Below are 288,358 nucleotides of genomic sequence, written 5' to 3'. Positions count from 1 at the left end.
GAGATAGAGTGGTTTCTTTGTGAGAAGCTGGAGTTTCTTCCTCCTAAAGTCTGTGGGCTTCTTGTACCTACAATTTATAAAAAAAAAAAAAGACTTTTAAGTCATTAAAAATTAGTAAGAGTTTCACACCAACATCTAAAAGCGCATGCAGAGGTAGATAACGCTGATGGATTCTGACCTAAGGGGGGGTTGTCTACAGCCACAGCTCTTAATGCAAATGTTGAGACCCCAGTAATTATGATAACTGAACTGCATTGCGGTGTTTATTAGAGCATTTGCGGTACAACGGGAGTATTTTAGGATAACTCACAGCTCGATCACGATGGGTCCGGGTTTGATCTCGTCCATTTCCAAGAAAGCGAAACATTTTGTGCTGGTAAACCTCTTTTTGGGTTTGTAGTGCTTGAATTCAAAGAAAATGGCTGCTCCTGGGGATGAGAAATTGATATGCTTAAACATCTGCATTAGCATTATATTGTTCTATTCATGTCACTGAACCAGGAAGTATTTAGCATTTTTTTTTTTTTTCAAAGATGGGGAAAAAATGGTACAGTCCTGTCATCATACACCATCCTGTGTGAAAATGTCTAATCATTTGTCTGCTGGCTTTCTTTTAAAGCAGGGGTCTCAAACTCAATTTAAAAAAATAAATAAACAAATTAAGAATAAAGACAATTAATCAATCAGTAATAAATAAGTAAAATAATAATAAAACAGCAAATAAGAAAAACGTAAGAAATCACATACAGTTGGTAGAGAAATTATTTTCCGATTCAAATGTACAGTATTAACAGTTATTTAACCTTTAACATGAACATTAATGAAACTTAATAATTTGACCCAATTAGCAAGTTAGCATCGTACTCTGTTCCTTCTGGGAGCAGCGTCGTAACTTTAACAACATGTTTGATGAGATGCTTTATCTTGACGTGTATTTTCCCTTTTATTCCAAATCATTTCCTGCATTTATTTGTACCCAGTGTCATAAGCCTTTAGCTTCATTGCTAATCCAAAGCAAAACAGGGCGGGGTAACAGGGTAGGGTAACAGTATGGGCGGGGCAAAATCATGTTAATTGTGTCCGGTGTGCACACAGCTTTAAGCTGTCATTTCAACATTAAACTTTGGTATCAAGGTGGGGGGGCCTCAAACTAGCATCTCGCGGGCCGCATTTGGCCCGTGGGCCGCGAGTTTGAGACCCCTGTTGTAGCCTGTGGTCTATTATTAGTCAAAACATAAGTAGTACTCTGGTCACCAGGCGGCTGTCATGTCATATTACATGATAGTACCTGGCACCCGATGTAGCCAGACATGAATGCAGACTAAAAAAAAAAAAGGTTCTCCTCCCAATCCATGTGGAAGTGGTACATTTTTTTTCTTACTTTACTGCGTTTCAAACCCTTTCTGAGGTTTAGAAGGAATACGGCTAACTGTTTAGCTCACTAGCTCGCAGCCATCTCGAGTCCCTACACCATAGGAGCTGTGCACTGCGGTGTAAACGATGAATAATAGGAGCATAAAGGTGACTATAGGGGTGTTATTTCATGTCTGGAGGGCTCTAATAAGTTTGAGTTTGAGACCCCTGGTCTATATAATAGTGTTGGACCAGCCAGGACACCGTTCATGTTGTCTTTAACACGTGGGTTCATTGGTTTGACATCGAACTATACTTTGTTGGCCACATATATATTAAATGGGTACACAGAAAGCTTTCTAGATTTTCCAGAATCTGTACCTATTTCCTTGGATTTACCAAAATGGTCTGTTTTAATTTATCCCACCCATGGCAACGCCCATTCCGCTGAGATTGTTCACAATCCCGAGCAGGCCTATAGCTTGTACTAAGTTACGCCCATATAAGGAAGTCATCGACTGGGTGGAGCCGTTAACTTCTCACTGTGACATCACAGTTAGCGGGGGTTAGGAAAAATCTCTGAAACCGAGCGTTCAGCGCTCATTTCCAAATGCGACAAAGTCATTATGTGAAACTTTGGCATGGTTTAACATAACACATTTATAGGTCCCGCGGGCCGCAGGTTTGAGACCCCTGTTTTAAAGTATCACATTACCTTTAGGTAATTTCTCCAGATGCCTTTGGATCTCTACATCCATGCTGAAATGAATATAGATGTCTTCCTTCTTGGTGGCCACTGGGGTGTCCTGCATCGGGTTCACGTCCACCCCGGTCAAATCTGCATGCACATGACTTTCACAAAGTGGCACCTAAAATTGTCGCACTGTGATAAAGTGGGGTTCACTACCTTTAACACTAATACTCATGTAAGGGTCGATGCACTGCCCGGCGTCTTTCAGACCAATTTTGTCTATTCTTATCGTCAGGAGCGTCATCCCGGGCTCGGAGGGTAACCGTGGCAACAAGGTACCTGCAGAGGACACTGATGTCACGATTCATTCATTCTTGATTCTGCTTGGTCCTCATTATGGGATGAGCTGGAGTCTATCCCAGCTGGTCACACATACAGTATGGATACTTTAGTCTATTCATGCGTTGGTCCTACCTTGTATGACTGAATGAGGCAGGCAAGAAAAAGCGATGAAGCCATGCACAGCGCCAACAGAAAGGACAGAAAAACAAACGGAATTGGACATAGGGACACAACCATGCAGGCAAAAAGGCTTGTACATTTATTATTATTATTATTATTATAATATTATAATATATATAATATTATAATAACACTGCAATTGGTCGACGTAAACGTACCGGGAGCTCTTGGAGGAAAAGCTTCCGTGGAACCCGCGACAGCTGCAGCATCTTCCTCCTCCAGCTCCAGGTTCTCCTCTTCACCGGGAGCGAGGATTCTTCTGATAAGAGATGATTAGGAGAAAGCCGCCATAGTTTAAAGGTCGGATCATATCGGTTTTCGTCATGAGATCAGGCCGATCCGGTTGCCGTGTTATGTGTTCGTAACTTCAACATAACTCCCGGTACTCGGAACAAGTTAGTTGGGTGTTGGGTGTTCTGTTCCATAGCTACAGCAGTAGTTTCCCCTCACTGTGCCCGGACTGCTGTGTCATTGTGTGGGTAGATCACACGGGAAATGCTGCTCTAACCGCTGGTTGTTTATTCATTCATTCATTTTCTACCGCTTATCCTCACGAGGGTCGCGGGGGGTGCTGGAGCCTATCCCAGCTGTCTTTGGGCGTGACTGGTGGCCAGCCAATCACAGGGCACATATAGACAAACAACCATTCACACTCACATTCATACCTATGGACAATTTGGAGTCGCCAATTAACCTAGCATGTTTTTGGAATGTGGGAGGAAACCGGAGTACCCGGAGAAAACCCACACATGCACAGGGAGAACATGCAAACTCCACACAGGGATGGCCGAGGGTGGGATTGAACTCGGGTCTCCTAGCTGTGAGGACTGCGCGCTAACCGCTCGTCCGCCATGCAGCCCAATGAAGAACAATAAAAAAAAATATGACAATAATAAAATAATTTAACTATATTAAAATCTTCTGCACTCTGTGTATGCTAGTGGCACCGCCTCCACCCACTGCGACAAAGAGGCTCTATAACTGAAAAAAGGGCTCATTCCCAGCTGACTTCGGGCCAGCCAATCACAGGGCACATTTAGACAAACAACCATTCACACTCACATTCACAATTCCAAATTCACAATTTGGAGTTGCTAATTAACCTAGCATGTTTTTGGAATGTGGGAGGAAACCAGAGTACCCGCAGAAAACCCACGCATGCACGGGGAGAACATGCAAACTCCACACAGAGATGGCCGAGGGTGGGCGTTGTTTATTCAAGGGACCATCAATAAATTACTGACGAGTATTTGACTTAATAAGTCAAATACAGTAAAGTCTCGTTATATCGATATCGGTTATAACAAATTACTGCTCATTACGATACTATTTTCATTTTCTGGCAAATTTCTAGTCTTTTATGATATAATTAGTTCCGTTAGTACGATACCCGGTTATTATGATAATCCGGTTACTACGATGCCCTTTTCATCTCCCGCCAGCCAATTTGGTCTGCTTATATCGATACAAAAGCAGCTTAAATCAATCTTTGCTTAAGGATTTCAATACCAAAAAAGAACACGGCGAACGGCTGCTTCCAGTCAACTTTATTTTTCACACTTCCACCACCAGAGCGCAGCACACACACCGATTCCCGCACTTCCTGGTTCACAGGTCATGCTCAACCCGCCCCACATAGCTGGCCAAACACATGCCTGCAACAGAAGAACCAACTGACATAGCATACACACCTATTCCAACGAAGACACAAGCGTACAAATACATGCATTTAATTGTGTTGTATTCAGATATCTTTTTATCGCTTGCAATAATCACTGTTTTTCATATGTACATGCTGGCGTTCGTGGTTTCTCTCGTGTGTATAGATTCTATACACACGAGAGAAACCACGAACGCAGTTGGTTCTTCTGTTGCAGGCATGTGTTTGGCCAGCTATGTGGGGCGGGTTGAGCATGACCTGTGAACCAGGAAGTGCGGGAATCGGTGTGTGTGCTGCACTCTGGTGGTGGAAGTGTGAAAAATAAAGTTGACTGGAAGCAGCCGTTCGCCGTGTTCTTTTTTGGTATTGAAATCCTTAAGCAAAGATTGATTTAAGCTGCTCGACATTGTTCTATACTATAGAACAATGTTCTATACTATAGAACAATGTCAAGTGCATTACTGCCCACTTTTAATGCAGTTCGGCGCAGGATCGGCTATATCGACAGTCCGGTTATATCGATATTTTTTCCGACTCCCGACAATATCGATATAACGAGACTTTACTGTATTCTAAAATCACACCAAGTCAAATGATTAGTCCTACCTTAAAAGTATATCGCCCGCCCATTTTATTGAGTTAATATACTTTACATATTTTCCTGTCCAAACTATTTAGACTTGGAAGTCAACAGTTCAACTTTGGAGCCGTATTAAATGAAATATGAAATATGGACTCACAATGAAGGGTGTTGTTACCTTAAGGGCACTGGTTGGACCTCGAAGGGAAATTCTTTGTTGAACGTCAGCAAGTTTTTGATAACTAAATAGAAGAAGGAGGAAGACGTGCATGAGTGACATTAGCGTGAGGAGAATCGGTCAACTGTACGTCACTTACTGCTTTCCAGTTTCTTCAGGTCTTCCAACTTGAACTCTTCTGTTGCTTGCGTGCACTGAAACATACGCCATTTATATATATATAACTACACTTATTATGAGTGAATGTTAATAAAGTCATAATTACAAGAAGAAAATGTACGAGGAAACTATAATGTAATATTATGAGGAAGAACAATGTCCTTTTAGTGGCATAGAGTTCAAATATTAAAGAAACAATATATTTTTTGTTGTAATATGAAACAAACAAAACAAAAGTTGTCATTTTGGGAAAATTAGGGTAGGGAAAAGTTATAAAATTATGGAAATTAAGTCATAATATTATATGAAGAATTTTTTTACATTATTTACAAGGAATATTTTATTTAAAAAAGGAGGAAAAAAAAACAAAGCACAAATTTCATACACACCTAAGCTGAGATGTTTTTTTTTTTTATAATAAAAGTGACCCCTATTAGGTTAAAAAAAAAGAAAATTACATGAATAAAGTCATAATTACAAGAAGAAAATGTACGAGGAAACTATAATGTAATATTATGAGGAAGAACAATGTCCTTTTAGTGGCATAGAGTTGAAATATTAAAGAAACAATATATTTTTTGTTGTAATATGAAACACAAACAAAACAAAAGTTGTCATTTTGGGAAAATTAGGGTAGGGAAAAGTTATAAAATTATGGAAATTAAGTCATAATATTATATGAAGAATTTTTTTACATTATTTACAAGGAATATTTTATTTAAAAAAGGAGAAAAAAAACAGCACAAATTTCATACACACCTAAGCTGAGATGTCATTTTTTTTTTTATAATAAAGTGACCCCTATTAGGTAAAAAAATAATAAAATTACATGAATAAAGTCATAATTACAAGAAGAAAATGTACGAGAAAACTAATGTAATATTATGAGGAAGAACAATGTCCTTTTAGTGGCGTAGAGTTGAAATATTAAAGAAAAAATATATTTTTTGTTGTAATATGATACACAAAACAAAAGTTGTAATTTTGGGAAAATTAGGGTAGGGAAAAGTTATAAAAATTATGGAAATGAAGTCATAATATTAAGGGTTCAAAGTCATATTCATACAGACCTGCAAACTGGCACTTCTCATCTCCAGGCATGTTGCAATCTTCCCTAAGGTTTTCTAAAAATAGCGACAAAAAGAAAATGTTAAGTGATTGAAAACCAGGCTTAAACTTAAAATTGTCTACCTTTTGGTCTTCGGTGAAGTCTGAGGAGTTTGTTGACTGAACTTCTTTTTGCAGTTGCCGGGCAAGACTAAATTCAACAACAAAAAAAACGCAAAGTTAAAAAGCTTGTACTTGTATTATTAACGTGTGTGTTTCTGCGCACATCAACGCCCCCTGGTGGTCTGAGAAAAAAGCGTCACAGTGTCAATCTTTGGTTATTTATGCCGTTTTAAAGTTAAGATGCTTTCTTGATGAAATGAGGATGACGTGTTATTTTTGCTTTTCCTGAGGGATGGGTCTTTTTTTTTTCTTATTAGAAAGCATTTCCTGTCAAACCACAGGAAACCCACCCATAACAATGAAGAGGGTGTGGCTGATATTTCTCAATACTCTTGAGGAATATTGTTGGTTGAATGTCTGCACTGCACAGCATGCCGTGAATGTAACACAATGCAGCATTAACAGCATTACAAACACGCACGCACGCGGGGATCTAACTGTTACAAATGCCACATCACGTCCACTGTGGGAAAGGCTTTAACTGAAAATGAGTGACAGCTGCGGGGACCAACTTGTGAGATCTCCCCGCTGACTCCGAGCACATCTGAGGAGCGATGCGGTGCATGCATGCATGCATGCGTGTGTGCATGTAAAAGGCAAGCACATACATGTTTTAATTCCAACTTACATTTGGTACTCGTCTATAGCCTCCACTAATTGTCCCCAAGAGTCAAAGTCTGTGCCTTTTCTGAAACTGGCGTGCCATTTCTGTAGAGTCTTGTTGACATCAGACATGATGGCAGGGCGGGTACCGGGGCGGCGCTCTCAGGACAGCATAGCCGAAGACGACGTTCATCTACGTGGCTTTCGGGCTACACAGCGTCTCTCTCGCTGGGTTTGTTTGCTGTCCAGGGGGGCCGCACTGACTCACACACCGGTGACAACACCGACCAGACCCGGACCAAGCCCTTTCTGACTGCTCGCTGTAAAGTCCCATCCGCAAGGAAGTCAACGGAAGTCCCGCCCATTCTCAGTTCTCGGGATGCGCGCGATTTGATAGACTGCGCAGCCCGTTCGGGCGGCAAAGGAAGTTTTCCATAATTGTGGTTGAAATCGTGCAGTTCCACAATTACACGTACTATGCCTTTATTGTTATTGACTATTTACGTTCAATAAGAAAAAAAAGGTAGCGAAGAAGAGGAAGCGGATAAATATTACGATCGTCATTTCCTGTAATTACGACTGTAATCAATTTGGAATGGCGCAACACTGTAAAAATTCCCACTCTCACGATCTATACATGCATTAGTATATATGACGCATTTGAGACATAGAACGTGAAATGTTTTTTTAAATAATTTTTTTAATAATATTTTTTGTAATAAACTATCAAGGCACATCCGATTGAAATGTCTTTATTTTGAAAATACTCCTACATTTTCCGGTGCAGTAAATGTCCATCTACACAGCTGTGTCAAGTCAACCCATCCTTACTATGGCAGCAGTAGTTAGAACGTGCTAACAGTAAGTTGCAACAACGGTAGTCTCCACCACAATGGCATAAAATGGATAAAGTTACATCTGGCTGTTCTGCGGCTGATGAAGATGAAAGCTTGGACACAGAGGTTATATGTTTGAGGAGAGTCGGGAGGAATTCTGACTGGCTTCGCTTGTTCGAAAACACAGAGGTACACTTTGCTAGCTTGCTTTAGCTAGCTAGCTAGCTAGCTGATCAAAACAACCTGCTGTTAATGTGTCTATGTTTATATTAGGTTGCCCTACACACACTGAAAATTGTATTTTTGCTCTATAAATATATACAATTAATTACAATAAGAATACATAAAAAATACTATTAAATACAACACAGAATGGAAAATATTTTTTCACACAAAAATGCTTCAAATTCAGCACTCGAAAACATCCTCCACTCAACAACACACTGTTATGTTTATAAATGTAAAACATTTAACAACCAAATAAGTACTACTGTTACTCAAATACAACAAGCTGAGATATTAGACAATATTAAGGATGGAAAGATAGCAGAAGATAGTGCCCCTTAAATTGCATTTGAAATACGATATATCATAAATTATTATTATAAATTAAAACACAAACGCAACAGCAGCTAGCCTATCACATGCATCCCATAAAAAACTCAAAAACTCACCTCTTTAAATCTGTTTTTAATGTCTAACTTTTTACACCTGACTGCTGTGCCCCGCTTTTAATCCTGTTTTAGCTGTGTATTAACGAATGAATGTTGTATTTTAATGTATCTTTTACTCTGTTTACTTGCTTTTATTCAACTCCATTCTTCTGTAAAGTGTCTTTGAGTATTTTGAAAAGCGCTATACAAATAAAATGTATTATTATTATTATAAGTGATGACATTGCTCCGTACCGTTATCATCTCTTCTTTCTAAATTGTGCATCCGATGCCTTGTGCCATGTCTTATGCCATTTTCAAGTAGGATTAGTCCTTCCCCTCACACCCTTTTTGGAATTACCCATGTGCATTATGTCTAGAATTGCCACTGGTTGCATTAATATTAATTAAGTGTTTTGTTTTAAAAGTAACTGGTGTCATTTTTGTCTTCAGGTCACCGTTGGCCGTGGCTTTGATGTGACCTATCAGCTCTTGTCTCCTAGTTACCCTTTAATGATATCCAGGCTGCACTGCACTTTCACTCAAAGGGAAGATGGACACTGGACAGTCACGGACAAGAAGGTATTTTAGTAGTAGGAATGTGTTTTAATAGAGACCCAGAATTGGATTTGTATCTTATGTTCCATTTGGGTTACTGAACTTCCTGGTACGCAGGCAGACCCATTGTGTGATGAGTCAAATCTCATGCTGAGTACCGGACCGTCGCAGTTTTGCTTATTCTGCACTTTTGGCTTTTACATGTCAAGCGAGTCGATTGCATGAATGGGTTTAGTTTGGTTTTTATGCCGGATGCCGTTTATGACACAACCCTGGCCGGGAAACAAATGCGAGGCAGAAGAGTGCACCGTTACACCACCAGGGATGGCAACTGGAAATAGTACAGTGGCGCACAAGTGCAAGACTTATTGGTAGAAAGGAAGACCAAAGAGCAAAAGGATGAAAGCTGATGTGAAAGAAGAAAACAGGGTGATGGAAGAGCATGACTCTCTGTGGTGACCCCACCTGAGGCATAGTAGGCAAACAAAGCCATGTTTTTTTATCCTACATGAAGTATATCTCTTCTCTTTGTGATCATGCAGTCTCTGAATGGCGTTTGGGTGAATGGCTGCCGTATCCCCACCGAAGAGGCCCACCCTCTGAAGCTCGGAGACTCCATACAACTCGGCGTGCCTGTCGGGTCCTATATGGAGTACGACTTCACGCTTGTGCAGCGGCCTCTCAGAGAAGTGAGGCAAAACTTGGCAAAGAGACCCAACGGGGGCACAAAAGTAGCCCACATAGCCAAGAAACCCAAGAGGAAATTGGCCCCGGAAGAAGTGGAGCCGTCCACGTCAAAGTCCAAACTGTACCGCTGCTTGTCCGCAGACACGTCATTGGCTCAGTCGTGCCCTCTGCCTCCAGTCGTGCACGACCAACACCGTGATCACCCCCAGCTAAAGCAGACCACTCCCCGTCGACACATGGAAGAAACCATACTGAACTGTGGTGCTTCAGGTGCCCCCTGTGACTTAGACAACTTGCAGACGTACGTTTTCATTACAACCTTGTCCTATTTTTGCTGTGTGTAAAAACACAGACAAAATAAACGCTCTTTGACAAGCCAGTATCGCTAAATCTCAGTATGAGATTAAGGGGCTACTGTTAAGAATAACTAAGCATGTACTTTTTAGTACATGGTCACAGTACTACAACAACAAAAGAATCTGCTCCCCCTTCTCGCAGGTTCAGCCAAAACATCTTGATGCTGAGCGAGCAGGTGGATACCACCGAACGACAAGTCGCCATGCTGGAGGGTGGACCGCAATCGAGTGACCCGCTCATAGAGGAGCAGGTCAAAGAAATGCTACGGCCTTTGAAGGCCCTCTGTGTCAAGATGCAACAAATGAAGACATTGGAGCGATCATTCCGTGCAACTGTGCAGCAGCCAGAGGTGAGAGAACATGCATCCATTTTCAACTGTCTACGGGCGACAGGCGGGGTACACCCTGGAATGGTCGCCAGCCAATCACAGGGCACATATAGACAAACAACCATTCACACTCACATTCATACCTATGGACAATTTGGAGTCGCTGATTAACCTAGCATGTTTTTGGAATGTGGGAGGAAACCGGAGTACCCGGAGAAAACCCACGCATGCACGGGGAGAACATGCAAACTCCACACAGAGATGGCCGAGGGTGGGATTGAACAATAAAAAAAATGTGACAGTAATAATATAATTTTTACTATATTAAACTCTTCTGCACTCTGTGTGTATGCTAGCGGCCCCGCCTCCACCCACTGCGACAAAGAGGCTCTATAACTGAGAAAAGGGCTCATTCCCAGCTGAGAACATGCATTGCTGAAATGTACTTTCATTGTAGTTTATTCACAAAAATGTAAAAATACAGACACATTTCACATTTCTCAATAACTTTGTGAGTTTACAAAATACTCAACAATAAAAACAAAAACATGAATGCAATATTTGTACAAAAGAATACAGTAATGAGAAATGAGTAATGAGATGAGCCCACAGCAATAGCAATATGATATACAGTATCATGGCCTCAGTGCTACAGTCATTTTTAGTTAGTTTTTTTTTATATTACAATCTGAAAAAGTACATCTTCTTGTGTATTATCAGTATTTATTGTGCTTCTATTGTGTATTTAAAGGCTCTGAAAACACAGCAGCAAGAGGAGCTGATGAAAAAACAATTGGAAGAAGCCTTGCAGGAGGTAAACACCAAACAATAACATGACGCAAGCTGAGCACACATAAACACGTACCTAATACCTAGTACACCTACGCCTAAGTGTATTGTTGAATTTATGTTTGCCAACTCTACACCCATCAGCAGAAGAAAGTCATAGATGAACTCGCTCACTCTCGGAAAAGCTTTGAGGAAATTATTCTGGCCAAAAACAAAGAACTCGAAGTAACAAAGGTGAGTCGTCACTGCAGCTTTCAATATGACCTTCCATCCGTGCCGCCTCATTCCATGTTTCTTGTTAGGAGGAGAAGGAAAAGGCCAGGGCCCAGAAGGAGGAAGTGGTCACACAAGTGACGGAGGTCCTGGAAAACGAGCTTCAGTGCATCATCTGCTCTGAGCTCTTTGTGGAGGTGCGAGTCGCCGGCACCTCGACGCGTCTTTTGAGTGTGCGAGTCAAAGAGAGTCCTAAACACTGAGATGTTTCTCCATTGGCGTTTGTAGGCCGTCATCCTGAACTGTGCTCACAGCTTCTGCTGTTACTGCATCAAGCAGTGGTGTAAGAAGAAAAAAGAGTGTCCCATCTGCCGAAGGGCCATCAAGTCTCAAACCCGATGTCTGGCGCTGGACAACTGCATCAACAGCATGGTGGAGAACCTGAGCTTGGACATGAAGGCCAGGCGCAAGATGCTGGTCGCCGAGAGGAAAGGTGCTTTAAGATTTCAGCCCAACAACTCTTTTTGGTGTCTGGGGGCAATTATCTTGAAACCGACCAAATATTTTAGGGGAAAATATTTAACATTTATAATCACATTTTTTCAATGACTATATGAAGTAGACGTTGAAAAACTGTATTTAAAATAGCTAGGTAATTGTGTCTTGCCATGAAGCGTGGTGGTAACGTGAAAAAGTTCTCCCACCAGCGGGGGGAGCTGCAGTTCATTCATTCATTCATTCATTTTCTACCGCTTTTCCTCACGAGGGTCGCTGGGGTGCTGGAGCCTATCCCAGCTGTCTTCGGGCGAAAGGCGGGGTACACCCTGGACTGATCGCCAGCCAATCACAGGGCACATATAGACAAACAACCATTCACACTCACATTCATACCTATGGACAATTTGGAGTCAATTAACCCAGCATGTTTTTGGAATGTGGGAGGAAACCGGAGTACCCGGAGAAAACCCACGCATTCATGGTGACAACTGACGGTGGAATTGAACCCTGGTCTCCTAGCTGTGAGGTCTGCGCGTTAACCACTAAAACCCCTGTGCTGAGCTGCAGTTCAGTAAAAAAAAAAAAATAATAATAATAATTTCAACATTGGCTGCACGGCGGTCAAGTGGTTAGCGTGCAGACCTCACAGCTACGAGACCCGAGTTCAATCCCGGCCATCTCTGTGTGGAGTTTGCATGTTCTCCCCGTGCATGCGTGGGTTTTCTCCCACATTCCAAAAAAAAACATGCTAGGTTAATTGGCGACTCCATAGGTATGAATGTGAGTGTGAATGGTTGTTTGTCTATATGTGCCCTGTGATTGGCTGGCCACCAGTCCAGGGTGTACCCCGCCTCACGCCCGAAGACAGCTGTGGTATATAAGATAAGTGGTAGAAAATGAATTTCAACATGTACTGTGGCAGAGCAGGATCACCTCCCATAGAAAACTGTTTAAAAGTTTATAGACACTAATATGTTATATTAAAGTTTCACTTATAGTATTCAGGGTTCTCTAATGCAAGAAGTATGGAATTTGATATGATAAATAGTATGAACAATGGAAACTTATAACTTATAATTAAAAAAATAACTATATCAAATAAATTCTTCTGTTGACTTGCCAGCTGCCGAGTCTGGACATGCGATTACGATCCAAGATGAGGACAACAGCAGCAGAAACCGAAGCAGCAGCAGCAGCAGAGACGATTGACACCCCCAGCAGTCCTCCTGACACAACGTCTCCCTTAAGTCATTTCTCAGGTTTTTTTTTCTGTAGGAGGCAGGAAGAAGAACTTATCCTTGTCATGTTCCCCCCGGTGTATCTCTGGGACCCTGAGAAACGAGTCTGTTTTTGTTTTTTTTTTGTTTGTTTTCCAACATTTAAGAATAAAAGTTGTTTCTGTGCATATGCTGGACATGCTTCTGGTGGAGCTGTTGGACTCAATAGTTAATGTTGTTTTTGTATGATATCACAAAGACTATTGTTTTTTGCAGCCGATTTACTGCGTAAGTGGTTTAGGGCTTCCGGTTGGTGCATTTCCTTCACAGTCCTGCAGGTGGCAGCATTTTTAGTTCACTTTGTGGCTTTTCGTTGACTGGCGTTCGGTTGCTATGGAAATAAGAGTATCAACGGGACGATTCGTTGCAGGTATGACCTCCTGATTATTTTTCAAATATAAATTATTTACCAAGAGTCGAACCACAGCTTACCTTTGCAACAGCCACTGTAATTGATCACATTATATTAAGTTACCCTGCATCAATTATTGTAATAGAATGCATGAAATATTAAAAACAAATGAAGGCAACAAGAAAAAATATGTGTTAAAAATGTGGGTTTTTTTTCATTTACAGAAAGGATTTACAAAGAAACGAGACAAACTACTCCAAAAAAAGGTGTGCCAAGACTGGACTGTGAGTAAAGTGTGATTGTCACATTTAAGTCATGTAGTTTTAATGCACTTCAACCAATTTCAATAAGCACCTTTTCACTTTGTCATGAATTTAATCCATTTTGGAGTACAATTGTACCATAGAATTGTGGAAATTAGCAAGAATTCCTGTCATAATTGAATTGAATTCCAATTTGATTAACATTAGCTTCATGAGATTTCTGTTTTTTGTTAATGTTACAGAAAAAGTCCTCAATGTCAATATGTCCAGACACACTGGATGCCAAAGCACCCTGGTTGCAGACAGCAGGAGACTGAGGAGGATCATCGCTGAGAATCCAAACTGGTCCTTGGGCCTTATTCCCTACTTATCAAACCTATGCTTGGATTGCATTGTGAAAAACTTTGAGGGTATGCTGTTCTTTTTTTTCCACCTAATTTGATTGGGCCCTCTAAATGCCCTCATTTGAAGCCCTCTGTGTCTGGCAGGAACCCCCATCTATGAGGAGCTCGGACCCAGCCAGAAAGACTTTGTGCAGGAGAGACTGTCACCATCACTGCCCCTCCCTGTGACCGCCAACTTGATCGGCGACGGCGTCTACTGGAGACGATGCTGTGAGCAGCGGTGGGACATTTGTGACGTGTCTCATTACGGCCACAGCTGGAAGCGGATGTTCTTCGAGAGGCACCTGGAAAATATTATCGAGCGTTTCATTCCAGAGACGACCCACACCAGGACGGTTACAGAGTTCATCCCTCTGTGCGAGAGGTACGTGAAGAGGCTGGACATCTCCCAGATGCTACCACCTGTCAAAGAATCCAAGCCGGGAAAACACGGAGAGGAAGTGGACTTGCTGAGCGAACCCGACTCGGATGCTGCTCTCATGGAACACTTTGACTTCCGTCATCTTCTGGACAAGCTGGGAAGCCTGGAGGAGTTCCACTTGACCTACTGGGTCAAACAGTGTGGAATGAACTTCGAATGGAGGATGTTCGAGATGGCGGAACGGGACTGTGAGACTCTTTCCATGGCGCTTGAATCCTGCAAGACCTTGAAGGTGAGAGACTTTTCTTACATGAGGCGTTCAAAGACCTCACATTGATAGTTTGATGTTTTTCTAGGTCTTACGACTCTATGAAAGCCACATTGACGATCATAAGTGCAAGATGCTGGTCTGCTACCTTGTGAACCACCCCTCCCTGACGGAGCTCAACCTTTCACATAACATCATCGGCGACAGGGGGGCCAAGGCGGTCGGCAAGCTGCTTCAATCCAGCAAACTGGAAATCCTCAACCTGAGCGACAACCTCATTCAAGACTCGGGAGCCGGCTCCATCGCTGCCGCCCTGTCCAAAAACTGTCCTCTTTTGTCCCTCAACCTGCGCATCAACCGCGTGGGCGATGACGGCGGTCAGGCCATCGGCGCGGCCTTGCTGAACAACACGACCTTGCGCCACCTGCACCTGGGGGCCAACATGATGACCGCGCCCACTGCCGTCACGCTATCGGAGGCACTGGCGAAAAATCGAACCCTGAAGAGCATCAACCTCTCCTGCAACAAACTGGGTGTGGTGAGTCAATCTCGAAATTGTAGCCCTCCTGTAACCCCCCCCCCCACAAATAGATTGCAACCCCTAATTTAAACCCTTCAGTAGAACAATTTAGAAATACATTTTACTCACCATGAAATGTTGCTTCAGCCCTTCTTCAGCCCAGTCTTTTCTTGTAGGAGATGGAACTTAAAATGGAAAGATTAATGTTGAGAAAAATGATGTTACCAAGCTAATTTTTATTAAGTCATGGCAACTTGAATTTTGTTTGAAGCTTACCAACAATAAAATTTGAGTGTATATGACATTCAAAATTAAATTCATGTAATAGCCAACATTATTATTTGAAAAATAAAGTTAGCAACTTAGAAAGTTGATCTAAATCAATTAATTTTTAACATTTTTTACATTGCATTTATGAATTAAATCAAGTGGTGATACTCCAAATTACTTTTTAGAGTGTAGTATATTTTCTGTTGCTGCACAAAAAAGGTCTGCAATGTTACTTCTAATTGAGGCACATCTTTAAAATAACAAATACGGCATTTAACCACTTTTTCCCCCAGAATATCCCAACATTTTCCTGCTGATTTTTCCCCTTTTTGGGTTAAAGTGATCACCTGAAGACCGCACATATTTGATGTCATCATGAAGTCTTATTTCAGAGCGAAACTCGTCAAACAGGGCGGCCATTTTTGTCTTAATGATGCAACAACATGCAGTAGACACACATATACAAATACTTTGTTCCCCCTTCTCTGTATGCGTGTACAGGATGGAGGAAAAGCTCTAGAGGAGGCCATATCCCAAAACAGTTCCTTAACAGAATGCGATATCCGACTGACTGAGATCGACGAGCAGAGCGCCGCCATCATCAACAAGGCAGTTTGGACCAATGAGAGATCAGAAGGAAAGAAAGAAACACAAGATATTGAGGTACAGTGGATATACTCCCGTTTATTCTCCGCTACCTGCTTTGCCTTACAGTTTGTACACCTTTTTTTGTAGTTTTTGTCCATGTTGTAGATTTTAATTCATCAGTTTGGTCATAAGCAATGAAAATTGTATACAAATACTTTATACTAAGCCACTAAGTCATTTTGCTATTTCTGACTCTGCATAGTGTAATTAACTGTAAACTGTAGACATGAGAGCAACAGGATGACAAGTTATATCATTGAAAATTTGGACATTTACCAAAGAATTCAATACAGTAAATATATACACAAACATAATAATGGTGCAGTTCCCCTTTAAGTCATCACTTCATTTAAGCCTAGTAGCCACAATTTACTATCCTCCTTTTGTTTTTGTTTTTCTGCTGTAGGAACCAAATCACTTTCCTGACAGTCCTCATCAGGGTACACAACATCAAGACACAGACGAAGAAGAAGAAGAAGAAGAAGAAGTAGTCCAAGAAGACGCAGTAGTTCAAGAAGAAGAAGAAGTAGTAGTTCAAGAAGCAGAAGTTCAAGAAGGAGAAAAAGAAGAGGAGGAGGAAGAAGAAGAAACTGCAGTTAATGCTTAAAAAATAATGGATGGCTCCATAAAGGGTTAGTGCTTTATGAATCTATGAGTTTCTTTTATATCAAAAATGTTTTGGTCTAGCTGATTGCAGATGGAGGCTCGACTGTCAAGTATCGTCAAATCCAAAATCATTTTACTTCATGTTCTCGAGGTACAAAACTTGGGCTACATAGTATAACTCAAGAGTGGTCAGCATACAGCTTGCACAGTCGTGTATACTTAACATCCTTAAATAAATAAGTAAAAAATAATTTTTAAAAATAAATGACTAAAAATAAATAATAAATAAGTAAAAAATAAATTAAAAAAATAAATAAGTAAAAATAAATAATAAATAAGTACAAAATAATTTCTAAAAATAAATAACTAAAAATAAGTAATAAGTTAAAAAAATAATTGTAAAAAATAAATAACTAAAAATAAATAATAAATAAGTAAAAAATATATTTTTTAAATACATAACTAAAAATAAAAAATAAATAAAATATTTTTAAAAATACATAACTAAAAATAAAAAATAAATAAGTAAAAAATAATTTTAAAAAATAAATAACTAAAAATAAATAATAAATAAGTTAAAAAAAAAATTTAATAAATAACTAAAAATATATAATAAGTAAAAAATATTTTTTAAAATAAATAACTAAAAATAAATAATAAATAAGTAAAAAATATTTTTTAAAAATAAGTAATAAATAAGTAAAAAATAATTTCTAAAAATAAATAACAAAAAATAAGTAATAAATAAGTAAAAAAATAATTTTGAAAAATAAATAACTACAAATAAATAATAAATAAGTAAAAATGTTTTTTAAAAATACATAACTAAAAATAAAAAATAAATGAGTAAAAAATATTTTTTAAAAATAAATAACTAAAAATAAATAATAAATAAGTAAAAATATTTTTTTAATAAATAACTAAAAATAAATAATAAATAAGTAAAACATATATTTTTAAAATAAATAACTAAAAATAAATAATAAATAAGTAAAAAAATATTTTTTACAAATAAATAATAAATAAGTAAAAATAATTAAAAAAAATAAATAACTAAAAAATAAATAAAATAACTCATTAATCAACTCATTAACTCATCATAACACATTGCTATTATTCTCTAAATAGCTGTAATAAAGTGTGCACACCTTACAGTGTACATGCACAAATGTACAATGCATTTTCCCAAAGGGAGGGGCTCCATGCTGTGCTTCAGAATGTCACCGTACATTTTGAAATTCATGAATCGCAACTCCCCGGCACCGGCAGCACTCATGCAGCCCCAGAACATGATGCTACAGGCACAATTATCTCGGTACTCACACGTGTTTCCAGCTATTTAGACTATAATGGAGTGGTGTGTTGAATAACAAGCTGTACACTGACTTCTCCAAAGATTTTGGATATATCCACGTTATTGTACCTTGGTTGCTGAAATGTGCTAAATTGTAACATCATGTACGTTTTCCAGCCAAATTTATTCCTGTTTTATCATAGGTTAATAAGGATACTCCACACTGAATGAGCTTCTACTTTAGAACTAACTTCATTTTAAAGGCGCTGTCCTACTGCATATCTGTCTCGAAAGTTGCAGTACTCCTGATTTTCCTGAACATACACGGACATCCACTCCACAGTAGAGACGAGTGTTCTTTCAGCTCTTTAAAAAGCCATCTTCTGGTATTATTACATGTGACACTATCAGCAGTCAACGCAGGCCTCTGCCTATTTTCAGCGTCTTTGAGAGCCAGCTCTCCGCTTGTCTGTCTGATATGCATCAGCAGCTGGAGCAGCAGAAGCAGCATCCAGCTATACCGCGGCTAAATTACACCAAATCCATGATTGTATTCAAAACCACTTAAAGGAGACATGACGTACTACATTTGAAATCGAGGACGAGATGTTTGTTCGTCGGTAACAGCAACAGTTTTTAAGCACTTCCTTAGAGAGGTAGTTGCAAAAGAAATAGTATTAAAAAGTAATGCTTGAAAATAAACTAGTTTATTATTTCTTGGTTAGTATTTGTACAAAATGACAGTTTACAGTCAGTGTGAAAGCCTTGAGGAAATGCTGGTAGTGCATGTGTCCTTTAGCACTCCTCCGCTGAATTATTAATAATCCGTGTTGCTATATTTACCTAGCCAGGAAGTATAATGTCATCGCAAACCGATAGTTCAGCATCTTTATCAGGCAGCTCTTTAAAAATGTCTACTACACAAGACATATCAATGCCTGAAATGTAGGCCATATTTTTTCAACTTTTTTCATTCATGTCATTATTTCATAATGCAAACTGAAAGGTTTTCTTCGTATTTGTACAGCTAAACCTCTAAGCAGGACTGAATATCCACAATCAATTTTTAAAATATATATTAGTTTCCTTACATTGGGGGCTCGCCACAAATGAATTTGGACTGCCACAGATAAATTTGGCACCTCCCGCTGACTCTCATTCACATTATAATGGGACTGTTTGTTGTTACAACTCTGTACAATGGCATCCTAGCCTCTTCAATAATATAATGTTACAGAAAGCCTGTGTAATGTCTAGTTTGAGCTAGCGCTAGCTAGCTGTGCAATATGTTTTTATGCTCTGCTTAATGAATTAATTAATTTGACTGGAAAAAGATGGAGGATTATATACCCAAATTCACCAGGAGGCGATCAGAACGTTTCCTAGAGAAAGCATAAGCATGCACTTATTATACAAATTAAAGGTAAGCACACAAATATTTTTCAGTTTATGAAAAGTGGTATCAAAATATGTGAAGTAGTCCCCTTTTTTTGGTTATCCTCTTAAAGGTGTCATTAAAATGTTTTAAAATTACTTTTCCACCACTGGTTGAATTTCAGTCTAAAAACAATATGCGTTCAAAAGAGTAATACATTACAAAAATGCCTCCTGGAAACAAAATACTTATAATACATATGACTCTGTGCTGTCGCCTGTCCATTGCCGTGTACTATACGTGTTCCACATGTGTGGATGAAGACCACTGTGGAACACATACGCAACAATGTACAGGTGAATTTGACAATATGCTTGGACATTTTGGGTTATTCTTTGGCTTTTTTGTGACATTTTTATTCCCCCAAAAAGAAGACTGTACGAGTACTAGACTCACATTTAAATACATTTTAATACGAAGAGTGGTTAACTTGCCGGTAAAAATGTAACGTTAAAAAATTCCCTGTACATTTATTAAAGGTTGAACTATGGCAGCAGAGGGAAAGAACAGATTATATATCGATGTTCCACAGTATTCCCTGTGAAAAATCGAAACGGTAGGACTGGTAGTTTTTTCTTTACAACACAGTGTTACACCCGCAAACGTAATAACTGCCCACAAACGTAATAAACCACAAACGTCATACAAATCTGCAGCTTTGAATGCAAATGTAATAAATTTCCCACAAACGTAATAAAATTTGCCCACTGCAAACGTAATACTGAATTTCCCTACAAATGTAATAACTATTACATTTGCAGGAAATTATTACATTTTGTTTTTGGCCGTACATGTGCGTTTTAGTTACAGTATATTATTGTATGTGTGATTTTGTGTGTATATGGGGAAGAAATAAATAAAAATGGAAATAAATAAATCAAAAGAAATAATAAAATATAATCATAACAATAATAATTTAATTATGTTACCTTTTAAATTAAAAAATACATTATAATTTCATAATTAAAGATTCCTTCAATGCAGGGGTCTCAAACTAGTGTCCTGCGGGCCACATTTGGCCCGCGGGCCGCGTGTTTTGCCTTGATATGAAAGTTTAATGTTAGTGCGGCCCGCGCAAGTTTGATATGGATGCTGTATGGTATCATGTACCCAGAAAAAATTATTACGTTTGATTTATGTTCATGTTAAAGGTTAAATAACTGTTAATAGTTATCCTCCCTATCCGTGTGGAAGTGGTAAGTTTTTGGCTATTTAAGTTTAAAGGAAATAATTTGAAGGCTACCGTTTAGGTCGCTAGCGCTCTAGTTTGCGAGTTAGCATTTATTGATTTATTACTGATTATTCTTGATTTGTCTATTTATTTTTCATCTTATTTTGTGTAGAAAAATAAAAAGTAAGATATTTGAGAACAGTGGAATGTTTTATCAGAGCTTTTCTTGTAGAAAATTGGAACCAAAGCAAAGTTTTTTTTATTTTTTTTGTTTTTAATAAATGCGTTTTTTTTTTGTTGTAAAACCTGATGCGGCCCAGTCTCACCCAGACCTGATCTCCAGTGGACCCCCAAGTAAATTGAGTTTGAGACCCCTGCTTTAATGTATTCAAATGATACTCTTTGAATAATATTTTTTCCACAAAAATAAAGAAAAAAAAAATTATCTTGTTAAAATCTTCTCCCTCATTAAAAGAAGAAAGAACAAAGATGATTATTTTGTCTCATATTACATTTGTGGGAAGTTATTACATTTACAGATTTTCACTTTCCCACATATGTAAAATTCAGTATTATGTTTGCAAATAGTAGTAGGCAAATTTTATTACGTTTGTGGGATTATTACATTCAAAGCTGCAGATTTGTATTACGTTTGCGGGTGTAACACACAGTGTTGATAAAAGAACTTTAAAGGTATTGAAAGCCACAATGTATTCTGTGCAACAATCACATCATATTTGCGTCCCCTCACTCTCTCGTTTTGAGGTCTGTCTCATCCAACATGTCCACGATCAAAAATCACAGAGATGTTTCCACACAGGATCCGTTCCTGTGCAGAGAGCGATGATCGTGGTTGAGGCAGCCTTCATTGTTATGTACAATGAGTACGGGAAAGTAGAGCGCGTCTTGGTAAGCCGGAGGGCTCTCCGCCGTGTCCGGCTGGCCTGACAGGCAGCGCGTGCTCTCCGTGGGCCGGCTGGGCTCGTCCAGGCTCCCGCTGCTCCTCCACGGGCAGCTCCGCCTGGAGCCGTAGAGCCGCCCCAACGAGAAGCGGCTGGCGCTGAATGGGAGGCGAGGGCTCGCCGTGTTGCAGATGCTCAGTGCGCTGCGTGAGAAAATGGAGGAGCTGCTGATGGCGCGCTGGCACCGCTGGCAGTTCTGTCTGTAGCTGCCGTAGCGCCGGCAAACCGAGTAGTTATTGCAGCTGCCCGAGATCTGAGCCAAGTCCATGAGAACCGCTTCGGAGTAGCTGGGGACCAGTTGTTGGTTGGAGCGGATGTGCCACTCCAGCTCCGTGCTGTCGATGGTGTTGACGCGTGGGATGTGTCTGCAGTAAGGACGCTCCTCCGAAGGCGTCACCGGCACATAGTCGAAGCCGAAGAGCTTCTCCACGTGGTAGTGGACGCATGCGGTTCGGTACTCGCTCAGCACCCGTAAAGGCCAGGACAGAGTCAAAGCGGCTGCTGCCCAGAAGGTGGAATGTCCTGCATACCATGGAAGGTGATCCGGATCTGAGAAGGCAATCATGTATTCCTTAAAGTCTACATTCTTCAGGTGCATCCCTTCACGGGCCTCCATGTAGTCATCCAAACCTTCATTCTCTGTGAAGAACCTGGCCCTCTGGGTCAGGTAAGAGTTCTCCGATTCCACGTTAGCAAAGCTGAAGCACTTTGTGAACCTTAGCTTAGTCATCGGGAAGCATTCCATGCCCTGCAGGTGCTTGGAGATGTCCTTGACGCCGCAGTTCCCATAGTCGAACTCGGCCTCAGCTACATGCGTGTTGACTCTCTCGTGGTAGACTTGCGTGGTGGTGTACGCGTCGCCGTTACGGTAGCGTGTCACCTGCCGCGTCCTCCTCACGTAGTGGTAGCTGATAGCCTTCCACCAGATGCACGGCGTGGCCTGCTTCATTCTCTGGATGCGCTCGGCTACGTTGTCCACGTCCACTTTGTACTGAAGTTGGCTCCTGGTGTAGCAATGCCAGCACTCCACCAGGTAGACCACGTAGAGCATGACCAGGAACGCCATGGGGATGTAGATGTAGCCATTGGAGCAGGGACTGTCGTGGTACATCATGGACTTGCCCTTGTAGGCGCTGTCGAAGGAGAGGCGTGTCACGGTGGTCATCTGGCACCAAGCCATGGCGCCCACACAGCCGTACATGAGCAGGGACAGCAGCAGACATTTCCAGTGGGTCTCCTGACACAAAGACTTCAGCAGGGACTGTTTCTGAGGCTGCTGCTGCACGCGGAAGAAGAAACAACCACAATCAGGTATTTGATCACACAGCGCTACCGCTAAACTGCCCCAAATCTTAATGTGCTTTGCTTTTTCTTTGGCTTGTTTCTGTCTTTAAATGAAGAGACTTGCATCCGAGTATATGCTGCAATCATCAAAGGGTTAAAAGTTGTGCAACATTTAACAACAATGCAACAAGGGTGAGTAGTTTTGTTTTATTTTGGTTGTATTTACCCTTTAGTATTTTTACTATACCGTGATCAACTTCAATGACAGTTAAGAGAGTTATATTGCGATTTATTATTTCGGGTTATTATCTTATCTGTGGGCGGTACGGTGGTCTAGTGGTTAGACCTCACAGCTAGGAGACCAGGGTTCAATTCCACCCTCAGCCATCTCTGTGTGGAGTTTGCATGTTCTCCCCGTGGTTTTCTCCGGCTAGGTTAATTAGCGACTCCAAATTGTCCATAGGTATGAATGTGAGTGTGAATGGTCGTTTGTCTATATGTGCCCTGTGATTGGCTGGCCACCAGTCCAGGGTGTACCCCGCCTCTCGCCCAAACACAGCTGGGATAGGCTCCAGCACCCCCGCGACCCTCGTGAGGAAAAGCGGTAGAAAATGAATGAATAAATGAAATGCCAAATTCATTATCATACTACCTTCAACAGTCATCAATCTAAATCAGAGGTCTCAAACACGCGGCCCGTGGGCCAAATGTGGCCCACAGGACACTAGTTTGAGGCCCCCGCCTTGATATGAAAGTTTAATGTTAAGTTTGATATAGATGCTGTATGGTATCATGTACCCAGAAAAAATGATTGTTTGATTAATGTTCATGTTAAAGGTTAAATAACTGTTAATAGTTATCCTCCCTATCCGTGTGGAAGTGGTAAGTTTTTGGCTATTTAAGTTTAAAGGAAATAACTTGAAGGCTACCGTTTAGGTCGCTAGCTCTCTAGTTTGCGAGTTAGCATGTGTCTCAAGACCCTGCAGTTGCGCAATATGTTGTAAATAAAAAGAGTATAAATGTGACTATAGTCGTGTTTTGTCATGTCTACAGGGCTCTAATAATGCTTTGTTCATTTTAATCTGAAAAAAATAATTTGTCTACCCACCAACTATATGTGGTTTCTTAAGTTTTTATTATTATTATTATATTTATTTATTTATTACTAATTGATTGATTTTCTTTATTCTTAATTTGTTTATTTATTTTTTATCTTATTTTGTGTAGAAAAATAAAAAGTAAGATATTTGAGAACAGTGGAATGTTTTATCAGAGCTTTTCTTGTAGAAAATTGGAACCAAAGCGAAGTTTTTTAATTTTTTTTGTTTTTAATAAATGTGTTTTATTTATTTATTTTTTGGGGGAAAACCTGATGCGGCCCAGTCTCACCCAGACCCAAGCTCCAGTGGCCCCCCCAAGTAAATAGAGTTTGAGACCCCTGATCTAAATGACAAAAACAAAACAAAACAAAACCACTTCCCCTGTAAACAATAGACAATCTGACCAACATAGCTGAAGCAAAAATATCCGTACGCATCTAAAAATGACTCCAAATCAGCCTGCTCGTGCTTATGAAATATTGAGTAAAATATTCTGTGTTGTAAGTGCTTTGGCATAGTTTATGCATGAGCCGTTCCACATGTCACAGTCTGTACACATCCACCATCATCAAGGCAAAGAATCCCATCGGAGATAAAAGTACAATGCGTGTCTGTCTGCTTTGCACTTTGCATGTGCTGCTATGAAGTCGATGCTCATGTAGTGTGTGCATGCTAATTAAAGGCCATATTCAATGCCAAGCCAGTGAGGAGGGGGGCGGGGGCGGGGGGGGGGGGGGGTGCAAGGCAGCAATGGGACTATAACATAAAGCTGGTGGTGTCTGTCCTTCATCACCTCAGGGAAGAGCGAACCCCCATGCCTGGATCATGACTTAGTCACGCTTTTTTGGGGGAAGCTGCCATGCAAACCTGGCAAGGACTCAAAAGTCCCACGAATAACGTATTTTTTTTTCCTTTCACATTCATGATGCTATGGGTGCAGCTGACACGTTATTGTCAGCCATCGTCTTCTACAGGACAGTGCATAGGTCAAACCCCTTACGTGTGGACACAACAACATGTATTCAATACATCGTGTCAGCAACACTTCCAAGTGACAGGCGAGCATCAATAATACATGTTAGTTCTTCATAGTCCTCACTTCCACCCCACAGAGGTGAAGGAGATTAACACTGAAACTCCCATTGAGATGATTAGCCCACTGCAGAAGAAGTATTTACCGGTATCTATGCATGCGTACAAATATAATCAATACAACATGACACACTTTATGGCTCACGTTACTCTTTTACGGCCTCTGGTGAAGCAGCAGTGGCGGCACTAATAAGCTGTTATTTGCTTTAAGTTGGGCAATATAAATAACCTTAGTTTTGGACCTACACATAGTCGGAAAGTGGCATTTTAATGCAAAAATAATGGTAATAGTTTTATTTCATTTGAACATGCATCAGATTACAATTGAATGCATCCCATAATTAGTTCACAGTTCCACATGTCCAAAAGGAGTAGGAAGAAGCAAAGCTTATTGAATCCTACCCCTCCATCTGGTACTTTTACAATCAGTAACTGTTACATTTGTTCACTTCCTGCTTTCCTAATATAGTTTAAGTTTTTATTTTTCCATTGAATGCATCCCATCAGTTCACAGTTCCACATGTCCAAAAGGAGTAGGAAGAAGCTAAATTTATTAAATCCTACCCCTCCATCTGGTACTTTTACAATCAGTCACTGTTACATTTGTTCACTTCCTGCTTTCCATAATACAGTTTAAGGTTTTTTTTTTGTTTTTTTTTTTAATAATGTACCTCGTACCGAAGTATGAGGTGATATGAGCATCCAATGCCATAATGGGTACCATAGTAAGTGTCAATATAGTGATATATATAGCACATCATGACTGGTTCAAGACTCTTCATCCTTGTATTTAGCAAACATCAACTGCTTGTATTGTTTCTTGAATTGGCTCATCGTTGTGCATTGTTTGATTTCCTTACTCAATCCATTCCATAGTTTGATTCCACATACTGAAATGCTTTTTAACGTAGTCCTAGCATAGAAGTGTTTCAAATGTAGTTCTTCCCTGAGATCATATTTCAAGTATTGGATGACATTTTTAGGTAATTGGTTTTTAGCCTTATGCATTATTTTAGCTGTTTGAAGATGAACTATATCAGCAAGTTGAAGTATTTGTGATTTTAGAAATAAGGAGTTAGTATGTTCTCTGTAGGCGCCATTATGAATTATCCTTACTGGCCTTTTTTTGCAGTACATTTAGCGAGTGATGATTGCTTTTGTAGTTATTAGCCCATATTTCCACACAATAAGTAAGATATGGTAGAACCAGAGAGCAAAATAAGCTGTTAACAGATGGGAAAAGATTTTTAGTGCAAGTCTAAGGACACAAAGAGAGAGAGAAGTGATATTATTTACTATGTGTCGGGTTGAAATTATGTGCTCCCATTTCAAAAGTTATACACTGCTAACAAAAAAAATTAAAGAAGAAATTAAATATCTCAGTATCATGATAATGTATGTAGTACTTCTTTTAGTTTTAATGGAATATTCACAAAATGAGAACAAAATCATGCAATTTTTATCACTTTTTACCACACTTTATGCATCGAATCTCATAAAATAGATACTAAAAATGTTTAGAATCATTTCTAACAGAAATGTCATGTGTGCACCAAATATTGAAATAAAACTTGCACAGAATGAGTAAGAAATACTGCATTTTTATCGACATTTTATCACAAACGCTGTGTGTGTACGGAACACAAATATTTAGAACAAGCTATGAAAATGTGTAAAATTTGAATTTTTTTTACCAGAAATCAGATGTTTGCATCAAAGATCTAAAACATACAGTAAAACAGGCTACTAATATGATTATATATATAATATATAAAACAATATCCCAACATGTGAGGCCAGTGAATGTGACACGCGTGGCCAGTTTGTCTTGACATAATAAGACCAGCTCTGTTACATAAAGAGCGTCTTGTGTAATGGACATGTCACGGTTAGAAGTAGTGGATCAACTTTTATTGACACCCTGTTCAATTCCGCAGTGTTACTAGCAGGGTGGAAGATTACCCAAACACACTTTTGCTCCTGATTAGTATGATTAGATGTGGATTTGATATCAATTTTTTTAATTATCATCTGTGTTTCTTCTATAAATCCTGCTACAGGATCTTATTAGGAAACCACTTTAAATCCACTTGTGATGGAACCACTTAGATCCCTGTAATCTGATCACATTATGATCCATCCTCCATTAGAATACAAACATTAAACACCTCACCTCAGCTCTGGGACTGTTGTCCAAGTCCTCTTCAGGGGCGATACTGGTGGTGGTGCTTTCACTGGCCGCTGCAGCCGATGCTGGGGACATGTTGACAAAAGAAGCCGGACATGGAGCTCCACTCAAGATGGGATGATGATGATGATGAGGAGGAGGAGGAGTAGGGGGGTGCTCCACAACCTAAACACATGGAGAAACCATCTGCGCATCATCTCCAGGAAAACAGCCCAGCCAGAGCAGCCAGAAGGCTTGAAGGAAATCCTCCAGGTTCCAGGTGGGCAGGGCGGACATGCCAGCGGGAAGCGGAGCACCGTGGCACGGGTAAACACGCCGAGAGAGTCGCGATGTCTGGATGCTGAATGAGGAAAAAGAGCGCTTCAGGGGATGCTCGGAAATAACAAAATCCTCCGGGTAGTGGCCATGGCAGCCAGTGATGCCGGGTGGAGAAGACAAAGAAGAAGACAGTGGGGGGGTTGGCACATGTGAGCAGACGTGTCCACGCCACCGTAGCGATAACAAATGCGCGCGTGCACGCGGTTGCGCGTCCACGCTGGAAAGGGGGGGGCGGAGCTGCCACAGCCGAACGAGAACCAAGCCCCTTTATCGCACCTTCCACCTGCAAGTCACCGTCACTCTACAAGACAAATACTAAGTCCATAGTAACATTTGTGGCCAAATACTTCCCCTTTAAATCTTTCCTTCATCCACAATCCCTGTCCTTTCTGTGAGTTCCTGCGGTATAAAAACCGCAGTTCTCCGAACTGGAAAAAAACTCCAAAAACCGCCAACAGCGCACCTACAAAGCTACAGCGACATTGCTAATATTATTATAATTAACATTGTTACAGGCGGCACGGCGGTCGAGTGGTTAGCGCACAGACCTCACAGCTAGGAGACCAGGGTTCAATTCCACCCTCGGCCATCTCTGTGTGGAGTTTGCATGTTCTACCCGTGCATGTGTGGGTTTTCTCCGGGTACTTCGGTTTCCTCCCACATTCCAAAAACATGCTAGGTTAATTGGCCACTCCAAATTGTCCATAGGTATAAATGTGAGTGTGAATGGTTGTTTGTCTATATGTGCCCTGTGATTGGCTGGCCACCAGTCCAGGGTGTACCCCGCCTCTCGCCCCAAGACAGCTGGGATAGGCTCCAGCACCCCCGCGACCCTTGTGAGGAAAAAGCGGTAGAAAATGAATGAATTAACATTGTTACGGACGGCACGGTGGACGAGTGGTTAGCGCACAGACCTCACAGCTAGGAGACCAGGGTTCAATTCCACCCTCGGCCATCTCTGTGTGGAGTTTGCATGTTCTCCCCGTGCATGCGTGGGTTTGAATGAAAAAAAAGCGGTAGAAAATGAATGAATGAATGAACATTGTTACGCAGAAGAACTACGTTCCTGCCGTAGTGACACCTTGCCACGCCACACCGACTAGCTCCTAGCCGACTAGCAACTAGATTCAACACACGCCAGTACTGCTGCTGTGTTTTTGTTTTTTTTTTAGTTTGGAAAAATGAATACTCTGTGTCGCGCTCTTTTCTATGTTATGTGAAATCAATGTGTCTCAGAAGGAAGTTCTGGTAATGTTTAAAATGACCAAAATATGACAAAAGTTACAATGCCATGTACTGTACAGTACCAATGCATGTTTAAAATCTATTTCATTCACCATAACAACACATTCATTGGTGCCTTCCGGGCGCTGCAATGATGTCAGCCTCCCTCTCGGCTCCTCTGACCCGCTCTGGTGGACAGAAGCAACAATGCAGCATCCATCCATCTATTTTTTTTTTAATGCCATTTGTCGTGCAATGGGGAATGCATGGGGAAACTTGAAAATTTTGTATTTTTTCCCTATTAAACTCGTATTAGTACATCTTTATGTATTTATTCGGTATACAATTTGGAGTGGCCAATTAACCTAGCATGTTTTTGGAATTTGGGAGGAAACTGGAGTACCCGGAGAAAACCCGGAGTCCCCAGAGAGAACATGCAAACTCCACATTGAACTGCGCGCTAACCACTCAACCGCCATGCGGCCCGATCACAAAACAACAGGTTTTTATTGCAGGTTTGAATAATCTCATGTTTTCTATGTTTTAGCATACATTCCATTTATAAATAAGGAATCCTACTTTGTGGAAATTCACACATCGCTGTCGTGTTCGGAGCCAATAAAGCGTGATAAATACGGGATTACTGTACACTGTAGGCGAGGACGGGATTCTGACATCTAGGGAAATAAGCTGCAGCAGGATGGCCAACAGATTGTATGACAGGTGGTATGACTCCTCATAATGACTGATGATATACTGTATATATAATATATAAATACATAGACAGTAGAATATGATAATATACGGTATATTCTTCATGTGTGCAGAATATGACCAATGGATGGACTCTTGGCATAAAAAGAAATAAGTAAGCAGAAGTGGATAAAAACAGATGGTGGCTCTTGGCAGCAATATTGTTGCCTCTCTTGACAGTCGAATGTGTTTAGTTTCTTTTTTAGCGTGGCTGTGTAAGTGAGCCCTCTAAAGGCCAAACCACAATAAGCATTTTTCAAGCTGGAACCGGAAACAAGTGGAAGAAGTTATTCCTGAGCCTTTTGGGAGGTGTTAGCGTTCAGTAATATAACTATGGACTGGACTGCAATTTATGTTGTTATTGCAATGTTTGATCATTATAAGACAATGACTATATTATATTTGAACACAATACTAGTCATCTTAACAACTACTTATACCGTGTACACTAGTAAGTATTTATTGTTAAGTACAAAATGTATTGGTACTCCCCTGCAGGCAATGATAATCAGATTCACTGTGTGGAAATTATACATACCGGAGTTTCACTTTTGTGTCTCCGAGTAACTATGGTGTGTTCAAGGACCACCGAACAAAATGTGAAATCTTACTGCTTCATGAAAAAACATTATCAGTAAAGCATACAAAAATGGGAGCTGTAACTGTTACATTTGTTCACTTCCTGCTTTCCTTATATAGTTTAAGTTTTTATTTTTCAATTGAATGCATCCCATAATCAGTTCACAGTTCCACATGTCCAAAAGGAGTAGGAAGAAGCAAAACTTATTAAGTCCTACCCCTACATCTGGTACTTTTACAATCAGTAACATTTGTTCACTTCCTTAATTTAATTTAATTTAATTTAATTTAATTTAATTTAATTTAATTTAATTTAATTTAATTTAATTTAATTTAATTTAATTTAATTTAATTTAATTTAATTTTTATTTAATTTTATTTTATCTTATTTTATTTTATCTTATCTTATTTTATTTTATTTAAGATGGAAATTATTTGACATTGAAATCAATGTAAGCTGTCCCATTTTAAGAGATCTTAGCAATAACTACATTTAATATAATTCTATTAAATGTGATTTTTGAATATCGACATCATAGCCTTGGTATCAATTCAATACGGTTTTTAATCCTTATCGACAATACTATCAATATTTGTATCGATCTGCTCGACCTTATTTTACAGTCCAAGCTGTATGGGTGTCAATATCAGTGTTGCTGATGCTTTTTACTTGAACCATTGAAAGCTCATTGAATGATATCGTGATTTTGCAGATAATTTGTTGATCATGTTGATAATCACCAACAAAATTCGCGGAAGAAGATTCAGGCAAAGAAAATAAAACATTTATGAGCAAATTAACAATGTATAATTATATCAATGTAAAAAAACATATCGACCCAATCCTTGGTATCGACACTATCGACATATGTCTCGATCCGCCCATCTCATCCAAGCGGACCGGGGATTCCCCGCCTGACGAAAACAGCTCAGCTCTTCACATGTCGTCTCTTCCTCTTCTCGCCTTTCATTGCTCGTCCGCTCCCCGCCCGGAGGAACTGGGGCCGTTACCGGATATCTTGACGACAGGCAAACGGCTTCTTGTTCGTAATGAGCGCAGCGTGTGTAGAAACTTTGAAAGGGGTCGCTAGCACGTCACGTTAAGTCGTCCATTGGCATGAAAGGCACCAGCTCGTCCTTCGTGCCCGCGGCTCTTCTCCCCACAAGCGACGGTCTCCAGGCTGTCCTCGGAGTCCTGGTCTCCGGCGGTGACCCCCACCTCCAGCCCCGTTAACAACACCCGGAAGTTAGCGAGGGGATACCCACCAACCATGGCGAGCGGCGACTGTCGCAAAGATGACTTTACGGAGGAAAACCGCGTGGACTCGGGTATCGACTCCTTCCGTCCTATGTTCAAGTCGGAGGAGCGTAGCACCGAACTCAGCGGTCCTCGGGACAAGTTTCCCCTCGCGGAGGAGCGCTTGGACTCGGCCTACGGCTCGGCGTCGCTCACGGTGGAGAGCCTGTCAGACATAGTGGAGGGGTGCACTCTTGAGACTGAAGCACCGAGCTCCGTACTCCCGGAACCGGAGGAGAACCTCATCACGTCAATAACAGAAGATGGAGACACGTAGGTTTCTGTTTTATTTTTATTTTTGTGTGTTTCTCCATTTTGGAAGACCAAACGTGCATCATGGGTGTCCAAACTGCGGTTTACGTGCAGTTAAGATAGAAAAAAACAATAGCTCAAATAGGGAAAACGTGAAATGTTGATACAACACTACAGTACTGCATAGAATACTCGCTTTTTGCTTGTATTAATTATCTTTTCTTATCTTTATTATCTTGGTTTGACCATTTAAGATAGTTTAGGGGTCCAGTGCTCCCACTTTTAAACCAACAAATGATGCAAACAGAAAATCCCACTTTGCACTTTTCTACGAGGGTTGGCATAAAACAGCAGATTGAATTGTTTTATAGCCTTTTTTTAGGAATTTTAATATGGTGCAGCTTGAGAAAACTTAGCGGAATATATAAAATATTATCCAGGAAAGATGGGTTTTGGGCCCCCATTGTGTTGTACGAGATTTGCATAAAAATCACACTACACTCTTTCTTTCTGGTCTTTTAGTGTAGTCCCGTGAACGCCTCATACATAACTTTCAAAACACAGGATAAACAGTATATACACATTTCTACATATATTTTTATATACTTTTGCATCAGAAAAGTGTTTTTATTTAACACGCCAGTTAATGCTGACTCACGCATACCGATAAAGTTGCGTGGAAATGATGCTCCTCCTACGACTTGACTTGTTTAGTGAGTTGCTCTTATTTGTGCTTGATAAAAAAGATAAAAGATGACATCATAGGAATAAGTTATAACGTCACAGATCATAACGTTTACGCACGAATGTCAATACTTTACTTCCCGGTGGGTATTGGATTCGTGTGGTAGTCACCATTATTGGTACTGTGTCTGTATGGTACATCCACACTGTAAAAAAAAAAAAAAGATCAACAATCAAGATTTCAGATCAACATTTGCAATAAATTTGTCATTATTAGATTATGTTCAGCTGCAGCTAACTCGTGACAGGTTTAAGCCCTTCGTGTGCCTAATGAATATGTCAATATGACTGACGGATTGACTGTCAAAACCAACTTTTGCGTCTCATAGCACAAAACTTCAAGGACGCCGACAAGGCTTTACTGCAGTGATTCCCAAAGTCTGGGCCACGGCCCCCCGGTGGGCAGTGGTGGTACTGCAAGTAGGCCATGAGAGGTTATTAAAAATATGATTCATGATTTTATTGTAAAATATGTATTGCACAATTAAAAATAAATATTTATAAGTAATATAAGTAATAATATAAGTAATAACCTATTGAATGTTATTGACCTGTCACAATATTTTAGGAACCTTATACAGTTAACCTTATACATGATTGGAACGTGGCTTTCTGGTCATCATGCCAGTCTTGAATGCAGTTATAAAAAGTAGGAGAATTAATTGTGTCTTGTGTGGACACCACAGATGAAAAGTTTGGTCTTCCTTTATCCCCCTGCTTTCATTTCAATCCTGAATCTTAATACTACTACTACTACTACTACTAGTACTATTGTTATTATAATTTTTTGTTATTATTGTTATTTTTATATTTTTATAATTAGTAGTAGTAGTAATAATAATAATGTTATTATTATTATTACTATTATTAATGATAATTATTTTTTAAATAATTTTTTAAATATAGTATAAGTATATATTATTAATATACTTAAATATATTTAAGTATATTTTTATTTAATAATAATAATATTATTCATGGTTGTTTGTCTATATGTGCCCTGTGATTGGCTGGCCACCAGTCCAGGGTGCACCCCGCCTCTCGCCCGAAGACAGCTGGGATAGGCTCCAGCACCCCCGCGACCCTTGTGAGGAAAAAGTGGTAGAAAATGAAAGAATGAATGAATATTGTTATTATTATTATTAATAATAATATATATATATATAATAATAATAATAATAGTTCCCCCTGCTTTCATTTCAAACCTGAATCTTAATACTACTACTACTCCTACTATTATTATTTTATTATTATTTTTTTTATATAATTAGTAGTAGTAATAATAATAATATTATTTTAATAATAATAATAATATTATTATTATTACTACTATTATTAATGATTATTATTATTTTTATAATTTTTATTTGTATATTTTTATTTAATAATATTATTATTATCATTATTATTAGTGCTCTGAGAACGCAGCATTTTGTCTCTGTACTGTTTATAGGACCAAGGTGGGCTGCAGACATTTTTTAGCTTTTCAAATGGGCCCTGAGTTGGTAAAGTCTGGGAAGCCCTGCTTTACTGCTGTTTTCACGTATGCTTTTTCTATGTGGGCCTATTTTCATAGAAAGAAAAAATACATTTTTGATGAAAAATCCGTCAATATGTATGCATGGTACATGCTAACTTTTAGCCAAACGATGCATTCAGCAGCTCCACTCATCCCGTAAAAAAAAAGAACATTAAATTAAAGGCGGCTGAAGTTTGTCCATGATGCTGGTTTTAAAGGGGGATTTCATGCATTTCGTGAACTTTGGCGTTGTCATGTATGCAGACAGATTGCTGTGAGGCTTTTCACTGAGAAAACAGAAGTGAAAGAGACAGGCCTGGACTTCCCCACGCGGTGCACACAAAGTAGACGCTTGTAAGGGCGGCACGGCTTGTTTTTCATCCAAGAAACTTGTTCATCAGGATAGCACGCAGTACTGCTTCCGTGTTATCTCCCCTGCACCAGCGGACAAGTCTTTTTATCTGTTATTGTTGTTTGATTCCATGCGAGACACGCATTGGCGTGCGGTGCATCATTGCTGACCCCAACGATCAATACAGTTGCAGAATTGCACAATTGTTGTCGTGCGTCTGACGTCGTTTGGTTTCCGCTCGGTGTTGTTTGTGATGCCACATGGTTTCACTCTTGCATGTAAACTATCGCTACCTGAGGGGAAGGAGGGGCTGTTATTAATCCGACGCTGACTCAAACCAAGGGAGTCTTCATGCAGATGAAGACCCACTCGTCTCCAGTCTGCAATATATTATTCGAGACCTCCCTTTAGTTGACTATTTCTATGATTAAACATCACTATTGAAAAGAAAAGAATATAGCAAACATAAATAGCAATTTAACTTGGAGATAAAAATAAAAATAAAAATAAAAATAAAAATAAAAATAAAAATAAAAATAAAAATAAAAATAAAAATAAAAATAAAAATAAAAATAAAAATAAAAATAAAAATAAAAATTTTAAATATTTTAAATATTTTAAAAATAATATTCATTTTCTAATGCTTTTTCCTCACAAGGGTTGTAGGGGGTGCTGGAGCCTATCCCAGCTGTCTTTGGGCGAGAGGCGGGGTACACCCTGGACTGGTGGCCAGCCAATCACAGGGCACATATAGACAAACAACCATTCACACTCACATTTATACCTATGGACAATTTTGAGTCGCTAATTAACCTAGCATGTTTTTGGAATGTGGGAGGAATCCCGAGGACCCGGAAAAAAAACATGCAAACTCCACACAGAGATGGCCGAGGATGGAATTGAACCCTGGTCTCCTACCGCTCTCCAAACCACTCGACCACCGTGCAGCCCGGCATTTGTTATTGTATTAGAAAAAATATTGTTGTCATTTTAGTTGCATTTAGTTATTTTAGAACTCCTTGTAGGGTTTTATCATAAACATGATATAAATGGGGCTGCACGGTGGTTGAGTGGTTATAAATATAAATATAAATATAAATATAAATATAAATATAAATATAAATATAAATATAAATATAAATATAAATATAAATATAAATATAAATATAAATATAAATATAAATATAAATATAAATATACGTAAATATAAATATAAATATAAATAATAATAAATAATTGTGTTGCCTCATTGTGTGTGTCAAACTGTTTTGTTCCAGAGTCTAAATTAAACTATAATTCTTGGTTCCATTTCCCGTCTTTTGCACACAACAATACAACATTTAATTTGCTACAACTTCCTCCTCGGGGCTTGAGGTTTCTCTCTTTTTTTAGTATTGAATTACAATTTTTTTTTTACATGTTTGAAAACCCGTGTCTTCTGAAGCATTTCAAACGCATCGTGAGCGCAGTAACTTGGTCAGCATGTCCGAAACAAACACACCCCGTCGGGTCCCAAAAAGTATCGTATGCCAACCGTCGTAGGGAATATGTGAATACAAATAGAAAACACTGCCACTGTGACTACATTGGGGTCTGAAAGCCTAACACTGAGAGTTACGCAGTGCGCTTGAACACCATGAAGTTGTTAGTTGCTCTGCCTGCGCTAAATAATTGCATTAACTCATTTTTTCAAACCGCATGCCCAATCCCAAAAACATTATACAACTGATTTGTGTATTAAGGTATACAAGTAATGAATCTCTAATGTATTAAAAATACTTTTTGTGTGTAGAATGCTGCACTTGGCCATCATCCACGAGGAAGAGTTGATTGCACAGCAGCTAATCCAAATATTCCCCACAGAAGTCCTGGACATCCAGAACAATTTGTATCAGGTAGGTTCCGTCCTAACAACCCTACAAGCTTCCACTGAGTCTCTGCTGTGTTGGCATGCGGATTGTGGAAGTGTGTTTTTGTGTGTGTGTGTGTGTGTTCTTCCAGAGAACTATTGTTCCTCTTTTTATATGCGGCCGCTTTGGAAAGGCGCTGTAGGTGGTTCCAGTGTTGGCTCAAGAGCAGCTTTCAGTGGAAACTCCCGTGCTCTTCCTCCTGTAGAAATAGAAGCGAGCAGGGAATGAATTGTAATAGTAATGGTTTAATTTCATTTGAACATGCATCAGATTACAATTGAATGCATCACATAATCAGTTCACAGTTCCACATGTCCAAAAGGAGTAGGAAGAAGCAAAGCTTATTAAATCCTACCCCTCCATTTGGTACTTTTACAATCAATAACTGTTACATTTGTTCACTTCCTTTATTTTATTATTTTATTATTTTATTATTTTATTATTTTATTATTTTATTATTTTATTATTTTATTATTTTATTATTTTATTATTTTATTATTTTATTATTTTATTATTTTATTATTTTATTATTTTATTATTTTATTATTTTATTAAGAATTTAGCAATAACTACATTGAATATAATTATATTGAATGTGATTTTTGAATATGGACGTCATAGCATTGGTATCAATTCAATACGGTTTTTAATCCTTATCGACAATAGTATCAATATTTGTATCGATCTGCTTAACCCTATTTTGCAGTCCAAGCTGTATGGGTGTCAATATCAGTGTTTTAGTTTTAGTTTAGTTTTAGTTTTAGTTTTAGTTTTAGTTTAGTTTAGTTTAGTTTAGTTTAGTTTAGTTTAGTTTAGTTTAGTTTAGTTTAGTTTTATAGGACTGGGAAGAAGCAAAGCTTATTAAATCCTACCCCTCCATCTGGTACTTTTACAATCAGTAACTGTTACATTTGTTCACTTCCTGCTTTCCATAATACAGTTTACTTTTATAATCAGTAACTGGTACATTTGTTCACTTCCTGCTTTCCATAATACAGTTTACTTTTACAATCAGTAACTGTTACATTTGTTCACTATCTGCCTTTATTTTATTTTATTTTATTTTATTTTAGTTTAGTTTAGTTTAGTTTTTGTAGAAATATAAGATGGACATTATTTGACATTAAAATCAATGTAAACTTTCCCATTTTAAGAGGTCCTGCTTCCTGCTTTCCTAATATAGTTTAAGTTTTTTTTAGTTTTTTTTTTTTATCATCACGTACCGAAGTAGTAGTATGAGCATCCAATGCCATAATGGGTACCATAGTAAGTGTCAATATAGTGATATATATAGCACATCATGACTGGTTCAAGACTCTTCATCCTTGTATTTAGCAAACATCAACTGCTTGTATTGTTTCTTGAATTGGCTCATCGTTGTGCATTGTTTGATTTCCTTACTCAATCCATTCCATAGTTTGATTCCACATGAATTGTTGCCGTCCTTTAAAAGATGTCAGACCAGGTTCTCGCCCGTTGTGGAAGGCAAAGTGAAAACGGAGCAAAGTGACACAACCTGTGAGTGGAAACCTCAGAAGCAGCTTAGACTCGGCAATGACTCACTTAGTCCTATGACATAGACTTAGTCCTCTTCTCTTACCCAGTCCGCTATTTCCTTTGGGTAGTCATTCTAAGACATCGCACTGGTTGACGTCCAATTTCTTCATTTCCAGGGTTGAACGCTCGATAACGGTGTCTGATTTTTTTTCCGGATCAATATTAAAAAATGCTGTATTCAAGACATACATTTCGAAATTATGCAACCCCCACTGCAGTAATGCGTTTTAGCAAGTTTGCCTTTCATTTTTTATATTGATTATAATCAGATTAAAGAAGGATTTGTAAATTAGACAAATGCAACTTAAATTACAACAATATTTTTGGTAATATACCAACAAAACTCCACACAGAGATGGCCGAGGGTGGAATTGAACAGTGGTCTCCTACCACTCTCCTAACCACTCCTCCACCGTGCAGCCCGGCATTTGTTATTGTATTGGAAAAAATATTGTTGTCATTTTAGTTGCATTTAGTTATTTTAGAACTCCTTGTAGGGTTTATTATAAACATGATTTATCGATGCGGTCGAGTGGTTAGCGCGCAGACGTCACAACTAGGAGACGAGGGTTCAATTCTACCCTCGGCTATCTCTGTGTGGAGTTTGCATGCGTGGGTTTTCTCCGGGTACTCCGGTTTCCTCCCACATTCCAAAAACATGCTAGGTTAATTAGCCACTCCAAATTGCCCATAGGTATGAATGTGAGTGTGAATGGTTGTTTGTCTATATGTGTCCTGTGATTGGCTGGCCACCAGTCCAAGGTGTTCTCCCCGTGCATGCGTGGGTTTTAACCTAGCATTAACCTAGCAAAAACATGCTAGGTTAATTAGCGACTCTAAATTGTCCATAGGTATGAATGTGAGTGTGAATGGTTGTTTGTCTATATGTGCCCTGTGATTGGCTGGCCACCAGTCCAGGGTGTACCCCGCCTCTCGCCCGAAGACAGCTGGGATAGGCTCCAGCACCCCCATGACCCTCGTGAGGATAAGCGGTAGAAAATGAATGAATGAATGAAAACCCTTCCCTGCAATGGGGGTTGAATAATTTTGAACGCAACTGTATGTGTTCATTTGTTATTTGTGGCTGTCGGACTTGAACGTAGGCCAAACGCCGCCATTCATTGTGTGGGTGATTCCACAGAGCCCTTTGCATCTGGCCACCTACCTGAACCTGACCGAAGTAGTGAAGAGTCTGGTTGCCAAGAAGGTGAGCCTTGAGCTGCAGGACCAGGACGGCAACACGGCGCTCCACGTGGCCTGCCGCCACGGCCTGACGTTGTGCGCCACGGAGATGACCAGTGAGATTTCCCCCAGCAAGCTAGCGTTGGTCCTGGAAACCCAAAATTGGAGAGGTGAGGTAAAAAAAAAAAAAGTGTGAATTTGCGTTGACCTGTCTCATGCGTGTTCGCCATCTCATACCACAAACACGCACTTGCAGGTCTCGCCTGTCTGCACCTCGCCGCCCTCAACAGGCAGCAGCAGATTATGAAGCTGTTGATGAAAAAGGGCGCAGATCTGAATATCCAGGTTAGTCTCTCTAACGTGGCCTGCCCCCCCCCCCTCCCTCCCCTGAAAACGTTAAACATTTGGCTCCATTGTCTCCATGGGCTGCACGGAGCCTCACAGCTAGGAGACCCGGGTTTGATTCCCTCCATGCATGGGTTTTCTCCGGGTACTCCGGTTTCCTCCCACATTCCAAAAACATGCTAGGTTAATTAGCGACTCCAAATTGTCCATAGGTATGAATGTGAGTGTGAATGGTTGTTTGTCTATATGTGCCCTGTGATTGGCTGGCCACCAGTCCAGGGTGTACCCCGCCTCTCGCCCATCCCGAAGACAGCTGGGATAGGCTCCAGCACGCCTGCGACCCTCGTGTGGATAAGCGGTAGAAAATGAATGAATGAATGAATGAGTAAGAAGGGGCTGCACGGTGACACGAGCAGTTAGCGCACAGGCCTCACAGCTAGGAGACCCGAGTTCAATTCCACCCTCGGCTATCTCTGTGTGGAGTTTGCATGTTCTCCCCGTGCATGCGTGGGTTTTCTCCGGGTACTCCGGTTTCCTCCCACATTCCAAAAACATGCTAGGTTAATTGGTGACTCCAAATTGTCCATAGGTATGAATGTGAGTGTGAATGGTTGTTTGTCTATATGTGCCCTGTGATTGGCTGTATTGCATACAACGAAATTTGAGTGCAACTCCACGGTGCATTTTGTAGAAAAGTAAAAATAAAAAATAAGGAAAAAGAATAAAAATAAAACAGGGAATAAGAATATAAATATAAAAGTGGCAGGTGCTGTGGTGGCCAGCCAATCACAGGGCACATATAGACAAACAACCATTCACACTCACATTCATACCTATGGACAATTTGGAGTCACCAATTAACCTAGCATGTTTTTGGAATGTGGGAGGAAACCGGAGTACCCGGAGAAAACCCACGCATGCACGGGGAGAACATGCAAACTCCACACAGAGATGGCCTTGGGTGGAATTGAACCCTGGTCTCCTAGCTGTGACGTCTGCACGCTAACCACTTGACCGCTGTGCCGCCCCTAAATGTAAATATATGTACATCAAAAACAATAACCTATACAGTAACCAAAATGTGGAATTGCAGTAAACTAAAGGTAGTATTGTATAGTAGTATTGTAGTATAGTGAGATTTTTATTGTACTTCTGCTACTTCTCTCTCTGGGGAGGATACTGGTGTCCATATTTAACGATATTGACCGACTCCCGTTACAGGAAGGAACCAGCGGCAAAACGCCTCTCCACCTCGCCGTGGAACAGCACGACATCCCGTCGGTGAAGCTGCTGCTGAGCAGGGGCGCCAACGTGGACGCCGCCATGTACAACGGTTGCACGCCGCTGCACCTGGCCGTGGGCAGGCAGGACGCCACCATCGCCAACCTCCTTTGCCAGTCGGGCGCCGACACCATGCTGCGGAACATGGAGGACGAGACGGCGTTGGACCTGGCTGATGGCAACAGCGACGTAAGTGACGGCGACATATACTCTCCCGAGTTAAACGTAGTACTCTTTTGAAGTAATATACTACATTGTGTCTTCCAGATTCTGGCTTTATTTCCGTTTGACGACATTCAGATCTCGGGGAGATCCGTGGTTGGTGTGAACTTTTGAGACTCCGAAAGACGACTCCCGAGGATCACGTTGACTTTCAACGATTTGAACGGAACTGAACTATTTGTAGTATTTCTGTATTTATATGTACCATAGGAACACAATTGCTTCACATAAACTTTACGTCCCAGGACACAGATACGTACATTTCCTGCTTTGCCGTCTACCATTTGAATACGGAAAAAAATCAAGCTTCCTGTCACTTTCTGCCAACACATCCATTCTACCTCCTTCTCTTCAACAGTTTGGCTCCAAATCATCTTTCGTTTCCCGCTTCTCAAAAATAATCAGTTCTATATTTTTTTTTTGGGTTGCTTTATTAAAAGTACAGTGTTTCATTGTAGCTATTATAAAGCTACGTACCCCATATTGAATTGTAATATATGACAGTTTCTGCTTTACTCTTTAGGGTTCGTTGCACTGGCCTGTTTAGACGGACGATGGAAGCAATTTTATGCTCAATTATTTTGTAATAAAATGGATTTTTAAATGATCACATCGTGTCCATGTGTTTGAAAATCAGGGGGCGTCACTAGGTTCTGAGGACAGGGGGCGGGGGGGGGGTCGGGGCTTATCACAGGATATGAATGAATGTAGTAGACATTCAAAAAAAACAAAAAAAAAACATAAGGAACAAGAACTCAATTGTTTTAGGCCACCATTCAATTTACACAAGTACACACAATCTAAAAAATGTATTATTATAATTATATTAATATTACATTTATATTATATATTATATCATAACAATAATTATTATATTATTAATTAGCCTATTATTATTATCATCATTCTTCTGATTATTACTGCTACTACTAGTACACGTATTAGCCAGCTTATTGGCTTGCTTATTAGACTGCTTTTGCCCTATTATATAAAAAATATTGGTAAAAAAATATTTAGAAAATATTAGGGGGGCTGAATCCCCCTAAAATACGCCTAATGACGCCACTGGTGAAAATTATTCTTTTTAATGTCATGTTTGATAACACTGCAAATGTCAAAGTAGACTAATGATCCAGGAAGACTGTAGAGCTTATTTATTATGTAGGTCACACCAAACAGTATATTTTGTTTCATTCTGAATTCAATATATAATATTTAAATATATACCCTCTAAGTTATTTAATAAAAATCTAATATGTTCTCTTCATACATATAAAATGAGATTAACAGCAAGCAAAAATTCTGTATTGTTATTTTGCACTCAACAGAAAACAGGATTCTTTTACCCTTTAAACTCCAAACTAGGTGACGTCAACTATGACGACACTGCAGTAGTTCTCCCGAACGACAGGGGGCGCTGAACGCTTCACGTTCATCTTATGGCACAATTGCGAAAGAACAAGAGCTGCTTTCGTGCTCAAGTCATCACGTCGGCTTTTGGGCACAAGTTGAAGCTAACAGGCTAGCTGTAGCTCGTTACACGGAAAAACAACCTATTTTCTTTATCTACGTCTTCCCGACGTACATATTATAGATTTGGTTTCAGCCCAGGCTTCGGAGTGTGTGAGTCGGCGTATGCGCTGCGCCAGGTGTCGGGCCACCGAAGGGAAAAATGTCATCTTTTTCATGGAGGTATTGTTGGAGCAATTCTGTCTTTAAATACAAAAAGTAAAGCAGTGCTAAGTCGGTTACAGTGTAATGACTCTATACACATTTTTATTCCGGTTTTATTCACTTAGCTCGTCTTATTAGCTTGCTAACTCTTACAACTGTCATGTTGAAATATTTCTTTCATTTGTTTTATATTTGAAGACGCAATGTGGGTGTGTCATGTTGTATAGTTCCCCACTTTACATACAAACTGGATTATCAGGTGTAATCAAGCCAACGCTCTTCTTAACTATGAGAATTGAAATGCTATTAATTTTGTTGTTGTTGTTAATCTTTTGCGGTACTTTTGAACAGGAGCCCTTCACAAGCTGTTCAAGACTCCCTGTCTTGTGTGTGTGTGTGTGTGTGTGTGTGTGTGTGTGTGTGTGCACAGCATTCCTGCATGCAATCAGCTGCTTGTTCAGGTTCAGGTTTTTTGCTGCAGTGGGTTCCTGGCAGTCCTGGTCTCTTGCACAAAGACGGTCTCTGTCTAAATCAGGCCTCTCTTCCCACTGGGGTTGCACCCTGAATGGGATCCCATCCCTGTGCCACGAAGGCAATGAAGCACACCTTCATTCGGCTTGGGTTTCATCACAGATGTGCTTGACTCATCTGTGCCACCGAATATGTTGTAAGGGACGGTAATTATAGGGCATGATACTGGGCCTGATACCAGACAAACCATGTGATGATCTTATTATCACATATTATTTAATCATGAGCTTATTATCACGTACTATTTAAATCAAAAGACCATTTTGTTTCCAGAAAATGTTCAGTTTATTACATGTATTATATCTAAACAGTGTAAACACAACAATTGCAAAAATATTTCAACAATAATATTTTATCAACAGTCTTATCTTATCAATGTGTGACAATTAAAGTTCCATTAATCAAGTTTGGGTTTTTTGGTGACTGGAGAAGCACTAGGCACTATGCACTCGTGTGCTGTTCTCTGATTGGTTGTTTCACGGGCATGATACCAGAGCAGCGCGCTCTGAGTGGACAGCTACGGGGGCTGATACTGGACATGGTTAAACTCTATATTTTATCAGTATCAACTGCCCTGGGCTTTGACACAGTATCATTTCGGCCTTTTCCCGTATCATTCATGGTCGGTTTCTAGGGTACAGGGCCAATTAATACTGTAGTATGTCATAATGCCGTTTATCACATACTACTGTACATACAAAGCCCAGGGCAGTTGATACTGATAAAATATAGAGTTTAACCATGTCCAGTATCAGCCCCTGTAGCTGTCCACTCAGAGCGCCCTGCTCTGGTATCGTGCCTGTGAAACAACCAATCAGAGAACAGCGCACGAGCGTGAACACACAGCGTTGTTTTTTTCTGCCGTCTGTGCTCTGTCAACATCTCAGCGGTTGACACTCCCGGCGAAAGACAAATAGGGAAAATAGCAAACAGAACATTAAAAATGGAACGTTTTATCACCATTAATGAGGAGGACACTCTTGGAAATGATCGAAAAAACTAAAAATGCAAATACAAGTCGGAAAACCAAGGGCGACCTCAAGCTTTTTTTTCTGAATGGCTCATCAACTGCAAGAACGAACGAAGACTGGTAGAAAGTATTCCCCTGCCTGAGTTAGACAAATACGTGTCTATGTTTATTTTATCAATCAGAAAAGAAAACTGGGATGAATACGAGCCTGATTCTCTCAAATCAAAATTCAACTCTCTGGCACGTTACATGATGGAAAAACAAAAGTACGTCATAATAAGCTCATGATTAAATACTGGGTTGATACTGACACTTGGGGGCATGATACCTGGCCTGATACCAGACAAAACATGTGATAACCTATAAGTCTCACCAATACAGTATGACCGCAGAGACTGTACACCTGCATATATAAAATGTCCTACAAATCCTTATAATTGACAGCAAGGCTGGTAATTTAAAGTTCTTTAGTACTGCGTTGCTTTGTACTGAGAGCTATATCTAATATTTTGATTACCTTATTTAGCAACAGTACATGACACTGTCCTGTCTGTTGATCTAGGTGTCAGAAAATACTAAGGAATGTCGTTTTCGATGTACAGTATTACATATTATGTATGTATTATTATACAAAAATGTGAATTTGTAAGCACATTTTATGTATTTAAGTCAAGTCAAGTTTATTTGTATAGCCCTTAATCACAAAATAGCCTCAAAGGGCTTAAGAAGCAGGCAACAGTAGATACAGTAGATGATAGACAATGGACGACATCCCTGATCTGAACCCCCATCAGGGCAAGGAAAAAACTCAAAACCCATTAGGGAAAAAGAAACCTTGAGAAGGGGCCGCATCCCCTTCTAGGATGACCAGGCTGCAATGTATTTATGGGCTAAATTAAGCTAAAATGCAAATATAAGTCATCAGAAGATGCTGGTATTATATACTATAATATGTGGTATTCCACACTGCTAACTCCATGAAGCAGCACACTTTGTCACCAGAACAACAGGATTTTATCGCAGGTTTTGAGCACAATAATCCCAGACACAGGCTACTCTTGCAGCGGGAACCCACACCAGATGAAAACTCACTTCCTGTCCAAAAAACTGTACTAGGAAAGCAGGAAGTGGACAAATGTAACAGTTACTGATTGTAAAAGTACCAGATGGAGGGGTAGGATTTAATAAGCTTTGCTTCTTTCTAGTCCAATAAAATAAAATAAACTAAAATCAAATAAAAGGTAAGTGATGATTAAAAAAAAAACTATACTAGGAAAGCAGGAAGTGAACAAATGTAACAGTTACTGATTGTAAAAGTACCAGATGGAGGGCTGGGATTTAATAAGCTTTGCTTCTTCCTACTCCTTTTGCACATGTGGAACTGTGAACTGATTATGGGATGCATTCAACTGAAAAATAATAACTTAAACTGTATTATGGAAAGCAGGAAGTGAACAAATGTAACAGTTACTGATTGTAAAAGTACCAGATGGAGGGGTGGGATTTAATAAGCTTTGCTTCTTCCTTCTCCTTTTGGACATGTGGAACTGTGAACTGATTATGGGATGCATTCAATTGAAAAATAAAAACTTAAACTGTATTATGGAAAGCAGGAAGTGAACAAATGTAACAGTTACTGATTGTAAAAGTACCAGATGGAGGGGTAGGATTTAATAAGCTTTGCTTCTTCCTACTCCTTTTGGGCATGTGGAACTGTGAACTGATTATGGGATGCATTCAATTGAAAAATAAAAACTTAAACTATATTAGGAAAGCAGGAAGTGAACAAATGTAACAGTTACTGATTGTAAAAGTACCAGATGGAAGGGTAGGATTTAATTTTGAACATGTGGAACTGTGAACTGATTATGTGATGCATTCAATTGTAATCTGATGCATGTTCAAATGAAATAAAACCATTACATTTGCATAATTCAACAAGAAGCAGAGCTTAGTAAGACGTGTTTTGTGTGTTAGTGGGGGTTTAGGATGATTTTAACTCCGTAGTAGTTTATACCACTTATCCTCCACTCCTGTCTCGTTCTGAAGCATATGTTCACATTCGGTGCTTCCTATGCCCGACTTTTAGCAACACCTTTGGTATCGACGCATCAAAGATCAGTTCTGACTGGGGGACTGAGAAATACCACAGTACCTCCACTTTTCTCTCAGTTTTGAGACGGAAACCAAATTTCATGATGTGTGATCGATTGCCTTCTAGGGTTTGGCCTGCCCTGGTGTCGCTTCTCTTCCCTTCCTCCATCGCCGCCGAAGAAGATTCGTTACTTCTGGATGGCTGGCGCGATGTGTGGGTTTTTCGCTTCCTGGTCAACATGCTGGGATACTCCACCATTATCATCCCCGGCTTCCTCCTCATTAGCTATTTGAAGCGCACTAATTACTTGGAAACAGGTTTGTACCGGTGTCTGTCTGGTCATGACGTCACTCTCGAGTTAACGCCTGACGCCGTTCGGTTTATGCTCCTTTTCAGGTAGTGGCTTCTTCTATCCCATAATCAAGACCTGCGTATTTGGCACCGAGGCGAGTCTGTCGGATGACTTGGCCGTCACCTCCAGGAACGAGGGTGATTCCGGCTCGTCGCTGAAACAGGCCGTTAGGTTGATCTTTTGTGCTGCCGGACTTCAGGTGAGGATCCTCCCATTTAAATACATAAAAATATATATAGAGAGACTTAAAGAAAGCTGAGATGTCGTCTAATCCTTTTATGATCACATCCTATTTGAACAGACCCGGGCGGGGTTGTTGAATGTTTGATTTAGCTAAAGTGCGATCTCACCGGCGGTTATTTTCAGCGATGTTCCTTCATTTAAGTAAACTTTACAGGGGTTCTGTGAAAATTGGAAAACAGTTGGCCAGTTGTTCTATTAATTAGGTACATACATATTAGAAACATATCTATATGTACACCACAATAATAAACATACTGTTAAGTTCATTCATTCATTTTCTACCGCTTTTTCCTCACAAGGGTCGCTATTCCAGTTGTCTTCGGGCGTTAGGCGGGGTACACCCTGGACTGGTTGCCAGCCAATCACAGGGCACATATAGACAAACAACCATTCACACTCACATTCATACCTATGGACAATTTGGAGTCACTAATTAACCTAGCATGTTTTTGGAATGTGGGAGGAAACCGGAGTACCCGGAGAAAACCCACGCATGCACGGGGAGATCATGCAAACTCCACACAGAGATGGCCGAGGATGGAATTGAACCCTGGTCTCCTAGCTGTGAGGTCTGCGTGCTAACCACTAGACCACCGTGCCACCTACTGTTAAGTTCGTTCATTCATTCATTTTCTACCGCTTTTTCCTCACGAGGGTTGCGGGGGTTGCTGGAGCCTATCCCAGCTGTTTTGGGGCGAGAGGCGGGGTACACCCTGGACTGGTGGCCAGCCAATCACAGGGCACATATAGACAAACAACCATTCACACTCACATTCATACCTATGGACAATTTGGAGTCGCCAATTAACCTAGCATGTTTTTGGAATGTGGGAGGAAAACTGAGTACCCGGAGAAAACCCACGCATGCACGGGGAGAACATGCAAACTCCACACAGAGATGGCCGAGGATGGAATTGAACCCTGGTCTCCTAGCTGTGAGGTCTGCGCGCTAACCACTCGTCCGCCGTGCCGCCCTACTGTTAAGTTAATAGTTCCAATTCAAATTAGCCTTATTTGTCATATATTTTTAATAAAGCTGTATGAACATACGTATATAGGCCGCACCGGAATGTAAGCTGCACATGACCACGCCGTAAAAAGACATATTGCTCTTTATGTAACAGGAGCCAATCGTTCTCTTTTAGAGCTATGAGAAATCTCACATGTTTGTCAACCTAATGGAAATCGCAGGAGGTCATGACTCAATACAACAGTCTGACTCACCGTGTCATTTTAGATAGAAGCCTAAAATCGTCACACGGCAACTTAACACTCAAAAGGCATCCGGGAAATATACTGGAGAAGTAGCAGAAGTAGCAGTTAGAGCTGCAATGATTAATTGATTTTTTGAGTCTTGTTCTTGACGGGCTCTAAGAGCATTTACAAATGGTGTCAAAAAATATTGCTTCTCCAGTCATCCTGTTGTATAAGATTAAAAAAACACAAACCTCCTGTATGTGTCATGGCCAGGTGTCCCGGTACTTTTGTTCATATTGCGAATTTTCTGTTAAACAGTAGTGTAAGTGACATTGAAAATGTGAAAACATAATTTCCAACATTTTCCTGCTCTCTGTGATGTCGGCCTGCCAGGCGTCCTACTTAACATGGGGGGTCCTGCAAGAACGGGTCATGACCCGTTCCTACGGCGCCTCATCTCCAGAGGAGGAGGAGGGTGAGAAATTCAAGGACTCTCAGTTTTTGGTCTTCATGAACCGCATCTTGGCCCTGACCGTGTCGGGCCTGTGGTGCGTCGTGTTCAAGCAGCCCCGCCACGGCGCCCCCATGTACAAGTACTCCTTCGCCTCGCTCTCTAACATCATGAGCAGCTGGTGTCAGTACGAGGCGCTCAAGTACATCAGCTTCCCCACCCAAGTCCTGGCCAAGGCCAGCAAGGTCATTCCCGTCATGCTGATGGGCAAGGTCATCTCCAGGAAGAGGTACGAGTACTGGGAGTACTTAACGGCCGCGTTGATCTCCGTGGGCGTCAGCATGTTCCTGCTGTCCAGCACAACCAGCAAGCACCCGTCCACCGTCACCACCTTCAGCGGCGTGATCATCCTTATGGGCTACATCGTCTTCGACAGCTTCACCTCCAACTGGCAGGACAACCTGTTCAAGTACAAGATGTCGTCGGTCCAGATGATGTTCGGGGTCAACCTGTTCTCCTGCCTCTTCACCGTGGGCTCGCTGCTCGAGCAGGGCGCCTTTTTTGACTCCTTGGCCTTCATGATGCGCCACTCCGAGTTCGCCTTCCACGCCGTCCTCCTCAGCGTGTGCTCGGCGTGCGGCCAGCTCTTCATCTTCTACACCATCAACCAGTTCGGCGCCGCCGTCTTCACCATCATCATGACCCTGCGCCAAGCCATCGCCATTCTCCTCTCCTGTTTCCTGTACGGCCACACCGTCACTGTTGTCGGCGGCTTTGGCGTCGCTATAGTTTTCCTAGCACTCTTTCTGCGAGTGTACGCCCGCAGCCGCATGAAGTCGAGCCGGCGGGTCGCTCAGCCGCCTGCACAGAATGTGTAAATGTGCTCGCGCCGAACTGGGGACTGACGCCACGTTGTCCGTGGTGCTTTTTTTTCTGGGTCAATTTGTACGTTTTTATTTTCAACTGTTCACATTCACTGTTTTATGTTTTTATTCGGTACTGAAAGGGATTTTGTTTGAACCCCGGGTGCCTCCGAGGGTTCTGTTTCACGACCTGCCTCTTAACAGTCACAAGATGTTCTTTCTTACCAAACTTCTAGTTACTGAGATTGTGGGAGTTTTATTCTTAAACACTTTATTCATGCGTTTAAAATTGACTTCACACTGAAGCTGTTCATAAAATATTTGTCTCTTTTTTTTGTTTTTCCACAGTAGCCACATGTGGACAGCGGGTGGGGTTTTCGTTTATAAAACAGCCCGAACACACGGTGCATACATTTAATGGCCACTTGGACAATCTGATGAGCTCCAAAACAAAAGCTGTATTCACATTTCGGACTTTAAAAAGGTCATAACGCTCACTTTGTAATGTTATAATCAATTAACGCAGGGTTTGATTGTTAATGTTTTCTCTGCATCTGAGGCACAATTGAGTACTGCTTGGCTATGACCAGCAGAGGCGCTGTTCAGTCAGTTTCGACCCCTTAAACACAATACTCAATACTGGCATGGAAACAGGGGGTCAGAACATTCAGAGAGATCCTCCCATGCTATTTAATATTTTTTAGGAATTTTATGAAGGAACTAGCCCATCTCTGCTATTATTTGAACAGTGTTTTTCAGCACTCTGTATTATTAAATAAATACATATCTATCTAAATCAGCATTAACATGTTTGTGGACATGTATTTTGTTTTTTTTTTATTTTAATCTCACTGGATTGTGTAGCTGTACCTGATATTGTGGCCTATAAGTGTGTGTCACAAAAATGAGTTACATGGTGCAATTCTGGCCTTGAAGTGACCAAAACACATGCTGCTGGGAGTTTGTTTTCCTTTTAATTTAAAAACAATCGTCACAACATACCTTTCTTTTTAGAATCCACATATATATATATATATATATATATATATATATATATATATATATATGGTTTATATTCACCATGTTTGTTGTACTGCGTCGTGTGTGTTGAACTGCTTCATATGAATGATTGTGATGAATAACAAACCCAAAACAAGGAAATGCGCAGTGCCGCCGTGTCATTCCCCTTTAAAATGGCGACAGAATTAATAATAAAAAAATACTTATTCACTTGGCATCAGTGTGTGTTCGACTACATTTGGGTGTTGTCAAACGTCAAATCACAGCAATTGCTTTTAACATTTTTATATTATGCAACTATCCGAAGATAGGTATGTCCAAAGTTTTTAGCATTGTCAGAAGCAGGCACTTGAAGCTAGCACTCACGAACACTATGCTAGCTGTTAGCAGGCTAATGCTAACATTTTTGGAGTCATTCAAACCCTTCCGCGGTATGTTTTAATGGTAAACGAATCTAAATATGTAGATAAATGTATGACTAATATTTATGGTGTACGTCACAATATGAGAGAAGGGCGCTTGTATTCTAGATGTTATCCAGCTAATGCTAGCAAAACACCGAAGGTAGGCGTGTCCACCGTGTCTTAACATAATTACAGGTCTTTTTGTCATTTCCGGAGGCAGGCTATTAGCGCTATTATGCTAGGTGTTTGCAAGCTAATGTTTAGTTCTTGATGTAATTCATACCATTCCGTGGTATGTTTTCATGGTCAACGAATCTAAATATGTAGATAAAAGAAATATAGGACGAATATGTATGGTATAAATCACATTACGAGGGGGGAGCGCTATTATGCTAGGTGTTTGCAGGCTACTGCTAGCATTCTTGAAGTCATTCAAACCCTTCCTGGGTACGTTTTCATGGTCAACGAATCTAAATATGTAGATAAAAGAAACATAGGACGAATATGTATGGTGTAAATTAATATGAGGGGTGACTATGGCGTTTGGCGGAGGTCTGCGCTCTCAAAGTTATTTTCTAGTTTATTGTTCCTGCAACGTGGGAAAGCGACAAGACTTCATCAGGCATGGTAAGTACAGTATATTTAATTATAATCGTGGCACCTACAGCACAAAAATCCTATTTAAAATGTATTAAATATTTGTAAGTCCATAGCAGAAGTCAATGGAAACCTCAATTGAATATGCATGACCACATGCCTTCATGCACTTCCGCATTCGTAAGAGGGATTTCCTCCCAGATTTGGATGGGGGGGGGGGGTCACAGTGGGCACTCTGAGGTGTGAGATGGTGAATTTCATATTTACTCTGAGTGACACTGTAATTTGTGTGTATACCCTTTATTTACAGCAGGGGTCTCAAACACGCGGCCCGCGGGCCAAATGTGGCCTGCAGGACACTACTTTGAGGCCCTCGCCTTGATATGAAAGTTTAAAGTTAGTGCGGCCCGCGAAAGTTAGAAAAAATTATTACGTTTGATTAATGTTCATGTTAAAGGTTAAATAACTGTTAATAGTTATCCTCCCTATCCGTGTGGAAGTGGTAAGTTTTTGCCTATTAAGTTTAAAGGAAATAACTTGAAGGCTACCGTTTAGGTCGCTAGCTCTCGAGTTTGCGAGTTAGCATGTGTCTCAAGACCCTGCAGTTGCGCAATATGTTGTATATAAAAAAGTATAAATGTGACTATTGTCGTGTTTTGTCATGTCTACAGGGCTCTAATAATGCTTTGTTCATTTTAATCTGAAAAAAATAATTTGTCTACCCACCAACTATATGTGGTTTCTTAAGTTTTTATTATTTGCCGTTTTATTATTATTATTATATTTATTTATTACTGATTGATTTATTTACTTTATTCTTGATTTGTTTATTTATTTTTCATCTTATTTTGTGCAGAAAAATAAAAATTAAGATATTTGAGAACAGTGGGATGTTTTATCAGAGCTTTTATTGTAGAAATTCGGAACCAAAGCACTGAAAAAGTTTGTATATTTTTCTGTTTTTAATAAATTTTTTTTTTTTTTGGAAAACCTGATGCGGCCCAGCCTTGCCCAGACCCTAGCTCCAGTGGCCCCCAGGTAAATTGAGTTTGAGACCTCTAATTTTCTTCGTAGTACTATAATCCTGCTAAGAGACTAACTGACAGCCCGGTGCTGAGTCACAAACCTCAACATGTATTCTTGATGATTCACTCAAACATTAATTTGACTGTCATGTGCGGAAACACGCACCCCACCCTGGCTGTCAGTCATACAACTGCCCGTGTGGGGAATTTCCTGGCACATCTCAACGATCAGCGTTACCCAAATACTGTACCATGCTCTGATACTCAGACTTTGATGATTCATTGGGCCAAAGATGCTGATGTTGCATTCATACTTATTCATACTTTTGTAGGATTTGCAGTAAGCAACCGTGACTAAACTATACTTTTACTGCACTTTGACACGTTTTAAACATGATATTTACCGCCTAACATTTTCCGGTAAATATATCTTTACAAAATTTCATGCTTGTACCTTAAGCACAGTTTTTAGTGACTGAGGAAACCTGCAACCCACAAAGTCAAGACATTTTACCAGTCAGACGTCGTGGGCCGCAAAGGTTACCAAAAGGTGCGACCCGAAACATAGAGGACCCCCCCACACACACACACACTCACCAAATGAGTGTATTTGTGGATGGGAGAGCATTGTAACACTCGATGGGGGTGTTTATTTATACACTTAATAGGAATATAATAGGAGTATAATAGGAGTAGGATTATAATATATAAATAACATTAATAGTGGTGATTTTGTGTGACTTTGTGTGACTCTGGGGAGTTATACTGTGACGCCGTGTGTCGTCATAACCGTAGACATAGACGCCACATGAGTGGGTTTGTACATGCTGCGATACGTCAACGCCATCCGCCATATTAGATGGGTCAAAATTTGCTGTAAATGAATACAAGTCAATGTACTTACTTTTATAAAGCCTTTATAAACCTTTATAAACCTTTCTACAAAGAAATATAAGTTACTATAATATAAAACATACTTGGGAGACAGTTAATAATACTTACAACCCCATTGTCCAAAAACAATCACACTGGTTTCGGTGCCTAGCAGTTTCCCAACAATATTTACTTTTATTCATTTACAGCAGCCTTGACCCATCCAATATGGCGGCAATGTTGACGTACAGCTCAGCGCTCGATGCGGCGTCTATCTACGTCCATGGTCATGACAGAGCATTCATAAAAAATGTTACGTATGTAATTATTGAAATAAATTAGTTACTGCCGTTAATGCGCTATTTTTGACACACTTTGTAGTGATTTTTTTTTGCAATTAATTCATTTCAACTAGGGCTGTCAAAGTTAATTTTTTTGCCACATGATTAACATGCGCTCTGTCGTTTGATTGAACACGGTTACTCTGTGTTGCACTTTTTTTTGCCACTAATAGTTCTGTTTTTTAACACTATAATTGTATATTTTTACATGGAATAGTGCTGGTACTATTATAACCGTAATTTAAAATAAATTACCCTTAATGAAAGGCGTGTCACGAGATGGGATCATACATGAGATCGTTTCTACGTGACGAGATTTTAGCATTTTAAGAAAAGTTCAATGAAAAGCAATGACAATATATTGTAATCTACTCATTTGATTTCTACTACCTCACCTTGCATTGTTCCTCACTAGGCTACGCTGCACTGTGTGCGCTAGCAGCCCCCGTCTCCACCCACTGAGACACAGAGACTGACAAAAGGGCTCACTCCGTGCATGCCGTTGTTGTATGGAACAAACCCACCATGGTGCTGAAACCAACGCAGTTCAGAGTTCTGCCTGTTTGGAGGCGAGAGGTGAGGAAAATGCACATGGCAATATTTCAATATATAGCATTTATTGTGTGATTAATTAATTTATTACCATCCCAGGCCAGTGTCCATGTGTTTTTTTTCGATTTCATTTCTCAAGATTTTGTGACTCTGTCTTGCGACACCATTGCGTAATAAGTGTTATTAACCAACATTAACAGTTAAAGTGATGTTACAATTATTTTTAGTGGTAATGTTTTTTTTTACATATATATATTATTACTTAATTGTGGTAACTGTTTGTAAACACTGTAAATTGTATATGTAGTTGGTTGACAAACAAAATATTAATTAGCGTGTTTAACACTTAAGTGATTTATATGCTTGTCAATTAGTATGGATGCAGCCTTGCTACATACTATCATTTTATGTAATTATATACTGTATAAACATTCAAAAAAATCTACTCAGTAGGTGATTGAGACTAAACAGAATTATGAGTCATTCATTTTAAATATTTGACGCATCGAACATTGTTTACCCATTGTGTGGCTGAAAACAAATGGCACTTGAACTTTAAATTGTGTTTAAATGAGTGTTCCGCTCAGTAAATTGTAGGAAAGAACTAGAGGGCGTTGGCTGTGTAATGCTTGATGACAACTTATGTACAGTCATCTTGACAAAAATGAGTGTTCAGTAGGGATATACTCCCACGCTCTGAGCCAAAAAAAAAAAATCCACCCACTCAAAAGCTGTCCAGCAAAATACGCAACTTTCAGGAACCAAGTGTACTTCCTTTACATATAAAACTAATTGATGTAATAGTCTGGTTTATTATGTTTTAGCTTCACAATTTCAAATTGACCTCCAAGTCATTCATAGTCAACCTGGTTTGGCCACCTAGTGGTCAATGTAGAAACTACAAGAGTCAATTACCAGTTAAACAGGAACACAAAGCCCCAAGTATTTACGGTATTGCATCTTTTATTTTTTGCAAAACAATACTTGGAATACAGACAAGCCTGGACTCGGGCAAAGGAATCTTAGTTGGTCTTCTCTCTCCATGCAGCGTGCAGTGTTGCTTATGAGCAGAACCCACCCAAACAGTCCCTAGACCAGATAATGGAATGTAGCAATCTCCGATGTTTACTCCCTACATTTAAAACTCAGTGCAAGAGGGTACTTTGATAAAACGAATGTGTCGTCACCATTAACTTTTACAGCAAAAAAACAAAACTGCTTCTCTTCAAAAAAGGTCTTGCGGATAAATGCTCGACGACAAGAGCAACAACTGGTCCACCAAACGACATGAATAACCATTTTAAAGTTACTGCAGTTTAAAAGGATGAACAATTGAAACGTGAGGCCAAGTGATAGAAATCTGGACGTTTGTTTAATCAACTTCTTCCATGCGTGAGGCATCGTCATCACCGTCACCTTCTAGTGGAGGGATCTCATCTGGGACTGATGTAGAGGTGGCCTCCTCAATGGGGGCATCGTCGTCATCAATACCTGAAAAGGCAAAAAAAAAAACATTCTTTATGGTCAGGTCGAATAACACGTTGGGAATCCACACAAAAGCCTGATGTTCCTACCAAGACCAAGCTTGATCATTCTGTAGATACGGTTGGAGTGAGTCTGGGGGTCATCCAGAGAGAAACCGGAGGACAGCAGGGCGGTCTCAAACAGCAAGATGACCAGATCCTTGACTGCCTTGTCGTTCTTGTCTGCCTCTGCCTTCTGACGGAGAGTTTCCACGATGGGGTGGTCCGGGTTGATCTCCAGGTGCTTCTTGGCCATCATGTAGCCCATGGTGGAGTTGTCCCTGAGGGCCTGGGCCTTCATGATCCTCTCCATGTTGGCAGTCCAGCCGTAAGTGCTGGTCACGATGCAGCAGGGCGACGACACCAGGCGGTTGGAAACGGTGACCTGTGCATAAAGGACCGTAGGACCTTAGAATGCAATGATGGCTCACAGCAGAACATGCACTCGTCAGGATAAGCATTTCAAAATCATGCAAACAAAATCCAACATCTTGCACTCAGCTACATTTGTTCCTGTCAAATCTTTAATGTAAAACTCAGGCAATGTTAACTGATATTTTTAAGTTAGGTTGCATTCTGGCACACTGTGACTCACCAATACAAGTTAAGTTCAACTAGGCACCTGTTTACAACAAGACAGTCCACTGTAGTTTAAGACCAGATTTGCATATTAAATCTGTATATTCAAATTAAGGCAAATTTGAGCGCGACAAACCTTCTCTACTTTCTTGTCCAGGATCTCCTTCATGAGCTTGCAGAGGTTCTCAAACTTGGCCTTGTCCTCCTCCATCTTTTTCTTCTCCTCCTCATCCTCAGGGAGCTCCAGGCCCTCTTTCGTGACGGAGACCAGGCTCTTGCCGTCAAACTCCTTCAGCTGCTGCACACAGTACTCGTCAATGGGCTCGGTCATGTAGAGGACCTCGAAGCCACGCTTGCGGACGCGCTCCACAAAGGCAGAGTTGGCCACCTGGTCCTTGCTTTCACCTGGCGGGTGAGTAACAAGTAGTAAACCATTAACATCTCCTCAAAATAAGCACTTTACATGGAAGAACGGGAAGATGAGACTGACCAGTGATGTAATAGATGGACTTCTGGTTGTCCTTCATGCGGGTAAGGTACTCTGTGAGGGACGTCGTCTCATCTCCAGACTGTGAGCTGTGGTAGCGGAGCAACTCTGACAGCTTCTTGCGGTTTTGGGAATCCTCATGGATGCCCAGCTGCATGAACATAGTTGTTTTTTTTATTTTTTAAATATCTTTACACACACCTTCCACATTCAGGCCAGGTGACATTGCCGTTTAACTGTACCTTGATGTTCTTTGAGAAGCCTTCATAGAATTTCTTGTAGTTCTCCTTGTCCTCAGCTAGCTCTGCAAAGAGCTCCAGACACTTCTTGACAATGTTCTTACGGATGACCTTCAGGATCTTGCTTTGTTGCAGCATCTCTCTGGAGATGTTCAGGGGCAGATCCTCAGAGTCCACCACGCCACGAACAAAGTCTACAGGCGAAATCCACAAAACATTTCATTGGCCTCGAGATGTGATGTGGGGTCCAGGTCAACTTTAGGACACGGTCAGCTACTCACTCAGGTACTCCGGGATGAGCTCTTCGCAGTTGTCCATGATGAAGACTCTCCTGACGTACAGCTTGATGTTATTCTTCTTTTTCTTGTTCTCAAAGAGGTCAAAAGGTGCACGACGAGGAATGAAGAGCAAGGCACGGAACTCAAGCTGGCCTTCCACAGAGAAGTGCTGCAGGAAAGGAGGACACGTTTAAGCAGCATATTCTCTCATGCTGGTAAATCTGTGACAGCTAGTCTTCAGTGTACCTTCACAGCCAGGTGGTCCTCCCAGTCATTGGTGAGACTCTTGTAGAACTCCCCATACTCCTCATTGGTGATGTCATCAGGGTTCCTGGTCCAGATGGGCTTGGTCTTGTTCAGCTCCTCCTGGTCGATGTACTTCTCCTTGATCTTCTTTTTCTTCTTCTTGTCCTTGTCTTTGGAGTCTTCCTCATCTTCAGAGCCAACATCTTCAATCTTGGGCTTGTCGTCCTCGGCTTCTTCCTTTTCATCCTTCTCTGGCTTCTCTTCCTCAGCCTCGTCGTCGCTGATCTCCTTGTCGCGCTCCTTCTCCACCTGAAGAGTGACATTGAGAAGTCATGAGTACCGCTTTTATGTGATGAGGAGCGACGGGGTCCGAAATTAATACTTACAAAGAGGGTGATGGGGTAGCCAATGAACTGAGAGTGCTTCTTCACTATTTCCTTCACCCGCTTCTCCTCGATGTACTCAGTTTGGTCCTCCTTCAAATGCAGGATGATCTTTGTTCCACGGCCAATGGGCTCTCCTGTAGGGGGAGTTGTGCAACTATTAGTACACGGTGTCCCAACAAGCTGCCAAGATAAAGCTCCAGGCATCGGCCAATTCAACAACTTTGGTCGGGTCGGGACACATACCATTGTCAACCTTGACTGTGAAGGAGCCACCAGCGGAGGACTCCCAGGCGTACTGCTCGTCATCATTGTGTTTGGTGATGACGACCACCTTCTCAGCGACAAGGTAAGCAGAGTAGAAACCCACGCCAAACTGACCAATCATGGAGATGTCAGCTCCAGCCTGTGAGAAAACAGAACGTGATTAAGTACAAAAGGACACTAATAGATATTGGCAATCTAGGCCATGCCTTTATTGCTGTATTACTGTTTAGTATTGACCAATTAACAGCAGTAATAGTTATTGTCATCCACAGCAACCAAGACCCCATTGGTCCAAAGCCCAAGTCCTTACTGATTGAACTGCTGCTCTTCCAAAAAAAGGAACACTTCATGAATTATAAGACAGCTTTATCTTGCACATCTAAAATATTAAAGCAGACAGGATGTCTCGAGGATGACATGTAAGTACTTTATTTTGATATTTTTACTTTTTGCGCCTGATTTAAATATATCTGTTATTACATCTACTCTACTGTAACGAGTCCAATGTTGTCCTTGGCTCCAGACTTTTAATTACTAAAGCACAGTGGCGTCCAACTTACAAGGTCTCAAATTTTAGTCGTAAAAAAATGCCACTAGTCTAGTGTGCTTAATTGCATGTAAAACAGACAATGTTGGTGAAACTGTATTAATGTTATTAATACACGTGTATAATATGCTGGGCAATCTAAGCTATCCACTCAATTTACCTGCAAAGCCTCCATGAAGGCTTTGGTACCAGACTTGGCAATGGTTCCCAGGTTGTTGATCAAGTCGGCTTTGGTCATGCCAATTCCAGTATCGATGAGGGTGAGGGTGCGGTCAGCTTTGTTGGGAATGATGTCAATTTTCAGATCCTTGCCGCTGTCCAGCTTTGTGGGCTCAGTCAGGCTTTCATAGCGAATTTTGTCCAATGCCTAAACACAACAAATCATTGAATGTTTTCATTCCAATAAAAAAAATACACAATTAAACATGTCAGTGCTTTGTAGACTTACATCAGAGGCATTGGAGATCAACTCCCTGAGGAAGATCTCTTTGTTAGAGTAGAATGTGTTGATGATCAGGGACATCAGCTGAGCAATCTCTGCCTGGAAGGCAAAGGTCTCGGCCTCCTCCTCTTGGTGCATTTCTTCAGGCATCTGCACATTATTAATAAAGGAGTGTTAAAAATAATATTTACATAGTCACTTATAATGCCGCTTTCTTAGTCATTGAACATAAACGAGCTTAAGGGAAAATTTCGCAAAATGTAGACAGCCGCCATCGCGCTGGGACGGTTGGCGGAAGTAACAGTCAACCAATATGGCGTCCTCGTGCAGACAATGGCCGCAGCAAACACGTGCTTTTATACCACAAGGGCATATATACCCAATGTAGTCGCTTTGATTTACATGTAATACGTCGATTTCTGGTGACAACACGGTAACGTTTTCGCCAACATCCTCAAGCTCGTCATTCATTCAGGTCCATTAAAGTCAACTCATTTTGACGATTGTTTGTCAAATGTATGTTTGGTAATGTATGTGTAATACCGCACGTGAAATGCCAAAATGGACGCCAGTCTCCAGTATGTCCTCGTCTAAATGCTAAACAGCGCAATCAATACGGTTAGCTACACAAGCTCGACCACCATCTTTCACCACACCTGCTTTTATGCAACCAATGCTCGACCCAACGGCCCTCTCTCGCACTGCAGTGCTGCACCCAAACACGACCCGACATTGTACCGAGGTTTAAAATACACATCATTATACAACATGGGACATATTGTGACCTAACAGACAAATGATGCTGAGGTTATCCATCATGACTCAGGGGACCCACATCATTACGATGGTGGTCGAAATGTTGATATACGATGATAAATATCAAGAGCGGAATCGTTTTTTTAACCAACCTTGATTGTTGTGTGGGGTTCTTCTTGAATAAAATGCAACCAAATTAGTGTCCCCTCTGCTCTCTGACGCAGGAAAAAGGAAAGGAACTTCCTTTTAATAGACCGGAATCTTTATACACACGCGTTTCGACGTGCAAGTCATATTCATCCGCGGTGCGGCGTGCAAGCTACTGCCTCTCGTTATAAGTAATAATGTATGAACTGTATGTTGATGACATTCTCACATTCTCCGATATGACGAATCACTAAATTTGATAAATACATAATATACATTAAAACTACACTGCAAAGCGACGAGTGCATTTTATACAAGTAAATTGAGCTATATTATGCTGTGTCGTGCTGCCATCTTGTGGCATCAGAACTGTTTGCCACTTCGAAGCCGTTTTAAGGGCGACGAGCTATTCCTAAATATAAATGTCCAAACAAAATTCCTTTAATTACAAAGTTAACTAAATTACCTCGCAAAGCCTAGCACGACATTTCTCATGTTGTGATAAGTTGACATACACACCGGGTTCCTTTTGAGCTGTCGGAGGGATACCAGAAACGAAAAGGGTGTGCTTCGTTTGTTCTAGCACTTTCTACGATGAAAAAAAGTAACCCGCCTAAAGTGACGTCACATGCTTGTCAACTGCAGCCCTCGCTGCACAGCTGCTACCTCCAAACACCAACACCATGGAAACCTTTTGTGATGCATTTTGAAACAACAAATTAAACGATTATTTAAAACAAATAAGATGTGTCAGGGTACGTTAATTTTAAAAGCGACATGTTTCTGTGTAAACATTTCCAATTTTTCATTTACTGGGATAGAAATAACACAAATGAATACTACTTATGGAAAATACATGGAACTGGGTCGGTAGTTTTAATTGGTAAATAAGACACAGTTCCAATAACTTTGAGCTGGACGATTACAAAAATGTCCAGGGTGTCAGTGTTAGCGCATTGAAATGTAAACATGCTGTATGTACCGACTGGCTAAAGACGCCTTCAGGTGTGACACGTAAATTTAGCGTTTTATCGTTTACTCACGGTGCGGTCCAACTTCTGAACCCAGGCGTGTTATTATCCTTATATGTTAATTAACGCAATTTGTCACCTATTATCGGTAAGGGCAGAACAATGACCAATGACCAAGGGACGTAATTCTTTCATGTTCATTTGAATAGACAAAAACATACAACATCATAAATATCAAACAAAGGCTTTGACTTGACTTTCTGACAGTTTGAAAACGCCTACAATTCGAGTGTGCCGACTTCCGAGGCAACTGGAACGCATCTACCTGCAATTCCCCTGTTATGCACCCCATTGATTAAAAAGGCACTAGGTGTCGATTTTATTTATTGGAAAACGTGCGTTTAAGGACAATAATACACACAGTTTCCACATCAGTGAATACAAATGAATACATTTAGCATATACTAGTGTGGTCGTTTGATTTAAACAGACCTTCCTGCCCTGCTCAGTGAAGCGCCGTCCGTCGGGAACAACTAGAAACATACACCAAGCGCTCTTCTCCTGCCGCTCCAAAGAGGCGCTTGTCTGTGTAAGAGGGCCCGTGACTAGCCATTGTTGCTAATCCAACTACCGGTGCGTTAGAAAGGATTCTGCACGTAAAATTATCCAGGTTGTTGCTGGATACGCTCATACGACAATTATTTTGGGGTACGTATTACTCACATTGCCTTAATCTCTGCCAGTATTAATTAACCGAAACTGCTGGCCGCTTCTTAGCCGCAGCATATAGTATCTTAGCGTATTTAGCCATGCCGGGTAATGTGGCGTGGTTAATGGTTGCTTTAGTGTTAGCTTGGCCCTCGGTCGTTTTAGTTGTCATGAATAAGTTGGTAAGGAGCAACCTATTGAAAATATACGTGCCAGCTCTTTTATTAAATATTGAAACTTTTAGACACCCAGCTACTTGTCTTATTTCCTTAGCACAGTTAACAACAAGTAGCATGTGTCGGCTGAATGATTCACCGACCTTAGCGAACGTTACACAAAAGTATAATGTCACTCATATTTTTGGCGTCATGTTTATCATCTGTGTTCAATTGTTACAACATATATTAAAAGTGGAACTTATTTCCATATCAGGTTGTTTCGACTCGAACCCAGGATGTCATTCCCTCCTCATTTAAACCGGCCACTGTTGCCCCCTCCTGGGTTACCCCCTCAGTATGGCTTCCCTACAGGTACAGGTTGCCTTTTATTTTATCTTTAAATCTATTTCAAAATAAAAAATGGCATATTCTATAGTTATTAAACAAGTTGTTGTTTCAGCAGCTCCAATGATTCCAGTTCACATGGGCATCATGACTCCCACCCCTGTAATGGTGTCGTCTCTGCCTGTGGTCAGTAAACCTCCCGTTCACAAGAAAGATGCCTTTCTCCGAGCCAAAGACGAAGACTGTGGCCCGACCACCACAGTGTTTGTGGGGAACATATCAGAAAAAGCGTCTGATATGTTGATTAGACAGCTGCTGGCGGTAAGGGGGCAGGGTTTTATTCTACTGTATGTCTTGTACTTTAACGGATTAGTCTGATCACCGTACTTGTTGGCCTTTCCTGCATCTGTTGCAGAAATGTGGAATAGTCTTGAGCTGGAAAAGAGTCCAGGGAGCCTCAGGCAAGCTTCAAGGTAAACAGAAATGGCAGTTTACTTCCATGATGCCCAATTAGTTTGGATTTACAAAGATGAGGACTTCATATGTTCCATCACCATTACAAAATTGTTTCGTATGAAAAAACATTTCCCATTAATTTGTGGCGGACAGCCATAGATTTGGCATTTTTTGAAAGGGTTTCACCCCATCTTGAAAGCATGACATAGTCATACATTTCTTATCGTTGTAACATTAACTGTTATAAAAGTGTAAATACCACTGTGTCACGATTTACTAGGGCTGCAGCTATCAAATATATTAGTAATCGAGTATTCTACTGAAATTCATTTTTTACCGCTTATCCTCACAAGGGTCGCGGGGGGTGCTGGAGCCTATCCCAGCTGTCTTCGGGCGAGAGGCGGGGTACACCCTGGACTGGTGGCCAGCCAATCACAGGGCACATATAGACAAACAACCATTCACACTCACATTCATACCTATGGACAATTTGGAGTCCCCCAATTAACCTAGCATGTTTTTGGAATGTGGGAGGAAACCGGAGTACCCGGAGAAAACCCACGCATGCACGGGGAGAACATGCAAACTCCACACAGAGATGCCTGAGGGTGGAATCAAACTCGGGTCTCCTAGCTGTGTGGCCTGTGTGCTAACCACTTTTTCCCACCATGCAGTCTAATCGAGTAACTAATTCCTGTAATTGAGGTATTGGAATTATCAGAGTAATCACTGCAGCCCTACTATTCACTCATCTTTTATGAAGTGTATGTTACTAACAAGTTGATTTACATTATTAGCATTCGCAACTATTATGCGTGTACATAAGTGTAAAAATAAGTTAACCACTTTTGCATCAGGATTTCTTCTGTGGGTTTAGTGGTATATGTGCTAATTTGGCTGTGTAAGACTTCAGGGACCTTTGCTGTTAGAGGTTCTACTATATATGCATACTGTCTCACGGCGAGAAGAATAAAAGTCTTTCACTCATGGCTCTGGACCGCATGTGAGCTGTCGTCCTCTAATCATTTATATTTGTCTATGGGCAGCTTTTGGGTTTTGTGAGTACAAAGAGCCAGAGTCCACGTTGCGAGCCCTGCGGCTGCTTCATGACCTACACATCGGTGACAAAAACCTTCTCGTGAAGGTGGACGCCAAGACGGAAGCACAGCTAGATGAGTGGAAGGCAAAGAAGAAGAGTGCTAATGGGGTAGGAATGTTTTTTTTCCCCTCCTCCTCTCCAGAAACAGTTTTTTTAGCAGTATCCTAAATCACCCGCTTCTTGTGTTTAAAGAAGGTAGATGCAGACAATGGGGACGACAAAGAGGAGGTTCTGGACGAGGAGACCAAGAAGAAGGATCTAAACGTGAAAGGTGCTATAGATGGACTAATGCGGGAGTATGCCGACGAGCTCAACGCGCCTTCACAGGATGAAGATTCCCAGCGGCGAAAGAGAAAAAAGGACAGAAAGGAAGAGGTAGATTCCCGCACCTTTCCAGTCTCGGCATAAAATAATGTGTCAGCTATTTCAAGAACGTCTCTTTCCTTTAATCCTTTAGGATGACTTGAACACAATTGATATGGAGGATGACAAGAGAGACCTGATTTCCAGAGAGATTAGTAAATTTCGAGACACTCACAAGGTAAAATAACTTTTTGGTCCTCTAGTTGATATTGCAGGTTTTGGACAGGAGCTGATCATGTAGTTCACTCCTGTAGCTTGCACATTCAGCAGTAGTTGACTTACATTTACAAACATGCAAACTGCACGAGCAATTGGCTGCCATTAAAAACACACTGCGACACATTTGAACCTGCTCTACTGTTCATGTAATGTTTCATGTGCAATGTTGACAAATCATAGTTGGACATATTTTGTCACTTGTGTAGTACATATACTGCATACACACACACGCATACAAAAAAAAATGCATGGAGACAATGTAAAGTTACTTAAAAAGCTAATCTATTCATTAAACCCCACCATTATGATAGTGATCATATGGTGACTAAAGCAAGATGAATCTCAGAGCTTTGGAAAAAGTTGCGAGGATAGGATGTAAGTATGAGCCTTCCTTTACTTTCTACATAAACTGGGCACCCCCCTCTTGAGGACTGGCAGAGGGGCAACTGCACTGCACTTTGGCCCGTTTGACGGCATCCTTTTCCAGCTCACACTATCCACTTTGTGCCCATTGATGGTGCTCCTTGGAAGCCAAAGAGTGCGTCAACCTCCTGCGAGTCCTCTGTAAACAAGTATTGTCATAATAACGATGGTTATGTTTTGAAGCAGAAACCTTTTTTTTTTTTGCAATAACCACTGCAGTAATCTGCTGTAGTCTTAACTATTACCGGGTTAAGGAGAGGGGGGTGTCCTCTCCACAGCGGTACACTGATCTGAAGACTTTTGAAGGTACGTGCATCTGCATGTGGTGGTGTTGTGAGGTGTTGCTGTCGTGGTCTGTCAGTGCCTGGCTCACTCTGCCTTTGTGTTAAATGTGTTTTTTGAGCATGCAGTCACAAACTCATGCCTTGTATTCTTATCTGTTAGCAATAAGGGAAAAACACTTGGAGCAGCATTTAGTTTTTACTATGATGCTGTTTATGTAGTGGCAGGTGGTGTTTTATTTGCTCAACTGCAGAAAGTACCGGGTGCTTAATAGAGGTAAGAAATGGTCTCTCTTTGCACAAATCTAGTATTATAGTAATATAAATTTTATACATTTGTGAAAAAAATCCACGCACAATAAAAATAACAATGACAAAAAATATTTTTTTTCCAATGAAATACGTATTTGTTATTAAAGTGGCATAGTGTTATTAGAAAAAATATTGTAGTTATAAAAGTTTTTTGCGTTTTTTGAGCGAAAAGTGCATTTTCAGCAAGTTGAAAAAAAAGAAAAAAACGACACCCTCAAAAACTGGCATTTTATGCCATTTCTAGGTGCTCCTGGGGCCCCTGTTTAGTGTGGGGGAGGTTTCCCCTGTTTTTTTGCCCAGAAAAGTGCATTTTCAGCAAGTTGAAAGAATGAAAAAAAAGACATACTAACCCCTTACGTTTTTTGTCAAAAATCAACGCCCTCAAACGCTGGCATTTTATGCCATTTTTGGGTGCTTCTGGGGCCCCTGGTGAGTGTATGTGAGGTTTCCGCTGTTTTTTTTTACCCAGAAAAGTGGATTTTCAGCAAGTTGAAAAAAAAAGAATTAATGAAGGCGATTTAAATCTACATAACCTTTAATTTATATTTATGACTACTTATTCATTAAAGTGGACAACACAAATGAATTGAGGCTGCACCGCTATTTGAAGACACCCAACAGTTGAAGTTTTACCGCTTCATCTTATAGCTTATTCAAAGACAACCGGCTGATGTAAAGAGGTAAGTGCAATAGTTGATGGGATGTTCTCTGAGTAACATCTATTTACTAAACAATATTCCCTTTGTTATATTGTCAGTATCCTGGTGTAGCATTGAATTAGACCCAAGGCTTGCCCATCATAGCTGCTCGTCAGCTGATTGCTTGTAGCTGCATGATGGTTTGTAAACAGCCTGTTCTTAATTGCAAAACTCCACTCAAAGCCTTGTGTGTAATACTCATAAAGGCGGAGTTGAGGTGTGTGTTTGTGTGCGTGTGTGTGTATGTGTGTCTTGAGTCGCCAAGAACCCCCCCCTGAGGACTTCTGTATGGGTAAGACCGCTTCTCCAATATTTAAATTTCTCTGTGCAGAAATGTTGTTGATGTTCCTTTCTTGCAATGTATCCAATGTATTGACTGGAATAAAAAGGTTGTTTTTGTTGATGACATTATTAATAATAATGATGCTTAAGCAAGACACAATCCCATCATGTCTTTCCCCTTGTATACCGTGTGACCTGCTTTCCTCCCAGGCCTAACTTAAAAGGCTTGTAGGGGCAGCGAAGGGCTGAGTCCATAGTTCGACACCTGTAAGTCCCAAACTAGTTCAAGCAAAGACTGACGGCTGTTCTTTGTTTCTGTATTTCCTTGTGCTGAGAGGAGCACTCTTAAGGAGAGAGTAAAAGCATTATCTCTTGCCGTGCCTTTTTTCTCGTTGCCATTGTTCCACAGATCTTTTTTGATCGTTTTATAAAGTGGTTTCCAGTTCCATTTTATGCTAAACTGTACTTAATACCGCAAGTAAAGGTGAGGATGTTGTAGCCGCTTGCATCGACGAGTAAAGAGCGTATGAAAGCTCCTCGTCTTGTCCTCACAGTCTGGAAACCACTTGATCTGTGCACTGCAGCAAGCTGAGTGCTTACACTCTCCTCACTCTTGCAGTCACATGACCCTCCCTGTGCTTTCCTCCGCAGAAACTGGAGGAGGAGAAGGACAAGCGCGAGAAGGAGCGTCTGGAGTTCGAGCGGGAACGGAAGGAACGAGAAAAGGAGCGGGAGCGGGAGAGAGAGCGACGGGACCGCGAGCGGGAGAAGGAGCGGGAGAGGGAGCGAGAGAGGGAGAGGGAAAGGGAACGGGAGCGAGAGAGGGACAGGGACCGGGACAAAGACCGCGAGCGCAGGACCAGAGAGCGAGAACGAGAGCGGGACTGGGAGAGGGACATCAGCCGAGACAGGAGCGCTGCTCGCAGCCGGTCCAGGTAAAGAACATCACCTTGACTGCTCAAAACTATTGGGCACCCATTGGAAATGACTTATCCGGACTTCGGGTGGGGGGTGTGGTACACACACAGACCATTCAATCACATTTATTTCATGTTTTTATCTCACGTAAACATTATACAGTAAACCTCGGATATATCGGATTCAATTGTTCCCACTGGTTTTGTCCAATATAAGCGAAATCCGTTATATGCATATACTGGAAAAAGTCCGTTTTACGCATATACCGGATATAAATCCGAAAACGGATTTCATCCGTTATAAAAAGGCACTTCCTTGACTATGTTTCCAATGTACCTGGACTGGGCAATGAAAAGAGACGTAAGGTAATGAGAATTTAACTTTATTGGACTCTGAGCATAACAAATTGTTAATTAAGCTAGGCCCTGTTACGCCCGTCAGGCCTACGTTATTTCCAATAGTGAGGTTAAGATCTCATTCACTGCTGTGCTAGTATTATTGACGTCACTCACTTTTATATTTGTCCTAAATCTGGAGCCAGGACAAAGACACGATGCGGCCATCCGATATATGTGAGGGAAATTAGAACGGGACTGTAGATTTTGTCCGAAATAGGCGAAATCCGTTATAAAAAATCCGATATATGCAATGAATTTTTATTGGAAATGCATTACAGAAAAATTGGTTCTTTTTTATCTGTCCGTTGTGAGCGAATTTCCGATATATCCGAGGTTTACTGTATGATGTTTACATTTTTTTGTTGGTTCATTGAAGTTTATAAACAAATACAGGGCTCGACTATAAAGATGTACCGATGGCCCGGGGCAAGTTAAAACAAAATTTGGGCAAGTACTGTAAATTCCGGACTATAAGCCGCTACTTTTCCCCAAACTTTCAACCCTGCGTCTTATTCAGTGATGCGGCCAATTTATGTAATTTTTTTATGTAACGGCCGCCAGGGGCTCTCGAGTAGAAAAGGTAAGATTAACACCGGTGGAATATATGCGTCGAGGAAGACTGCAACTTCTTGTCTTGTGCATAAATTAGCGTGAACATACCCTCATCATGGAAAATGCAAAAAGAAAGGCATATGACGCAGCTTTCAAGCTAAAAGCTGCTGCACGTAAACTTGGCATAAACTAATCGATGGTGAGACGCCGGAAACGGCAGCGGGAAGAACTGGAGCAATGTAAAAAGACGAAAAAAAACTTTCAGAGGTAATAAAAGCAGGTGTTTCGACTGTGCAGATCAGACTGAAAGCAAAAACAATCGCAACCGAAAAGAAAATTCCGGATTTCAAAGGAGCTATTGTGCTACCGTGTTGCTACCGTTTTACTGCCGCGTCACAGGCACCGTTTGTGAAGAAAGTTATATTATTATTATTGTTAAGTTATATTATTACAACTTTGAAAACTCTCTGTGTACCGTTTTTCTTTGTAAATATGTTTACATGTTTTAATGTGGGCATATGCGGCTTATATACAGGTGCGGCTTGTATGTACATAATCAGTTTTCCTCTAAAAAAGTAGTGGGTGAGGCTTATAATCATGTGCTCTATAGTCCGGAAATTACGGTAAATCCAATCAGTGATATTCCCGTCGGGCACTGGCATTTTATGCCATTTTTAGGTGCTCCTGGGCCCCCTGGTGAGTGTGTGTGAGGTTTCTGGTGTTTTTTTGACCAGAAAAGTGCATTTTCAGCAACTTGAAAAAAAGAAAAAAAAGGCATACTAACCCCTTACGTTTTTTTCTAAAATCAACGCCCTGAAATACTGGCGTTTTATGCGCTTTTTGGGTGCCTCTGGGCCCCCTGGTGAGTGTGTGTGACTTTTCCGCTCTTCTTTTGACCAGAAAAGTGCATTTTTAGCAAGTTGAAAAAATGGAAAAAAAACGACATACTAACCCCTTACGTTTTTTTTCAAAAATCAACACCCTCAAAAACTGGCATTTTATGCCATTTTTAGGTGCTCCTGGGCCCCCTGGTGAGTGTGTGTGAGGTTTCTGGTGTTTTTTTGACCAGAAAAGTGCATTTTCAGCAACTTGAAAAAATGAAAAAAAACGACATACTAACCCCTTACGTTTTTTTTCAAAAATCAACACCCTCAAAAACTGGCATTTTATGCCATTTTTAGGTGCTCCTGGGCCCCCTGGTGAGTGTGTGTGAGGTTTCTGGTGTTTTTTTGACCAGAAAAGTGCATTTTCAGCAACTTGAAAAATACTGGCGTTTTATGCGCTTTTTGGGTGTCTCTGAGATTCTCATGTGATGCCACAAAAATCATTATGGCAGTCTTTTCATTTTACATGGGGCAAGTTCGGGCAAGTAGTTCTCACCTTAGGGATTCCCGATGGGCAAGTCATTTTTTGTTTTTAATGAAGAGCACTGAAATAATACACCGTATTTTCCGCACTACAAGGTACACTTAAGTTTTTAATTTTCTGGAAAATGTAAAATTTTTGTGTCTTCCAATAGCTGTAAAAATATTGTTCAACTTGGGTAAGTGCCCGAGTACCTAACAACGACAGACTCTGACAATGATGAGAGGGAACCCGCCGTGTTTGATGACAAAGTTGATGCGAACACGGAGGAAGCGCTTGGGCGAGTTACACACCATAAGTTGAATGACTACCTAACGACAACATGAAGAGCCTGACGAGTAGAGCTTGGGCTAACGTACCTGCTTTAATTGTATTGTTTAACAGTAGAATAAAGTTCATCTTAATTTTTTTTGTAGACCGTGTAGTGCTAGGGGGTTGCTACATACAGTAATTCACCAATTAACTATTCAAGTTGTAATAGGTTATTTTAAATCATTGTCTACTGTGTATGTAAAAACACAAATCGCATTAACTTAACTTTAGCACTCCTCTTTGTAGGGAGAAGAGCCGAGATCGTGACAGAGAAAAGAAACGAGAGCAAGAGGATGAAGAGGACGTGCATGAACGCAGGCGATTGGAGAGGAAGCTCCGAGACAAAGAAGCAGCCTACCAGGAGGTGAGAGTAGGATGCTTTGTACAAGACTTTGAATAACATAAGTACCGAGTTTTAATTTCACTGCTTACAGCGCCTAAAAAACTGGGAGCTCAGGGAGAGAAAGAAAGCACGAGACTACGGCAAAGATGCTGAGAGGGAAGACGAGCGCAGACGAGAGATGGTAAGAGAGACTTCCTGATGCTTTCTTTTTTTTAAAAATATTTTTAAAATATATACTTTAGATCTAAAAGTCATTATATCTTTCAGAAAATATGCAATATGCAACAGTGATTGTTATCCAATTCAATTTGTGTGTCAGTTAAAGGAAGGCAAGCGACTAAAAGAGTTCCTGGAGGATTATGATGATGACCGAGATGACCCCAAATATTACAGGTTGGTGACGACAGATGCTGTCATGTTGATAAGTGGAGAGCAATGCACCTTTTTTTCCTGTTTTTTGGCCAGAAAAGTGCAATTTCAGCAAGTTGAAAAAATGAAAAAAAACGACATACTTACGTTTTTTTTTTTAATCAACGCCCTCAAAAACTGGCATTTTATGCCATGTTTTAGGTGCTCCTTGGACCCCTGGTGAGTGTGTGTGAGGTTTCTGGTGTTTTTTTGACCAGAAAAGTGCATTTTCAGCAAGTTGAAAAAAATGAAAAAAAAACGACATACTAACCCCTTAAGTTTTTTTTTCAAAAATCAACGCCCTGAAATACTGGCGTTTTATGTGCTTTTTGGGTGCCTCTGGGCCCCCTGGTGAGTGTGTGTGAGTTTTCCGCTCTTTTTTCGACCAGAAAAGTGCATTTTTAGCAAGTTGAAAAAATGAAAAAAAACGACATACTAACCCCTTATGTTTTTTTTTCAAAAATCAACACCCTCAAAAACTGGCATTTTATGCCATTTTTAGGTGCTCCTGGGCCCCCTGGTGAGTGTGTGTGTGAGGTTTCTGGGTTTTTTTTGACCAGAAAAGTGCATTTTCAGCAAGTTGAAAAAATAAAAAAAAAACGACATACTAACCCCTTACGTTTTTTTTTTTTTTCAAAAATCAACGCCCTAAAAACTGGCATTTTATGCCATTTTTAGGTGCTCCTGGGCCCCCTGGCGAGTGTGTGTGAGGTTTCTGGTGTTTTTTTGACCAGAAAAGTGCATTTTCAGCAACTTGAAAAAAAGAAAAAAAACGACATACTAACCCCTTACGTTTTTTTTCAAAAATCAACACCCTCAAAAACTGGCATTTTATGCCATTTTTGGGTGCTCCTGGGGCCCCTGTTTAGTGTGGGAGAGGTTTCCCTTATTTTTTTGCCCAGAAAAGTGCATTTTCAGCAAGTTGAAAAAATGAAAAAAAACGACATACTAACAACCCCTTACGTTTTTTTTCAAAAATCAACGCCCTGAAATACTGGCGTTTTATGTGCTTTTTGGGTGCCTCTGGGCCCCCTGGTGAGTGTGTGTGAGTTTTCCGCTCTTTTTTTGACCAGAAAAGTGCATTTTTAGCAAGTTGAAAACATGAAAAAAAATGACATACTAACCCCTTACGTTTTTTTTTTCAAAAATCAACGCCCTGAAATACTGGCGTTTTATGCGCTTTTTGGGTGCCTCTGGGCCCCCTGGTGAGTGTGTGTGAGTTTTCCGCTCTTTTTTTGACCAGAAAAGTGCATTTTTAGCAAGTTGAAAAAATGAAAAAAAAACGACATACTAACCCCTTACGTTTTTTTTTCAAAAATCAACGCCCTCAAAAACTGGCATTTTATGCCATTTTTAGGTGCTCCTGGGCCCCCTGGTGAGTGTGTGTGAGGTTTCTGGTGTTTTTTTGACCAGAAAAGTGCATTTTCAGCAACTTGAAAAAATGAAAAAAAAAAAACGACATACTAACCCCTTACGTTTTTTTCTAAAATCAACGCCCTGAAATACTGGCGTTTTATGCGCTTTTTGGGTGCCTCTGGGCCCCCTGGTGAGTGTGTGTGACTTTTCCGCTCTTCTTTTGACCAGAAAAGTGCATTTTTAGCAAGTTGAAAAAATGAAAAAAACGACATACTAACCCCTTACGTTTTTTTCAAAAATCAACACCCTCAGAAACTGGCATTTTATGCCATTTTTAGGTGCTCCCGGGGTCCCTGGTGAGTGTGTGTGAGGTTTCCCTTGGTTTTTTGCCCAGAAAAGTGCATTTTTAGCAAGTTGAAAAAATGATAAAAAACGACATACTAACCCCTTACGTTTTTTTTCAAAAATCAACACCCTGAAATACTGGCGTTTTATATGCTTTTTGGGTGCCTCTGGGCCCCCTGGTGAGTGTGTGTGAGTTTTCCGCTCTTTTTTCGACCAGAAAAGTGCATTTTTAGCAAGTTGAAAAAGTGAAAAAAAAAACGACATACTAACCCCTTACGTTTTTTTTCAAAAATCAACACCCTCAAACACTGGCATTTTATGCCATTTTTAGGTGCTCCTGGGCCCCCTGGTGAGTGTGTGTGAGGTTTCTGGTGTTTTTTTGACCAGAAAAGTGCATTTTCAGCAACTTGAAAAAAAGAAAAAAAAGGCATACTAACCCCTTACGTTTTTTTCTAAAATCAACGCCCTGAAATACTGGCGTTTTATGCGCTTTTTGGGTGCCTCTGGGCCCCCTGGTGAGTGTGTGTGACTTTTCCGCTCTTCTTTTGACCAGAAAAGTGCATTTTTAGCAAGTTGAAAAAATGAAAAAAAAACGACATACTAACCCCTTACGTTTTTTTTAAAAAATCAACGCCCTGAAATACTGGCGTTTTATGTGCTTTTTGGGTGCCTCTGGGCCCCCTGGTGAGTGTGTGTGAGTTTTCCGCTCTTTTTTTGACCAGAAAAGTGCATTTTTAGCAAGTTGAAAACATGAAAAAAAACGACATACTAACCCCTTACGTTTTTTTTTTCAAAAATCAACGCCCTGAAATACTGGCGTTTTATGCGCTTTTTGGGTGCCTCTGGGCCCCCTGGTGAGTGTGTGTGAGTTTTCCGCTCTTTTTTTGACCAGAAAAGTGCATTTTTAGCAAGTTGAAAAAATGAAAAAAAACGACATACTAACCCCTTACGTTTTTTTTCAAAAATCAACGCCCTCAAAAACTGGCATTTTATGCCATTTTTAGGTGCTCCTGGGCCCCCTGGTGAGTGTGTGTGTGAGGTTTCTGGTGTTTTTTTGACCAGAAAAGTGCATTTTCAGCAACTTGAAAAAATGAAAAAAAGGGCATACTAACCCCTTACGTTTTTTTCTAAAATCAACGCCCTGAAATACTGGCGTTTTATGCGCTTTTTGGGTGTCTCTGGGCCCCCTGGTGAGTGTGTGTGAGGTTTCTGGTGTTTTTTTGACCAGAAAAGTGCATTTTCAGCAACTTGAAAAAATGAAAAAAAAGGCATACTAACCCCTTACGTTTTTTTCTAAAATCAACGCCCTGAAATACTGGCGTTTTATGCGCTTTTTGGGTGCCTCTGGGCCCCCTGGTGAGTGTGTGTGAGTTTTCCGCTCTTTTTTTGACCAGAAAAGTGCATTTTTAGCAAGTTGAAAAAATGAAAAAAAACGACATACTAACCCCTTACGTTTTTTTTCAAAAATCAACACCCTCAGAAACTGGCATTTTATGCCATTTTTAGGTGCTCCTGGGGCCCCTGGTGAGTGTGTGTGAGTTTTCCGCTCTTTTTTTGACCAGAAAAGTGCATTTTCAGCAACTTGAAAAAATGAAAAAAAACGACATACTAACCCCTTACGTTTTTTTTCAAAAATCAACGCCCTGAAATACTGGCGTTTTATGTGCTTTTTGGGTGCCTCTGGGCCCCCTGGTGAGTGTGTGTGAGTTTTCCGCTCTTTTTTTGACCAGAAAAGTGCATTTTCAGCAACTTGAAAAAATGAAAAAAAGGGCATACTAACCCCTTACGTTTTTTTCTAAAATCAACGCCCTGAAATACTGGCGTTTTATGCGCTTTTTGGGTGTCTCTGGGCCCCCTGGTGAGTGTGTGTGAGTTTTCCGCTCTTTTTTTGACCAGAAAAGTGCATTTTTAGCAAGTTGAAAAAATGAAAAAAAACGACATACTAACCCCTTACGTTTTTTTTCAAAAATCAACACCCTCAGAAACTGGCATTTTATGCCATTTTTAGGTGCTCCTGGGGCCCCTGGTGAGTGTGTGTGAGGTTTCTCTTGGTTTTTTGCCCAGAAAAGTGCATTTTCAGCAAGTTGAAAAAATGAAAAAAAAACGACATACTAACCCCTTACGTTTTTTTTCTAAAATCAACGCCGTGAAATACTGGTGTTTTATGCGCTTTTTTGGGTGCCTCTGGGCCCCCTGGTGAGTGTGTGTGAGGTTTCTGGTGTTTTTTTGACCAGAAAAGTGCATTTTCAGCAACTTGAAAAAAAGAAAAAAAAGGCATACTAACCCCTTACGTTTTTTTTCAAAAATCAACACCCTCAGAAACTGGCATTTTATGCCATTTTTAGGTGCTCCTGTGGCCCCTGGTGAGTGTGTGTGAGGTTTCTGGTGTTTTTTTGACCAGAAAAGTGCATTTTCAGCAACTTGAAAAAATGAAAAAAAAGGCATACTAACCCCTTACGTTTTTTTCTAAAATCAACGCCCTGAAATACTGGCGTTTTATGCGCTTTTTGGGTGCCTCTGGGCCCCCTGGTGAGTGTGTGTGAGTTTTCCGCTCTTTTTTTGACCAGAAAAGTGCATTTTTAGCAAGTTGAAAAAATGAAAAAAAAACGACATACTAACCCCTTACGTTTTTTTTCAAAAATCAACACCCTCAAACACTGGCATTTTATGCGCTTTTTGGGTGCCTCTGGGCCCCCTGGTGAGTGTGTGTGAGTTTTCCGCTCTTTTTTTGACCAGAAAAGTGCATTTTCAGCAACTTGAAAAAATGAAAAAAAACGACATACTAACCCCTTACGTTTTTTTTCAAAAATCAACACCCTCAAACACTGGCATTTTATGCCATTTTTAGGTGCTCCTGGGCCCCCTGGTGAGTGTGTGTGAGGTTTCTGGTGTTTTTTGACCAGAAAAGTGCATTTTCAGCAACTTGAAAAAAAGAAAAAAAAGGCATACTAACCCCTTACGTTTTTTCTAAAATCAACGCCCTGAAATACTGGCGTTTTATGCGCTTTTTGGGTGCCTCTGGGCCCCCTGGTGAGTGTGTGTGAGTTTTCCCTTGGTTTTTTGCCCAGAAAAGTGCATTTTCAGCAAGTTGAAAAAATGACAAAAAACGACATACTAACCCCTTACGTTTTTTTTCTAAAATCAACGCCCTGAAATACTGGTGTTTTATGCGCCTTTTGGGTGCCTCTGGGCCCCCTGGTGAGTGTGTGTGAGTTTTCCGCTCTTTTTTTGACCAGAAAAGTGCATTTTCAGCAAGTTGAAAAAATGAAAAAAAACGACATACTAACCCCTTACGTTTTTTTTCAAAAATCAACGCCCTCAAAAACTGGCATTTTATGCCATTTTTAGGTGCTCCTGGGCCCCCTGGTGAGTGTGTGTGAGGTTTCTGGGTTTTTTCTTTACCAGAAAAGTGCATTTTCAGCAAGTTGAAAAAATAAAAAAAAAACGACATACTAACCCCTTACGTTTTTTTTTTTCAAAAATCAACGCCCTCAAAAACTGGCATTTTATGCCATTTTTAGGTGCTCCTGGGCCCGCTAGTGAGTGTGTGTGAGGTTTCTGGTGTTTTTTTGACCAGAAAAGTGCATTTTCAGCAACTTGAAAAAATGAAAAAAAAAAAACGACATACTAACCCCTTACGTTTTTTTTCTAAAATCAACGCCCTGAAATACTGGCGTTTTATGCGCTTTTTGGGTGCCTCTGGGCCCCCTGGTGAGTGTGTGTGACTTTTCCGCTCTTCTTTTGACCAGAAAAGTGCATTTTTAGCAAGTTGGAAAAATTAAAAAAAACGACATCCTTACGTTTTTTTTCAAAAATCAACACCCTCAAAAACTGGCATTTTATGCCATTTTTAGGTGCTCCTGGGCCCCCTGGTGAGTGTGTGTGAGGTTTCTGGTGTTTCTTTGACCAGAAAAGTGCATTTTCAGCAACTTGAAAAAATGAAAAAAACGACATACTAACCCCTTACGTTTTTTTCTAAAATCAACGCCCTGAAATACTGGCGTTTTATGCGCTTTTTGGGTGCCTCTGGGCCCCCTGGTGAGTGTGTGTGAGTTTTCCGCTCTTTTTTTGACCAGAAAAGTGCATTTTCAGCAAGTTGAAAAAATGAAAAAAAATGACATACTAGCCCCTTATGTTTTTTTTCAAAAATCAACACTCTCAAAAACTGGCATTTTATGCCATTTTTAGGTGCTCCTGGGGCCCCTGGTGAGTGTGTGTGAGGTTTCTGGTGTTTTTTTCACCAATGAAAAAAAATGACATACCTTACGTTTTTTGTCAGAAATCACTGTCGACACAAACTGGCGTTTTATGGCGTTGTCAGACTTGAGGTGGGGGGGGACAAAAAAAGGCAGCCATTGTTGTGAAGCATGTTGTCGCTCGCTGTGACCACTAGGGGCAGTGCACTGCAGAAGCGGCTCCGCGACCGAGAGAAGGAGGTGGAGGCAGACGAGCGTGACAGGAAGAGGGAGAAGGAGGAGCTGGAGGAGATCAGACAGCGGCTGCTCGACGAGGGACATCCAGATCCAGACGCAGAGCTACGCAGGGTGTGTTGCTAATTTACCGTGTGTGTGCGTGAGCGAGGGTGCGTGCGTGCGAGCGAGCATGCAAGTGTTTTGTCTTTGTGAAGGTCACTTAATGATTCCTTGCACATACCGTGGTGTCTTCACGTATCCCCGGCGTTCTCCTTACCGTTTTATTGGTGCAGATGGAAGAGGAAGAGGAGGAGCGTCTGAGACGTCCTCCTGTGGTCCACGAGCCGGAGCCCGAGGAGCCACGGGAGCGCCACAGGATTTCAAGGGACCACAGAGACCACCGGGATCACAGAGAGGACCAAGACAGACCAGACGCTCGCCCGGGCCCTGCCCGCTCCGAGGACGAGGTGGAGGAAGGCGAGGATGACGATTATGACGAGGAAGACAACCCCGAAGTGAAACCCTGCCTGAAGCCCACGATGAGACCCATCACGGCGGCGCCCTCGGTTTCTTCGGCCAGTGGCAACGTGTCTCCTGACACGCCCGGAAACGAGTCGCCGTGCGGCATCATCATCCCGCATGAGAACTCTCCTCCTGATGCTCTCCCTCAGGACGAGAACAGACCCAAAATTGGCCTCAGCCTCAAACTGGGTGAGTTGCCTTCAAAATGCATCCAAGATGTCTTCATGTTGGTGGAAACATCACGCCGACATCTTGGTTTCTTCACGCAGGTGCAACAGGAAGTCCCAGTCAGCCCAACGCCGGCAAAAGAAAGAAGCTCCCCGTGGACAGCGTTTTCGACAAGTTTGACGAGGAGGAAATGGAGGAACAGCCGCGCAAGAGGAAGCTGGTGCCGCTGGACTACGATGACGATAAGAGTCTCGGGGTGGACGGCGCCGCAATCACGGCCGTCAAAGGGCCAAACTCTGAAGAGAAACGCAAACACATCAAGAGCCTGATCGAGAAGATTCCCACGGCCAAGCCGGACCTGTTCTCCTACCCGCTGGACTGGTCCATGGTGGACACGGTGGGGATGCGACTCTTTTGATGTGCTCACTTCCTGTTTCGCTGCATCAAACGTTATTGCTCTCTCTCTCTCTCGCTGTAGACGTTAATGGAACGACGCGTTCGCCCTTGGATCAATAAGAAGATCATTGAGTACATCGGAGAGGAGGAGCCAACATTGGTGGACTTTGTTTGCTCCAAGGTATCCATCTTGTATCCGTCCCGTGGCGTTCGATCCATGCGTCCAATGCCTGCGCTCGTCTGTTTTCAGGTGATGGCTCACAGCACCCCACAGGGCATCTTGGACGACGTTGCTATGGTGAGTTCACTTTTATCATTAACAAGGCGAATGAAACATCAAGTACTTCGGTACAAGGTATGTTATTTAAAAAAAAAAAAAAAAAAAAAACTTAAACTACATTAGGAAAGCAGGAGGTGAACAAATGTAACAGTTACTGATTGTAAAAGTACCAGATGGAGGGGTAGGATTTAATAAGCTTTGCTTCTTCCTGCTCCTTTTGGACATGTGGAACTGTGAACCGATTATGGGATGCATTCAATTGAAAAATAAAAACTTAAACTATATTAGGAAAGCAGGAAGTGAACAAATGTAAAAGTACCAGATGGAGGGGTAGGATTTAATAAGCTTTGCTTCTTCCTACTCCTTTTGGACATGTGGAACTGGGAACTGATTATGGGATGCATTCAATTGAAAAAGAAAAACTTGAACTGTATTAAGAAAGCAGGAAGTGAACAAATGTAACAGTTAGTGATTGTAAAAGTACCAGATGGAGGGGTAGGATTTAATAAGCTTTGCTTCTTCCTGCTCCTTTTGGACATGTGGAACTGTGAACTGATTATGGGATGCATTCAATTGAAAAATAAAAACTTAAACTATATTAGGAAAGCAGGAAGTGAACAAATGTAAAAGTACCAGATGGAGGGGTAGGATTTAATAAGCTTTGCTTCTTCCTACTCCTTTTGGACATGTGGAACTGGGAACTGATTATGGGATGCATTCAATTGAAAAAGAAAAACTTGAACTGTATTAAGAAAGCAGGAAGTGAACAAATGTAACAGTTACTGATTGTAAAAGTACCAGATGGAGGGGTAGGATTTAATAAGCTTTGCTTCTTCCTACTCCTTTTGGACATGTGGAACTGTGAACTGATTATGGGATGCATTCAATTGAAAAATAAAAACTTAAACTATATTAGGAAAGCAGGAAGTGAACAAATGTAAAAGTACCAGATGGAGGGGTAGGATTTAATAAGCTTTGCTTCTTCCTACTCCTTTTGGACATGTGGAACTGTGAACTGATTATGGGATGCATTCAATTGAAAAAGAAAAACTTAAACTGTATTAAGAAAGCAGGAAGTGAACAAATGTAACAGTTACTGATTGTAAAAGTACCAGATGGAGGGGTAGGATTTAATAAGCTCTGCTTCTTCCTACTCCTTTTGGACATGTGGAACTGTGAACTGATTATGGGATGCATTCAATTGTAATCTGATGCATGTTCAAATGAAAGTAAACCATTCATCATCTCGACCTTTCACAGGTTCTCGATGAAGAAGCCGAGGTCTTCATCGTGAAGATGTGGAGGTTACTCATCTACGAAACGGAGGCCAAAAAGATCGGGTTGGTCAAATAATGGAAAGGTGGTATAATAGTTGGTTTTGTCGTCCCCCCAAAACAAAGCAACTTGTCCTTACCTGCTGCTCGCCATCTTCGAGACCGTCTCCCTTTTTTTCTTTTTTTGTAAATAGTCACTTGATCAAATCATTTGGAAAGGTACAGCTGATTGACATCCGGGACCATTTACGTTTTTATCTGCTTCTTTTGTTCTCCAGCCGCGTTTGCCTTCATCAAGTGTGTGAGACGGTGCTGCTATGCTAATGTTTGCGCTTTAGTGGATGGATTGGGTGTGAAAACACGCTAACGTCGGCCCACAACATCCATGCAGCTAAAGCATCAAGGCGGCCATTGTCATAACCACGGCTGGAGAATGTTAGCATTAGCGACTTTTTTTTTGTATTGGTAAATGTTTGAATAAAATTTAGTTGTTTTGTAGTCATTTGTTATTTTACTTTGTACTTTTAGGAAATGTTTAACTTGATAGCAAATAAGAGCAGATCATTTTTGCTAAGGAATGACTCGCCTGAATGCATCGCGTACATTCAGGGGCGGTGCCGTGATACTAACAACTCTGAAGCAGGAGTTTGAAGGTCGCGGCTTGACTTTATTTCAATGTGATGTCATTAAAAATAGAAGCGAAAGGTGTTGTTCCGCCTTCCTTGAGGACAAGGACAACCCAGGCAAACATCAACGTCTCTTAAAAGTCCTAAGCTCGCACTTTTAATAGACGATGTTTGCAGTGTGACTGGACTATAACGGTCCAACATCGTTAACGGTCTTCCCTGAGGACAGACTCTAGTCCTCCGTTTTAGCCTCCATCTCCTCGGCGTCGTCGTCTCCGTCCACTTCGGCGTTTTCCCGCTCTAGCCTCTCCAGCTGCCTGGCCAGCTCCGTCTCGTCTGTGTCTGTCACCACCTTGGGCTGAAAGGACAACGATTACGGTACCGTACCGTAGTGGCAATGGGAGTAACAAGTACAATACGTACCTCCATTTGGATGTTAAAAACGCCTCTCTTCTCCTCGATCTTCTCCTTGATGGCAGCCATGGCCTGGTTGAGGACCGACAGACCTTCTGTGCGTTCCAGTGTAGTGGTGGTCATCACGTAACGTGGAGGAGCAATGAGATTAATCTGCAAAATAAACCATCTTGTTATACAGGATACTCCTTATGTTGACATTGAAGACATACATCATCTTTTTATTCATGTTGAAAAATAAAACAACCCAAATCCAGTGAGGGTGTAAAGTAGGGTTGGGTATAAGGAACTTAACATGCATCACAATATGAAGTTTAAATTCAGCAGAACCATACGCCATATAACAAAATACACTCGTCTCACATGGTAAAGCATGTTTATTTATTGCTAAGAACCTAGCTAACTTTTATAATGGGATGTCAGCATCTGCACGTATTGCTACAAAAACTGTAAAGCCTGTTGTGGATATGGAAGATTTTTTATTACACTATTGCTTTGTTTTCCCTTCTCAACATGACATCAAGTCATTCTCATATCATTGGCAGAATCTATACCGGTCTTTACAAACTATTATCACATACTACAGTATTAATTGGCCCTGCACCCTAGAAACCGCCCATGAATGATATGGGAAAAGGCCAAAATGATACTGTGTCAAAGCCCAGGGCAGTTGATACTGATAAAATATAGAGTTTAAAACCATGTCCAGTATCAGCTGTCCACTCAGAGTGCACTGCTCTGGTATCGTGCCCGTGAAACAACCAATCAGAGAACAACGCACAAGCATGAACACACAGTTTACACTGTGTAATAAACTGATACTGATACTAGCATGTCTGATACCAGACAAACCATGTGATGATCTTATCACATACTATTTAATCATGAGCTTATTATCGCGTACTATTTAATCAAAAGACCATTTTGTTTCCAGAAAATGTTGAGTTTATTACATGTATTATATCTAAACAGTGTAAACACAACAATTGCAAAAATATTTCAACAATAATATTTTATTGTTAACAGCACTCGCGTGCTGTTCTCTGATTGGTTGTTTCACGGGCACGATACCAGAGTGGACAGCTACGGGGCTGATACTGGACATGGTTAAACTCTATATTTTATCAGTATCACTGCCCTGGGCTTTGACACAGTATCATTTCGGCCTTTTCCCGTATCAATCATGGGCGGTTTCTAGGGTACAGGGCCAATTAATACTGTAGTAGTACTGTGTAGTATGTGATAAGATCATCACATGGTTTATCTGGTATCAGGCCCAGTCATCAGGTATCATGCCCCCCCGCGTGCCAGTATCAGCCCTCGACCAAACTTGGGGGCATGATACCTGGCCTGATACCAGACAAACCATGTGATAACCTATAAATATGGGCCAACCCTAGTGTCAGGTATGCATGATAACCAGATACATACACGGCTACATAGCTTTAGTAAGCGTTAACATGACATGGTGATCGTACCTTGATGGGCATGGCCTCTGTAGAGCAGCCTAGTCCGGCCCTCAGTGCTTCCTTCACAGCGTCGATGCCCTCGTATCCATAACACGCTACTTCAATGTCTGCAGCAGGAAGTTGAGATGTCATTTCCCCCCGCCCCGTCTCTCCTGAAAACCCAACAAATGTACGATCGTACCTGCTCGGATTTTGACGGCCTGTGGGGTGAGTCGCCTGTTGATGTTGTCGATCAACACGGCTCGCTCTTCTTCTGTCAAGTCCAGATCGCCGAGGATGGAAGGATCGCTGCAACATATACAAGTGTCAATACCTGCGGTTGGAGGGGGGGGGGTACAAACGATATCTATGAACGAAGAAGCCAATTCTATCAACGTATTTTCAAATGTGTAAAAGATGACATCAGTTTATCATTCACAACCCCACCGACATCCAAAAAACCACAATGCATGAGAACATCGATACTTACGACACGGCCTGTTTGAAGACGTCATAAGCTCCGTATCCCGGCCGCTTGTACTTCTCGTCAAAGACCCAGGCGGTGCGCTGGTACAAGCTTTCCAGCTGCTCGTCTTTACTGTACTCCAACACTTCTGCCACGTGTCGCAAGATGCTGTACACCTGCATATGCACACCAGTTGGTCATCTTTTACCACGTTTGCCTTAGCGTTTAGTTCAGGGGTCTCAAACTCAATTTACTTGGGGCCCACTGGAGCTAGGGTCTGGGTGAGACTGGGCCGTATCAGGTTTTCCCAAAAAAAAAACGCATTTATTAAAAACAGAAAAATGGTTCAGATTTTCTACAAGAAAAGCTCTGTTAAAACATTCCACTGTTCTCAAATATCTTACTTTTTATTTTTCTGCACAAAATAAGATGAAAAATAAACAAATCAAGAATAAAGAAAATCAACCAATCATAAATAAATATAATAATAATAAAACGGCAAATAATAAAAACTTAAGAAACCACATATAGTTGGTGGGTAGACAAATGATTTTTTTCAGATTAAAATGAACAAAGCATTATTAGAGCCCTGTAGACATGACAAAACACGACTATAGTCACATTTATACTCTTTTTATTTACAACATATTGCGCAACTGCAGGGTCTTGAGACACATGCTAACTCGCAAACTAGAGAGCTAGCGACCTAAACGGTAGCCTTCAAGTTATTTCCTTTAAACTTAAATAGCCAAAAACTTACCACTTCCACACGGATAGGGAGGATAACTATTAACAGTTATTAAACCTTTAACATGAACATTAATCAAATGTAATAATTTTTCCATAAGCATCCATATCAAACTTGCGCGGGCCGCACTAACATTAAACTTTCATATCAAGGCGGGGGTCTCAAACTAGTGTCCTGCGGGCCGCGTGTTTGAGACCCCTGGTTTAGTTAATGGGGCCACAGCAACCACAAAGGGCAACCATGCCTTGGCATTATAATGTGTGTAAAATAGAGCCGATTGGAGTTGATGATAAAATACTGGAAGAGGGGGAAGGGGTGGGGGGGGCTGCAATGGACAGCAGAGGCGCAAGATGCGGGTCTGCGCCCTACAGTCGATCAGGAGGTTTCCCCACCAAGATGTGCTGCCCGAGCAGTCGGCTGGTGACTTGGACTTGAATTATTTGTTTCATCTGGAGAAGACCATGGCTGGTCTTTAGCTGTCTGTTTATAATTTCATTCATACATTATTCATAAACATCCTGTACAAGCTAAATAGCTACATAGACTGACATCTAATGATGGTAGACTCCTAACAACCAGCCAGGCCACTCTTGCAACTTGCCTGGCAAATGCATACAATGATATTGATACCTTATTATAATTTCACTAATGTGTACATTCACAAACATCCTGTCCAAGCTAAAACATATTCCGTATATAATTAGAGGAAAACATCACTTACAGTTTTAGATTTGGTGAATTTATCTTCGCACTTGATGGCCTCCTCCGGGGAAACTCTTCTTTTTGAAAGATCAATGTATCCTGGATGGAAAGCAGCGGAGACGCATGATGATGATTGTGTTCTAAACTCGATGCCGATTCCTGGTTTGATTGACAGCCGCTGTAACTTGGCTATAATGGGTGTTTGGTTTAGAACCCGAATATCGAATGCTATTGGTAAGAGCAGTTATTCCCAATCAATGTGCAACTGAATTGGTACAAAAAAATATTCATGCAAATATTGTATGCCAGCCACATAAAGACAGGCAGGACGATGCCATGCTTTTCCACTAGATGGCAGTAATTATCATTAACATCAGGGATGCACTGGTCCATATTTTTCACATATGAAATCTGCCTTAATGTGCAACCGCGCCAAAATAATATGTAGCTATCTCCACTTGTGCAATGCCACAAACACACAGTAGCTTCCCATAGATTTTTCTAATGTAAATAATAATAATAATAATAATAATAATAATAATAATAATAATGTGGTTGGGAAGGAGATTGTGGCATTGGTTTAAGAGGCACACAATAAAACACTGATGGATGAAAATATGCCACTTCCACCCTAATAAACAACACAAACAAGCAAAAAGGACAAAGCGTCAACATCTCACCTTTCTCTTTGTCTACTCGGATGACCACAACGCATTCGTTGCGTCCGATGCGGATGAGCTTGTTGATGGAGCGAATACGTCGACGCGAGAGCTCGCTGAGGAGGATCATGCCCTCAATGTTGTTGTATTCCAGCAGGCTGACGTAAGCGCCCATCTCTGCGATGGACCTCACGTTCACCATGACGACATCCTCCACCTCGGGGAAGCGGTGCTGGTAAAATCGACAGCTGAGTCCCGGCATCGCTGAAACAACAACAACAAAAGAGAATGACATAAGATATTACATTTATAGTGTTAAAAAATGTGAGCAAACTTTCACTTTTGTTTTTTGTTGATCCACCACTGTCCATTTTGCAACAGATGACAGAGATTCTACATATTTACCTTTATGTCAATTGAATGTTTCTACAAAATGAGCATTACAAGTGAATGCATACACATGGAATTTGAATTATAGGTGGGGAGGCAATTATCTTGCATTTTTCCTCAATATCGAGGCGTCATTTTCTTCTTATTTGAAGACACGATAGTCTAAAGGAGCCCGAAAAGAATTACATTGGCAATTGATTCAATCACATTCCTATAAACTTCCGTAAACAACGTATTAGCTTGTAATATTTCCATTGGATTTTTTGTCAGAGAAAAGATGATGCAACATAAAACGATACATTGATTGTTTTCTTACTTTGCGATGTCAGACAAACTAAAGATACAAACCTTAAACTGTATATCATTCATAAAACATAATGTTGTCATATTAACCAGCAGAGATTATCTTAAAAATACAAGAGCTAGTATCGTCATTAGCATCAAGCTAGTAGCCGGGCTCCCAGCTCACATGCGGCACATGCACGACTCGAGAGCAGCTATCTTAGCTAGTTAGCTAGCTAGCTAGCTAGCACCGCCCGTCGCCACTAAAACATCAACTTCGGCTTTTCAAACTCACCTGTGTCATGTGTTTGGATGAGAAGACGCCTTCAAGTATTTCAGTGAGTGTTCAAATGTCCTATTATGTCGCCCCTCTGGTTGTTCTAGTAATAGACAGCTACCATCAGCTAGCTCGCATTCACGGCTGCGCTAATTTTTGCGACCCGGAAAAAGAACATCGGAGGCTTGCTAGCCGCGCATGCGCTGTTTGGGTCACGTGACGAGAGGTCAGCTGATTCCACACGACCGGAGAGTCTGACAAGATCATCTCAACCTGTTCTCGTAATCCCTTACAAAACAACATTTTATGTCAACATTTACAACACCGATTTCAAAGTGAACATAATTCGTGTCAGGAAATCATCACCGGAACGCCGACAAGATGTCTGGAAAAGACAGGATCGACATATTCCCCTCCAGAATGTAAGCTTGTAGCTTGTTTTTGCTAACATCGTTTTAGCATTTAACTACACTCATACTGACCTTATTATGTCTGCATATTTCTTTGTATTAATGTGATCACAATTAATATAATTACGTATTTAGTTTGTAAAAGCGGAAGAGTCGTTGTCATGTGACTTTTTAGGAAGCGCTTAGTATTTGCACAAAAATAAGAATTGGCTTACAATTGTTTAGATTCCGCTTTAGCTTTGCTAATTTTCCATAGACATATTCGATTACTTTGTAAAAATGACGAGAAAACAAGAGCATTCTAAGTAATAAATAATTCTAACTATATTTTCCGCTATAGCATATGGTGCAATGTACCTCTAATCATTCCTACATTATGCATGACTAACATCTAATACATGCACTATGCATATATTGCAGATCCACAATTCATATCCTGTTTATGAATTTGGTTTCATAAGGGCCCTGCCCGCAAAGCCATAGCAGCCCATAATAGTTCATTTATTATATCTTACTACTTTTGGTCACAGCTTGGAAATGGGTGTTTCCAACATTGGGATGTTCACGTAACCATGGTGACATAATTCCCAAGAAATGGACACACAATTCTGGCTTAAGTGTTTTTTGGTCAAATGTAATGCCACCGGAAGTGGGGCTCATGAGGTTAGAGTGGGAGACATTAGAAAGGTAATTCAATGGTCTTTTTCACACAAGCTTCATGTATTTTGATGAAAATGTCACCGTTCCTACCAGGGCTCAGACCATCATGAAGGCTCGTATGAAAGGAGCACAGACGGGCCGCAACCTGCTCAAGAAGAAGTCGGATGCCCTCTCCATGCGATTCCGTCAAATCCTCCGCAAGATTATTGAGGTCAGTTGCACTGTTATTCTTTTTTAATGGAAACCATATAGGAACATTATTTGTTGCCTATCAAACAAGCGTTTTTTTTTTTTTTCTTCAGACAAAGACCAAAATGGGAGAGGTGATGCGAGAGGCGGCCTTCTCTTTGGCCGAAGCCAAGTTTGCAGCTGGTGACTTCAGGTAATACAAATCAGGTTATAAGATGACTTCTAGTGTACGAAACCACATGTGTAATTGTATTTACAGCACAACTGTCATCCAGAATGTCAACAAAGCTCAGGTGAAGGTCCGAGCCAAAAAAGATAACGTGGCAGGTTGGTTAAAAATGTTTCTTACTTTTTATCCTCATTGCTGAGTGATGGGGAAAAAACAACGGTGGTTTTTTTTCCTTTCTCAGGTGTAACTCTTCCAGTTTTTGAGCACTACCAAGAAGGCGGGGACAGTGAGTGAAACTTTAGATTATTTTTATTTTATTTTATTATAAATATATAATAAATATATTATAATTTTTTTTATTTTTTATATTTTTTTCAATCAACAAAAGGTTTTATATTATTTTTTTCAATCAACAAAAGGTTTTTGCAGTGATTATTTTTAAGCCCTGTTTTGTGTTTGTCAGGCTATGAGCTGACTGGTCTGGCCAGAGGAGGAGAGCAGCTGTCCAGGTTGAAGAGGAACTATGCCAGAGCTGTGGAGCTGCTGGTGGAATTGGCCTCCCTACAGGTAGGGGGCGCTCATCCAAAGATACACAGTTTATTCAAGCAAACAGACAACTGATTTTGTTGTGCGCATTAAACATGCTGATATTATGGCTGTCAAAAATAGTACGATAACGGCAATAACACATTTTTAAAAATTATGTCAAAATTGTTACTGTAATTAAACTGTAAACTTCTGCCTATAGCCTAGTTCAGAAGAATTGCAGCCAATCGCAGGGCTCTTCTTTTTCAATCGTGATGGACTTTGATGAATGAACAAGAACTGCTGGTGAAGTTCACTTACCTACAGCGAGGGGGTGCTGTTTCACCGAAATGACTGCTAATCACATGCTATTGAAGTTACTGGAGCCAGCTTGGACACTGTAAAAAATGTTGAAATGTTTGAAATATTTTTTGTGCTTTATTTAGGATATGTTAGGATATTATTTATTCCTATTCTAAACTTGTACTCATGTTTATCCCCAGACATCTTTTGTGACTCTCGATGAGGCCATAAAGATCACCAACCGCCGTGTGAATGCGATCGAGCACGGTAGATTTGACACATTCTATCATACATTTTAGAGGCATGTTTAAAATTATGCTTCTTATCACAACTTTTAGTGATCATCCCCCGCATCGATCGCACCTTGACTTACATCATTACCGAGCTGGATGAGAGGGAACGAGAGGAGTTCTACAGGTGAGTCTAAAAAAGCCTTCGTTTGTCAAGTATGATCTTCTGAGCGTGGTGTGTGTGTGTGTGACGTCTCCTCCCTCAGGCTGAAGAAGATCCAAGAGAAGAAGAAGCAGCTGAGAGAAAAGACAGAAAAAGAAATTGCCGAACGCCTGGCCAAGCTGGGCCCCATCGCGGAGCCCGCCAACATGCTGACGGAGGAGACGGATGAAGACTTGCTCTTTGAGTGACCTTGTCGCCGAGGCAACCCTTAAACCTATTTATTCCGTGCCTCCCGGCCCGCGTCTAAGTCCTCTCATGAAAGTGTGATTTTGTGTCCATGTTTTCGTCTTTGTACAGAACTGAAGCGTTACTTGCAAGTAATATAAGGATACGTAAATATAATATGAAGTCAATTGTGATTATGATGGTGATTTGTGCTTCTCACACTGCATGCTGTAAAGCTTAAAACTATTGCGAGTGTGTGTGAGTCCCTTTGGGATTGTTGTTACCTCACTGACCAGATGTTGCTGTAAAACACTCATCAACCAATAAAAGATGTACTCACATTTCAAACGTTTGCTAAGTCAGCACATGAACAAGAACTGCTGGTGAAGTTCACTTACCTACAGCGAGGGGGTGCTGTTTCACCGAAATGACTGCTAATCACATGCTATTGAAGTTACTGGAGCCTGCTTGGACACTGTAAAATTTTTTTTTTGAAAGATATTTTTGTGCTTTATTTAGGATATGTTAATATTTTTATTCCTATGCTAAACTTGTAGTGTCCCCAGACATCTCTCGATGAGGCCATAAAGATCACCAACCTCAGAAAAGGCAGCTGGATGGATCCTGAGAGACACGTTGCAGCACACGGTCACGTTAGTTGGGATGAATGAAGGCGTGCTAGGCTAGCAGGAAGTTTGCAGCGTGATATACCGTTTAATGATAACGTAGACATGTTTTTTTGGAGGCCTGTCAACACAGCACGAATCAGACAACAAAAATAATACTGACCACGGTAAGAAGAACGAACTGCGGTATTCTCTAGTAATGACAGAGTGCCGTCACGTCATTTTGACATCGGATACGGAAAATTTAGGAGTAAAATATTGTATCTTTGTCTAAAAAAAAAAAAAATCTGTATTTACAATTATAAATATTAAGAATAATAGGATAGAAATAATTCTATTTGTCTCGTAAAATGACTCAACATGACAAAGCAGGAAAAAACAGACACAGACAAAAGACACACAGATAAGAAGAAAGGTAAGAAACCTGAGTCCATCTCTGCACAGCGTGCTATAGTTCACCTCCTCTACAAACGAGGAAAATGTGCAAATTTACCGCCGTCTGTCCTTTCTGGCTTTAGCACAGCCAGGAAGTGGGAACCCACTGAGGCTCAGTGTCCAGCTTCTCTATCAGCCTGCGCAGTTCCAGGAAAGCTTCGTTTGGCTCCGTGTTCACAATGGTGGCGTCAAAAAAGGGGCCAAAATCCTGCTCCATCTCCCGGGCTTTTTCGATGACCTCCTTTAGCTCCTCGGGCTGAATATGACAACATGAGATGGACATAAATGCAGCAACACCCGGCAACCAAATGGGACAGTGAACAGAAAATGGTTGAAGCCCTGTCTAGTACCTTGGGTGTCTTTCCTTCAGTGGCCAGCAGGGTGCGCAGTCGTTCCTGAGAAGGAGGAGCGATGAAGATGATGAAGGGCTTGAGGTTGGAGGACCTCAGCACTCTCAACGACTGTCAAAGAGGAAATAATGTTGACAAGACAAGTAACAGCCATTCAATTTATTCCGCTTATCCGGGTCAAGGTTGGGGGGGAGTCTCAGTTGGGAAGTCAAAGTTTCCCAGTCCGCGGCCACCTCTTCTAGTTCCACCGAGAGGACACCAAGTTGTTCCCGGGTCAGCTGCGAGACATAATCCCAGCAGCGTGCCCAGGGGCCTCCTGGCTGGGAATGCCCGGAACACTTCAAGGAGGTGTCCAGGAAGCACCTGGACTAGATGCCTGAACCACCTCAAGTGGCTCCTCTGAAAGTTCAGAAGCAGGGACTCTAACCTGAGCCCCTCCCCGATGACCAAACTCCCCACCCCATCTCTTCCTACGGAGGAAACTCATTTTCGCCGCTTGACCAAAAAAAACATGTAAACATTCATTTTCTACCGCTTATCCACACCAGGGTCGCGGGGGTGCTGGAGCCTATCCAAGCTGGTAAGCGGCGGGGTACACCCTGCACTGGTGGCCAGCCAATCACAGGGCACATATAGACAAACAACCATTCACACTCACATTCACACCTATGGACAATTTGGAGTCGCTAATTAACTTAGCATGTTTTTGGAATGGGGGAGGAAACCGGAGTACCTGGAGAAAACCGAGGTAGACAGAGATGGCCGAGGGTGGGATTGAACTCGGGTCTCCTAGCTGTGAGGTCTGCGCGCTAACCACTTGACCACCGTGCAGCCCACATGTAAAAATACATGTGTATTACATGTACATTTTACCTGTATTATCACATATTTATAAATTATTACCAGCTCATGGTGAACGATTTTTGAAAAATGTCCTACTTTTGGAGAAAAACTATAAAAATGGCGGCTGTCTGGGGTGTACAGCTCAGGAGTGACACGCCATCCTACCCTGGTGTGTAGGCAGAGCACACAGATGCGTCCCGAGTTGACCACATGTCGCACAGAGTCCGTGCTGGTTCCGTACAAGTTCTTCTCATACTCTCCGGACTCGATGAACTTCCCAACGGCTAAGTCCGATTCGAATCCGGGTCGGCTCACAAAGTGGTACTCGCGACCATTCCTCTCGTGAAGTCTGGGGTTCCTGGTTGTGTCTACGATAGAGAAAAAGAGTTTGACATTTACACGTCCTGGCGGCCTGTCGGAGTGGTTTTCCTCTAAATTAACTCACGTGGGACAGCGACAGCAAACTTGTCCGGCTCGATGGAGAGAAGCCTCCGACGCAGCTCGTCGTGGCCGCTGTTTGTAGGCCCGATGAGGGCGATGGGGCGTTTGCGGTTAGCAGGCTGGTGATAGAGAGACATCTCCTCATATGTCAGGAAGTCATCGCCGTCTGAGGAGACAGATGGGATGCTCGGGATTAAAAAAATACCACATCATAACTTTCACCAATATTTTTATACTATTAATTTAACTTTCAATCCCATTCAGGGTCACGGGTGAGCTGGAACCTATCAGAGCTGATTTTTGGTGAGAGGCAATCACAGGATACATACAGTATACGAGTAGCATTCACACCTTTGGACAAAATGGAGAAAATAATGTGTATAAATAGGATTTTTGCACAAAATTGTCCATGAATGAGACCCATTGTTGTTTTTTTTATGTGCAGATGGAGCAAAAATCTGCTTTGGGGCACAAAAACCAACCAAGTCCACTAAGCGGCTCGAGTCACATGTGTTTGTGTGTACAACAATGTGCACCATATGACAAAACAGGGCCCTTCAAGCCATTTAGGCACCTGCTGGGCACCTGTTGGTGCCTCCTCTGATCCCGTCTATGAAGACGGCGCTAATCCAAGCCAGGGAGAGGCGAGGTCATGTCAACTGCAGCAAGTAGTCGTTTGTGAAGCATCCAAACACACAATGCTTGCAGACTGACAGCACTTAACCCTTAGATGCATGAGTGACTGGACCCTACGCTCTTCCATAAGTGGGTCAAAAATGACCCATATTAGAATCAATGTGTTTTTAAGCCATTTTTGCCATTTTGGTTAATAATACCATAGCAGACTTGACTATGCCAATGCTATAGTATTCCAGATTGACAGTATCTCAGACAGGTGTAATACCCATACTACATATTATATTTTACAAAAACTGTGCTAATGTTAGCTGTTTATAAAGTATGCCCAACAATACATATAGTAATGTTAGCCAGCTAGTGTCAGCTAGGTTAATTAATTCAGTAGGTTAATTTGTTGATAATACTAACAGTCATGAAGGACACACACACACACAATATCATAAGAAGATAATACTTACATGTATTAGCACTTGATGTGTAAAATAATGGGGTGACACTTCTGATATAGTCTGTGTGATCTACAGTTAATTTATTCCTGACAGCCAAAGTTGATAAGAATCAATGGTTCCTATTGGATTCCATACAAAATGCATGCGGGTCATTTTTGACCCACTTATGGAAGGTTGGAGTAGTAACACACAAACTAAAATTTCTTATAATGTATAAAAGGTAAGTTAAAAATGTGATATGATAGCAAAAACATGTTTTTTGAGGAATACCTGGAATATGAAATGATGAAAAAATTTCATTACAAAGATATTTCAAGAAAACAACCTGACCGGGTCATTTTTGACCCACTTATGGAAGGGTGGGGTAGCAACACAAAAACAAAAGATTCTTAAAATATATAAAAGGTAAGTTAAAAATTTGAATGGCATGATATCAAAAACATGTTTTTTGAGGAATACCTGGAATATGAAATGATAACAATTTTTAATTACAAAGCTATTTCAAGAAAATAACCTGACCGGGTCATTTTTGACCCACTTATGCATCTAAGGGTTAAATGTGAGACTCGATGAAAAGGAAGGGAAGTTTAAGACAGCAAATGACTTTCTAAAGGTTCATACCATTGTTTTTGGTCAGAGTAGATGCATTTTTCTTCTTTTGTTTCTTGCCTTTTTTCACATACCAACGTTTTCCTGGAGGAAAAAAATGGTTGGGTTGAGCGTGGGTGGATGAGGTTATTGGTAAAATTTCATCGTGTCGATTGGTAACCCTCACAATCTTCTTACCTTGTTGCTCTTGGCTCTTGTCCGGTGTTGTTCTCTTCAAGGTTTCTCTCTGTTGCTGGAAGTTCTTGCCTGAGTGATACAAAGATTTGACTATTCTGTTCTAAGAGTCAATGTGATTTGAACATTTCTCTAGTTGATCTAAGCTCATTAATAAACATCTCCTTCCAGTATTACCCCTTTTCAGTACTACATAATAATTTCCCATTATGTCCCCCTCAGTCTGTCTTAGTTGGCCAACTTTCCATTTCCACTGATTAACCTCCTTTTCTAGCAAACCCCACAGGCTTGGGTTGAAGAGTAATCTTATTTCTCAGGTGTTTGTTTTAATCTACTAAATGTGCCATATGGGCGGGGCTTTTCCTGCTGGGACGGTTCGATCGAGCTCAGTTAGTAGCCTGCCGTTCAGCGTTCTCTCAATCACCGTTCATATACAGTGGATCCTGCAAATTTGGTAGTACTGTGATATATACACACGTGGCGATACAGCTAAAATGTACAGTATACATGTACTACTGTTAAAGGTTCTACGTTTTCTCGTCAAACACTGAGATTTCCTGTTCACAAAAAAAACGGTCACGTGAAAGAACAATGACACAAACGAAGTAAGACCTCTCGTCAGACATACAGTGACTTTATCAGCTAGGTAATATTAATTATCATCTTGCAATAATTCATTATGTAAAAACAAAATCTTATCATTTTAAGATATTCAAACAACAATGCAAATTGATGCGTACCTGGAATGAGTCCAGCTAGTAACTGGTTTTCCTCATCTCCGTCCCTGTAGGCCTGCCACCAGTTGGGGTCATCCTGGCTGATGACGTGGAGAATATCTCCTTTCTGGAAGGACAGGCCCAGCTCCCGACATGGCACGAAAGGGTCATCGGAGGGGTCGTAGTCAAAGTAAGCTCGTACGTGTATCTGCAGGGGGAGGTAATGGTCATAGATGCCGTGGCATGCGTGTGTGCGTGCAGACAGGCCACACATGTCCACCGTACAGACTTACCACAGTCTGTCTGTGCGGGGCAGGTTTAATCTGAGAGCTCGGGATGAGGAGGAAGGTCAAAGTGCCGTGCATCCGTTGCTGGTGGAAAAGATGAGAAAGGACGTCATGGTGTCTATGATATGCTGTGATGCATTCACGTGCATCATGGGATTGATGGCTTTTCTTTCATATTCATGCTTCAGTAAACGTATAGTGTGAAACGCTAAAGTACATGAAAGCAGCAGCTAATGTCAGTCTGTATTTGTTTTTGTAGTTGTAACATGTTCTCACCAGTAAATCGTGAACTTCGTTGACATGCTTCCCACGAACGGATATACCATTGATCTCCAGGATCTCGTCCCCCTCGTTGAGGAGGCCGCTCCTTTCTGCAGTCCCGCCTTTAACCACACGGCTCACCACCACACTGTCCGTGTCATTACGCACCGTGGCGCCCTGGTGGGAGATACACGTTGAATTAACTCTGCATCGTAAATGGACAAAAAAGTGTGGAAGTGGTGTCTCACCAACGGTGTGTCAGGGGTCTTCTGCAGCCGCACCATTTTAACCGTTTCTCCAAGATACTGAATCACATTGTCCTCTGCCATTTCCTGCACTGCTAAGCTGTCGTGGGCCTGCATCAGCGCCTGTGCACACACGGCAACCATTCAGAATCAATCAAATCCCGCACTAGAGACACTGTCAAACTCACACACCTGCATCTAGGTATTGGTTTTGTGTACTATAGTGAAGCCTCACATATTCGCTGCATTAAAGGAAAGTGGACTTCTGATATTACAGACACCCCCGCTGGTGAATCCCACTCCTGGAAAGGAAGCCTCATGCAACCTTGGCTTCATTTTAGCTTCATTACTTTGCCATGGTTGTCCACTTGCAAGTGGACTACCGCCGTGGTGCACAAATGATCAAGTCAAAGGAGACGCTCGTGCTTTGGGTTCAAAGAGGAAATGATAAGTCAGCTGACCTGGAGATGAGGATTGGTGAGCAGAGCTCTGAGCTCCAAGCCTTCCCTCTGTTGGCTGGATTTGAGGATCTTCTGGACCTGAATACACAAATGCGGCACGGTGAGGTCACATGATGAAGTTCCCCATCACGTCAGACAAATCGATATGCATTTAACCCCAAAAACTGTACACAACTGTGTACATTTTCCACATAGGGACTTTAATTTACCTTTGACCTGAACAACAATCTCAGTGAGTTTATCAGCCGTGTTTTGTGTTTACTTTCAACTGGAATGCTTTGAGGTCCCAGTAGCTCCCAGTTGTCTGGAATGCAGCATGATATCGCTCAGTCAAATTACTAACAGTGTACTGCGACACGGCTGCCCCAAGGCTTTGGATACTTCTTTAAATAAAAAACAACTACGTGTGTGTTTCCTATATGTTTATTTATTGTCCTGAGTATTAACATTCAGTGCTCTTTGTTCCTTAAAAAGGCAATTTTATATGATATACCTGCGCAACAAAACACACCTTAGTCACTCGTTCCAGTACATGATGTTTTCAGTCTACAGCAAATACTGTATAAAGCAGTTGGCCTCACCGTTTCATTACTTCTGGAGGGCACCATCTCTAGTACTTTTAATATCACATGTCTGAACACATGGTTCCCTTCAAGTTCAAGATTCTGTTTTTACAATGGTAGCTGACCTGAGATCAGGAAGACTTACATCATAAAGGGACACTATATTCATACAGTCATGCTGCAAGCTTATTTGGTTAATGAGCAAAGACATGTGGGATGGAGCACACTATTTCACACACACCCACTAAATCTTGACGCCATTTTTCACACGCCGTAGAAAAGAAAAAAAAAAAAAAAAAGAATGGTACTTCACTCTAAAACAAGGTTTTAAGTGTTCGCTGTCATGCATTCAGAACAATTCACCCTCACTGGTACAAGACTATCCATTTGAATCATTTAGTTGTGGTATGTCCCATGGGGGGGGGGGGCGCATTAAGTTAGCAGTCGTGCCTGTATTATTATTTAGGAATGTTACTGTGGACAAAGCCTTGGTCCCTTGTTAGGCGCCTGTTGTGTCCATTACACTAATCAAAGCTTTCACTAACAAGGTGACGCACTTCTCCCTCCCCCCCCTCCCTCGGTGATACAGCTTCTCAAACCACACTACAGTAAGCCGCTGGAGTTTCTTTTCCTGGCCTCCTTGGTGCAGTGGGCTGCATCGCAGGCTGCAGGGAGATTAGTTTAGCCGGGGCCCAATCGGAGCGTCACACACACACAGCCAGGCCACACGCCGCAGCTCAATCGATTAGGCGTCGATAAAGAGCTTCGGGAGCCGTGCCCGGTGGGTGAGAGCACACGCCAATTTACTGTCCACAGGAGGACGACGCGTTGCCATGTCTGAGAGCAAAATAGATCCGCTCAGCCTGGTCGTCTCATGGAAAAGACGGGAATAGCGTCGGAGCTGCTCGGTGCCCTTTAAGTGAACTTTACACGCCTCTGTAATTGAGTCGTACCACAATCAGGGCCACATCTGGACACATTATTGGGTTTTAGTCAGCTGACATTAACTCCAATGGTGGGCGTGTCGTTATCATGAATGAAATGTAGAAAAACTGTATCACAATGTATGTGGAAAAAATAAACACTGTCAATTTCACTTTCCGGCGGCACGGCGATCTAGTGGTTAGCGCGCAGACCTCACAGCTAGGAGACCGGGGTTCAATTCCACCCTCGGCCATCTCTGTGTGGAGTTTGCATGTTCTCCCCGTGCATGCGTGGGTTTTCTCCGGGTACTCCGGTTTCCTCCCACATTCCAAAAACATGCTAGGTTAATTGGTGACTCCAAATTGTCCATAGGTATGAATGCAAGTGTGAATGGTTGTTTGTCTATATGTGCCCTGTGATTGGCTGGCGACCAGTCCAGGGTGTACCCCGCCTCTCGCCCGAAGACAGCTGGGATAGGCTCCAGCACCCCCGCGACCCTCGTGAGGAAAAAGCGGTAGAAAATTAATGAATGAATGAATTTCACTTTCCATTTCAGTTAATATAAAAATGTATTTAATGTATTTATATTTTTTTTACTTTTAGATTGTATTATTTATTTAATGTAATTTCCTGTTTTTAGATAATAGGAGAGGTATTAACTCTGCATAATTTACTATTCCCAGTTGACTCCTACTGGCTGCGTTTCCAATTACTGCACACGGCTTGGCGATGCTTACCTCCGAGCAAAGGTCCTGTGCTTGCACTGTGAGGGGCGAGGTGGGGTTTACTCGGTTCATCTTCTGGGACACAACAGTGTAGATGTTGTAGGCGCACTTGAAGTCTTCCTTTGCCAGCAGCTGGAGTAGCAGCTCCGTATCCTGCTGACTCTGAGCATCGTTCAGGCATTGCTGCACCCACTTGACGGCCTGCAGCATCTCCTCCAGCTCTGTGATGGAGATGGCGATACAGGAACATTGAGAGGAGCAGTGCAAATGTTTGATTTTTATACAGTATGCCCGTATTCCCTAATATAAAGTTATGGTTGCTGTGTAGGTTAAATTAAATAAAACAGCATACTCCTGTTCTTCCAATATTACTTCTTCCCAAAGCGTAATAACTAGGTGTCCCAATACTTGTGTTCAATTATGTCCTCATAATATAACGTATCTTTCTACAAGCTAAGAGTAAAACACATACTTATTATTTCTATTATCATTATTGTTTAAAAGGTTATCTTTCTTTGCTGATAAGCTGGGAGAAATCACATGGTTCTACTACTTTGAGTAGGGTTCCAAATATGGTTCCTTGACCTCGACACATCACTCACTTCCAGTCCCGCCCGCTTTCCCACCCCCTTAAAGGACAATGTTTTGTCTCCTTTTGTTTGATCTCTCCCAATAGCTTCCTATTCTTCTCTGGTGGTCACCACTGCACCCCCCCCCCCCCTGCGTCCCACCAACAAAGAGCTTCAGATTGTCTATTCTTTTCAAACTCACCATCAACCGGAGCCTGGCGATGTACATCTTTGGCAGCGTTCTCCTTCCCTTCAAAGGTGGGATTGTCAACGCCCACTTTGGGGTTCTGCGACAGTTTCTTGAGTCTCAGCGAAGCGTTGGGGTCAATGTCGTGTCTCCCCCGGCCGTCCTCGTCCCTCCTCTTCCTCAGCTCCTCCTGGTACTGCTGAATCCTCTCCATGTGAGCGCTGCAGTGTGGAGGTTTGACGAGGCAAGTGTCGTCGCCGGGACAGTCCACGGCCCGCTCCCTGTGGTTGGCGGCCTGCACAGAGCCCTCCTGCACATAACCGTTCATATGGGTGGTGATCATGCCTGCCCCTCTAGCATACGGCTCAGACCACTTCAGTTCTGGCTGAGCTCCTTTGGGTGTTAAGAGGAAGCGATGCAGAGATTGCACTCATCAGGGGCCATTTCACAGCGACAATGGATGGGGTCCTTTGAGGTCCTGCTGCAAACATTCATCCTGAAATATGTGCAAAAATAAATGTCAGCATGTACAGTATCATACAGTATGTGTAAGAAAAGGTAAACTAAAACTAAAGCAAAGAAGTATACCATATAAGCTACTTGGTTGGATTTCATCTTGTGAATCCCGTCTAGGGAAAAACTGAGTCATTTTCATGCATTAAATTGTATATTTTATTAACATGTAGCCTTTCACTTGCTGCACAAGTAACCGAGCTGACGTTTCCTCTTACCTTGCTAATCTATACTCTCAGCATGGAAAGCTCTCTGGCCTCAGTCACCTAAAATCCCTCATCCAGTCTTGGACTTGTGTACACAGGTCCCTACACTGTCCCTTGATACGGCGACATCATGCACTGAGGGCTATTCTTGACACACAGTAATAAGACATGGTCTTCAACCATGCTGAAGATCTTTCATTGGGTATGTTTAACTAGAAACCATCCTATGCTCGTACAGACACCGAGGGCCCATCTTTAAAGCTCAGGTCAAACAGCCATTCATATCATGGCCACGGCAGCCCTCCCCCCCCTGTATTCCCGACTTCCCACAGCTAATCACAATTGGCAGGCATGGCCAGAACCCCCCCCCCATCAGCTCTTGCTCCAAGCCTTGGAAGCATTTATCTGTGTTTAGACTGGCGGCTGACACAACAGCGGAGACTTCAAGATGGCCATCTGTCGCCACAGCCTTAGTTAATCCTTGGATATCTCAAGCAGCAGAGGTACCTGAACAGGAGGGTGATGTATGAACACATGATAGATGGTGAAAGAATGATTCCTAATTGATATGCCTTCAAATACAAAAGTTTGCAATGAGCCAATAAAAAAAAACACCACAGCAGTCTGCTGAACATTTTGCATATTTCAAATAACTAATTTACACTGAAGTTGAATAATTTCAAGTGTACATATCTAATAAATACCCTACTACACACAAACAATAATGTTTGTGCCTTACGTTGATTAAAATATAGTTAATTTGCATTAATTCCACTGTGCTATAATGTATGTACATAATAACCCAATCACTTTGTTAGCACTGTACATTTAAAATAATGACGAAAAGTGCACGAGACTAGCTAAAGTATTAGCATAACACAACAGATTGACACTTATTAGCCAGATTGAGCTAAAGCCACATACTAATATTACATATGTTTTATCATGAAGTCATATGTCGACGTTCAATCAAAAGGTTAAAATAGTCTTACATATATTAGTTACAGAAGAGAGATTAGTCTAAATAGCCTTCACATAGAACTACAGTATTTAACTACCAGAACGTAAATGTCCATTTTGGTGCTCCTACACACAACAAACTGCTTAAATATACTAACTCACGCTAAAAAGAGAAGTTTAATTGTATGAAAAGACCTCATTTGTTGAAATAAATACCTTAAAGTTGAATTAGCTCAGTAGCCCGGCGCCGCTAACTCCCAAGTTAACTACGTAGCTGCCCCGTTAACAGACGGCGACGACTCACCGCTTCAGTGTCCGTGAATACGGCTTAAGCAAAGCCTGCTCCCTGTTTAAATCCACCGCGGCTTCTTGGACAAAAACTCGTTTTCTCCACAGTAAAACGTAACAACCAAAGCAGATTTGTTTCGTCTTGGCGTCCTCGAGTTGTCCGCGTCCAGCGTCTTGCAGTGAGAGTTGCATTCAGGCACCGCTGGGACACTTGAGACCATTGAAGAAGTGCAGGAGGTGTTTTATGTGGTCTCCCTGGCAACAGGAAGGCACCACAGCGACACCCCTTGGCCAGACGTGGATCTACATTATCTCTAAGGCGGTTTGGTCAAAAGTATTGGGACAAATACAGGAAATAATGACCATACTTAGCTTTGGGTGACTTTATACAATAATCTGGATGGAATTATACTGAGAGATGGTTTTCTTATAATAAATTATGGGGAAAAAATACAACTGTTTAGAAAACAACTGAATTTGGTGAATTTATCAGTCAAATGTTAATTATCAAAAATATAAATTGTGCAGTCTTCAAATCTTTCACTACACCCCTTCCCCCCCAAGTAGTCCTTGATAAATGTGCAGTAACTTCAGTAACATCAGTGCATATAGAACGTACCAAATTTCCTGTCTGGGGCAGTAATGGCATCGTAATATTTGAAATCGTCAAACCCTTCTATATCTTTGCTGGCCGTTGTGTCCCCCACCCAATAAATAAATGACGACTTAATGCACTTGAGCATATGAAAACATCCGTGTTAAATTATAGCATCATCTCCAACGCTAATCCCCTTAGACTCAACACACTACACACATGGATGAATAGGAAGCAAGTTCATGTCACAGTGCTATTAATCATCAGCAGTTAATCAGCAGTTAATGGGATCTTGTGTCATTTCACCTTGCAGACTTTTCTACGAGGGTAATCCTTGCTTTCACGTCTCTTTTTTACACTCATTCACGCCAGCTCCTTCTTGACTGTGCAGCTTTCCTGAAAAAAAACTAAGGTACCTTATATTGCATTTTTTCATGTGCAGGGATAAAACATCCTATGGTTGCAGGACTCTATTGAAGCAGAACCATCAATGGTATAGACACGCTCTTGATATTTAAATATGAAGTATTCTTTTTTGACAAAGCTTATAGTTAGAGCTGGATTTTCCCTGTTCTGTAAAACCACTGGTAAACAAGCGAGGCTATAATTATGTTCATTTAGTTTGAGTGGGTTCTGGCCACCATACAAGCCAATATAGCCAGAAGCGTCCAGAAATGTAAATGTCAACCATACCAGATTTATTACTGGCACAACTATGGTGGCTAAAACTAGGACACTCCAAAGGTCATAACATTCAGATTGTGAGTAATTGCTGGAATTTAGGTAGCAAGTTGCCTCCTAACTGCCTGGTGAGCTGTTGTGTTTTTCACGTGTTCAAATATAAGCCACAATTTGACAGGAAGTTATGAGGTTGTCAACCCATTGGAAATTGCCGGAGGTCTGTCATCCTAAAAACAACACTAAACTCATCAAACAGCAACTTGACACTCCAAAGGTATCCCTAATAAATATCCAAACATGTACCAATACGAGTTGAAAAAGTTTTCCCACAATGCATTTCGTTTGAGCAAGGCATTTCATTGAAGGATAAGCGGAATAAAAAAAATGGACGAATGGCGTTTGCAATGCAGAGGAAGCCCGGAGCCTCGAGGGAGGCTGATGTCATCGCAGCGCATCAATGATTCGTATACATTTCAGTGTTAAGTTGCTGTGTGATGACTTTAGTGTTCTTATACTGTACTGTTAAACTGTCCTACATAACAATCTCCTGTGATTTCCAATGGGATGACAAGCTGGTTGTGAGTGCACAGTATTTAAATAATTAGTAGTAGTTCTGAAATAAACAAGATTTCAGCCATTAATTAGCTGAGTTAGAAGGGTTTTTTTTTTTTTTTTACCCATCCACACACAAACACTGAAGCCACTCTCCACTCTGGGTGGGATGTTCCGAAAGGTCGGCTAATAAGGACAAAAACATATGTTTGTATACGGACGAGAGGCCACAGAAAAATATGCGTTTTTTTTTAAATATCCATATTCACATGGACATAGCCTCCATTTCTTTTTTTAGTTCACATCTTTTCCATCTTTTCTTGACCCATGCAGTCGAGGTAGATGGCTGCCCCAAATTAACTCAAACCCAAAAATGACTTCTTGTAGTTTGTTAGATATATTTTTATTAAAAAAAGGAACCCAACAATAACCTTTTTTTTACATAATGATCAAGTATTTTTATTACCGTCGTCTCTTTCATCAGTTTCAGCATCATTACAGAAAATGTTTATAGTACAGCGTTGTTCAATGTCTCCTCATTGCTTAATAATAATAATAATAATAATAACTATAATAATAATTTCCTTAGGAGTGCTGGTCACATATCTGTACAATATGGTTCTCTTTTTTTTTCTGTACAATTTTGTGAAGTCGGTTAAAAAGGCTGTCAGCAATTAAAGAAGCTGCTTCTTTTCTTGCTTTTTTTTTTTCTTAAATAGTTGCTCAAATAAAATATATTTCCCCCCCCCCCACCCCAAGCTCATCCCTGGGAAGAGGGTTGTAGAAGGGGGTGAGCAGTCTATGGGAGCAAATATTACACCGGGTCACCGGGTGACAAACCCCTACACTCCCCCCTCCTCCTCCTCCTTCCAACCAATCCCGTACACCCCCTCCCACATCCACACCCCCCTCTCCAGGCATTTGGCACCGCGCACATAAACAAGACTCACGAGATAAACGACAAGCAAAGCTCTTTGTGAAGCCAATATGATGCATACTAACAAGAGAAAATGTGTCACCTTGATGGGTGCACACATGAGAAAAAGACCTCCATGTGCCCCCCTCCCCACCTTTTCCTGTTTAGCTGCAGCACCACGGGAAATCTGGAGTCTTTCTCAGTTTTTTTTCTGTCATTGTCAAAATAAAATAAAAGGGATTAGAGCTTATTTTCCACTAAAAATGAGAAAATAATATATATTTTTTTGTCCTGGCAGGCACCTACAGCTGTCTATTAAAATGCTACTGCTATAGATAAGGTCTAGCATTGAACACACAAAGCAATTGCAATGAAAGGAACAAAGTTGCCTTAATATAATAATGATAAGAAGAATAATCATAATAATAAGAAGAATAATCATAATAATATATTACAGAATAAATCTCTTTTTATAATTAGATTTTTTTCCCATTAAAAGTTATATTTTCTTTCTTTGAAATACTATAATCTTCTTAAATCAATGTTCTCTTATGTATCTAGGCTGTGATCGAGATGTCGACTATACCTCCGCGTTCTCCAAATCAATAAAAACTAGCTGTGCCGTTGCATATTACAGAATAGTCAATGATATGTGGACATGCACCGTGAACCGCCCCCATTTCCCGCCGTTCCCTATTAACGACGGCGACTCTCCAACCCCCCTGGGTGATGACATCATAGCCGGCCGATGACCATGACGTCCACCACCTCGCCCTTGTGCAGCTCCACGTATTGCTCTGTTTTGGGAGGTAGCATCAGGAGCCCGTTGGCACTGCGCATGCTCATCAGTCTGCTGCTCACCTGGTTCCCTGCAGGGGATAAAAGGCTTTCAAATTAGCTTGCAGCTACGGAGGGAAAGGAAATAAAGTTGTAAACAAACACAAATATGTCAGGTCGTTCTGTTAGTTTGTTAGTTTGCAGGATTAATGAAGGATAACATTTTGGTAGTACAATTTTCACTTTTTGCTGTACGGTAGTCGAGTGGTTAGCGCGTCGACCTCACAGTTAATGTTGCAAACCCGAGTTCAATTCCACCTAGTTTGGAGTGTGGAGTTTGCATGCGTGGGTTTTCTCCCGGTACTCCGGTTTCCTTCCACATTCCAAAAACATGCTAGGTTAATTAGCGACTCCAAATTGTCCATAGGTATGAATGTGAGTGTGAATGGTTGTTTGTCTATATGTGCCCTGTGATTGGCTGATTGGCCACCAGGCCAGGGTGTACCCCGCCTCTCGCCCGAAGACAGCTGGGATAGGCTCCAGCACCCCCGTGAACCTTGTGAGGAAAAAGCGGTAGAAAATGAATGAATGAATATCTGCGAGTGATTAGCACGCAGGCCTCACAGCTAGGAGACCCGAGTTCAATTCCACCCTCGGGCATGTCTGTGTGGAGGTTGCATGTTCTCTCCGTGCATTTGTGGGTTTTCTCCGGGTACTCCGGTTTCCTCCCACATTCCAAAAACATGCTAGGTTAATTGGGGACTCCAAATTGTCCATAGGTATGAATGTGAGTGTGAATGGTTGTTTGTCTATATGTGCCCTGTGATTGGCTGGCCACCAGTCCAGGGTGTACCCCGCCTCTCGCCCGAAGACAGCTGTGATAGGCTCCAGCACCCCCACAACCCTGTGACCCTGAATGTTTACTATAATAGATGACTACTAAGGTGACTATAGGGGTGTTATTTCATGTCGAGAGGGCTCTAATAGTGTTAAAAGCCATATTTAGAATGTTATAACCAGGTTTTCTATTCTCTCACCATGAAAATATCCACATTTATGAATAAGAAATCACACTTTACAGGAATACTTTATGTGCCCTGTGATTGGCTGGCCAGTCCAGGGTGTACCCCCGCCTCTCGCCCGCTCATGAGGATAAGCAGTAGAAAAGGAATGAAACGGTAATAAACAAAACATGCACTTCGCATCATGTCTTGTCAAAGCGGCATCCTGCTGGAACAATGCTTATGATGGTGATAGTTTGACACTGGAACAGATTCTTGCTGGCTCCAAATTGTCCATAGGTATGAATGTGAGTGTGAATGGTTGTTTGTCTATATGTGCCCTGTGATTGGCTGGCCACCAGTCCAGGGTCTACCCCGCCTTTCGTCCGAAGACAGCTGGGATTGGCTCCAGCACCCCCTGCGACTCTTGTGAGGATAAGCGGTAAAAAATTAATTTTAAACACAATTAATTAAACTAAAAAATTTAACTCAATTAATTTTCCAACTTATTTGTATTTTGTTAATATTTTATCACATACTTTTTGGACACTTGAAGTATGTTTTTGTGTTTGAACCAGGAAATATCTCATGTGAGTGCAAACAAACAGAATGGTGGACCCTGAACTGTTGTGACGAGGTGGCCGAGTGGTTAAGGCGATGGACTGCTAATCCATTGTGCTCTGCACGCGTGGGTTCGAATCCCATCCTCGTCGGACTATTTTGGGAATAGAACTACACGGTAGTCAATTAAATTCATGGGTTGAATCTTTCTCAGCAGATAGCAAAGGAGGCTTTCCGTATTATTGCTTGGAATGTTTACTCGGCCAAATTAAAGACTCCGGTGGATGTGTTTCCAAACCTCGGCCCCACTAGGAGGAGTATCCCTCTCATGGGGCCTTCAGGGAACCACCTCGGATGTTACCTGTGCTCTGTGCCCACGGCAGAGGCTCTTGGTGATGCCATGTCAGGATGCAGCGGTGGTATTCAGGGCGAGGGTCCAGCTTCACATCGCAAGACAACTGCAACAACACCACCAGTATCCTGGTAAGACTTCATTTGATGCTTCTGAAGCTTTCCGTTCTGTTTGCTACATGCTACATTGTGAAACAAGTCCAAACCAAGAGCAAACAAACAATTTGGCAACATTTTGGGTAAGTCATGTGACTTAACCAGAGTACAATAAGGCACAAAGCATGAAAAAAAACATGCTTTATAACTAAGTATAATAATACTTAGTGGTTAGCGCGCAGGCCTCACAGCTAGAGACCCGAGTTCAATTCCACCCTCGGCCAACTCTGTGTGGAGTTTGCATGTTCTCCCCGTGCATGCGTGGGTTTTCTCCCACATTCCAAAAACATGCTAGGTTAATTGGCGACTCCAAATTGTCCATAGGTATGAATGTGAGTGTGAATGGTTGTTTGTCTATATGTGCCCTGTGATTGGCTGGCCACCAGTCCAGGGTGTACCCCGCCTTCCGTCCGAAGACAGCTGGGATTGGCTCCAGCACCCCCTGCGACTCTTGTGAGGATAAGCGGTAAAAAATGAATGAATGAATGAATAATACTATCATATCTGCGAGTGGTTAGCACGCAGGCCTCACAACTAGGAGACCCGAGTTCAATTCCACCCTTGGTTATCTCTGTGTGGAATTTGCATGTTCTCTCCGGGTACTCCGGTTTCCTCCCACATTCCAAAAACATGCTAGGTTAATTAGCGACTCCAAATTGTCCATAGGTATGAATATGAGTGTGAATGGTTGTTTGTCTATATGTGCCCTGTGATTGGCTGGCCACCAGTCCAGGGTGTACCCCGCCTCTCACCCGAAGACAGCTGGGAGCAACCCCCACGACCTTTGTGAGGATAAACAGTAGAAAATGAATGAATGAATAAATTATCTATATCAAATATCAAGATATTCATTCATTCATTTTCTACCGCTTTTTCCTCATGAGGGTGGCGGGGGGTGCTGGAGCCTATCCCAGCTGTCTTCGGGCGAGAGGCGGGGTCCACCCTGGACTGGTGGCAAGCCAATCACAGGGCACATATAGACAAACAACCATTCACACTCACATTCATACCTATGGACAATTTGGAGTCGCCAATTAACCTAGCATGTTTTTGGAATGTGGGAGGAAACCGGAGAAAACCCATGCATGCACGGGGAGAACATGCAAACTCCACAAAGAGATGGCCGAGGGTGGAATTGAACCCTGGTCTCCTAGCTGTGAGGTCACAATTAGGCTGAAATGGAACAGTTTTAGTATTTTCACCAAAAAGGCTGACTAATGTGTGATGTAACAACCACGCAGACTTCTCACCCTGGCTTTGATGATTGTAGGCCTTGGGTCCAAAATGCCCTGCATCTTCCTCAAGGCAGGGATGACAAAAAGATTACAGGTGACGACAGCGGATACGGGGTTTCCTAGGACAGACGGACGGACGTGTGGACGGATGGACAGACACGGTAGACGAAGAGAGGGAGATATATATATACATATATGAAGACCACCTCCTCAAAGAACACAGAGTAAATCCAGTCTTTCTCTCAACTTCACACACTACCTGGGAGGGCAAAGATGAGTTTACGAGCACCGTCGATGTCCAGCGTGGCAAATGTTGTCGGGAGCCTACAGAGAAACAGCATATAGAGTACGTTAAGTTCGATTCTGTTGAGCCACCTCTATTCAACATGTAATAGCACCTAATAGAAGCTGCTGTTGTTTACCCTGGTTTCATGAAGACCCGACCGAAATGGATCTGAGCATGAAGATCTATATCCAGCACCTGCTTAAGGTAGTCCTACCAAAAATATTGCAGTGAAACTTTTATATCATTGTTTGGAATTGAAAGCAGCAATACTTAGCATCTACCACAAGATGTCAGCAAAACACTGACTGAATGTGTGTTACCTTCTCCCCCATGGACACTCCGCCTGAAGTGATAATGACATCAGCACGGCTGATGCCTTCATTCAGAGCGTTGAGAAGGTCATCGGGGCTGTGGGATGCAAACAGCAATCACACCAACAGGGTTACACACATAGAAGTACAACACATAGAGCAGGCAATTGATGCTTAATAGAAGATAAATGAAGGTATACTTGTCTCCCACAATGCCCAGGTTGATAGTTGGGTAGCCGTGCTCCTGGATGGTGGCCAGCAGGGTGGAGCGATTGCTGTCCCTGATCTTCCCAGGATGAAGGTCATCTTCTGGGTTGAGCAGCTACGGAAACATGGGAGTACAAATATTTACATGAAACAATAATAAATAAAAGTAAATAAAAAAAATAAAATGCAATTGCATTGTTACACCCGCAAACGTAATAACTGCCCACAAACGTAATACAAATTTGCAGCTTTTAATGTAATAATCCCGCAAATGTAATAAATGTCCCACAAACGTAATAAAATTTGCCCACTGCAAACGTAATACTGAATTTCCAGCAAATGTAATACTTATTACATTTGCAGGAAATTATTGCATTTTGTTTGTGGGTGTACATGTGCGTTTTAGTTACAGTGTGATTTTGTGTGTATATGGGGAAGAAATAATCAAAAGAAATAATAAAATATAATAATAACAATAGTAATAATAATTTTATAAAAACAATTGCAATTATCACAATTAACTTAAAATAAAATTTTAATTTAAAATAAATTATAATTAAAAATAAATTATAATTTAATAATTAAATATTCCTTTAATGTATTCAAATGATACTTTTTGAATATTTTTCCACAAAGAAAAGAAAAAAAAATAATTATCTTGTTAAAATCCTCAAAAAGAAAGAACAAACAACAACAACAATCACAAAGATCATTATTTTGTTTCATATTACATTTGTGGGAAGTTATTACATTTACAGATTTTCACTTTCCCACATATGTAATAATTTCCGGAGAAATTCAGTATTACGTTTACAGTAGGCAAATTTTATTACATTTGTGGGAAATGTATTACATTTGCGGGATTATTACATTCAAAGCTGCAGATTTGTATTACGTTTGCGGGTGTAACATGCATTAATTGTTGTATGGCGGACACAAGTCTCCTCGGACAATGACAACGATGACTGTGCATACACATGAGCACGGCACAAAAAAAACAAAGTCATCGTTTACCTCGTTTCCTGTCGACATCACTGCCACCACAGGGAATTTCTGGACCTCCACTTCTGTGACCCCCACTGTGGCAAGGAGACCGATCTCCGAGGGCCCCATGTGGGTGCCCTTGGCCAGCACACACTCTCCACGCTTGATGTCATGACCGATTGGCCTGATGGAAAGGAAGATTTAAGCGATCACAGAGCTCCACATGACTAACTTAAAATCTAAAATCACAAATACTTCAACTTGCTGATATAGTTCATCTTCAAACAGCTAAAATAATGCATAAGGCTAAAACTAACCAATTAGCTAAAAATGTCATCCAATACTTCTCTACAAGAGAGGAGAAATATGATCTCAGGGAAGAAGTACATTTGAAACACTTCTATGCTAGGACTACGTTAAAAAGCCATAGCATTTCAGTATGTGGAATCAAACTATGGAATGGATTGAGTAAGGAAATCAAACAATGCACAACGATGAGCCAATTCAAGAAACAATACAAGCAGTTGATGTTTGCTAAATACAAGGATGAAGAGTCTTGAACCAGTCATGATGTGCTATATATATCACTATATTGACACTTACTATGGTACCCATTATGGCATTGGATGCTCATATCACCTCCTACTTCGGTACGTGACAAAAAATAAAAAATAAAATAAAACTAAAAAAATAAAAATTCATTAAAAAAATTAATTAAAAAATTATATTAGGAAAGCAGGAAGTGAACAAATGTAACAGTTACTGATTGTAAAAGTACCAGATGGAGGAGTCGGATTTAATAAGCTTTGCTTCTTCCTACTCCTTTTGGACATGTGGAACTGTGAACTGATTATGGGATGCATTCAATTGTAATCTGATGCACGTTCAAATGAAATTAAACCATTACCATTATAAATATACTTGGCATGTCTCATATTTTTGCAAAATGCAACCATTTATTTAATCTGGAGCCCTGCATCACAAAAAAATGCTCTGTAGGCTGACAACCGCATGCATGATATAAAAGCAGGCAAGTAGTGATTCCCAACCACTGTGCCGATATGTGCCAATATCACTTAATTGCTACAAATAATGTAATGTAAATTACAATTGAATGCATCCCATAATCAGTTCACAGTTCCACATGTCCAAAAGGAGTAGGAAGAAGCAAAGCTTATTAAAGCTTATTATATTATATTTCTTTCTTCATTATTATTATTCTTTCTATTATTATCTTTCTTCATCACGCTATGCCAGCAATGTATAATGAGTGACAGGCGGTTGTTCTTCCAGTAGTATCCACTTGATTCCATTCTATTCTATTGTCGCTTTATTAGACTTTACTATAGCCGAGTTGTAGTAGGAAAACATTTTTATTTGACATGATTAATCACAAGAACGACTGGTTTAGGGTCAATCCAAAATTCACACTTAACTTCCGATCCACTAACCTGATATCCTGGCCCGGCCGAGCCTGGACCAAAATCCGTACTTCCAGCTCCTCTGTGCCCTGAAAGACAAAGCAAATTTGGTAGATTCTAAAGTAACTCCCACGGCGTTTTGCGTGATGAACTATTTGTCTTGATTGCACCGTGAGTGAGATTCAAGTTCAAGTTGATGACCCTCTGTTCCTTTGTGCTGGGTGAGTGGATCTTTGTTAAGCTGTTATTTGTAAATAAAAGAGCACTTTGTTAAATTGAAGGTTGTCTCTGACCATTTCATTTGCCACTCAAGCTCGGGGTGCCGGAATCCCGTCTGCAGAGGGTGGCAAATGAGCATAAATAAATATCTATCTGGTTTTTTTTCACCTCATCCTCATAAGAGACAAGGGATGGCGGCAGCCATGTGGAGACTATGGAGTATAACGCAGGTCCAGAATCAGGTTAAGCTATTATTATTATTATTCTTATTATTCATCCATTCATTCATTTTCTACCGCTTTTCCTCACAAGGGTCGCGGGGGTGGCGGAGCCTATCCCAGCTGTCTTCGGGCGTGAGGCGGGGTACACCCTGGACTGGTCGCCAGCCAATCACAGTATTCTTCTTCTTCTTCTTATTATCATTATTATTATCATTCTTATTATTATTATTATTATCATCATGATTATTATCATTATTACCATCATGATTATTATCATTATTATTATCATTATTATTATTATTATCATCATGATTATTATCATTATTATTATTATCATCATGATTATTATCATTATTATTATTATTACCATCATGATTATTATCATCATGATTATTATTATCATGATTATTATCACCATGATTATTATCATTATTATTATTATTATTATCATGATTATTATTATCATTATCATCATGATTATTATCATGATTATCATGATTATTATTATTATTATCATGATGATTATTATCATGAATATTATTATTATTATCATGATTATCATGATTATCATGAATATCATGATTATTATTATTATAATGATTATCATGATTATTATTATTATTATTATCATGATTATTATCATTATTATCATTATTATTATTGTTATTATCACGATGATGATTATTATTATTATCATGATTATCATGATTATTATTATTATTATCATTATTATTATTATCATTATTATCATGATGATTATTATTATTATCATGATTATCATGATTATTATCATTATTATTATTGTTATTATCATGATTATGATATTATTATTATTATTATCATGATGATGATGATGACTATTATTATTATCATGATCATCATGATTATTATTATTATTATCATCATGATTATTATCATGATTATTATTATTATTATTATTATTATTATTATTATTATTATTATTATTATTATTATTATTATTATTATTATCATTATTATTATCATTATTATTAATATTACCATGATTATTATCATGATTATTATTGTTATCAGCATGATTATGATGATGATGATTATTATTATCATCATGATTATGATGATGATTATTATTATTATCATCATGATTATGATGATGATGATTATTATTATCATCATTATCATTATTTATTATTATCATCATTATCATTATTTATTATTATTATTATTATTATTATTATTATTATTATTATTATTATTATTATTATTATTATTATTATTATTATTATTATTATTATCATTATTATCATTATTATGATGATTATTATCATTATTATCATGATTACTATTATTATTAACATCCATATTGGTACCGTGCAGTAGAAAAGGGACTTCCATTAAAGTCAGACTTACATCTTCAGACTCGCGGAGGAGCTCAGTGTCTTCCACCTGAACAACGGCGTCAGCCCCGCAGGGGATTGGAGCTCCGGTTGTCACCCTCATCACCTGACCAGGCATCACCGTGTGGGTGGGCTGCACCCGAGACACACAAGAACAAGTAACATGGGGGTCATTTTAGTCCATTTTAGTCTTGTAAACAACATCCATCCATCCATTTTGTATCGCGGGTATGCTGGTAAACCCCAGACTGGTCACCAGCCAATCGCAGGGCACACAAGTTTTGTTATTTTGTTTCGGGTTGAACCGCATCAACCATAAGTTGGCGTGCGTGAAGAGCATCTCTGATCAAGCCTCATATGCATTTTAACTTCATGAGCAAAGTGGCGTGGGAGTTTCCGTGAGCAAAATGGACGCGTATGCACGTTAAGCGTGGATTTAAGTGCTGACCTGCTCTCCTGCTTGGGACTCTCCGATGATGAAGCGGTCGCCTGGGCCGTCGGCCGCTGAAATAACAAGAAAAAAGGTGTTAGTCAATCGTGCGTCCTGGATCTAGGAGTGTAGGCGTGTATCATTTAGTTGAGTCATTCTCTTTCAGTGGGCTACAGAGTGAGCAATAGAGAGGTCACAAAAATGGGAGATTATTAGAAACTTCATTATATTGTGTTGGACTTCATTTTAACTCTACTCTTGTGTTACGGTCGGCACCGACCTGTTTTACATTTTAATGCATAAAAAGAATCACATAACATTTGTTAATTGCAAGACACATTTTTTCATGTACCCAGAAAAAATTATTACGTTTGATTAATGTTCATGTTAAAGGTTAAATAACTGTTAATAGTTATCCTCCCTATCCGTGTGGAAGTGGTACGTTTTTGGCTATTTAAGTTTAAAGGAAATAACTTGAAGGCTACCGTTTAGGTCGCTAGCTCTCTAGTTTGCGAGTTAGCATGTGTCTCAAGACCCTGCAGTTGCGCAATATGTTGTAAATAAAAAGAGTATAAATGTGACTATAGTCGTGTTTTGTCATGTCTACAGGGCTCTAATAATGCTTTGTTCATTTTAATCTGAAAAAAATAATTTGTCTACCCACCAATTATATGTGGTTTATTAAGTTTTTATTATTTGCCGTTTTATTATTATTATTATATTTATGACTGATTGATTGATTGTCTTTATTCTTGATTTGTTTATTTATTTTTCATCTTATTTTGTGCAGAAAAATAAAAATTAAGATATTTGAGAACAGTGGAATGTTTTATCAGAGCTTTTATTGTAGAAAATCGGAACCAAAGCACTGAAAAAGTTTGCATATTTTTCTGTTTTTAATAAATGCGTCTTTTTTTTTTTGGAAAACCTGATGCGGCCCAGCCTTGCCCAGACCCTAGCTCCAGTGGCCCCCAGGTAAATTGAGACCCCTGCCATAGATGTTTCTTTAGTGATTAATACTAAAATGAGAAAATAAAAAAAACTAATTGATTTAAGAGATATGTTCTATAGCCCCCAGTAATAGCCAGGCAACAAAATAATTCAATTTATTAATATGATTCTTTTGAGGTTCATTTTTATCATTTTTGGAAATTGAAATGGAGGGGTATAGTGACAAAAAAGGCCTACATGGCCACACCAAAAGTATTAAAACCAACATTTTCATTGAATGAGGAAGCCTAAGAAGGTAACCAAGACATGAGAAGCAAATTTGATGGTAACTTATTGTTTTTAGTGTATTTTATAGCTGATTTAATACATGGGTCAAAACCGACCCGTTAACATAAGAGATGATACCAGAAATCTAACACAAGAGGAAGGTTAATCATCAAGCCTTGGAGTCGGGCCTCAATCAAGAGCACAGATACCGCCCAAGCACTGGAGTCTCCGCACATGAATGCCTCTGCAGACCCTCAGGACAGATGCATAAAACACGGAGAAGACCTGTTGTGTACAGTCTCTCCTTCTCAACAGCAGATGCTTTGTACAAGAGTTTTTTTTTTTTAAATGTGCCTGGAGCCAACAAGCTGCTGTCCTTCTCTCCGGGTTCCCAGGTGTGTTGTTGCTCCTCCTGAACCCTAATAACGACTCTCTTTGGGATATTAACACCTCAAATAAAGTTTAAAAGGCACTCTTTCAGGGATATTTGTGTATAAAGACCTCAAACAAGGTTTTGCTGCTCTATATATAAAACAACTGCAACGTACAGTACATCTGTAAATACACTTGGAGATGTTTGGATAGTAATGGTTTAATTTCATTTGAACATGCAGCCGATTACAATTGAATGCATCACATAATCAGTTCACAGTTCCACATGTCCAAAAGGAGTAGGAAGAAGCAAAGCTTATTAAATCCTACCCCTCCATCTGGTACTTTTACAATCAGTAACTGTTACATTTGTTCACTTCCTGCTTTCCTAATATAGTTTAAGTTTGTTTTCTTTTTTTTTTTATTTTGATTGACTGCCACATTTGGAGGAATTTTGATCAGAGTCAGAGTTGATCAAGTAGTCTTGCTAGTATACGGTCTCACAGAAAGTCCGATTTTTTTCCCCAAAGATGCGTATTTTCCACATTCGGGTGAAGAGAGCCACAAAAAAGAGCCTGAAGAGCCGTGGGGCGCTAGGCAGATAACTATAGCAAGCTAGCTTCCGCCAGAGACAGTGGAGCCAGACAAAATGTGTAAACAAATATGGTAGCAAGCAATCAGTAACTGTTACATTTGTTCACTTCCTGCTTTCCTAATATAATTTTGTTTTGTTTTATTTTATTTCATAAAATTTCTATTTTATTTTAATTAATAATAATTTATTATTAATTATTATTGTTAATAATTTTAATATTTTTATTATTTTAATTTAATTTAATAATAATAATTAAAATTTTCTCTTTTTAATTTTTTATGTACCAAAGTAGGAGGTGACATGACCATCCAATGCCATAATGGGTACCATAGTAAGTGTCAATATAGTGATATATATAGCACATCATGACTGGTTCAAGACTCTTCATCCTTGTATTTAGCAAACATCAACTGCTTGTATTGTTTCTTGAATTGGCTCATCGTTGTGCATTGTTTGATTTCCTTACTCAATCCATTCCATAGTTTGATTCCACATACTGAAATGCTATGGCTTTTTAACGTAGTCCTAGCATATAAGTGTTTCAAATGTAGTTCTTCCCTGAGATCATATTTCTCCTCTCTTGTAGAGAAGTATTGGATGACATTTTTAGGTGATTGGTTATTTTTAGCCGTATGTATTATTTTAGTTTGGATGTGTCATGGTGGGTGAACGTAGAATTCAACCAATTCAATTTGGACGACTGACTACTCAGTTTAAGTATATTTTCCTGTCATGTAGGTATGGTCAAAAATCTATTTTATGGCATACAGACACCAGGAGAAGTGAAAAAGTTATGCAACTTACCTCTCACAGCATAACCATCCTTGACAGAAGCAGGGAATGGCGGCAGGTTGTCTTTGGCATAAACGTCCTGAGCTAGGACTCGACCCATTCCGTCTGTGGATGAACCGCAAATACAAGACCATTAATATCAGAAAATTGATACATTTATGACTGTTTTAGGGCTGCACGGTGGAGGAGTGGTTAGCACGCAGACCTCACAGCTAGGAGACCAGGGTTCAATTCCACCCTGGGACATCTCTGTGTGGAGTTTGCATGCGTGGGTTTTCTCCGGGTACTCCGGTTTCCTCCCATTCCAAAACATGCTAGGTTAATTAGCGACTCCAAATTGTCCGTAGGTATAAATGTGAGTGTGAATGGTTGTTTTTCTATATGTGCCCTGTGATTGGCTGGCGACCAGTCCAGGGTGTACCCCGCCTCTCGGCAGAAGACAGCTGGGATAGGCTCCAGTACCCCATCGACCCTTGTGAGGATAAGCGGTAGAAAATTAAATGATTACTTTACCGCTGCACGTGTGTTTAGCGCACTGGCCTCACAGTTAGGAGATCCGAGTTCAATTCCACCCTCGGCCATCTCTGTGTTATTCATCTCCGGGGGTTTTTCCTCCCACATTCCAAAAACATGCTAGGTTAATTCACGACTCCAAATTGTCCATAGGTATGAATGTGAGTGTGAATGGTTGTTTGTTTATATGTGCCCTGTGATTGGCTGGCCACCAGTGTACCCCGCATCTTGCCCGAAGACAGCTGGGATAGGCTCCAGCGCTCCCGCGACCCTCGTGAGGATAAGCGGTAGAAAATGAATGAATGTTTACGATATTAGGTGACTATTAATGTGACTATAGGGGTGTTATTTCATATCTAGAGGGCTCTAATAGTGTTAACAGCCATATTTAGAAGGTCGTAACCAGGTTTTGAGTGAATGACTGTTTTGTTTATGTTCTATTATTTATCGGGCTTGATGTTTTGTAAAATCACCCTAAAAGAGACTGAAGTCAGACGTCGATGTAAACACATGACATCTGTCTGTCAATGTAAATATAAACGAGCAACACATACACTAAGCATGCAGCTGCACTGAGACAACGTCAGGCTCATAGAGAAAAAAGGAAGTTAAAGAAAGCCGAGCGATAGAGTGGGTGGAGGGGGAAGACAAACCCTGCAACAAAAATATCATAAGCCGCTGTGCTGTGCTATATTTAGACTTTCTCTCATTTTCTTTGAACTTCTATGCAAACGTGGGCGTTAATATGAAGATCTAAGCGTTGATATCAATGAGTGCATGTAGAGTACATCCACACGCTGATCAACATGTGACACTACACACAATCACAGAGGCGGCCTATTGGGTGTATTTTATTTTCTTTCAAAACTATTTCAACACAAAGGTTGCAATGGAAATCAACCGTTTTCTTTTTTGTGGAAAACCTACCACCCAAGGGAAATGTTTAGTGATGAAAAGTGTATTACTGGCATTTGCATCAGTACAAATTAGAAGTTTCTCCGTATTGCACCACAGTGATGTAGTGTATATAAGTACATAACTTGCAAAAATACACTACGACATTTTTAATTCTTAAATCAAGGGTTGGGATAAACCAGGAGTCGGCAACCCGCAAACTCTGGAGATGCACAGTCTTCTTGTTGTGGCTCCCTTTGCATTCATTCATTCATTTTCTACCGTCGCGGGGGGTGCTGGAGCCTATCCCAGCTGTCTTCCGGTGAGATGCAGGGTACACCCAATCACAGGGCACATAAAGTATTCCCGTAAAGTGGGATTTCTTATTCATAAATGTGGATATTTTCATGGTGAGCATAGAAAACCTGGTTACGACCTTCTAAATATGGCTTTTAACACTATTAGAGCCCTCTAGACATGAAATAACACCCCTATAGTCACCTTAATAGTCATCTATGATAGTAAACATTCATTCATTTTCTACTGCTTATTCTCACGAGGGTCGTGGGGGGTGCTGGAGCCTATCCCAGCTGTCTTCGGGCGAGGGGCGGGGTACTGGTGGCCAGCCAATCACAGGGCACATATAGACAAACAACCATTCACACTCACATTCATACCTATGGACAATTTGGAGTCGCCAATTAACCAAGCATGTTTTTGGAATGTGGGAGAAAAGGATAGTAAAGGTTGCCGACCCCTGGCTTGACCAACTCCTTCACTCTGAATCTTAATCAGTCAGTGTCAAATTTTGGACATTTCTACACTTGCAACAACAATTCACACTCACATTCATACCTATGGACAAATTGGGCTTTTGATAGTAAAGGTTGCCGACCCCTGGGCTTGACCAACTCCTTCACTCTGAATCTTAAACAGTCCGTGTTAAATTTTGGACAATTCTACACTTGCGACAACAATTCACACTCACATTCATACCTATGGACAAACTGGTCTTGTGATAGTAAAGGTTGCCGACCCCTGGGCTGGACCAACTCCTTAGCTCTGAATCTTAATTAGTCTGTGTTACATTTTGGACATTTCTACACTTGCAACAACAATTCACACTCACATTCATACCTATGGACAAACTGGTCTTTTGATAGTAAAGGTTGCCGACCCCTGGGCTGGACCAATTCCTTCACTCTGAATCTTAAACAGTCCGTGTTACAATTTGGACATTTCTACACTTGCAGGTCTTGTAATCAATCACTTTTTAAAGAATAGCTAATTCTACATCCTGGCAATTTATCATTCTTAGGGCGTACATGTGAATTATATCACTATCATGGACAAAATACACACGCAAGCACACACCCACACAATATTCCAGCAGGGTAGCTCCTCCAGCTGTTGCCTGTCTAAATATTTCATCTCTCAAATCCCCTTGTCCTCACCGCGCTGTCGCCTCGCCAGCTGTGCTTCAGCAAATCCAACATTCGCCCTCCTCCCTACTTCGCAACCCACACCCCCCCTTCCTAAAAACAATTAAACCTGCTATAAAGCTGAGGAAAGAAACTAAACTCCTAGCATCACACATGTGCAAGACGTGATTTCTAAGTGGAAAACTAAAGCTGATGATGATTGAGTGGATTTTTATTGTATTTATTTTGAACAAAGAATAACACGATCTTTAGTAAAAATCCTTGAAATTAAAAAAAAAACAACTCAGGTTATATGCAAGTTCTGTTCTTATAGACCAGGGGTCTCGAACATGCGGCCCGCGGGCCAAATGTGGCCCGCAGGACACTAGTTTGAGGACCCGCATTGATATGAAAGTTTAATGTTAAGTTTGATATGGATGCTGTATGGTATCATGTACCCAGAAAAAATTATTACGTTTGATTAATGTTCATGTTAAAGGTTAAATAACTGTTAATAGTTATCCTCCCTATTCATGTGGAAGTGGTAAGTTTTTGGCTATTTAAGTTTAAAGGAAATAACTTGAAGGCTACCGTTTAGGTCGCTAGCTCTCTAGTTTGCGAGTTAGCATGTGTCTCAAGACCCTGCAGTTGCGCAATATGTTGTAAATAAAAAGAGTATAAATGTGACTATAGTCGTGTTTTGTCATGTCTACAGGGCTCTAATAATGCTTTGTTCATTTTAATCTGAAAAAAATAATTTGTCTACCCACCAACTATATGTGGTTTCTTAAGTTTTTATTATTTGCCGTTTTATTATTATTATTATTATATTTATTTATTTATTACTGATTGATTGATTTTCTTTATTCTTGATTTGTTTATTCATTTTTCATCTTATTTTGCGTAGAAAAATAAAAAGTAAGATATTTGAGAACAGTGGAATGTTTTATCAGAGCTTTTATTGTAGAAAATTGGAACCAAAGTGAAGTTTTTAAAAATTTTTTGTTTTTAATAAATGTGTTTTTTTTTGTTTTTTTTTGTAAAACCTGATGCGGCCCAGTCTCACCCAGACCCGAGCTCCAGTGGCCCCCAAGTAAATTGAGTTTGAGACCCCTGCTATAGACCGTGATGCGAGTTTGCTGATGTTCTGGTGTGGTTCGGCCAACAGTCGCTATGTATTGTTTCTCCAATAAATACCAGCTCTTCTTCATCCTTAAACAGTCTGAGCAGACAAGAGGTGGCCAACTATAGTCCATCTTGGGGACTTGGACTTGGACCACTGCACAGGAACTACTGTCCTTCTACTTTTTAATAACATATTGGACATTTCTGAATTCAAAATTTGACTTGTCTGAAACACTTTTTCCATGACCAGAGGATGGGTCTTTCAACATTGTTGTTCAAAAACCGAAAAGCGATATCCTACATCGGTTAGCATCCCGGTTGTTTTGAATGTCCGCTCCGGTCGTAACACCCCTTAAAGCAAGTGTGTGTGTGTGTGTGCGGCACAAAGCGCTGCTTCAGCGAGATGCCCGACTCTTGTTTACCAGCCGTCATGTGAAGTTAGCGTTAGCATGTTGCTACATCAGCAGACATTCAAGCCTACTGAAGCAGGAGCAGGTGGCACACAGGAACATTGCAAACGACAGGGCAGGTAATAAAATACACTTTTTTTTTGGTCTGCTTGAAGGTTGAGGACAACAATTCTGGATAGGAAGTTGGCGCCATCGCCTTCCGTCTACACCAGGGGTCTCAAACAAGCGGCCCGTGGGCCAAATGTGGCCCGCAGGACACTAGTTTGAGGCCCCCGCCTTGATATGAAAGTTTAATGTTAAGTTTGATATGGATGCTGTATGGTATCATGTACCCAGAAAAAATTATTACGTTTGATTAATGTTCATGTTAAAGGTTAAATAACTGTTAATAGTTATCCTCCCTATCCGTGTGGAAGTGGTAAGGTTTTGGCTATTTAAGTTTAAAGGAAATAACTTGAAGGCTACCATTTAGGTCGCTAGCTCTCTAGTTTGCGAGTTAGCATGTGTCTCAAGACCCTGCAGTTGCGCAATATGTTGTAAATAAAAAAATTATGTGAAAGCTAAAATTTTTTCGACAGTGTATACGTATTGTGTACTTCAAAATTTTGAACTGAAGAACCTTTTCAACAAACAAGAAGAGTCCAGTCGCCGGGATTCATCCCATCTCCTGGATGACTGACACTTCATAAACTAACCTCTGTAATTGATGATCTCAGTACCCAGGACGGCGGTCATCTCCAGCACAGTGATGAAGGCCTTGTCCATGGAGGTGAGAGGGAAGGGGGACATGCGGTGTCTCCGGGCCACCTTGGTGATGTCTACAGCGCTGTGACCTGAGAAAGCGTGGGACATCACATGACATCCGATGACGCATCCACTTGTTTTTCTTTGAAAGAGGATGACGAAAAAGGATGATAATGAAGTACAATTTGGTATAAAATCACATCTTATACAGCGTGAGATGTACTGATTCCCTGCCTGAGCATGAACCACTCAAGATGTTTTTCTCTTTAAGCCCATGAGTCACTTCAGGAAAAAAAATACCTTGCGTTTGGTTGGCATCACCAACTCTGGCAAATATGACCAAATTCCAGATATAGCACATATTGTATTTTCTGGACTATAAGTCGCTCCGGAGTATAAGTCGCACAAGGCCAAAAATGCATAATTAGAAAAAAACATACATAAGTCGCACTGGCGTATAAGTCGCAATTTTTGCGGGTAATTTAGTTAAACTACTTGACCAATAATAATAATAATAAATAAATAAAAATAAATAAAATAAAATAAAAAAATAAAAATTAATATAAAAAAAATCATATTAGGAAAGCAGGAAGTGAACAAACTGATTGTACTGATTGTAAAACAAACTACCTGACCAAAATAGACATTACATCCTCTTGGAAGGCAAATTCTCATATCACATCGTACTTTGGTACATGAAAAAAATAAAATAAACTAATAATAATAAATAAATAAAAAAAATAAAATCAAAATGAAATAAATAAAAATTAAAAAATAAAAAATAAAAAATAAAAAAATATATATATATTTGGAACGCAGCAAGTGAACAAATTGTACTGATTGTAAAACAAACAAGCTACCTGTACATGAAAAAAATAAAATAACAATAATGATAAATAAATAAAAATAAATAAAATAAAAATTAAAAAATAAAAATTAATAAAATAAAAAAAATGATATTAGGAAAGCAGGAAGTGAACAAACTGATTGTACTGATTGTAAAACAAACAAGCTACCTGACCAAAATAGACATTACATCCTCTTGGAAGGCAAGTTCTCATATCACATCATACTTTGGTACATGAAAAAAAAAGAAAAAAAATACATAAAAATAAAATAAATAAAAATTAATAAAATATATTTTTTTAATTATATTAGGAAAGCAGGAAGTGAACAAACTGATTGTACTGATTGTAAAAGTACCAGATGGAGGGGTAGGATTCAAATACGTAGCTTTGCTTCTTCCTCCTCCTATGAAAAAAAGTGTGACTTATACTCCGGAAAATACGGTAAAAATCGGGCATTCAGCATTACATATGCACACCGTCTACTTCTAATTACTTTTAATGCTATTGTTTCCAGAACATTGTTTACGTTCTCGCCTCATTCTTATTCCAATTTTATGTTCTTATACTTCAGTAAACCCGAGTACGTTTTTGCATACATAAGAATACCAGAGTGTAAAAAAAATAAATAGTCGCTAGATAATGGAGATGCTTGATAGCAGCCATGTTTCTCTAATAATATCCGTCTAATGATAGCAAAGGTAAGAAGAACAAAGACGGTGTAACTAATATGTAATCTCGCTCTCTATACTTTCTCCCTCTCGCTCTTGTTTGCCTCACAGCGACGAATCGGCGCAATGCTCTGATTTCCCTTGACCCAATTTCTTTGCCTTTAAACACACACACTTACGCTTTTTCCGCAGCGCATTCCGCTGCTCGACACGAGGCTTAACAACCTTCTGGCAAAACATCACACAGGCAGAGACACGCACGCGTAACACAGCGTAACAAAACCCACAAATCATGCATTACTTGTCACATCACAAGCACAAATACGGCCTATACAAAGAGTACACGCCGTGGCAAAGAGCAACATACTCACGGGTAATTTGTGTTGTGTGAGATTCACAGGACAAACTTTTGGGGTTAGAACAGGGGTCTCAAACATGCGGCCCGCGGGCCAAATGTGGCCCGCAGGACACTAGTTTGAGGCCCCCGCCTTGATATGAAAGTTTAATGTTAGTGCGGCCCGCACAAGTTTGATATGGATGCTGTATGGTATCATGTACCCAGAAAAAATTATTACGTTTGATTAATGTTCATGTTAAAGGTTAAATAACTGTTAATAGTTATCCTCCCTATTCGTGTGGAAGTGGTAAGTTTTTGGCTATTTAAGTTTAAAGGAAATAACTTGAAGGCTACCGTTTAGGTCGCTAGCTCTCTTGTTTGCGAGTTAGCATGTGTCTCAAGACCCTGCAGTTGCGCAATATGTTGTAAATAAAAAGAGTATAAATGTGACTATAGTCGTGTTTTGTCATGTCTACAGGGCTCTAATAATGCTTTGTTCATTTTAATCTGAAAAAAACTATTTGTCTACCCACCAACTATATGTTTTTTTATTATTTGTCATTTTATTGTTATTATTATATTTATTTATTTATTACTGATTGATTGATTTTCTTTATTCTTGATTTGTTCATTTATTTTTCATCTTATTTTGTGCAGAAAAATAAAAATTAAGATATTTGAGAACAGTGGAATGTTTTATCAGAGCTTTTATTGTAGAAAATCGGAACCAAAGCACTGAAAAAGTTTGTATATTTGTCCGTTTTTAATAAATGCGTTTTTTTTTTTTGAAAACCTGATGCGGCCCCCCAGGTAAATTGAGTTTGAGACCCCTGGGTTAGAACATATTACGTTATTTTCACTTTCTTGTGTTTATACCAAATTCTACCACATCATGAAGCCATGAAGTACTATGATGAGTTCAGGTGATCAAACACTTTATAGCACTCACTTGATCTTAGGATGTTTTCTTTGCTGCTGCATCTCGACTGCACCTAGACACGAGAGAGACGTAGAGGATGCAAGGAGAGAGACAGAAAAAAAGAGACAGCAATGGAAATTGGAGATAGACAGCGGTGCTATTTTGACAACGCGTGTGATGACAAAGTGTCATGTCACGATACGCTGTGCGCTTTTTGTCCTGCTTGTTGGGAGACGGCTGCATCTCCGCCATGATGACTAGCCCTACTTCGGCTTGTACTGTGTACTACTGCATCATCATCATCATCATCATCATCATTGTTGGTGGTGAAGGCGCACATGATATGTGACAGTACTGAATCGTTGGATTGCAGTCGGACGACTATGAGGACAAAGGCAGCAACATACAGAGTGACGTTCGTGAAAGATGTGTGTGACATCCAAATGTGGTGGAAATGTCCCGTTTAGAGTTTAGATTGAGGCTGGAATATTCCACTGGACTACAAAGACGGGTGGGGAGGAGAGCAGGGGCGCTTGATGCTGCCAATTTGCTGTGTAGTAACTTTTTTTTTTTTTTAAATTGGGTACACGCAAACAAAAGACAGCCTCAGTGAAAATCCAAAGTACGTTTGAATGTGTAGTATTTCATATCATTTGTAGAAGAAATATATGGATGAGTCATTTTGCAAAAATAAAAGATGTGCACATAACATAAAGCTGCTTATGTGATTGATGTTAAGAAAAAATAAAAAATGAAATGTAGATAAATTTACTGTATAATAAATTTTTTTTTTTTTACTTTTGACGTTGTCTTGTTTCTGATTGGCTGAGAAAAATCACATGCTGTCCTAAGTAATGCATGCAACTTCCAAATATTACTTGTCCTTGTGATGTTTTTTAGAATAAAAAAAACTATAAAAAAAAAACAACTAATTTTTATTTTTACTTTTGACATTGCCTTGTTTCTGATTGGCTGAGAAAAATCACATGCTGTCCTAAGTAATGCATGCAACTTCCAAATATTACTTGTCATTGTGATGTTTTTTTTAGAATTAAAAAAAAAAATTTTTTTTACTTTTGACTTTGTCTTGTTTCTGATTGGCTGAGAAAAATCACATGCTGCCCTAAGTAATGCATGCAACTTCCAAATATTACTTGTCCTTGTGATGTTTTTTTTTATAATAAAAAATAATCATATATATTTTTTTTAACTTTTGACATTGTCTTGTTTCTGATTGGCTGAGAAAAATCACATGCTGCCCTAATTAATGCATGCAACTTCCAAATATTACTTGTCCTTGTGATTTTTTCATAATAAAAAAAACAATTTTTTTTTTTTTACTTTTGACATTGTCTTGTTTCTGATTGGCTGAGAAAAATCACATGCTGCCCTAAGTAATGCATGCAACTTCCAAATATTACTTGTCCTATAAGAGGTCATATATAAGGTATTAATTGTCAATAAATGTGGTAAAAATTGATAAAGGTAGATGGTAGAATAACCTATGACCACACTGTAAACCCGAATGTTCAAAGTACTTAAATAAATGAAGTTATGCATACTCAAAGTCAAAGTTCATTTAACATGTTGTTCCATTTTGAGTAATTTTAACTAATATGTTTTGATTAAATTGAACTATATTGGCTATATTAAGTAAGATTAACTTGCTCAAAATGCTCAAAATAATTAATTGGAATAAATTTTCTTAAAAGTTCTACTTATAAATGATGATTGCCAGTTGCATTATCCGTCTTTTCAGTTTATTTAAATTGTAATTTTTGATTAATATAAACTTTTTGCAGATTTGTGTAACCTACTTAAATGAATTTGTAGTTATTTATTAAAAAAAGTATCTATTAAACATGAATAAATCAAACCAAAAACCAATTAAGAATAAATCCATTGCATCAGATAGATTTGTACTGTGTAGGTTTACACACGCTAACCTTCGTCCTATGGAAAGAGTTGAAAAAAAGAGTTTAAAATTAAAGAATGGAGAATGCATGGCAGAGAGAATGCGAAAAAGAAAGCTATTTCTCTCTTCACCCCAAAATTAAAAAAAAAAGTATATCGAATATAAACTCCAAATATTAAAGCTCTGATATACTTAAATAAATTTGAGTTTATGTCTGACTTTTTTGGAGCTCTGCTAACTTATTCGGGTTTACAGTGCACAGGAAAAAAATATTGCCAAATATTAAAAATACAAATATATTATCAAAAGTAAGGTATCAAATGTGCCATAAAACAGATAAAGTAGTTGCGGCTGTATTATTGTACCATTATACCACTGTATTATTTCAGACTGCACTGCCGGAATAACAAACAAAAAACAGACTGTGTACATATATTTATACTGTTATTCTGTATATTTTGTATTTTTCATATTTTGTATTTTTCATTCTTTTTTAATAGATGTGTCTGCACCTACTATACCAAAACAAATTCCTAGTATGTGTTTGATCATACATGGCAATAAACCTTTTCTGATTCTGATTAGTTATTCTTTCATTATTGGGTCATTTCAATGCATAACTGTCCCATAGTAATCATAACAAAATACATTATGGTACCAACATTTCATTTTGGGGTCTTTTACACTTGAGCTTCTGTCATTTTTATCATCTTAACACCCGACAGGCCGACTACGGTTGCCTGAAAAAACAAATCTCACACAATTCCAAACCTTAGCGGAGTCAAGTCAACTACATAAGTCACGCTTTATGAAGTCTTTGTTTAACTAAAACAAGCCTTTATCTCTCCTCCCCTCCCTCGCCGCCATTATACCGGGTACCAAACAGCCAAGGTGAGTGGGATGAGGGGGATGTGTGTGTGTGAACGGGCAGACGTAAAACACAAGTCAGGGGACAGCAAGTAAAAAAAAAAAAAAGAGCATGATGAAGTAGCCCCCCTGCATAGCCCGTATAGGTAAATAAAAGAACAGAAATAGAAAGCACAGACTTTGGACAACAGACTTGACTAAAACTACAGAGCCCAGCAGACATTGCGGTAAGAAAAGAAGAAACAATAAAAGACCACTACGGCGGCCTAATGGCATCTACTTGACAGACATCCATCACACCAGACATTAACTAGTGAAAGCGGACTAATGTCGACCGCCGAGACAGACGCACAAAGCCAACCACCACAGACAGACTTTGCATGGAGAGAAAGAAACAACAGACAGAATGAGAACAAGGAAGGCTGGTTGTGTGGGACAACACAGGCAGAATTTAAAAAAAAAGAGGGACACAGAGCGTGGCGTTTGTTTTGCGCGCTCCTCAGAGGAGGGTGGAGGCATAGGGCAGCGGGGTGGGTAGGTGGGTGGTTGGGTGGGGGCGGGATAGTTACTCGAGAGCTGAAGGTCCTCCTGCGATCATCTTTAAGCCCCTCCAACCTACACTGGAGCTAGTGGAGATAAAGCATCGAATCACAGGCATCAGTGCATCTGTCCTGGCAACCGCAACACAACACACACACACACACACACACACACACACACAGGACAACCCTAGCAGGACAATAGAGGGAAGCAACAAAGATGGAACAGGAACAGGAAAACAGGGAAAGGAAGGAGCTGACTCAATTGTTGGTTTATTAGAAATTAAACTACCAAACAAAATGTCTCCATTTTGTACCTACAAGTATTTGCATATGGATATGTGTTAAATATGTTCTTTAAGCAGTACATGGTATACATAATTAGTCATAACACATCCTCTCCAATTATGAATAGATTGCATGTGCTAGGCTAATCCTGCTAATCGTATTCTATTTACTGTATTATTCTGTCAAAAAGTAAATAAAGTTAGCGTGGTGGTTTAATACCGTATTTTCTGGACTATAAGTCGCTCCGGAGTATAAGACCCACAAGGCCAAAAATGCATAATTCGGAAAAAAAAAAACAAACATATATAAGTCGCACTGGAGTGTAAGTTGCATTTTTTGCGAGTAATTTATTTTCCAAACTACTTAACCAAAACAGACATTACGTCCTCTTAGAAGGCGAGTTCTACCAATAAAAGAATAGAGAACAGGCTGAATAGGTGTAAGATATGTCCAGTGTTTATGGAACATAAACACTTTTTTCATTTATAAGTCGCATTTTTTTTTTGGTAATTTTTGTATTTTTTTCAATTTATTTATTTATTTTTATTTTTTTTGTAATTTTTTTGTAATTTTTTGGGTAATTTATTTTTTATTTTTTACAAACTACTTGACCAAAACAGACATTACGTCCTCTTAGAAGGCGAGTTCTACCAATAAAAGAATAGAGAACAGGCTGAATAGGTGTAAGATATGCTAACACAATGGTTATTCAGCTACACAAAAAATAAACATGAACAGAAAAGGTGTCCAGTGTTTATGTAACAAACAGTTCTTTCATTTATAAGTCACATTTTTTTGGTAATTTTTGTAATTTTTTTTGGTAATTTAAAAAAAAAAATAATTCCAAACTACTTGACCAAAACAGACATTACGTCCTCTTGGAAGGCAAGTTCTAACATTAATAAAAGAATAGAGAACAGGCTGAATAGGTGTAAGATATGCTAACACAATGGTTATTCAGCTACACAAAAAATAAACATGAACAGAAAAGGTGTCCAGTGTTGATGTAACATTAACACTTTTTTCATTTATAAATCGCTCTGGAGTATAAGTCGCAGGAACAGCCAACCTATGAAAAAAAGTGCGACTTACAGTCTGGAAAATACGGTAATTTAGATTCAGTGTATTCGATCATTTCAGCTTCGCTTTGACGCATAGAACAATCAGACAATCAGAGTTGTGCAACACTTTTATATATGATTCATGAAAAAAATACTATATACCGTATATTCCGGACTATAAGTCGCACTTTTTTTCATAGGTTGGCTGTTCCTGCGACTTATACTCCAGAGCGACTTATAAATGAAAAAAGTGTTTATGTTCCATAAACACTGGACACCTTTTCTGTTCATGTTTATTTTTTGTGTAGCTGAATAACCATTGTGTTAGCATATCTTACACCTATTCAGCCTGTTCTCTATTCTTTTATTGGTAGAACTTGCCTTCCAAGAGGACGTAATGTCTGTTTTGGTCAAGTAGTTTGGAAAATAAATTACTCGCAAAAAATGCGACTTATGTATGTTTTTTTTTTTTTTTACCCAATTATGCATTTTTGGCTTTGTGGGACTTATACTCCGGAGCGACTTATAGTCCAGAAAATACAGTATTAAACCACCACGCTAACTTGATTTACTTTTTGACAGAATAATACAGTAAATAGAATACCTAGAATACCTAATTATGCATTTTTGGCCTTGTGCAACTTATACTATGGAGTGACTTATAGTCCGGACAATACAGTATTATATACACTTTCTTTCTTGGATCTTCATAAAGCCTAGCCTAGCCTAATCAAATATATTGTTATTTTTTTAATACTATGTGTCAAAAAATGTATTTCTATTTTTCTTGAGCCACACAAGCGCCGCTGGAAAAAAAGAATGAGGAAATGGGGTCTGGAGGATGATGATGATGATGATGATGATACAGGGGAACTGAAAAAACAACTCAAAGCAACACACGGATCACATTTTTTAAACATTGAGAAGCACAAATAAAGACAGCGATGGACATCCTCACACAATGTCGCGTCCCGACGGTGACACCATTTTGCAAAAACAATTCAACCGGAAAACAGGCTCGCTTATTACGCAGCTGATACAAAAACGTCTCAAGGTGATACATATCATTAAGTCAACGCTGCAGCTGGAGGTGTGGCGTGGCGGCACACACACACACACACACACACACACATGGAGCATCCAAGACGACACTATCAGAGCGTCATGATGGGGACATGAGACACTTTGCATGTGAACAATGAACACGGTTGTTGTTGTTATGAGTGCAAAAGCAGCATGAAGGATGTTGAGGGACGCTAAAGACACTTTCACTCTTTCACGCTTAATTCTAATCTATCCTGTAACCCTTGAGCTGTGATTTCCGCTGTAACGATCAATAAAGTGCACATGATATATGAATTAAAGCCACTGGAATAACTTATTTGAAGAAAGTGGGTTTGCAAAGCCGACACACTAAAAAAAAAGTGCTAAAAAAAAGTGTCCAAGCTAATGATTTTTAATATTGGACCCCTTTGCTTTAAATGTGATTCAAGGGTCCCTCAGCCGGGGTCAGCGAGACTACACGGGGGTGGCAAAGGCTCCACAAGAAATCGATAGCACTAATAACCATCCGAGTGAGGAGGACGCTGCAGGAAATGATGAGATGTAACCGTGGCGGGTGCTAAGCTCAGCACAAAAATAAAACGGCCTGTCAGACAAATTATGCAAAAAAAAAAAAAAAAAAAAAAGGCGGGTGCTTTATATTTATGATGGTGAGGAAGAGGAGGAAGGCTGTGACAATTCAGGAAGTGGTCTTTCTTGGGGAGGGATGGAGCGCATGACAGAATGGTTCAGCGCAACAAAGTGCTACCGCAACCAAGTTCTCCTCTCTGGACAAGCAATCGCCAAGGGGGAGGCAACAAAAGGCTCACAGCAGCTCAAACTAAACTGTAGTATATTCTCGAAAAAAAAAACTGAAATATTAACAACAAATGTGTGATGAATAAAAAAAAAAAAACGAGTGCTGATAGAGATAAACTATGTGGACAAAAGTAATGGGACACTACAAACATTGCATTGCATTGTTCCTATTTCATTGTTTAAATTATTAACCTGCACCTTTAGGCCTCTGGTAGGAACAATTAGCTAGCTCATCATCATGTAGTTCAAAATAACGACCCCGAGTTGACCCCCCCCCCTCGAGAGCCAGGCCTGGATTTGGGGAAAAACTTGGAACAGGCACTTAACCATGTTCCTTGTGGAATCGTGTGGGAAGTAAACTCTCCAAGAGTATGCGGTACTGGACCACCAGGTTGTAGTCCCTGGTGTCAGAGTTTGGTCCACATTGCCGACAATAAGATGGACTTCGCCAGGACTGCCCCTTTATTACTTTTACGGACAGAATGGTGCAGCAGAAAGGATCTGGTTTTGTGGTCTGCAGGATTGGGTCAAATAATATGTTCCTGCTGGTTTCATCCGACCGTGATCTTCAGCTCTCAGTCGAGTGTGAAGCGGCTGGGATGACAATCAGCACCTCAAAGTCTTGGTCCATGGTTCATGGTCTACGGTTCTCGCCTGGAAAAGGGTGGTGTTCCATTTCTGTTTTTGGGGATGAGATCCTGGCCCAAGATGGGGAGTTTAAGTACCTCGAGGGTTGTGTTCATGAATGAGGGAAGGATGGAATGGGAAAACTGGGCCCTCCCTTTGAGATGCCTTCAGGATGACTCCCTGGGGAGGTGTTCAAGGCATGTTGACCGGTAGGGAACCCAGGACAAGTTGGAGAGACTATGGGCTCTAATTTCATGGTGCAGCCAATTTGGTTGACTGGGCTGCACCGAGATGGCTTCCCATGTTGGCGCCTTGGTCTACGGAATTAGTGCCCAACTGGGTCTAAGGATCCACTGGCAGGAACTGGACGAAGTCGTCCGTGGTGAGGGAAGTCTGGGCTTCTCTGCTTAGGGCTGGGAAGAAGATGGTTTTGTGGTCTGCAGGATTGGGTCAAATAATATGTTCCTGCTGGTTTCATCCGACCGTGATGTAGAAAATGAATAAATGCTGCTCTCTGTGTCCTTTAAATTGCCCCTCGGGGATAAATAAAGTGTTTTTTTTAACTTTTGAACTTGAACTTTGAACATAACCGAATCCAACAAGGTCTAAATACTTCAGTCCACATAGTTCATCTTGAATGAGATACCCTGAGGAGGAGTGCTGATGATAACCGCAGGGGGGGATGCATATTGCAGCTAAAATAGGCTGCTAATCCACCACTTCATTAATTACCTGGTATATGTAATTGTCTTGTATTTCATTTATTTTTACATATGAGTGGCGTAAAATACACACCTCCCCTTGAGCAACACCTCCATGAAACCAGGAACCGGATACTTTACACAAACATCTGGTCTTTCTTTAATGCGTGTAACAGTTCCAGATCACGTTAATAGAAATGGAAGTGCATTGAGGCTGCGGACGCTACAGCTACTCGGCGGTCAGTGTGTGTGTGTGTTAATGGGCGAGGTTAGGTGCCATGTGGGATGCCGGTGGCACTGCATGCCGGTTGAGAAGAGTTTGATAGAAGGTTAACGGGGGTTTACCTGGTCCAAGGTAGAGTACCTTGACTTGAGCGTGATGACCTCATCCAGGTGAGCCCTGAATTCTCTCCGTGAGGCCTGTGGGAAGCCACAGGATAGTCATAGGATAGTTCATGCCACCAAGTCACACACACAAGGAAGGGGACAAGCATGCACGTCCGCTTGGAATACTTGGAATACTTGGAATACTTGGAATACTTGGAATACTTGGAATACTTGGAATACTTGGAATACTTGGAATACTTGGAATACTTATCAGTTAGTAGAGCGCTTGGAAGTAGTCAATTATTACACTAGCAGCTGTATAAAAGCTTTATTAAAGATACAGGTGATGTTTTAAGTGTCGTTTTTAATATTCAAAGTGACAAAAACTGATTAGAGCTATTGTGCTGAGTAGCCTGGACGCAGGTGGGTGTATCAAAGCACATAATTTACATAAGCGACTAAGCAAATGCAGCGTAGAATTCCATAATTACTGAGAAAATGCTAATGATATAATAAGGACGGCAGGTGGAAAATGACCCCCGGGACGCACTTTGGACACCCCTGCTATGGACTGAGTCTGATGTGGTTTGTGGCTGTGGGACACCATAACCAAATGATGGCTCCACCTCCAAGTTTTTGTGCAATTTTGGAGTTTTTCTGAAACTTTCCAAATTGTATACGTTCAGCTTTGGAGGTTCCACTAGTGTGCCATGTTTGTGCAATATGCAATAGTATGCAATATGTAGAAGAAGAAGTAAAATAATAAATGCTGTTAGCTGTTAACTGTTAGGATGTTAACCCGCTACATTTCCTGACACCGCACGTGATCGAAAAGTAATTAAATTCCCCAACAAAACGCGGCGTTCCCAGACTCTCATTATCGTGCAAGTACGGAAGATCAATGGATTGTGAGATCAGATTGGACAAGTGTTAGCTCGGTCACGCCTTTTATCAGCCACGGATCACCATCACTGGGCCTTGGGCCAGCGGAACAGGCGGCACTGAGGAGCCGCTAAACGCTTGCAGCACAAACACCAAGTGAGACAGCAATGGTGCGAAAAAATCACTTAGTTCAAATACATCGTTGGTGCAGTGTTCAACTCCATTCCTGAACAGAGTTAAGGAATATGCTAAGTGATGGTGAATGTATGTTTGGTTCAAAGGCTTAGCGTGGAGAGCAAGGCGAGGGTTAGATTCCAGCAGAAAAAGACATACAAGAAAGAGATATGAGGAGTAAACAAACAACACAAACACAAACATGCACTCAAGGATTTTAAGGAGGAAACGAAGTCATGCCGTGCAGGAAGCGGTGCAATTTGAGAAGAGAAGAAGAAATAATGGTGTCCTGTAACAACGCATCAAAACACATGCAGGAGTACCTCAGCAATGCTTAGGGTGGATGAACAGGAGGGGAGCCGCGCCTGGTGCCACAAAAAAAAGGAAAAGGGGGAGGGGGGGAGAGAAAGAGGGTTATCGGAGCCAAAGCTGGGTCGAGCAGGAGTGGACAGAGGCACACAGAGACTGAAGAGCCCCCCCGCCCCTTGTCTTGGGATTATCGATCTCTGTGTGACTGTCTCGGATTGGACCAAGGCAACGGAATATGGGACAGACAGACCAGGACAGGACTGGACTGGACAAGGTAGGACAAAGCAGGTCAGGTCAGGTCAGGACAGCAGGTAGGAGGTGTCACTCCCGACATGTTTTAGGGTGGGGGGCTTCCGACATTCACATACAATATGCATACATGTATATTCTACATAATATGCATATAATATGCTGCAAAAAAGCTTACTTTAATTCATAATTATTTAAATGATTTGTGCAATTTACTGTTTACGCTGTACATTGTTGTTCATATTTGATGTCATCTATTTATTTACCACATTATTATTATTATTTATTATACGGGAGCCGGGCCACGACATTTAGTTGGCAATTTCACTGCTGTGTTATTGTGCAACGACAATAAAGAAAGTCTATGTCTAATGAATATAATAAATAATACATTGAATAACAATATAGTTCCAGTATATATAATAAGAAAATATGTATTTATATAATATTTATTTATAGTCTTTATAGCCATTTTTGTACTGATACAATGTACACTGGATTGCATCATATTTATGCAGGTGGTACACCCTGTGCTAGAGGCGGGGTACATATAGACAAACAACCATTCACACTCACATTCATACCTATGGACAATTTGGAGTGGCTAATTAACCTAGCATGTTTTTGGAATGTGGGAGGAAACCGGAGTACCCGGAGAAAACCCACGCATGCACGGGGAGAACATGCAAACTCCACACAGAGATGACCGAGGGTGGGATTGAACTCGGGTCTCCTAGCTGTGAGGTCTGCGCGCTAACCACTCGTCCACCATGCAGCCTCGGTTACTGAGGTGAGAAACAAATTTAATTTTCATGAATGAAATATTTTCATAGCTGGAGCATAAAAAACATGTTCCCGAACTTGTAAATACCGTTAACATTATTAGAGCCCTCTAGATAAGAAATAACACCCCTATAGTCACCTTTACACTCATAAGGGGAATATCTGTTTTGACCAAGGACTTTCATTCATTCATTCATTTTCTACCGCTTATCCTCACGAGAGTCGCAGGGGGTGCTGGAGCCTATCCCAGCTGTCTTATCCCACCCTGGACTGGTGGCCAGCCAATCACAGGGCACATATAGACAAACAACCATTCACACTCACATTCATACCTATGGACAATTTGGAGTGGCTAATTAACCTAGCATGTTTTTGGAATGTGGGAGGAAACCGGAATACCCGGAGAAAACCCACGCATGCACGGGGAGAACATGCAAACTCCACACAGAGATGGCCGAGGGTGGAATTGAACTCGGGTCTCCTAGCTGTAAGGCCCTCGTGCTAATCATTCGTCCGCCATGCAGCGTAAAAACGTCTTATTTTCTCTTATTATGTCTACTATATTGGGTAATATGAGTATAAAGTTCACTATAGGGGTGTTGCTTCATTTCTAGAGGGCTCTAAAATTCATTCATTCATTTTCTACTGCTTATCCTCACGAGGGTCGCGGGAGTGCTGGAGCCTATCCCAGCTGTCTTTGAACGAGAAGTGGGGTACACCCTAGACTGGTGGCCAGCCAATCACAGGGCACATATAGACAAACAACCATTCACACTCACATTCATACCTATGGACAATTTGGAGTCGCTAATTAACCTAGCATGTTTTTGGAATGTGGGAGGAAACCGGAGTACCCTGAAAATGAAAACCCACGCATGCACGGGGAGAACATGCAAACGCCACACAGAGATAGCCAAGGCTGGAATTGAACCCTGGTTTCCTAGCTGTGAGGTCTGCGCGCTAACCACTCGTCCACCGTACAGCCTTGCTCTTTCCTGAACTGTTCTTGGGAGCAACTTTGTAAACACATAAAACATAGTGACTTGGTTGATAAATATAATAAATCATACATGTTTTCACACATTCCAGTCCATTCTACGACCCTTATATTATCCTGAAGTAGCGCTAATCAGCAGCAATTGAACACATTGTGCTTTATGTGAGAGAGAAAACACATATTTTGGGGGTTGTCTAATAAAAAAGCACAGATGGCTGAGTATAAATATTGCTGGATGAATCCCATTTCTATCACCATTTTTTTTTGACAGACGTACGATGCCGGAGACAGGTGCTAAATGACATTTCTTTTTTTTTTTTTCCCAATTCAAACAAGCACATAAACACAGCCTTCTTAAGGCATATGCTATCCCGGTACACCATCTTCCTCCAAATGTGACACATCCCTGGCACGCACATCTATAAAGAAATATCACTTCTATTCCCGCACACCAAAAGCTGCCAGCAACCAAAGGCAAGCTCATTATGAATTATTACTAAAGCAATTAGTTAAAACCAAGCCTTTCATTATGACACAGTAGTATTTTAGATCATATAACAAATCGCTTTAATAAAGAGGGGCTGTCAACGAGATATGAATCGTGTCTCCCCGTCTCTAATTAAAATGCTGTAGATTCACAGAAGTCGTCTGCATCAAACAGGAAGGGAATCATCGGGATGTCAGTCAGTTAGGTTGCGTGAAACATAGAAAAGGAGGGCAACAATAGAAAGCTTCTTTTCTCATAAATACCTGACTCCAACAATTTGGAATTTAACCGACATTCTATTAAGAAATATGCTTCAAAAGTTAATGGTCATTAAATTCCTGGTTTGGGATCCACTACCCATATAATTTTATCTGTGGTTTATCACAGAAAGGCACCAGTAATGGCTAAGCAGAAAAGTGTGATGATAACCATAGAACCAGCAATAGAACTTAAAGTGATATGGAAATTGTCTGCCTGCTCAGTACTGGATAAACGAGTGTCGGCCACAGATTCAGGACATCGGGAAGATTGGGTTTGATTCTCCGCTTGGATATCTCTGTGTGGAGTTTGCATGTTCATGTTGTGATGTTTTGTCCGGGTACTCCGGTTTCCTCCCACATTCCAAAAACATGCTAGATTAATTGGCCACTAGGTATGAATGTGAGTGTGAATGGTCGTTTGTCTATATGTGCCCTGTGATTGGCTGGCCACCAGTCCAGGGTGTACCCCGCCTCTTGCCTGAAGACAGCTGGGATAGGCTCCAGCACCCCCCGTGACCCTCATGAGGCAAAGCGGAAGTGAATGAATGAATGTTGTGAATGGGGGCTGCACGGCGGTCTAGTGGTTCGCTCGCAGACCTCACAGCTAGGAGACCCGAGTTCAATTCCACCCTCGGCCATCTCTGTGTGGAGTTTGCATGTTCTCCTCGTGCATGCGTGGGTTTTCTCCGGGTACTCCGGTTTTCTCCCACATTCCAAAAACATGCTAGGTTAATTAGCGACTCCAAATTGTCCATAGTTATGAATGTGAGTGTGAATGGTTGTTTGTCTAGATGTGCCCTGTGATTGGCTGGCCACCAGTCCAGGGTGTACCCCGCCTCTTGCCTGAAGACAGCTGGGATAGGCTCCAGCACCCCCCACGACCCTTGTGAGGATAAGCGGTAGAAAATGAATGAATGAACATTACCACATGCTTTCCTGATGCTATTTATCTGGGCTTGAGATCAGCACTGGACAGCTCCAGTAGCTGAGTGTTGGGGAACTAAAGGCTGAATTATGCTACAACTATCCGGTGCGACTACTATTCCCAGGGTGTACACCGCCTCTTGCCCGAAGACAGCTGGGATAGGCTCCAGCACTGCTTGTGAGGATAAGCGGTAGAAAATGAATGAATGAATGTTGTGAATGGTTGTTTGTCTATATGTGCCCTGTGATTGGCTGCCGACCAGTCCGGAGTGTACCCCGCGCCTCTCGCCTGAAGACAGCTGGGATAGGCTCCAGCATGCCAGGTGTGGATAATGTTGCATAAATCGACTCCACATTATTATTATTATTATTATTATTATTATGATTATAAGGAAGTCAACCAGCATCTGAAAGTATTGTGTTCAGCTTTGTAGGCTCCACTGTCATAGTTGTAGCAGAAGCCAAGCAAACTAATAACCAAAGCTGACGAGGCACATCTAAGTGCTTCATCCTCCAGCACGTTTATTCATCACAGGCCTCCCATGGCTGTCTCCATGTCCCACCGTATTAGACAGGAATTAGAAAATAGAAATTAATGAGCTTCTGAGTGCGTTTGCCAGCGTTGGCACAGAGCGGGAGCGAACGCAGCAGATTTGACGGGGCCCGTGTTACGACGCTCGCCAGTCTCCCCCGCTTCCCATCAGCCCACATGGCCAATGAGCACGCCGGGTCCAGCTGGTCAGACGCTCTCATCTGGTCCTCTTTCATTTCCTGTCTGTCCTCCAGTGTCTCTTTTTCCTTCCCTACCAATTCTTCCTATTCTCTCTCTCTATCTCTCTCTCTCGCCGTACCGCCTGGAGGCAAACTGCTACAGCGTGAGTAATATCGCATAGACGCAGACAAAGCTAACACACCATCTATTCATGAGGATGCAAACACATCACACACTTTTGTCAGAAAACAGAAAAAAGTCTATTTACATGCGAATATAGGCTGAAGAACACACACACACACACACACACATATCACATACACACGCATGAATGAGGACACTGCAATTATTTTGACTTCAAGCCCAAAGCAGTTTGACCCAAATGGTCTTTTTAGTATGAGCCAGACAAGGAGTGTGTGTATATGTGTGTATATGTGTGTATATGTGTGTGTATATTCAAAATCAGACAGAAAAGACTTTTTTCTGTCTGCTGCTTGTTCTAATAATGTATCAAACTTCTAACATTTAGCTAGCATTGCTAAATTATTAACGCCACGCACAGCTGCAGATTGCTTTAAATAATGAATAATCTTCCATTTTCATGATGCGACATCCGAGCCAGCATAAACAGTACATGCAAATTATTTGGTTTATTTGTGTTAAACTGGAAGAAAAGTGTTAGCCCGGCAATTTTTTTCATCGTTTATGAATGATTACATACTTTTTCACGTACCCAAAGTACTCAAAGTTATGACTAAATAATACTAGGAACACGCTGTTGTGTGTCTGTAGCTTTAAATGATTTGTATGCAACTGTGTGTGTGTATTTGATCCATCTTGAATATAAATATGTATTGTAACTCAGCAATAGCTAAACATAAAAAAAGCTGCTTGGGGGTGGGGGGGGGGGGGGGGGGGGGGGCACTAACTTTCAACTGCACTCCACCCCGCCGTCTTCCTGCTTTGAGTAAGTAGTAATAGTAAATTTGTCTTTATATTTTTGGATGTTTGTTGTCAGCTAATGATAGCCATTTGGCAATGTTTAGCTACTAATGTTAGCTGTCATTGAATGTATCGCCTATTATAAGCACATTTGTTGATTGCCTCACTGAGAACGCTTCTGTGTGTGGACATGCTACCGGCATGTATACGAATATCGACTAGGCTCGAATAAAAAATATACGCCAACGTTTACGCAGTTTAACTCATTTTGAAAATTGTATGCATTTCCTATATCTTCTTTTACACCATTATTGCTAAAATATGTACTGTATGCTAGCTGTTGATGGTGTTCTTATATTTGTTTGACAAAATGCAAGCTACGATGCTAACGCTGACGAAAAACAAATGACAAAACTGACATGTAGCAAAGCCTGTTTTTCTTCTTTCCCATGTGAAGTAGTGGCGTAGGGACTCAAAACCATTCGAGCATTTGGTGGTCATAAACATCCTTTTAGGGTCGGTACAACATCAATAAAAATGTGCGATTAACTAGTTTCGAGTAAGATGTGTAACACCGCCACAAATATGCTGGATTTTTGTTGATATGAAATGTATAATTTTGCCTGATAGTGAGACAGGTGATAAACTCCTTTAGATAAACAATCCGTTTTCTGCACGGTAGATGAGTGGTTAGCATGTAGGCTACTCAGTCAGGAGAACCTGGGTTCGATTCTCCGCTTGGGCATCATGTCGAGTTTGCATGCTTGGTTAATTGCCGACTCCAAATTGTCCATAGGTATGAATATGAGTGTGAATAATTGTCTATATGTGCCCTGTGGGACACCCAAAGACGGCTGGTATAGGCTCCAGCATACCCGCGACGGGAGCGAGGCATAGCAGCGTCAAAAATACTATAACTACTGTACATATTACTGTTATTATATCATCACATTCATACTGTGCATACTGTTTATAATCTGTATAATCTGCAATAGCCATAGTATCGTCATTTATATCCCTGTATATATCCACACTGTATCATAGTCATCATAGTTTTACTATACATACTATATATACTATTTAATATACTATTAAATTAAACTAGTAAATACACTATTTAGGGCGGCATGGCGGTCGAGTGGTTAGCGCGCAGACCTCACAGCTAGGAGACAGAGTTCAATTCCACCCTCGGCCATTTCTGTTTTGGAGTTTGCATGTTCTCCCCGTGCATGCGTGGGTTTTCTCCGGGTACTCCGGTTTCCTCCCACATTCCAAAAACATGCTAGGTTAATTAGCGACTCCAAATTGTCCATAGGTATGAATGTGAGTGTGAATGGTTGTTTGTCTATATGTGCCCTGTGATTGGCTGGCCACCAGTCCAGGGCGTACCCCGCCTCTCGCCCGAAGACTGCTGGGATAGGCTCCAGCACCCCCCGCGACCCTTGTGAGGAAAAAGCGGTAGAAAATGAATGAATGAATGAATATACTATTTACTATAAATTTGCACTTCTGGTTGGATGCTAACTGCATTTTGTTGCCCTGTACCAGTGACATGAGCAATAACAATAAAGTTGAATCTAATCTAATCTAGTCTAGTCTAAAATGGATGGATTTTCATGCATGAATGCTATATGCTAAGCTAATTAGTGTGTGCGGAAAAAGTCACTTGTGGACTATTGATTAGTCTGGCAGTGTGACTGTTGCAGGAACGGTCGCCATCACCAACAGACGAGAACACAAGTTCGGAGCGACGGAGTGTAAAAACACTGATAAAGCTCATATTGATGACAGTATTTCTGCATTTGGACTTTGAAGGTGCTGCTTCCACACTTTCTTATCTATTTTTAATCAACATGATGCTCATTTCTATTTCTGCACACCAAAAAGTGTAGTAAGAATCAATGGACTTTTGCATGAGCAGGAAATAAAGCATTCAAAGTTCATTTCCTTCATCCTTGAGCCTTTTGCCTCCAGTTTGGTACCTGGTCACTTTTAGTAGATCGCTCAGCACCTTCACTCCTTGACTCAACCTCATACCTCATACCAAAGCATCACCTCATCATCACCAGGAACATTTATCCACACACACACACACATTTATATTTAATGTGTTTAGCATTGAAATGCATCTATAGACTACAAAGTGACAAACAGGCACACCCATCATGCTAAAACCGTTCAATGCTGTCTACTATACAAATAGGAAAGACCACCACTTACCATCTTCTGCCTGGAGTCGCAACAGAATGAGCTCGGCGGCACCAGCAGGACGCGCGCATGCTTTACAGTAAGTGTGTGTATGGGCGGGCGAGAGAGAGAGAGAGAGAAAGAGAGAGAGGAGGAGAGGCGAGAGCGGCGCTGGAGGGAGAGTGACAACGACAAAAACGCAAGATGGGAGAAGAGACGAGGCTCTCGCAGCGCTTATGGTGGGAGCTGTGATGTGCATGGGTGGTCTTTACTGTGTGTGTGCTCCGTCGCTCTCGTTGGCGCCACCATGGCGGAGGTGAGCTGTGACACACAGGCCTAACTCCATCTGCATTACTTCCTATCACCCCCCCCTCTCTTCGCCTTGTCCTCTCTAGATCGTTAACTCTCCTCCTCCTGCTTTATATCCCTTTTTTCCCTTCCTCACCTTCCCTATCCCATAAATCCTCTCCACCTCCAGCCGACCAAGGAGACAAGCAAGCCACTTTATGGGCCTGGGACAAGAAGACAATAACACATATCTAGTTCTGCTGCTGCCGCACACACACACACACACACACACACACACAACGCACACAAAGACAACAAAAGAAGATCAATACCGTCAGACCCAAAAACAAACGTGGCATTATTTCAGCACAAACACAAAAGCATGTAACAACTGCCATGAATCCTTTCTAAAGGGGAATAAACCTGGAAGGGTTCACGACACGGGGAAAACTGGATCATGATGTACAGAATGGGGTATGTATTTTATCCAAAAAGAAATATGGTAATGGTTTAATTTCATTTGAACATGCATCAGATTACAATTGAATGCATCACATAATCAGTTCACAGTTCCACATGTCCAAAAGGAGTAGGAAGAAGCAAAGCTTATTAAGTTCTACCCCTCCATCTGGTACTTTTACAATCAGTAACTGGTACATTTGTTCACTTCCTGCTTTCCTAATATAGTTTAAGTTATTTTTTTTTTATTAAAAATTGTTTTGTCCCGTACCGAAGTACGAGGTGATATGACCATACAATGACATAATGGGTAATATTTATTTACCAACTCAATCAGTTTCTTTTAATTTGATCATTAGGCTTGGGGCCGAGGACTAATGCTTTCTCCACGGGTGGAGTTTGAATATGTTTTTTTTTTTCTCATTATAATTTTTTAAAAATCAATTACCGATAATTAATTCTCTCTAAAAATATATATTTTATAGAAAATAATTATAGTGTTACATGTAGAGAACAATGTGAAATAATTAATAAATGATGAATGAAATTGATAAATGAACATTTAACTGGATTTTTAGACAAGGATCTTTCTTGAAATCAATAGTGTTTCTCAAATGTTTTTTTTTAGAATGCTAGCATGCTTGCCACTTCCTGCTTTCCTAATATAGTTTTTAATTTTAATTTTAATTTTAATTTTAATTTTAATTTTAATTTTAATTTTAATTTTAATTTTAATTTTAATTTTAATTTTAATTTTAATTTTAATTTTAATTTTAATTTTAATTTTAATTTTAATTTTAATTTTAATTTTAATTTTAATTTTAATTTTAATTTAATTTTGTCACGTACCAAAGTACAAAAGTGATATGACCATACAATGACACAATGGGTGCCATAATGTATTTTTAATCACACATCCTTGTTAGCAATTAGCTATTAGCTTGCTAATACTTGAAACTCCGCTCCATCGCTCCAACATTTTTGATTAAAACCCACTATTGATTTGGAGAAATAACACACAGCAGCGACAACAAGATGTCCGCCCTCATCGGGATGGCCGTGTCTTCCAGCACGAGACCAGTCCAGTCCTTAGGTAAAAAAAAAAAATGCTAACGGAAAACGAGCATCTTCTTGAGGAACACAAAGGCAGTGTTCTTATCAACAATTACGTCTCCATTCAAGGTCAAAGCAAGGTTAAATGTTCATAGGTGAGTTGAGTTTTAGCACTGCAACCGATTACTATTCCAAGAGTAGGTATTTAAGAGACAATACTATCAAAGTAAAACTTGGTACTCTTGTGTTGCCAGCCATGTCGTTTTTAGCGGGTGGTAAAAGTACACTGCTATACAAGCTATATACTGTAAAGTATATCTGGTTTCATTTCTACTGTATTGTCCCTTGAGAAGATCAAGATCAACACATTTCTGTCTTCATAGCAAAACAGGAAGACACAACACTAAAAAAAACACACTAAAAAACACAACAAGTAACGCCAAAGGATTATAAGAACGTGGATCAATAGACCGCCACGCTAGCAGCTCCTTTTGTTGGCATTTTAACACAGAAATCACTTTTCCTTCTGTCGGATCTCGTCACACATGTCAATGATCCTCCATCAGTAGTTATTGTCATCAAAGATTACACACATCATCGCTCTCACATTTGTTTTTGACTCAGGTTCGATTATCATTGAGCTTGGAAAGAAATTGTAATAAAATATGTATCATCAGCTCCTAAAAAAAAAAATGATAGATTTGATTTATTTTATCCAAAGCAATTATGAGCGTTTTAAGGCAATTGAGGCAGAGCGGACTAAAGAATGTCATTACATGGACGACTTGCAATTCTTTGAATGCTTTGAATACCCGAATTCCATGAATTCGAATTCATTCGAATCTTCCCTGAAAAGTAACCAACGTGATGTTCTCTGCTAAAATACAGCAGATGAGATGGATATCATTCAGATGAAAACACTTGAAATTAACACATGTCCATCCATCCACCCATCTTCCTACGCTTATCCGGGTCCGGGTCCCCGGCCACCTCCTCCAGCTCCACCGGGAGGACACCAAGGCGTTTCCCAGGCCAGCTATGAGACATAATCCCTCCAGCGTGTCCTAGGTCTGCCCCGGGGCCTTTTCCCGGCTGGGCATGCCCAGAACACCTCACCAGGGAGGCGTCCGGGAGGCATCCGCTCTACTCTGAGCCCCTCTCGGAGGGCAAAGTTCTCAATTTACCGGTCGATTTATGGTCATTAGTTTTGGGTCATGACCGAAATAATGAGATCGTGGATACAGGCGGCTGAAATGAGTTTCCTCCGTAGGGTAGCTGGACTCACCCTAAGATATATATACCCTATATATAATATATATATATACTATACCCTAAGATATAGTTAAAAATGACAAAGACAAATACGGCAGATGTGGAAAAAAAACGTGCTGGACTTTAAAGCTACATTTATAGCAACAGCAGGTTTTGTTTTCCTCGTGTTTGTAACATGAGGGAGCTGGTTTGCAACCAAGTACGCATGATGTCCTTGGTTTGTGACCAGAATGGAAATAAATCGTCAACTAAGGTCATGCGAGTGACGTGGGCTGAATTGCGCCAGTGCACCGTGAATCACTTGCCATATTCGGGGCAGGAAAGACAGGAAGTGATTTACATAAGCCTTGGCCTTTGCTCCCAAGCCAAACAACACAATAAATAGAAACGCATGGTCGGAGAGGAGAGTACTACATTATATATATACACATATATTGGCTTTCTCAAGCAACATCCAAACACAAAAATAGTAAAGCCAAAACACAGTAACGCAGGGGTCTCAAATGTGGCCTGCAGGACACTAGTTTGAGGCCCCCGCCTTGATATGAAAGTTTAATGTTAGTGCGGCCCGCGCAAGTTTGATATGGATGCTGTATGGTATCATGTACCCAGAAAAAATTATTACGTTTGATTAATGTTCATGTTAAAGGTTAAATAACTGTTAATAGTTATCCTCCCTATCCGTGTGGAAGTGGTAAGTTTTTGGCTATTTAAGTTTAAAGGAAATAACTTGAAGGCTACCGTTTAGGTCGCTAGCGCTCTAGTTTTTGGGAGTTAGCATGTGTCTCAAGACCCTGCAGTTGCGCAATATGTTGTAAATAAAAAGAGTATAAATGTGACTATAGTCGTGTTTTGTCATGTCTACAGGGCTCTAATAATGCTTTGTTCATTTTAATCTGAAAAAAATAATTTGTCTACCCACCAACTATATGTGGTTTCTTAAGTTTTTATTATTTGCCGTTTTATTATTATTATTATATTTATTTATTACTGATTGATTGATTTTCTTTATTCTTGATTTGTTTATTTATTTTTCATCTTATTTTGTGCAGAAAAATAAAAATTAAGATATTTGAGAACAGTAGAATATTTTATCAGAGTTTTTATTGTAGAAAATCATGTATTTTTCTGTTTTTAATAAATGCATTTTTTTTTTTTTGGAAAACCTGATGCGGCCCAAAGACAGCTGGGATAGGCTCCAGCGCCCCGGCGACCCTCATGAGGAAAAGCGGTAGAAAACGAATGAATGAATGAATAAATATCAACTATTCATAAGGAGTAAAAGCTACTGTTTCTTGTGATGATAGTAAAAAGGGAAAAGAAAAACAAGTTGTTCCTCCCTTTAGGGGAAATGCAGCATACATTACTGTTACATACGTACTACATACATACATACATACATACATACACATTAGAACCCTGCAGGAACTATTCCCAACTGCAAAACAATAAATACGGGAAACAGTCAGAACGACACGGCAACCTGGTTCAGATCCAGGCTACATGGATGACTACGTGATGTATTTATTATTTCCTATACGTCCTCCTGTACACGACTACCACAATACATCCACATGCTATCCCGAGTGCAAGCCCTATCCTACCATATGCTTCATTAATCCAAACTCACCATTATGTAACTGTGCTAAATGCTAACAAGAGTGGAAGGGCACGACCACCCCCTATCCTGTGTCTCCTGCATGCATGGAAGTGTGTGTGTGTGTGTGTGTGTGTGTGCTCTGTCGTGCATGTGCACGAGTAAAAAAAAAAAAAAAAAATAGAAACTGTGACGGGAAAAAGAAAATGGGTTTACATGAATGGTTGTAGAGCTGCAGCGCTTGTAATCCTTCATATCTGCATTTTGTACGCTGTGCGCTGCATTAGGCAGCAAAATGGACACTTTCTCCCCGAAGCATGTCTTATTTAGCATATATTTATGCTCGCGGGTATGCATGTGTAGCCATGGTTGTTGGAGACTACATTTGGAAACACACACACACACACACACAAACACACAAGCTTTACATGACTGGCCCCATTTGACATATGCAAAATAAGAGTGTACTTGCAATAACAGCAACTTTGCCGTCAATAGTGTTACCTTACCTGACCCCCGGGGGTGTCAGGCCTTTGTGCATCAGCAGTAGCCGGATACCCAATTAAGACCTTTACCTCTCGAAAACCGCCACATAGCGTAACAAACAAACAAACAACAAACGCAGCTCAAGGTGGCGCACAAAATGCATCAACGAACAGAACCTGAATGCTTCCGTCTCGGGGGGGGACGTTCTTTACACACTGTCAGCAGCCGCTTGCAACGAGGGGGATTTTCAGGGAACATATGTCAGCTTGTCGCTGTGATTCAAGAAAAAAAAAAAAATGAACCTACAGCAGCTATACCTCAAAAAAAGCCTTGGGGGCTGTCGGTTGTCTGCCATGCACACATGAGCACACACGTCATTGGCTGAGTAATGCTGTGGGCATATGAACGGGTCATGCAGGGACACTCACTGACATCTCAAAGTAAGTAGGCGATGGATTTTGGGCCATTAGGACCAAAGTCCGAAGACTAAAGTCCACCGTTATGGCTTTAAACCGAATGCAGAGTTGCAACACTTATATGTGGTTCGGCGTTTATTGCAAAGGGTTAACAGAGCTCGACAAACTGGAGGGACAAAGAAAGCCTTCTGTCTCCCTCCCTCCACTGACATCCTTGTCCTCCCGTTGCTATGGCTACCCCTTTTCAAATCCCATGTCACCTGCCTGCTGTCCGCCAGACACATAGCGATGTGACACTGACACACGAGGTGAAGGAGAGAGAGAAAAAGAGAGAAAGAAAGAAAGAGGGGTTGCCCGTCGGCTTTTTTTTTTTTTTTTTGGTTTCAAATCCTTAGAAGAGATATGTTAGCACACATGTTAGCATGCCAACACGAGTTAATCATATGATTCAAAACCGTGTTGACAGATGCTAAATGCTAACACAAATGTTCAGTTGTCATGGTAATGGTTTTAGTCCAGGAGAAGAACGACTGTAGTGCGTATGGCAACTTGGACGCCGCAGTGTGTATGTACATACTTTGGGCGTGGGACAGGAAGCGGTAGAGAGGCGGGATGTGGCCTGAGCGCGAGGCGACTCTGAGGGCGTGGTGCTGAGAGAGGCCGTATCCCTTGGCAACACCTGGACACCCCGTGAGATGATGGAGTCTGGGATCTGAAAACACACACACACACACGTGTATATTTACATAAGTATAGTACACACATATGCATGTACACACACACATACACACATATGGATATGGCAAAATAGCATTGTTGTAGTATGGGGGGTGGGGGGGGGGCGTCTTACCCACGTGTACTTGTGACTGGGATCCTGTCAAAGAGGATGGCATGATGGGATGGAATGGAGTTACTGGATGCCACACGTTGAGGACTAACATGTAAACACACAAGACACACACAGGTACACAACATGATGCAGACACATGATGAATTTATGTTGACAGATGCACCGCATATATCATCATATATATGTTAATGGATTCAAATATTTATCGATAGATGTACACATTTGATGGAGGAGACAGATGAAATTTGTATCTTTGTGTAAGAACACATATTCAAAACTGCAATTTTTTGACCAAAGGCAGCAACCTTTATCATCACAAGAGCCATTTGGGCCCATTTCCACCAAATTAAAACCCAACTCAGAGCCACAAAACCTGTTTGACCAAAACAATGTATGTAACGCTACATACATAGGACCAGTCATGATGTGCTATATATATCACTATATTGACACTTACTATGGTACACATTATGGCATTGGATGCTCATATCACCTCCTACTTTGGTACATGACAAAAATAAAATAAAAAAAATAAATTAAAACAATAATAAAAAATAAATAAATAATAAAAAAAATGTATAGTTTAAGTTTTTTATTATTATATTACTAATTAAAAACATTTTTAGTAAAAAACGGGTGGGGCATGGGGTCACTGATAAATAATAATTAAAAAAACTTATAGTTTAAGTTTTTTTCTTATATTATATTACTAATAAAAAACTTATAGTTTAAGTTTTTTGTTATTATTTATTTAATTAATTTATTTTTTATTTTTGTCACGTACCGAAGTACGAGGTGATATGACCATACAATGACATAATGGGTACCATAGTAACTGTATTGACAATAAACATGACAAGCTGAAAGTTGAAAAACATAAAAGTTGAATAAACATGAAAAATGATTTCATGTGAGCAGCATAAAATTGACCTTTCATACTATCGTGAAAAACACACAAAAGAATAAACAATTTTTTGGAAAATTAGGTTGCGGAAAAACATGTTAAGTAACTGTCAATACAGTTACCATAGTAACTGTACTGTCAATACAGTTACCATAGTAACTGTATTGACAGTTACAATGGTACCCATTATGTCATTGTATGGTCATATCACCTCGTACTTTGGTACATGACAAAAAATAAAAAATACATAAATAAATAAAATTAAAAAAACTCTATATATTAGGAAAGCAGGAAGTGGACAAATATAACAGTTACTGATTGTAACAGTACCAGATGGAGGGGTAGGATTTAATAAGCTTTGCTTCTTCCTACTCCTTTTGGACATGTGGAACTGTGAACTGATTATGGGATGCATTCAATTGTAATCTGATGCATGTTCAAATGAAATTAAACCATTACCATTAATTACCATTACCATATATAGTGCAAAATGTGTTATGCAGCTAAGCAGTTGGCGTTCCATTGTACTGTTGTTGATGTGTTCATGTCACAATAAAGTTATAAAAGAACGTCAGACTCTACTCTGTGCCGCCATCTGTCGTCATAACAGAGCGCCGTGTCGTGCCATGATGCATTAATTAGATTAAAATATTTAGCATAATTAATGAAATAAACTCATCACCGCTCTTAACGCGCTATTTCCCTCAGTGTCATTTATACCTTGGCAGCGATGGATGCTGCGGTGATGTGGGAGGAGGAGCTGTCCTCTGTGGACGCCACGCCGCTGTCCTTCTTCTCCTCGTCCTCCTCTTCGCACTGCACGCCCTTGTCCTCCGTCTGACGCCGTGGCGAACTGTTGGGTGGCGGCGAGAGAGGCGGCGGCGGCGACGGCAGGTCCTCCAGCTCGTCCGCCGCCTCCTTTACTTTCACCACGGCGTCACGCAGGAGGTCGATGGCGTGGGGCAGCGCCGGCAGGATGAACTGGAAGCATTCCTGTCATGGACACAACAAAACCATTAAAACTATAACTATATTGACATTTCCTATAAATACATAAAAGTTATTAGCTATCCATTTTTGTCCCGTTTGAGCATATTGTTTCCTTTCTGCAATCTGTGCTTTGCTTTCTGGTTGCTGACTTTATGTGTCAGTATGCCGTCGGCTGCTCCGCCATGCTAAACACTCCATTCTCCTCTCTCCTCAGAGAAAAGCTAATCTGTGAAATTATTTATCTTCCTGTATATTTTAAGCACCGAAAAGATACATTATTAATCAAGCCAAAGCTTCACTGTATCCACACAACTCGCAAATGAGTTTGCAACACCGCCATTTGTCTTCTAAGCAGTCTGGATTCAAAATATGACCTTGACTCCTGACTCCTGACTCCTGACTCCTGACTCCTGACTCCTGACTCCTGACTCCTTCTTCCGTCCCTGCAAGTCTTGAATTGTCATTTTATCCACAGTACCTAATACTAATACTCTTTGCTTTTAAGATTCTCTTACTGGTTTTTAAATGTCCGGCACGGGTCTTTTAATAATAATAATAATAATAATTTATTCATTCATTCATTTTCTACCGCTTTTCCTCATGACGGTCGCAGGGGGTGCTGGAGCCTATCCCAGCTGTCTTCGGGCGAGAGGCGGTGTACACCCTGGACTGGTCGCCGGCCAATCACAGGGCACATATAGACAAACAACCGTTCACACTCACATTCATACCTATGGACAATTTGGAGTTGCCAATTAACCTAGCATGTTTTTGGAATGTGGGAGGAAACCGGAGTACCCGGAGAGTAAAATATGATGGTGGTAGTGTGATGGTCTTGGGATTTTTTTTTGCTGTTTCACGACTTATTATAGTCCTAAACCTTGGATTTTTGACTGTGACACTTAATCCACTGTGCACCGACATTGAAAAGGCAGCTTAGCCCGAGCTCCAGAGTTCATACCTATGGACAATTTGGAGTCGCTAATTAACCTAGCATGTTTTTGGAATGTGGGAGGAAACCGGAGTACCCGGAGAAAACCCACGCATGCACGGGGAGAACATGCTAACTCCACACAGAGATGGCCGAGGGTGGAATCAAACCCTGGTCACCTAGCTGTGAGGTTTGTGCGCTAACCCCTCGAACGCCGTGCAGCCCAAGCTAAAAATTTTGAAGGTTAAATTTTCACTTTTAAAAAAAAAATCAGTAAAATATGATGGTGGTAGTGTGATGGTCTTGGGCTTTTTTTTTGCTGTTTCACGACTTATTATAGTCCTAAACCTTGGATTTTGACTGTGACACTTAAGCACCTGTGCACCGACATTGAAACAGGTGGTACACCCTGGACTGATCGCAAGCCATTCACAGGGCACATATAGACAAACAACCATTCACACTCACATTCATACCTATGGACAATTTGGAGTCGCCAATTAATTAACCTAGCCTTTTGGAATGTGGGAGGAAACCGGAGTACCCGGAGAAAACCCACGCATGCACGGGGAGAACATGCAAACTCCACAGATGGCCGAGGGTGGAATTGAACCCTGGTGTCCTAGCTGCGAGGTCTGCATGCTAACCACTAGACCGCATGTCTTTGCATGTCTTTGCAGGAAAAGTGCAATACAAATAAAGTTGATTTTGATTTGTGTACTGCCTGCATTGCATGCTGGGGTATCTCTGGGTACCTCTGCTCTGTCCTGGAGGGGAGTAACTGTCAAGAACACTAAAGCGAAGCATCCTAGATATACTTCTCGTGAAGTCAATGCAGGGCCGAGTAAGAAGAAGAAGAATGAAAGTGAAGGTGATGATGACGAAGAGGACCTCTGCATGACAGACAGCACCCACTAAGAAAGACGGGACACAAAGCGAGGATACAATTTCCGCCATTATAAGGGCGAACTCTAACGATGATACAGTGTGGTTCGTTTGACAAGTGTTAGCTCTCCGCTACGGAATCAAGTACGATGATTCTGATGGCTAATGCATGAGCACACACACCAGCGACCGAGTCTGATGTGTGATATTATTCATGTGATTGCTTCTGCCCGTCTATAATGAATGATAACCACCACCTAGCATAAGAGCGATAAAAAAAAAAAAAAAACGTTAGGGATGCAATGTAATTTGCAATAATAATTTGTAATTTGGCGATATCTCTCAATATCAGAGAATATAAACATAGCTCCGCCCATCTGTGTCTGCAATGAGGGGAGGATCTCTTGAGTGGGTCATGGGGTCACTGATATAGCGATAGTAAACATCGATCGGGAAGATGCGAGCGTATAACGTATAGTTTAAGTTTTTTATTATTATATTACTAATAAAAAACTTTTTTATTAGTAAAAAAATGGGTGGGGCATGGGGTAACTGATAAATAATAATAAAAAAACCTTATAGTTTAAGTATTTTTATTATATTATATTACTAATAAAAAACTTATAGTTTAAGTGTTTGTTATTATTTATTTATTCATCTATGTATCTAAGTATCTAAGTATCTAAGTATCTATGTATCTATGTATCTATTTATCTATTTATCTATTTATCTATTCATCTATTCTTATATATTTATTTATTTATATTTATTTATTTGTTTATATATTTATATATTTATTTATATATTTATATATTTATATATTTATTTATATATTTATATATTTATATATTTATATATTTATATATTTATATATTTATATATTTATTGATTTATTGATTTATTGATTTATTGATTTATTGATTTATTGATTTATTGATTTATTGATTTATTGATTTATTTATGTCAAGTACCAAAGTACGAGGTGATACGACCATACAATGCCATAATGGGTACCATAGTAACGAAAGTTGAATAAACATGAAAAATTATTTCATGTGAGCAGCATAAAATTGACCTTTCATACTATTGTGAAAAACACACAAAAAGAATAAATAATTTTTTGGAAAATTAGGTTGCGGAAAAACATGTTAAGTAACTGTCAATACAGTTACCATAGTAACTGTATTGACAACTGTATTGACAGTCACAATGGTACCCATTATGTCATTGTATGGTCATATCACCTTGTACTTTGGTACGTGACAAAAAATAAAAAATACATGAATAAAAATTTTAAAAAACTATATTATGAAAGCAGGAAGTGAACAAATGTACCAGATGGAGGGGTAGGATTTAATAAGCTTTGCTTCTTCCTACTCCTTTTGGACATGTGGAACTGTGAACTGATTATGGGATGCATTCAATTGTAATCTGATGCATGTTCAAATGAAATTTGTACAATGAGACAAAGACAGATTCGGTCATCACGGCAGAGCATGGAGAAAAAAAAATCAAAAATAAATCTGAGCGCATGGAATCAGACATTAAAACAAATACGCTCCCACGTGCGTGCAAACATCACACGCAGTACGAGCCCACACATGGACTGTGATCCACGCTTTTTCCAAATACAGTCAATGAATCACTCCAATGAGTATACAAAGACACGTATTCTATTTAAATCCATACGTATACTGTATAGCGTGTACATAGTATACACACAATCTAGTAAGTATCTCAGGGTTCTGGAGTGAGGGAAGGTGGTAGGTGGAGGTCGATAAGGAGATTTGGCGATACCAGTCCACCCTTGATATTCACACTGCCAGAGAATAAGAACACGTAGCAGGAGGCATCAGTGTAATGGTAATGGTAATGGTAATGGTTTTATTTCATTTGAACATGCATCAGATTACAATTGAATGCATCCCATAATCAGTTCACAGTTCCACATGTCCAAAAGGAGTAGGAAGAAGCAAAGCTTATTAAATCCTACCCCTCCATCTGGTACTTTTACAATCAGTAACTGTTACATTTGTTCACTTCCTGCTTTCCTAATATAGTTCAAGTTAATAAGAATTGGATGACATTTTTAGCTAATTGGTTATTTTTAGCCTTATGCATTATTTTAGCTGTTTGAAGATGAACTATATCAGTAAGTTGAAGTATTTGTGATTTTAGAAATAAGGAGTTAGTATGTTCTCTGTAGGCGGCATTATGAATTATCCTTACTGACCTTTTTTTGCAGTACATTTAGCGAGTGAAGATTGCTTTTATAGTTATTAGCCCATATTATAACCAGGGCAGATCTAGGGCACGCTCGAAGGATTATGCCTCACAGCTGGCCTGGGAATGCCTTGGTGTCCCCCCGATCGGACTGCGAAGTCTGGGCTTCCCAACTGAGACTGCTTCCCCCCGATAAGTGGTAGAGAATGTACCTAACACCTGAAGAAATCTATTATACTAAGAAAACATGCAGTTACCAAACGTTACGTCTTGTCAAAGCATCGTCCTGCTGGAAAATGTTGAGTGAAATTACCCGTGAAACTTAAGTCCTCTGCTAGCACTCTTCTTTGCCGACAGATAGCACCATCAAACCATTTTGGAGTAAAGTTATTGTAAAAACCATAAACCAAATTTCCATTCATTTTAATGCAATAAAAAGTAATCAACCTACCTGGGAGCCTTTCTTACTTCCTGGTAAATTAATGATGAGCGTCTTGCCTCGGATACCGCATACAGGTCTGGAATACACAAACCCACAAGAAACATGGAAGCAGGAACACGCCATACAAAAAGCAAAACACTAAATATAAATATAAATATAAATATAAATATAAATATAAATATAAATATAAATATAAATATAAATATAAATATAAATATAAATATAAATATAAATATAAATATAAATATAAATATAAATATAAATACTAATAAATATAAACAAACATAAACATAACATATATAAACACAAACTATAAATATAAACACAAATATAAACACAAACTATAAACATAAACACAAAATATAAATATAAATATAAATATAAATATAAATATAAATATAAATATAAATATAAATATAAATATAAATATAAATATAAATATAAATATAAATATAAATATAAATATAAATATAAATATAAATATAAATATAAACAAATATAAACACAAACTATAAACATAAACACAAAATATAAACATAAACATAAATATAAGCACAAAATATAAATATAAATATAAACACAAAATATAAATATAAATACATACTATAAATATAAACACAAAATATAAATATAAATATAAACACATACTATAAACATAAACATAAATAAAAAATATAAATATAAACACATACTATAAACATAAACATAAACATAAATAAAAAATATAAATATAAACACAAAAAATAAATATAAATATAAACACATACTATAAACATAAACATAAACATAAATATAAAATATAAATATAAACACAAAATATAAATATAAATACAAATATAAACAGAAATATAAACACTAAATATAAATATAAACATAAACATAAATATAAACACAAAATATAAAGATAAATATAAACACAAACTATAAACACAAACACAAACACAAATATATATAAATATAAATATAAATATAAATATAAATATAAATATAAATATAAATATAAATATAAATATAAATATAAATATAAATATAAATATAAATATAAATATAAATATAAATATAAATATAAATATAAATATAAAATACATCTTGGATCCTCCGAGCTAAGCTAAAATAATTAGTTGTAGCTGAATCTAAAAATGGTACACGGCTTCTAAGTATATCTGCAGCTCTGCCAATCTTGGAGGAAATATTTTGAGCACCACATTGTGCAGTTGCCAACCCTCCCTATTGTCTCGAGAGACTCCACTATCTCTATCTCTGCGTCACACTTCCTTCCCATTTTTGGAATTTACACCCGTTCAAATGTATTCGTACATCTGCAATTCCCACCCAGACATCAACAGGTAATCCTGGAAGAGCCCATCGCTCTGGTTTAGCCGATGAGAAGAGGAGGAAGTCGATGAATCAGCGAATTGAAAGCAGTCGAAAAGTAAATATCATCAAGCGATGTGGGAATGGAAAAAGCTTTAAAGGCAGAGGCGCAACGCTTATTTGGAGATTTGACATGCCCACTTGTATGTCGAGCGTGGGAAGTTTTTGAAAATAGGGAAAACTTGAAAAGCATTAACAAGCTGTGACTATAGTGAAAATGCTTTGAAAAAGAAGATTAGATGCTGTTTTATATGCTGAAAAGAAGACGGCAATCCTCATGGCCGTATAAAAACATCCTGTTTAAACTTTGCAGTGAGATAAATACGACTGGAAAATATCGAGCAATATTCCTGTGTACATACGTACAGTACCAAGACAACACTAACGTAATGTTAATCACCTTTTATGTATTATAATGTTAACTTTTACACACAAATCCAAATGTCAGCAAAAATGTACAGTTTGATTCAAATCGGACTACTAGAATTACTACGTAACATATTCTAGATATAATGAATTATGAGTGGTACTTTACATTGTTTGAATGTATTTTAATGTTATTGCCTTTAAAAAACTTTTTGAAGTTTTACATTGTTATAAATATAAATATAAATATAAATATAAATATAAATATAAATATAAATATAAATATAAATATAAATATAAATATAAATATAAATATAAATATAAATATAAATATAAATATAAATATAAATATAAATATAAATATAAATATAAACAAACACAAAAACAAACAAACACAAAATAAAAATAAAAATAAAAATAAAAATAAAAATAAAAATAAAAATAAAAATAAAAATAAAAATAAAAATAAAAATAAAAATAAAAATAAAAATAAAAATAAACATAAAAATAAAAATAAATAAAAAATATAAACACAAATACAAACACAAACACAAATACAAATACAAACACAAATATAAATAAACACAAAAACAAAAACAAAAACAAAAACAAAAATAAAAATAAAAATAAAAATAAAAATAAAAATAAAAATAAAAATAAAAATAAAAATAAAAATAAAAATAAAAATAAAAATAAAAATAAAAATAAAAATAAAAAAACACAAACACAAACACAAACACAAATATAAATATAAATATAAATATAAATATAAATATAAATATAAATATAAATATAAATATAAATATAAATATAAATATAAATATAAATATAAATATAAATATAAATATAAATATAAATATAAATATACATAATATATTTATTATACTCCCATGTGCACAATTACATGCACGACTGCAATGGTACTCATATTTGCCAGTATCAGACGCATGTATACAATTTCAATGGAATGTTTTGGAAAATTTCCACCGACAAAATACTGCAAAAATATTGTTGCAAGGTTATTTCGTAATTTGAGTTTTTTTGTCACTGCATCGGGACTCACGGGTGCTCGTCACCGTCATACTCTTACCGCATTTGTATAAATGTATAAAGGAAAAACAAGCTGATTCCTTCCTGGCCGAGCTGCAAAACAAACGATCGGCATGTTTCACTGACTCACGGGCGCAGAATGAACATAACTTCGTTTGTGGCAGGGATTAAAAAAAAAAAAAAAAAGCGAGGGAGTTTCTGACCTGGAAAGCATGCCTAGTGGTGTGACGTTGAGGGATCCCATCAACATTGCCAGCGACATCCCCGGAGCCTCACGCTCTATCACCTCCTTAGTGGCCTGGAGAAATGACAGAACAGAGGGAGGGATGCATTAGTGGCATCGTAGCTGAACAAACTGTCTGCATCTTAGCTTTCCCTCATCCTCTTCCTCTTCCTCTTCCTGTGGATGGAGTCAGTAGATACAAGTCCATACAAATGTACATTTGTGTGGACGTGTTGGATTATTCATCTGTTGTATGCCAATATGTTTCATGCTATTGCCATCATGCTGTTTGGTGTTTGTTTGAATGGATGATTGGAGGAAGCTTATTGGAGGAAGGACAAAACAAGACGTATTGGCAATTTTAACTCCACCCTACAAGACGATAGAGTCTATGCCTGCAGAATTTCATTCATTCATTCATTTTCTACCGCTTCTACCGATTACGACCTTCTACATATGGCTTTTAAGACTATTAGAGCCCTCTAGACATGAAATAACACCCCTATAGTAACCTTAATAGTCACCTAATATAGTAAACATTCATTCATTTTCTACTGCTTAACCTCACAAGGGTCGTGAGGGTGCTGGGGCCTATCCCAGCTGTCTTCGAGCGAGAGGCGGGGTACACCCTGGACTGGTGGCCAGCCAATCACAGGGCACATAAAGTATTCCCGGAAAGTGGGATTCCTTATTCATAAATGTGGATATTTTCATGGTGAGATCATAGAAAACCTGGTGGTGGCCTTCTAAATATGGCTTTTAACACTGTTAGAGCCCTCTAGACATGAAATAACACCCCTATAGTCATCTTAATAGTCACCTGATATAGTAAACATTCATTCATTTTCTACTGCTTATCCTCACGAGGGTTGCGAGGGGTGCTGGAGCCTATCCCAGCTGTCTTCGAGCGAGAGGCGGGGTACACCCTGGACTGGTGGCCAGCCAATCACAGGGCACATATAGACAAACAACCATTCACACTCACATTCATACCTATGGACAATTTGGAGTCTCCAATTAACCTAGCATGTTTTTGGAATGTGGGAGGAAACATACGTATGCTCGGGGTGAACATGAACAAACCACTCATCCACTGCGCCGTCTAAAGGATGTACAACCCTTACATGACCTCCCAATCTACCAAGAAGGATTGAGGGACCGTCTAGTAATTACAGTAAATATCCTAATGAGACACAAGGTACTGTACTATTTTTTTATTCCTGCAACAGAAGTTTTCAGGGTCTTCTGCGTACATTTATGTTATATTACTTGAGGCGCTGGGTTGCTTCCAGAGAGATGGAGGAAATATTGTCTTCTCCTCCAGCTGTGTGTGTATATGTGTGTGTGTGAGTGCTAAGTTGTCCTTGACTTGAGTGACACTTCAAATGCACCATTAGCATGAAGGAGGGCGGGAAGAAGGAAAAAAAAAAGACTTCAAAGAAGACAAGTCACCGATGGGTATTGTGGGCCTTGACTCAGGAGAGAGATGGGAAGGAGTGTAGGAGGGACCGAGGAAGAGTGTTGGGGGGGTTACTGATAGCTGTATGATCCATATAGTTTGTCATATAAAGAGACTGATTGGACAACAGGAAGATTGATTGATAGGACAGACGATCAATGAACCTACAAAATGATTAGCTTGTTTTTTCAATGTATAAAATATTTGTATATTATTATTTTTTATTATTATTATATAACACACATACTAATCTCAATATTAGGCAAACATACATAAGCTAATGAATCTCATTATGCTTAGTTTTCATTATTTTAACTATTTTCCGGACTACAAGTCACTCGGAACAACATGCCAAGTTGTATTTTGTAGTAAAAATAAGTAATTAAAAAATAAGTACGTAAAAATAAAAAATAAGGAAAAATAATAAAAATAAGGAATACGAATCTAAATATAAAAGTGGTAGGTGCTGTTCAGAATAAATATACATCAGGGCTGCACTGTGGTCGTGTGGTTAGCGCTCAGATTTCACAGCTTGGAGACCCGGGTTCGATTCCACCTTCGGCCATCTCTGTGTGGAGTTTGCATGTTCTTCCCGTGCATGCGTGGGTTTTCTCCGGGTACTCCGGTTTCCTCCCACATTCCAAAAACATGCTAGGTTAATTGGTGACTCCAAATTGTCCATAGGTATGAATGTGAGTGTGAATGGTTGTTTGTCTATATGTGCCCTGTGATTGGCTGGCCACCAGTCCAAGGTGGACCCCGCCTCTTGCCTGAAGACAGCTGGGATAGAATCCAGCATCCCCCGCGACCCTTGTGAGGATAAGCGGTAGAAAATGAATGAATGTTTACTATATTAGGTGACTATTAAGATGACTATAGGGGTGTTATTTCATGTCTAGAAGGCTCTAACAGTGTTAACAGCCATATTTAGAAGGTGGTAAGCAGGTTTTCTATGATCTCACAATGAAAATATCCACATTTATGAATAAGGAATCCCACTTTATGGGAATACTTTATGTGCCCTGTGATTGGCTGGCCACCAGTCCAGTAAACAAAAGGTAGTATTGCACATATTTTTCCACTTGAATTAATGAATCTTTTTCAGTATCTTAACATAACACATGACAGTTATTCAACTGTACAAAAGCATAAAAAGATACCTGGGACGGCTAAATAGGCTAAAAGCCAGGATGTCCAAGTTCACCAAGCTCCCAATCTCATTTATATTATTTACATATGTTGACCTGGAGGTTGTTTCTAATGGTCTGCATTAGATCTGAATACCATACAACTCCTTGTACATATATTTGGGACTTCCCAGTTTACACATTTCCTGTGAGATAAACTCAGACGACACCTGGAGGAAGTATAAGGTTCTTGTTATTGATGAAGACCAAATACAGTCACAAGGTGTATCTTAAACCCCCGTGAGCACACATGGAGATGAAGAGATGTGTCGGTCCACTACCGAGTACGGGGTGAAACCAGATAGCTGCTATTATCAGAAACCGTTACACGTCTCCTCTACTCTCCCTTCTTTCTTTCCTTCCAGGAAGATTGCTGCTGTCTAACGTGATTGATGATGGCCGGCGATACTGCTGAAGCTCAGCTCCTGCCAAGTTGAGTGTGTGTGTGTGAGTGTGTGTGTGTGTGTGTGTTGGAGACGGAGGATAATCATGCAGTATAAGTCAAGTTGTGTGCTAAAATCACGTGTACAATGCATGTACAAATACTGCATACTGTACCACCAAATGATATTTTGATAACAAATAAAGAAATATCAAAACATAACCTCTTAAAATAGAAAACATAAACGAGTAATACAAGAAATACTCGACATACACGACACAAATGTACTGACACCTGCCACCCATTATGGCTTAATTGCTTACAAGATGCCACATTACGCAAAAAAAAAAAAAAAAAAGAATCTGTAAGGATTTGACTTCAGCCTCTTTATTTCCCATGGGATGTTGGGGCTAATTATATGTTAATCATCACCACACACACACACACACACACACACACACACACACACGTGTAAGCAAGTGTGTGTCAGCAAAAACGGTTTGTGTTCAGAACCCAACAGGAGAGCTTTGTCTGTTTTTTTTTTCTTAAATAAGCAACCTCTAAACACAGACCAGATAAAAAAAAATACCTCCAAACTCACACTTTGAACTGTAATTAAATTATAATAAAATTCCTCATTCCTAATTATTATTATATTTTTGTAGTTCATTCAATAACCCGGCAATAAAAAAGACAAAGTGTCAAAGTTACAAGAAAAAACAACAACAAGTGAACTCACCTCTGGTGTGACGTCTCTTGGAGCAAACCCGGTGCCCCCCGTGGTTAAAATGAGGTTAAGTTCCTTTTCATCGCACCAGTCCACTAGAGTTTCCTGTTGGTACATGAAGGTCCACACATTAAACGCATGTGGGTAAAATTGGTGCTATATTCGTGAAAATGCTAATGTACCTTAATTTCATCTATTTCATCTGGTACTATCTTGTAGGCCACAATCATACCACCCAACCTGAGAAAAAGAAGAAAACAAGACAATAAGTATAACTTTTCTCATTGGAAATAATAATAATGATAAAGTATAAACAGGAACTGGTGTTTAGTTGGTACCTTAAATAATGACAATGACACAAAAAATAATAAATAGAAGAATTACTGCACTTTATACCTCAAAATCAGGTGTGAAAAATAAAAATAAAAATAAAAATAAAAATAAAAATAAAAATAAAAATAAAAATAAAAATAAAAATAAAAATAAAAATAAAAATAAAAATAAAAATAAAAATAAAAATAAAAATAAAAATAAAAATAAAAATACACTCCCCGTGCATGCATGGGTTTTCTCCGGGTACTCCGGTTTCCTCCCACATTCCAAAAACATGCTAGGTTAATTAGCCACTCCAAATTGTCCATAGGTATGAATGTGAGTGTGAATGGTTGTTTGTCTATATGTGCCCTGTGATTGGCTGGCCACCAGTCCAGGGTGTACCCCGCCTCTCGCCCGAAGACAGCTGGGATAGGCTCCAGCACTCCCGCGACCCTCGTGAGGAAAAGCAGTAGAAAATGAATGATTTAATATGAATTTACTCTATGTGCCCTGCGATTGGCTGATCAGCACCGGACAGTTCCAGTGGTTGAGTGTAGGGCAGGGGTGGGCAAATACTTTCACTCGTGGGCCGCATTGAGGAAACAAAATTGTCCGGGGGGGCCAGAACATATATATATATATATATATATATATATATATATATTTAACACACACACTATTTTATACTTATAATTTTCCTTGAATTTTTTTTTGTCTAATTTTATCTGTGAGTTTTCAGCTGTATGTTTTCATGTCCCTTTTTTCAGGAGCACTTTAAACATCACACCACATCTAACTACGTCATTTAATTTGACAGTTTTGTTGTTTTTTTTTACTAAATAAGACTTGCAAGTCATGTTGCCAGTTTGTATGTTAAAAGTTGAAATACTTAGAAAGCAACTGGCGGGCCGGATTCAAACGCTTGCTGGGCCGCATGTGGCCCCCGGGCCGTAGTTTGCCCACCCCTGGTGTAGGGGAACTAAAGGCTGAATTATGCTACAAGTCAGTCACAGCGACAACTCCACCAGTCCAGGGTGTACCCTGCTGGGATAGGCTCCAGCACCCCCAACGACCCACGTGAGCATAAGTGGCAGAAAATGAATTAATGAATAATAATAACAATATATTTTATTTGTATAGCGCTTTTCAGAGTACTTAAAGACGCTTTACAGTGAAAAAATAAAAAATAGAGTTGAGTAAAAAAACAAAGTAAAAGATGCATTAAAATACAATATAAATACATTCATTCATAGCTAAAAACAAGACATTAAAAACTATCCTTAATTTAAACAGATGGGTTTTGAGTTGTTTTTTGAAGGTGGGTGAGAGGAGGGTGGGGGGCAGCGATGGAGAAGGCTGAATGAAAAAAAAAAAAGATTGATGCTTGACTTATTTGTCATCTATAACACAAAGCTGACACTTCCACACTTAAACATGAACATAAACACAACACTAAAGTGAAAACAAAATATTGTACAGGATGCCCTTGAACATCTCCCCCCCAGAAGGATTTTCCAAAGGACAGCCCACTGAAGAAGAAACTGCTTGTCCTGATGCTGTCGAGCCCTTGCGACCTCTTGTGGTCACTCTGATAATGACACCTCCCCCCCTCCCCATCCCAAAACAACCCTAAGGCTCAAGGTGAAGGCTTTGCACAGACACCTCTTATGTAACCAACCACCCCTCCTTTTTAGCATGTGCTATTTTTGGAAGAGAAGTGCATCATGTTTCCCCTCTGTGACGGCCACTTAAACACCATGATACCCCCCCAACCCCCACTACACCCCCCCAACCAACTCGGGGAACATTCATTTTTAAGCCTTTCAGACACTTTTACTCACACACAAGCTTATATGCGATAAAGGAGACTCTTTAAAAAGGTCCATTTTCCCTCCAAAAGCATATACGGTACTACCAAGAGCGGTACTACCCCCCCCCCCCCAGAACACACACACACTGACACACACACACTCCTTTGCTGACATTTCAGTGATGGCACAAGTGATTTACTTCCACTGATGCTTTGGAGGGAGGATGGCCATCTCTGTACGTATGCAAGTTTGTGTGGATCTGAGCGGACTCAAACACTCGCCCTATATTGTATGTGTGTGTGTGTGTGTGTGTTACACCTCGGGAGAGTAAAGGAGCTGTCAAGACAAATCACCTCTCTCCCTCTCCTGGGGTTTTTATGGCGCTCTGTTTCAGCCCAAATGAAAATATGCTCAACACAAATAACGAGGGTTCCTTCCCACTGTTTCCTAGGCAACCCCTCCTGTCTGAAGCTTCTCGTCGCCGTGGCGTTCATCACCAGTGTGTGCGTGTGAGGGAGTTTGTGTTGCAACCAGTGAATGTTTGCAAATGTTGTTGTTGTTGCCATCACGGATGGTATTTTTGGTGGTTGAGGTGGTTGCTGGCTGGGCTTGCAGCGTTTAGCTTAGCCGTCAATACGCGTGGATTTGCACTGGACCACTTCAGTGTTTCCCATATTCTTTCATTTATTTATTTAATGCGGCCTGCCATTGATACATTTGGACTGCTACAGATAAATTTGGTACAACTGATTTGCTCTAGCTCATAAACTCATTAAAAACTTCCTGAGAATATGAAGATGTGGCAGGAGGGATCGGTAGCTTTGCCTTATTTAGTAGGAAATCAAACCCCACTAGATGCCCCGACTGATTTGCTGTCGCTCATAAACCCATTAAAAACTTCCTGAAAATATGAAGATGCAGCAGGTAGCTTTGCCTTATTTAGTAGGAAATCAACCCCCACTAGATGCCCCGACTGATTTGCTCTCACTCATAAACTCATTAAAAACTTCCTAAGAATATGAAGATGTAGCAGGAGGGATCGGTAGCTTTGCCTTATTTAGTAGGAAATCAAACCCCACTAGATGCCCCGACTGATTTGCTCTCGCTCATGAACTCATTAAAAACTTCCTGAGAATATGAGGATGTAGCAGGAGGGATCGGTAGCTTTGCCTTATTTAGTAGGAAATCAAACCCCACTAGATGCCCCGACTGCTTTGCTCTCGCTCATAAACTCATTCAAAACTTCCTGAAAATATGAAGATGTAGCAGGAGGGATCGGTAGCTTTGCCTTATTTAGTAGGAAATCAAACCTCACTAGATGCCCCGACTGATTTGCTCTCGCTCATAAACTCATTCAAAACTTCCTGAGAATATGAAGATGTGGCAGGAGGGATCGGTAGTTTTGTCTTATTTAGTAGGAAATCAAACCCCACTAGATGCCCCGACTGATTTGCTCTGACTCATAAACTCATTAAAAACTTCCCAAGAATATGAAGATGTAGCAGGAGGGATCGGTAGCTTTGCCTTATTTAGTAGGAAATCAACCCCCACTAGATGCCCCGACTGATTTGCTCTCACTCATAAACTCATTAAAAACTTCCTAAGAATATGAAGATGTAGCAGGAGGGATCGATAGCTTTGCCTTATTTAGTAGGAAATCAAACCCCACTAGATGCCCCGACTGATTTGCTCTCGCTCATAAACTCATTAAAAACTTCCTGAGAATATGAAGATGTAGCAGGAGGGATCGGTAGCTTTGCCTTATTTAGTAGGAAATCAAACCCCACTAGATGCCCCGACTGATTTACTCTCGCTCATAAACTCATTCAAAACTTCCTGAAAATATGAAGATGTAGCAGGAGGGATCGGTAGCTTTGCCTTATTTAGTAGGAAATCAAACCTCACTAGATGCTCCGACTGATTTGCTCTCGCTTATAAACTCATTAAAAACTTCCTGAGAATATGAAGATGTGTCAGGAGGGATCGGTAGTTTTGCCTTATTTAGTAGGAAATCAAACCCCACTAGATGCCCCAACTGATTTGCTCTCGCTCTTAAACTCATTAAAAACTTCCTAAGAATATGAAGATGTAGCAGGAGGGATTGGTAGCTTTGCCATATTTAGTAGGAAATCAAACCCCACTAGATGCCCCAACTGATTTGCTCTCGCTCATAAACTCATTAGAAACTTCCTGAGAATATGAAGATGTAGCAGGAGGGATTGGTCGCTTTGCCTTATTTAGTAGGATTTCAAATCTCACTAGATGCCCCAACTGATTTGCTCTCGCTCATAAACTCATTAAAAACTTCCTGAGAATATGAAGATGTAGCAGGAGGGATCGGTAGCTTTGCCTTATTTAGTAGGAAATCAAACCCCACTAGATGCCTGGACTGATTTGCTCTCGCTCATAAACTCATTCAAAACTTCCTGAAAATATGAAGATGTAGCAGGAGGGATCGGTAGCTTTGCCTTATTTAGTAGGAAATCAAACCTCACTAGATGCCCCGACTGATTTGCTCTCGCTCATAAACTCATTCAAAACTTCCTGAGAATATGAAGATGTGGCAGGAGGGATCGGTAGTTTTGTCTTATTTAGTAGGAAATCAAACCCCACTAGATGCCCCGACTGATTTGCTCTGACTCATAAACTCATTAAAAACTTCCCAAGAATATGAAGATGTAGCAGGAGGGATCGGTAGCTTTGCCTTATTTAGTAGGAAATCAAACCCCACTAGATGCCCCGACTGATTTGCTCTCGCTCATAAACTCATTAAAAAACTTCCTGAGAATATGAAGATGTAGCAGGAGGGATCGGTAGCTTTGCCTTATTTAGTAGGAAATCAAACCCCACTAGATGCCCCGACTGATTTGCTCTCGCTTATAAACTCATTAAAAACTTCCTGAAGAATATGAAGATGTAGCAGGAGGGATCGGTCGCTTTGCCTTATTTAGTAGGAAATCAAACCCCACTAGATGCCCCGACTGATTTGCTCTCGCTCATAAACTCATTAAAAACTTCCCAAGAATATGAAGATGTAGCAGGAGGGATCGGTAGCTTTGCCATATTTAGTAGGAAATCAAACCCCACTAGATGCCCCAACTGATTTGCTCTCGCTCATAAACTCATTAGAAACTTCCTGAGAATATGAAGATGTAGCAGGAGGGATTGGTCGCTTTGCCTTATTTAGTAGGATTTCAAATCTCACTAGATGCCCCAACTGATTTGCTCTCGCTCATAAACTCATTCAAAACTTCCTGAGAATATGAAGATGTAGCAGGAGGGATCGGTAGCTTTGCCTTATTTAGTAGGAAATCAAACCCCACTAGATGCCCGGACTGATTTGCTCTCGCTCATAAACTCATTAAAAACTTCCCGAGAATATGAAGATGTAGCAGGAGGGATCGGTAGCTTTGCTATTCATTTTCTACCGCTTTTCCTCACAAGGGTCGCGGAGTGCTGTAGCTTATCCCAGCTGTCTTTGGGTGAAAGGCAGAGTACACCCCGGACTGGTGGCCAGCCAATCACAGGGCACATATAGACAAACAACCATTCACACTCACATTCATACCTATGGACAATTTGGAGTCGCCAATTAACCTAGCATGTTTTTGGAATGTGGGAGAAAACGGGTACTCCGGTACCCACGCATGCACGGGGAGAACATGCAAACTCCACACAGAGATGTTCGAGGGTGGAATTGAACCCTGGTCTCCTACCTGTGAGGTCTGCATGCTAGCCACTCGGACACCGTACAGCCCAACCTCAGTCATTTCATTCTATATTTTGTCAGCACTTCCACAAATTGCACATTGCTCCATTTTCATGGAGCATCCTCCTAACTGCTTTTGAGAACACGGTGGCCATGACAAGACATGAATATATGTTAAGCGTGACAGATTAAAGCGCTCTATAACTACATGTGCCCACAATGAAATCAGTCTATAAGCATCAGAAAGCAACAAAAACTCATATTCAAAGTGTCGGCCATGTGGAAAAACCCTGATGTGGGGAAAAAGGAGAAAGAGTGAAGAGTGAAGTGGTCTGTGCGGTATCGTAGTCTGGGCCTGAAAGCCTGGACGTCCAAATCTTTCTATGAATAAAAGACAAGCAGTGTGAGAGGATAAAGGCAGAATGAGACATAGAGTGAAAAGAGTGAGAGCGCCAGGAGATACACCGTTATGGGTACACTTACTCAGAGAAAAGTGTGTGTGTGTGTGTGTGTGTGTAGCAAATCTCAGTGGTTGTGGGACACTTTTAAGATGAAACCCATCTGCCAGGGTGATTTTATTAATAATAAACAAGCTCCCCGCACGGGGCACTCAGTCTCACGTTCCCTTTCTTTTTCACACAGTGCATTGTGAGGGCACATACATGCACGCACACACATGCTCCTCGTAGTGGCATCCAGCCCATTACAGCCCATCCATATGTAGGGGAGCTCTCAAGGGGTCGCCTCTCAACTGATGGGGGGAACAAGGGAGGGGCGGACAAGCACACATCTTCCCTCTGACTTGAGGGGGGAGCTCTGAGTGCTCAGCAAGGGGTCCCATTCCCATGATTGTACTCAACGTGTGCTTTAAAATAGTCCAGCAAACACAGGAATCACATGTCAATCATCTATTATTTATTGCGATATTCACTTGGACTTGGACTTGTGGCTATGTTTTACCAGTCACAGAGTTCCGCATCATGGGCAACTATGCAAATTAGACAATGATGTCATCACTGAATATTGTATTCAATATTGAATATTGCATCATTCATTCATTTTCTACCGTTTATCGTCACAAGGGTCGCAGGGGTTCCTGGAGCCTATCCCAGCTGTCTTCGGGCAAAAGGCAGGGTACACCCTGGACTGGCCAGCCAATCACAGGGCACATAAAGTATTCCCATAAAGTGGGATTTCTTATTCATAAATGTGGATATTTTCATGGTGAGAGCATAGAAACCTGGTTACGACCTTCTAAATATGGCTTTTAACACTATTAGAGCCCTCTAGACATGAAATAACACCCCTATAGTCACCTTAATAGTCATCTATGATAGTAAACATTCATTCATTTTCTACTGCTTATTCTCACAAGGGTTGTGGGGGGTGCTGGAGCCTATCCCAGCTGTCTCCGGGCAAGAGGCAGGGTAGACCCTGGACTGGTGGCCAGCCAATCACAGGGCACATAAATTATTCCCGTAAAGTGTGATTTCTTATTCATAAATGTGGACATTTTCATGGTGAGAGCATAGAAAACCTGGTTATGACCTTCTAAATATGGCTTTTAACACTATTAGAGCCCTCTAGACATGAAATAACACCCCTATAGTCACCTTAATAGTCATCTATGATAGTAAACATTCATTCATTTTCTACTGCTTATTCTCACGAGGGTCGTGGGGGGTGCTGGAGCCTATCCCAGCTGTCTTCGGGCAAGAGGCGGGGTACACCCTGGGCTGGTGGCCAGCCAATCACAGAGCACATATAGACAACCATTCACACTCACATTCATACATATGAACAATTTGGAGTCGCTAATTAACCTAGCATGTTTTTGGAATGTGGGAGGAAACCGGAGTTTCCATGAAAACAAACCCGGAAAACATCAATCCATCCAAAAAGGACAAAACATAAAAATGAATGTAAAAAGTAGGGCACGTGCACATCCTGTCATCTTTGTGTCTTGTGGGTTTCGTTTGTCATGACAACCTCTGGATGCCCTTGAACGCCAAATTGGGCGACCTGACTGATTGTGCGTGTGTGTTCCTAGGAGATGCTGTAGTCATAGTTTATAGTTCAAGCCCCAAAGTGTGTGTGTGTACGCTGATGAAATACACACACTAAGGTAACAGATGGCTGCAACTTAACTCTCAGGTCAACCTTTCAGTTTTGTCTCCAATCCGTAATCCAGCATCACCGCATCACAAACGTAGCATATTGTAGCTTTTAACTGGACAGCAAAACATCTCATATGTAATGTATATATTATGTATTTTCTTACTACTAACTGCACAGTGGTCGAGTGGTTTGCGCACAGGCCTTACAGCTAGGAAACCCGAGTTCAATTCCACCCTCGGCCATCTCTGTGTGGAGTTTGCATGTTCTCCCTGCACATGCGTGGGTTTTCTCCGGGTACTCCGGTTTCCTCCCACATTCCAAAAACATGCTAGGTTAATTAGCGACTCCAAATTGTCCATAGGTATGAATGTGAGTGTGAATGGTTGTTTGTCTATATGTGCCCTGTGATTGGCTGGCCACCAGTCCAGGGTGTACCCCGCCTAAATGATATTATCTGCAGATTTTGGCATAAAAATAAGATATTGGTATAATTTGTTTCTGGCTATAAATTATGCATTTTCAAGCATAAAAAAAGAATCGTATTAAAAGACATGTTGACATGTACTATTTCAAATTGGTCACTAGGTGTCAGTAAAGTTACATTAGCCACAGCAAGAAGCTCGGAATAAAAAAAAACCCTTAATTTCTCTTATTATGTCTACTATGTTGGGTAATACAAGTATAAAGGTGACTATAGGGGTGTTATTTTATCACAAGGGCTCCAATAGTATTAAAACTGTATTTACAAGGTGGTGTATTTTTCTATGAAAATATTCCATTCACCTGAGTTCAATTCCACCCTCGGCCATCTCTGTGTGGAGTTTGCATGTTCTCCCCGTGCATGCGTGGGTTTTCTCCGGGTACTCCGGTTTCCTCCCACATTCCAAAAACATGCTAGGTTAATTGGTGACTCCAAATTGTCCATAGGTATGAATGTGAGTGTGAATGGTCTGGTTTGTCTATATGTTTGTCTATATGTGATTTGCGCTCGCTCATAAACTCATTTAAAACTTCCTGAGAATATGAAGATGTAGCAGGAGGGATCGGTAGCTTTGCCTTATTTAGTAGGAAATCAAACCCCACTAGATGCCCCGACTGATTTGCTCTCGCTCATAAACTCATTAAAAAAACTTCCTGAGAATATGAAGATGTAGCAGGAGAGATTGGTAGCTTTGCCTTATTTAGTAGGAAATCAAACCCCACTAGATGCCCCGACTGATTTGCTCTCGCTCATAAACTTATTAAAAAAAAACTTCCTGAGAATATGAAGATGTAGCAGGAGGGATCGATAGCTTTGCCTTATTTAGTAGGAACTCAAACCCCACTAGATGCCCCGACTGATTTGCTCTCGCTCATAAATTCATTAAAAAAACTTCCTGAGAATATGAAGATGTAGCAGGAGGGATCGGTAGCTCTGCTTTATTTAGTAGGAAGTTAAACCTCACTAGATGCCCAGGGACACAACAACAGTGATATTGTGACCGACAGGCCCTCCCTTAGAAATAAGTTGAGAAGCTCTCGGGATTTGCTAGGAGGAGGTGGACAAAATGGCGACCTGGAGCGTCTTGGCGCCTATATGATTATGTCGACTCTACTCGACACTTCCTCCTCATGCGTTTTGGTTTGCTGGATATCATTAATCAGTTTGTGGGAGGAGCGATCGCATGTACCGTGCAGTGAGCAAGAACGCCTTTTTGTTTATTTTTATTAAAAAAGGAACTGTCCTTCTGTGACCCATCCCCATAAAGAACAACAGATAGACCATTGAAAGCCCGATAAGACAATGAGAATGATAATAAATGTAAAAACGAATAAACCTGGCCATAAAAAACAGTCCACAGAATCTCAGTTCTAAGCATCCCTGCTACCAACGCAGGTCTAAATTTAAAACCTAATCTTCTCCGGTCTTTTTTGTAACCTTGTATCGTGTCCTATGATATAATAACAACAACAGAGGCTAGTCTAAGAGGCCATAATGAGATCCTGATCACAATCTGCCACTCGGTCTTGCATGACAAACACAACATGGCACAAACTCCCCCGTCACACACACACACACACGAGTACATGAGCCTTGAAGTGGACCTGCTGCCAAAAGATGTGACAAGCAAGGACCACTTCAGGGTCCCTCAAGCAGGAGAACGCCGACACCGCTCTGATGCCGACACTGTGGACACGCCAGCAAATCAATGGATGTAATGAGAATGACCCGGGCAAACAAGAGGAGGTTCTTAAAAAGGCGATGTGTGTTGTATGCAATTTTAAAAAGATCATTAATAAAAGTGTTATTCACTCCAATATCAATCTTTCATGTGTTCTAAAGCACATGGCAGCCACCATGAAAGCATCGTTTAGTGTGTTGGATCTCTTTCAGTTGCGTTTATAGTGATGATACTTTTTTTTTTTAATTCATGCTCCTTTTCACGCTCCACATCCTTGTTCATAAAAACAATTGCAGATTTCACCTCCTCTTTATGAAATTAACGACTCCTGCAGCCATCCTGAAACAGAGGAGCTCTGCAGCTCTTCTGTTGTTGCCAAGCATGCTGGGAATTTCCCTCCACAGGGCGACACAGAGCCCCGACATGTTGTGCTAAAGAGATATTTTTAGTGTCTTTGTTTGCACACAAACACACACACACACAAACACACGCTGTTTTCATTTCATAAATAATTTTAAAAAATGACGTGTGAATGAGTTAGCATCTGAGTCATTATGATCAATCAGCTCATACTCACAGTGATGGATCGTGGACCAGATCTTTGAGGTTTACGCCACTGCGGTCCTCTGCGAGGTTTCTAAAACAGCTGTCGCTCACTACAAAGACGGAAAAAGAAGAAGAAGAACATTTCATGACCACACGACACTTTTGACACTGATGAAGATGCATTCAAGTACAACCTGTAAAGCAGGAAGTCGTACAATTTGAATACAATTAAATGTTAATTCCGATTGGCTGTCGCTCATAAACTCATTAAAAAACTTCCTGAGAATATGAAGATGTAGCAGGAGGGATCGGTAGCTTTGCCTTATTTAGAAGGAAATCAAACCCCACTAGATGCCTCGACTAATTTGCGCTCGCTCATAAACTCATTAAAAAAACTTCCTGAGGATATGAAGATGTAGCAGGAGGGATCGGTAGCTTTGCCTTATTTAGTAAGAAATCAAACCCCACTAGATGCCCGACTGATTTGCTCTCGCTCATAAACTCATTACAAAACTTCCTGAGAATATGAAGATGTAGCAGGAGGGATCGGTAGCTTTGCCTTATTTAGTAGGAAATCAAACCCCACTAGATGCCTGACTGATTTGCTTTTGCTCATAAACTAATTAAAAAACTTCCTGAGAATATGAAGATGTAGCAGGAGGGATCGGTAGCTTTGCCTTATTTAGTAGGAAATCAAACCCCACTAGATGCCCCGACTGATTTGCTTTTGCTCATAAACTCATTAAAAAAACTTCCTGAGAATATGAAGATGTAGCAGGAGGGATCGGTAGCTTTGCCTTATTTAGTAGGAAATCAAACCCCACTAGATGCCCAGACTGATTTGCTTTTGCTCATAAACTCATTAAAAAACTTCCTGAGAATATTTTTAAACTCATTAAAAAACTTCCTGAGAATATGAAGATGTAGCAGGAGGGATCGGTAGCTTTGCCTTATTTAGTAGGAAATCAAACCCCACAAGATGCCCCGACTGATTTGCTCTTGCTCATAAACTCATTAAAAAACTTCCTGAGAATATGAAGATGTAGCAGGAGGGATCGGTAGCTTTGCTATTCATTTTCACGACCCTCATAAGGATAAGCGGTAGAAAATGAATGAATGAATGAATAAATGTTAATTCCGTTCTTTACAGTGTAAAATGGGGGAATGTGTGATTAAAAACTGCACGGCCTAAGATGTTTTGAGCTGCTGCCAGTGAATATGATGAACCAGTGATATGAAAAACAAGTTGTAGACGAGGCTGCAAATGTCACGATGGTGCTCCAATGAAGTGCCATGATCCATGAACGGGATGGGGTGGGGGTGTGTGGGGGGGTGGGGGTGTTGTTAGCTGATAGGTGAAGCAAGAATGGTGTAAAAGATGGAAATTATGCTGAAAAATGAGAGGCAGGGGTGGCGGCAAGCTAAATCGGCGTGAAAAGGGGTGGGCGAGAAGCGATAAAAGATGGCGGGGTGGAAAGTTATGAAAAGTAAAATGAAGGGCGACGTTTTTAGGCAGGGGGGGGGGGTGTGGAGGTAAGCATGAGCGTGTGTGACGTTGCTGTGGGCAAATAAATGGGAGAGTGCTGACATTTGCACACCCAGGCCAGCTCTTAAAGAGACACAACCAGAGACTAGAAGGGGAGATAGAGGAAGACAAAAGAAGTGAAAAAGGGGAGCATCACATGCTGTAAACGTGTGTAATGGGGAGGGGGGTACGGGGGGGGACCTCCTTCATAACTGCAGTGCTCCTCACACACACACACACACACATCGCCCTCCTCAGTCTTTCTCTCCCAGCTACCCCTTGATCTAAAAATAGCCATTCCTTTTTCCTACAAGAGGCAGCAACCATTTTGAACCAATCAACATGTTCTGTCAAAAGCGTGTGTGCCCGCCACCTATCCACGTGTGCGCACAACAAGGGAAACCCCCGGCTGAAGGTATGAAACAGCCATTCGTCTCCACGCTGCCAACAATTTGTAGAAATTGAATAAAAGCGATACCTTCTCTGTAAACGAAGGAGACGAGGGAGAGGAAGAGTAAGCGTTGGTAAAGAGAGAAGAGGAGGGAGTGGCATCAAAGGAATATTAATGTGATTGTGTGCAAGCAAAGATGAAGACAGGAGAAGAAGACACAGGAAGGACCGCTTGCACCCACCCTTCCTCCGCCCCCCCTCGGTAAATACGGGGCAGGGAAACCCTCCTTCTCAATGCAACCAGAGTTTGGGTTCCAGAATCCAACTGTGAAGCAATGATGCACTGCAGTGACCCTTCACCCACTCTAGAGAGCACTATTTCCTGTGCTGGATGCTACAAGGACGGCTCTTCTGCATGGCTGCACAAGCACTTGGACAAGTAGCACAGGGCAGGCGGACATCAGCCAGAGTCAAGACTGAGCTGCCATTCTGTGGCGCCTTAGTTCCGTTGCTGCAACTCATGCAATGACTTTCAAGTTCAAATGACACAGGTTAAATAAAAGGAAAATAAAGTAAAACAAAAAAGTGTTTTTATTTTCAAAAAGTACATATTATAAGGCGGTTAGCAAACAGACCTCACAGCCAGGAGACCCGAGTTCGATTCCACCCTTGGGCATCTCTGTGTGTTTGCATGTTCGGTTTCCTCCCAAATTGTCCATAGGTATGAATGTGAGTGTGAATGGTTGTTTGTCTATATGTGCCCTGTGATTGGCTGGCCACCAGTCCAGGGTGTACCCCGTCTCTAGCCTGAGGCTGGGATATGCTCCAGCACCCTCACGACCCTCGTGACGATAAGCGGTAGAAAATGAATGAATGAATGAACATTAGGCGGCACGGCGGTCGAGTGGTTAGCGCGTAGACCTCACAGCTAGGAGACCAGAGTTCAATCCCACCCTCGGCCACCCTCTCTGTGTGGAGTTTGCATGTTCTCCCCGTGCATGCGTGGGTTTTCTCCGGGTACTCCGGTTTCCTCCCACATTCCAAAAACATGCTAGGTTAATTGGCGACTCCAAATTGTCCATAGGTATGAATGTGAGTGTGAATGGTTGTTTGTCTATATGTGCCCTGTGATTGGTTGGCCACCAGTCCAGAGTGTACCCCGCCTCTTGCCCGAAGACAGCTGGGATAGGCTCCAGCACCCCCGCGACCCTTGTGAGGATAAGCGGTAGAAAATGAATGAATGAATGAACATTACAACATGCTTTCCTGATGCTATTTATCTGGGCTTGAGATCAGCACTGGACAGCTCCAGTGGATGAGTGTTGGGGAACTAAAGGCTGAATTATGCTACAAGTCAGTCACCGCGACTACTCCGGTACGACTACTATTCCCAGGGTGTACGCCGCCTTTCGCCAGAAGACAGCTGGGATAGGCTCCAGCACCCCTGGTGAGGATAAGCTGTAGAAAATGAATGAATGAATGAATGAATGAAAGTAAATATAATATAATAGCTACTGGATCTGCATTCAAACCAAAATCAAGCGTTCGACCTCGCACCGCCAGAACTGATTTAATTTTTAAAACATAATGAAACAGAATAAAAAATAAAATAAAACAATAGGGATAACTATAGTAATAAATAAAAAAAAAACACTTTGTTTCCTTACTTTATTTGCCTTTTATTTAACCTACAAATGTGTCAGATTATTTTCCTGACCCTGTATAAGAAATATTTCAGCTGTAGTTTAGAGTCCCAGACTAGAGCTGTCCTATCTAGTACTTGAACTGATGAAGTCTGCTCGGAGTAGAGATGAAACGTCTTCTAAGACAACATGAACACTCCGGTTGCCCTGAGAACATTTAATGAGCTTTTGGGTCCCGACCCACCAGTTGAGAACCGCTGCTTTAGATATATCTAAAACATTGAGGGGAAAATAGGGCGGGTAGATAAATAATGTGACCTGTAATATGTAGAGACTTGCCATTTATCAGCAGGCAACTATAGGGACACCTATTATACCTGTATGTATTACTTGTGTAACCTTTACTTTTGATAGGAGGGATCTGGGCGTGCACCAGGGAAGTGTAATTTACTTCATGTGGGGTGTTAGCTAGTTGGCGGTTAATTTTTTTTATCTTTATTTGTCCTTAAATGTTACATTTGTGGATTTGTTGCAGTGGGTTTGCATTCCCATAAGCAGTTGTGTTCCCGTTTCCACCCCCAATGGTGAGTTTTCTGTTTAGCCTTATTGTTACTTTTACTTTATGTTGCTATTTTTTGCGTTGTGCCGCTCCGTGTAAAAACATCCGCCATGTCCTTGCATCCTGGGGCAACGCTCAATCAAATAATAGCAAAACATGACAACTAGACATCTTCGGAAACGCCATAGCAACAGTTTAGATGGAAACATCCCACTAAACAGCCACTAATGAATGAAGGGAGGAAGAGATTAATCATTTACTTTAGAGAAGGGTTTAAGTAGTTATTTATTTATTTACATCATTTTTTATTGAAAGGTGTTGTATTTTTTAATTTTTATTTATTTATATTATTTATATATTTATATTATTTATATATGTTTTAATATTTATATTATTTACATTATTTATTTAATAAATAAAATTATTTAATTAACTCAATGTTTTATTTATTTTTAAACACACTTATTTTTATTTAATTTTTATGTATTCATATATTCATTTATATTATTTATACATATTTTTTATATTTATATTATTTATTTAATAAATAAAAAATATTTAATTAATTCAATGATTTATTTATTTTTAAACACACTTATTTTCATTTATTATTTTTTTACTGCATGGATGTTGTGTGGGCTTACTCCCGGTACTCAGTAATATTTGTCTTCTGTGTGAATGAACACATATATGTTGTATACGGCAAATATCTGTTTTCATGATGAGGAAAAAAAATCTGATACTGATATCACATTTTAATGCTGATATCACCCCTCGTTTTCATAATTGATTCATTGAGCCTGTGCATATTAGTGTTAAGTCTGCGTAAATCAACACATTCGGAGCACAGATGTGACGCTTGATCTTCTCTAATAACCCAAACAGGCTGCATCCATCAACAAATGGCCGTCTATCGGTGCTACCTGTGATTGGAAGCGTATGTGAAAGCAGCAGCCTGCATGTCCCCAGGCAACAGCAGTGGGAGGAGAGCGGGAAGAGGCCTGCGCTTCACAAGCCTGATGCAGGCCACACTTGCTCACACATGAAATGTAGATGTGCACAAACCAAACACAAACAGGAGCTTACGCTTTGCTGTTAAAGGGTTAATCATAGAGCCATGCCAGAGCGAGGGAGGGAGATCAAGGGCACGGGGGAAGGCATCAAGAGAGCACAGCAAAAGGTGATCAGGGAGACAAAATGTCAATAGGTAGGTATCAATCAAAATGTATGCTTCAGGGAACTAATGTAGTAACAATAAAGTATAAAAATAAGCACAAAAAATGTCCATTTTGATCATTTCTCTTACCATAGTCACAAGTAACCGTGTAACCAATTCATGCTAGTTGTTGATATCTCTGTTGTACGTTGTTGCGTTCAGGTTCCAAAAGATTCTGCCAGGTAAACAAACAACCAACATGTCTGATCTGTGCAGTATTCACTTAAAAACCGTCTTGTCTTTTTTTTTTTTTTTTAAATCCATTCTTAATTCTGTTATATAAGTTCTACAGGCCGTGTGCTGTCAATCTGGCAGGGTTCATAAACTCCAAGTCGTCTCCACTCAATCATTTCCAGGACATAAAACAGCCTTAAAGTCCTACTATAATGGGCTTTTTTTCCCCTCATAGCAGCAGGCCAGAATGCTATTAACTGTAAACTATGCATATACAGTATACATAGTCAGATATAGATAAATGTTAAACATAATACTTTGGTGACGATCTGGCATTAATAATCGCTGCTCTTGAAAAAAGACCAACGCAGACATTAATACATCCATTCTTCCATTTTCTATACGGCGTAGCATCATTAGGATGAAGTGGGATGGCTAGACAAACTCATGTTCACACCTATGGATGGTTTAGAGCAAGGGGTCAGCAACCCGCGGCTCCAGAGCCGCATGTGGCTCTTCAGCGTCTTTGTTGCGGCTCAAGTATATAACACCCGGACCAGAGTAAACATGTCTGTCAACAAATGTAAACAGAGTTTACTTTTAATTTACACAAATATTTACATATGTACATTAGCTTCTATGTTAGCAAGATCCGATACTAGCAAGAGTACTCGTTCAACTTTGCGTTTTCTCCTCTGAAGTACTTTGATACCCCCCAAAAAATGTTTTTTTTATAGGAAAGGTTGCCGACCCCTGGTTTAAAATGTCCATGCATGCGTTGGGCATATGGGATGAAACCAGGGCACAGTAGATCACCAGCGAATGATAATTTCAGATCAACATTTGCAATAAAAAGTGACTGTTATAATTATTACATGACTCAGCTCCAGAACCACACCCTTAGTGAGCGAGGGGGTAAAATGGCATTTTTGATAGGAAAGGTTGCCGACCCCTGGTTTAAAGTGTCCATGCATGTTTTGGGCATATGAGATGAAACCAGGTCACAGTATTTCATCAGCGAATGATAATTTCAGATCAACATTTGCAATAAAAAGTGACTGTTATAATTATTGGATGACTCAGCTCCAGAACCACACCCTTAGTGAGCGAGGGGGTAAAATGGCTTTTTTGATAGAAAAGGTTGCCGACCCCTGGTTTAAAGTGTCCATGCATGTTTTGGGCATATAGGATGAAACCAGGTCACAGTATTTCATCAGCGAATGATAATTTCAGATCAACATTTGCAATAAAAAATGACTGTTATAATTATTGGATGACTCAGCTCCAGAACCACACCCTTAGTGAGCGAGGGGGTAAAATGTTTTTTTTGATAGGAAAGGTTGCCGACCCCTGGTTTAAAGTGTCCATGCATGCTTTGGGCGTATGGAATGAAACCAGGTCACAGTATTTCATCAGCGAATGATAATTTCAGATCAACATTTGCAATAAAAAGTGACTGTTATAATTATTAGATGACTCAGCTCCAGAACCACACCCTTAGTGAGCGAGGGGGTAAAATGGCTTTTTTGATAGGAAAGGTTGCCGACCCCTGGTTTAAAGTGTCCATGCATGTTTTGGGCATATAGGATGAAACCAGGTCACAGTATTTCATCAGCGAATGATAATTTCAGATCAACATTTGCAATAAAAAGTGACTGTTATAATTATTGGATGACTCAGCTCCAGAACCACACCCTTAGTGAGCGAGGGGGTAAAATGTTTTTTTTGATAGGAAAGGTTGCCGACCCCTGGTTTAAAGTGTCCATGCATGTTTTGGGCATATAGGATGAAACCAGGTCACAGTATTTCATCAGCGAATGATAATTTCAGATCAACATTTGCAATAAAAAGTGACTGTTATAATTATTAGATGACTCAGCTCCAGAACCACACCCTTAGTGAGCGAGGGCGTAAAATGGCATTTTTTGATAGGAAAGGTTGCCGACCCCTGGTTTAAAGTGTCCATGCATGTTTTGGGCATATAGGATGAAACCAGGTCACAGTATTTCATCAGCAAATGATAATTTCAGATCAACATTTGCAATAAAAAGTGACTGTTATAATTATTGGATGACTCAGCTCCAGAACCACACCCTTAGTGAGCGAGGGCGTAAAATGGCATTTTTGATAGGAAAGGTTGCCGACCCCTGGTTTAAAGTGTCCATGCATGTTTTGGGCATATAGGATGAAACCAGGTCACAGTATTTCATCAGCGAATGATAATTTCAGATCAACATTTGCAATAAAAAGTGACTGTTATAATTATTGGATGACTCAGCTCCAGAACCACACCCTTAGTGAGCGAGGGGGTAAAATGTTTTTTTTGATAGGAAAGGTTGCCGACCCCTGGTTTAAAGTGTCCATGCATGCTTTGGGCGTATGGAATGAAACCAGGGCACAGTAGATCATCAGCAAATGACAATTTCAGATCAACATTTGCAATAAAAAGTGACTGTTATAATTATTAGATGACTCAGCTCCAGAACCACACCCTTATCTCTTCAAGTGCCGTTGTTGAATTGTGGCACGATCCATGCTTAAGCCCGAAATACACCTCAGACACTTACTGAACACCTTTAAAGTATAAAATGCTATTGTTTCCTGTTCTTTATCTGCTAACGGCAGCACCGATGGCCCCCCAGCTTGGAGAAGCCACTGTGGAGGTCAGACATTAGATTGAGCCGACATCTGCTGGTAGGAGGGACAACGCCTCTTTATGCCAATAAGCCTCAGCCAAAGTCACATGACTGCCTCTTGTCTTCTTTTTTTTACTGGCTTCTCTGCAGAATAGAAACACTGAGCCCAAGGCCTTGGATTAAATGATTTAATGATAAATGGAGGTATGGATCCGCCTCCAGATTGTAATGGGGCGGGGTAGACATCTAACTAGAGGGCTTTTCCAAGCTAAAGCCCCTCCAACACCAGGAAAGGAGAGGAGCAGCGGCATCTGTATTTATTAATAATGTCTTCAGCGGTGTGTAAAATATAGTAACAGTAATAAGAGCTGATAAATTAATCTAATATAAGCCCAATGTATCTTAGCAACCTTGTTAATTCTGAGAGGATCAGCGGGGTAAGCGGCACAAGCATGGCACCCACCATGAAAAACACACACAGACTCATTAACACACAAACCCGTTACAGCTCGCGCATGCTATCATGGCCGCCATCTCCACCGGCGTGCCATCCACATGAATGCGTTACACATGTGCAGGGCACACGCGCTCAGACGTGGCATCCACAACACACAGATCCTCGGGCTTACTGTAAGCAGCCAGGGGAAGGGAAAGGGTGGGGGGGTGGGGGTGTGGAGCGGAACAATGGGATTCTAATCGTCGGGCCGCGTTTCAAAGCCTCTCCTCTCCACAACACGGTTTCTAGATAAGATTTGAGGATGCTATTTATATCTTCTGGGGGGGGGGGGGGGGGGAACCAGCAGCTTGGTTTTCATGTATTTGAAGTTGGATCTAATTTGGGAGGGGGGGGGGGGGTTACATAATGTAAGGAGAGCGACACTCCACCTGACTGCTGTTGTGTGAACATTATAGGGAGGAAAAACAACAGCCAGTAAATAAATAGTAGCATTCCCACATGATATTCCCTGGAAATATCACCGCTCCGTTGAAATCCTCAACCAAAGTTTTGGTGTCAAACACAAAACGTCAGAGTTAAGCTGGATTTTTTATAATAAACTGCAATTCCTGCCAGTTCTTAATGATAAGTGCCACCTTGCAATATAACATTGTTAGGATTATTTACTTTAATTGTTTCCAACCACACAGACCTCACAGCTAGGAGACCAGGGTTCAATTCCACCCTCGGCCATCTCTGTGTGGAGTTTGCATGTTCTCCCCGTGCATGCGTGGGTTTTCATTTTCCGGGTACTCCAGGTTTCCTCCCGCATTCCAAAAACATGCTAGGTTAATTAGCGACTCCAAATTGTCCATAGGTATGAATGTGAGTGTGAATGGTTGTTTGTCTATATGTGCCCTGTGATTGGCTGGCGACCAGTCCAGGGTGTACCCCGCCTCTCGCGCAAAGACAGCTGGGATAGGCTCCAGCACCCCCCACGACCCTCGTGAGAATAAGCAGTAGAACATGAATGAATGTTTACTATCATAGATGACTATTAAGGTGACTATAGGGGTGTTATTTCATGTCTAGAGGGCTCTAATACTGTTAAAAGCCATATTTAGAAGGTCATAACCAGGTTTTCTATGCTCTCACCACGAAAATATCCACATTTATGAATAAGAAATCACACATTACGGGAATACTTTATGTGCCCTGTGATTGGCTGGCCAGTCCAGGGTGTACCCCGCCTCACGCCCCAAGACAGCTGGGATAGGCTCCAGCACCCCCGCAACCCTTGTGAGGTAAAAGCGGTAGAAAATGAATGAATGAATGAATGTTTACTATCATAGATGACTATTAAGGTGACTATAGGGGTGTTATTTCATGTCTAGAGGGCTCTAATAGTGTTAAAAGCCATATTTAGAAGGTCATAATCAGGTTTTCTATGCTCTCACCATGAAAATATCCACATTTATGAATAAGAAATCCCACTTTACGGGAATACTTTATGTGCCCTGTGATTGGCTGGCCAGTCCAGGGTGTACCCCGCCTCTCGCCCCAAGACAGCTGTGATAGGCTCCAGCACCCCCGTGACCCTTGAGGTAAAAGCGGTAGAAAATGAATGAATGAATGAATGAATGTTTCCAACCAAACTAAATGCCAACCAGGACTACAGTAGGAATTATGACGTTCCACTGTCCAAACCTCATAGAAACTGAAATCTGGCATCCATATTGAACCTCGGACACGCCAGCAAGAACCTATTTAACCACACGCGCAACAGATGTACATGGACAGAAAGACAAAAAGGAACAGACATTTCTCTTGTTCACAGCTGAGTCCCAGGCAGGCCTGTGGGGAGTGAGGAGGAGGAGGACGAGAAGGAGGAGGAGGAGGAGCGTCGCTGGGATGGACAAGTGCAGCTGAGGGAGGTTGATTTGGAAGTGAACCCCTGACAAGCTTAAGAGAGTACCAATTCACACCGGATCGAGAGGAGGGGGGAGGATGGAGCATCGTGGGAATACTCTGAAGGCCAAGTGGGAGGGACCAGGGCAAGATGGAAAAGAAGGAGCAATAAAAATATATGGGGAGGCAGCAAGGAGATGAAAGTAAAAGGAAAGAACCAGAAATAGAAAAGATGTCAGGAAGTGGAAGATATGATGGATGAAAAATATGTGCCGGCAGCCCTCCTTTGCTTTTTCCTGTAATTGTTGATCATCTACCTGCAAGCTGGAGAACACTTGGAAAGGTCATGGAGACGTATATGGAGGTGCAAAATACCCATTTAAGTCATATACTGTAGTAATATTTTCATTTGTACTGAACATTCATTCATTCATTGATTCATTTTCTACTGCTTATCCTCACGAGGGTCTGGAGGCTGGAGCCTATCCCAGCTGTCTTTGGGCGAGAGGCGGGGTACACCCTGGGAATAGTAGTCATACCGAAGTAGTTTCAGCCTTTAGTTCCCCAACACTCAGCCACTGGAGCTGTCCAGTGCTGATCTCAAGCCCAGATAAATAGCATCAGAAAAGCATGTAGTAATGTTCATTCACTCATTCATTTTCTACCACTTATCCTCATGAGGGTTGCGGGGGTTGCTGGGGCCTATCCCAGCTGTCTTCTGGCAAGGGGCGGGGTACACCCTGGTCTGGTGGCCAGCCAATCACAGGGCACATATAGACAAACAACCATTCACACTCACATTCATACCTATGGACAATTTGGAGTCGCTAATTAACCTAGCATGTTTTTGGAATGTGGGAGGAAACCGGAGTACCCGGAGAAAACCCATGCATGCACGGGGAGAACATGCAAACTCCGCGCAGAGATGGCCGAGGGTGGAATTGAACCCTGGTCTCCTAGCTGTGAGGTCTGTGTGCTAACCACAAATTTTCATGAATGAAATATTTTCATAGCTGGAGCATAGAAAACATGCTCCCAAACTTGTAAATACCATTAACATTATTAGAGCCCTCTAAATAAGAAATAACACCCCTATAGTCACCTTTACCTTTCACCAAACTACAAACTACTATAAATTGTACTTCGGTATGTGACAAAAATAAAAATATATATATAAAAAATACAAAATAATTAAATAAAAAATAATTGTAAAAAATAATACAAATAAAATAAATAAAAATAATTATATCAGAAAGGCAGGAAGTGAACAAATGTAACAGTTACTGATTGTAAAAGTACCAGATGGAGGGGTAGGATTTAATAAGCTTTGCTTCTTCCTACTCCTTTTGGACATGCACTCAAATGTAACCTGATTATTCGATTACTTTTATCCCGACCTCCATGGCGATGGCTTTCCTTTTCTTTGGTGCACTACCGCTTGGGAGCCATAATGAAGTGCATAAAGTAAACTAATAAGCGTCGCTGTGCTGTAATACTGACAATGTAAGGCTATGAAACAATATTTGGACTCCAGATGCAATGTATGTTGCAAGACACAGCAGGAAGGAAACAAAAGAGCGCTGTGACCCCTGTGGTGTCCTAAGCTAACACTCTCCACTGGGCCGGCATGAATAAAACAAGAGCGAGGTTGAAACCCACATTTCCAAGTACTTCACACTCCACTATTACAAAATCCATTCAAAATGCCAATTAACTAGCAATCACTCACATGAGTCCCTTTGCACAGCATTTAAATCCTGTCTTTCTCTTAAAAATGTCCTTTTTGTGACCTTCCGCAGTCTTCTACCTCCATGTTCTTGCACATTACTCACCTGAGCAACCCGTCTTTAACAAGCGAGCCTAAGTTTGAGACTGCGGCACCGTGCAGTTCTTCACAAAGGCCTCTTGTATTGATGTTTTATTAACAAGGCCATAAATATTGAAAAGACACTTACTAATGAAGCCACGCCAAAAAGCTCCAGAGACTATTTACAGCGTGAGGGAATACAGGCGACCTTGAATACGCCACCCTATACTTCTTTCTACCATGCTTTTCTCCTTAATATCATTTCAACCCCCCCACGCCACGCCACGCCACGATTGGAATTGCCCTGCAGCTTCCTCTGCATTGCACACGCAACGCACCCTTAACATCACCTATACGCCCTTCTGTGTTTTTCCATGATCGATGGGATCAATGAATTGAAAGGGGCTGACATGCACCCCCCCCCCCCCACCACCGCCCCCCCACCGTCTGAAAATAGTAATCATAAATCATGGGCTCTGTGTTTAATGAGGGTTGTTTCTAATGACAACAGGCATGATGAATGTGTCGGTGGCTCGGTATGGCATTATCACAAAGACGAGTACCATGTGACCTGTTTGTGTTCCTGTGGCTATTGCTATTTTTTTTTTTTTTTGCCACTTTGTATGACATGTTGTTGACGGGAAAGAGCCCACAGCAAGCCAGTGTTGTGTTATTTCCAACAGCTGTTTACACCACACACACCTAAACAAAATATGCAAGGAGTGCAGGTTAGCATGGAAATGATAAGATATCGGGCTGCACGGTGGTCGAGTGGTTAGCATGGACACCTCACGGCTAAGAGACCAGGGTTCAATTCCACCCTCAGGGTGAACTAGGTGTCAGTAAAGTTACATTAGCCACAGCAAGAAGCTCGGAATAAAAAAAAAAACCCTTATTTTCTCTTATTATGTCTACTATGTTGGTAATACAAGTATAATGGTGACTATAGGGGTGTTATTTCATGTCTAGAGGGCTTTAATAGCTCTAAAAGTCATATTGAGAAGGTCGTAACCAGGTTTTCTATGCTCTCACCATGAAAATATACACACTTATGAATAAGAAATCCCACTTTATGGGAATAGTTTATGTGCCCTGTGATTGGCTGGCCAGTCCAGGGTGTACCCTGCCTCTTGTCCAAGACAGCTGGGATAGGCTCCAGCACCCCCCATGACCCTCGTGAGAATAAGCAGTAGAAAATGAATGAATGTTTACTATCATAGATGACTATTAAGGTGACTATAGGGGTGTTATTTCATGTGTAGAGGGCTCTAATAGTGTTAAAAGCCATATTTAGAAGGTCGTAACCACGTTTTCTATGCTCTCACCATGAAAATATCCACACTTATGAATAAGATATCCCACTGTACCCCGCCTCTCGCTCAAAGACAGCTGGGATAGGCTCCAGCACCCCCTGTGAGGAAAAGCGGTAGAAAATTAATGAATAAGATATCATTTGAAGATGTCGACGTCACACTGGACTATTTATGCATGACGGCCATTGTCGCCATTAACCTCCTAATGGCGTGGCTGCGGTGTGATAAACATGTGACAGTTAATAATTAGATTAATTCTGCTTTTGTACTCATTTTTATTCTCATTTTATTCTCAGTGTGAGTGCTATACGTATACTGTAGCTGCTCCATTAGTACACCAGGTACCCTTTCTTTCCTTCGAAGCCAAAATGAGCTCCAGAGCAGTTCTATTGATTTCAATAGAAATGTGCTTACACCGGCATCAATACAGCCGCACATTTCTAATACCTCCCTTCTGAATTTTCCCTACACTCCCTCCGCATTCCTCTAATCCCCTCCACCCCATCCTTCCACCGACTTCTACATCCCTCCAAGATGCTGATGCAGGGAAACCCACAACAACCACAGCTTAGCTACACATTCCGGTCTGTATCCTTGGAAAAGCGGTGTAACTCTACAGAGAATACCCCCCATCCCCCTCTCCTTCCCCACACATTTATTGCACCTCATTCAAACAGGACTAAAGATGGAAGCATGGGAGGTACTGGGTAACGTCGTCAAACATGAACGCTGAGGTTTAATCAGATCAGGTATCGACCATCCTCACAGAGGAAACCAAATGCTCTCCTAGCATCTCTCCCCCCGTGATCACTCACTCAAAGGAATGATAAGACGGAGGATATCCAAGGCAGAGGTCAAGGGTTATGGTACGGTTACAAGTGTAGCTTCAGGAGTCAAGGTCGAAATCGATGTTGGGCTGCTAGTCTATGGGGTCATGGGTACTCGTCAGATGAAGAACCCCTATTGGACATTGGCATTGTTCACTGAGGTTGGATGTGCGCTACATGATTCAAGCAACTCAATTCCCAGTTTTCTCAATTAGGATTATTGTCAATAAAAACAAAAACAAATGGAATTGGACAGTCGCAGATCGGAATCAGTCGTCAATCACATATGGATAAAAACATGAATGATATCTGCTAGTATGATGTAATGTAACAGAGTGCTGCCCTCCCTGTGACCAGCCCCCCCCCCCCCGCGCTCACCGTCCACAAATCCTATTTCATGCCAGCCGGGCTTCTGAAGAAGCGAAACAAAAGCCTGACTGACACAGCTGAAGTTTCGAAAAACACCGTCACCGACAATCATCGTAAAAAATCGGTGGCACAAAGCAAAGTGGAACTCCGTTGCATGAAGCTTTTCCGTGTGTGACATCTGAGAAAACTCACACACTTTACTGAAGGTCACCTCTAGAGACAACTCCTTCATTCTTTAGTACTATTACAAAGTACACCAATTATTTATATTGCTTAGTTAGATAGTAGGCAGTATTACACAAAAAAAAACAAACACATAACCTTGACTGAATAGAAATGGCCTCCATGATCAAGGAACGCAATGAGGCTATACAAGCGTGTTTGGTGCCTTGCTGAAGGGTACATTGGCAGTCAAAATGTCTCCAATCCTCTCGTCTCAGTGCCACTTCAGAATAAAAGCAAACACAACCCTTTAGTACCAAGTGAGGGGAGTCTAAACTAAAAAAAAAAAAAAAAAAAATGGCGTAAACACCAAAGCTGAACGTTAGGTTAGAGTGGTGGACAGAAGTGCAACAGCAAAGCAAATTAGCATGGATCCATCAGCCGAGCATGACAACGAGTGGACGGGTCTAATCAGATACCAACCAGCTGAGGAACCAAGGATTATACAGCATGAATCAATCAGCCGGGTCCAATCAGCTAATGCAAGATTATCTTGAGTGCTCTGTCCGACATGAAAGACTGTGCTAAGCTAAAATGACATTTGCTTCACAAGTCCGTCTGCAGGAATACATCGTAGGTATACACACTGTATGAGTACATAGCTGGTACAGCAGCAATATACACTTTTGTGTATTTTCTGAAGAGTCCTAGGCTGAAAGACACAAAAACAAACACACAGAGGAAATATTAAAGTTACAACTAAAAACAGGGCTACACAGTGGTCGAGTGGTGAGATTCCACCCTAGGCCATCTCTGTGTGGAGTTTGCATGTTCTCCCCGTGCATGCGTGGGTTTTCTCCGGGTACTCCGGTTTCCTCCCACATTCCAAAAACATGCTAGGTTAATTAGCGACTCCAAATTGTCCATAGGCATGCATGTGAGTGTGAATGGTTGTTGCAAGTGTAGAATTGTCCAAAATTTAACACAGACTGATTAAGATTCATAGTGAAGGAGTTGGTCAAGACCAGGGGTCGGCAACCTTTACTATCAAAAGACCAATTTTCCCCTCTTTTCCACTAAAAAAAAATAATCTGGAGCAACAAAACATAGCATAGCCAATAGAATATGTCCATGCAGAATTAAACTCTTTCATTTTTGGCATTGATGATTACTTTACCGCTGCATGGTAAACAAGTGTTTAGCGCACTGGCCTCACAGTTAGGAGACCCGAGTTCAATTCCATCCTCTTCCGTCTCTGTGTGGAGTTTGCATGTTCTCCCTGTGCATGCTTCGGTTTCCTCCCACATTCCAAAAACATGCTAGGTTAATTGGTGACTCCAAATTGTCCATAGGTATGAATGTGAGTGTGAATGGTTGTTTGTCTATATGTGCCCTGTGATTGGTTGGCCACCAGTCCAGGGTGTACCCCGCCTCTCGCTTGAAGACAGCTGGGATAGGCTCCAGCAACCCCCGCGACCCTTGTGAGGATAAGTGGTAGAAAATGAATGAATGAATGAATATTTATCTGGGCTTGAGATCAGCACTGGACAGCTCCAGTGGCTGAGTGTTGGGGAACTAAAGGCTGAATTATGCTACAATTCAGTCACCGCGACTACTCCGGTACGACTACTATTCCCAGGGTGTACGCCGCCTCTCGCCCGAAGACAACTGGGATAGGCTCCAGCACCCCTTGTTAGGATAAAAGGTAGAAAATAAATGAATGAATGAATGAATGAATGAGCATTACCACATGCTTTCCTGATGCTATTTATCTGGGCTTGAGATCAGCACTGGACAGCTCCAGTGGCTTGGTGTTGGGTAACTAAAGGCTGAATTATGCAATTCAGTCACCGCGACTACTCCGGTACGACTACTATTCCCAGAGTGTACGCCGCCTCTCGCCCGAAGACAACTGGGATAGGCTCCAGCACCCCTTGTTAGGATAAAAGGTAGAAAATAAATGAATGAATTAATTAATGAATGAGCATTACCACATGCTTTCCTGATGCTATTTATCTGGGCTTGAGATCAGCACTGGACAGCTCCAGTGGCTTGGTGTTGGGTAACTAAAGGCTGAATTATGCAATTCAGTCACCGCGACTACTCCGGTACAACTACTATTCCCAGGGTGTACCCCGCCTCTCGCTCGAAGACAGCTGGGATAGGCTCCAGCACCCCTTTGTGAGTATAAGCGGTAGAAAATGAATGAATGAATGAATCTACACAAAAACATGCACACGCGAAGACGCTTGTTGATGTGTCTGCTAATGTGCAAGTGGGCGGGTGGTAAAATGTGTGTGTCTGTGAGCATATGGGTGTGCATGAACCATTCGACTCCTCTTATTTCCCAAGATGCACAGTTTTACATGCCCACACACACAAAAACACACGCACATAAAAACAGACACAGTGTACCCCAGGCCCGCTTGTACTAATGAAGCAGCCAGTATGCAGCTACCTTATTACATCCAACCCTCTGGACAGTGTCAGCAGGCGCACACACACTCCTGCTCCGATTGTGCTTATGGTCTTTGTCATGCATGTCACTGGCGCTGGTATGAAGTGATATACATTAACCTTAACTTGATCATCGCGACAATTTGTGCCTAACCTGTACCGGCCCGGCAAGGGCACCGTTGCACTTCTGCTTGTTATTGGTGGTGGCGAGGCTGGTGCTGGTGCTGGGAGCAGACCATTACCGTAGTTGTTGTCATCATTATTACTATTACTGTTGTTGATTCGGCTGTGGTTGTGTCCATTGTTCTCATCATCCTCCCCCATTCGTTCGACTCCTCGATGCCTCTCTGTGTCTCAACCCAACCGGCCGAGACAGACGGCTGCCACATAGAGCCTGGGTTCTGTTCGAGGTTTTCGAGGTTTCTTCCCCAGGGGAAGTTTTTCCCTCGCCTGAGATGCTAATTGTGATCATGATAACACACATGGTTAACGTTTTTATGTTAGTCTCCAAAGTAGCTACGTTTGTCGCTAAATAGTTACCAATATGGAAACATATGCTCATATGCTAGGACTACGTTAAAAAGCCATAGCATTTCAGTATGTGGAATCAAACTATGGAATCGATTGAGTAAGGAAATCAAACAATGCACAACGATGAGCCAATTCAAGAACAAAAAATTTTAAATAAAAATGATAATTAATTAATAATTAATAATGTAATTAAATTAATTAAATTAAATTAAATTAAATTAAATTAAATTAAATTAAATTAAATTAAATTAAATTAAATTAAATTAAATTAAATTAAATTAAATTAAAAAGCAGGAAGTGAACAAATGTAACAGTTACCGATTGTAAAAGTACCAGATGGAGGGGTAGGATTTAATAAGCTTTGCTTCTTCCTACTCCTTTTGGACATGTGGAACTGTGAACTGATTATGGGATGCATTCAATTGTAATCTGATGCATGTTCAAATGAAATTAAACTAAATTACCATTGCCATTACACTGATGCCTCCTGCTACATGTTCTTATTCTCTGGCAGTGTGAATATCAAGGGTGGACTGGTATCGCCAAATCTATTTGTGGCAGTCCATATTTACTTGTGGCGTGCCGCCACAAATGAATAGTGTCTCTATGTTAACTAGAGAACAAACAGCCACTCAAACGCAACACATTATTTAGCTACCCATTTTCTCATGGCAAATATAAGCTGCTGACGCCGACGAAACCCCAAACTCAAATCAGACTCCAGGCCGCCATGACCCCAGCGCTGCCTCTGTGACGTCTCTCTCCACTGCCAGCCAGTTTGGATCGAGGAGGAGTAGACTGGCCCGGAGGCAAGGGGCTGCCTAATGGAGTGCTCCACTTGCTTTATTTCACACATCTCATCACTTATCCCACTAAGACACACATACATGTCCAACTCGGGACGATGAGGGCAACCGAGAGGGAAGCCCTCTGGAGAACGAACACACTTAGGGTCTTTCTCAGGAACTGGTTTGACACGGAATCAAAGCAGATCTGCGTGAGTTGAAATGAGCGACACTGCCACTCATATGTGATGCATACATACGTGCCGTATAATAATATAATAATAATAATTCACCACTTAGGATGATTGCTAACTCATTTCTAAATGAAATGTCACATCGCATGCAAATAGAAGCATTTCACCCCTAAACAGAATATATACAGTGTCACATTTAAAATGATTTACGTAACCCTAACCCCCCCCCCCCCCCCTTGCTCTCAGACTCCCCATACAGCTGTGATATAATTTAATTTCAAGCTACTGTGGTAGCAGCAAATATTAATTTATTAAAAAAAAGAAGCCATGTCAGCATTTTTTTCAAAAGTGCAAAGCACTAGAGGAATTCAGAGGGGATGAAGCAGCTTGAGCAAAACAAAGAAAAAAGTGTTAATTCATTAATTTTCTACTGCTTATCCTCACAAGGTTCGCAGAGGGGTGCTGGAGCCTATCCCAGCTGTCTTTGGGCGAGGACTGGTGGCCAGCCAATCACAGGGCACATATAGACAAACAACCATTCACACTCACATTCATACCTATGGACAATTTGGAGTCGCCAATTAACCTAGCCCTGTGATTGGCTGGCCACCAGTCCAGGGTGTCTCACCTGAAGTCAGCTGGGGTGAGCCCTTTTCTCAGTTATAGAGCCTCTTTGTCTCGGTGGGTGGAGGCGGGGCCGCTAGCATACACACAGAGTGCAGAAGAGTTTAATATAGTAAAAATTATATTATTATTGTCATATTTTTTTTTATTGTTCTTCATTGGGCATGGCGGTCGTGTGGTTAGCGTGCAGACCTCACAGTTAGGAGACCCGAGTTCAATCCCACCCTCGGCCATCTCTATGTGGAGTTTGCATGTTCTCCCCGTGCATGCGTGGGTTTTCTCCGGGTACTCCGGTTTCCTCCCACATTTCAAAAACATGCTAGAACTCCAAATTGTCCATAGGTATGAATGTGAGTGTGAATGGTTGTTTGTCTATATGTGAGGATATGCGGTAAAAAATAAATGAATGAATGACATTCCCATAAGGCCGCATGGTGGTCGAGTGGTTAGCATGTAGGCCACACAGTCAGGGTATATATATCCCACGCAACAACTTATACACAAGTGCGCTTCATAGTCCGGAAATGACGGTACACTCCATGTTGTGTTTTGGTGTTATTGGTTAAACTTTTCACACATTCACTGGATTGCGTCATATTATTGAGAACAAAACACGCTGACTCACATTTCCAAATGTACACAAACACAACATGTCATGTGCTCTGATTGGAAAACCCCGTTGGCGCCTGCAAGAGCATGAATGAGCCTAAAAGGCGACAAAGCCTGTCACACACACACACACACACACACACACACATAGTTGTGTGTGCCGATTGTGCGTCGTTTGGGCAGGTGTATATTAACATTTGATTCTCTGGTGTCCACAATCTGAAAGGGTTTTGTGGTTAAAACTGGAAAGGCATGACGCTGAATAATTGAAGGTGAATACACACACACACACACACACACACACACACACAGCCGAGGTCAGCCATCAAACACACCTCGTTAGGGAGACTCTGGCCTCCTCTATTATTCACTCATACATGCTCCCCTTTTACCGCTCGCTTCCTCTCTTGGCCGGAGAAATGGACTCGAGCAATGAGTGCAGACAGATAACAAAGGTATAAAAAAAAAGTGAGAAAGGTTGCCTGAAAGAAAGGAAGAGCAGTGAGGCGATGGTGACAGAAATAGCAAGCGAGAAAAGAAGGGAGATGATAATTGAGCGAGGCAAAGCGGGGGGGGGGGAGGGGTGTTTACAGGTTTATCTCATCTCATGGTTTGTACCGGGATTAGTCAAACTACATTTTAATCATCATTGATTTGGAATTGATGACAGCAATTAATGTTTCTAATGTATCGAGTGAGTGAAGTCGTTACTGTCAATTATGAAGGCAATGGTGGCAATCTCCATCGTAACTCTAGCTGGCGGGGGGGGAGCAGGTAGGGATGATTCCGTATATCTGACATTGGAAACCTTTGTCTATTCCACGAGGGTATTTACACCGTACTGGAAAATCAATGACAAACGGACCGAACCATCACAATAGCAACGTTTACATGAGGAGTTTTTCTCTTTCCGAATGACCTTTCTGAAAAGCAATGGTATACATGGAAAGGAATATTCCAATCACGTCTACATGCGCCGCTATAATCAACCAGAATAGTCAATGGGGCATGCCCAGTAAAACGCATCACATGACACCGACTTCGAGTTTTTCTATTACTTGTTGGAATAACTCCGTATTGCCAGTTTTTCCTTCGTCCAGTCTTGGAATTTAGTTTGAATCAAAAACAAACTTTCCGCAGCAGTACAGTACCGATTGCTCGCCTCCATTTTTTTTTTTTTTTTTTAATCGAAGAACGTCCATGTTACGTCATATCTCAGCATTCGCTGAAAGAACGCACCCGGGAACAGGAATAGATAAAGTTCAATCTTGCTAATATTTTATAATTAAGCTCAGCACATGTTTTATATACGTAGATATGTATTTTCTTTTTTAATAAAACTGGACTTATGAATGGCGTATAGAAGGGTTTAGATTCTGTTCCACAGATGGCGCTAATGCACACGAAAGCTGCTTGCCAACCGCCAATAAACAACAGAAGAAGAAAAACACCACAAGGAAGAACGCAGTCTGACAACTTTCCATTTGAGCGGATACAAGATACCTCAATCGGATTGGGGAAAGGAATATTCCACCCCTGGGAATCCCATTATATATTCATTCGGATTGGCACTTTACTTTCGGAATGAGGTGTATACAAAGGTTACATTCTTTCCATTCAATTGTAATACAAGAATACAAGACTACAAACTTTATTTTCGATTTACATTGCAACCAAATGGACTACAACCAGGACTAATTAATAGTCACATGTACACTACCGCTCAAAAGTTTGGGATCACTTTTCCAAAGAAAAACAAACATTTTTGCGTGCAAAATTTGCACAAAAAGCACGCAGGCCTCACAGCTAGGAGACCCGAGTTCAATTCCACCCTCGGCCATGTCTGTGTGGAGTTTACATGTTCTCCCTGTGCATGCGTGGATTTTCTTCGGGTACTCCGGTTTCCTCCCACATTCCAAAAACATGCTAGGTTAATTGGCGACTCCAAATTGTCCGTAGGTATGAATGTGAGTGTGAATGGTTGTTTGTCTATACACTACCACTCAAAAGTTTGGGATCACTTGCAAATTTCTTGTTTTCCAAAGATTTTTTTCCATTTCACAAACATTTTTATCCATTTCACAAACAATTAAATTGAACCAGATGAATTTTTTGCATAGAGGCCTACTATCAACATCAGTCCTCTGCATCAATCTCCTGGTATGGCTGCTAATCCAGGTTAATCATTTTATAAGGCTAATAGATTATTAGAAAAGCCATCTAAAAATCTAAACTAAAACTAAAATCTCTTACCATGTTGTTAAAAAACTCCCTTCAGAGAGCAGCACAAACTGCGTCTAACAAGGACAGAAAAACGCTGCACAACTGTGCAAGAAGACAAATATCTGAGAGTGTGTAGTTTAAGACAAAGACGCCTCACAGGTCGTCACCTGGTAGCTGCACTAAATAGTCAAATACCCGTCAAACACCAGTATCACCAGTGTCAGTATCAACAGTGAAGCGGCGACTTCAGGATGCTGGACTTCATAGCAGGACTGCCAAGAAAAAGCCATATCTCAAACTGGACAAAAACATTTCCAACTTTTGAGCGGTAGTGTATGTTGACTGTGGTTAGGTCACAGAGTTAGCATCGATGCCATGCTAGCTATAACACCGCCATTGTAGCCTTTAGAGTTGAGTTTGATGTCAACAAAACGATGCACTGACAAGCATCTTGATCTCATTAAGCTGGACGCATTAGGAAATAAGAAAATAGACATATCTGAACATCAAACTCACCAACCTCTCCAAAAGACAATGTTTACATGAGGCTGATCAAACACAAAAACAAAAATATGACAAACCCCAGGAGGATCCGATGATCAAACGGCGCCTTGGAGGTACTCTCCCAAAGATCTTACATGACATATGATATTATGATATTAGAGCATGAGACAAGAACATCTGAGGATAATATCAAGTAAAGAAGTACCCAATTCAAACTCTTATTTTACTGGTTATGGATGAGATGGAGCCTATCCCAGCTGACCCTGGACTAGTTTCCAGTCAATCCCAGAGCACACAAACAACCATTTACACATTCACTATGGATAAATCAGCAGCTCCTATGAACCTAAAACATTTTGGGATAAGCACCAGGAATAGTTGGGTATCAAGTCTCCAGGGAACCAGTACTAACATTCCGATTCTCCCGGGATTTTTCAAATGTATTTATTATGATTCTTGGGTTCTATGAGCACTTTGCTGATGAACACCAGCGAAGAAGAAGTTTGGCTCAAAATAGCGGTTAGCTCAGTGTAAAATTTGCAACACAATAGCCACGTTTATACATGAAGAGTTTTTCCTCTTTCCAAATGGAATCTTACCGAATGACCTTTCCTAAAACAATGGTATACATGGAAAAGAATATTCCAATTTCCTGTCTACATGCGCCGCTATAACCAACCAGAATAGTCAATGGGGCATGCCCAGTAAAACGTAAACATCAACATCACGACTTCCTCGAGTTTTTCCTTTCACTTGTTGGAATAACTCCGTATTGCCAGTTTTTTTGTTTGTCCAGTCTTGAAATTTAGTTTGGATCAAAAACAAACTTTGCTTAGTCCAATGCCGATTGCTGGCCTCCATTTTTAAAACCAAAGAACTTTATGGAGGCGGGGCTACCAGCTACTACGTATGGCTACTAACCCAGCTGTAGTTAGCATATGCTAACATAAATGACAGCAATTACCCAAAGGGAGGGAATATTTCGGTTTTAAACAGAACTCCGACGACCAACAGTTTTCTCAACTGGAAAAAATAAAACTACCGCTGGAGGTGCTCGGGCAGCGGAGCCTTCATCCCGACCGTCAACGCTTACTGAGGCGTTTGGTCGGGAAATGTAAACAAAAACAGTGCAACATGGCGGTCGCCCAGGGAGTAGACAATGTCACTGCCTGAACAGACATTCAATTAGACTATTGCGGAATTGATAGAAAAAGCACAAAAATTGACATTTTGCTGTGTTGTCTTGTAAGAACACGTAGCAAGGTGACATGAGAAGCTGCTCTGAATGTGATGGATGATGCAAACAAACCAGCTGACCTCCTCTGACACACAACAAGAGATTTCCACCGCTGGCACCTTTTAAATACTGATAACAGCGTAGCACTGCATGCTGCTCTTTCTTTCCCCTCTCATTGTCCTGCTCCTGCATTCCTCTGCCCCCCCACCCCAGGTCTAATTAACACCTCAGCTCAGGGCAAGGGATGCGGCGGCAGCAGACCATGAGAGGAACTCATCAGTTGAAACCAAGAGCCGTATCTTTTATCTGAATCTCCCATCGCTATCACTCAGCAGTTTCTCTTCTCGCGTAGGTTATCGGCAGAGACTGACCCAAGCAAGGGAGGGGAAGCTCCGTCTGTCTATTATTATTTTATCTATGTCTAAAATAACAACAATGCAGTGGAAAAACAACTACAGGGTCAGGAAAAATGATCTGATACATTTGTAGGTTAAATAAAAGCAAAATAAAGTAAAGAAACAAAAAAGTGATTTTATTTTTCATCTTTTTCTTCATAATGTACATTTGTAGGTTAAATAAAAGCAAAATAAAGTAAAGAAACAAAAAGTGTTTTTTTATCTTTTTCTTCATAATGTACATTTGTAGGTTAAATAAAAGCAAAATAAAGTAAAAAAACAAAAAAGTGTTTTTATTTTTTTTATCTTTTTCTTCATAATGTACATTTGTAGGTTAAATAAAAGCAAAATAAAGTAAAGAAACAAAAAAGTGTTTTTATTTTTTATCTTTTTCTTCATAATGTACATTTGTAGGTTAAATAAAAGCAAAATAAAGTAAAAAAAACAAAAAAGTGTTTTTTTTATCATTTTCTTCATAATGTACATTTGTAGGTTAAATAAAAGCAAAATAAAGCAAAAAACAAAAAAGTGTTTTTATTTTTTTATCTTTTTCTTCATAATGTACATTTGTAGGTTAAATAAAAGCAAAATAAAGTAAAGAAACAAAAAAGTGTTTTTATTTTTTATCTTTTTCTTCATAATGTACATTTGTAGGTTAAATAAAAGCAAAATAAAGTAAAAAAACAAAAAGGTGTTTTTATTTTTTATCTTTTTCTTCATAATGTACATTTGTAGGTTAAATAAAAGCAAAATAAAGTCAAGAAACAAAAAAGTGTTTTTATTTTTTATCTTTTTCTTCATAATGTACATTTGTAGGTTAAATAAAAGCAAAATAAAGTAAAAAAACAGTGTTTTTATTTTTTATCCTTTTCTTCATAATGTACATTTGTAGGTTAAATAAAAGCAAAATAAAGTAAAAAAACAAAAAAGTGTTTTTATTTTTTATCCTTTTTTTCATAATGTACATTTGTAGGTTGAATAAAAGCAAAATAAAGTAAAGAAACAAAAAGTGTTTTTATTTTTTATCCTTTTCTTCATAATGCCATTGTTTTTCGTTTCTTTTTCAGTTGCTGCCACAAATTGGACTGGTGAGAATGGCGCTTTTATTGTGGAAACATTTATCAAAACAAATCTGTAACTGCAACACAACGAGCGTTCCGTTTGCACTTCCATCTCGATAGACATGATCCTGTACCAGCTCGAAACCCGGTCTTATTGTAGGTTACCAACTTCAGAGCTACTGGATGTGCATTGAAACCAAAATCAAGCGGCCGACAGAATGACAGAATGCCATTATATGTATGTACTTTTCGAAAAAAAAATCCCTTTTTTTGTTTCTTTACTTTATTTTACTTTTATTTAACCTACAAATGTTTCTGTTTACCTGCCATGCAAATGCAAAAATAACTTTAATGATGTTAGCCAAAAGCTTAACGTGGTGGGTGATTCTCATCAGGGCTGTCAAATGATTAATTTGTGCAATCAGATTAATCACAGTTGACTAATTAATTAATCATGATTAATCAACAATGTATGAAATATGCTCATATCACTAACAGAAACACGATGATATGTATTTAACATGTTTTAACAGTTTAAGTTCAAATTCAAATCAGGAATAAAACCTACACACGAAAATATCAAATTGTTTGACTGGTTGCGATGTTTCTTGAAGTTACCCTGAAGTACACTATAGGATGGATTTACAACTATTTAGAACAGTATTTAGTCAAACTAACAGATACACTTTTATCCTGGACCGTCTTAGCTGCTGTTGTGTTTTTGTTGTGGAAAATAAAAGACTTTATTATGAACGCCACAAGTGTGTTGTTTGTCTTGGAGCTCCTGACGGCTCGACTTCAGAGCGTCCGTAAATGCACCTTGCATCTCCTCGCGTGGCCGAGAATGAGGAAGTGTCGTTCTGAGAAGTTTGCGAGTTGGAGAAATATTTCGCTGATTTTAAGGTGGAGGTATAATTAAATTATTTACCGCCGTCTTTTTTTGACAGCCTAAAGTTTTAACATCAGCCACTGCGACGCCGATGTAAAAAGATTTAAGAAGATTAAAACCATCCGCCTTAACTTTGATAGTTTACTTTCTCACTCCATGATTTAATAAGTTAATCCTCCCCGTTTCACTTTCACAATGATTCAGAATTCAGGATTGTACAACCGCGTGGGTCATACTGAGGACCATTTTAGCCTTTATTTTGGAATCGGCTCATACAGCGTTTTACTATAATGTTGAATGTAAACGCACCATCAACAAGCAAACACCAAAGAGGGAAGAACTAAATTTGAAACACTTCTATGCTAGGACTACGTTAAAAAGCCATAGCATTTCAGTATGTGGAATCAAACTATGGGATGGATTGAGTAAGGAAATCAAACAATGCACAACGATGAGCCAATTCAAGAAACAATACAAGCAGTTGATGTTTGCTAAATACAAGGATGAAGAGTCTTGAACCAGTCATGATGTGCTATATATATCACTATATTGACACTTACTATGGTACCCATTATGGCATTGGATGCTCATATCACCTTGTACTTCGGTACGTGACAAATATAAAATTAAAAATTAATAGAAAAAAATAAAAAATAATTAAAAAAAATAAATAAATAATAGAAAAAAACTTTTTACTATTTTTTATTATATTATTGTTTGTATTATTAATTATTATTATTATATATTTATTTTATTTTAATTTATTTTTTAATTATTAATAATTTTTTTGTTTTATTTTTACAGTTACTATGGTACCATTATGTCATTGGATGGTCATATCACCTCGTACTTTGTATATTATTAAAAAAAAAAGAAACCTTAAACTGTATTACGGAAAGCAGGAAGTGAACAAATGTAACAGTTACTGATTGTAAAAGTACCAGATGGAGGGGTAGGATTTAATAAGCTTTGCTTCTTCCTACTCCTTTTGGACATGTGGAACTGTGAACTGATTATGTGATGCATTCAATTGTAATCTGATGCATGTTCAAATGAAATTAAACCATTACCATTACCAAGATGTACCGTAATTTGGATTTTGAGTTTAGTTCAGGATGAACACTAACAGTCCACTTCTTTGTCATTTAAAGACGTTGTGTCTATTGTGTGTCTGGTGTTGTCATATTTCCGTGCTTTCGTGAGCTTCATAAAAAGACGCACTGAGCAAAATCTAATCTTCTGTTGAATTAGCATATGAGAAATGCGTGTAGCTTAATCCCCGCCTGGTAATGACAATATCCATATCTGCTTGCTAAAGAGTCACCGACACTGGGAATCTACATCCAGCCCCGACTGTCCAACACACGCCACATTAAAAAGCATCATTCATTCATTCATTCATTTTCTACTGCTTTTTCCTCATGAGGATCGCGGTGGGTGCTGGACTGGTGGCCAGCCAATCACAGGGCACATATAGACAAACAACCATTCACACTCACATTCATACCTATGGACAATTTGGAGTCGCCAATTAACCTAGCATGTTTTTGGAATGTGGGAGGAAACCGGAGTACCCGGAGAAAACCCACGCATGCACAGGGAGAACATGCAAACTCCACACAGAGATGGCCGAGGGTGGAATTGAACCCTGGTCTCCAAGCTGTGAGGTCCGCACGCTAACCACTCGTCCACCGTGCCGCCTCACTTCATTATATTTTGCCTTCAAAATGAAGAACGCCAAACATGGTTGTCGTCTGTGTTGGCAAAGCTCGTCGTACATGTTTAGCACCTCATCTGAACGACAGACTGTACCGCCGTTTTGGGCCAGGAGGGGAGCGGCAGCCAACCAGCTCTCTTCCACCAACACTTCCGTTCTCGGAGTTGCTTTCCAAGGCAGCCAAGACGAGAGAGACTTCTTTTTCTGGAATACTATCCGACTCTTGTTCTAGCTCTCATTCCAATTAAAGCCTGTTTACTGTAAGGGAGGATTAAGTCCGTGGACGATGAGCTCATAGGGAGCATGATGGGTGTGGGCTACAAATGGGAGGAGCGGATATCTCAATCTTCCCCCAACAACACGACAGTCCACTCCACTCCACTACGGCTGATTCAGCATGGGAAATAATAATTGCGGAGAAGACGTAATTCTCATTCTGTTTGTTTGTGCGCCATCATGTGCTTACTGACGGCTGTGTGTGTGGGGGGGGGGGGTGGTTAACAAAAAGACTGTGGACGTTAAAACGGTTCAACTTATGAGTTCTATACATGTGCATGGTGTGTTGACTAGCAGTGAGCACTTGCCGTCCACATCAGACATTAAAAAAAAAGAAATAGATTATAAATAATAATAATAAATAAATAATAAATAATAAAAATAGATTAAAACTGATTAAAAATACATCTGAAAGTAGAAAAAAGTGGGTATAAAACACCTTAAAAAAACCCTATAAAAATAAGATTTCAATGTGAAAAAAACAGAACATGAAAATTAAAAATGTCTAATATTTACAAAGAAATTAAAGTATAAAATTAAATATATAAATATTCTATAATAATAATAACAATAATAACAACAACAATAATAATAATGATAAAATAATAATGATAATAAAATAATAATAATAAAAAAAATAATAAAATCATAATTATATTTAACCTGAAAAAAAAAATTCTACATTTTTTTTAGGGGTGCAACAATACATGTATTTGTATCCAACCGTTCAATACAGAGGTCACGATTCGGTACGCATGTGAATCGAACAATAAGCAAGACAGTGGTTGCCACATTGTTGCGGCCCGCATAATGTGTACAGTGGGAGAAGCCGCCCGCCATGGCCGAACTAGACGCATTCGTGTCGGCTATGCTATGCTGCCGGGCGTCCATGAAGGTGGAGAAGGAGGCCCGTCATTTTCAGTCTTTTTATTCATTTCTATTAATAAAGCCACCCATCCATTGGAAAGTCCCTTAAAGCAAAACAAAATAATGATAATAATAATAAAAACTGTATGATTTCTTGTGTTCCAAGCAAGAAAATGCCGATTCGATATAAACAAACAACATTTATAAAGAATCCTGCAAAGTCTCAAACTAACATTTAGTTTGGTGCTAGCAAACATCCAATCCTTATAGCCTCAAAATCAACATACCAGGGTTGATGCAGACACCAATTATGGAATTTACAGCAAAATGCAAAAAAAAAAAAAAAGGCTGAGTGAGATTTTGGAAAGGATTCCATTGTGAAAGTAGCATATTGTTGAACAGATGCCTGGATGTCTTTGTGAGGGAAACACCCCAGTAGCAGCTTAGAGATGATTCAAGCATACACAGACACACAGCGTCGGGTCAAAGCAGGGGAGGGAAGAAAAAAAAAAAAAAGAAGGGAGGAACAAAATGGTGCTAGTGAGCAGACACACGCCTTGGGCTCACTCATTTAAATACAAGCCACGCTTCTTTAAAACACCTGTGATCTGAATGGTAACATCCACTTTGCCTTTTTCTTAACCAGCCATGATGTCACGTTTGGCCGATCATGTGATCATGTGACATTACCACATTTCATATCATATTACACTGCATAATGAGTACACTGCAATTCGGAGTAGAATAACTTGAATTAACTGTACGGGGGAATAGTGGTGGTTAGCGTGCACAGCTAGGAGACCCGAGTTCAATTCCAAAAACGGCCATCTCTGAGTGGAGTTTGCATGTTCTCCCCGTGCATGCATTTCCTCCCACATTCCAAAAAAACATGCTAGGTTAATTGGCGACTTCAAATTGTCCATAGGTATGAATGTGAGTGTGAATGGTTGTTTGTCTATATGTGCCCTGTGATTGGCTGGCCACCAGTCCAGGGTGTACCCCACCTCTTGCCAGAAGACAGCTGGGATAGGCTCCAGTAACCCCCGCGACCATCGTGAGGATAAGCGGTTGAAAATGAATGAATGAATGAACATGATTAGAGCCCTCTAGACAGGAAATAACACCCCTATAGTCAACTTTAAACTCATATTACACAAGATAATAGAAAATAAAGAGAAAATAAGACATAATATATATGACACAGGCTGCACGGCGGTCGAGTGGTTGGCGTGCAGACCTCACAGCTAGAAGATCTGAGTTCAATTCCACTCTCGGCCATCTCTGTGTGGAGTTTGCATGTTCTCCCCGTGCATGCGTGGGTTTTCTACTCCGGTTTCCTCCCACATTCCAAAAACATGCTAGGTTAATTAGCGACTCCAAATTGTCTATAGGTATGAATGTGAGTGTGAATGGTTGTTTGTCTATATGTGCCCTGTGATTGGCTGGCGAACAGTCTATACACTACCGCTCAAAAGTTTGGGATCACTTTTTTGGAATGTGGGAGGAAACCGGAGTAACCGGAGAAAACCCACGCATGCACGGGGAGAACATGCAAACTCCACACAGAGATGGCCGAGGGTGGAATCGAACCCTGGTCCTCCTAGCTGTGAGGTCTGTGTGCTAACCACTCATCCACCGTGCCGCTTCAGTCTGAAAATACCACACAAAATATCAATCACTAGCTTAATTGTGTTAAAAAGTATAATTTTGAAGTGATATACCACTGTACCAAAGATGGAGTATTAGCGGTATTAGCTTGAGCATGCCTTGTTAGCATCGGCGCAGCTTCAAGGTGAGCATTGGACAAACGCCAGAGAGTAAATTATCCGTAAAAGCAAATGAAATGTTTCACTCATTTTTCTCCATTGTCTGATGACCTCACCAAAGCGAAAGCTTTCAACCCGATTGGACGGCGAGGCAAAGCATTCTATTCATCCGAGCAGGAGATTGAGGGCGCCATCGGCGTCTAAACACGGTTGTCTGGGGGTGGGGGTGGGGGGGGGGGGGGGCGTGCTGTCGATTCATGTCTTTCTCATAAACATGGAAGTTTGGAGAGCGGCCCGCGTGCTGCCGGACCTCTGTTGGCTGTTAAAACTGTGGGTGACGAACAGATGGAGAGACACTAAAAACACACGGGTTAGAACCCCATCCAATATCTAATAGTGAAATATCCCCATCTAATACTGAAAGACCTCTCACACTCCCACTATTTGAGAAGCACCGACTTAACCAAACATGCATTTTTTTTTTTTGGAATGTGGGAGGAAACCGGAGTACCCGGATAACCGACACACACAGGGAAAACAAGTCCACACAGAGATGCCCAAGTGGAGATCCGAACCCTGGGAGGCAGGGTACACCCTGGACTGGTGGCCAGCCAATCACAGGGCACATATAGACAAACAACCATTCACACTCACATTCATACCTATGGACAATTTGGAGTCGCTAATTAACCTAGCATGTTTTTGGAATGTGGGAGGAAACCACTAGATGCCCCGACTGATTTGCTCTTGTTCATAAACTCATTAAACATATCCTGAGAATATGAAGATGTAGCAGGAGGGATCGGTAGCTTTGCCTTATTTAGTAGGAAATCAAACCCCACTAGATGCACCGACTGATTTGCTCTCGCTCAAAAACCCATTAAAAACTTCCTGAGAATATGAAGATGTAGCAGGAGGGATCGGTAGCTTTGCTATTCTTTTTCGACCGCTTTTCCTCACGAGGGTTGCGGGGTGCTGTAGCCTATCCCAGCTGTCTTTGGGCGAGAGGCGGGGTTCACACTGGACTGGTGGCCAGCCAATCACAGGGCACATACGTATAGACAAACAACCATTCACACTCACATTCATACCTATGGACAATTTGGAGTCGCTAATTAACCTAGCATGTTTTTGGAATGTGGGAGGAAACAGGAGTACCCGGAAAATGAAAACCCACGCATGCACGGGGAGAACATGCAAACTCCACACAAAGATTGGCCGCGGGTGGAATTGAACACTGGTCTCCTAGCTGTGAGTCCACTTTGTGAAATACACATGATGACTTATTTTTTTACCTGGAACTCATCTTTTCTATTCAGGTTATTTCTTTGAGAAAAAAAAAAAAAATTCCGGTTATCCGATGTAATGGTACGAAGCAGGTCTTTATCTTTGACAGCCTTTCGTAGTCGTTCTGTGTAATTGTCCAATCATAAGAGGGCCGTGTAGTGTAACCATTGTTTAAGGTAAAGTGTGTCGGTGATTTGGTTGGCTAAACCGACAAAGCACAATGCCGCACTCGGTATACGTGAAGATTAGCAACTTTATTATCGGAAAAAAATTGTTCGGACTGCAGATCCCAGGTATGAACGCCTCGCTTTCATTCACTGCTGCATTTGGCCTCAAAGTCACGACACAAAGTGCCGGCCAACGCGTTTCCAAATCAGGTGAGTGGATGTGGAGCCGAGCGCCCGAGGCAGACCGGGGAGTTAAGACTTGGCCCAATTAAAGCTCATATTAAAAGTCAAGCCTAACAGACAGAAGACTGGGCATTACGCAGCCAATGCGCCAACATGCATAAGTGTGAGAGGGAAAAAAAAAAGGTTCAATTCCACTCCTAACAAAGCTCACATTTTCAGCGTGAGATCTTTGACAAGTGACGGCACGCTCATCCCGTTTATCCCGCCTGAAGCTTACCATAACGCTTCTTGCAAACAAACCAGACCTTTTATTCAAACACGCCGTGAAATTCATCAATTATTCCACACAAGAACCCCACACTCTACACCCCACTCCACCACCGCTAAACAGAAACATCCCCCCGGGCTCCATGTCACCTGCCTGGATGGATAGGAAGGAAGGACTGCATGCAGCAGTGGGCAGCTGACCTCTGACCTTTGCAGGAAAGAAGATTGAGCACCGCAACCGACTGCTGCCGTGTTCTGTTTGCAACGCGATTAGGGATTTTTTTTTTTTTTTTTTTTTTTTTTTTTAAGGGAGCTGTGCGGGAAACTGAAGAAAGCGCAACCTTTGAGGTCAAGCACGATCCATCAATTTAGACTTGGAAATGATGGAAATAGAAATAATCTGTTCCGGGGTCAAACTGCCACTCGTCATCATAGAACTTTTATTTATTGTACAAGCATTTTTTTTTACAGTCTTAACTGTCAAATTGAAAGCATAAAAACTATTTAACTACTGTTTTTGAAGTGTAAAAATAAAAATAATAAACCGGCAAACAAAAAAAAAAAACAATCGTGCATGTCTGCTTCTTCCTGATATGCTGAATTATTTATTCCATTCATTCATTTTCTACTGCTTTTCCTCACAAGGGTTGCTGGAGCCTATCCCAGCTGTCTTCAGGCGAGAGGTGGAGTATATAACCCTGGACTGGTGGCTCAGCCAATCACAGGGCACATATAGACAAACAACCATTCACACTCACATTCATACCTATGGACAATTTGGAGTCGCCAATCACCTAAGACCAAACCACTTTTTACTTCTTCTTCTAATACTTTTGTCAATCTTTTGTTATGATCCAAAATCAGGATTGACGGCTCTGGGTTGAGGTCTGGATTCTAATTGGTGCTGTTGTAATTCCTCCAGTCGTGTGGGCGACTGTTTGCCTTCTCTCTAACTGAAGCTTCTTGATATACCCGGACATTTTTTTGTTTTTTTGTTATTTTAACGGCACATCAGAGGGGGTTAATTTGTGTGTGTGTGTACGTGTCATCAGTCACTCAGATCCCCAACTGCATCCCCGGCGCATGCAATGACAGATTGCTAGTTTGATCTCACTGCGCGGTGTTGACAATTTCCATATGCATACGGCGACGTTGATGCTCAAAGGAGAGGCGTATTTGTCATTTTGATCGTTTTTTTTTTTTTTGGGTATCGCGTAAAATGTGTTGCATTGAGTGTAAATGAGTGTAAGTGAGTGTGAATGGTTGTTTGTCTATATGTGCCCTGTGATTGGCTGGCCACCAGTCCAGGGTGTACCCCGCCTCTCGCCCGAAGACAGCTGGGATAGGCTCCAGCACCGCCCGCGAGGATAAGCGGTAGAAAATGAATGAATGAATAATTTCCATAGCTTTAAGTAGTTTTTTTTTTCCCAATAATCTTCTTGTGTGAATATTACGGCTTCCTGTCTGATTCATGTGGTACAATTCCCTTCCGGTTTGTCAAATTGTAACATTTTTTAATTTTTGTTAACATTAGCTGGGAAAGGAATGTACCAATTCCTTGGAGCTGATTGGTCCAATCACTTCCTATAACTGTGAGATTTGGTACATCCTCCTTCCGGGTGGTGTAATTGTAATTTGTTGAACCACTATTAATATTACGTGATAAAAACAGTAAAATAATACAACCAAAAGAAAAGGCCAAATAACCCAGTCGGTGGAGCTCGTACTTTTGCATAAAAGCAACACAACCTCCAATCCTAACTTTAATGATGCATGATGAAAGCCTAAAGCAAGCTGATTGGTGTCCCGCATCCCCTTTCCTAACACTTTTGTCATTCAAGTGTAAAAAGAACTCAAACGTAACATAATTTGAATCAGGGAAAAAGTGACTTAATGTGACTCAGTAACCAACAAGCAGTATTAATAGTGGCGTGAAGGTAAATGTATTTGTGCTACAAGCTTCAGTCAATAAGAAAGATTAATTTCCTAAAAATCAAATAATCATTCAGACAGTTTTTAAGCCTGCAGGTTGATTCTTAATGACCCTCCGCTTAATCCAAAAATACAAATAATTCACTATTAATGACATATGCAGTATTATTAGTATTGCGGTTCTTAGTTTGCAGGTTAAAGTAGTGCAGATTGTCTACAATGTCCAAGATACAGTACTGCAGGAGTCTCAAACACGCGGCCCGCGGGCAAAATGTGGCCCGCAGGACACTAGTTTGAGGCCCCCGCCTTGATATGAAAGTTTAATGTTAGTGCGGCCCGCGCAAGTTTGATATGGATGCTGTATGGTATCATGTACCCAGAAAAAATGATTACGTTTGATTAATGTTCATGTTAAAGGTTAAATAACTGTTAATAGTTATCCTCCCTATCCGTGTGGAAGTGGTACGTTTTTGGCTATTTAAGTTTAAAAGAAATAACTTGAAGGCTACCGTTTAGGTCGCTAGCTCTCTAGTTTGCGAGTTAGCATGTGTCTCAAGACCCTGCAGTTGCGCAATATGTTGTAAATAAAAAGAGTATAAATGTGACTATAGTCGTGTTTTGTCATGTCTACAGGGCTCTAATAATGCTTTGTTCATTTTAATCTGAAAAAAATAATTTGTCTACCCACCAACTATATGTGGTTTCTTAAGTTTTTATTATTTGCCGTTTTATTATTATTATTATATTTTTTTATTTATTACTGATTGATTGATTTTCTTTATTCTTGATTTGTTTATTTATTTTTCATCTTATTTTGTGCAGAAAAATAAAAAGTAAGATATTTGAGAACAGTGGAATGTTTTATCAGAGCTTTTATTGTAGAAAATCGAAACCAAAGCAAAGTTTATTCATTTTTCTGTTTTTAATAAATGCGTTTTGTTTTTTTTTGGAAAATCTGATGCGGCCCAGACTCGCCCAGACCCGAGCTCCAGTGACCCCCAAGTAAATTGAGTTTGAGACCCCTGCAGTACTGGGTCATCCATTCATCCATTTCCTAGGGTTGTGGGTATGCTGGAGCCTATCCCAGCTGGTGGCCAGCCAATCACAGGGCACATATAGACAAACAAGCATTCACACTCACATTCATACCTATGGAGTCGCCGTTTAACCTAGAATACTTTTGAAATGTGTGTGGAAACCCGAAAAATCAGCTAAACTGACTGTGTGGCCTACATGCTAACCACTCGTCCACCGTGCGGCCCAGTATTGGGTCAACATAGGAAATGTATGCAAACCACTTCTATCTGAGAGCCCATCTACACATTTCCAAATGTGTTTGGAAATGTCATAAACAGTAGCAGAAATTTCTTGCAAACGACAAGGCAGATAATTATAAGCAGCTGGTGGCAAACCTCCTGAAGTCCTACAAAGCCCTCGGCTGCAATATGATACACTTTTTGCGTCCCATTCTAAGTTTCTTTCCACTGAATTGTGGAGAAGTAAGCGATGAGCACGGGGAACGATTCCACCAGGACATTGCGGATATGGAGAAACGATATCAGGGAAAGCGAAATCCGTCTAAGCTTGCTGACTTCTGTCAGAATGTGGTCTGGGATGACCCTGCTGATGAGTATAAGAGACAAGCCAAAAAGTCTTGTCCAGATACTGAATAAAGGGAAGTTTTCTTGTTTTAAGTTATACCTTAGCTCGTTTTTCAGAATATATTCAATTAAAAGCGAAAATAACCTAAATCTACGGCATAAACAGACGTGATTTTGATGTAAAACAATATCATTAAATATCTTGAATACATTAGCTAACTGTCTGCTTGCAGCACATCTTCATGAACCTTCTTAACATATTTCACATGACAACATTCATATCCTCTTCATTACATCTTAGCTGCTAAAAAAGATGAGCCACAGAAAAGGCAAGCGACCCGGAAGACGCCAGGTTGAGGTCGTCGGATAATGTACACGTCACACGCGGTCCAATCGAGGTGGGCCGTTACAGAGATAAGTGTGAAGACAATCCAGAACGCACTAAAGTGACCAAGTATTTTTTTTTTGTACATTTTTGTACCAGACCACAAGGGTGAACACACCTAAAAATGTCATCCAGTACTTCTCTACAAGAGAGGAGAAATATGATCTCAGGGAAGAACTACATTTGAAACACTTATATGCTAGGACTACGTTAAAAAGCCATAGCATTTCAGTATGTGGAATCAAACTATGGAATGGATTGAGTAAGGAAATCAAACAATGCACAACGATGAGCCAATTCAAGAAACAATACAAGCAGTTGATGTTTGCTAAATACAAGGATGAAGAGTCTTGAACCAGCCATGATGTGCTATACATATCACTATATTGACACTTACTATGGTACCCATTATGGCATTGGATGCTCATATCACCTCTTACTTCAGTACGTGACAAAAAATAAATATTTAAAAAAAAATTTAAAAATTTAAAAAATAAAACAAAAAAAAGAAAAAAATTAATAAATACAAAAATTAAAAAATAAATTAAAAAAAATGTAAAAAAACCCAAATGATATTAGGAAAGCAGGAAGTGAACAAATGTAACAGTTACTGATTGTAAAAGTACCAGATGGAGGGGTAGGATTTAATAAGCTCTGCTTCTTCCTACTCCTTTTGGACATGTGGAACTGATTATGGGATGCATTCAATTGTAATCTGATGCATGTTCAAATGAAATTAAACCATTACCATTACCTTAAGAGTACCGAAACATGACCTTAAAATGAACGTACATACATACATGAGGCATAACTGATAACTATATGGGAAAGGTGATTTCAGTTCATTTTCTTTTTCCAAAAATGAGGCAGCGAGGTTGCTCTACATGGCTGATGCAGCAGTAGTAGCAGCATGCTAAGGTCAGTGCTGAAGCCTGGTTTCAGCACCACGGACAGCACCATCAGTCTATCACCGGGATGGGAGGAGGTGAAGGGCTGTGCTGGTGCTTTTTTTTTTGTAAGGGTGTGTGTGTGTGTGTGTGTGTGTGGGAGGGGGGTGGTGGGGGGGTTCCCTGGTAGATTTCAGGACACGGTCATTAGCACATTGCTTCACACACAAAGCCTCATAACCGCCGCATCCATGTGGGGGGAATAAAGTCTGCCGCATGTGTGAGATCTCGCCTTTCATGAAATATTGATCGAGGTAGCCTCACACAGGATGGACAGCAAGAAAGACAGGGAGTGGGGTGTGGGGTGTGGGGGGTATATGGGAGGATATTCCCGTGGACACGGCTTTAAAATCGTGCATCCACCCCATCAACCCCCGTCCATTTTACCTCTTAAAATATCCTTTAGTAAGGCATCGAGATGAACCCACGGTCACATGACAAAGCAATATACACGCACAAATGAAGGCCGACGGCAAACAGATCCAACACATCCACATCTCCTCCACTCCATCCACGCTGCGTGTTCAGCCCCCATCCAAAACCCAGCCGGAGCCGCCAACATGTGTCATGAGCGCGGCACTGTCATTCACCTCCACGCACACACACACACATGGTCTTTTTGGCACAGGCCATGCCGTGCCGTGCAGTGCAGTGCCATCCAGTAAGAAACAATGAAATAAAAAAAAAAACAATCCACACACGTCCGTGTTTAACGACACGCTCTCAGCTGTAATTTCCAGCTCTGACAAGTAGATCGGGACATGAATTATTCAATGCACATCAACCGGGCGCCTCTTCCTCCTCCTTCCCCTTCAAGGATTCGACACGAGCGGACACAAAGCGACGCCGAGCCCACCTTGACATCCACCATCCACGGCACACGCTTCACGCAACCTACCGTGGATGGTTCTTTTCATGAACATACAAGATGTTCACAAGGAGAAGCCGGGCACGTCCAAGATGTAGACGACTTCAAAATATCCAAATAAGGTGAATTAAAAATAATAATAATAATAAATAAAGCTTACCTGTCAGGACTCCGACCCGGATTTGGTGGTCGTGGTTCGTTAAAATCATCCCGTCTGACGCCATGTTCAGCAGCGCTGTCGCCCGCACCGAGAACTCACGGCAGGGCCCAGAGCCGATCGCATCGAACTTGCTGGGGAGAGGGAGGGGGAGAGGGAGAGGGAGGAGGAGGAGGAAGCAGGGATGGAGGAAGAAGAAGAAGAAGAAGAAAAAAAGAGGAGGGAGATGAGGAGGGTTGGGATATGGCAAGAAAAAAAAATGGCAGGCGAGATGAGTAGAATGTCGAGCGAGCAATCACTGCATGGACGTGTGCATCACTCAGCTGGCCCACTGACACACTACAACTACACACTTCACTGTGGACGACCACACACTCCATGCAGACCCACCTCCTTATTAAAAAATATATAAATATATACATACATATAAATATATACATATATACACATACATATATACACACACAAATATGTACACATATACACACACACACACACACAAATATATACACATGTATACACATATACACACACACACACAAATATATGCACATGTATACACATATACACACATGTATATGCACACAAATATATACACATGCATACAAATATACACACACAAATATATACACATGTATACAAATATACACACACACACAAATATATACACATGTATACAAATATACACACACACATATATATATATATATATATACACACACACACAAATATATATATATACACAAATATATATTATATTATATATATTAATACTTTTGAAAATAATAATTTTTTAAACAAAATGTCAACATTAGTACAAACAAACTCAAAACAAAGGGGGCGCTGGTATACAAATTAGTTACAAATCTAGATTTTTAACTATGCATTTTATTGATATTGTACTGTGGTAAAAGTCATATTTTGGTTGTGTCAAATATGTACATATAAAATTTAAAAACAAGGTGTAATATTAATTAGATACAAAAGAGTAAAGTTATGTATATGCACATATATAATAATACAGTAAAGTCTCGTTATATCGATATCGGTTATAACGAATTACTGCTTATTACGATACTATTTTCATTTCCCGGCAAATCTCTAGTCTTTTATGATATAATTAGTTCCGTTAGTACGATACCCGGTTATTATGATAATCCGGTTACTACGATGCCCTTTTCATCTCCCGCCAGCCAATTTGGTCTGCTTATATCGATACAAAAGCAGCTTAAATCAATCTTTGCTTAAGGATTTCAATACCAACTTTATTTTTCACACTTCCACCACCAGAGCGCAGCACACACACCGATTCCCGCACTTCCTGGTTCACAGGTCATGCTCAACCCGCCCCACATAGCTGGCCAAACACATGCCTGCAACAGAAGAACCAACTGACATAGCATACACACCTATTCCAACGAAGACACAAGCGTACAAATACATGTATTTAATTGTGTTGTATTCAGATATCTTTTTCAGATTCTGGCTTTTATTTTTTGTTTTGACAATTTCAACTTGAATATAAATGTTATGAAGTTTCAGTACACTGTTCACTTAGCCAATTAGCTAAGCTAATTTTTATGACACTTTATTTTGTGTCATATAGCCTACAATGCTGTTATTTTGTGTATTTAAGTATATTTAAGTATATTGCTGTGCTTATTAACATTGTCCAAGGTGGTGCTTATAATTAATAAGTGTCAGGAGAAGCCACGGATTATACAACATGTCTACTTTGTGCGGCTTTGACTTTGTGGATCATTAATGTTATGCAAGGTGGCGGTCGTCATTAATATGCAGAGCGAAGAATGATCACGTTGTCCAGGTTGGGCGTCTCGTGTATTAGAAAGTCCTCTACGACGACAACGACAACTAGTGTGTGAAGATACCAACTCCTTCACTAAAATGTCATGTTTTATTCCACTATCCACTCCATATTTATGGCAAATATAACTATCGATACTGTTGATATGATATGAGGATGGCAATTATTAGTGGGTACATCCCCATCTGTCTGATCGGATGAAGGTCCAACATTACCTTCTGCAGGTTTCATCTCAATGGATTTAGCATTCTCACGCCTACAATTGAATGGAGATGATGTCAGTTTCATGGTTGGTTCGCTGAAGACACACATGGCAACATGCGTGAAGCGAGCCAATCAAGCTGGAAGTGTGGCCCCGTTTCTTGCAACTGTGTCCATGCATATGTGTGTGTGTGTGTGTGTTAATGAATTATGCATATTGATACCAAAGCTGGAGCATGGACATTTTCTTTCCATGAGAACAAACAAGAGAAATTATACACAGTGGAAGCGTGCAGAAAGTCTATAAATAGCAGCAGAGCGTTTTTAGCCGGGGGGATGTGGTTGCATTTTTTTTTATTTTTTTTTTTTTATTTTTTTTTTACAGGTCAGACTATGATCTTCTCCCACAAGACATTCCTCTTAAGGGTCATGCCGGCAGAGCAAAAATGCATCAATGGGGAGAATTCATAGGAGGGAGACCCCGCATATAATGTCATATTGGGAAGTAAGAGTAATGCCGTCCCACAGCGGGGTGTGACCAACATGAAAACGGGGTTGCCAGGTTGTGTCAATATCTTGTTTGTGTTTTATTATACCTGGATGAACCTCAATGTTTTCATGTTTCTTTCCCAATTTTAAGTCCTAGACAAACATTTTATATGCCACTTATCTTCACTAGCTGGTATGCTGGTGTGAAACTGATAATAAATACCGTACTTTCCGGACTGTAAGTCACACTTTTTTTCATAGGTTGGCTGTTCCTGCGACTTATACTCCAGAGCGACTTATAAATGAAAAAAGTGTTTATGTTCCATAAACACTGGACACTTTTTGTGTTCATGTTTATTTTTTGTGTAGCTGAATAACCATTGTGTTAGCATATCTTACACCTATTCAGCCTGTTCTCTATTCTTTTATTGGTAGAACTTGCCTTCCAAGAGGACGTAATGTCTGTTTTGGTCAAGTAGTTTGGAAAATAAATTACCCGCAAAAAATGCGACTTATACTCCAGTGCGACTTATGTATCTTTTTTTTCTACCTAATTATGAATTTTTGGCCTTGTGCGACTTATACTCTGGATATAGTCCAGTCCTTATACTTCAGAAAATACGGTATTTAATTGATTACTGTCCACTGGACAGAATGGTTGCAGAGCTTGAGCAGCGGTTTTGCAGTGTAGATTGTGTGTACTTGTGTACATTTAATGGTGGCCTATAACAATTGAGTATCTCTACTAAATCTGTACAAAAGTGGGAAAGTTATATCCTGGTTCTTGTTCCTTATTTGTTTTTTGGATTCCCTAATGTCTACTACATTCATTCATATCCTGTGCATCTCCAGAGGGCTAAGCCCCCCCTGTCCTTAGAACCTAGTGACGCCCCTGCATAGATCATTTATAATGATAATAATAATAATAATAATAATAATAATAATAATAATAATAATAATAATAATAATAATTAGGAAACAACAAAACCATTTGTAGAGACCAGGCCTGCATGACTGACAGCTTTCTAGCTTAGAATTTAGATTACAGCTCCATAGGATGATTTTTTTTCACAAGCTCACACATCATGTTTAGGACCATGTGCTTACGTTTTCAAGAAATAACACAATTTTTGTAAAAAAACATAAATAAATAAAATTGCTAAATACAAGGGTGAAGATATGCTATATATATATATCACTATATTGACGGTTACTATGGTACCCATTATGTCATTGTATGGCCATATCACTTCGTACTTCGGTACGTGACAAAAATAAAATAAAAAACAAACAAAAAAAAAACTTTAACTATATTATGAAAGCAGGAAGTGAACAAATGTAACATTTACTGATTGTAAAAGTACCAGATGGAGGGGTAGGATTTAATAAGCTTTGCTTCTTCCTATTCCTTTTGGACATGTGGAACTGTGAACTGATTATGTGATGCATTCAATTGTAATCTGATGCATGTTCAAATGAAATTAAACCATTACCATTTAAAATGAACTTCCAATGGTCTTCCACTCTTGGTAGAAATGAACAGAAAGAAGTAAAATAAGCCATCAAGTCAAAGGTACATTTATGCAGACAATTCAAAAGACAAGCTCCTCCCGCAAGCTGATGACCTTGAGTAAAGTGTCAGCGTTGGTGTGTGATGCAAAAAAAAAAAAAAAAAAAAATCACTCTCATGGTAGAGTGAATCGAGATCTCAATTATTTTTTCAATGGAGTCTTGACTTCTGAGTGCCTTTCCTAGTACGGTTGTATTACTCAAAAGTATAAAAGAACTTAGTCCAGGACTTAGTTTGGATACTTCCAAAGTCAGGATCGTGAAAGCAAAACCCCAAAACTGTGACGCACAAACACACACAGAATTCCCTTGCTGATGCTAACAGGAAGTGGGAACCCCATCTGGTGTTTACGCACGGCAGGAGTGTGTATATGCCCGTGCACATGTGCACGCATTGTAATTGCGGCGTAATTACCTCACTGTCACTCGAGCTGCTTGCTGCTCACGGATAGGTGATGAGGAGGCAAGGGCCATCGCTCTCCCCTTTTTCCCTCGCCATCCATCACAATAATAAGGAGAGCCCCCAGCTGACGGAGGAAGCAGTAAACATGGACTTCTCGGTGGTGATTCACCTCCTTCCTCGTTGTCAAGATGCAGATGCGAGGGGAGGAAAAAAGAGACGATCTATAAGCATGTGGGACATACTGTATGTCAGGGTTGGGGGGTTGGGGGGGGCGTCGTCTGAATATATGGTAGCAGAGGTTCTTTGACTTTTGTTTTACGACTGTGTCATGATTTTTTTCTTTTAAATTGCAAGGAGAATGGAGAACGTTGCAGAGCCGCCCATTGTCATAAAACATGCAGGGCATGTCTCCAAAGAGCCACAAGGCTTTACTTCCACCTCAACGAGCAACCATTCCTACAGGAATACACCCAGCTGCGGGACGTGTGCACCACGGCGCATGCGTAGGTTTTACACCCAATAAATACTTTAATTGAATATCGAGTTATTCATAGTACTCCGCAAATGTGTGTGTTTTGGTTTGGCTCGCTTGTCTGCAACAGACGATTAAACTTGTTGCTTCTTGAGCCAATCATATGTCGTCTTGGCCAGTTGCCCTGCTGATGAGGACAAGCTGTTCTTTAATTAAAATAAAGGGAGAAAAAGGGGGCAGGAGGGGAAGAAAAACAGGAACTATCCTTGAGGCTGAGGTGATATTATCCCGCGATGCCTTCTGCAGAACACCTGACTACATCGGTGCCAATGTCACTGAAGTGAAAACGAAAACAATTATCCATCTGCGGAAGAGTAGCAGACATTTAATTGCTGGGGCGTCTTGTTTAGCCAACGTAATCAGACAACAATGTAGTGAAGATGCTGGGAAGATTGAACCTATTATTATTATTTAACGGGACAAAAAAAAAAAGATGACGTGTTTGTGAGTGGAGACCCCGACCACTATTACAATGCCTTGCTTCCCCCAGGCTTCAGAATCAAACCCATTTCATGATGACACCATATGGACTAAGTTCATATAAGACCTATAAAAATTAGGTCAGATTCCTAAAAATCCAGCAATTTTCTATGCTGCTTATGGTTTGCTGGAGCCTATCCCAGTGTTGCCTAAATGGTAGCTGGCACTTGGCTGGGTTAATTTGCAGTTGTGAATATAAAAAAGAGACTTCTAGCATAATTGCGTTGGTTAGCAAAAGATTCTCAACCACCGATGACATCATTGACGGGCAAAAGGCCCGGCTTCTGGTGTCTGTTTTCTGTATATTGTACACTAAGTGGAACATTTTGGCAAAATTTTGGTGTAAAATTTCAACATTAACCAAAAAACATGCTAACCGGAGCCTATGCTAACCAAGGTTCCATAGTCACATAATCATTGACGGGCAAAAGGCCCAACTTTGCAGTACATTGTACGTCAAGTGGAACACTTTGGCAAAATTTTGGTGTAAAATTTCAACATTAACCAAAAAACATGCTAACCGGAGCCTATGCTAACCAAGGTTCCATAGTCACATAACCATTGACGGGCAAAAGGCCCAACTTTGCAGTACATTGTACGCTAAGTGGAACAATTTGGCAACATTTTGGTGTAAAATTTCAACATTAACCAAAAAACATGCTAACCGGAGCCTATGCTAAACAAGGTTCCATAGTCACATAATCATTGACGGGCAAAAGGCCCAACTTTGCAGTACATTGTACGCTAAGTGGAACAATTTGGCAACATTTTGGTGTAAAATTTCAACATTAACCAAAAAACATTCTAACCGGGGCATATGCTAACCAAGGTTCCATAGTCACATAATTATTGACGGGCAAAAGGCCCAACTTTGCAATACATTATACGCTAAGTGGAACACTTTGGCAAAATTTTGGTGTAAAATTTCATCATTAACCAAAAAACATGCTAACCGGAGCCTATGCTAACCAAGGTTCCATAGTCACATAATCATTGACGGCAAAAGGCCCAACTTTGCAGTACATTGTACGCCAAGTGGAACACTTTGGCAAAATTTTGGCGTAAAATTTCAACATTAACCAGAAAACATGCTAACCGGAGCCTATGCTAACCAAGGTTCCATAGTCACATAATCATTGACGGGCAAAAGGCCCAACTTTGCAGTACATTGTACGCCAAGTGGAACACTTTGGCAAAATTTTGGCGTAAAATTTCAACATTAACCAAAAAACATGCTAACCGGAGCCTATGCTAACCAAGGTTCCATAGTCACATAACCATTGACGGGCAAAAGGCCCAACTTTGCAGTACATTGTACGCTAAGTGGAACAATTTGGCAACATTTTGGTGTAAAATTTCAACATTAACCAAAAAACATGCTAACCGGAGCCTATGCTAACCAAGGTTCCATAGTCACATAATCATTGACGGGCAAAAGGCCCAACTTTGCAGTACATTGTACGTCAAGTGGAACACTTTGGCAAAATTTTGGTGTAAAATTTCAACATTAACCAAAAAACATGCTAACCGGAGCCTATGCTAACCAAGGTTCCATAGTCACATAACCATTGACGGGCAAAAGGCCCAACTTTGCAGTACATTGTACGCTAAGTGGAACAATTTGGCAACATTTTGGTGTAAAATTTCAACATTAACCAAAAAACATGCTAACCGGAGCCTATGCTAAACAAGGTTCCATAGTCACATAATCATTGACGGGCAAAAGGCCCAACTTTGCAGTACATTGTACGCTAAGTGGAACAATTTGGCAACATTTTGGTGTAAAATTTCAACATTAACCAAAAAACATTCTAACCGGGGCATATGCTAACCAAGGTTCCATAGTCACATAATTATTGACGGGCAAAAGGCCCAACTTTGCAATACATTATACGCTAAGTGGAACACTTTGGCAAAATTTTGGTGTAAAATTTCATCATTAACCAAAAAACATGCTAACCGGAGCCTATGCTAACCAAGGTTCCATAGTCACATAATCATTGACGGGCAAAAGGCCCAACTTTGCAGTACATTGTACGCCAAGTGGAACACTTTGGCAAAATTTTGGCGTAAAATTTCAACATTAACCAAAAAACATGCTAACCGGAGCCTATGCTAACCAAGGTTCCATAGTCACATAACCATTGACGGGCAAAAGGCCCAACTTTGCAGTACATTGTATGCTAAGTGGAACAATTTGGCAACATTTTGGTGTAAAATTTCAACATTAACCAAAAAACATTCTAACCGGGGCATATGCTAACCAAGGTTCCATAGTCACATAATCATTGACGGGCAAAAGGCCCAACTTTGCAGTACATTATACGCTAAGTGGAACATTTTGGCAAAATTTTGGTGTAAAATTTCATAATTAACCAAAAAACATGCTAACCGGAGCCTATGCTAACCAAGGTTCCATAGTCACATAATCATTGACGGCAAAAGGCCCAACTTTGCAGTACATTGTACGCCAAGTGGAACACTTTGGCAAAATTTTGGCGTAAAATTTCAACATTAACCAGAAAACATGCTAACCGGAGCCTATGCTAACCAAGGTTCCATAGTCACATAATCATTGACGGGCAAAAGGCCCAACTTTGCAGTACATTGTACGCCAAGTGGAACACTTTGGCAAAATTTTGGCGTAAAATTTCAACATTAACCAAAAAACATGCTAACCGGAGCCTATGCTAACCAAGGTTCCATAGTCACATAACCATTGACGGGCAAAAGGCCCAACTTTGCAGTACATTGTACGCTAAGTGGAACAATTTGGCAACATTTTGGTGTAAAATTTCAACATTAACCAAAAAACATTCTAACCGGGGCATATGCTAACCAAGGTTCCATAGTCACATAATCATTGACGGGCAAAAGGCCGAACTTTGCATTACATTGTACGCCAAGTGGAACACTTTGGCAAAATTTTGGTGTAAAATTTCAACATTAACCAAAAAACATGCTAACCAGGGCCTATGCTAACCAAGGTTCCATAGTCACATAATCATTGACGGGCAAAAGACCCAACTTTGCAGTACATTGTATGCTAAGTGGAACATTTTGGCAAAATTTTGGTGAAAAATTTCACCATTAACCAAAAAACATGCTAACCGGGGCGTATGCTAACCAAGGTTCCATAGTCGCATAATGCAACCAATACCCAGAAGTCCATAACTTCATGTTCTGTTGTTAAATAACATTTAAAAACATGATACCTAGCATTTCCAATTTTGGTTCTTTGGTAGGTGAAATTGAAACAAAAACAAAATTCCTATCATCATTATTATCGTACAAAAACAACATCTGACTAATGTGTTAATACACACACTGTATTAGCTCAGGCACATATAAAGATCATCCACAACAATTATAGCCAGTAGTTCATTTGTTTTGTGGTCAAACTTGATGTTTTTATACAATGCATTAAACAGTGTACAGTATTGTGTGATATATGGAAGTGTTTACAGATAACGGGGCCTTGTATGTATTCATACAAGGGCCTTGTAGCATCGCATTTGCATAATTAACAGACTGGCATTTGAGAAGTAGAATGTCAGCCTTGGACACTAAAACTACCGCAGGTCAATTTTTCAGCCATGTAATTGGCTCCTAATGGAAAAGTGTTTAAAAAGCAGAGATTTCGCCCTTAATACCTCTCCCCCAAAATAGTCTTCTTGCTAACGGTCTCGCTTTCGCTTTCCATTACGTTCGATCCTGGATGTTGATTATCCGCTTGCAAAATTTGTGAAAATGACCTCAAATGCACTACAAATTATGAATTATTTGCATATTTTAAAAAGGTACAGTATACTGGTTTGAAATGTCTGTATCCATTTGATGTTCTAACAACAACAAAAAAAACCTTAAACTGTATTATGGAAAGCAGGAAGTGAACAAATGTAACAGTTACTGATTGTAAAAGTACCAGATGGATGGGTAGGATTTAATAAGCTTTGCTTCTTCCTACTCCTTTTGGACATGTGGAACTGTGAACTGATTATGTGATGCATTCAATTGTAATCTGATGCATGTTCAAATGAAATTAAACCATTACCATATCTTTGTTGGCTAGGACCGATTTGAAGTGATTCGGTCAAGGAACCTCAAAAGTATTCTAGCAGAGGAGCAGTAACTCGTGGATGGTGCTTGACTCCAATACTTCCGAGCTAATGACACCCCAGCTTGATGACTCGCATACAAAATACCTGACCAATATCAATAACAATGGAACATTGGAAAAATGGAATTCGGAAACTGTTGACACAGTCAATTATTTCTTCACTTTCTCTTAATGTTGAGACACTATGGAAGTAGGGATGCTTCCATTGATCGACCACCGATTGGCTGATTTCTGTGGATCGGCATATACCGATCAATGCCTTTCAGTACCGATCACAAAAACTTACATCATTTCTTATGGAAAAAATAATGCTGTAAATTCAGTTTTTATTAGATTTTTAGGAATGGATTATGGTAATGGTTTTATTTCATTTGAACATGCATCAGATTACAATTGAATGCATCACATAAATCAGTTCACAGTTCCACATGTCCAAAAGGAGTAGGAAGAAGCAAAGCTTATTAAATCCTACCCCTCCATCTGGTACTTTTACAATCCGTAACTGTTACATTTGTTCACTTCCTGCTTTCCATAATACAGCTTAAGTTTTTTTTTTTTTAATAATGTATGAGCATCCAATGCCATAATGGGTACCATAGTAAGTGTCAATATAGTGATATATATAGCACATCATGACTGGTTCAAGACTCTTCATCCTTGTATTTAGCAAACATCAACTGCTTGTATTGTTTCTTGAATTGGCTCATCGTTGTGCATTGTTTGATTTCCTTACTCAATCCATTCCATAGTTTGATTCCACATACTGAAATGCTATGGCTTTTTTTTTTTTTGGTGTTTCAAATGTAGTTCTTCCCTGAGATCATATTTCTCCTCTCTTGTAGAGAAGTATTGGACGACATTTTTAGGTAATTGGTTCTTTTTATCCTTATGCATTATTTTAGCTGTTTGAAGATGAACTATATCAGCAAGTTGAAGTATTTGTGATTTTAGAAATAAGGAGTTAGTATGTTCTCTGTAGGCGGCATTATGAATTATCCTTACTGACCTTTTTTGCATTTAGTACATTTAGTGAGTGAATATTGTTTTTATATTTACTTACATTACTAACAAAAGCCGAGGTACCGCTATGTTTGAAATTGTATTTGAATAATTTAGATAAAATTTGTCAAAAGGTCCATATTTTGTAAATATTCCAGATAGACTTCCATTTATGGCTGTCTCTAGTCATTACATGTAGTATGCAAGTCTGGGGGGGGGTCAGGGATTTGTTGGACACCAGGTTGCCTTTGGGATGTAATCTCCCCTCCACACACACATTAACCAGCAGAGAAGTTGGGAGTGACTTTCAAGCTCCAGTAGGCCCAGTGCCGGATAATGACAGTGGTGATTTCAGGTAATCTGGTTAGTGCGCTGCTGGGACCGGGCTGTCAGCTCCATAGCGGACAAAAAAAAAAAAAAAAGGGGGGTGGATAGTGAAACGGGGGGGAAATGGAGAGTGAGAGGGAAGCCGGACCTGACCGGGCATGAGATCAGTGGCAAAGCCTGACTCAATCAGACATCGAAGCTCCCTCCTGAAGCCCCATTACACGTCACCGCAGTTGCTCCCCAAACATGGCAACACGTGAATGCACTCAGACACGTTTACAACATGTGTGCAAACACAAAGCCGCAATCCCTCACGGTGCAACATCCAAAAACCTTTTATCCACTCTCTTAATATGTTCCTGTCACCCTGCCTGTTCCATCTGTGCTCCCTTTTCCCCGTTTGGGAGGAGATGTCCGCAGCGGGGCCAATACACGACTTGTTACTCATCCCAGCCTTGTGGCGGACCTCATAGCACCATGGAAGCATTCAAGCTGTTATGTCAGTGAACCTGTCAATCAGCCGCTTCTTCAGCGTGTCACTCACTGAGGCTCTCATGCAATTCATTGCACAGGCATGGATACACCCCCGACACACACACACACACACACACTTCTTCTAATCTTTACTTTGGAGGGGCCCTCGCCTCCTCTGAGGAGTTTTGTCAGGTGACCCTCGACTGCAGACCCTCGACCCCGACTTTGCAGTACATTGTACGCTATGTGGAACATTTTGGCAAAATTTTGGTGTAAAATTTCAACATTATCCAAAAAACATGCTAACCGAGGCCTGTGCTAACCAAGGTTCCATAGTCACATAATCATTGACGGGAAATAGGCCCAACTTTGCAGTACATTGGACTGCAAGTGGATCATTTTGGTAAAATTTTGGTGTAAAATTTCAACATTAACCAAAAAACATGCTAACCAGGGCGTATGCTAACCAAGGTTCCATAATCACATAATCATTAACAGGCAAAAGGCCCAACTTTGCAGTACATTGTACGCTAAGTGGAACATTTTGGAGTAAAATTTTAACATTATCCAAAAACCATGCTAGACATTCAAAAAAATCAAAAAAATTAAAAAATCCAAATAAGGAACAATAACCAGGATATAACTTTCCCACTTTGCCCTATTATATAAAAAAAATATAAATATATATAAATTATAAATACATGTATAAATATAAAATATATAAATATATAAAATGTAAAATAATATATAATATATAAATATATAATATAAAAAAATTAATTTGTTTTGTAAAAATAAAAAATAAATCAATAAAAATATCAAATTATTTAAAAATATATATATAATTTAAATGATATAAAATAGGCCTAATGACGCCACTGGTTGGAGCCCTCTCTTCTCAGGCATATATATATAAATGTAAAATAATATATATATATAAAATATATAAATATATAAAATGTAAAATTATATATAAAATACATAAATATATAAAAATTTGATTTGTTTTGTAAAAATTAAAAAATCAATCAATAAAAATATCAAATTATTTAAAAAAATATATATTTTAAATGATATAAAATGGGCCTAATGACGCCACTGGTTGGTTCTCAGGCAAATATGGAAGACGCCACAGAGAACATACTGACTGTCATTGGACGGACTGCAACTGGATTGTTCAGATTGTCGTAGAAGACGACTGAGCAGTCGTCATCAATTCATGACCGGGTGGTACAACTCTAATGCCACTAGATAGGACAGCTCCAGCTACGGCTAGTTTTTTTTTTTCCAACCACGTCGAGTAAATTCTTACTTACCAAACAACACAATGGCGATCAAAACACAACCTGAAAGTCATTTCACAAAAGCAGCACATCCATCATGGGAGCTTCCGCTGACACGGAGCTGTTGGATGCTGACAACTATACGTGTATGCCAATTGTGTTGTTGCCACACTGGAACAACAACAACAACAACAACTGTGACAAAGCTACCAGGAAGGGATGCTTATTTAGTGTGCGGTGGATGTCTGGAGGATGCGGGCCCAGCATGTAATGCAGCTGTGAGTGGAATGCGACCTCCCAAGGACACACAAAGGCCAGAATCCCAAACTGACACAACACATAGAGCAGACATATATAGAAATATATAAACAAGCGACACAGGGAGTTACCCCCCACAATCCACAATCCCCCCCACAGTGCTGGCTTTTATCTGGCGGACCTTAGTGGCCCACCTGAGAGCATCGCCAACCTGGGAGCAGAGTGTTAAGCTGTTGTGTGTCGCTGTGTCACGTCTGCGTGTTAACAGGAGGTCCGGGTTCTGCTGCTGCTGCTGCTGCTCTATCTCAGAGCTTCTGTGAGATGTGTGTTGCAGTTTGATGAGTGTTTCTTGCTGCAGTGCGCGAAAGAGAGAAAGAGAGAGAGAGAGGGGAGGGGAAAAAAGAGAAAAAGAGAAAAAGAGAGCGAGAGAATCCCTCCCAATCAGAGCTTCAGGTTTCAGGCTTCTCCCAGCATCCATATACCACATGTTTACGTGACAGCACGCACACGTGCACATATGCTCGTCATGCACACGTGCACGCTCGTGCAGGAATGCACAAACGTCTGCAAGAGAGCAAAGGAAGTGCTTGAGTGACCCGGCGTGGCGAGATAAGGCTGCTCTGCAATTGGGAAATATGCAACCTGCATGTTAACAACCCCGAGAGCGCAGCCTCCCTGGGGTGCTCTTACTCCTCTCTCTCTCTCAGCCTCTGCACCTCCCCTCCACTTCCTGCCTCCCCGTACCTCCTCAGCAGAGCACCTCACCTCAACGGAATGCACCAACAGAGAGAGAGAGGGCAAAATGGAGGACAGAGGGGAAACATGAACGTTAAAGGGTTACCTAGTTTTGTGTACAGAGTCCACTGAGGTGCTGCAAAGCAAGGGCAGGAGTGCTTGAGGAGGTGAAACACAACATATGGGCAGCTAATGAGGTTTTATTTGGGGAGAAACAAAAAAGGCCAGAAAGCAGGGGTGTGAAGAGGTGCCAGGAAAGGAAGAAATTGAGACAGACGCCAAGAGAGCACAGGCCAAGCAGTCACACATTGCATCACTACTAAACTGTAAACCTGCCTACTGTATCTTATACACCAACAACATAAGGCAACACACATTTTTCATGCACTAAACTGAACTGTGGCAGCCATTTTTCTCAAAATGGAGCATACTATGTTCGGTGTTTCCCCGTGTTGCAAGGATTTGTACCCAATTCCTGGTAGTCAAAACCACACCCATTAAGTAGGTTTGGGATTTGTCCAGGATTTGAGGCAAATATGTGTCCATAGGTTTTTCATTCATTCATTCATTTTCTATTGCTTATCCTCACAAGGGTGCTGGAGCCTATCCCAGCTGTCTTCGGGCGAGAGGCAGACTGGTGGCCAGCCAATCACAGGGCACATATAGACAAACAACCATTCACACTCACATTCATACCTATGGACAATTTGGAGTCGCTAATTAACCTAGCATGTTTTTGGAATGTGGGAGGAAACCGGAGTACCCGGAGAAAACATGCAAACTCCACACAGAGATGGCCGAGGGTGGAATTGAACACGGGTCTCCAAGCTGTGAGGTCTGCGCGCTAACCACTTGATCACCGTGCAGCCCCTTATTAACTGATTTATTCATTCATTTTCTACTGCTTATCCTCACGAGGGTTGCAGGAGCCTATCCCAGCTGTCTTCGGGCGAGAGGCGGGGTACACCCTGGACTGGTGGCCAGCCAATCACAGGGCACATATAGACAAACAACCATTCACACTCACATTCATACCTATGGACAATTTGGAGTCGCCAATTAACCTAGCATGTTTTTGAAAAAATCATTTTTGGAACTCTACACAGAGATGGCCGAGTGTGGAATTGAACTTATGTTTCCTAGCTGTGAGGCCTGCGCGCTAACCACTTGGACGACATGCAGCTCTATATATATATGGGGACATTCTTAAACCCACGCATGCACGGGGAGAACATGCAAAAAGATAGCGAGGGTGGAATTGAACTCTGGTTTCCTAGCTGTGAGGTCTGCGCACTAACCACTCGACCGCCGTGCAGCCGTCCATAAGTTTTTTTCCAGGAAATTCTGACAATTTTGAGGAAAATTAGATATGCACGGACCCCCCGCCCCCCTCCCGCCCTAAGTTTGTAGAATCCAGTTTTTGCATTATCCTGCTATCAAAACAACTGCAACACATCATCCTCAGTAAAAGCTCAATAAAATAATAAGAATGGAAAAGAGGAAAAACCATTCACGTGAGTTTCATTCTCCAAAAACGAACAGAGATTGACTAGCGTATTCGCTTTAGCCGCTATTGAGAGTGACATGTTCGACCGCCACATTGATTTCAATACTAATATCAGTCTTTTTTAGCGAGACGCTGATGAAATTTGCATTTAGATTGAAATGACTTGGGCACGGCCAGGACACCACTGAAGGCCACAGAAAGGGGGAAAAAAGAGAGGCGGGCGTCGAGGGGCGGGGATGCTTCAGCTTTGCCGACCCCCACAGCTCAAAAGATACAAAACAGAACGGTGGGCAAGTGGACTGCACTGCATGCTCGCATAACCTCGCTGGATAATGCTAACCAAGCTAACTCATGTTGGACTATTTCCCGTTCCATAAGGTCTATCCATCTATTTTCTATGCCGCTTATCCTCATTAACTTGGGTTGTGGGTATGCTGGAGCCTATCCCAGCTGTCTTTGGACAAATATATCACTGATAAACTCAATCATTCACTGCATCTAACTGGTATTTTACCCTCAAGTCTTTGACCTTCCTCCAAGATAACGTAATAATTACAAGTCAGGTGGCTGAGTGGTTAGTCAGCCATTCCTCCAACAAGTACCGACGTCGTCTATTGATCTTTCCACACTGCTTTCTGTTGTCGTCACTCCATTTCCACTGCCCCGACTAAGAATCACTGCTTTCCATTGATACCAAGTCCACCAACCCCCCCATGTTTTATTACCGGCAAGTGCAGCTCCTAAAACTATCTAAAGTGAAATATGGAGCTCCTCAAGGCTCCGTTCCCAGACAACTGATTTTGTCCAACAATGTCTAACCTTTGGGCTAAATTATAGCCGTAGAAATGTAAGTGACATAAAGCCGTGTGCGATGTCATCATGGATTCATTGCTGCTAAAAGGACATAAAGGACGCTGATATCGGAATATGAACACGACCATTTTTGGTGATCTGTACCATGTAAGTCAATTTTGATGATCCTGAAAACAATCTCCAAACACAATAAAACATCAAATACATGCCGAGTACTTAACCTGCCACAATGAGAAACACATATTCAATGGATTTGGATGCTAGTGGATCCCATTTATTTGTGTCAGAATAAATAAGATCAAATACGGACCGTCACAAATAGTTTTGGCACTACCTGTTTGCTAAAAAAAAAAAAAAAAAAACACATTATAATGGGACTCTTTGTGAATCTAGCTTGTTGTTCCAACTTCTTGACACACAATCTTGACACACCTCTATGCATCTGGTTGACCAGAGACTAAGTAGATCTTGTAGGATAGATAGAAGTCTTGCCTATATGGTTTGAATTTAAAATTGAAAAATAAAGTAGCGCCAAATGTAGCAATTTTTTTCTGCACTTTTGCTAACTTCAACGAGCATAAAAAACAAACAAAAAGAAACAACAGAATAAAAGTCGGTACATAAACATCACATACACGTCATGGCCAGTTAATGGAATTCCACAATGACATCATCGACCACCCACACCCGATGCCAGCCCACACCATAATATAAGACAGTACACATTAAACTTCATTCATTCATTCATTTTCTACCGCTTTTTCCTCACGAGGGTCACGGGGATGCTGGAGCCTATGCCAGCTGTCTTTGGGCGAGAGGCGGGGTACACCCTGGACTGGTGGCCAGCCAATCACAGGGCACATATAGACAAACAACCATTCACACTCACATTCATACCTATGGACAATTTGGAGTCGCTAATTAACCTAGCATGTTTTTTTTTGGAATGTGGGAGGAAACCGGAGTACCCGGAGAAAACCCACGCATGCACGGGGAGAACATGCAAACTCCACACAGAGACGGCCGAGGGTGGAATTGAACCCTGGTCTCCTAGCTGCAAGGTCTGCGCGCTAACCACTATATATTTATTTCCAGTGCATCCACATTTATGAAGAATTATTGTATTACATTATCAGGATAAAATTGGTTGGCGACCAGTCTAGAGTGGGATAGGCTCCAGCATACAAAGGGTTAAAAAAAGGACACAACAAAACAGAATGAATGGGATTAAAAGTGGAAAAAAAGCTGCTAATTTTGGTCCTTACCATAATAGGAATAGGAAACTGCTGCCTTGCACAGACAAGCATCAGGGAGACTAGAAGCTCTTCCAGACAACAAGAGCTCCACCTTGTGTTAATATTTCATACAAGCAACTGTATGATTGCAAGCTTGCATGCCATCAAGCACCGGGCGTGCACCCAAAAAGGAGTCAGCCAAGGACAGCTGACTGGACAGCCTTCCCCTTTGTCACAAACGCATGGAAATGATACCCCGTGTCTCATTACGTCTTCATAACAACAACAACAAAGCTGCATCTGCAAAGCAGAATAGCAAATATCCTTCCAGGAAAATCACTTACGTGTGAAATCAATTTGAGTGTGTAGCTTCTCCAAAATGTCTTTTTTCTCAATTATTGCAGCTTGAGCCAGTGAATGAATATTCATCTGTGGTCGATATGAACCTTGCAACAAAGTAACTGTGCAGCAATTATGTACTTTTACCAATGGGAGGTAGTCAATAATTATAAAAAAAAAAAAAAAGGGTGCAGCTCAGCATTTCATTTACATTCACCGATTAGCCTCCTACGTTGCTGAAACCACAAGCAAAGCTCACTTTGGTCTATTTCCTGGATCAATAAAGCCTATTTATGAAGTGGCGGATATCTGTCAGCTGGGTGTTGCAGTATGTTAATATGGAGATAACTCGAGGAGACAGTGATAGGCCTTTAGTAGGAGATGGGATTGCATTAAGAGTTAATAGCAATTTAGAAAGGCCGATCCGAACCCTCAGAGGATTCATACTAGTCCGTGTAGGACAATTTAATCCTCTGTGTCAATATAATCCTGCTGATATTATTAAAAAACCCTGTGATGACATGTTGATATTACTTTTTTGCCTCAGAGCCAATAATGTTAATTTACCTGGTGGGAGGGGCTCTGTGTGTGTGTGTGTGTGTGTGTGTTAAGTGAGAGAAAAGCAAAATGAGTGCTTGGAAAGATTAGGCGGTGTGCAAAAGACATTTCGGTGATGAATAATCCCCACAGAGCAAAAAGCTCTTCACTGCTACATTAAAAGTTAAGAGAGGGAAGATGCAGACTAACACACACCCACACACAAATACACAATTTGTATGGAGCTAGCAAGGGGACTTTTTTGCTTGTGGGAAAGGAGATGGCAACTTAGTAGTAAAAACAAGAGTCCATATTTAAACAGGAAGTCTAAATAAAATATATGCAAAAAGAACTACAATATTGTTTTGTGGACTCTTGTTATTTATTGAAGGCAATTGAAGTGCAAGTAGGACAGGAAATGCTAAGCTCCGCCCCATAGCACCTAAATAATGGAACATTTGTTACAAAGTCAGAGACCAATGGTTCACCAGTCATCACTAACTGCATATGGGTTACATCTTACATTGTAGTGCCAACCACCACCAGCAGGTGTCAGTGTAGCCCTTAAAGCAGGACAGAGGTCCTTGTGCAAAGAGAAGTAGTTAGAGTGCAGAGGGGAGCGGCCTGCAGTGGACTGGCCAGTTGGAGCCGCAGTGCATCAAACACAAGGAGGCTACATTACAGTCAATAAGCTAAAGCTGTCACCACTGGCCAGTGTGACCTAGAGTGGGATATGTGCGCCATCTAACTGGGGGGCGTCTTAGGGGTGGGGGGGGGTCTCATTTTTAATCATCAGCAAGTGTCAGATACTAGAGACACGTTTGTTCCACATGATGCTAAGTGAGATAGATATAGATATAGAAACAAGTCCAGATGAGAACCTTTCAACCTCTGGGATCAATACACATTTACAAAGCCAAGCAATGAGATATTGATATTGATATTGATATTGATAACCAGCTGGTTATCAGACATGTACTAACTGGCTGGTTATCAGATATACATATACTAACTGGCTGGTTATCAGATATATAACCAACATGGAAACCTGTAGAAAGTTAGATTATCTGTCAGAAAAACAGCTGGTAACACTCTTACTTACACTCTTAACTTACAGTAGTTAATGAGGAACAAAGTAATTCATCATTAGTTCCTCAGTAACTGCCCTAAATGTACGTATGTGTCATAGTTCCTCAGTAACTACTCTACTCATTAGTTCCTCAGTAACTACTCTACTCATTAGTTCCTCAGTAACTACTCTACTCATTAGTTCTTCATTAGTTCCTCAGTAACTACTCGACTCATTAGTTCCTCAGTAAATACTCTACTCATTAGTTCCTCAGTAACTACTCTACTCATTAGTTCATTAGTTCCTCAGTAACTACTCTACTCATTAGTTCCTCAGTAACTGCCCTAAATGTACGTATGTGTCATAGTTCCTCAGTAACTACTCTACTCATTAGTTCATTAGTTCCTCAGTAACTACTCTTCTCATTAGTTCATTACTTCCTCACTAACTACTCTACTCATTAGTTCCTCAGTAACTGCCCTAAATGTACGTATGTGTCATAGTTCCTCAGTAACTACTCTACGTATTAGTTCCTCAGTAACTGCCCTAAATGTATGTGTCATAGTTCCTCAGTAACTACTCTACTCCGTTCTTCATTAGTTCCTCAGTAACTACTCTACTCATTAGTTCTTCATTAGTTCCTCAGTAACTACTCTACTCATTAGTTCATTAGTTCCTCAGTAACTACTCTACTCATTAGTTCCTCAGTAACTGCCCTAAATGTATGTGTCATAGTTCCTCAGTAACTACTCTACTCCGTTCTTCATTAGTTCCTCAGTAACTACTCTACTCATTAGTTCTTCATTAGTTCCTCAGTAACTACTCTACTCATTAGTTCGTTAGTTCCTCAGTAACTACTCTACTCATTAGTTCATTACTTCCTCACTAACTACTCTACTCATTAGTTCCTCAGTAACTGCCCTAAATGTACATATGTGTCATAGTTCCTCAGTAACTACTCTACGTATTAGTTACTCAGTAACTGCCCTAAATGTATGTGTCATAGTTCCTCAGTAACTACTCTACTCCGTTCTTCATTAGTTCCTCAGTAACTACTCTACTCATTAGTTCTTCATTAGTTCCTCAGTAACTACTCTACTCATTAGTTCATTAGTTCCTCAGTAACTACTCTACTCATTAGTTCATTAGTTCCTCACTAACTACTCTACTCATTAGTTCCTCAGTAACTGCCCTAAATGTACGTATGTGTCATAGTTCCTCAGTAACTACTCTACGTATTAGTTCCTCAGTAACTGCCCTAAATGTATGTGTCATAGTTCCTCAGTAACTACTCTACTCTGTTCTTCATTAGTTCCTCAGTAACTACTCTAAATGTATGCATCATTGTTCCTCAGTAAATACTCTATATGTATGCGGCATAGATCTACAGTAACTACTCTACTCATTAGTCCATCATGAGTTCCTCAGTAGCTGCTCTAAATGTATGTGTCACAGTTCCTCGGTAAATAGTCTACTCATTAGTCCCTCAGTAACTACTCTACTCAGTCCTTCAGTAACTGCTGTAAATGTATGTGTCATAGTTCTTCAGTAACTACTCTACTCATTAGTTCATCATTAGTTCCTCAGTAACTACTCTACATATTAGTTCCTCAGTAGCTGCCCTAAACGTATGTATCATAGTTCCTCAGTAACTACTCTACTCAGTTCATTAGTTCCTCAGTAACTGCTCTAAATGTATGTGTTATAGTTCTTCAGTAACTACTCTACTCATTACTTCCTCAGTAACTACCCTAAATGTATGTGGCAGATTTCTTCAGTACCTACTCTAGTACCTAGTCATTGATTCCTCAGTAACTACTCTACTCATTAGTTCTTCATTAGTTCCCTAGTAACTGCTCTAAATGTATGTGCCATATTTCTCAGTACTACTCTACCGAGTTGATTGATTCCTCTGTAACTACTTTAAATTGATGCTCCTCAGTCATCACCTCCTAATTAGTTCACCAGTAACTACTCTACTAATTAGTTCTTAATTTAGTCCTCAGTAACTACTCTAAATTGATGTGCCTCATTAGTCCCTCCGCAATGACTAAATGTCGTAGTTCCTCAGTAACCACTCTTCAGTACAGTTGTTTCTCGCGACTTCGCTGTTTGAACATTGCTCCCTCGCGTTATCGTGTTTTTTTCCCTAATTGAATTAATGATTGCGGTTTGGTGGTTGACTATGGCCTATTATTAGTCTACAAATACCCAGGTACCCATCTATAGAAATGGATTGGAAAGATTCTTCGCTGCAATCTTTCATCAATATTTCTCTTGCGTCCGCACCCTGGGAGGTTGGCTACAGCGCCATGGGCTGTGAACTTGGTGATGATATTGCACAGAGCAGACACAGGAACATTCCCGTCTCTGGAGACCATGGAGACTCGTAGCCTTAGACGGTCCAGGCTTTTCCAACATTTTGGTTTTCAAATCCTCTGACAATTCTTTGCTCTTTTTCCCTTCTTCCCATGCTGAGTGTGGTACACACAGACACACAAAAACAAAGGGATTCACCTTTTTCCCCATTTTACCGGGCTGCAAGAGGGATTTCGGAATTGCCAGTTCCTGTTTTTGGCCCCAGGTGACTTTAATGAGGAATTAAAGAAGCTTATATTGCGAGCATGCTAACAATTTTGATAATTTAGTTCACTCCATTTTTGTAGTTCTTTAGAGAATGATCACATATGGCTTTTTTTCATCTGTTTTTTGTGTTGGAACTGAACACTGTTGTTGTTGGCAATAAAGTTTAAAAAGAGCATCAGACTGTGTTCCTCTGTTGGGATGCTGCGTAATATCGACTTCAAGCACTCGTTCCACTTGGCCGAGTTATTAATTTAGCAGGGAAATGTGGCACCGATAGCTACTTTGTATTTCGGTCCGGTTATTACCTCTTTTGTACAGTGATACCAAGTTTTAGCACGCATACCAAAACAATACAATGTATCCTGGGTTATTCTATGGCAGCCATTTTTTTTTTTACCAGACTTTTGTAATTGAAGGAAAGTAACAACACTGTCAAACAGTGTTGTCTTTGTGTACAATGATACATTCTGTCTGCACGGTACAATAAGTCTATTATGCAAGATTTTGAACATTGTAAACATATCTCGGTGCGCAAAAAGAAGCAAATGAAAGAGTAAATGGCACACTATGCAGGAATTGAGATGAAGGAGCCTCTTTTGAATGTCTAATATTTGTGTGTATGTGGCCGGGAAACAAAAGGGCAGAATGATTAAAATAAATACAGACGGCAAAAAAAAAAAAAAACATTAGAGACGGTTTGTGTAAAAATGTTGACAGGGGCTGTGGAGGAAATGGGAAGACACATCAAGCAGAAAATTGCATGGAGTTGCTGCTGAAAAGGATGCAGAGAAAATGGAGCAATTAGTGGAGTGAGGGGGGGAAGAAAAAAAAAACAAGACAGGGAGCAACGACAGCCTCCTATTACTGCAATAATTCAATTAAAAAACAGGAACTTCACAGAGGCAGAGTTTTGGGGGTTATGGATGCGTGGATGGAGCGGACCCCCTACCAGGCTGAGCATAAAGGATGGAGCGGGGCATACACACATGAAATATGACTTTGAGTAAGACCCTCAAACAATGCACAACGATGAGCCAATTCAAGAAACAATACAAGCAGTTGATGTTTGCTAAATACAAGGATGAAGAGTCTTGAACCAGTCATGATGTGCTATATATATCACTATATTGACACTTACTATGGTACCCATTATGGCATTGGATGCTCATATCACCTCCTACTTCGGTATGGGACAAAAATAAAACAAAAAATAAATAAATAAATAAATAACGATTTAAAAAACTTATAGTTTAAGTTTTTTATTATTATATTATATTACTAATAAGTATTTATTTTATTTATTCATTTACTTATTTAAAAAAAAAAAAAATTTAATTTTTTATTTTATTTTTACAGTTACTACGGTATCACCTCGTACTTCGGTGCGTGACAAAAATAAAACAAAAATAAATAAATAAATAATGATTTAAAAGTTTATAGTTTAAGTTTTTTACTATTATATTATTAATAAAGTATTTTTTAAATTTATTTATTTACTTATTTTTTAAAATTTATATATTTATAAATTTAGTTTTTATTTTTTATTTTATTTTTACAGTTACTCCAGTATCACCTCGTACTTTGGTACGTGACAAAAATAAAACAAAAATAAATAAATAACAATTTTAAAAAAACTTAGTTTAAGTTTTTTATTATTATATGACTACTAAAAAAACTTTTTTATTATTTAATTAATAAATTTATAATAATAAATCATTATTATTATTATAATAATTTAATTTTTAAGTTATTTATTTACTTATTTTTTTTAATTTCTTTAAATATTTATTTTATTTATTTATTTTTTACAGTTACTACGGTATCACCTTGTACTTTGGTACGTGCCAAAAAATAAAAAATACATAAATAAAAATAAAAAAAACGTAAACTATATATTAGGAAAGCAGGAAGTGAACAAATGTAACAGTTACTGATTGTAAAAGTACCAGATGGAGGGGTAGGATTTAATAAGCTTTGCTTCTTCCTACTCCTTTTGGACATGTGGAACTGTGAACTGATTATGGGATGCATTCAATTGTAATCTGATGCATGTTCAAATGAAATTAAACCATTACCATTAATTTTGATATATTTCCATGGCACCAAAGACAGCAATGGCAGTATTCTGAATCCTGCCCGCATAGAAATCTGAAAGAATATTAATGCGGCCGGCCCGACTGATTGTGTGGAGAGAACATTAATATGTATACATATGCAAATGGCGGCGTCAGCAATACACCTCTCGCATATCTCTGATTGTCTGGCGAGTTCAATGAAATAGTCATCACTTATCAAGCTGCCGGCGTGTGAAGTGGACTCCATGCGAATGCTGGCGGCTGCTGATAAAATGTAAGGTTGCAACCTGCTGTAACAACCTCCGTCTGGGTTCCTCTGCGGGGGCAAATGTGCGGCAGCACGAGTGGAAATACAATCGCTTGTGAAGAGTTTGATCTTGGGAGGAACACGGCGGCGGTTTCCTGCCATCCAATTACCCGTACGTGTTGCCGTGTGGTTAAGTGGAGGGGAAAATGACGACTGTGTTTTGATACGTCATGATGAGCGTTTCTGGTGCTGCGCTTTCATTAGCTCCTTCCGAGTTTGTTCGGAAAATGTACTTTTTCCAAGGTGAGTGTGACATCTGTCATTGTTTTCATATCAGCTTTCACTTCCTGCAGCTGCACTTAACACTTCAAATCACCTCAACTGTTTTGTTTTAAAAGTTATGAAGCAACATTTTATACTTATGTATGCCCTGGTTACCAAAGTTCTCCCATTCAGTGTGGAAGTGGTATATTTTTGGCGTCTTATTTTGTCCTTCTTCCCCACTCCATTTGAAACCATACTTGGAGGCGCCTGTTTCGTGTCCCTGCAGTGATTCCGTAGCCTGTGCATAACAGTTGCGCAACATGGTCCAAGCAAAGAATAACAGGAGTGTAAAGTTGACTATAGGGGTGTTATTTAATATCTATAAAGGCTTTAATAATAGTAAAACCTGTCAGTCTTATTTACGTGTAATATGTCTTTCTTTAGGGCTGTACGGTGATCGAGTGGTTAGCGCGCATGCCTCGCAGCTAGGAAACCCGGGTTCAATTCCGCATTCGGCGATCTCTGTGTGGAGTTTGCATGTTCTGAATGGGTTTTCTGAATGGGTTACTGACATTCCAAAAACATGCTAGGTTAATTGGTGACCCCAAATTGTCCATAGGTATGAATGTGAGTGTGAATGGTTGTTTGTCTAATATGTGCCCTGTGATTGGCTGGCCACTAGTCCAGGTTGTACCCCGCCTTTTGCCTGAAGACAGCTGGTATAGGCTCCAGCACCCCCTACAACCCTCATGAGGATAAGCAGTATAAAATGAATGAATCCCAATGGGATCCAATTAGCATCGGAGCCACTTAAACTGCATAAACGATGAAAGTAGAAATGCATAAATGGGTCGGCAATGTGCAAAATTGACCGCAACATTATGTACAAGGCAATAGCGCTTTGTGAAGTAATAAGTATTAATTATTAATGATGTGTTTTTGCTCCCGTGTATGGAGCCGTGTTATGATCCAAGCTCACTAATAAGTTGTCTGGTACAGTTCTCCAAGTATCTGTGTTCATACTATCTGTTGATCACAGTATTGATTAAAGCTACAATTATTTGAATGTACATCAATACTCTATGTACATAGATACTCTATGCACAACATACTCTTTCCAAACCTCAACTGATTTATTCAAGATGTGTACAATGATGTTGGCTACCAAACATTTTCAATCAATCAAAGCATCATTTTCCTCCATCCTGCTGTGGAGTAATCCTACACACAAAAAACACCCAACCACATCCACTTTTAAGAAGAATACTCGGCTCCTTTTTCCGCCCCCACTGGCTGTAATGGATTAGACCTACTTGTGATAACAGAAAGAAACAGATTGCTGCCTTACGCCTGATTTACCAAGTCTTCTCTCAGCTTTATTGTGTTGAGAATAAGCCAGATTGGAGGACACAAACTCTGCCCTGTAGGAGCTTGAACAGCTTTTCACTTTCAAACTGACTTTGTAAGTCCTGAGTATTTGAAAACATAGTATTTTACTTCCTTAATCAAGCTATGGTTTTATTAAGGGCTTTACCTTTATCATTTGGGTGAAGGATAAATTACTGGACATTTACCATCCATCCATCCATTCATCCATTTTCCTCCGCTTATCCGGGTCCAGTCTTAGTAGGGAAGCCCAGACTTCCCGGTCCCCGGCCACCTCCTCCAGCTCCACCGGGAGGACACCAAGGCGTTCCCAGGCCAGCTGTGAGACAGTCCCTCCAGCGTGTCCTAGGTCTGCCCCGGGGCCTTTTCCCGGCTGGGCATGCCCGGAACACCTCAACAGTGAGGCGTCCGGGAGGCATCCGGACTAGATGCCCGAGCCACCTCAACTGACTCCTCTCGATGTGAAGGAGAAGCAGCTCTACTCTGAGCCCCTCCCGGATGGATGGCTGAGCTCGTCACCCTATCTCTTAGGCCGGATGTGGGATACCGGGATGCCTCACCCTGGAGCCAGGCCCGGGGGAGGGGCTCGCAGGCCTCGCGGGCCTAGCCCGAAGAAGCCACACGGGATCTCCCCCTCGTAGACCCACCACCTACGGGGGCAACCATAAGGGTCCGGTGCATTGTGTGTTGGGTGGCGGTCAAGGGCGGGTGCGTAGGCGACCTGGTCTTCGGCGGCCAAATCTGGTTCTCGGACATTTACCAGAAACTATTTAAAGGGAAGCTGCACTTGGGAATTTAACCATCAGCTACAATTATCTGAGACTGTGGCACCTTTTTCGTAGAGGACTGACGCACTGAAGGCCGGCTAGCTACAAACTGTGACTTTGGCACTTAAAGAGTTAATAGAAACATTACATTATATGTAAATAGGGCATTGTAGTGTGCTCCTCTGTGACATCACAAAGAAACAGTTATGCCACGCCCTCTGGAACCGAGCATTTGGAGCCATCCTAAATTTATTTCTGGCCTCACTTCTAAATGCGCAAACGTGATTATCTGAAACTTTGGCGTGGTTTAACACGAGAATACTACATTTATAGGTTAGAAAATATCCTCTTTAACAACTTGACATTGTGTTGTCTGTGATGGGCTTGCACCTGTAAACCTTGACTAGCAAAAGCCTGTGCAGCGTCTCGTCTAAGTGATCGCTCATATTAAACCGCGTCCTCCATTGTCAGCAGAGCAATGGAAGCGATCCGAGAGAAAAAAAAAAAAAAAAAGACAAGTTGAAAGCCTTTTGGTCCCCACCCAGCTCTTAATTATGTATCTCCGTATGCTCTTCCAGCACTAAAACACAATCATTTTAAGCACCTAATCAGAAATCATTGTGACAAAGTGGTGTGTACAGCCAGAGGGAGATTAAGGGACTTGCAAAGTGGGCCGAGAAACGCTGCTGAGGAGCGGGCAGAGATCCAGTTAGCGTGTTAAGGTTGGATGAGAAAGCGGCGACGCTCGAGCGGGCTTACCGATGAGCATATGGATGAAAGCCAGTTAATGAGAGATGAGCTCGTGTGGGTGGGAGCATATAAACCGGACAAGCGTTGGTATAGCGTAGCGACATCAGAGGTCACCTTTTTATCCGGTCCAGCTGCGTGTTAAACTTCAACAAGAGGGACAAGAGACAGACGGGCGGGTTTCAAGCACACAATTGCCTGTTGCCAAGTGAAGCAGCTAAAATCCCAGGGCGCTGCTGACACTTGGCATGACAAATGTGTGAACGCTGGCTGGAAAACAAGCAGTGATTTCTTAAAACATTGTGTGGAAAAAAATGGCGGCGTACCAGACAGCAACAATTACGGAAAAGGCAATAGAAGAACCATCTTGTTGTCACTGCGTATGTACGTGTCCACCTGTGCGTACGTTCCAGACAACATCAAGTGGAGCGGAGAAATGGGCCGCTGAATGGCGGGACATCAAAACAAATGACGGAGGGTTAGCGTTAGAAAGTCAGGGTGGGGGCCCCCATTAGTGTCCTCTCCCAATAATCACCGGTGACACTAGATTGGTTTTGGTGTGAATAATTACGGTTGTATGGTTAACGCTAATGTCTTAGAAGTAACCAGTAGCTGTTCACTTTTTGTTTAATTGAGGTTGGAAGGTCAACACCGAGGTACAGGAAGCCACAAGTTCTGCTGCAGAACCCAAGTGGGGTCACAAACTGAAGCCCTTTTTTGGTAAACAGCAAGTCTTACAGGACCTGAAGCGGCAAAACAACCACAGACCATCACACTACCACCACCATATTTTACTGTTGGTATGATATTATTTTAAAGCCAGATATAATAGGACACAAACCTTCCAAAAAGTTTAAAGTTTTGTCTCGTTAGACTACAGAGTATTTTCCCAAAAGTCTTGGACATCTTGGAGGTTGGAAGTTCAACACCGAGGTACGGGAAGCGACAAGTTCTGCTGCAGAACCCAATTGGGGTCACAAACTGAAGCCCTTTTTTTGGGTAAACAGCAAGTCTTACAGGACCTGAAGCGGCAAAACAACCACAAACCATCACACTACCACCACCATATTTTACTGTTGGTATGATGTTATTTTAAAGCCAGATATAATGGGACACAAACCTTCCAAAAAGTTTAAAGTTTTGTCTCGTTAGACTACAGAGTATTTTCCCAAAAGTCTTGGACATCTTGGAGGTTGGAAGTTCAACACCGAGGTACAGGAAGCCACAAGTTCTGCTGCAGAACACAAGTGGGGTCAAAAACAGAGGCCCTTTTTTGGTAGACAGCAGAATTCATGGTTCCTTTTATCACAGCAGGTCTTACAAGATCTGAACCAGCAAAAGAACCACATACTATCACACTACCACCACCATATTTTACTGTTGGTATGATGTTACTTATAAGACAGATGTAATGGGACATACCAAGTCTGCAGAACCCAAGTGGTTTTCAGCCTGAGGTTAAAAACTGAAGCCCTTTTTTGGTAGACAGAAGAATTCAGGGTTTCTTTTATCGAAGCAAGTCTTGAAGCAGCAAAACAACCACAGACCATCACACTACCACCACCATATTTTACTGTTGGTATGATGTTACTTTTAAGCCAGATGTAATGGGACACAAACCTTCCAAAAAGTTTAACTTTTGTCCTGTCAGACTACAGAGTATTTTTCCAAAGGTCTTTGACATCTTGGAGGTTGTAAGGTCAACACCAAGGTACGGGAAACGACAGGTGGCCAACATCCAATCCCTGTGGAGTGGTAAATGTTCTCTAGCTTTTCGAATTCGAAGAGCGAAAAATAGGTTACTTATGAGCTCACACGAATGGCGGGAACAGGAATATGATCTTGTGGCCATAATTTTTTAACATAACATTTTTGCTTCTTGTTGCTAATTTCAGTCATGAAATGATCTGCTTTTTCGTGTATTTTAGATGTCTCAAGTTACTGGGACGTCTCTTATCTTTCTGCCCTTTAAAGTGTCAAATTCCTGCTGATTCACAGCGGGCAGCAGTCGCGCGAGACCGATGCAAGTGACCTTGGCCCGTTTCTGTGGGCTTCAGGGGGGCACGTTGTGTGTGTGTATGTGTGTGTGTGTGTCGGACGCAGTGATGATTTCTTTTCCACCAATCCCGATTAGCAGGCAAGCAGCGGGCAATGGACGGAAACTAAGTGTCGCAGTGCAGAAGGCCATCAAGGAGCTAAATTTGCTGGCCAATCAAGGTGTGTGTGGGGGTGGTGGGGGTGGTGGGGGGGGGTCTGTGGCAGGGGAACCATATCCTGTGGTGTAGGCGAGGAGGTTTCTCTGCAAAGATAATGGAGGGACAGTTCAACAGAGGTTCAAGGAAGACAAAAGCATCAAACCTGGTCTCTGTGGGGAAGAAGTTGTTTGGACAGGCGGCTCACTTGCTCGATCGCACTTTTTCCAAAATGAATAAATGATCACCGTTTTGTGGTTGACTACGGCCTAGTAATAAAATATTGAAAGACAAGTAGTCATGTGTAGTATTCTGATCACTAAGTATCAGTATTATTACCTTGATAATACAAGATACAACAGTACATGAAGTCAGCCATGGCATGTTATCCTCACATTCAGTGTGGAAGTGGTAGGTTTTTGGCATCCTTCCTCTCCGATCCGTTTGAAACACTAAATTAACTGGTTAATTGGAAGCTAACTGGTTAGCTCAATAGCCTGCTATATGCTATATGCAGGAGTATTGCAATGCAGTGACTTCATCAAGCCATGGCCATTACCTCAGTGGGCTCATACTCCACTCGGAGAATGTGAGACGGTACTTCACATACATTCTCTTTGCGCCTCCACAAGAGAAACATCTGAGAAATGAAGCAGGTGTAGCTTCCCGGCTTCACTGCATGCATGCAGGCCCCACAAGCCTCAAAGCAAAAAAAAAAATCTATCATACACGGGTGCTAATATATATGCATGTGCACACAGCTGGACATGCCCATTTTTTTTTTAACCCCCCCAGGCTGCATTATGGTTCGCTTAAAAAAGCAAGCACTGAATTGCTAATGTGAAACATGCTACAAGGAATTTGTTCAGTCGGGCGGGAGGTGTGAAGGCTTCCACCAATTATGAATGCAGCAGCCATTGTGAACACACAGTTTCATTATGATTAATGAAGATTTGATGAGGGGAAAAAAAAATCAATGGTGTTCATTAAAAAGAAATCAGGGGCAGGCACGAAATCGAATGCTCCCCTACATGCAATAAAAGCAAATATACATAAATGAAGAGTAAATGGACCTTGCGGTAGGGTGACACTGGAATCTATAGGCAGATTGACTAACTTTCTAATGCAAATGTTCTAAAGAGTAAAAACAACGGAGGGTGAAAAATAACTGTAAATGAGCCTTCAGAGAGGGCTCGCCCCGTACAACGGGTTATCAATTTGAAGTGGAAAGAAATTTCCGATTCATTTTGCGTTTTAACAAACAATTGATCAATGTCAAGTGTAGTTACTGTTTCTACGCCTGACTGGCCGAAACAAACAAAACAAACGAACGCTTGTGCAGAAAAACATACTGCCACAGTATCATAATTACCTTTTGCAAGTTTGCTTACAAATAAAAGCGCTTTATGTGATGTTTCGCATGGCTGGTTTGGACTTCAGTTATGGTTTTCTTGTTTCCTGGTTCTCTTATTTTGGTTTTCTGTTTCCTGTTTGAGATAAAGTGCAGCTCTTTATTAGTATTTTTAGTCGGTGCTACTGTTTAGGTGAGATTACACGCAAAGAGCAAAACTAGTCATTGAAAATTGCATATTTACAATCCAAACGGCAAACCCCGGAAATCATTTCACACGAAGGATGTACTGAGCTTGTTGTAATTGGATGAAGTCTCACTCGCACACAAATATGCTGAGTAAAAAAAAAGAACAGTAAAAGCAATTAGAGCTGATATAAACACACATATTGCAGGTGCTAACATGTGTGTCAACCCCCCACCACCACAAAAAAAAAATCTTGCAAAATGAAAATGTGACAAGATTTCAGCACCTTGGACAGAGCACCCCATGAATGGAGTGTTCCAGTGGGTGCAGGCGGGGCAGGTACCATACACACACACAGAGTGCAGAAGAGTTTAAAAGAGTTCATTCATTTTCTACCGCTTATCCTCACGAGGGTCTGCTGGAGCCTATCCCAGCTGTCTTCGGGCAAGAGGCGGGGTACACCCTGGACTGGTCGCCAGCCAATCACAGGGCACATTTAGACAAACAACCATTCACACTCACATTCATTCATTCATTTTCGACCGCTTTATCCCCACGAGGGTCGCGGGGGATGCTGGAGCCTATCCCAGCTGTCTTCGGGCCAGAGGCGGGGTACACCCTGGACTGGTCGCCAGCCAATCACAGGGCACATATAGACAAACAACCATTCTCACTCACATTCATACCTGCTGTAATTGGATGAGGTCTCACTCGCACACAAATATCAGTGTGGGTATTCCTATTTGTTTTAAGTTATTGGTGACAAAGAAAATTAGTCACATCTCATTAATAATGAGTTAATTTGACTTTACTATATGCTGAGGACCAAAGAAAAGAACTGCAGGCCAAAAACGGCCCCTGCACCACAGGTCTGTGAACTGTATCTGGCATTATAGCTTATTTTTGCACAGCATGAATAAATAAAAGTCCCATTACCCACATGGGATGCTGTGTGTGGCTGTGGAGTAAATCTGGGAGGAAGCTGCTATGATAGAAGGGTTCATGCCCGTCTCTGGCGGCCTGCAGCTTTGCTCACAAAAGAGCCACAAATCAATACCAAATCTGCGTTGGGCGTTAATTTCTGTATTGAAACCTTCTCAATACTAATGAATCTGGATGAGTGTTAAAACAGAACTGACTTTAGCTAAGTCTTAGTGCAGACACGGGCAAAGTCCAGCCCATGGGCTACAAGCGGCCTATTAAGCTTTTTCAAATTATTATGTGGAAGATCAAAGCTGTACCGAAAAAAATGATTTGAAATACTATTATTTTAAATTATTACGTAAGACTGGAACTATGAAAATTATTCTAATGGTTTCTGAAGCGAGAGACTTCCTCGTTATAATCATCACCAGGAGGATAACACCTTGATAGAAAATTGGCCTGTGTCAGAAACTATACATTATGGAATATGGCCCGCATATGATATGTACTGAACAGTGTTGTACTTAGTTTAAACACTAGGTGGAGCTACTGTCTTGGACAGGGCAGTAATGGTAATGGTTTTATTTCATTTGAACATGCATCAGATTACAATTGAATGCATCCCATAATCAGTTCACAGTTCCACATGTCCAAAAGGAGTAGGAAGAAGCAAAGCTTATTAAATCCTACCCCTCCGTATGGTACTTTTACAATAAGGAACTGTTACATTTGTTCACTTCCTGCTTTCATAATATAGTTTAAGGGTTTTTTTTTGTGACGTACCGAAGTATGAGGGGATGTGACCATACAATGACATAATGGGTACCATAGTAACCATCAATATAGTGATCAACTATTTGTTCACTTCCTGCTTTCTATAATACAGTTTAAGTTTTTGGTTTTTTTTTTCAATAATGTACCTCATACCCAAGTACAAGGTGATGTGACCCAACAATGACATAATGGGTACCATAGTAAGTGTCAATATAGTGATATATATAGCACATCATGACTGGTTCAAGACTCTTCATCCTTGTATTTAGCAAGGCAGTATCACCACAAAGAACGTGATCACGGAATAACCAAAAATGGCGGAACCGAAGAGGACAAAGATTGCCAATGAGTGCTCTGCGTGGGACCGTATGATTGCGCTGTTAACGGAATCGTGACATTGACCAATAAAAACGGAATCTACTGTTAAAGGTTAAATCTTGACTTAATGTGAACCGGAACTTAGCCTGGTTAGCAGAGCAGGCTAGTGCAAGTCTAAGTGTGTTTACAAAGTGTGGCATTTGTCGTTTGGAATTGCATGGCGTCTTCCTACATGTTCCTTCACCACAAGCACGAGTATTACAGTTGGTTGAGGATTTTTGTAGTGATGTGTTCAAAGCCCATTAGATAAGGTACATCCGTTTGTCTGTCTCTTTTATTCACAAACACAAAAAGGCCACATTATGGTGGTAAAATAAGCGTACAAAAGGGCCTTTATGTGATTCTTTTAGGCCGAATCGGCGTACGACATCACTCCACTTCAACCGGGCGATGGCTAGAGCTGGGAGAAGATGTTCCGAATCCGGACGCAGGTTGGTAGGTAGGTTGGCGCTGTTGTTGTTGTAGTATTCATAGTAGCATTGGCAAGTTACATAGTTGGAGTAACACTTTTTTGTTTTTTTATGTAAAATACAAAATCAGTCAATAAGTCGTATATTGATAAGCAGTCAGTATATCGGTCCTGAGTAGCTACAAATATGGGAGGAAATCGGAGGAAACCCACCCAACAAGAACATGCAAACTCCCAATGGAGATTCGAACCCATATCTTAGCCAACATGCTAACCACTTGGGGTTTTGTTGAACTTTTTACAAAATTGGATTTTTCACAATACAGCCCTCTGTGAAAAAGTTTGCACACCCCTGAATTACAGCTAGTAATGACTAGCGTTCCAAACGCCACAACACACATCTCATCAGTAATCACAACAGACACATTGCTACACGACCAACTGCCTTCAACATTAACACTTCAGCAACAACTTTTACAACCTTGCACTTCCACCCCGGCCTGAGAAATTAATGGCTTCCCAACCTCAAATGCAAAAGGTCATAAATAGAACAGCGACCCCGAGCATAAAACACAGCCAGAGATCAGCATTTACTACCTCCCATTCATTATAAATCGCTGACAGTGTGAAACAATGTGACCAAGCAAACGGGTTGGTGTGGTCTTGTGAGTACGCCAAACGAATGTATATTTACGTTGTTAATTGTATTTGTGCACTACTTCAAGTTTTACATGAAATATGTTTGATAATCACGTGCTGCAAGCCAAATTATTCAGGGTCCAATAGATTTCCTGCTTCCACGCTGATGTATTGTTTGAAATTGTGTCTGAAATTTAAAAGCACCGCAACACAACATGCAACGAAGAGCCGACGGCATTCCATCAGTATTAGTAGTTTGTGGGTACGGGCATTTCGATATGTGAACCCTATTCATCAAATTAACTGAGCAATGAGCCGTGAGAGCTGCAGCTGAGGTGAAAAAAAAAGAACAGTAAAAGCAATTAGAGACGATATACAACAGATATTGATGGTGCCAACATGTTTGTCACCCCCCCCCCCAAAAAAAAAAAAAAACGCTTTAAATTTGGGGTTCTCGAGATCTAGCGAGATGAAAATGTGATAAGATTTCAGCACCTTGGACAGAGCACCCATGAATGGAGTGTTCCAGTGGGTGGAGGCGGGGCAGGTACCATACACACACACACACACACACACACAGAGTGCAGAAAAGTTTAAAACCCCCCACTTATCCTCATGAGGGTCGCTGGGGGGTGCTGGAGCCTATCCCAGCTGTCTTCGGGCGAGAGGCGGGGTACACCCTGGACTAGTGGCCAGCCAATCACAGGGCACATATAGACAAACAACCATTCACACTCATATTCATACCTATGGACAATTTGGAGTCGCCAATTAACCTAGCATGTTTTTGGAATGTGGGAGGAAACCGGAATACCTGGAGAAAACCCACGTATGCATGGGGAGAACTGGCTTAGGGTGGAATTGAACTCGGGTCTCCTAGCTGTGAGGCCTGTGCGCTAACCACCGTGCAGACCTAAAGAAAGACATATTACACGTAAATAAGACTGACAGGTTTTACTATTATTAAAGCCTTATAGATACTTAATAGGCGGCACGGCGGTCGAGTGGTTAGCATGCAGACCTCACAGCTAGGAGACCAGGGTTCAATTCCACACTCGGCCATCTCTGTGTGGAGTTTGCATGTTCTCCCTGTGCATGCGTGGGTTTTCTCCGGGTACTCTGGTTTCCTCCCACATTCCAAAAACATGCTAGGTTAATTGGTGACTCCAAATTGAATGTGAGTGTGAATGGTTGTTTGTCTATATGTGCTCTGTGATTGGCTGGCCACCAGTACAGGGTGATCCCCGCCTCTCGCCCGAAGACGGCTGGGATAGGCTCCCTCCCCCATTCCAAAAACATGCTAGGTTAATTGGCAACTCCAAATTGTCCATAGGTATGAATGTGAGTGTGAATGGTTGTTTGTCTATATGTGCCCTGTGATTGGCTGGCCACCAGTCCAGGGTGTACCCCGCCTCTCGCCCGAAGACAGCTGGGATAGGCTTCAGTACCCCCTGCGACCCTTGTGAGGAAAAAGCGGTAGAAAATGAATGAATGAGATATTAAATAACACCCTTCAAATCAGGTCTCTTAGCTGTGAGGTCAGCGCGCTAACCACTCGACCGCCGTGCAGCTGAGTTTAAAATAGTAGAAATTACATTTTTTATTGTACTTCTCTTAAAAATAAAGTTACGATCTTATCCCGAGCCTTAAAACGAGGCTGGACTGCAAATGTTCTGTATAAAAAAAAAAACAACTTTCATATTCTAGTACATTCCTGACTAGTTCTCCGGCTGTTCTTTGAACTTTTCATGGCACTGCACCACGCAGCGATCACTGTTGTTCAACGTTCAGGCTTGATATAGCGCATACTTAGCGTAATGATCCAACGGCGGTGTGTCTAATGAAGATGTATACGATATGTGAACGCCTGCCCACTTCATTGCCTTGTTAACGAGCATATTTGTTTGCATGTGTGGGGGAGATTCTGTGTGGCCGAGTGTGTTTGAATATGCAGCCGAATATGCAGCGTCGCCACCCCAGGAGAGGCTGGGGGGGTTAATGAGCCAATCACAGTCCATCAGGGAAGCTATTAAAGAGCAGAGATGACGAGTTCACTGGTCACTCACCGTGCCTCGCTCTTTCTTCTTCGCTAATCTCGCTTTAACATTACTACTCTACTCGCCTCCTCGTTCTTTCAAAACTTCCTTCCTCGCTTGGTATTCCCTACAGATTAGCGTTAACGAGGATATTAGAAACGGCTTCAAAACCGGGCCTTCTTTTCCCCGGAGTCATTCGCTGAGGCAGGTGTTAGTTTTTTTTTGGCAGTTGTTTGAAGGCAAAACGGACTGCTGAGAGAGAGCATCAAAAAAGTGTGCAAGAGTCTGATTGGGTATGACGTGGGCATGACCTGGAAATGGGTAAGGAGACATTGCTTCAAGGGGGGAGTGGCATCACACTGACATTAGAGGTCATGTAATTTCAGCCGTCAGACTGTAGAAAGAAGAAAAAAAAAAAAAAGTTCCACAGGGTGAAATATTTCTTATCTTCTCTCTCCCTCACCACGGCTGCAATACATTGTTTGCTGAAAAGTGGCCCCTCATGCAATTTGGCTAATTGCTTGTGCAAAGCAGGAGGCAGGAGGTGAGGTTTTCATCTGCATGTGTTTATTTGTGAGCAGCATAACTATAGTTTGTGGAGGAGCGTCTTGGGACCGGCGAGCACAACAATTAGCTGGCTGATCAAGGAGGAGTTTAGTTATCACCAACCTGGGGGCATAGCTTTTTTTTTTGCTTCTTTCATAGTTGTCAATCATTTTAATGAGGAACGTCTGATAATAGTGGGCAAGTGGTTGGCGAGGACGCCTCACAGCTAGGAGACCCGAGTTCAATCCCACCCTCGGCCACACATTCCAAAAACATGCTAGGTTAATTGGCAACTCCAAATTGTCCATAGGTATGAATGTGAGTGTGAATGGTTGTTTGTCTATATGTGCCCTGTGATTGGCTGGCCACCAGTGTAGGGTGTACCCCGCCTCTTGCCCAAAGACAGCTGGGATAGGCTCCAGCACCCTCCGCGACCCTCATGAGGATAAGCGGTAGAAAATGAATGAATGAATTTTAGAGCCCTCTAGAAATGAAGTAACACCCCTATAGTGAACTTTATACTCACATTACCCAATATAGTAGACATACAATCATACTCTCTCCGGGTACTCCGGTTTCCTCCCACATTCCAAAAACATGCTAGGTTAATTGGCGACTCCAAATTGTCCATAGGTATGAATGTCGCAGGGGGTGCTGGAGCCTATCCCAGCTGTCTTCGGGCGAGAGGCGGGGTACAGCCAATCACAGGGCACATATAGACAAACAACCAATCACACTCACATTCATACTTATGGACAATTTGTCAATTCGCCAATTAACCTTGCATGTTTTTTAGCATGTTTTCCACACAGAGATGGCCGAGGGTGGAATTAAACCCTGATCTCCTAGCTGTGAGGTCTGCGCGCTAACCACTCGACCGCCGTGCCGCCTATTTAATATCTATAAGGCTTTAATAATAGTAAAACCTGTCAGTCTTATTTACGTGTAATATGTCTTTATTTAGATCTGCACAGTGGTTAGCGCGCAGGCCTCACAGCTAGGAGACCTGAGTTCAATTCCATGCACGCGTGGGTTTTCTCAGGATACTCCGGTTTCCTCCCACATTCCAGAAACATGCTAGGTTAATTAGCGACTCCAAATTGTCCATAGGTATGAATGAGAGTGTGAATGGTTGTTTGTCTATATGTGCCCTGTGATTGGCTGGCCACCGGTCCAGGGTGTAGCCCACCTGACTGATTGGCATAAAAATAAGATATTGGTATAATTTGTTTCTGGCTATAAATTATGCATTTTCAAGCATAAAGAAAGAATCGTATTGAAAGACATGTTGACATGTACTATTTCAAATTGGTCACTAGGTGTCAGTGAAGTTACATTAGCCACAGCAAGAAGCTCAGAAGAAGAAAAAAATCTTATTATGTCTACTATGTTGGGTAATACAAGTATAACAGTGACTATAGGGGTGTTATTTTATTACGAGGGCTCCATTAGTATTAAAACTGTATTTACAAGGTCGTATATTTTTCTATAAAAATATTCCATTCATTAATAAAGAATCCTACTTTGCTGAAATTCACTCATCATGGTTGGATGTGGAACCAATTAACCACAATAAACGAGAGATGACTAATTATATTGCCAAGCGAGCAAAAAAAAAAAAAAAAAAGTGCCAGATCAGTATGTTATTTCCTGGTCCAGCCTCTAAATTGTAACATTTGTGTAACCCAGGAATTTAAGATGTCTGCTGCTACACAACACCGCAAAAGGACGGCAGCCATGAAGTTGGCACTTTTTACGAGCGAGCAGATTTGTTTCACCATCAAACCACACGGCCGTCGGGGAGCCCAAGGACAAAACAGCAAATGTTCAAAATCAAAACGCCGTTAGACAACATCTGACACAATAAGGGTCACCGAAAATAGCTTCAATTTGCAAGGAAGGCGTCTTCCTGTAATTGGTCATGATTGTGTTTGTACTATTTATGAAATGCTTCCAATGCCAACACATTGAAAGATATTAATATATAACATCTTCATTCATTACACAAGATGAGAGAAGAAATGCTGCCTTTTATTCTACAGGGGTCTCGAACTCATTTTACTTGGGGGCCACTGGAGCTCGGGTCTGGGTGAGACTGGGCCGCATCAGGTTTTCCAAAAAAAAAAAAAAAAACGCATTTATTAAAAACTAAATTTTTTTTTAAAACTTCGCTTCGGTTCTAATTTTCTACAAGAAAAGCTCTGATAAAACATTCCACTGTTCTCAAATATCTTACTTTTTATTTTTCTACACAAAATAAGATGAAAAATAAATAAACAAATCAAGAATAAAGAAAATCAATCAATCAGTAATAAATAAATATAATAATAATAATAAAAGGGCAAATAATAAAAACTTAAGAAACCACATATAGTTGGTGGGTAGACAAATTTTTTTTTCAGATTAAAATGAACAAAGCATTATTAGAGCCCTGTAGACATGACAAAACACGACTATAGTCACATTTATACTCTTTTTATTTACAACATATTGCGCAACTGCAGGGTCTTGAGACATGCTAACTCGCAAACTGGAGAGCTAGCGACCTAAACGGTAGCCTTCAAGTTATTTTCCTTTAAACTTAAATAGCCAAAAACTTACCACTTCCACACGGATAGGGAGGATAACTATTAACAGTTATTTAACCTTTAACATGAACATTAATCAAACGTAATAATTTTTTCTGGGTTCATGATACCATACAGCATCTATATCAAACTTGCGCGGGCCGCACTAACAAACTTTCATATCAAGGCGGGGGCCTCAAACTAGTGTCCTGCGGGCCACATTTGGCCCGCGGGCCGCATGTTTGAGACCCCTGTTTTTTTGTTTTTTTTACTAAATAAGACATCCGACTTGCAAGTCATGTTGCCAGTTTGCCAGCAGGCCGCGTGTTTGAGACCCCTGTTCTACAAATTCTAAATAGCAATAAGGGTTTTAAAAGCAGTGCATAGAGCCGTCAATGTCTTTATTTACTGACTAGTGATCGGCAGGCAACCGTTTGCTCTCGTTTACGCCAACTCCATGTTTCTAAAATCTACATCGCTCATTAGTTTTGTGTCGTACACCTCCTGAGACCGCTGGTTGAACAAGCATCATTTCAGATTCACCTTTGCACCGCATAGGAAAAACTCCCACTTCACGTGCTCTCCACAGATGGAGATGCAGTGTGTGGCTGTGTAGTAAATCCTGGGAGGAGGCTGCTTTGATAGAAGGCTTTACGTCCCTCTCTGAGGGCCTGGAGCTGTGCTCACAAAGCAGCCACAAATCAATACTGCACACATCTGTCCGGGTGTGATTAAATTCTGTCATTCCCCCGTTGACAAACCCTGTGTTCACACGGGCGTATACAATATGCACACTCACATACGCAGGAACACACACGCACAAAACACAACACGCGTATTACACCTGCTGATGGACCAATGAACATCAGTGTGGAGTTCAGGAAAGTTTAGTATTAATAGTTTTATAATAAGGTTGGAACCACAGCATGTGTTTAAAAAATTAAATGCGAGATAGGGTGGCACGGCGGTCTAGTGGTTAGCGCGCAGACCTCACAGCTAGGAGACCAGGGTTTAATTCCACCCTCGGGCATCTCTGTGTGGAGTTTGCATGTTCTCTCCGTGTATGTGTGGGTTTTCTCCGGGTACTCCGGTTTCCTCCCACATTCCAAAAACATGCTAGGTTAATTAGCGACTCCTAATTGTCCATAGGTATGAATGTGAGTGTGAATGGTTGTTTGTCTATATGTGCCCTGTGATTGGCTGGCCACCAGTCCAGGGTGTACCCCGCCTCTCGCCCGAAGACAGTTGGGATAGGCTCCAGCACACCCCGCGACCCTCGTGAGGAAAAAGCGGTAGAAAATGAATGAATGAATAAATGAGAGATAAAAATCATCCACAAATCCATGTTAGCGAGCTGCAAGGCTAATTCTAACATAACACGTATTAACCCTCCTGCAATAAAATAATCACATAACATTTGTTTATTGCATCAAAGCTTATTTTCTCTTTTTTTCGCCTCTTTTTATCCCGGTTGTCCTCCAATGAAATGCTTTGCTCAGATATTATTATTTTTGCTTAAAATGTTTGATGAAGTAATGACATGATGCTTTTCAGTATAATATGAAAAATTAAACACACATCTAAATTTCAAGTACTATGAAAATTCTTAGATGCTGGCGACTAATATAAGACATGCAATTGTAAAATTAACAGAAAAAAAATCCTAAAATTACAAGTATATTGTTATGCATGATGTTACATTAGGTACATTCTCTGCAAAGTAATTTTTGTTATTTTTAATTTATAACAATTCCGTCTTTGGCGGCACGGAAATCAAAAAGTTAAAAGTTAAAATATTATGAGAATAAAGTCTAAATTACGAGAAGAAAACTTGAAATTTTTAAATTGTTAGAAAATTTTAAAAAATTATGTATTTTTATATTTTTAGAATGGGCGGCACGGTGGTCTAGTGGTTAACGCGCAGACGTCACAGCTAGGAGACCAGGGTTCAATTCCACCCTCGGCCATCTCTGTGTGGAGTTTGCATGTTCTCCCCGTGCATGCGTGGGTTTTCTCCGGGTACTCCGGAGAACCAAATTTGATGGTAACTTATTGTTTTTAGTGTATTTTATAGCTGATTTAATACATGGGTCAAAACCGACCCGTTAACATAAGAGATGATACCAGAAATCTAACACAAGAGGAAGGTTAATTAACTCCACAACCGACCGCGCAAGCTAACAACCACTAGCGAGGAGAAGACAACAAACAATTCCAAAAACAAATATGGGTCAACTCCATATTTTGTGCCACTGAATAGTGTCATAGAACCATCACTTAAAACTCCATCCAAAGCAGCCAACATGGCCACTAATGAGAGACTGCACTGCCAAGACAGGAAGAGCTCGGCGACGGCTCCATGACAACAAACCGTGTTGCTATTATTGCAGTATTCTCTGCTTCTCAGTTGGAAGTAGTCGCTGTACACGACTCAGGTTGGCGGTATTTGGATTTTGTAGCCTTAATTTGACCCTCTACACCGGGGGTCTCAAACATGCGGCCCGCGGGCCAAATGCGGCCCGCGAGACGCTAGTTTGAGGCCCCCCCACCTTGATACCAAAGTTTAATGTTGAAATGACAGCTTAAAGCTGTGTGCACACCGGACACAATTAACATGATTTTGCCCCCCCCCCCCATACTGTTACCCTACCCTGTTATGCTTTGGATTAGCAATGAAGCTAAAGGCTTATGACACTGGGTACAAATAAATGCAGGAAATGATTTGGAATAAAAGGGAAAATACACGTCAAGATAAAGCATCTCATCAAACATGTTGTTAAAGTTACGACGCTGCTCCCAGATGGAACTGAGTACGATGCTAACTTGCTAATTGGGTCAAATTATTAAGTTTCATTAATGTTCATGTTAAAGGTTAAATAACTGTTAATACTGTACATTTGAATCTGAAAAAAATAATTTCTCTACCAACTGTATGTGATTTCTTACGTTTTTATTATTATTTTACTTATTACTGATTGATTGATTTATTGTCTTTATTCTTAATTTGTTTATTTTTTAATCTTATTTTGTGTATAGAAAAATAAAAATTAAGATATTTGAGAACAGTGGAATGTTTTATCAGATATTTTGGTGTGGAAAAGCGGAACCAAAGTACTGAAAAAGTGTAGAGTATAGCAGAAGCAAAAGCATTGAAGATAATTTTTTTATTGATTTTTTTCCAGTTTTTAATAAATGCGTTTTGTTTTTTTGTTTTTTTGAAAACCTGATGCGGCCCGGCTTCACCCAGAACGTAGCTCCGGTGGCCCCCAGGTAAATTGAGTTTGAGACCCCTGCTCTACACTTTTAAAAGGTGTGATGAAATTTAGGGGTGCTGGAAAGGGTCCGAATCGGGGGTGTCCAAAGTGTAGCCTGGGGGGGACATTGGTGTTTTTACATTGAGCCACAGCACAGTCTAACATTAAGTCATTAAAACATGTCATTTTAGTAAGGTTGAATAAAGTTGAAATATTACAGGAAAAAAATCATAATATTATGAAAAACAATCAAAACATAGAATGGGAATATGATGAAAATATTACTATAAAAAATGAACATGAAAAATGTCAATATTGTGGTGGAGCTGTCGAATTCTGGACCCCCAGTAAGCAGATACAGACGCTGCATGCAATTCTAAGTCCTTCTATTGTACATGAGTAGGTGCAGGTACTCACAGGTGTGCAGGATGCAGGCAACAAAAATCCGACAGAGGAAAAGACTCACATGAGAGTTCTGGCCAGTAGCAACAGGTGAGGACAACGTTCAGGTGACAACGTTCAGGTGACAACGTTCAGGTGACAGCATAAGCGAAGAAAAGAGAGGCAATGAACCAGCATCACATAAAGCTGACTAATTGCAATTGCAAACAGCTGCACACAATTTACCACTGATGTGAAGCTGCTGCATCTTAACACCTGGCAGGAAAGGCAGCCATTCCAAAAGAAGAGCGCAAAACAGGAAATGACAATTCCTGTCCTGCGGAATGTGACAAAAATGGTTAAAAGAAAAAGGAATTGTCCGAGAAGTCAAAATATTAAGAAAAAAAGTAATAATTTTACAAGAATATACTCGTAAAGTAGCATAGAGTTGAAATATTAAAGATAATGTATCGTTGTAACAAACAAAGCAACATAATTTTTTTTTTCAGAAAATTAGATTGGGGGAAATGTATTATACTATGAGAATAAAATTAAAATATTATGACAATAAAGTCAGAATTATGAGAAAAAATTGATAAATTTAAATTGTTATAAAAAATGTAAATATGTATTTTATGAGAATAAAGTAAAAATGTTAAGAAAAAAAGGCATGATTGAGAAAAAAGACATCGTTTTACTTTAATTTAAAAAATTTTAATTATTAGAATTTTTTTAATTATGTATTTTATGAGAATAAGGTAAAAATGTTAAGAAAAAAGGCATAATGGGTTGACAAAAAATACATAATTTTACATGCAATATTGTGGGGCAAAATAAAGCTGTGTTTTTCAGAAAATTAGATTGGGGAAATGTATTATATTATGAGAATAAAGTTTAAATATTATGAGAATAAAGTCATAATTACGAGAAGAAAACTTGAAAATTTTAAATTGTTAGAAAATAAAAAATATGTATTTTTAGATTATTAGAATAATGTAAAAATGTTAAAAGAAAAAAGGCATCATGGATTGAGGAAAAAAAGACAATTTTACTTGCGACATTATGGGGCACAATAAAGTTATGTTTTCAGAAATTTTTTCATAATTATATTATGAGAATTAGTTATTTTAAATTAAATTAAAGGTAATATATTATGAGATTAAAGTCAGAATTACCAGAAGAAAACTTCAAAAATATAAATTGTAAGAACATTTTTTAAAAATTATTTCATGAGAATGAAGTAAAAATGTTAAAAGAAAAAAAAGCATAATGGATTGATCTATTTTACTTTACATTATAGGGCAAAATAACATAATTTTAGTGGCATTTCACCTGTTTCACAAAGCTGAAATGCTATTTCTTGGTGAAATACACCACATCTGCAATGGACCATTCCCCCCTCCACATTGAGGCTTGCCTCCAGGTTCCATTGAATTTGACTCCATGCAAAGCGAGACAAAGACTGACCTGTACAGATAGATAGATTGATGAACGACACAATAGCCTTCTGCAGCTGAGCTAGCAGGAAGCATAAGGGGACCGAAATTCATCAAAAAGCAATAATCAGCACGAGGAGGCAGCTGATCTGCTGCGGCGTCCCTTCATTATGTAAATCTTGGAACTTAGCTTCCTTCATCATCAAAGACCCTCATTTTGATAAATTAGCTGCTCTCCGTCTGCGGAGAAACAACAGAACACAAGAACTGGACTGTTGCTATGGAAACTATGTGAGAGAAACCATTTTTGAAAGAGCATGCAGCAGGGGTGTGTGTGTGTGTGTGTGTGTGTGCCATTAGGTGGGCGCGTGAGGAGAGCAGCATTGGCAATCAACAGGTGCACCGTTAATATAGGGGCCCCCAAATGGGATTGTAAATTAGATTTTTTGGATTCCACCACATTGGACAAATAATGCCCTTGGTGGCAACCAAGACTGAGAAAGCGAAGGTGCCGCACTCCCTGTCAAGACTGCATATGGACCTCATTAGTCCATCACGCCACACTTCCACAATAGAACAGTCCGGCTTCAGAATGGCAATCACACGCTCCCACTAGGGCCCAACAATCTTAATTTGATCTGCAGCAAATTGCACACATTCATAAATAGCCACGTTTTGCATATGCTGAAACCGGCGTCATTAAAATTCATGCATTATTCAAGTGGAATTAAGGAAAACTTGTTCAAATGCCTTCTCTATACACTTTTGTCCAGACCTGCACCAAAAATTAATCAGGGTCTTTAAGCCGGCTGTGCATATTAAGGCTGTTTCTCGCCTGATTTGGAGTCAGCCAAGTTACTTTGGAGGAGATTCCATGTCTTGCAGGACATCATTAGTTGTGCGTCTTGGGGGAAAGGCGGCAGCTGGCGGCTCCTGACCGGTCGTATGACCAGCGCCTTCATTTCTGGCAAGTCAGAAATGTCGTCTTTTGGAGAGTTTTGCCAAACTATGACAGCTTTTTTTCCCTCACATATCATAGATTGTCAAAAAAAAAATGTGGACCTGCTGCTAGTTGAGAAGATTGACATATGGTCTTTTATGATAACTTTGGATTCTTATTTATAAACCAACTGTTCCCACAATTAGACCATAGAAAACCTATTTACGGCCTTCTAACTATGATTAGAGCCCTTTGGACATTAAATAACACCCCTATAGTCACCTTTACACTGGACATTGTAGAACAAGGCCAAGACAAAAACCACTGCTGAACAAAAATAACATTAACGCTTGTCCCAATTTTTCCAGAAAACATCTTGATGACCCCCAAGACCTTTGGGAAAATACTCCATGGTAAAAGTAATCCCGCATTTTATCACATCAACAGTAAGATATGGTGGTGGTAGTGTGATGATCTGAGGTTGTTTTGTCCCAATTTCTCCAGAAAACATCTTGATGACCCCCAAGACCTTTGGGAAAATACTCCATTGTAAAAGTAATCCCGCATTTTATCACATCAACAGTAAGATATGGTGGTGGTAGTGTGATGATCTGAGGTTGTTTTGTTCCAATTTCTCCAGAAAACATCTTGATGACCCCCAAGACCTTTGGGAAAATACTCCATTGTAAAAGTAGTCCCGCATTTTATCACATCAACAGTAAGAAATGGTGGTGGTAGTGTGATGATCTGAGGTTGTTTTGTCCCAATTTCTCCAGAAAACATCTTGATGACCCCCAAGACCTTTGGGAAAATACTCCATTGTAAAAGTAATCCCGCATTTTATCACATCAACAGTAAGATATGGTGGTGGTAGTGTGATGATCTGAGGTTGTTTTGTTCCAATTTCTCCAGAAAACATCTTGATGACCCCCAAGACTTTTGGGAAAATACTCCATGGTAAAACTAATCCCGCATTTTATCACATCAACAGTAAAATATAGTGGTGGTAGTGTGATGATCTGAGGTTGTTTTGCTGCTTCAGGGTCCGGAAGACTTGTTGTGATAAGTGAAACCATAAATTCTGTCGTCAACCCCTCAAAACACACCCAGCAAGTCCACCTCTGAATGGCTAATAAAAAAAAAGCTAAATGAAGACTATAGTGGTCTAGTCAAAGTCCGGACCTAAATCCTATTGAAATGCTGTGGCAGGACCTTTAAAAGGCACTTCATGCTGGAAAATCCTCCTAAGTGGCTGAATGGCAACAATTCTGCAAAAAATAAATAAAAAAATCCTCCACAGTGCAGTAAGAGACTCATTGCAAGTTATCACAAATACTTGATTGCAGTTATTACTGCTACGAGTGGCGCAACAGGTTATGAGGTTTAGTGGGTAATCACCTGGGGGGCATGTCGGTTAAGTAAGCTAATGTAGGGTAAGCTAATGAGTACATAGCCACTGAATCTTGTGCATATTTTTTTTTCATTTGTCAAAATTGTCAAAAAAATTTTTTGGACCTGCTGCTAGTTGAGAAGATTGACATATGGTCTTTTATGACAACTTTGAATTCTTTTGGATTCTTATTTATAAACCAACTATTCCCACAGTTAAACCATAGAAAACCTATTTATTTATGATTAGAGCTTTTTGGACATTAAATAACACCCCTATAGTCACCTTTACACTGGACATTGTAGAATATTTTAGTTCATATTACCATTTTCATAATTGAAAGTGCTTCATTTCTGAAAGAATTACCTCAAATTTGCTTATATATGCATCCATTGTAATGTGTGTGACAACATATTTGTGGATATCCTAAATAAATGAATGCTTGGCAAACAATGGTCTATATCATTAGTACCACAATACAGAAATTCAGGTTTCACAACAGCAAATTTGGACAGTAGCAGCAAACAAGAATTAGAATATATATTTTTTTAATCCCAAAATATCTATGTACATATTGACACCAGGGAATGGGAATGGGCAGCAGCGATGTACAACTGCCCATGAATAATAAATACTATGTACGCAGATGTGAGTGGAAAGTGTTCATGACTAAATAAATATGCAGCAAAATTTGCCAAACAAAAAGCCAGCAGGAGTCCATAAATATTCTCTATCCTGTATATGCAGCTGTGAATGAACGCAACGAATAAAATGAGGCGGGGTTAACTTTTCAGACACGAGTGGAGCGTCAAGGCCACGTGGTTGGGAATGTTGACTAAAATAAACTAAACTCTTAAGCGTTTACTGGAACAATGCTGGAAGGAGAGACCTGTATTACTGTATTACTTTGCACTTCAATGCTTAGATTTGAGTATGCTGGAGCCTATGCAAGCAATTTCCTGAAGTGAAATTGTTCCGGTTTCGTTTTCTATATCCATGAAACAAATGACAGCGGAAATACAAGTTCCTATTTATCAGTACGACACCTACAGCTATAATTTGTAGCTCATACAAGATTCCCACTGAAGCAGGAAAAATATCCCTGAAAGAATACAGCAGTAGTATAAATATTGTAGCACACCAGGAACACATTCCATCCCTGGCGTCAAGTTCTCCTTTGCTGCAGAGAACATGGACTTGATAAAAGATGCAAAAGCGGGCGAGCAAGCGCACGTTCAAGGGCACATCAAACCTTGACAACGATTCATGAATCAATAATCCTTGTCAGATGAAATGGGAAGATAAAGGGGTGCTCCTCCTTTGGGGTCATTACTGTGTTGACTGGCCTCTTTTTTTAATCACTCATGGATGTCAAAATGGGAAAGCACACATTTGTCTTTTATGTCAAATAATTCTATGCAGTAATTCCTGAAGTTTTTTTTTATTTTAAACACTTTTTTTTAAGGTTTTGACCAAAAAAAAAAAATTCTGGACCTGTCAGATGTGATGTGTGGTGTCTACAATTTGCATTACATCGCACACTTCAACTACTTTACGCACAAGTTCCGCACTTAGCATACAATTCATGACCAAAAAAGAAACGCCACGCTTCCCGCACTACTTTCTTCACCCGAGTTACTATGTCTCGGGCATGACATCTCGGGCATGACAATGTCAGCAGCACTTCCCGCATCCGTGAAGCGGTTATTATTTGGTTCCGCGTGATGCCGTGTTACAGCAGGCATCACCCCCAGCTTCATTAATTCCTCTATTTGCAAGGGAACTACAAGATGTTGAACCCCAGAGAATAAGCTTTCCTTGCAAAAAAAAAAAAAAAAGTTATTTCTATGTTATCTTGCATCTGCAGAAAGAGCAGGAAGAAGGCATAAACTGGAATAAAGAAAGCACGGGGAGTGTGGGAAAGGGAATTGCTCACGAGAAGAGAAAACATGGCTTCGGGCATTATGATCAGTTCTGAACAGATCTTTACAAGAAAGATCTAAAAGACTACAGAAATTACTTGAAAATCCCCCCCCGATTTGCTCCAAGTGCGTCCACATTTTTGTACATATAGGTTGCGGTGCGTTCAGGAAAATTGTAGTTCTGCATTGGCACACAAAATTGGCTACCACTGCAGGGGCAAAATATTATGGTGCATCTAAAGCTTTGGGACTCCAGCAAACCAGAGTGAGAGCCATTACCCAGAAATGGCAAACACATGGAACAATGGTGAACCTTCCCAGGAGTGGCCATCCAACCAAAATGACCCCAGGAGGGCAGCAACGACTCATCCAAGAGGTCACATAAGACCCCACAACAACATCCAAAGAACTGCAGGCCTCACTCGCCTCAGTTAAGGTCAGTGATCATGACTCCACCACAAGAAAGACACTCGGCCTTGACCAAGACCAAGACAAAACCACTGCTGAACAAAAATAACATTAACGCTTGTCCCAATTTTTCCAGAAAACATCTTGATGACCCCAAAGACCTTTGGGAAAATACTCCATGGTAAAAGTAATCCCGCATTTTATCACATCAACAGTAAAATACGGTGGTGGTAGTGTGATGATCTGAGGTTGTTTTGTCCCAATTTCTCCAGAAAACATCTTGATGACCCCAAAGACCTTTTGGAAAATACTCCATGGTAAAAGTAATCCCGCATTTTATCACATCAACAGTAAAATATGGTGGTGGTAGTGTGATGATCTGAGGTTGTTTTGTCCCAATTTCTCCAGAAAACATCTTGATGACCGCCAAGACCTTTGGGAAAATACTTCATGGTAAAAGTAATCCTGCATTTTATCACATTAACAGTAAAATATGGTGGTGGTAGTGTGATGATCTGAGGTTGTTTTGCTGCTTCAGGGTCCGGAAGACTTGCTGTGGAACCATGAATTCTGCCATCTACCCCCCAAAACACACCCAGCAAGTCCACCTCTGAATGGAAAACTAAATGAAGACTATAGTGGTCTAGTCAAAGTCCTGACCTAAATCCTGTTGAAATGCCGTAACAGGACCTTTAAAAGGCACGTCATGCTGGCTGAATGGCAACAATTCTGCTAAAAAATTCCTCCACTGTGCAGTAAGAGACTCATTGCAAGTTATCACAAACACTTGATTGCAGTTATTGCTGCTAAGGGTGGCACAACAGGTTATGAGGTTTAGGGGGTAATCACCTGGGGGGCATGTAGGTTAAGTAAGCTAATGAGTACACAGCAGAAATGCATATATATATTTCAGGAACCCCCATCCCCCGTCCCCCCGCAACACCACATCTCCAAGTTTCTGTCTCAGTCCACACCTCAAAGTGATGAATCACTGCGATGTGAAATTACTTCCAAATTATACAGATCTCACAGTCATATTCTTTGGGACTGATGAGCCATGCGGGAGCATCACAAGCACAATCCTGCAGCCAGCTGGGGAGTCTTGTTGCTTGCGACTGAATAAGCAAGAACGTGAGGAGGAGAAAAAGGAGGAGGAGGCGCCATTAGGAGAGGAAAGAGAGAAGTGTGTTTCAGATGATTGGGTGGGAGAGTCAATGAAGACGACAGGTGTGCATGCAGGGGGGGCTAAGACGGGAGGTGACCACCTGCTCAGGCCTCATGACACCGTCTTTGTACGCCAGCACCTGAGTGCCTGTCACACACGATAGATGGAAGCCAGCCGAGTGGAAATACCCGTGTGGAGGTTCATGGTGCATGTGCATTTAAGCCTTTTAAGGCCGGGATGTCCAAAGTCTGGCCCGGGGGCCATTTTCATCTGTAGAGCTCAGTTATTGGACTGCTGCACATTCTAAAAAGAGAAATAAAGTAATAACATTTCTAAACAGGAATGTAATGGCCCCATTTTATGACATTATTGGGTACTGCCGGGACCCCCAAAAAAGAACAAAAGTGCAGTTGAAGCAAGATGAAAAAAAAAATTGGAAGGGTCCCCCCTTATGTCCGATAATTGCCCGATATCAACATACAAATGTGATATCGGGATTGGATTTTTTCTGTATTGGATCATTCATTCACGAGGGTTGCGGAGGATGCTGGAGCCTATCCCAGCTGTCTTCAGGCGAGAGGCGGGGTACACCCTGGACTGGTGGCCAGCCAATCACAGGGCACATATAGACAACCATTCACACTCACATTCATACCTATGGACAATTTGGAGTCGCCAATTAACCTAGCATGTTTTTGGAATGTGGGAGGAAACCGGAGTACCTGGAGAAAAACCCACGCATGCACGGGGAGAACATGCAAACTCCACACAGAGATGGTGGAATTGAACTCCGGTCTCCTAGCTGTGAGGCCTGTACTCTAACCACTTGTCCACCGTGCAGCCTGATCTAACGTCATTTAAAAGGTATTTTAAAAAATTGCTGTGCACGGCGGTCAAGTGGTTAGTGCAACCAGTCCCCTCTCACCCGAAGACAGCTGGGATAGGCTCCAGCAACCCCCGCAACCCTTGTGAGGATAAGCAGTAGAAAATGAATGAATGTATAGAACACATTCCACCACAGGTGATATGTCATGGTACACATACTGGAAATTGAGTGTTGGACATATCGGTTTTCTGCAAAAAAGCTAATATCGGACATCCTTACTATAAATAAAAACAAATACACTGTCTAAACACTGACAGGGTGAATTAAAATACATTTGTTTGTTTTTTTTAAATATATATGATAAAATGAGCTGCAGCTCTCACAATTATGTTAATAATTTCTGTGATGTGGATATCGGGTAGCATTTTCACTGTTTATTCCTACTCCTTTTTGGACATACTGTGAAACATGAGATGCAGTTCAATGCAGATCCTGCATGCATGTTCAAACTAGACTGAACCATGAACAAAACTTTACATTTGCTAAAGAAAAAACCAAAAACAAAAAGAGAGTTCAAGAGTCCAATACACAACCCAGGCCTTTTTGTCTCATGGGCAACTTGCTCCGAATGATTCCAGTCTAGCCTATGTCTATATTGTAGTTTCTTAATTGCAGCAAGGCACTTTTACGTTGTGATATGGCTGTCATTGTCTGAATTATGGTCCATTTAATCCGCCAACATTCATGTGTCAAAATGAATGGGTTTCACCCCCCCACCGACAAGCTGCTTTTTCAGTGACGATGAGGCCCTGAAGAGGAAAATAAGGATGTGACAGGTTTTCATGGCAACATGTGTTGGAAGGATTATCTCCAGGTGGGAACTTCCATCTCCTCTTGTGGTGAGTGACAGCATGAAGAGCAAAAGATGACACGTGAACCCAAGGAAAACAAAGATGGTACAACTTGATGACACTTGAGCGTGCGCCAATTCACCCACACATATTGGCACTGACATTTGGAGTCCTTTGTTTAATCTCTTCTTGTCAGGAAGCACCGTGTGTGCCTTTTAGTTCTTAGATTTGCCTTATGATTGCTAACAGAGCACTGATATCGTTCTGTAAACCATGTGATTTATCCCAGACAATCTTTTCCAAAAAATAGGCTAGTTTTTTTCTGAAAAACTTATGTGCCATAATTAACAATAGCAACCAATTATGTGATAATACAAGTAAAATATAAAAAGTTTGTACGTGTTTAGTTATTTAGGCTTCACTCAATGTTTTTTTTTTATCAGGCGTTGAGATGTTGCACTTTGCTTGGCAGTCCTTGAATGCACCATAGTTGACTCCGATTGCATCTGTTCGAGAATAATCTTATATGAACATTCCTTAGGGGTGAGTATCTACGCATTTGATATTTTAAATGTGTTTAATGATAAATATACACCATGGAGAAATAGTAACTCATACAAAATTGAAGTAAAGCTGAAAGAAGATGGAGAAAGGAAAAAAAGTACAACAAATGTATCGTGATTGATACATTCTTATTTTGAAAATCTTATATTACATATATTATATATATATATTATATATATAGGGCTGCATGGTGTTCAAGTGGTTAGCGCGCAGACCTCACAGCTAGGAGACACAAGTTCAATTCCACCCTCGGCCATCTCTGTGTAGAGTTCCAAAACATTTTTATCCCAAAAACATGCGAGGTTAATTGGCGACTCCAAATTGTCCATAGTTATGAATGCGAATGGTAATGGTAATTGTTTAATTTCATTTGAACATGCATCAGATTACAATTGAATGCATCCCATAATCAGTTCACAGTTTCACATGTCCAAAAGGAGTAGGAAGAAGCAAAGCTCATTAAATCCTACCCCTCCATCTTGTACTTTTACAATCAGTAACTGTTACATTTGTTCACTTCCTGCTTTCCAAATATAGTTAAATTTTTTAAATTTTATTTATTTTATTTTATTTTTGTCACGTACCGAAGTACGAGATGATATGACTATAAAGTGACATAATGGGTACCATAGTGTGGTTGTTAATGGTTGTTTGTCTATATGTGCCCTGTGATTGGCTGGCCACCAGTCCAGGGTGTACCCCGCCTCTCGTCCGAAGACAGCTCCAGGATAAGCGGTCGAAAATGAATGAATATATGTATTATGTATAATATTATTATATAACCCCCAAACTGCATACAGTTCCCTCCAATAAATAGATTAGCGAATCCCGTATCTAAACCCAGCATTTCAACAACAAACCCGAACTGTGAAGATTTTACTGCTTCCCACGCAATGCAGATAAGCGGAAGAAAGTGGAATGGAGTGGAAGAGGCAGGAGAAAAAAAAAACACACATACACAATTCCCTGTTCTTACATATGTAAAGTAGGGCTGTCTTTGAACGCAACCCCTCATTGCTCCTAATAACACATTTTAAAGTGTGACACCAACGTTCTGCTACCATTAAAGAGTGTTGGACAAATAGATTTTTGCGATATCTTTTAGCCTGATTGACATAACCGGGTCATTTTGAATTGTCATTTATCTCTCTTTTATCATTATTTCAGACATAGTTGCGAATGGTGATTAATCATGACTAATTAATGTAAACACTGATTAATTTGATTAAAATGTTGAATCATTTGACAGCCCTAACGAGACAGTATTTATGTACCAGTAATTATTTTTGTGGTGTAGTGCAAACTTGCTTTGAAATAAAATGTAAAATATTAATTAATATCAATGTTAAATAATTTGTGAAGTGAATGTTTCATTTTGTAAAGCTATCACACAAAGTAAAAATTAATACATCACAGCACTGTAAAAAGGAAAAAAATACACCCCCCAAAAAATCAACAGCTCTTGCAAATATGTATAAAAAAATTGAATGCTAGCTTCTTGTATGTACTTATGAATAGAATAAAAACATCACTGAATCATAACGGGGGACTTTTGGAGTGTAAATCCAGTGACCGATAGTAACACATATTCGATAAAGTAACAATAAACAAACCTAACATACTTTCAGGGTTACATAACAAATCTTTTGAAATGTTAATATTCTGAAAGGAATACACCCGAGGTGGTTTGATATACAATATAGCATCTCCAAGCTCACGTCTACTGCATATTCCATGTTTATGATTTTTTGATGCATTAGCATTGAGGCTGTGTAGGCGCAAAAAAGCTCATGTTCCTGGTAAACTTTCCATGCAATTTCTGAGCAAATCTTCATAACAAGACGATGACCCGAGAGACCCCCACCTCCACAAAGCTGCATCTTTCTCATACATCCTTCACGCCAGATTGCGCTTGTTTGCTTTTCACTCCAGAAGCAATCGCTCTGACGGTCTCTCCGGCCTTCCATTCACATGACCAAGTGGTGAAACACCAAACTACTACAAAAAAAACACACATTGAGTTTATGTGGACCTTTTTGGACCTTGACAGATGCTAAGCAACAATAGAAAACAATATATTTCAGTATTCAGTAATTTCAGTATTGAACAAAGCAAAATTTGTTCTCAATCAGAAATCACTCCACACTCTTTATTGCTCTCTGGTTCTACCATATCTTACTTATGGTGTGGAAATATGGGCTAATAACTATAAAAGCAATCTTCACTCGCTAAATGTACTGCGAAAAAGGTCAGTAAGGATAATTCATAATGCCGCCTACAGAGAACATCCAAGAGAGGAGAAATATGATCTCAGGGAAGAACTAAATTTGAAACACTTATATGCTAGGACTACGTTAAAAAAGCCATAGCATTTCAGTATGTGGAATCAAACTATGGAATGGATTGAGTAAGAAACTCAAACAATGCACAACGATGAGCCAATTCAAGAAACAATACAAGCAGTTGGTGTTTGCTAAATACAAGGATGAAGAGTCTTGAACCAGTCATGATGTGCTGGATGCTCATATCACCTCGTACTTCGGTACGTGACAAAAATAAAAAATAAATAATAAATAATCAATTAAAAATAATTAAAAAATAAATAAAGAAATAATAGGAAAAACTTTTCGTATGGAATAAAAAATAATTCATTATATTATTGTTTGTATTATTATTTATTATATTATATATTTTATAATTATTATTATTTACTTTTTATTTTATTTTTACAGTTACTATGGTACCCGTTATGTCATTGGATGGTCATATCACCTCATACTTCGGTACGAGGTACATTATTTAAAAAAATAAATAAATTAAAAAAACCTTAAAATGTATTATGAAAAGCAGGAAGTGAACAAATGTAACAGTTACTGATTGTAAAAGTACCATATGGAGGGGTAGGATTTAATAAGCATTGCTTCTTCCTACTCCTTTTGGACTTGTGGAACTGTGAACTGATTATGTGATGCATTCAATTGTAATGTGATGCATGTTCAAATGAAATAAAACCATTACCATTAACATATGTGCTGTACATAGGGATGGACCTTGATAAAAAAAAAAACACAAAGCACAATTAGGATAGACTCCCTGCTGTGACTCCAATCCCATCTGTTCATGGATCATCTTACATTATCATCCATCAGTGGTGAGTATCTATACATTTTATACTTTAAAACGTGTTTAATATGTGTGTGGGGGGAGGGGGGGCATATTGAACCGAGACAAGGGAGGATTCTGCAGTTGAATCTAATCTAATCATTCTCACTCAAGTCACTCTTATTGATGTGAAATCGAAGGAGAATGTCAAGCTGGCAGTCGAGCTGGGGGTGGGGGTGTCAAAAATAGACATTTTTATGGGCGTGTCAATAATTACTTGCAGTTTTTTTGCCATTCACTGGTGGCCCTGGAAAGTAACCCCTGTTTAAAATCTATCGTATTGGTAAACGGTGTTCCCTCGCTCTATCACAGTTCACCTTTTGCAGACTGTTTTACCGATTTTAGTCTAATTTTTTAACCGGGTATGAACGCTGGCCCTTTAAGAAGAACTTCATTGTGGGAAATTGAGTCTCTCTTTCTTGCTTCTCTCGTCTGTTTGTACTGTCCATTGTCTTCTACGTCCTGATTAGCTGCCCGTTGTGTCTCCTATGGCATTACTAGCTTGCTTGCTAGTTTACAGTTTTTGTACGTTTTTAAGTTTCTTCCCGACAAAAGCCACAATTTTGACAAAACGCTCTACACCCAAAAGGCAGAAGAGGATGCTAGCCATCGCCATAACAGATTAAATGACTAAATTAAATGACTGTTTGGTTCGAGGAAGCCTGCAAGAGGAGTAGTACTGCAGCTATGTTTTAACAAGGATACAAAAACGCTGCAGTACAGCAAAACATGGTTAGGGGAGTGAAGCTGCAACTTATGGTGTCAATTAATGTTTGTTTACACTACAAGTGATTAAATTATGACAATTGTGACTTATTACGTTACGATGTTCACATTACCAACATTACATTAGTTGGACAGTTGCAAAGCCTTGTGGGTTATATTCTACATCCAAATGCTACGGGATGCAAAATCATACGTGGGCACAGGTCTCCTCATTGACAGCCCTTGATGCTAACGAGGCAGCAAATGTCACTGCTTGATTGTTAAAAATGATGCAACTAAAATGAGGCAGGTATCAGTTTGACAAGGTAAGCCGCATCCAGCAGACTCCAGGCTCAGCCACACACAGACACAAAAAACACAGATACCACCTCCTCAAGCACTACTTCCTGTCCTTGTATTGATTTTTCCAATCACTAACACAATTTCGTCTCTGCTGCTGCCAGATTTTGTTGTCCTCTTCTGCTTTTGGTGGAAAAAAAAAAAAACAGGCAGCAGAAGAGCACAAAGTTAGATGCAGTGTGACATACAATAATCATGTTACCTTTGCCAATGAGATGATGTGCTCATTGCCATTTGTCAGTCCCTCAGCGGGGAAAAAGAACTTAGTTTCACGGGATAGACGAAAAGGTCAGCTTTACATAGGAAAGTTGTTTGAATTATTAATCATTTCTGTCTTTGAATGCTTCCTGTTTTAATGGTCACGGACATTCGCTACGAAATTAAAATGGAACAAAAGATCCAGTTTTTTTTTCTTCTTCTTCTGGGGTTGCTATGCAAAGCAGATTATTACAAGCTGAAGGTTTTTGAAGCCTCAATTAAGTAAAATGACTTTAAGGTGAAAGTCTGGCTGCCACTTATTATTGAAAGATAGTCAGGCAAAGTTACAGAAAATGATGAAAATTTATTTATTTAACAGGATTTAAGGGCAAACAGCTTGACTGAGTTAGCCACAATAAAGCAAGGCTAATTTGTTTCGTACGAGTCCCTGCAGGTATATACTATTAATCTTAGACATAAAAAAAAATATCCTTTCAAAAGTCTTTCATACGCACAGCAGAACTGTAATTGCTGACCACGTGTGGGACTTTATGATGAGGCACATATGGTAATACCACAACGTGTACACTAACCTTCAAGATGATCTATGAGTCACACGTTGCAGCGCTGTGAACATAAGCTGCTGGAATTGCTTCACAAACTCGGATTTACATCCACACTTTCTCCAATTGCTGACTTTTTAAGGAAGTTGGACTTTCTGCCCGGTGCTGAACTTATCATCTGTGAACTACACAAAAACAATCACTCACTTAAATGTTTAGCTGCAAGCTTGAACAAAAAAGAAAAGCAAAACAACTCCAGCTTTCAGAAAAGCTAACATGTGATGACAAGCTTGTCATCCTGTCTTCTTTGGAAAAACACTGTTGGATTGTTTTGTTTTTTTTACAGTTGGTTACAAGAAGTTGCATCTTGACTACCAGACTGAGCTAAATTGTACGGCTTAGTTGAAATAGAGGTCAGGCTGCTATTTTAGGGCAGGCACAATCAGTTTGGGATGACAACAGTCCAATGGTGCATCACAGAAACTGAAAAGTAATACACGCCGACCCATGCATGTATTGTTAATTACTGTACTTAATGGTAATGGTTTTATTTCATTTGAACATGCATCAGATTACAATTGAGTGCATCCCATAATCAGTTCACAGTTCCACATGTCCGAAGGGAGTAGGAAGAAGCAAAGCTTATTAAATCCGACCCCTCCATCTGGTACTTTTACAATCAGTAACTGTTACATTTGTTCACTTCCTGCTTTCCTACTATAGTTTACGATTTTTTTTTAAATTTTTGTCACGTACCAAAGTACAAGGTGATATGAGCATCCAATGCCATAATGGGTACCATAGTAAGTGTCAATATAGTGATATATATAGCACATCATGACTGGTTCAAGACTCTTCATCCTTGTATTTAGCAAACATCAACTGCTTGTATTGTTTCTTGAATTGGCTCAGTGTTGAATCTGTTATTCCAAGAACAGATAATTACATATTGTTGCTATGATGACAGAAAGATTGGCCCACTCCATAAAGCCAGCAGAGGTCAGATTGTTCTCCATCTGAAGAATGATGCTAATACATTATTGAACCTGCTGGTAGTATCAGCATGAGGGTTAAGATCCATCTCAAGCAGATGCTCAAATATAAGTGGAAAAGAGCAAAAGCGGGTATTCAGAGCACAATTGAGCGAATACTCAGGTCTCTTCTGGCTTGAGGGGGTGTTAGCAAAGGCAGCAATTAAAAGCGTCCTTGTGTTGTCTAATAATTATTGATCATGCTTCCGAGACAAAGGTTATTATTGAAAGCCTGGAAACTGAAATGCCTTAGTGACCCCTTCAGGCTGAAGAGAGTCATGAAGATGGTGGATTCAAACTCGCATGAATTGTTTCACATCACGGCAGGGGTCAGCAACCCACGGCTCCAGAGCCGCATGTGGCTCTTCAGCCTCTTTGTTGTGGCCCCCTTTGCAAAGTATTTAACACTTGGACTTGTTGGGGCCAGAGTAAACATGTTTGTCAACAAATGTAAACAAAGTTTACATTTAATTTACAGAGATATTTATGTACATTTATTTTCTATATTAGCAAGATCCGATACTAGCAAGAGTACTCGATCAACTCCGCTTTTTCTCCTCTGAACTACTTTGATACCCCAAAATTCTCTCTAAATCTGGCATTCAAAATCATGGGAACCTCGCAATTCGCTGCACATTTCTTCGGGCATCAGGTATAAAATTTGAAAGTTTATAAGAATTTTCAATTATGTTTTGCGGCTCCAGTCCTTTTCCTTTAGCGAGCAAGGGGGTAAAATGGCTCTTTTGATAGGAAAGGTTGCCGACCCCTGGTCTATGGAGAAAAGGTGAAATTGACCAGATGAGAAGAAATAGAAGCAATAAGCAGTTTTTCATTTGGTTACAAAAAGTATAACAGAACATCTAAAATCAAACACAATCCATTCTGGACTGCTGGTTCTTATAGAAAATAATGGAAATATAATCATTCAGGTTCTCCTCGTGCATGCTAGGTTAATTGGCCACTCCAAATTGTCCATAGGTATGAATGTGAGTGTGAATGGTTGTTTGTCTATATGTGCCCTGTGATTGGCTGGCCACCAGTCCAGGGTGTACCCCGCTCGAAGACAGCTGGCATGGGCTCCAGCACCCCCATGACTCTCATGAGGATAAGCAGCAGAAAATGAATGAATGAATTATTCAGTTCCAGGGTCAAATTTGTTGAAAAAATTTAATCTTTAACCCAAAAGTCTTCTTCAAGTGTGGAGTCTCCCTATTTATTCTCTGAAGGGTCTGAGCGTTGCTGTTGTTGCCGGGTGTGGCTGTGTGACAATAGGTAGTTCACCTGACTGATGGAAAAACAACTCAATGGTGGCCACTAAATCTGGAATGAGACAGTCTTTGGGGGAGTGCTGTAAGCTCTTTTTGAGATGCAAATGAACCGCTGACTCTTGTCCCAATGAAACTGCTCTCCTGTGTTGCAGCATGTGTTGGCATAGGAGTTGTTTGGTCTCTCCAATATAGAGGCCATTGTACACCTCACTAGGACTGTACTGTATCAACATTGTTGAGTTTAGTTCTCGGGATTTTGTCTTTGGGGTGAACCAACTTATGTCTGATTAGTCTTGTAAGGATCAGGACATTTCGGCTACTGTTTTTATCTTGGGTCTTGGGTTCCCTTGACGGTTTTGACAAAGGCCCAGTTCGGATAGTTAGGATTAGCCTTCCTGTCTACCGTTGTCGGTGGTGCACACCTTCTCTGCTCGGTCCTTGAGGGTTCTGATAACCCCTACCGTGTGATTTAGCCAGTGATGGGGGTCAAAGAGCAAGTACTGGTTTGTGTGGGTAGGTTTTCACGATGAAGTCGGTCATTAAATTGGAAGTAAGTGGTGCTAAGGCAAAGTTGAAGTAGACCCCCCTCATTTTAATGCACTTGGGAACGTTTTAAACAAACATTGAATTGCATTACCCCTATTATTATGTCAGGTCTCCAGAGAGAGAGAGAGAGAGAGTCTAGTAATATTACATCTTTTTTTACATTCATAATTTAAAAAAAAATCTCTTCAGTGTGGCCCTGATATTCCTTCATCGCAAATATGAACGGTAACAAGCTTATATTAAATTTGTTTCTTCATCTATTTCTATTTGAAAGCATAATCTATTTTATTTGTAATTTCAATTGATCAATCAAGACGTGTGAGATTGCCACAATAAGAACCCTAATGGTTTAGTCCGAGATTTTTTTAAAGTCTTTTGACGACTCGTAATGTCTGATTTATGTCTTGTATGCTTTAAGGGTCAGCACCTGTCGGGAAAAATCTTACTTGATCTGATTTAAGCAAAGCAAATACACTTAATGTCGGCGGATGGATGCTAAGGGCCTTCTTGTTGAGAAATGTTAATCTACTTTGCAAACACACACTCGCCATGCCTTTTTAATCATTTTAAAATGACTGTTGCTCTGCTTCGAGACTGTATTGCTTTGCTGCTTCATACTTCACAAGCAGATGTCCTCACATTCTCTGGGTTGTGGATTTCTGAACAATGGATAAAATGGATGGGGTGTACATCGGTGTCTCGATTTATATTCCTATAGTCCAATTATGTACGTCGATCTGTGTTTTGCCATTCCGGACGACATACATGATCTAACATCATTCATTCATTCTACCGCTTATCCTCACAAGGGTCGCGGAGTATGCTGGAGCCTATCCCAGCTGTCTTCGGGCGAGAAGCGGAGTACACCCTGGACTGATGGCCAGCCAATCACAGGGCACATATAGAAAAACAACCATTCACACTCACTTTCATACCTATTTGGTATGAATTTGGAGTCGCTAGCATGTTGCTAAGCTAGCATGTCGCTAACCTAGCATGTTTTTGGAATGTGGGAGGAAACCGGAGTACCCGGAGAAAACCTGTGCACGCACTGGGAGAACATGCAAACTCCACACAGAGATGGCCGAGTGTGCAATTGAACTTGGGTCTCCTAGCAGTGAGGCCTGAGCGCTAACCACTGGACCGCCGTGCAGCCTAATCTAACATCATTTAAAAAGGTAATCATTCATTCATTCATTTTCTACCGCTTATCCTCACGAGGGTCGCAGAGTATGCTGGAGCCTATCCCAGCTGTCTTCGGGCGAGAAGCGGGGTACACTCTGGAGTGGTGGCCAGCCAATCACAGGGCACATATAGACAAACAACTATTCACACTATTTGGTATGAATTTGGAGTCGGTAGCATGTCGCTAAGCTAGCATGTCGCTAAGCTAGCATGGCGCTAAGCTAGCATGTCGTTAACCTAGCATGTCGTTAACCTAGCATGTTTTTGGAATGTGGGAGGAAACTGGAGAAAACCTGTGAACGCAGTGGGAGAACATGCAAACTCCATACAGAGATGGCCGAGGGTGCAATTGAACTCTGGTCTCCTAGCTGTGAGGCCTGAACGCTAACCACTCCATCGCCGTGCAGCCTGATCTAACATCATTTAAAAAGGTAATCAATCAAAAAAAAAAAGATTTAAGCACAGCAGGATTTATATGGATGAGATTTTTTTTTTTTTAGCAGTTTTAACGATAAACACGTTAAACGTTACTTGATTCAATCAGTCACGTCATCGCCACCCGTCAGCATGGAAGATGGCAAAGGACAAGAGGCAAGCGAGAAATAATGAAGCCACCATTGCGGTCCAGTGTGTTGAAACACTTGAGCTTTTGTGAAGAGGAAGATTTTCTAAATAAGTCGATTGCTGTTTGTAGGACATGTAAAGGTCAAGTAAAATACCACGGCAACACTGAGAATCTCTCCAACTATATACACATCATACCCGTCTAGGCACCATGTCTTTTTTTCCATCCTTTATTTGCATTTAATAATGCTTCCTTGTAAATAATCTCATTACTAATTGTTGTTGTGCATGCGTATTAAAAATAAAATACATCATTGTTTTAGCCGCTGGCTGAAAAGTAAACATTTGTCTGCAAAAGTAATGCAGAGTTTATAGCGAATGCGGCAGCACGAACGTGTAAATTATGCACATTCATGATCACATTTGTATGACATAATTCCCAGCCTCACTCATCCAGATAAAGCTAAATGAATTTCAGCATGAAATATACATGTGGATGAACCTGTTCCGAGTCTAGGAGCACTTAATGCCACCTAGACAACAATAGTGCCAAGACCAACATGTTGTGTATCCGTGCTCACTACTCCTCCACCCTTGCTGCTTTGTTTCCCGGGATTCCAGGGACAACAATGTTTTTGGGTTTTATTTTGGGCTCCTTTAAATTATTCACAGTGCATTCTCCTACATTTATCTCCAATGAAGTCACATCTTTCGCTCTGACGCTCGCTCACTCACTCCCTGCTTTGACAAACACATACACACGGCGGATAAGATCTGTCTTTAGCTTATCTCTGTGGGGCCTCGGCAAGCTCTCCCAGGAATATTGATCATGACACCCCCCTGTGTGCGGCGGGGCCTCCTTTTCCAGACAGAGCGCCGACACTTTTGGGACCACATTTTAGTTCCGTGTTGTGGGCTCTGAACAAGATTGTTAGCCCACAAGGCACGGTGGCAAAAGCTTTTACACGGTGGTACCGGCATACCACAGGGGTCTTGGGGGCTTGATTAGTTGTGGGGACTTTGAATGGTGCATAATTCATCTAGGAGGACTGCTTGCCGCCACAGGCGAGACAAGGCAGTTTGGACCGTTTGGAGGGGGAAAAAAAAACTAAATCATGGATATGACCTCACTTTCCTATGCTCGGGGAGTGACTTTTTTTTAACTGAACATAGCTGTAGAAGGCGATCGTGGTGAGTGAATTTCCACAAAGTAAGATTTCTTATTCATGAACAGAATAGTTGTGTAATTAGAGCATAGAAAACCTGTTTACAACCTTGAAAATACAGTTTTTAACATTATTAGAGCCCTACAGACATGAAATAACACCCCTATAGTCATCTTTACAATTGTATTACCCAATATAGTAGACATAGCAATAATAAACAAACCATTTAAAACATGGAAGTGACGTTGGGAAGTTCAAAGTTGACTTTTGGGTCGGGAATCTAACTCAAATCTGCAAAAAAAAAAAAAAAAATTAAAAGCCTGTTGTTCCGGTGATCAAGTCTGGTGCTTGTGAAAACATGGAAGTGACGTTGGGAAATTCAAAGTTGACTTTTTGGGTAGGGAATATAAATATAAAAAAAAAAAATTTTTTTAAAGCCTGTTGTTCCGGCAAGTCTGGTGCTTGTGTGTCTCACAGAAGCTTACAGTAACATTACTGACACCTAGTGACCAGTGTAGAATACCACAGATCATCACAAGGTCTTTGAATATGTCTTCTGAATGGCTTTTTTTTTATTTCAGTTCATTTAGCCATTATTATGCTTGAAAATGCTTAATTTATGCAAAATAAACGGTTTAAAGGTTTGCCTAAATATACCTTTTTTAACTAATAGGCCATATTTCACCACCAAACAGTCATAATTAATTAATTTACGTGTATTTGAAAAACAGTGATAATAAAGACGCAACATTACTGTACGTGTGTAATATCTCCATTGACATCTTTTTTTTTTAATAACATCCATCCCAGAAAACATGTGGCCCTTCAACAAATCTAATTGAGGACCCCCCCCCCTCTCCGATACTGTATGTATTATAATAGTAAGGCATTCAGTCGAAGAGTACAATTGAGACATGGTGACGAAGACTGGTGATGGGAAATAAACTACAGTAATAGCAATTTGCACAGCATAATTTTCTAAATGAACATTTCTGCTCAGCAACTCCATTAGCTCCATGATTCAAGGTTGAGCTGTCAAAGCCTACACTCCTATCACAATGTGCAGGCAGCCTTGTTGCGCTGCTCAAGCCCCGGTGCAGGCGCAAGGAACTCATTATCTCTCCATTAGCCTTTTGAAACTCACGCTGTGCAGCCAACCAATGTTCAAAGCTAAACTAATGGTGTTGGTATCAATACACAAACCCTCACATAACCCCAATATGCGTGGAAACATGGATGTGCCATATTGTCAAATTGTAAGTCATCTCTGCTGCTGGAATATGACTGAAGTGCAGAAAGTCGAAAAGTGGCATTGTGGTGTCGGATAGAAGTGCACATTTTGGAGTGACCTTTTACTGTGACTTTACTTTACTTTTACTATATGTGCAATATCACATTTCATCAGCATCTTGATTTAGCACTCCTGTGAGGTGGATGGATCATCTCGGCAAGTACTGACTAACAGATTTTGGTTTAGGTTTGGCCAATATGGACCTTAGCATGTATCACAGTAATTTGGGGATGTATCACAATATGAGGATATCCTTAAATTCAGCAAAAATTTGTAAAAAAGATTTTTTTTTTTTTAATATATTGGTAACAAACTCTAAAACGGTACTACAGCTAAATATTGTATAAAGGCATCATGTCTTTCTCTGAATAATACGACACTGCCATTGTTTACTTTTCTTGTCGTAAGGCAGGGGTCTCAAACTCAATTTACTTGGGGGCCACTGGAGCTCGGGTTTGGGTGAGACTGGGCCGCATCAGGTTTTCCAAAAAAAAAAAACCCAAATTATTTATTAAAAACAAAAAAATAAAAAAAAAACTTCGCTTTGGATCCAATTTTCTACAACAAAAACTCTGATAAAACATTCCACTCTTCTCAAATAACTTACTTTTTATTTTCCTACACAAAATAAGATGAAAAATAAATAAAAGAATAAATCAAGAATGAAGAAAATCAATCAGTAATAAATATAATAATATTAAAACAGCAAATAATAAAAACTTAAGAAACCACATATAGTTGGTGGGTAGACAAATTATTTTTTTCAGATTAAAATGAACAAAGCATTATTAGAGCCCTGTAGACATGACAAAACACGACTATAGTCACATTTATACTCTTTTTATTTACAACATATTGCGCAACTGCAGGGTCTTGAGATACATGCTAACTCGCAAACTAGAGAGCTAGCGACCTAAACGGTAGCCTTCAAGTTATTTCCTTTAAACTTAAATAGCCAAAAACTTACCACTTCCACACGGATAGGGAGGATAACTATTAACAGTTATTTAACCTTTAACATGAACATTAATCAAACGTAATAATTTTTTCTGGGTACATGATACCATACAGCATCCATATCAAACTTGCGCGGGCCGCACTAACATTAAACTTTCATATCAAGGCGAAGGCCTCAAACTAGTGTCCCGCGGGCCGCATGTTTGAGACCCCTATCGTGAGGCCTTCCTCACGACAAGAAAAGTAAACTATGGCATGAACTGCCGGATGCTTGCACTTGAGACGGTAGAACAAACCTGCCGTGTTTCCACCATTTGCCGTCACTGTTGCTTTGCAAACTTTGCATATTTTGGTCTCTTGCTCCACTGTTGCTCTATCGAAACCCATGCTAAATCTCTTTTGTCGATGTATTGTATCAATAAATGTAAAAAAAAAAAAAAATTGAAGATTATGGGCCTGAGGTAATAAAATTCTGGACTATTTTTAAAAGCTGGGGCCAAAAAGTAGACATGTCCATATAAGTGAGGACATCCGGTCACCCCTTGATATGTTACGCCTGATGGCAAACATCTGCGCTAATGGGATTTTTTTTTTTTTTCTCACTAAACGTGAAACAACCCCCTGACTGTGAGGCTGATGAATAATGAACTCGCTCAAGCTAATAAATATATTGCTGATCATTTCTATCCACTCCCATGCTGAGCCGGAGTAGCGAGGGCGGCGGAGTAGATGTCGTAGCTTTGAATGGGTGAAAGAGAGTCTAGTAAAAAAAAGCATGAAATGCTTTCAAATAAGTCAGCTCAAAATGCAAACTGAGCGATCAATTAAAATGAAATAATAACTATTATCGTGAATGCAGCACAGTGGGAAATAGATGGTGCGTGTCCTTTTGAGCAACCCCACAAAAGGGGCAGACGTGGCCATCGATCATAAAAACAAGTCAACAAGGTCAGGTAACGATACACTGCCAGATACCACACACACACATGAAAGACTAATGAAAAGAAAGGCTATATGACATTTGTCCATGTCACAGCGCAAGCAGATGGAAAAAACATAGAAATGTGCAACTTAAACACCCACAAATACACAGCAGCATGGCAGTACAGCAAGTAAGGTCATGTCAAGGGCATCTAAAGTGACAAAGCTCATATTGGAACACAGAGACACAATGTCAAAGAGAACAGTACTGGGGGGGGGGGGGCAACCTCAGAGAGACAAATAGATATAACGCTTTAATGCTCTCGTTAACGTTTTTGTTGGGCAAATTGAAATGTGTAAAAAAAATAAAAAAAGCACTTTCTTTGAATCCTTGAGCGCAAAAGGAACACTATTAAATGAAGGAGAATGTCATTTCCTTAGAAGATTACATGGGGACTTTTTCCATAACAGGGGGTGTTATTATACTGTAGAACAGAATTGGTGGCGTGTCTCCACTTAGGTAAATACACGCTATTAAACCTCCACAGTCAAATACAATAACGTTAAGGCAGGGGTGTACAAACCTTTTCCACCGAAGGCCGCATCCGTACAAATGAAAGCTATTAATTTCATTCATTTTGTGCATTAAAGATGCAAAAACTAATCATTAATCAACTAATTTAATCATTACAACAGTCCCTTTTATTGCAAATGTTCATCAGAAATTGGAGAATGTCATCACCAAGCCAGCAGGAGCGCTAGGAGTGAACCGTGTGTGACAAATTAACCACTGTATAATGATGTTTAATAAAACAAAAATAAAGTAAAATTGCTCACCCATGAGATGCTTTAGAAGCCATACAGTCACCGAGAGGTACTATTTAAACAGGTACAGCAGGTCTGTTAGGCAGAAGTCGTGAAAGAGAATCATTTGAGAAATAGGCTTCAGGAAATATTACGGGATTTAAAAAATAACACCATTGGGATAATAAGAAAAATGTATGCATATACGTATATATTCATTCATATCGCAGCTGAATCAGTGTTCGGTATTAAACATAAATAGTAGTACAGGATATTAGGAAGAAAACCACCACCGTGCTGAAAAACCAACTTTTCATCCAAAGCTCCTTAAACTGCTCTTTGCAAAAATGTACTGGATATAATATACTGGATAAATGTAGGATCATGTCAGATACCTGCGCCTGAATTTACATATGATCAAGCTTTAATAAAAATCAGCCTGACACTGAAAACATTGATATTCCGGTCCTGACTCTTATCAGTTCTGGGGGGGGGGAAAAATGAACAAGTATTGAGCTGGCGGGATGCCAACAAGCAAAAGTGCCCACTTCTCCTTTGAAATGTCGCAGGAACAGTCCATCACCTTCCCTGCGTGTTAATGGGAGACATTTTTTACAGCACTTCAATTGTAATACCCCATGATGTTCAAGGATATGGGCTTCTTGAGCTTTATTACGCTGGAAATACATAGATTAGGGCGGGAGGAAAGGGACAGGAATGTGTGAACCTGGCAACACCCACTGTGGAAAATGCCTTTGTTTTCAGCACAAAGTGTGTTATGCATGCTAAACATGTCAACTTGCTCTCATAAACCATGTGCTCTTTTTATTATAAAACCTAAAAGTAACATTCCTCTTCTTCTTATTCATTTATTTCAGACATGCATACTGTGTTACACCAATTTTTCTCACATATACACTTACAATATCTATTTATATACTTACATACATATACACACACACATGTGGCATACATGCACATATTCATACATATAGTACATTCGTACACACACACATACACATATATATATAAATAATACATACATACTGTATATATACACACAACACCTCTTACTACACATGTCTGAAAAGGAGCAGGTAGAAGCAAAGCTTATTAATTCCTACCCCTTCTCCACGCCAGAGCAGTTACCAATTCAATAAGTGATTTAGTACATGTAGTATACTAAGATGTTTCTTATATAGGTTTTTCCATATGTATGTCCATATTTCATATATCCATCATCTTGGACCGCATATTAGGTAGGTACATCAAGAATATAAACAACAATAGCTTGTAACAGTTTTGTTACAATGGAAATGAAGCCTTTACGTCAAATCTCCTACACCCTAAATGCAAGATTCCGTACTTCCCAGCTCAGAATGCAATATTCTCTACTTCCCAGCAAAATGGACTCCATACAGATTGATTGCGCAGGTCAAGGATCACATGGACAACAAAGAGTCCTTTCAAGGGAGTGCATCAATGACCGTGTGCGCTTACGACTAGGGTCATAATCTGCAATCAGGAGCCTTTTATGGAGGATAATCTTGGACAATGCAGGAAATTGCTTCTGCACTTAGCATATTTCCTGAGACAAAAGGTAAAAAGAGGAGACCGACTCATCAGTCTTGCTATATTTGTCCAGACGACACTTTTGTCCATGAAAGTGAGAAACCATCAACCATCAAGCGTATTGAAGAGTTTTACACCCGAGGGTCAAATACTGAAAAATGACAGAATGCAAAGACTGCTTTGATATTTTTTTAATGTAAATATGCTTAAAATATATCATATACATATATTTTTTTAAATGCATCTTTGTGATATAAGTGAAAAAGCCTACCAACCTTCTACCACACTGTGGTAGCCCGTGTCCTCCTGTCTGCAGTAGTGTGCTGGGGGAGCAGCCCCAAGAAGAAGGACGCCACACGCCTGGACCAACTGGCACCGAGCTGGACAGCTTGACATCTGTGGCAGAGCAAGGGACACCGAGGAGGCTCTTTTCCATCGTGGACAACTAGCATCATCCGATGCATGGCATCATCTCCCTGCAAAAGAGGCAGATTACTATCACTGTCCTGCTCCACTTGAAATAGCTTGAAAATGTTCAGGGATTGTCGGAAATGGGATATTCCGCTGATCGTGGGATAGGACCATATTCGGTGCATAGAAAAATACAAGTTTTCAAACAGTTATAGAAAAAAGAATGATACCAAAAAATATAGGATTATTATGGAATCACCATATGGGGGGGGGGACTATGGTGCCTGGCGGATATCTGCACTTTTAATGTTTTCTTGTTTAATTATACTGTTTAAAATGTGCTGCGGACCCTAAATGGCCCCCGTGCCACACTTTGGACACCCTTTGTCTTCATCTGTTTTAGTGACTGCAGGAATACCAGCAAGAAAGAAGATTATACAACTAATTCATCTGCTTCTACATTCCCAAATCTTCCTAAATTTAAATCTTGGAATCACAATATGGAAGGGAACTATGGCGCCTGGCAGAGATCTGCACTTTTAATGTTTTCTTGTTTAATTATACTGGCCTCTGTGCCACACTTTGGACACCCTTTGTCTTCACTGTCTGCTTTAGCGACTGCAGGAATACCAGCGAGAAAGAAGATTCATGCATTCATTTTCTACCGCTTTTCCTCATGAGGGTCGTGGGGGGTGCTGGAGCCTATCCCAGCTGTCTTTGGGCGAGAGGCAGGGTACACCCTGGACTGGTGGCCAGCCAATCACAGGGCACATATAGACAAACAACCATTCACACTCACATTCATACCTATGGACAATTTGGAGTCACTAATTAACCTAGCATGTTTTTGGAATGTGGGAGGAAACCGGAGTACCCGGAGAAAACTCACGCATGCACGGGGAGAACATGCAAACTCCACACAGAGATGGCCGAGGGTGGGATTGAACCCTGGTCTCCTAGCTGTGAGGTCTGCACGCTAACCACTTGTCCGCCATGCCGCCGAGAAAGAAGATTATACAACTAATTTATCTGCTTCTACATTCCCAAATCTTCCCAAATCTTCCCAAATTTAAATCTTTTCGTCTATAGACTGACGCCCAGACAGTGAGAATGATATTTCACTCCTCAAAAGTGGAAAGTACCGCAGTACCGGATTGGCCGATGTACTGCAGCCTAGTGTGTTTGTTCATTTCAGAGATATCATTGATTTGCCATTAGCTCAGGGATGGTGTTAGAACACTCCCCAACAGGTACGCTAGCTTTGTGAGTGCAGCCACTGTTGTCAAGCCCCTGCTGCGTCGCCCCAGGCTGGTGTTCAACTGCGACGCCCCCGCCGTTCTGTATAAAGACACACACACGTCTCCTCCGTACGTCCTCTCTCTCTTTCTCTCTGGAAGGTTTTTTTTTTATCAAAACCTGAGCGGGAAGACAGATGGCTGTGAATAGGGGAGCCTAATGTAAAAGTGAGTGGAGTATGGCAAACAGGGAGATAAGCAGCAGCTGGCTATTCCTCTCTGGCTGTGTCAGGGTACAGGGCCCTAAATCACTTCTTATCTCCCACAGCCGCAGCCACACACTAATGGTCATCACCAGCAGCTTCCTACCTGCTGGCAGACGGCAGGGGACCCAGCAGGGGCGGGGGTGGTGGGATTCTCCATCATTTTACTTCTGGTGTCACAACATCACAATGATGGGATGGACATGGATGGACTGTTTTTTTTTTTAAGTTTTCCAAATGCACGGATCATACAATCGAACATAGCTTTCATCGTCGACATAAGCGGTTGTCGACATAACCGAAACCGAAACTAACCAAATTTATACCGAAATCTAACCACATTTACTTGTGACTATCATGAGATTGGTTGATAAATGATTTTTCTCCCAAGAGCAGTTTTTCTCACATCATTTCCTCCAATTTTGCACATTTTCAGTGTTTCTCATAGAACTATTAATTTACATAATTGGCCATGCAGCATGTCTGTATAAATGTAATGAATGCTGCACATGTGGGAGGGATAAAACGTGAGTAGAAAGCATAAAACGCGAAATAAATATGTTTAGAACTAAGTTGTCAACACACCTGAGTGCTTTTAGAAGGGAGAGGGACCCACAGCAGTAAAAACGGCTTGTTGAGAAAATTATTAATCGCGGTTAATTGCTTCCAGGCCCGCCTATGATTAATTAATTTCCGTGAAATAGGAATCCTTATTTATTAATGGAATACTTTTGTACTTAGAGCATAGAAAACCAGCTTGTGACCTTTTAAATATGTTTTTTTTTCAACATTATTAGAGCCCTCTAGACATGCAATAACACCCCCATAATCACATTTACACTCTTATAGCCCTATGTAGTAGACTTAATACTGTAAGTTGTGTGACGAGATCTTGCGAGATTAAAACGTGACGATATTTCTTGTTTAGAGGAAAGTTGTCAAAACAAACAAAACAAACGACGCCAATTAGACCGAAGTTAGCATGACTGCTATGAATGAAGCTACACAAACTATACACCCTGCAGTCCAACCTACCTCGGTGCTTTTTTCCGGCTGTGGTGGTCTAATATCCAAGCAGAATCTGTATCAATTGTACAATTGATCAAATTTACTGAAATTTCAACAAATGTTAAGTTATATCAGGGTTAAAACTTCGAACAAAACAGGTGACGCTAGCGTCCATTCCGGGCTGGTTCGTATTTATACGTAATTCACTACTTCCTGTTTCGGCACACTAAGCATTATGGGAAATGTAGTTATAACATAAAAATAATCGATTTTACTGCCGTCTGCGATTTATTTTATGTCTCCACCTAACTACACATTAGCATAAATGATTAGTCGTTGTGGCTAAATCATTTTTAGTTTTTCAAAATATACCTGCATTGGTTAAATTAAAATGTTCGTTTGTTATTGTAGTTTTATTTAAAGTAATGTTGAAATAGTATCATGACACCCCTTATAATTAGCAAAAATATGGTATTTAACATGTAGATCAGACTGGTCGTGTGTTATTGCTAATGTGGGAAGCTGAGTGCGAGGCAAACAGGAAGTGATGTCAGAGTTTCAGACAATACGAGCGAGGGGCCAAACTTTCACCAGTAATGTGCAGTCATCTAGCATTAACCACAACAATGTTGGCGCTGTAGTCAAAGGTCATAAGAGTACATGTTTTTCATCATTCGGCGCAATTTAGTACTTTCAGTTCATTTTAGAACATCCAACTCACCCAAGTGATTGCTGACGTCTGGTAGCGGAGCATCATCACAAAGGAGGAACAGGATGTGGAGGAGGTGAAGTGTACGGGTGGGCTGCACCTGTGTGTGTGTGTGTGTTGGTGGGAGGGTTAGGAGAAGTTAATTGCACACAATAATTGCGTGTTTGAGGAGAAAGTTTGAGGAGACAAAGCGATAGATAGATAGATAGATAGATAGATAAACAGATAGATAGATAGAGAGAGAGAGAGAAAGAGAGAGAGAGAGTGAGAGAGAACCTGAGTGGGCGGATATCAAGGGAAGCTACATCAACAAACAAAACACGCCGAGCTGCCAAGCTGGCTTCGTGCATGAAACACATACGACTGAATATTTACAATGGCTGCCAAATGAACATTCAATTATGATATTTAAACACAAAACATGCATATGTTTATGGTTCTTAAAAACAATTTGCAATTGTATACTTGGATCCATGTTACAGGAACACAACATTATTTGGGACGAGGTATGTATTCCCAATGTCCTCAGTTACAGTTAAAAATGTATTAGAGCCCTCCAAGCATGAAATAACACCCCTATAGTCACTTTTACACTCAGATTACCCAAAATAGTAGCCATAATAAGCCATTTAAGACATAAATGATACTCATACTTGTGTGTTGCTGAAAATGTGTTCTGGTGGTGCAAATAAAAAGTGATATCTGAGGTTCAGTTGAGTTACTAGCTTAGCTCACAGTCGCTCATATTAGAGATTATTGTGTCTGTTGTGATATAATTTCAACTTGCGATAAAGTTTGGTGCTTGTCTGTCTCATTATAGACACCTAGCAACTAGCGTAGAATGAATACAATGTATTCTCCCAGTGTCTTTGAATGCATCTTCTGAAGGTTGTGTTTGAGAACAATTAGTCATTTCTATGCTAAAACAATATTCAAGATATTTTTTGTGTTGTTTTTTGCGTGGGTGAGTGTGAATGGTTGTTTGTCTATATGTGCCCTGTGATTGGCCTGTCGCCCGAAGACAGCTGGGATAGGCTCCAGCATGCCCGCGACCCTTTTTTAAGCGATAAAGAATGAATGAATGAATGTTTTGCAAGGTGCAATACACTATCACGACAACAGGTGGCAGACATGTTTGTTTTGGTTTTGAAGCTACAGGCTGTATGCCGTAATAAGGTCATAATATTTCCTACATACAAGGTCTTAGCAATAACAATAAGCATTCATTCATTCATTCATTTTCTACCGCTTTTTCTCATGAGGGTTGCGGGCGGTGCTGGAGCCTATCCCAGCTGTCTTCGGGCGAGAGGCGGGGTACACCCTGGACTGGTGGCCAGCCAATCACAGGGCACATATAGACAAACAACCATTCACACTCACATTCATACCTATGGACAATTTGGAGTCGCTAATTAACCTAATTAACCTAGCATGAAAACCCACGCATGCATGGGGAGAACATGCAAACTCCACACAGAGATGGCCGAGGGTGGGATTGAACCCTGGTCTCCTAGCTGTGAGGTCTGCATGCTAACCACTTTTCCCGCCGTGCAGCCTAACAATAAGCAGTAAAACACAATTTAAAGCATCAATAAAGCCGCAATCACCCTGGAACAGAAAACAGCAGCGTAAACCTCCCAAGATTACTGGTGATATTTGAAAATCCAGGTGAGAAGATTAGATTGGATTGCGAGCAGAAGCTGAGTGATGACATCATCATCCGTGTTTTTGGTGCCCACACGCCGCTCACGACACACAAACACACCTGGGTGTTATTTCTGTAAAGCACACTGAAGATGTTGGCAGGCAAAACTTCCCTGAATGTCAACTCAACTCACTGTCATCCCCGCAGGGATCCTTCCTAAGTCCTCTCTCCATGTTGGCGCCACTCCTTGCTTCCTCCCGGGCTGCCAAGAAGCGCGTTTACAGAGCTGAGTTTAGATTTCGAGTCGTCTTGTGATATGCCAAAGCGGGGGGCCAATTGCTAAGTTGATTTAAGACGGACGGCAGAATGATGAAGTCTTTACAATCTTACCTTTTACACAAAGGTGACACTTGATGGTACCGCAGCGCCGTGTTGGGAGTCAATCATGCCTTCTGGAACGCTTTTCATTTCCTGCTCATTTTGCATGAGTCAGTCCGAATTAAATCAGCTGCCTTCTAAATGATTGATAGCCTGCGATGTGACGGCGTAGCCACTCATCACTGCACCTCGCTGTTTACTGTGCACGGTAAATGACCGTGCATATATTTTTCCATTACAACTTTGTTATGGTGGCAATTTTTTTTTTTTACATTGAATCGACGTTCTCTAGAACTGTGTTTTTTAACCTTTTTTGAGCCATGGCACGTTTTTTGGAAACATTGGAAAAATCTTGTGGCACACCACTAACCAAAAATGTCATAAAATGTCACCACAAGCATCAATAAGTCTATCAGGGGAACAAGGCAGGTGTTGCCACACGGACCAATATTACATTGCTCTGCCAGTCTTTACACCACAGACACTCCACAGTAGCCACGTTTTTGCATGACGACTTTTTCTCTTTCCAAATGACCTTTCGGGAAACAATGGTATCCATGGAAAGGAATATTCCAATCTCTTGTCTACATGCGCCTTGAAAAAATCAACCAGAATAGTCAATAGGGCATGCCCAGTAAAACGTAAACATCAACATCACGTGATATTGACTTCCCCGCGTTTTTCCTATCACTTGTTGGAATAACTCCGTATTGCCAGTTTTTCGTCTGTCCAGTCTTGAAATTTAGTTTGAATCAAAAACAAACTTTGCTTAGTCCAGTGCCGATTGCTGGCCTCCATTTTTAAAAGTGAAGAACGTCTGGATCTGCGTGTTACGTCATATCTGAGCATGCGCTGAAAGAACGCACCCGGGATCAATTTAAACAGGAAAAGATCACATTCAATCTTGCTAATATTTTATAATTAAGCTCAGCACATGTTTTATATAGATATATATTTTCTTTTTTAATAAAACTGGACTTGTGAATGACGTATAGAAGGGTTTAGATTCTGTTCCACAGATGACACGAAAGCTGCTTGCCAACCGCCAATAAACAACAGAAGAAGAAAAACACCACGAAGAAGAACGCACCCCGGCAACTTTCCGATTGAGCGGGTACAAGATACCTGAATCGGATTGGTTAAAGGAATATTCCATCCCTGTTCAATTCTTTCCTTTTGAGCAAATAAACCAAATGCAATTGGAATATTTGGGTCCATATATTCATGGCTATTGACATAATATTTGCAGATGATGATTAATCATTCATTCATTTTCTACCGCTTTTCCTCACGAGGGTCACGGGGGTGCTGGAGCCTATCCCAGCTGTCTTCAGACGAGAGGCGGGGTACACCCTGGACTGGTGGCCAGCCAGAATTTATTTTCATAGCTGGAGCATAGAAAACATGTTCCCGAACTTGTAAATACCGTTAACATTATTAGAGCCCTCTAGATAAGAAATAACACCCCTATAGTCACCTTTATACTCGTAAGGGGAATATCTGTTATGACCGAGGACTTTCATTCACTCATTCATTTTCTACCGCTTATCCTCACGGGAGTCGCAGGGGGTGCTGGAGCCTATCCCAGCTGTCTTATCCCACCTTGGACTGGTGGCCAGCCAATCACAGGGCACATATAGACAAACAACCATTCACACTCACATTCATACCTATGGACAATTTGGAGTCGCTAATTAAACTAGCATGTTTTTGGAATGTGGGAGGAAACCGGAGTACCCGGAAAATGAAAACCCACGCATGCACGGGGAGAACATGCAAACTCCATACAGAGATGGCCGAGGGTGGAATTGAACCCTGGTCTCCTAGCTGTGAGGTCTGCGCGCTAATCACTCCACCACCCCAAATGATGATTATTCATTCATTCATTCATTTTCTACCGCTTTTCCTCACGAGGGTCGTGGGGATGCTGGAGCCTATCCCAGCTGTCTTTGGGCCAGAGGCAGGGTACACCCTGGACTGGTGGCCAGCCAATCACAGGGCACATATAGACAAACAACCATTCACACTCACATTCAAATGATGATTAATAAATGTTCATTATAAAAAGTGATATTGGATCACTAGTGTGCCGTGGCACAGTGGTTAAAAATCACTGCTCTAGAAGCTTCTTTCTACAAAGGTGAAGGATCTATCAGGAGCAGCAGCCAATTAAGAGAATAATTAAGTAAGCTAACGTGTCTCTTAAACGACTGTGTGACAGCGATGAGCACATTTTAATTAAAGTAGCCTCCGGTTAGCATGTGCATTTGTAAAGCCCACGAGGGGGGCTGCTCGCCTTTCAAAGGGGCTGTTTGATGCGGCGTTACCGCGTCTTGGTCAACACAAATGAAATAATAACAACGTTGCTGTCAAGCAGGGGAACAAAAAACAACACAATTACGACTCGCCCGTGCAGAAAACATTGTGCGGCTTTCTTTTATGAGTATTCAATGAAGCGTGCGGATAGACAAAATTAAAGAGCGTTCTGCGGCTAAACTCCCAGAGCCCCCTGAGTGAGAAGAAGACATCACATAAATACACAAAGAGATTAGAGCGGGAAGCGGGACGGAAGATGAGAGTAGGAGGTCGACTCGTGACTGTCTGGCGTCCTCACATGCTTGGCATTTGGGTCAGACATTTTCATGCAGCATTTCGACATATCGTCGCGGCTTTCAAATGGTTCATTATTCATAAAAGGTGATAGATGCCCTTCCATACGTGGAAGGACGTACAGTTGGATGGGGTGACGGATGGATTTTAGATTCCGACATGTCGTCACGGTCCGGGGAAAAGAATTTAACTCCCAGTGTTGGTTTTTCATCTGATTCAGGACAGCAACACGTATACTGTAAATAGCAGAGGCTATGCAGTATTACATAAAATGTAAAAAAAAATTTAATTTTGTCAAAAATAACAAAAAAAAAGTTTTAATTTTTATGGCCTTAGCACTAGTTTATTTTTCTGTTTTTAAATTTTTGTAAATTATTTTTTTATTGGATAAAAATAAATACCTAAAATCACTGTTATTTGCAGTACAATGCCAAAATTACATAAAATAAATTCAATTTTGTAGAAAATAAATATTTTTTAAATTAAATAAAAAAAATTCATAACAAAAAAAAATTTTGTATAATTGAAAAGCTTAGACTATTTTCTATACTGCTTATCCTCACTTGGGTCGCGGATATGCTGGAGCCTATCCCAGCTGAACCCAGGTCTTCCCAATATCCTGGGATAGCCAATAGCCTTAGCACTAGTTTATTTTTCTGTTTTTTAATTTTTGTAAATTATTTTTTTATTGAATAAAATAAATACCTAAATGCCGTACAATGCCAAAATCACATAAAAGAAAATGTTGTTGAAAAAGATTGTTTTTTTCCCAGCTGACTTTGGGCGAGAGGCGGGGTACACAAACTCCACACAGAGAGGAGATTCAAACCCAGGTCTTCCAAATATCCTGACTTCATGGCCTTTATTTTCCAGTTTTTACATTTTTGGAAATTATTTTTTATTGAATAAAATAAATACCTAAAAGCACTGTTATTTGCAGTACAATGGCAAAATTACATTAAAAAAAAATTTTGTCAAAAAAAAACTTTTTTGTAAATTATTATTATTATTAAAAAAATTGTAAATTAAATTTTGTAGAAAAGACACATTGTTTCAATTAAATAAAAAAAACTGTATAAGAAAAAAAACAAGTTTAATTTGTAAAATTGAAAAGCATAGACTAATTTCTATATTGCTTATCCTCACTAAAGTCGCGGATATGCTGGAGCCTATCCCAGCTGACTTTGGGCGAGAGGCGGGGTACACAAACTCCACACAGAGCGGAGATTCAAACCCAGGTCTTCCCGATATCCTGACTTTATAACCTTTATTTTTACATTTTTGGAAATAATTTTTTTTATTGAATAAAATAAATACCTAAAATCACTGTTATTTGCAGTACAATGCCAAAATTACATAAAAGAAAACAGTGTGTTAAATTTTGTAGAAAATACATATTTTTAAATTAAATTTAAAAAAATTCATAACAAAAAAAACAAGTTATAATTTGTATAAGTGAAAAGCTTAGACTATTTTCTATATTGCTTATCCTCACTAAAGTCGCGGATATGCTGGAGCCTATCCCAGCTGACTTTGGGCGAGAGGCTGGGTACACAAACTCCACACAGAGCGGAGATTCGAACCCAATCTTCCCAATATCCTGACTTCATGGCCTTTATTTTTCAGTTTTTACATATTTGGAAATTATTTTTTTATTGAATAAAATAAATGCCTTAAATCACTGTTATTTGCAGTACAATGCCAAAATTACATAAAAGAAATTTTGAAGAATTTTTTTTTAATTATTAAAAAATTTGTAAATTAAATTTTGTAGAAAAGAAACATTTTTTAAAATTAAATAAACTGTATAAGAAAAAAACAAGTTTAGTTTGTATAATTGAAAAGCTTAGACTATTTTCATCGCTTATTCTGCCTAGGGTCGTGGATATGCTGGAGCCCATCCCAGCTGACTTTGGGCGATTCATGATATTTTGAGTAGGTTCAAAAATGCATTTTGAGAGTTAAATGTCTCAAAATGAGTGAATGCGTCAAAGAGACTGAAACTTTCAACGCTGGTTTGTCAAATTTATTTGATCTGTCGTCATCAAAGACAATGCCCAGGAACATAAGTTATGAAATTATGCGTTTTGAGAAGACAGAGCATTATCATTTTTAAACACAGTTGTCCTCCTTTAGTTTAAAACAGCAAAGTAAAAAAAAAATAAAATAAAATAAAAAAGAAAATGGACGTTTGAAGAGAAGACATCAGTGGAGTGCTTCATTTTGGCGAGCCAGCCGACGGCTCCGTGTAGGGATGCTCTGATCGATCGGCCGCCGATCACAACAACAGTTTGGAACTTAAATGGCAGCACATACCATGGAAAC

The 288,358-nt window shown here is 40.4% G+C and overlaps 12 protein-coding genes and 1 non-coding gene across 31 annotated transcripts in view; 7 read left to right on the top strand and 6 right to left on the bottom strand.

The window, feature by feature from the left end:
- aida (axin interactor, dorsalization associated) overlaps positions 1–7,325 on the bottom strand; it is a 10,054-nt gene extending 2,729 nt beyond the window's left edge. For both annotated transcript variants that reach the window (XR_013629403.1, XM_058081255.2), the window contains exons 1-10: positions 7,002–7,325; positions 6,335–6,401; positions 6,214–6,267; positions 5,124–5,178; positions 4,985–5,048; positions 2,725–2,825; positions 2,261–2,383; positions 2,069–2,191; positions 311–428; positions 1–67 (exon numbers count right to left, since the gene is read on the bottom strand). The exon at positions 1–67 is cut by the window's left edge. Coding sequence is in view for 1 of the 2 variants with exons in the window: in XM_058081255.2 (XP_057937238.2) it covers positions 1–67; positions 311–428; positions 2,069–2,191; positions 2,261–2,383; positions 2,725–2,825; positions 4,985–5,048; positions 5,124–5,178; positions 6,214–6,267; positions 6,335–6,401; positions 7,002–7,108 (879 nt within the window). In the remaining variant the exon portion in view is untranslated. The remainder of the gene's footprint in view (positions 68–310; positions 429–2,068; positions 2,192–2,260; positions 2,384–2,724; positions 2,826–4,984; positions 5,049–5,123; positions 5,179–6,213; positions 6,268–6,334; positions 6,402–7,001) is intronic.
- A 429-nt stretch (positions 7,326–7,754) lies between these two features.
- On the top strand, positions 7,755–13,239 carry rnf8 (ring finger protein 8, E3 ubiquitin protein ligase). Of its 2 annotated transcripts, none has more exons than XM_058086007.2 (9): positions 7,755–8,001; positions 8,919–9,047; positions 9,566–10,011; positions 10,209–10,416; positions 11,147–11,209; positions 11,332–11,418; positions 11,487–11,594; positions 11,686–11,890; positions 13,019–13,239. In XM_058086007.2, exons 1-9 carry the CDS (start codon positions 7,879–7,881, stop codon positions 13,102–13,104), a joined length of 1,455 nt encoding a protein of 484 aa, XP_057941990.2. In that variant the 5' UTR covers positions 7,755–7,878; the 3' UTR covers positions 13,105–13,239. The 2 variants fall into 2 exon arrangements, with proteins under 2 accessions (XP_057941990.2, XP_057941982.2); XM_058085999.2 differs by having other exon boundaries at positions 7,756–8,001; positions 11,329–11,418.
- A 279-nt stretch (positions 13,240–13,518) lies between these two features.
- drc5 (dynein regulatory complex subunit 5) lies at positions 13,519–17,310 on the top strand. Of its 3 annotated transcripts, XM_058085977.2 has the most exons (7): positions 13,519–13,542; positions 13,749–13,808; positions 14,030–14,197; positions 14,276–14,844; positions 14,909–15,358; positions 16,112–16,273; positions 16,665–17,310. In XM_058085977.2, exons 3-7 carry the CDS (start codon positions 14,050–14,052, stop codon positions 16,863–16,865), a joined length of 1,530 nt encoding a protein of 509 aa, XP_057941960.2. In that variant the 5' UTR covers positions 13,519–13,542; positions 13,749–13,808; positions 14,030–14,049; the 3' UTR covers positions 16,866–17,310. The 3 variants fall into 3 exon arrangements, with proteins under 3 accessions (XP_057941960.2, XP_078650687.1, XP_078650686.1); XM_078794561.1 differs by lacking the exon at positions 13,519–13,542 and having other exon boundaries at positions 13,780–13,790; XM_078794560.1 differs by lacking the exons at positions 13,519–13,542; positions 13,749–13,808 and having other exon boundaries at positions 13,827–14,197.
- Positions 17,311–21,414: 4,104 nt separating this feature from the next.
- On the bottom strand, positions 21,415–27,820 carry tmem151ba (transmembrane protein 151Ba). Of its 2 annotated transcripts, none has more exons than XM_058085966.2 (2): positions 27,376–27,820; positions 21,415–23,005 (listed from the first exon to the last, which is right to left on the bottom strand). In XM_058085966.2, the coding sequence occupies exons 1-2, from the start codon at positions 27,463–27,465 to the stop codon at positions 21,563–21,565; spliced, it is 1,533 nt and encodes a 510-aa protein (XP_057941949.2). In that variant the 5' UTR covers positions 27,466–27,820; the 3' UTR covers positions 21,415–21,562. The 2 variants fall into 2 exon arrangements, with proteins under 2 accessions (XP_057941949.2, XP_078650695.1); XM_078794569.1 differs by having other exon boundaries at positions 21,415–23,002.
- Positions 27,821–31,156: 3,336 nt separating this feature from the next.
- Positions 31,157–41,532, top strand: nfkbie (nuclear factor of kappa light polypeptide gene enhancer in B-cells inhibitor, epsilon). Its single transcript, XM_058091619.2, has 6 exons — positions 31,157–31,834; positions 36,221–36,323; positions 39,037–39,247; positions 39,334–39,422; positions 40,644–40,892; positions 40,971–41,532. The coding sequence occupies exons 1-6, from the start codon at positions 31,536–31,538 to the stop codon at positions 41,037–41,039; spliced, it is 1,020 nt and encodes a 339-aa protein (XP_057947602.1). The 5' UTR covers positions 31,157–31,535; the 3' UTR covers positions 41,040–41,532.
- An 826-nt stretch (positions 41,533–42,358) lies between these two features.
- On the top strand, positions 42,359–50,107 carry slc35b2 (solute carrier family 35 member B2). The gene is made up of 4 exons (XM_058091610.2): positions 42,359–42,617; positions 46,322–46,512; positions 46,592–46,746; positions 48,381–50,107. The coding sequence occupies exons 1-4, from the start codon at positions 42,598–42,600 to the stop codon at positions 49,314–49,316; spliced, it is 1,302 nt and encodes a 433-aa protein (XP_057947593.2). The 5' UTR covers positions 42,359–42,597; the 3' UTR covers positions 49,317–50,107.
- A 4,951-nt stretch (positions 50,108–55,058) lies between these two features.
- Positions 55,059–60,177, bottom strand: hsp90ab1 (heat shock protein 90, alpha (cytosolic), class B member 1). The gene is made up of 12 exons (XM_058078653.2): positions 60,013–60,177; positions 59,111–59,254; positions 58,823–59,029; positions 58,095–58,254; positions 57,852–57,985; positions 57,466–57,774; positions 57,223–57,388; positions 56,945–57,135; positions 56,706–56,853; positions 56,352–56,620; positions 55,688–56,021; positions 55,059–55,604 (listed from the first exon to the last, which is right to left on the bottom strand). The coding sequence occupies exons 2-12, from the start codon at positions 59,252–59,254 to the stop codon at positions 55,486–55,488; spliced, it is 2,181 nt and encodes a 726-aa protein (XP_057934636.1). The 5' UTR covers positions 60,013–60,177; the 3' UTR covers positions 55,059–55,485.
- Positions 60,178–61,519: 1,342 nt separating this feature from the next.
- On the top strand, positions 61,520–79,869 carry rbm25b (RNA binding motif protein 25b). Of its 2 annotated transcripts, none has more exons than XM_078794539.1 (17): positions 61,520–61,686; positions 62,119–62,216; positions 62,308–62,510; positions 62,605–62,662; positions 63,692–63,852; positions 63,937–64,119; positions 64,202–64,285; positions 66,974–67,257; positions 70,114–70,231; positions 70,302–70,391; positions 70,530–70,603; positions 76,713–76,863; positions 77,025–77,442; positions 77,523–77,818; positions 77,900–77,998; positions 78,068–78,115; positions 79,358–79,869. In XM_078794539.1, the coding sequence occupies exons 2-17, from the start codon at positions 62,141–62,143 to the stop codon at positions 79,448–79,450; spliced, it is 2,436 nt and encodes an 811-aa protein (XP_078650665.1). In that variant the 5' UTR covers positions 61,520–61,686; positions 62,119–62,140; the 3' UTR covers positions 79,451–79,869. The 2 variants fall into 2 exon arrangements, with proteins under 2 accessions (XP_078650665.1, XP_057902173.2); XM_058046190.2 differs by having other exon boundaries at positions 62,305–62,510.
- A 148-nt stretch (positions 79,870–80,017) lies between these two features.
- On the bottom strand, positions 80,018–85,569 carry eif2s1b (eukaryotic translation initiation factor 2, subunit 1 alpha b). Its single transcript, XM_058046195.2, has 8 exons — positions 85,402–85,569; positions 84,456–84,698; positions 83,795–83,874; positions 82,350–82,501; positions 82,062–82,168; positions 81,890–81,987; positions 80,421–80,564; positions 80,018–80,355 (listed from the first exon to the last, which is right to left on the bottom strand). Exons 2-8 carry the CDS (start codon positions 84,694–84,696, stop codon positions 80,230–80,232), a joined length of 948 nt encoding a protein of 315 aa, XP_057902178.1. The 5' UTR covers positions 84,697–84,698; positions 85,402–85,569; the 3' UTR covers positions 80,018–80,229.
- A 10-nt stretch (positions 85,570–85,579) lies between these two features.
- atp6v1d (ATPase H+ transporting V1 subunit D) lies at positions 85,580–88,612 on the top strand. 2 transcript variants are annotated; one of them, XM_058046196.2, is made up of 10 exons: positions 85,580–85,664; positions 85,739–85,805; positions 86,547–86,664; positions 86,756–86,835; positions 86,902–86,969; positions 87,053–87,097; positions 87,275–87,378; positions 87,840–87,906; positions 87,978–88,056; positions 88,136–88,612. In XM_058046196.2, exons 2-10 carry the CDS (start codon positions 85,765–85,767, stop codon positions 88,278–88,280), a joined length of 747 nt encoding a protein of 248 aa, XP_057902179.1. In that variant the 5' UTR covers positions 85,580–85,664; positions 85,739–85,764; the 3' UTR covers positions 88,281–88,612. The 2 variants fall into 2 exon arrangements, with proteins under 2 accessions (XP_057902179.1, XP_078650666.1); XM_078794540.1 differs by having other exon boundaries at positions 85,585–85,805; positions 88,136–88,611.
- A 336-nt stretch (positions 88,613–88,948) lies between these two features.
- Positions 88,949–99,982, bottom strand: pals1b (protein associated with LIN7 1, MAGUK p55 family member b). Of its 2 annotated transcripts, none has more exons than XM_058046193.2 (14): positions 99,657–99,982; positions 97,777–98,257; positions 97,018–97,226; positions 94,794–94,871; positions 94,336–94,455; positions 94,103–94,264; positions 93,833–93,910; positions 93,564–93,747; positions 92,827–92,895; positions 92,662–92,733; positions 90,957–91,118; positions 90,677–90,879; positions 89,669–89,779; positions 88,949–89,574 (listed from the first exon to the last, which is right to left on the bottom strand). In XM_058046193.2, the coding sequence occupies exons 2-14, from the start codon at positions 98,102–98,104 to the stop codon at positions 89,398–89,400; spliced, it is 1,953 nt and encodes a 650-aa protein (XP_057902176.2). In that variant the 5' UTR covers positions 98,105–98,257; positions 99,657–99,982; the 3' UTR covers positions 88,949–89,397. The 2 variants fall into 2 exon arrangements, with proteins under 2 accessions (XP_057902176.2, XP_057902175.2); XM_058046192.2 differs by having other exon boundaries at positions 99,745–99,982.
- Positions 99,983–101,519: 1,537 nt separating this feature from the next.
- Positions 101,520–280,770, bottom strand: gphnb (gephyrin b). Of its 11 annotated transcripts, none has more exons than XM_058046186.2 (27): positions 280,719–280,765; positions 278,050–278,250; positions 209,078–209,208; positions 170,212–170,290; positions 159,702–159,759; positions 159,532–159,624; positions 155,745–155,839; positions 152,761–152,827; positions 148,001–148,273; positions 146,104–146,238; positions 132,429–132,470; positions 131,068–131,142; positions 126,216–126,272; positions 122,895–122,937; positions 120,044–120,181; positions 114,998–115,090; positions 112,027–112,082; positions 111,592–111,711; positions 109,793–109,851; positions 108,372–108,525; positions 107,351–107,472; positions 107,160–107,247; positions 106,976–107,049; positions 106,810–106,877; positions 106,569–106,672; positions 105,173–105,269; positions 101,520–103,341 (listed from the first exon to the last, which is right to left on the bottom strand). In XM_058046186.2, exons 2-27 carry the CDS (start codon positions 278,208–278,210, stop codon positions 103,208–103,210), a joined length of 2,616 nt encoding a protein of 871 aa, XP_057902169.2. In that variant the 5' UTR covers positions 278,211–278,250; positions 280,719–280,765; the 3' UTR covers positions 101,520–103,207. The 11 variants fall into 11 exon arrangements, 10 of the variants coding, with proteins under 10 accessions (XP_057902169.2, XP_057902170.2, XP_078650658.1 ...); XM_058046187.2 differs by having other exon boundaries at positions 106,813–106,877; positions 280,719–280,763; XM_078794532.1 differs by lacking the exon at positions 132,429–132,470 and having other exon boundaries at positions 280,719–280,764.
- On the top strand, positions 104,882–104,963 carry trnas-gcu (transfer RNA serine (anticodon GCU)). Its single transcript has one exon. It is a non-coding gene; the product is annotated as a tRNA-Ser (tRNA).
- Positions 280,771–288,358: the final 7,588 nt, after the last annotated feature.

This window comes from Doryrhamphus excisus, linkage group LG11 (assembly GCF_037039965.1).
Source record: "Doryrhamphus excisus strain RoL-2023G ecotype Guam linkage group LG11, RoL_Dexc_Guam_v1.1, whole genome shotgun sequence".
Taxonomy (NCBI): domain Eukaryota; kingdom Metazoa; phylum Chordata; class Actinopteri; order Syngnathiformes; family Syngnathidae; genus Doryrhamphus; species Doryrhamphus excisus.
This window is presented reverse-complemented; position numbering and strand designations above follow the sequence as displayed.

Bases quoted from the DNA above. Each gene is read 5' to 3' on its own strand.
- tmem151ba (XM_058085966.2), bottom strand. From the start codon at position 27,465: ATGTCCCCAGCATCGGCTGCAGCGGCCAGTGAAAGCACCACCACCAGT. The intron at 23,006-27,375 runs GTGAGGTGTTTA...TTCCGCGTGCAG, and splicing joins ACAACAGTCCCAGAGCTGAG to CAGCAGCCTCAGAAACAGTC.
- rbm25b (XM_058046190.2), top strand. From the start codon at position 62,141: ATGTCATTCCCTCCTCATTTAAACCGGCCACTGTTGCCCCCTCCTGGG. The intron at 62,511-62,604 runs GTAAGGGGGCAG...CATCTGTTGCAG, and splicing joins TGATTAGACAGCTGCTGGCG to AAATGTGGAATAGTCTTGAG. The intron at 62,663-63,691 runs GTAAACAGAAAT...GTCTATGGGCAG, and splicing joins AGCCTCAGGCAAGCTTCAAG to CTTTTGGGTTTTGTGAGTAC.
- gphnb (XM_058046186.2), bottom strand. From the start codon at position 278,210: ATGGAAAAGAGCCTCCTCGGTGTCCCTTGCTCTGCCACAGATGTCAAG. The intron at 132,471-146,103 runs GTATGTACATAC...TTGTGGCACCAG, and splicing joins CTTCCTGTCCCACGCCCAAA to GCGCGGCTCCCCTCCTGTTC. The intron at 107,050-107,159 runs GTAACACACATT...TATTTTTGGTAG, and splicing joins GAGTGTCCATGGGGGAGAAG to GACTACCTTAAGCAGGTGCT.
- drc5 (XM_078794560.1), top strand. From the start codon at position 13,999: ATGAGATTTCTGTTTTTTGTTAATGTTACAGAAAAAGTCCTCAATGTC. The intron at 14,198-14,275 runs GTATGCTGTTCT...TGTGTCTGGCAG, and splicing joins CATTGTGAAAAACTTTGAGG to GAACCCCCATCTATGAGGAG. The intron at 16,274-16,664 runs GTACAGTGGATA...TTTCTGCTGTAG, and splicing joins AAGAAACACAAGATATTGAG to GAACCAAATCACTTTCCTGA.
- eif2s1b (XM_058046195.2), bottom strand. From the start codon at position 84,696: ATGCCGGGACTCAGCTGTCGATTTTACCAGCACCGCTTCCCCGAGGTG. The intron at 82,169-82,349 runs GTAAGTATCGAT...TATATGTTGCAG, and splicing joins GTCTTCAAACAGGCCGTGTC to CGATCCTTCCATCCTCGGCG. The intron at 80,565-81,889 runs GTACGATCACCA...TTTATTTTGCAG, and splicing joins CAGAGGCCATGCCCATCAAG to ATTAATCTCATTGCTCCTCC.
- slc35b2 (XM_058091610.2), top strand. From the start codon at position 42,598: ATGTCATCTTTTTCATGGAG. The intron at 46,513-46,591 runs GTTTGTACCGGT...GCTCCTTTTCAG, and splicing joins CACTAATTACTTGGAAACAG to GTAGTGGCTTCTTCTATCCC. The intron at 46,747-48,380 runs GTGAGGATCCTC...TCGGCCTGCCAG, and splicing joins TTTGTGCTGCCGGACTTCAG to GCGTCCTACTTAACATGGGG.
- pals1b (XM_058046193.2), bottom strand. From the start codon at position 98,104: ATGATCACCACCCATATGAACGGTTATGTGCAGGAGGGCTCTGTGCAG. The intron at 93,748-93,832 runs GTAAGTCTGTAC...CTCCCCCTGCAG, and splicing joins CCCCGCACAGACAGACTGTG to ATACACGTACGAGCTTACTT. The intron at 89,780-90,676 runs GTAGGATGGCGT...CCTCTTTGACAG, and splicing joins TGCTCTGCCTACACACCAGG to TCGTTGAGAGTGCTGAGGTC.
- hsp90ab1 (XM_058078653.2), bottom strand. From the start codon at position 59,254: ATGCCTGAAGAAATGCACCAAGAGGAGGAGGCCGAGACCTTTGCCTTC. The intron at 59,030-59,110 runs GTAAGTCTACAA...TGTTGTGTTTAG, and splicing joins TGATCTCCAATGCCTCTGAT to GCATTGGACAAAATTCGCTA. The intron at 55,605-55,687 runs GTAGGAACATCA...TTGCCTTTTCAG, and splicing joins AATGATCAAGCTTGGTCTTG to GTATTGATGACGACGATGCC.
- atp6v1d (XM_058046196.2), top strand. From the start codon at position 85,765: ATGTCTGGAAAAGACAGGATCGACATATTCCCCTCCAGAAT. The intron at 87,379-87,839 runs GTAGGGGGCGCT...GTTTATCCCCAG, and splicing joins TGGAATTGGCCTCCCTACAG to ACATCTTTTGTGACTCTCGA. The intron at 87,907-87,977 runs GTAGATTTGACA...CACAACTTTTAG, and splicing joins TGTGAATGCGATCGAGCACG to TGATCATCCCCCGCATCGAT.
- rnf8 (XM_058085999.2), top strand. From the start codon at position 7,879: ATGGATAAAGTTACATCTGGCTGTTCTGCGGCTGATGAAGATGAAAGC. The intron at 10,012-10,208 runs GTACGTTTTCAT...CCCTTCTCGCAG, and splicing joins GACTTAGACAACTTGCAGAC to GTTCAGCCAAAACATCTTGA. The intron at 10,417-11,146 runs GTGAGAGAACAT...GTGTATTTAAAG, and splicing joins CAACTGTGCAGCAGCCAGAG to GCTCTGAAAACACAGCAGCA.
- nfkbie (XM_058091619.2), top strand. From the start codon at position 31,536: ATGGCGAGCGGCGACTGTCGCAAAGATGACTTTACGGAGGAAAACCGC. The intron at 39,248-39,333 runs GTGAGGTAAAAA...ACGCACTTGCAG, and splicing joins GGAAACCCAAAATTGGAGAG to GTCTCGCCTGTCTGCACCTC. The intron at 40,893-40,970 runs GTAAGTGACGGC...TGTGTCTTCCAG, and splicing joins TGGCTGATGGCAACAGCGAC to ATTCTGGCTTTATTTCCGTT.